Genomic DNA, 268,112 nt, shown 5'->3' with positions numbered 1-268,112 from the left:
GGAGCTGAAGGGCTCTGGCGTACCTGCCGGTGACAGGGACCGGGGCTGTGCCACCGACACCTGATTACGTCCAGGCTCGTGCCTGTCGGCTCAAGGAGGGGGAATTCCTCGGTGGCGGTTGCTATGCGATGGCGGGCACAGGGCCCTCCCACCGGGACAGGGCGGGCTGAGGGGGGCTGAAGGGAGGGGGGGGGGTGTTTGATGAAAGACAGCATGGTCACGGTGATGGAACATCATTCCGCTCTGGGGAACTGTTCTCTTTTTTCGTTCGGGTTCGATCACACTGGACGACGTGTGTTCAGATAATGGTCAGGAGAGCCTGTGTGTGCGCTGTCAGCCTGCAATGCGCTGTTACTTTGGCGCCGCTCTCGGGAGCTGGTGTCTGTCTGGTGATAACTATTCATGCACTCCGGCGACAACACAGAGGTGTGGGGACATGTTTTCAGGCAGACAAGAGGTGGATAAAAACAACGTTGTCTGCTAGCTTGTTCCTTGCTCCTTGACTACAGTCCAGCCCAATACGGCAGATCGCCATTTATAACCATAAATAAAATCTGTATAGATTAATACATTTTAAACTTATTTATAATGAAACATTTCAACGGCAATAACTTTGTCCTGCTGCTATACAATTACTATGCCCAACCTCCAAGTACTTTGCTCAGTCCTGGTTCAGTGTAAATGGAGAGATAAGCAGACGCAAGTCTATGGAGAGATCCTGCACTTTTCCCATTTAAGGTCAGTGTGCATATCATTATCGGCGTCGGGAGAAGGAATCATTCCCTCTGCCATCTGCAAAGGGTCAACTGCATGTTGCTACTGAGGGGTGACTAAGGGATGACTAAGAAAACCATGGTGGCAGAGATAGAATGTTCTGGTACTGAGATCTGATATTTGCATCATCCTTCATTGCGACATGTTGGGCTGCCTAACATCGAAGAACCAACGACAGGCAGAAAGAAGGAAATCAAAGCATTAGCACTAATGTTTTTGTAATGAGGTAATATGTTCAGCAGCGCTATATGATTTATAATCCAATTTCGCCTTCGTAAAAACACACTGAAATTCTTGAGAAGCCCGGTAATGTTTAGGAAACCCCAAAAAAAGACACCCTATAAATGGAGTGAAGTTATAACAAAGGACTTATTGCAATCTAGCAAAGAGAGGGTATCTCTGGAGTCAGATGTTATTGTGCCAACAAGGTAACGTGACTCAGAGCAGGTAAACTGAAGTACAAATGCCCCACCCCAAACCCCCCAATGGACTACTGTAGAGAAGAAAAAAAACCCACAATCCCCTCTGGTCCCAGTGAAGGGGATGACGTCATCACATTCGCAGGGGTTCCAGTGGAGCGAGGACTGTGGCTGCTAGGATATGCCCAAGGGTAAGGCCCACATCCCTGCTACACGCAGGTCCTGGGAGGGACTCGGCTGTTACAGAGCGCAGACAGACAGAACAAGGAGGGGCCCCCAGGGGCCCATCGCCTTGGACATCCGTTAAATCCCTGCTACGGGTGGGCTCCCTCCGTCAGGAGCAATTAGGTCCGGGGTGGCATCCAATAGGGCACTCCCAAGTTTAAAAATAGCCGAAAAAGCAGAGAAACCTGGACATGGGCGATAGATTTGATGCCCCTGAGACCAGGAGGAGGCGGCAGGTCACAGGGCCTTGCCTGGGGAAAAGGCTTCAAATGTTACCCGTCACACGTCTTCAGACACCGATCTTTCAAATCTTACCTATCACACGTCTTCAGACACTGACTTTATCAGAATCTCCTCCTTCTCCATCGTCTCACATTCTACTCTCTTTCTCACATTCTATCTCTCCCAGTACTGTTTGATGATGATGATAATAATAATAATTGATTGCAATGATGCTTTATACTCCACAAATCATAATAGTAGGGAAAGGAAACAACCAATCAGCAATAAGAGAACGACAGGCTGAGTGAGTGCTTTTGTGCCTTATTCATTCATAAAATCCACGAGGTCTGCAACCAGATATCAATGGCTTATGCAAGTTATCTTTATTTGGCTCTTCGATTTTGATAAAAATGTTTATTTTTTGCACAATCTTTTTTTTTTTTTTTGCAAAATTCCCTAATATGACCACAATCGTTCATTGAAATACTATAATTTCTCCTTATAGTGGACACATCTGTACATGCCTATATATTTTTTTCAGAAAACAAATGGGCAAACATTAAATAAACATGCACCTTCCACTCAGTCAGTAAATTGCAGGCAGACATATTATCAGTCTTTTCAGTTTTCAGCAGTGTAATATTTCGGTGAAGTTGTGCTTTTCAGGACTGGGAAACAGGACTCAAAACATTAAATTTAACTTCCTAGGTACACATTTAGTTTACATCCCATGTACATATACTCATCTCACTGCTTTAATTATCCCTATTATTGCTTTGGTAAACATTAAAAGGACAACAGCCTTTGCCTTGCGAAAGCAAAAAATGATTGGGTAATATTCTTTTGCAGCTTCTAAATACTCTTCTACTCTATAGCAGTTGCCATTTGACTCCATTTTGACTCCATTTGACTCCAAACACAGTGGCTCCAAAGCAAGCCCAGGAGCCAATTAATGAATAGATACATTTTCTTAAAACCTCCCCCTGACTAAAACGCAGCCAAACAATCATATATGCTCCAACAAACAAACAATTAAAAAATAATAATTACTTCAAAACAACACATATACTGCAACTAGGTCATGTAGTAGGTTCAAGTCGATTTGGCTGGTATGACTTACAGTACATTTGTGTTTTATTTTGGCCCAGCTTTGGGTCTTGATCCACAGTACGGGAACGTCTGACGTAAACTTTAGTCTTTAAATGTTGCCCATTACAGGTTTTGTGACGTGCTTGTAGGTGTGAGTGAAAGGGTGTCATGTCTGAACATCACACAGCATCTCACTGAGACCTAGAGAACAGAATCAGCCATTGCATCATCAAATATTAATTCAAACATCAAAAAAATAATTATTTTCCTATACTTAGCTGTCATTATTTCTATGGCAAATGAATAGGTCAACTTAATAGGTCAACTATTTGTACATTAGTATAAAAAAACTAATTTCATTTGCATGTGTACCAAATTGGTTTCATAGGATGGTAAAGAAGACCGACTTGCTTTCAAAATTCAGAAACAGATAGAGGCTAGTGATGTTATAATGAGTTCAATTTGTCAGCTGAAAACTAAGGGGCAGACTTTTCTCAACAATTTAATATTCAAAATCAACATGAAATAACATCTGAGGCTAAATCGTCATCCATGTTCACTAACTCTTATTACTTATTAAATCCTTTTTTAGACAAAGTCCAAAAATCTATTATAATAACAATTTAATGACAGACAGAACGTGTTGAGAGACGCCTGAAAAAATGACAACACAAAGGCACACTTTACAAATAAAAATTCAAGATATTATTGTTTCAAAAGACAGAGAAACTGTAAATTTTCCATTAGCTCTGTTGTTTTTTGCTGTGTTATACCAGCATGGTTTTGGTTTGTCAATGCCGGCCTCCCACAGAATCATGTGGCCTAGTGTCCTCCAATGGGAGTGCAGGGCTTCAAATGGTCCATTTCTTATATGTCTCCAAAGTAATACATTTTGTTGTTGTTGTTGTTGTTGTTGTTTGTGCACTCAGGTTAAAGTTGGCTGACAGCCTTTCGCATACTCAGAATGTGTTGGAGACAGTCTTGCGCCATCTTGGTGAACTGCTGCACATAAGGCTGGAGGTCTCAGTCTGAGTCTGATGTGGCGGATGCTTCCCGATTTCAGAAGCCTTGGGCGAACCCAGAGCAAAAATCAAACCGTAGTCATATATGTGACAGATCTTGTATTTTTCAGTCAGAGATTCTTTGCTCCAGTCAGAAGTCTGACTTCTCAAGCTGAACCAAGGTTGAATCTGAAGAAGGAGCATCAACAGTAAGGCACATTTATGAAACCGCTCCAGTACACTTTTGTCTGTGGCAAATTCCTAAAATGTGCCTTTTCCCTTGTGTTGTTGTCTGTTTCGCAAATAGCAATAATAAAAACACAAAAGGAAAAAGAGCTGAAGAAATCAGAATAATAAGAGAAACACAACATTACTAAATAATCTTGGATCTGGCAGTTTATGAGATACTGATTCTCGCTTACAGGGCAGAGCACCACAGTGACTCACTGACTGCAGTGCCAGGTGCGGAAACTAATTTTTTAACATGGATCCTCACATACTTAAATCAACAGAACAGCACAAAACGCAATGATTTTTAACATTTGCTTTATACAAAAATACTTGTATTTTTTACTCAAAATATCTAAAAATTTACAGCATTCTTTTGGCAAGTCATGCTTCAACTCGTATTATAGTAATCAATGATCATAATAATAAACAACAACAACAATAATAACAATAATAAGAAGAGAGATAATAAGAAGAAATCTTTAGTATGTAACAGTAAAAAAAGAAAGAAGAGGAAAGGGAAAGAGAGATGCTGTGATGGGGAGATGTGTGATCGAAGCAGAGGTCTTGAAGTTCCTTGGGCCCAGAGAGGTGTTGTCGCCTGGAAGAATCACAGAAAGGCGTTACCATGGTTGCAACACTCTACACCAATCAAAGCCCATGGGGCAGGGAGCACGGGGGTCCACAGCTGGTTACCACATTGGGAGTGACACAGGCCTTTTCACTTTGTACAACACATCTAAGGCACACCTTACTTTGGCAATACACCTGAATGCACAGTCTAAATGTGAAGATGAAGTAACAGAAGGGTTTTCATTTTTCGACAAGACATCTTCTGAAATAATCGTGAGGTAGGTGCAACAAAAAGCTTAAGAGCAATTGTGACAGTTATTTTTTTATACGCTCGTTCCTTTAAAGCATCGGCCAGATTAGATGTCACGGCAAATAAAATATAATATTTGAATGCGTGAGGATCGATGCCTGCGAGCATCGTTTGATCAAAACACGGCATGGAGATTCTCGGAGGGACGAGTGCTCACCAACGGTCCACAGTTCAGGTAACGAGGCTGGGATTCCTCCGGGTTGGACTTCAGGACAGATCAACTATCAAGACCATCTGTGGCCGCCATCACACATCAGATACCTGAGAAGGCAGAAATAGGGCCGTCTCAAAAAAAGAAAAAAAAAGCACTCCAGCTACCGTTTAGCCATCATGTGGTCAACATCGATCATAATTTAATATCTTTTAGTTGACTCAGAAATCAGACTACCTTCATTTTTCATACATAATAGAATAATAACAGCCTACAGGATTGGGAAATAAGTGTATTTCAAAAGATAGAACAATTATCCACTCTACTTCATGTAAGAAAATGTCCTCGGTTTAATAACACACTTGCCTCAAATACAGTATGTATGAAATCCCATTGAAGTGACATTGGGAGACTGCCGCTCGAGGTCCTCAGATGCTTGGTTAAAAATAGCCGTCACTTGGCAATGGGGCAATTCATTAATTAGGGGCGATTCATGGGGCAGTTCGTGAAAAATAGGGGCGAAATATGACAGGGCTTTGGTTTTGATGTTCCTCATATTAGCATACGTGCTAACATGGCTAACATGAGAAATGCACAGTTGTGAAAGAGAAAATTAACGCACAGTGTAGCAAAAGTGAACTTTACCAGACGTATTTTATATTCTCAAGAGCCATTTTCCATTCTCATTGGAGCTGGTCTGAACCCAATTCACAGCCATCGCTGTTGCCCAGTCGCACCACGGTAAGACAGTTTCCATCTAGCACGTTCTTTCCTGTCATTGACCTGCATGTCAGAGCCGTGCTTCTGCTACTTTCAACATGAAAGGGCCGCGGTGAGCCGCTAATCCACAGGAAAGCCGCCGGGGGTCGAACCGTAGTCCCTGCGCGCCGACGCACGGTGGAAAACTCCCGACTGCGCTTCCGCAGCGCGAGGAATCTACACGGCTTTGGAATGAACTTGGCCGGCGCTCTGCGTCCGGCATCTCAACAAGCCACTAAACCGGGGTCCGTGGTGCGAACCCCCCGCTTCCCTAATGAATGGAACCTCACCAGCATTCGAATGGTAGCCTCTCGTAATTTAAACACGGACTTCAGTTGGCTTAGTCGGGGCCATCGAGCAACGTGCCCCCAGATTAGCAGTTTGTATGCAGAGATCTCAGCTCGTTGGGACAGTGAAGCTTTATCCCTTATTGTTGTATGTTCTGTTAACATTACAAGCTCGTTAATTACATGCCAGCATTCAGGGGATGCTCTTGTCCAGAGTACCTTGCTCAAGAGTGCAATGACAGTGTCCCAGTTGGGAATTTAACCCCCCAATGCCTAACCATTGCACTACCCCACTACCACAAATAAGGTTCTCATCAAACCACTTTAAAAATGGGATGGAGTGTGGAGACATGCTGGCTATTCTTATAAAAGTGTGTAAACCTACTTTTAAAGGATTCTGCCAGACAAAATTCATTAGAACCTATTCTAAACGTCCCTTCTGTTAAATCTTTGGGTTTTGGACTGTGATAGAGACTCAGGACAGGGTGAGACTCTGGGCTCTGGTGATTAGCAAAGCTCATTAAGGCAGCGTTTGGACCCCGCCCCTGCTTGGCACGAAGCCGCGAGCCTGTCTGTGAAATATCAGATTTCTGTGTTTACTGCACGGCTCTGCAGTCTCCTAGGACTGTATTTCCTGAGCCCTCGGGCCCAGAGGATGTGCTGCCATGGCCAGTGGGTGAGGATACTGCAGGACTGTGAGGCATCATGGGTAATTGCTCCTCCATTTTGTACAGGTTTTTAACAGCTTCTGCTCATGGTGGCTGTGGATGCCATTTTCACTAACATTCAGTGTCTCACTTCAATTGTAATTAAATAATACATAATTATCAAAATAATATACAAATAATCCAAATAAATTTTGGTAATAAGTAATTTTCAGCTACAGCTATTTAACATGACTGAAAATGATGTATTAAGCACATTCATAAATCACAAGATTTAGACTGTAGTCTCTGCAACTATTTTGCATATATGATAGTACAGTACTAGTCAACTTACCACATTAATAAAGTTGGCTATTAATTGATGGTAAAAAAAAGAGACATACATGTGTCTACATACATACAGAACATATTGAGTACAACACGCTGATACTTTGGCTATAGATTAAATATTTTATTTCTGTATAATAGATATATGTAACTTGTATGGATATATGGGCAAGATGATTCATGCACAAAAAAAAAAAATCACTTTTGCACAAATACTGTATATGACAGACTTCATTACATTAAATTTTACAAAAAAACATAAATGGAAATTTATCATAGTCGGCATGAAAAGGTCAGGGACAGTGCGCGTTCAATGCAAATCTACGTCCACATTATGACAGGAAGGTCAAGGATAAAACCTTCGAATAACTTTGCGAGGATTTTTTCATTTGAAGTCAAGATCATGGGAGCATGAAAGGGGACACGGGCTGGGGGGGGGGGGGGACAAAGCAGGCCTTGTTCGTCGCCATGGAGACCGACCGAAATGAAACGGTTCTGGAAACCGCAGCGTTCGACGCGGTAGCTTCCTCTGGTGCTGCTAAAGTGCGTCGGCGTAAGAGTCGGCACACGTGACTCCACTGTGATTACGCTAATCCGCCATCGTGAATAATCATTTTGCCGGACGCGAGTATCCTATCCTGAGTTTGGTGCCATTTTTATATAATGGGATGAAGAGCTGACAAAAACCGCATGGGGGGGGGGGTGGAGAAGAGGCGAAATGAAGTGGGCCCCCCAGGGACTGTCATACCAACTGATTTTGTTGAATAAAATACCAGCCACTGAAGGGGGCTGACCACAGGAATCACGGTGACCTTTCCTGAAAGAAATGTAATTATTCGGGTGCGCTTGTGCTTCGCAGCCCTCTCCTCAGGGACCCGCGCCTCCCCCACCCCCGGGAGGATTTTCGGGAGGGAAGATAAGGAGGCCCGGCTCCTTGTTTACCCTCAATTTTCGTTTTCCGCCTCTGCGCCCCGCTGAGAGCGGCCCACGCCCCGAGCCGCTGGCGCTGGCGGATCACACCAATCAACACGCCGCTCCCAGAGGTCCCCCCCGCGCCCCGTCCCGTCCACCCGGGGGAGGCCCGGGAGCGTGTCTCTTCCTGCCCCCGCAGAGCCAGCCTGGCGGGACCCGGGGAAAGGCCCGAAAAAAGCCTCCGTACCACGGCTCCGGATTAAATCTGCGCCCCACTGCACAGAACGCAGCTCCCTTCCGTTTATCTGGGATCACAAACTCCGGAAGGTTCCGGAAGGCCATGGTGCCTGACAGTTTTTTTTTTTTGTTTTTTGTTGGTGCGTTACAGGATTTATGCAGGATAATGCTAGTCGCCGATTGGCCGAAGAGTCCACACACCTTTGTCTCCGAGGTGCAAAACGGGTGCCGATTGGACGAAAAGCACAAACACAGTGCGTGACACGGCAGCCTCTGGAGCCGCAGTTTCGAGCTCCCTGCAAACAAAAGCAGCTTGGAAAAGCCAGGCTTGTGTGTGACAAACGGCCCTGTGATGGACAGCTTCATTCAGGGCTGAGGTTAGCTAACGGGATGTACGCCTGTGTACGGTCACGCACTATGGACTGTGGGTGGTGCCGGCTTTAGGGAGTCATTCTGTGCTGTACAGTTCAGCCGCAGTTCATATCTAAGATCTCCACGCCATGATTCATAGCCTCAGAGTTAGCTTACAATTCCGTTTGATGCACTTCCTTTGATGCCCCATGTCAAATAAAACACATGACATAAAATCAGTAAAACTGCGGTGTAACAAAAAAGAAAAACTGCTGCACTTCTCACTAAATGAACCAGCCCCTGATACTGCAGCGCTGTGACAGCACTATGCTTTTATTAATTATTTTTTTGCTCAACTGTTCAACAATTCAAAGACCAATAATTCCATCAATAGTCTCTATTATTACAATATCCAACACCAGTGAGGTTTGTACCTGTAGCAGTGCAATTGGATTGTTATAATGGCATTGTGCTCCATCGTATGTTTCATGAATGCTGGTGGCAAAAGGAACCATGCCCACAGATGCCAAATTATGTTATACAGCTTTACAGTCCTGTACGGTATTACACTTGTACTATCAGCTATAAGCTATACCACAATCTCAGAACCTAAGTTACAGTATTACCGTACTCTAAGCTCAGACCCTGGTTTCAGTGCTATACGCCTGGTTTCAGTGCTATACGCCTGGTTTCAGTACTATAAGCCTGGTTTCAGTGCTATGAGCCTGGTTCCAGTGCTATAAGCCTGGTCTCAGTGCTATAAGCCTGGTCTCAGTGCTATAAGCCTGGCTTCAGTACTATAAGCCTGGTTTCAGTGCTATAAGCCTGGTTTCAGTACTATAAGCCTGGTCTCAGTGCTATAAGCCTGGTCTCAGTGCTATAAGCCTGGTTTCAGTACTATAAGCCTGGTCTCAGTACTATAAGCCTGGTCTCAGTGCTATAAGCCTGGCTTCAGTATTGTGAGGAGACGTGCAGATGTTGCTGCTCATTTGGAGTGAGACAGGCAGCAGCGACAGGAAGCTGCACCTGGCGCAGGCGCTGGCGTTACTCACAGAAATTTCAGCAGAACTGCCTGGACTTCCATCCCTGGGGACCGCCGTCGGCGGGAGGGATCCAGCGAATCTGCGGCCAGGACAAACAAGAAGAGCGGCTGATTCACCCTGTCTGGGGACAGACTGTGCCACCGCCCCCCGCCCCGCCCACGGGACAGGGTCCGGCTGTGTCCCTAAGCCTCTCCGCATGGGCCCACTCACTCAACACAAACCCCCAGGATTCGGCTGGGGTGCGCTCCACCCCCCCCACCCCGCCCAACACCCCCCCCGGGCCCCATCGCCCGGTCACACCAAAAGCCCCTCCCCCACAGACAATCATCACCTGACTCCCCGAACACAGAAGAACAATGTGACATTCACCTCACCTCCGCCAACAAGCCAGACCCAACCCCCCCTCACCCCCCTCCACAACCCCTGCTGTTCATTTATTGGAAGGACACACTGCACTGCGTGTACCGCAGATGGAAAGATAAGAGAGGAATCAGTCCAAGATGCACATGGACAGCAAAATGGACGAGGAGCACATGCTTGTGTGTACGAGGTATCGATGCCCAGATCTAAATAAATGAACAACAAAATGTACAGAGAAAGAACACTCTGGATCTGAGGTTGAGGGTGCAGCTGAACGCCTGACAGGTAGGCCCCACACAGTGACATGTTCAGTGTTAAATAAACACGGACCACTCGGCACAGAAATTAACGAGAACTGTTCAAACAGCGATCGCCCCCAAACTCAAAGAAACAGGGCGAGATTAACGGTCTTTTTTGACCCTCTGCTGCCAGATAAAATGGCCGAGGGGCGGTGCACGGCGCTAATCGATGGGCAGCAGGACGCTGACTGAACCCACAGCCTGCAGTACTGCATCTGGGAAAACAGGGGACTGATAGGCTAGGTTCAGTGGTAATGCTGCTGAGTACCCCTGATAAAGGTGTAAAAAACCAGGTGTCAGTCCCAAAACAGTGTGGGGTTACAGAGGCAGGGCCCACTGTGGGATGAGAGGAAGCTTAACCCTTTGAAGAGAAGTATTTTTGTAATATTTATTTTTTTTAGAATTCTAATTCACTGTTCTAGAACTCCATTGCTCTCAGTTACCAGTAGCAATTGTTACATCAGCATTAGAATGTTCAGTTAAGAGCATTCTTATCACATATTTGTGATCTCACCCCATAAAGGGTTAAAGATTTCTCTTATAGTGTGAAAGAAAACTGACTGACGATGCAGCAGTAATTAACCTGAGGGACTTGGAGAGATATTCATGTGAGAATTAAGGTGGAAAGAAAAAAACTTGACCTTGACGTCCATGTGAAATATTTATATATAGGGGTTAAAAATCTGGCCTGTATAATAAGCGAAAGTTAGCTCTCCCCTGTCTGTGCTGTCTGTGCTGGGGCGCATCAGCAATGCAAAGAGTGAGCTCCGATGCAGTGAGGGTGTGGGGGCGTGGCCCTGGTGGGCGTCTAGGGAGGGTGCGGTGAGTGGGGAAGAGCAGTCGCCACGGAAACGATGCAGACGGGCAGTTGCGGAGGTGGGGTTAGAGGACTAAGGAGGAGGCGTGTGCCGCAGGTGTGTGGGTGGGTGGGTGCGTGCGTGGCAGGTGGGAGTGGAGCTCAGGGAGTTTACCTGAGCGTGCAGCGAGGAGGGGTAGGTGAAAGCGGGAGGTAGAGCAGGGGACAGCTCCGCGGGGTACAGAGGAAATGGAGCCCAGACGTCAGGGCTACTGGGGTACAGAGCTGGGACTGTGAGCTCATCTGTGGAAAAAAAACAAGAGAAGGAAGAGGAGTGAGTGTGCCGAGGAAGAGAACACACACGTGCGCGCGCACACACGTGCACACGCACACACACACACACACACACACAGGCGCACACACACACACAGCGAGGACACAGGGTGACCTTCCACACAGACTGACAGAGGGAGAGAGAAAGGACCACAGGACCAAAAACACAACGTCCCATCGTCACAAAGCGGAGTTGCTTTTGAGGACAGACAGGGCTAGCGCTAACCGATTTGCATTCAGCATGCCTCCCACCGACACGGGGCCGTCTTTTAACAGGCAGTAAGGACTCATGATCTCCCCAAAAGGCGCATGAATCCAGTCATAATCATCGAAGACAAGAGCCCTTCTGTGCTTGGAGTCACCGAACGCAGAGAGACGGCCGCGGGCCCAAAGGCTTTCCCGTCTCGGAGAGCAGAGAATTCCGCTTAATTATCACCCGAACACATAAAAGCCCACACGGAGGCGTCCAAATTAATGGCATTCCTGTTGAAGTCAAAGGTGAACGCTGTTCCACTCAGGAGCGCAACACTACCCAAGGCTTTGTGTAGTGCGTTATCTTCCATAAGAAACAGGCAAGCCCAGGCACACCACAACGCTGCCAATTCAAATATTGCTTATTCCCTAAATACACCCGTGAATTATTGCCATGAACTGTAGGTTCCTGTTTTGAAGGGGCTGCAGCTTGTTTTAGCGCTGCTCAGTCTGGACGGGTTTATAGACGAGGGGGTCCTTAAAGCAACGCCGTGTAAAAATGAAGGTATCCACGCTCTTCGTGGTCCAGGGCTACAGAGAGCCAAGAGCTATGGTACAGAGAGCAGAGATGTCATGGTACAGGGACCCGCCAAGCCAAGAGTCATGGTAGAGCAGGAAACGGAGCCAAGGGTCATGGTACAGAGGGACAAAGAGCCGAACAGAAACACAAACACAAGCCAAACACAGCCATGTAGCTCCAGAAGCCTCCAGCCCATATGCTTGAACACCGCCTTAAATATCTCATTACACCCTCTATACTAAACATCATGTTCAGCTGGTTAAACTGTCGTCATCTGTACGGAATGTAAATCGTTCTCATCAGATAAGTTGGTGCTGAATGGGAAAAAAATAAGGCGCTATAAGCATATCTCGGCTGGTCCGCACGATCGGTTGACCGTTACGTCATCGTTTCAGTTAATCGTTTCCTTCCATATTTCTGCTGAAGAACCCCAGGGAATTCTCCCTGACTTCATGCAATATTCGCCAGGCCAGTCATTCTGAAGGAATGCAACGCTGCCAGCCTATGCGCAGCTGTCAGTGTCAGCGTCGCAACGTTTGCTCGATGCGCAGCTAAGTATTTATCTGGAAGGTAAACGCTGCAGACAAATCCGACTGGATTTACATATCATAAATGATAAGAATACAAAGGGATTTATGCCATGAATACTGTGCTGAACTTAAGTGGAGGCTACTGCCGTAGTATAAGTGATATACAAATAAATTGCTGCGCTCAACATTTGCAAATATAAATGTGGGTGTGTGTGTGCGTGTGTGTGCATGTGTGTGTGTGCGCGCGCGCGCGGGAGGACATATTGTGTGCTTTATCTGTCATTTGCATGCATGTGTGTATCCTAACAGACTATAAATCGTACTTTTAAATCAATTTCCTGCAGTTGCTGAACATTGAGGCAAACTGAAGTTAGTGTGTGAGTGTGTGTGAGAGTGTGTGTGTATGTGTGTGTGAGGTTATAAATTTGTCAGCAGTTACCCACGTGGAAAACCACAGACAGGAACTCTGAATAATTCAGCCTACACTGAATCAGCCTTTGTAATCTGGAATTGGCAGTTGCATGAGGGAAACCACAGAAGCTTATGGCTGGGGGAGATCATTCGTTTTGAAAGGGCACATCAATATTTTAAGATTGTGACCCCCATTTTAGGGGGAAAAAAAGAAGTCCATCATTTAAACTGAAACATTTTCAAAGGCATATTCCTAAAGAATTTTATATATTTATATTCGCATCTATTTGGTCATAGGAGCATATCTGTACGGCCATACACTTAAGCATTTAATGGACTAAATGCTGCTGATTGTTCTTTGCTTTGGTGGAGATCTCATTGTTATCGATTGTTCCTCCTGGAAGAGAAGGGCCCTTTCAGAAGAAAAGGGGGGTCGGGAGGGTGGGGGGGGGGAAGGGGGGTCCCACTGCAGCGACAGGCGTAACTCACATGGGTCTCTGCTGATGAACTGGGGTCCGGGGCTCTGCTGGGACGGAGGGGGGTTGGGAGTGCCCACCAGCTTGTTCTTGGCCATCTTGGTGTTGGCTTTGGCGAACTCCAGCCGCAGGGTCTGGGGAATCTCCGGGTCGAAGCGGACCCCCTGGAGAGTCCGAGGAGAGACACATGCTGAGACAAACCCCGACGGCGACAGGAGGCCATCTGTCTGCTTTTCGCGCCGCCCAACTTTCATCATTTCCAATCGTAAAACAGAGCACTTTGACTGGAGTGTCTATATGAAAACTAGCTCTTTTGCCCCCAGTCACCTGTTTTTGTCAAATTTTGGGATGTCTAGTAGTGTGTTTGTGCTGCATTGCCCCCTGTGCACTCCTCTAAAACACGGGACGTTTTTTGTTTTTGTCACACAGCGGCCCCCCCCAGGTGAAATCTCACACACAATCAGAGGAGGACACTTCATGCACAGCTTGTGCAGGCAAAATATGGGCACCCTATTGTCCAAGGGGTTTGTTGGTGCACAGTTGGAAAAGGCTGTATCAAAGGAAAATGGAGGACAGGCTGTGTGTGTCATTGTGTCATGAGAGTTCGATATGGTAAGGGCACCAACATGAGGTTTAAACAAATTCTCAATGTTTACTGGAACACCTACGCACCATTGGTTGGTTTACATTTGTTGACCAAGTCATTCTAACTGGTGCAAAAATAACCCGAAAATAACTGTGCACACAATTGTGTTTATTCAACAGCGTACTTTTGGCAGATAGAGGTTGTGTGCAGCTTATCTGCAGCAAGTAAATACTAAATTTACTTTATTTTATTACTACTTTTATTATATTTTTATGATCTTGTTTATTCTTCTGTTACTCTGTGTTTTATTGCTGAACTATGAGCAGCATTATTGTATGAAAGGCGCTGTATAAATAAACATTACATTATTATGAAACAATAGTTGAACACCTATATTTGTTATGACAGACCATTATAATATCTCCACAGAAAATAGACTTCTATCCCATAGAAAATAACTGTAATGTGGTTCACTCATCCAGATGAGGTTTTAGTAAACTTGATGACCCAGTTTTCTATACTAATAGCGCTAGTCCTTGGTTTCTAAATGAATTCTATGTTCTGTGTTTTCTGCAAACATGTTTTCCACTTAGTGTTGGTGCCTTATGAATTCTTTATTTTCAAATAATTCTTCAGAGACAGTCTCCAGTCATTTTCAGGATGGCTGCCGAAAACGTGACCACCATTTGAACAATTTCCATAACGATTTCTACGATTTTAACGAAAGTCACGTTGAACAATGCATTTTGTTTATCCTCAGTTGGTGAGGAAATGATATCACAAAAACAGGAAAAAGTGGATGTCAAAACCATTTTCTTTCATTTAAAAAAAAAAAATTCTGGAAGAGTTTATGAAACATGATGAAACTTAATTCTGAATGGAAGGAAGTATAATGAGTTTAGCATGAACCACGAAGTGGAACAAAAGGGTCCGAAAGTCATCCTGTGTCCTGTTATGACATCATCGACTGTGGTTTAGTGTCCTGCTATGACATCACCGACTGTGGTTTAGACAGCTGCAGCTATGCCACAGTTTTCCTTCGGCTTTCGGGGGGCTTTCCAGGTACACAGGGCCGGAGGGTGCAGTGAGGTGACTGTCCCGCGGGAGGTCTTCCTCACGAACTCTGGGTCTAACTAATCGTACACGGTGGCCCCAAACAGCTCGGAGCACAAGAACTGGCTGAAAGAGTCCCACTCAGCCCCGTGAATTCTCCGGATTCTTACAGAAATAGTGTGGCTGGATCAAGGAATTCTGGCGCAAGTCAGCTAAATTTATGCGATCGATGTGAAAGCCAACAACACTTTTCACTTCGATACATTTTCACATTCGGTTAGGCTCTCCCCAAAGCGGATCTAAAAATATGCTAGCGCACAGACGAGGTTCTCTTCATCTGGAACAAAGGAAACGTCTGTTTGCTGAGCTGAAAATCAACACAGACGCCACCGGCTACTCGACCCTCTATCAACCCCCAAAAAGAGTGCTTTTATCGTCTTCAGAAATGCAAAGAGCGGGAAATCGTGAAGAACCATCGCTGCTTTTCAACCTGAACGCAAAGGTGTCCCTGTGGGAACGTTGCCTGCCGTGCTAACAGCTGAAGCACAAGTTCCCCTGAAGCTAACATGGATACAGGGGGACGGGGAACACCTGTGCAGTCACGTGTTTAAACTACCTCCGAAAAACGACAACAACGGGTCTCACCGATTTCAGACCCTCCTCATCTCTCCGTTTGCGATGAAGAGGAAGAAAGAAGAAAGGGAAGTATAAGGTGACAAAGAAGAAGATGAGCATAAAGATGAGGTAGAAGAAAAAGAAGAGGAAGAGGATGATGAAGAAAATGAATTGGTGGAAAAATAAGATGAAGAAGAAACGGTCTTACACTTTCATTACAAGACTGGTATATTATACTGCATGTGTCTGCAATGTGTTGGCAAATGCAGGTGAGAAATGAAAGTTAGAAATGAAATGAAAGTTAATGTTGGCAATAATTTATTGTGTTAATATTAAACTTGTCCAGTCCTCTAAAGAGCAGCATTTGCTTTCTACACACATCCTAGCATTGGCAATGGAACTCAAAAGTAAGATTAAATGCCTTTCTCCTAACAGCTGAGACAAAATATTCCACATAAATTTCAGATTCTCAGACTTTCACCTCTGGAACATTCTCTGCTCTCAGCTGTGTCCCAGGGAGGATAGCCACACAGAAAAAAGCACAATTTTCAATTTGCAGCTCCAATAAGTGTTTTATTTGAGACATTTCCTTCTAAGCAAACCAAAGAAAGTAGAATGTCAAGCCTTTCAACTATTTTCTATATTACTCATTTGGACCCTGCGAGAAATGACTACCAAAGCTAGGAGCAGTGAATCCTTGCCTTTCACACACAGAAATGTAATAAAGTGTATAAAAAGATGATACTGACTTTATCACAAAATAATGTAGGAAAGACACTAAATCAAATTTTAAAGAGAAAAGCAGAAAGAATAACATTTATACTTTATCCATTTTATTAAATATGAGATCATACCTGCTTCTCAAGGTTTTCATGGCTTCAGCTCTACAAAATGCATTACATATATATCCTTAACATCAACACAACTGAAAATAGTAATAAGAAGGGGTGGGAAATTGATTGTGCAGAGAGAGAGACGATGGTAGAAGCAGAAGTATTACAATTTAGCGAGCGATACGGTAACAAAACCATGCTCAAATCTCCCATACATGCACCAGGACGTGCTTGAGTTTGAATTAACTGAGATTAAAGAAGATCCCAGATTACTAGTCTTTGATTTCTGCCTTAAGAATGCTTCTTGTAGTCTCAGCCTTTCTGATATAACTGACCTTGTGAGCTCCGGAGAGACAGCGGGCCTTGCCTATCATGTGAGAATTTCAAGTCAGTAGGTTTTCCCAGAAACCCCTGCTTGTCCATCACAAGCAACTCTTTCAATTAGGGGCACCTCAAATCCAGTGGATGAATTTTATTATTTTATTTATTTAAGAAGCGTGAAGACAGTTCATCTGTTGTCTTTTTCAGTCCTTTCCACGTTATTCAGACAGGAAGAAAAATGGGGAGGGTTACAGATAGAGATGGGATCACAGCAAAGAGAGTGGCATGGCTGGGATTCGAACCCCTGGCCACATGGGGGGGGGGGGGGGGGTCCCCAAAGTCTCCCCAGCATCCTGTTTATTTGATGTATACTGCGCAATTCCAATTAAAAAGGAAACTGCATTTCATAAAGGCTCATCTATAATAGGACCTTCCTGGACACCAACCCCTAGACAAATCCCAACCAGCCTTGTGAATGGCCCCTTTAACAAACCCAATAGGAGGTGCTTATGCATAACTGGCTTTTATAGTGCCTCCATAGTGTGAAGGGACAAGAATTTATGATTATAGGTCTTAACCAAACAGGGAAGAAAATGTATTCTTCCCATTCAATTTATAGTTTCTCTATGTGCTTAGGAAAAGTGTGTGGAGACACCAGACACTGCAGTATCATGTTTGCTTCACAGGAAACACATTATGGACCACATAATGTATTACAAATAATAAAACCCTTCATGGAGAATCCAACAATGTCAAAGGAGAAATCCCTCCAGTGTGTGTGCTGAGAATAGCATTCTGTCTGTCCTATGCTACATGCTGTGAGTGATATGGAACAGAGTACAGATTTAGCCCTGATGACAAACAGAGCATTTAGCGAGCATGCTGTCGAGAGTGTCCTAAATCGTTGCGAAGAAAGGTGGGCAGGTGAGAATGGGGCTTTGCGATTAGGAGTCTGCGGGTTCAATTCCCGAACGGGGCACAGCGCTGTGCTCTCCCAGCGAGGCACTTAAAACCTGAACTGCTTCAGTGAATATCAGGGCTGTATGAACAGGGGCTGTATGTGTACACAGCGAGGGCTGTGTGAGGTGCTCTTGTTAAGACCTGCTGAAATGCGATGCATTGTCATTGCTGAATGTGTGACTGCCCCTCCCTGGGCACACGGACGCGTGTGAGAGCGGGACAGCTGGGGAGGTGGAGAGGCACCGGCGGGGGGACAGCTGGGGCCCCCGGTACTCACATTCAGAGCGTTCTTCGCCGCTTCCGCCTCTGACCGGCTGTCGAAGCTGACGAAGCCGACCGGCTGGAGGAGGCACGGGAGGAAAAAAGAGAGGAGACAGAGAATTAGGGCTCCCGAAATGCACAGCGGCTTTTACTGGCCGTGAGGCCCGAGGCCGAACCCTCAGATCATAAGAGCTAGCGGAGACGGCGCAGACTTCAGCTAGCGCTGCCTTATATGAGCTGAAACACCTCTCGTAACGGGCGAACGGGGGAGTGGGGAGTGTGTGGCCACGGGCAGGTGGGTGGGGTTAGTGGGCGGGGGAACGCGCTTCCTGAGTGTTGCGGGGAAGATTTCGACAGGCTGGAAGCCCTCCGGGAGAGAGGAGGCGCGGTCGCCGTGGGAACGGGATGGACCGCTGCCCGCCGTTGCCCCAAATAAAGGCAGCGCGCGGGAGGAGAGCTCTCCTGGGAAAGCACCCGGCAGCGGAAAACGCCGCCCCGCCGGACGGCAGGCAGTACGCTTTCTGAGGGATTCCGGAACAGCGAGGCTGACCCGGACCCCCAAGCAGCGGCCTCCTCTCCTCCAGACACCGCGGCCCGGGTTCTGGGGGGGGGGGGTGGGGCTTCTGAGTGAACTGGGAGTCTCAAGCAGGCAACCAAAAAAAATAAGTAAATAAATAAATAAATAAATAAATAAATAAAAGGAGAGAGAGACAAAAAGAAAAAGGGAAAAAGCAGGACGCGCGCCAGGAGTATAAATAGAAGGCTGGCAATCCGCTGCTATATATGGAGATGGCTGCGCTGCTGCCCCAGAGGAGCCGGGATCGATTGTTTATCATCGTTCCCTCGCTGTGCATTAGTCAAGATTAATGCCCCGGACCGGGCCGATATCATCGGAATGCGGCGATGTTGTGGGAGTGTGGAAGTCAAACGACTGACTCCAGAATCCCCCCCCCCGCCCCACTCCACCCCCCCGCCCCACCCGACGTTCTTTTTACTTTTCTTTTTTTTTTTTATGCCACCGGTCGTAAATCACGGTGGACTCTGCTCGTCCCTAACAAGCTCTAAATCACGACGTCTGAGTGAAGACTGCTCTCTCTCACTCGCTCTTTCCCTCCCTCTGCCCCCCCCCCCCACTCTTCTTTCATTTTTACTGAGTTGCGTTTTTAATCACATCTTTACTGGAAGATTTTCAGCAGGAATTCTTCCAGATCTCTGTGAGACAAAGTCTGCGGAACCACCTCTAGCTTTCAAGCAAATCTCATTACCCCTGACTAACCCCATTCAAGCGCTGAAGGGGGACTTCACTTCTTAATCCCCTCTGACAGCCCCTGTTAATTTGAAAGTATAAATTTCCTCTTAGTGCAAAAAAAACCCAAAAAAAAAAAACCTCAAACCTACGGCTGCTACACATCTTCGACAGAGATATAGATCTCTTCCACTTCATCAATACCTTTCTATTAAAATTCATTTGTTATAAAACTGACACATTTCCCAGGGAAAAACGCAACCAATAAAATTACTCAGCGAAAATGTCTGCCAGAGGCCATTTTAATACCAATGATAGATTTAACGACTTCCCACGTGGTACGTGTGCGATGCATTTAAAATGCGATGATCGCAAAATCACCCACAGTTTGGTCTGGCTACATAATCGCTACGTGGGCGATTTTACGTACAGTGGGGCTTTTATGGGGAGTGCAGAACACAGCTTGTGGCTGCTCTAATTGGTTGCCCACGGACACACTCCACACCAAGGTTCACACCCATTGGACGCAGGTGCTGAGCTTGTACTGGGGAGCTCCTGACATTCTAACAGGAAGTACCCCCCACAGAGCTGAATGTGAACACTGCTTTAACGCTGCCAAAATAACAGCCAGAACACGCTGAAAATTATGTGAAGCGTGTGCACGGTTGATTTTGAAGTGGTCCGTATTGCTATAATCAAACATTGCTTCAGCAAAAACAGGCACCATATTCAGGGCAGTGGTCCAGAGGCAACACAGATTGAAATTGAGGGTCAAACACAAGCTCGGTTGCCACTCTGGTATCCATTAGGATGCCTTGGTATGAGTTTGAATGTAGCTTAACGGCTAATATTAGATAGACTGGCAGCCAAGCCTGCATTCAGGCCACGATTTCAACCCAAGAGTTGCCACCAGTAAATTCTAAACAAAAACAACAAAAAACCTGTGATTAACATGAAGCAAATGGCACCAGGTGTCTTAGTGACATAAGCTGGATCCCTCTCTTGAGAGCAGTGGTCAAGGAGAACACATATATACCATACATGCAATTCCTTATAAGGTACAGTTAGGCTACAGCATATCCAAAACCACACTTTATCACCTCTCCCTGAGCTGTGTTTCCACGGAGATCTCCGTGACAACTCGTATTACTTTCCAACACCCTTCCAGGAGATGTCGAGCACCCCCCCCCCCTTTTTTTATTTTTTAACTACTGTGCAGTCCGAATAACAACAGCCCATTTTGCGCAGCTATTCTACCTCCCCACACGCATAGATATTTATTTTCTTTAATCCTACGGAACAACGCGCGCAACTTCCCCCTGTCAGGTAGCATGAAAAGCCGGGATGTCAAAGACAACAAAGGCTGCCTGACAGCAGAAAGAGGTGCGAAGGAAAGCGACACACTGCTAATCCCCCTGAAACGGTGTGTGGGGCCCCCTTAAGGTCTGGGGTGGCAGGCCACGCCCTGATTTAACATGGCGCAGTGTTACAAAACACCACACCGTGCTTACCTGTTTGGAGGTGAGCTTTATTAGAGAGCCTTCATAACCCTGAAAAAAAAGCAAAACAATTATCACAGTTAAGAGGTGCTATATTAAAACCAATATTCATAAATATCTTACTGAATAAAGAAAAGAAATGCAAAGGATGGTAATGTTTCAGTTCCTGTAACCTGTTTTGTTGGGGTTTCTTTAACTCATTACAAGGATTCGGTTATTTACTGCATTGATTTTTAATGCACTTATTTGACCAAACAGGTACTCATCCAACAAACAGTAAACTAACTACTACATGCTTTTTTTTTTTTTTAGACATTCAGTATTTGAAGTAATGTGAGATGGACTATTTTCCAGATGAGGCATGATTGTACATGAAATGAGATCTCTGGAGTTCAGCCACTTGAGACAAAGTGGAGTGTTTGTTCTCCAAATCAGACCTTCTCGAGACCAACACACAGAGAAAAGTAACCGAACCATCAACAGCCATTCCTGTAAAAACACTCGAACGTAAACCGAACGGGAACTGGGTGAGTGCCGATTACCGCAACGCATCCACAGGCTAATTAACGAATGAGAAACTTACACCACAAAATACGGCGGTGGGTCGAACAAAGGGAACACAGCAGCGAAAGGTTCTAACAGTCAAGGGTTCTGGTGCCACAGCTCAAATACCCTTTGCATGACTTGATGACCCTTGATTCACTCCCTCTTGGGAGTGGTGTCGTATTCCTTCTAGAGAATTCCAGACACTGGTAGACCCTGTACTACACTGTACGCAGGCTTGTAATGGTCACGCATTGGTGGCTCAATGCCTTATTAAGTGGCTGTGTATTCGGTGTTTATGTTATTTGCTCGCCACCTGTACATGTCAATTATGAACAATGTTTTTTTTTTTTTTTTTTACGGGCTTTTCAGCTTTATTGGACAGGATAGTTTAGAGAGACGGGAAGAAAGAGGGAGACACATGCGACAAGGGTCGCGCGGTCAAACTCGAACCGTCGACATCACGGCTCATAATGAGCATGCGGACAGTGCTCTACAGGCTATGCCGCAAGACACTGCATTACCAACAATGTTTTGAGTGAAAGTTTCTGAGATATTTATGCTAAGCCAGGACATACGCAGCTTACCTTAAATGGTCTGAACAAGAGATAAAGCTCCCGGGGTTTGATATCGAGTGGCAAACCACTGACGAACAGAGTCCGAACCTAAAGGGAGGGAGAGGCAAGAAGGTTAATGAAGTTTCTTAAGCGGCCTCTGATTATAGAAGTCTCCAGAGAAACAATTTAATATCTCTGCCAAGTTCAGCGATAATTACGTTTGTTCCATATGAAATACAGAATATAGAGACAGCACAGAATAATAAAGTGTTGAATATATATATATATATATATATAGACATAAATATACAGGGACAGGTGAGTTAAATATGGACATATATAGGAAAAGTTGTTAAACCAGCTAAATCCCAATAAACTTTGAGTCAAACACATTTAGGCTATGCAATGCAATAAAGGTCTAAGTATGTTTTATTTTAATAGGGATTTTATTGAGATACATCTGTGTTGGTGATGTGTCTTGACTGGTGTGATGTGTGTTGGTAAGAGCACCGTTTTCCAGGTTTCACACACCAGACAGGAAGTTCTCCCCTTTCATTATTTACAAATAATTTCTATAACATTACAAATCCTCAGTAGGGGAGAAGGCCATGGCATTTAACCAGAAAGCTGAGGGTTCTGACGTAAGAAGGTTTTGTGAATGTAGGCGCTCTTTTGAAAAACCTTAGGAGGCAAACCTGAGGCAACAGATGCAGACAAAAATTCCCAGGCGCTCTCCACGTTAAAGTCTTTAACTTAGCGCTAGTTCATGCTGAATGTTAAAAACACTGACATCATCATCAGGGAGCCTTCGGGCAGAAGCATGTTGGTGTTTTTTTTTAATGTGCAGCATGAGCTAGGCCTAAATTAAAGGCTTTTTAATATATGAAGAATTTCCTGAGAATTTCTGTCCATATCGGTTCTAATAACATCTTTCTCTCGCAGAGCAAGAGCCAGAGTTTTCATCGGTGAGCAGGCTTACAGCTGGCGCAGAGCAGATTCACAAATATTTACGTCATGTGGGCGGACATGTGTTCATTATCAGAGAAATATAGGCTACCCATTTGTATAGCAGCGCAAACATTCGACAGATCTTTGTTTATTCTCATTTTGTTTTAGCAAACATCTCTAGATGCGGTGAGGTTTTCTTGCCTTGACCATGTGGTCTCTTCTTCCACAGAAAAAATTGCGAGTTAACACAGGAAATTAGCAAAGGTGATCACGCTGTGCACATTTAAGTTTTTTACACAAAGTTCACGGAAAACTGAAGGCCAGCAGGACTGACCAACGTGTGAACTGTACTGGTGCTAACAAGGGGTTGAGATGACACAGATGCACAAAGAGGCCATTCAGCCCCAATCATACTGGAGCTGAAAAGCCATCCATAACCTTCTCACCCCGAGTCTTATCTTATCACCCCGGACAGACAGATAGCGACCGCAGCCGCCTCTCGCAAACAGAGCTGGGGGGGGGTGAACAAAGCTCTGGTCTCTTTCACACACACATTTTTGGGAGCGGGACAGCCCTTGTGAACAAAAGGCCTTCTGAATCACGCTGGGCACAGCCAGAGCACACTCATTACCTGCCCGTGAGAAGAAGAAAAAAAACGAAAGAAAAAAGAACAGGCTTTTGTCTGTCGTCCTTTTGTTTCAGGATTCAAACTGGCTCAGACTGCTCACCTGATTGGGTCACCTGTTAATTAGCGATACCACTGTATTCACAAAAGACAGACTTTTTTTTATGAATGAGTCAAAACAAAGCCATACTGTGATTAATGCATTGCACTTGCACAACAATTGGATGGTCTGATACAACCGTACGTACCTGGAAACCTAACATAACCTTACATCACTCAACTAGTGTAATCGGTCCAACCAAGAGATCATTTGTGTGTAGTGGGACATTGTGAATATGGGGTGTGTGCGTGTGTGTGAGGATTGAGTGATCTACTATGCTAATTTCAAGTGCTGATGTAATTATGCCATGCATATTAGTATAGCCACAAGCTTTAAATACAGTAGTTCCCGTAACTATCAACTCACCAAAATGTGAATTAAAGATATTGACGTTACCATAGAAAATGTTTATTTTTGGCCTGCATACTCCAGTGTGCAGATATAACAACATGTCTTTCACATTAGACTTTAAAATTCTAAAAAAGCCATTTAAATGATATGTATTAAAAGGTCAAAATATTTTATAAAAATAATTTTAAGGAAGGGTTCTTGAAACTACTGATGTCAGAGCGGTCTTAAACTTTAAACTGCCATTCGTTTCATCTGACCTTTCAAACACGCAGGGTAAGTCTGATGCGTAACTGCTCCTCAGCACTGCGAAATGACTTTTAGTGCGCATGAATCATTTACCTTATAAGGAGCTGTGTTCTTGCTCGCTGACAGAGTGAGCGCTCGGAACAAAAACAGGAGGCCCACCACCAGCCAGCCCCAGACTTCTAGGAGCACAGTGCGGTTACCTGGCAACAGTTTGGGAAAACTCACTGCCCTGAGCTAGGAAACATCAGATCCTATTAAGGAGAACGACTCTGTGTGCCCCTTCGGTTGCACATAGTTTTAATTGTCTATATGTGTGATGCCATTGCAAGCGAATGTGGCTATTACCTTGTTAGCAACCTCCCTCCCTCCCTCTCGCTGTGGTACAGTGAACTCCCCGTTTTCAAAGGCAACTGTATAAATTATCTGGTGCATCGGTGAGTCTGATAGAGATATATATTTATACATAGATCAATGCAAAGCAAGTCATAGTCATAGAACAGTGGGGACAACCGGTCTCTCAGAGTAGAATTGTTTACATACAGGTATAGCACCACCTCACTGTAGAGGACTGAGAGTGACAAAATGCACAATACTAAAGGAAAACCCAGTCAGTGGCACTCAGTGGAGGGTTATACTCAGAGGGCCCCACACACACCAGGCATGTTCGCACAGCGAGTTTCGCTCTCACAGGCTGCAATCATTCACTCATTCGAGGCACAGCCGTCAAGTCCTTCCCACCCCCCACCCTCCCCCCCATCAAAAAAGCAGCGCCGGGGCTGACTGAGGCAGCTCGGGGAGAAGGGAGAGGTTCAGTGGAGGAGGCAGGACAGGGAGACAGAGACCTGTCACTCGGTGCCTGTCCCTGGATAGAGGGAGGGGGGAGTGAGTGGTGAGGGGGGGGGGGGGGGGGTCATGGACGGGGTCCCGATTCTCCACTGCAGACGGAACGAGGGCCTCATTCGGTGAGGAACATCGGTCTGTCAGCCAGCAGCCCCCCCCCGGACCGTCCGTCATCACTCAGGCCCCCGAGCAGCACAAGCGTAGCCCTGAGTCTTTCACTGACAGAGACGCACAGACACGCGCACCTCCCCAGCACAATGGGAGGAGGCCAAGCATGGCTGACCAGGGCGCGGCCGAGACAACCGCGTCTCCTAACGTCAGACTTTCAAAAGCACCAGGAGCTAGCAGCTCAACGGCAGGGCGTTAGTTTGTTCGGTATAAACCTCGCGTCTGTTCTACGTGCGCCATACTTTTACGCCCGTTCTTTATCGCGTGTTTATTGTCCCCTCCCCGCTAATCTTTTCACAAGCTCCAGAGCGCCCAGGGGTGGTGAGAGGAATAGCTTCCCCTGGGCAACGGATCGGATTCAAACGGCAGACGACGGAATTCGAATTTAAAGGGGATTTTTAAGTTAATTACAGAGGTCGGGTCAAGCTAAAGGTCAGTCTCAAGTTTGGGGTCAGGTCCGGGGTTGAGAGTCAAGAGTGAGGGATTACGGGAGGGGTCCAGCCTGAGCAGAATTCATGCATCACTAAGAAAGCAGGGCAGAAACCCAGGATGTTTACCACAGATTTCTCTCACAGTCAGTGTTTTCATGTGAGCGAATGATTTAGACTGGCAATTATTAGCCCAAAAGGCTTTCTGTCAATGATCACCGCGCCGAGGACGGCTATTGAAAACATGCGGTATGAAAACAAATGACCTCAGAGCAAATAAGGATCAATTTTAGGTTAGTGCTCCGGCTCCCCCACCAAGATAAACAGAAACTCATTAATGTCCTCAGGGCGGTTTTGTTTTTTTTTCTTCTCCTGCCTAAAAGATGTCTCAACTCCACGTTGTCGAGAAGCCTCGCCATTTGAAAAAAGGCTATTAAAAAAAAGTTGCTAGTGCTCTTTCTTTCTCCACTGAAAGCACGCGTACATAAAAACAAAGACTACAGGCTCACAAAGTTTGCAGTCCGTCGCTGGAAGAAACCGGAGCGGATTCGTCCGCTTCAAAACACCATAAATAAATCCCTGACTGCACAACAAGGAGGCCGTTAACACAGGATATGGCCCCGGCTTGTCTTTCTTCTTTCCTCACAACTTTCTTATCTCTCTCTCTCCGCTGGCCTCCCACTGTTACTGATTGCCAGCTGAGAGGGCCCAGAGTGTGACAGGGTGTGCTGGAATAAGTGACAGATTTGGGGGCCGATCATGCTCACTAACCCCCCCCCCCCCACCCCGGATTAGGCCACAGGCTGGACTCTATCTCCCTCACCGAAGCTTTTCACACTCCTGTCTGGCCATGTTCCTCCGCCATATTGCTTCTCACACACGTACTCCTACATGTCAAATTGGCATCAAAGTCACTCTAACAGGCTTTTTAAAATTTTTCTTTTTTGGCTCCCAAAATAGTTCACTGTTTGCGCTCGCCATCACTTCACACCCGGGTTAAGCAGCTCCTACTCACTGCGGGATCTAACATTCTTGTTTTAAAAGGAGCCATGCCTGTGCCTTCACTGAGCGTGTATGGCACCGCAGCGCTGGGCCAAGATGCAATGCCGTGCAAAGATCTGTAATGAAATGATGACCGTCGTGCACTGCGGGCCCACGGGGGGATGCACAAAGCAGTAGGAGGGATGCGTGAGGGAGCAGTTCACACCCCGCTACCAGAAAACGGTTGTAGACAATGGCATCAATTTGCAGCTTGAGATTGGGCCAACGATACGGCTGTGGGGAGGTTACCTTAACCTGAAAATTGTCACGTTCAGCTTTTTCTGTGATGAATAGAAACTTAGGAAAGAGCATTTGATAGTAAGAGCATATCCACAGAGCTGTTTGTGTTTATATTGTGTTTATTACATTTTTGTTCTCTTTGGTATGACTGTGTTTATCTGTCAAAGCACCTTGAGCTACATACTCTGTATGAAAGGTGCTATATAAATAAAGTTATTATTATTATTATTATTATAGGTAGAGCTGAATGGGAAGGAGAGAAAGAGAGAGAGAGGAGAGAGATAGAGGCCTTGGTTGGTTAAAGGTGGTGAGATTCACTAGTATCATGCATGTATTCAAAAAAGCAGAAAGGATTAGAGCCAACAATCAAATGAGCCCGATTAACCTAACATGTTCTACAGCCCTGCATACATCAAATACAGAGTTACAGTTTATCCACACTCAATGTGAGATTCAAGGCTAAAAATGATATGATGGGAGATGGATAGAATACATTTGTTTTGACAACAAGATCATAAGAAATGTTAGCAATGCCAAGTCCAGGGGAGACTAATTGACAAAGAGGATATCTTTTCATAAGCTGATCATTCTCTCCGTGGCTCAATTATTATTTCTTTTTTTAGCACTAGTTGTGTACACTTTTATAGACGTAAATATTCAACAGCTCTTGTTGAGCCTTGCCGTTTTTCCAAAAGGCCCCTTGTCTTAAAGCCAACAAATGTCCGAGATAAGATGACAATTCCCCCAGCAGTTTTATAAATAAACTCAACCATGGAGGGGGTTGAGGGGAGAGGGGTGGGTGGGTGGGTTGGGGGGGGGGGGGGGGGGGGTAGGGTGCTCAATCATGGTCACATCATGACTGCAACTACATTTCCTCCACTTCCTGCCTGGGCTGCCATTCTAAGAAAAACCCCCCTCTCATTGGCCGACTGTCATTCCTAGTTAATGTATCTGCATACCCCAGCCATGGTGTGGTGGACAAACAGCAACTGCAGCTATACCCCTAGTGGTTCCATTCAAATCCGTCTTCATCTTCTTGTCTTCGGCTAACTAACCCTTTTCAAAAACACCATTTAAAAGGTCAACATGGCCATGTGACTTTCTGTTGGAAGGGACAGATGCCAAAATAGGCCTACCATTCACAATACAATTCACCCTGCCACACAAAGCTAAAGCAATACTTGTGTAACACGCTCTTTTAACTGTAAAATCTCAACACTGTCTAGTAATTTCTCCATCTCGATTGTTTCCATGCGTTTTAATTAAATTTTGACTGTAGTCGAGAGACACAGCTTGCTGTAAGGACAGGCTAAAAGGCTTCAGATGTTGTCCCCAGTCTGTGTGTGTGTATGTGCGTTTGCACGTGTTCAGTTTCTCTTCAGATCAGTTCAAAATATTCTGCCTGCATGAACACGCGACAGTTTGAGATGAGTGCATTTTTGAGTATCTCAGAGAATATTTAATCCAGCCGCAAAACATCCTAAAACCAAGCAAATGAGAGTTGTTGCAAATGCCTAAGATAAATATCGGAAAGATCCAAGGCACAAGTTTTCAGCTTTCACTCCAAAAACTTGGGAATCTTTACTCAGCCTGGTTATCCCAAGCCTCATTGCCACAACCATTAACTTCACATGTGTAACTAAGATAGTGCAGTCGGGGTAATCCCTCACCTCAGCCGTCAGTAAATATTGGACCTGCAAGACAACAGCCAGATAAAAGCATCTGTCTGCTTTCCCCCTCCCTGCAGTGCATTCAGACTGAACCAGGAATGCTTAAACACTGTTGACTGATTTAATCTCTGCTTCCATGAAGACCACCTAACCCCCCGCCCCCGCTCCCCCCACCCACAAAACCACCATCCGCAGTTGCAGTTTTAATCACAAACTGCAATGTCATATAACTTAGAATTCCTAACTGTAGAATGGCGAATCATAAACATATTTATGCCACACTCATAATAATATAGCGCAGACGGTAGGTAAGCATATTGATACAAATGTCTTTTCACAAAATGAAGCCATTGTTTAAATAAATGCTATGACTGTCTGTCTGCATATCTCGCACGTTAGCAACAGCAGCAACAACAATATTAGCTAAACATCTCAGAGTAGTCAGATGTTTGACGGTTTGGCCTATGTCAAAAAAAAAATGCCTCGACATAAATCCAACATAAATAAGTGAAATGTTATCTGATGTGCATTCCTCCCTCCCCTGCAGTACATCACTTGGCTTCCAGGAACGAATAAAGAGACCATTTATTATCACAAAGTTTGATACTGCTGCGCCAAACTAGAGGACTTCAAGTGAATGACACAGCTTCTAACGAATTTATTTATCAGAGGAAATTAGACACCCAGTTGTGCAATTTAACCAGCAGGATTCGGCAAGAAAACAAACTGGCGTCATCTTGACACTCTAATTTAAGTCCTGATGAATGCAGATTTATTACCTGTTGAAAGCATCAATACCATTCTGAAATAAGAAAAAAAATGCGATAATATATGACTTTCAGCGCCCCCACACAACCGTGGCTTTGTTTATAGAAACAGATTCTCTTTGCGAGGGCGACACTTGAACTACAGATGCTCCCTGTTTGCTCGCTTTCGGCCAATAGAATGCTTCGTCCTTGGAATTCTCGTTCCTCACTGCCAAAACGCGATGCTTAGAACCTAGAACGGAGGTTAATACAAACTATTTTATTAAAATAAATAAATGAATGAATAAATAAATAAAATGCTGCAATCAGTTACTTAACTGAAAACGATGGACGTTTTACCACTATTAACTCTCAGGCCTGTGATCTTAATTGGTTCAGCAGGAGTTTGTGTCTATTTATAATGATGAAAGAAGTTAACATCACTCAAATCGGAATAACTGATCGATGTGATTGTTTAAAAATACATATTTTTACTAGACAAATGAAGAACTCAAAAGTAGCCTTTGGGGCAAACTGACCATTACTTTAAAATAAATAAATAAATAAACAAATAAAAACAAACTCGAGTACTCTGACAAATCGATGGGGTAATTCATATAACATTCGTACGGTACTCTCAGATCAGCCGTTTAACTCGCTTGAATCATCCTTAAATGGGAAAGCTACGGATTGCGAATACTGCGCGTGCAAATCTGTTGATCCCGAAGTTGACTTTTGTATGCGAGGGTTAATAATTATAGCATTTAGAAAGCAAATCTGAAGAAGACGAATCAGCATCACTAAAATACAGTTGCACAAAATACAAGTATGGTGAAAAGTTACCTTCTCGAAGCAGGTTAGGGGACAGACAAGTCCACTGTAGCGCACTTAGAAATGGAAAACTGCCGAGCCCTTTTAATTAACAAGTTATTTAATCACATATTTACTCTGCATGAAGCTAGATGTTAGCTTGAGTACCTAAACTCGTTAAGTGATTCAGATTGACACATACATACCTCTTCTTCGTGGTTGGTGTAGTCATTTGATTCGTTCTCTTTTTCAGGTTTACTGTTATTCATTTTAATAAAGTGTTCGCTTTTAGCGTCGCCCTTATCTGTACAGCTTTTTATATATCCAGCTGTTCTGAGAGTCGATAGCAACCAGGAAGCTGATGATCCAAGCACAGCGCAATGTTAGTTTCCTCAGTTTGTCAACATTAATTAACTGGCATTTACAAGACAGCGAAGATTAAATCAAACGTAAAGTGCACAACAACTGCCTCCGATCCACCCTGTTATTTTGTTTAAGTTTCATGCAATATTATTCCCGAGGTCGAGCACGGACTGCTTTTCCAGGCTCTTCCAACTGCTCCACTTTGAGTGTCGAGGAAAGAACTGTTATCATTTCTCATTAGCTGCTACATTCACGTCAGCCGGACCCTGAAGAACTAAGCTCTCCCATCCCTCTTATTGGGGGGCTGGATATGGGGCGGGGGTCGGAGGAACCACTGCGCTTCAGTCGTTTCAGTGTTATTTTAAGGCGCATAACATTGCCAGTGCGACTGATAAAATAACTTGCAAATTGAGGGGGAGGTCGGAGGCGTCTTCTGAAGTCTGAAGCGGCGTTTTAGGCACATTTCAGCAGGCAACAGACTACACGCAATGGGTCCAGCATTAACTTAATTACAGGGATAGACAGATTTACCCATGTGGACGAATGTTTATTGTCTGTATGTTTTTCTCCCAATACTGCTCCTATTACTGCTACTACTACTACTACTAATAATAACAACAATGATAACAACTACAACAACAACAACATTGTTATTATTATTATTAACCTCAGTTTTGCTGATACACAAAATAAACGCAATTTATATACGTTTTGTGGTTTCTAGATAAGCAATTTTTCAAGAATTAAATTTCGCAGTAAGCCTAAAGCCAGTTTTCTCCTTTAAGGACTGTGGTAGGTAACCTTAGTTCCTGTCCTGGCAGGTAGCTGTCATATCACTCTTGTTTTTCCGGAAAGAAATTCTGTACTTGAAGCACAGTGCTCCTATACATTTGTCTTGACCTCAAATTCTTCACCTCAAATTCAATCTGTCAACAGCGAGCTCAAACTCTTATCCTGGTTTCCTGGTTACTTAATTTCAGTCATTGACTGGCTAAAGAATTCAAGCACCTTAAGTGCTTAATTGAATGTATGAATCAATTAATTAATTAATTCTAATTAAGTGTAGATATGTAAATACAAAAAAAAAAAAAAAAACATGTAGCCAATGCGGACACTGCAGCCTGCAGATTGACACCCCTAGGCTAGACTCCCGAAGGGGAAGTTACAGTTTGTGAGACTAGTATACTTTAATCTGATTGGTTATAGCAAGTTTAAACCAGCATTATGTTAAACGTGCATGGTTGAGTTGGCTTGAATGGCCATCTCCGTTCGGAGCCCTACGTACGTAAGATCACATTTCACCAGAAGAAGAATCTGATTTCATGGTCTATTTACAAAGCACATCCCAGGAAACTGAGTGGCCCGGTCTTGCATCAGAACATCCAGCTGGTCAGGATGATTCTACAGGTTTTGGGCCTGAAAAGTGCAACAACCTGTAGGCTAACATTCATCTCATTCTCTGGCAATGGCAATATAAACAGACACGAATTGAAATAGAGGATTCTGTCTCTTTTTGAATATATGCTGCTGTTATGCTAAAAAAAAAAACCTTTTGCAAGAGTGAAGTTTGGTGAACTATCCGGATTTGGTTTGTTTCCCAAAGAAACAGCTGTAAGTGTCCAGCTGTATAAATGGATTGCACAGGGAAAGAAAATGTTATGTGTGCAAGGCACTTTTGAATAAGAGCTTGTACTAAATGCTGAAATGTAAAGCACTGTATTGCGTTATTGTCTTCTGTGACACAACCTCAATAAGGGCCTTACTGTATGGTTTTTCCATTTGTCCATTTAATTTTCCTGTTTTTAATAAAGACCACACAGAAGCCATATAGCTGTATATAAATGTTTTTAAACATAACTTCTCTCAAAAAAGATTAAGTTCAAGACAATAAAAGGCAAATGGGTTGTACTGCAACTGATGACTATGGTTTAAGTCATTGGATTAGATATTTTTATGCTGACAGTCATTGTGACTCAGTTGCTGTTGAAATACAGTTCTTCGCAGGAAATTACATCCTGCAATCCATTTCAAAAGTCTGCATCTACGCTACTGTAAGACAAAACTGTTCTCATGTTGAAATGCGAACATGCAGTGGCATTTCCCTTCATATTTAGGATTAAATCCAAACCACCCCAAAGATTGTGAGTGAGCCTCAGGCAGAGGGTTTTTAAAAAAAACATTATTTATTTATTTTTATGTAAGCAGGGCTCGTTGGGCCCCTTCCGCATTTTTCTTGATTTATTTTATTTATTTATTTATTTTTTTTTACCACTAATTCAGGTTTAATCACATGATCACCTCTGCCCTATCACGTCTGACCAATGAAGCAATGCAGAGCACACAGAGCAGCGACAGACACTCAGGCATCATCAGTCATGAATGATCAACATGGTGGTCAGGCTCCCAGAGAGTTTAAACCACATTCAAAACTAAAGCTCTTTATTTTTTTTAAAATAACAACTTTATATAACCAATATGTAAGCAAAACTGTAAAAAAGCAAAACATTTACAAAGTGATATACATACAGTATTTGACATTTGGTATTACAAACAAATTTTATTGTGTAGAATACCAGGGGAAATTCTTCAGCAGCTCCGCTCAAATTATTGTATTTCGTTTATTCATGGTTCCTGTTCGTCATCCATTTTGGAATTGAGCTGGGCAGAACTACTGTATTTTAAATGCAGCAAGCTACAGCTCCACAATGCTTAACTGCTCCTCAGGAGAATTCATATCTATGAAAATGATAATGTTGTAAAAGAATAACTTTAATTAAAATTTGATATTTCTTGCTCTGTATTCCTTATGTGTCTGATATTTATCTGTTGGTGCCAATTAATCTGGAAAACGCAGTTCTACATCAATATATGGGATAAATACAACCGATATTTGCAAATATGATTTTTTAAAATGATTATTAATGATGATATTGTTTTTATTATTTAGAATTAAGTAATGCATTGAAGAAGACATGTATATATCGAAGAGTAACCAGTTACACAAAATACATATTAAATAAATAGGAAATTTTCTGAAAGCAAATAAGAAATAAGGCATTTCATGGCTACATGTGACAGCATGCAGCATTAAGTGTGACTGTAGGAACTTTGGCCACTGTCAGTTATATATTTGAGAACATGTTTTTATCTCAACACACTTTAATCCCTCAGCTGATCCACAAACTTGCATAAACAAAAATGTGAAAAAGGGGTCCTATCTGTACTTTGAACATGAAAGTGCAAAAACGAACTTTGTTTTCATAAAACATCTTGTGTCAGACTTCAATTTAAAACTTCCTGCATCATGACAAAAACATGTGAATGAACTGTTGGCATGTCGCCCAGAATTCCATTTCAAAGTGCAGAAGAATTGTCCCCTGTCAATCATAATAGGATTACAAGACAACCGATCTTAATGACAAGCCCTTGACTCTCTATACTCACAGTCATATTTGTCAAAGAACCTCTTAATCTTAACTGATTCACATTAGATTTTTTAATCTTAATTTTCGTTTTCTTGTAAATCACTCTCAAATGTTTATTTTTCGGGGGGAGGTAAGACTGCCACTTGAGATGCTGCACTGTACTGTATTGCAATTTTGCAAATACTCTCTCAGTCATGTTGTGAAGATGACTCCATTGAAAAGAAAATGCGAAGATTTGCTGGTTCATCAGAGTCAGTAAAGCTCATAAAGGCGTAAGTGTGCTGTCTTTTGTCCCACTAAGGACTGACAGTCTTTTTTTTTCCTGATTTTTTCCCCCTTTCACTTCAGCTTATGCCTGTGTCACCAGAACAGCTGGAGACGTGGCGGGATTCATCAATATTTAATGGAGCGTTTGCAGGGAGGAAGCCGGCATGGAGCGCGCTCAGTAGGGCCTCTGCTGAGCATGGCTTTGTCCCAGCTAGCAGGGGTGGAAGAGTCACACCAAACACTCAAGGAGAGAGAGAGAGAGAGAGAGAGAGAGAGAGGCTGGGGGGTGGCTGGGGGGTAGTTTACTATTGTGGACCGGGGTGAGGCGAATAATAATTTTTGCAGAGGGCATATGCTTCAGCGTATATTGGCGTCTACATGTGCATGTGCCTAACCTACATGAATCCATCGAAAGCACCATGCTACTTCAGTACCAAGCACTGTCTGTAGTAGGCAGTATATGAACGTATCTGCTTTCAGAATTAAAAAATTATTTGTAAGCCCTTCAACTATGACATATAGCCATTGAAAAATGGTGATTCTAATGGAAAATCATCTTCTATGCCAAGGCTGAGGGGGACCAAATAGCATTGTAACTGTTTACAATCAACGCTGTTAATTGGGAACCGTGGAGTTTCGTCCTGCGGGGTTGCAGTTTACCCGCTTCCTTGCTTCCAGTACCCTTTTAAGCTGGCAGAGTCCTGGTTGCATGGCAACGCAGCACAATACCCAGTCGGCTATATATAGCGGCGGGCCACATGCCGCCCATTCCTGGCACCGCGGGTACCAGCGTGGCTGAGCCGTGCCACTTCCTCACGCGCACGTTACGGCCTCACCTGGTCCTCGCGGCGGGCTGGAGCACAGCTGTCCCGCCAAATTCATCGAGGCTTATCAGATGAGCGACCTCACGGCGCATCTGCTGCGGCACTCAGTTCGAACACATGGGGTCTCTTCCCCCCAACCCCCCAAACCCCCCCCCCCCTCAATTTGCGATGCCCAATTTGCGTGCGACCATGTCCGTCACCGCCACCTCCTCTGTCGACTCGGACGCTATCCCTCCCGCGTCGCGTTGAGGCTTGTTTTCACTCCGCGGTCCACCGGTCGAGCATGTGGGGACGTCGAGCTGGAGGAGGAGGGCCTCGGAAGTCCTCGGTAATTTGTGCAGGGAGACTGCAGGGCATCCGACTCACAAGATCGAAGGGATTTCTACTCTTTTTCCATGGTTCATTGTTACAGTTTATTCACAGACATACAGCCATTTACATATTAAAAGAAGGACAAAAAAAAGGTGACGTGGAAGAATGTTCTTCTTAGTACATTGAATGTAGAGTCTCGTAAGAAACAAATAGGCTACTCAGGTTTCGCGAGGGCGAGCTGGGGCAGTAGCGATATGACATCACCGAACGTGACTGACTCAGAGCATAACTTTGCGCTGAAGCGATCTCTTTATGTCAGTTTTCACAATCTCCTCTCACCAGGTTTCCGTATTGCTCCCAGCTTAATGCTGATCTCTTCTCCGTGGGAGCTGGGTGGAGAGGCTGAGACAGGCATCTGAGCTCGGTTCACAGAATTTCATTACCTCTCAAACCCCTCCCGAACCCCTGCAATATGGCTAAAATGGCACTGGGTTCGCCGTGCACAGGCCCTCATATGGAGATAAAAATGGAGTCAGCCTGTTTGGCGCTCTTGTGTGATCCCTAAGCCCTTATCAGAGCCACTCTTCCAGGAGCTGTCTCAGGAAAGGGGCGGAGCTGAATGGAGATGTCACAGCTGCTCTTGACAGCAACAGAAACCGAGCTACACTCTCTGCGCCACAAAAGACGGAACCTTTTGTCAAAGAGCCGTGTTGGACACTGCATTTATTATAATAGCATAAAAAAGACAATTTTTTCCCCCATAATGTAGTATACAAGTACCAGAGACCAGAATACAGTAGTGAAACAAGTAAGTACAGTAGTCAAAAAATCATATATATATGATCCCACAGGTTATGTATATATACAGTTGCTCACTGAATCACGTGTTAGCATTTTTATTGGACTATACACTAACATTGAGCATCATAAATTCGACTATGCAAAAATTACATATTGTACAGGCATATGGAATTTATTATATAGAGCATATACACACACACACACACACACACACACACACACACACACAGTGTTTCCGTATTGCCTGTGACATTTCCCCTGCAGGCCAATGTTGTGTTTCTCCTACTCTGTATCTGTTCACAGTGTTTCTGGTTGACATTTTATTGGACTTCTCTCCCCCAGGATAATGCGATGTTCCCCGGTCATCCACACAAATATTTGCAAAATGTAAACACAACTTCAGAGCCACCTGTGGCAGTTTTACAGTCAACGCACTGGCCCACCGAGCGATTTTGTGTGAGTGTGTCTTTCATGGCTCAAGGCCAAACCATTCCATTCCTCTCGATGCAATACTCCACATTCCCCCCATGTCCCACAGATTGGTACAGAATGTTACTTCTTTGATATGCCTCGGCGATTGCTGATCGTCAACACGGAAAATCCGCTGGCCTGCTGACCATTTCTGGAAGCCCCCCCCCCTTCCAACTCCCCTTACCCCACGGCTGCACTAGCGCAGTTACAATATCTGGCAGAAAAGGCGATTGGTGGGCCCTCTCTCGTGATTATGTTGGGCGCATTTCTGAACAATGAGGTAGAACGTGAGTTTACCCTTTGAGGAAAGACAGGGCCGTCTGGGTAGATGTGTTTTAAAATACTGATGCGAGGACAAGACCGAAGCAATCAGGACAATAAAGTAACTTAAATAAATATGACCTGTCCGAGTTTTCAAAACATCTGTCAGGAAACCTGTAACTCTAACTCTTAAACTGTAATTTGTAAGAAGATAAAATCTAAGGGCCAGTATTAGACCCCATTCCCCCAAACCTCTGTGTTATGAAATTAAATGCTGGTTCAGCAGGGAGAGAAAGGGTTAAAGAGAGAAGGGAACCAACCTAACTTTTTTTTTTTTTTACTGTGAGTTCCAAACTGTTGACATGTGTTTCTATATAATGGGGTGTAATTCCCGCTTGGAATGCTTTTCAGAACTCTTTACAAGTCAGAAAGGCAACAAGGAAGGTAGGTGAATGAACTGAAGAAAAGAAGATGATCGTGTTATGTATTTCCTTAAAACAAATGATCAGGTTTTCTCTGTCTACATCAAAGACCTCATCATGTTTGTTGTAGGGTAGCTTTCACCATTACCAGGTTTTTGGTTTAGCTGTTTAAACTGCTCTGACACACAATCTACAACAGGGAGACTTAGCACCTTCTCAATGGTAAAAAAAGACAAAGGAGTTAGCATAGAAAACAGGGAACCACCCCCATCTCTTCAAAGATGAGATTTTTTAGCATGAGCTGTGTTGCACTGATGACCGATGCCTCTTTCATCTGTAGAATTCGTAAGAAACTCTCTTGTGTACAGCTCTTCTTGAGCTATTGTTTTGTGGGCCTTCCCCGTGGGACCAGTAGACAGCTGGTGGTTTCATTTTGGAGGCTGTACAGGGACGGTTTACATGATTGGAGATGCTGACAGCTGGTTTGCAGACTGATCAATGCATACACAAATAGAGTAGCAAGACTGCAACATATATCATACTATACTTTTTCCTACTATGTTTTTCTATCGTGTATTTTGTAAAATATGTGTGTGTGTATATACACACAAATATATTCGTATATTTTACATATGACAAACATCTAGCCGATATATAAAAGGAAAAAAGATGACACTTCAGATTTGAGAAGAAAAAGGCTATTGTACAGCCGATGATATCTTTCATCAATCCCTTGTATAACATGAATGAATGTTCATTGGCCCTATCAGTCACATGACCTGAGAAGGCTCCAGTCCAGCAGGGGTCTGCTCCAGCACTGGACACTGAACACCTGATCCCACTAATCTGTCTCAGCTGGGACAATTTGAAGCAATCGTCCCAGCTGAAAGGGCTTACAGTAGCTATTCAGTGAGAACTGGTAAATATGCTGGACTTCAGCCTGGCAAAACCAGCATGGAGAAAATAAATATGGCCTAAGTGTAATGGGCAAATCGAAATAGAATAGAATAGAACAAGAATAGAACAAGAGTAAGGTTCTTTCTGATATGAACTGGTAGAATGGATAGACAGAATTGTTAGCTGCTGAAAAAGCCAGACAACTTTCTTTTCAAGCAAAAAAAAAAAAGAAAAAAAAGATATATGTTTGGTTAATTTTTACGGTCCACTGCACAACGGTCAATCGGGGGACGCGTGTGTTCCTAAAGACCTTTACTTTGACCTCACGCAGAGACGAAATAAAATATTCCGGCTGAAATGCAGTAGGTGCCACGGTATCCTATAGGTCAGATTTCATAAAGGAATCGGGGGGCAGGACTAGACGAAAGGTCACCTGCCAGATTGGGTTTATTTTGTCAGAGATACCCGGTGGCCTTTGAAATGTGACGTGCGGTCATTTGGCTTGGGAAGCAGGAGATATGGCAGCGCAGCAGAGGACAGACAAGCCATATGCTTCTGAGACATACGGGATCACGCAGCATTGTTTTTTTCCTACAAAGAACAGTAAAGATTGTATTACATTTTATTTGCCATCTTTTCCAGAATACACATCAATTCATGTCAAAAGACCCAAACGCTTCTCTCTCTTTTCGCAGGTTCTTGGGACCGTCTCCATAGTTGTCCTGGCTGGTGTGTAGCTTCAGTGAGGTCAAGTGGTGGTTTTCTAGTCATGTTAAATGCACACACTATGAGTTGCTTTGATTAAAAGTGCCAGCTAGGTGCCTAAAATGTGATTGTGAATCGCATTTGCCATCTTTCTCATGATCAACATCCAAATATGAAGCTCTTGGTTATAGACCACCAAATTAACCATGGGACATTCTAAAGAAAAGGGAATGTAATAAAAACAAGATGTGCATGTATTATATTAACATCTGTTTGACCTGTCAATATTAGTCTTGCAAACTTAATACACTGTGCCCTGTTTTTCAGGACAACCCAGTACATTTCACTCCATGTACTGTTATTTTTGATGACGCAATTCTATTATGCTTTTTATTCACCAATAAATTTAAGCTTATTTTAGAGCAAGACTGAGAGCATATCTTTCCAGTGCGATCATGTTTCTTCAAAGGGTTGAATACATGTGTGTGTAGAGGACCTGAGAAGCATCATGTTTTAGTGCAAATATAAGTATCCAAATGCATTGGCGAATTGCACGACTAAAAAGAACAGGCCTGTTTTTTTTTTTTCTTAATAGGCTGCTCCATTGGGCATCCGTCCTGTAAGTCACCTTTACCGATGATTCGGTTTTATACCAAAATACGTTTTAAAAAAAGCAGAGATCAAATCGCTGGTCCCTCCTCCTAGCCACCACTAAAATAATTAGCTCGTCGTCTTGTTTCCTGGCTCCCAGTCTCCTTCGGGGACTTTGTTGTTATGCATCTAAGTGGATATCTGCTGTTCCCAAGCAGCAGCTGAGCCGTAATAATGGACATGTGTGAATTTGGTGCTCCTAAAACCCCATGTTGAGTGCTTTGCCTCATCTGTTCACATTTTTCTATGGTGTAACCATTTTTGTTTAACAGTGAGGGGGTACAAATACATCGAAAACATTACCTCAAACAAACATTTAACTCCGCAGCCTAGTCTTTCTGATTTAGAAATTACACAAGGTCTTCCCCCTTTGGGCCTTAATTTCCTTTTGAGATTTTAATCTGTGCATAACTTCCTAGTCAGGATGACTATCTACAGTAGCAATTACATCTCACCAAAAAAAACAAAACAAAAAAACCAAAACAAAAACACGCACACGAGAGAAATGACTCTTTCGCTTAACAAAGAGCGCTGCACTCAGTGCACTTCGGGAGGAAGCTTTGTGAAAAAGCTGACTTTCGATGGGCTCCTTATTTAAATTGGCCAGGCAGAAGCTCTCGCTGACTGCGATATCAGGTGCACCCCTTGGCTTGTTGTCATGGTCCTTCAGGCAACAAAGACACACACACACACACACACACACCAATGGAAAGACCCCTGCTGAGACGGCAGCGGACGCAGGACAGGGTCCCTGAAGTGGGGGGGCACACAATACTCCCCCCCCCCCACGCCTGGCACAGGGCAGGGCAGCTGGAACAGCAGAGGGGGGTCTGCATACCCGTGTGTCCTCAATAGAAGCATCGAGGGGAGTCGGAGTCGGGGGGCTTCAGCCTCTAGGTCTCTGCACCCCGCAACCCCCCCCCCCCCCCCCCCAAACCCAGTCCCAGCCCCGCCGTGATCCAGGAAGCAGTCGCGGCGTGGGTCACCCCGGAGGGGACGTGTCATGTGTGGCCGCCCGCCGGGCTGGCTCTATAACAGACTCACACACACAGGCCTTCCCTTGGGCTTTTGGGATGAGCTTTGTCTACTGTACAGCCCTGTCTGCTGGCTGTGCTTTCACTGATTGGCTGATGATGATGTCACTGTGTTACATACAGCAGATGTGAACCGGCGACCTGAATTTGTAGTGCACATAAACTAGTAATAATTTGGCCACTTCTGTAATGAAATTTAAAAAACACAAATTGGGTACCTCCTCATTTATGGAAAACAGAAAAGGCCAATGGATAAGTTTAAAATTTATGAGACCAGCCACGAAGTAGGACACTGAATCATCAAAGTGCTTTTTTGGAAGAGTATTTCACTTTGCTCAGTTTTCCCACACATTTGTTGGCACAGAACACAGAAATAAAAAGGAATTTTAAAAAAGGGAAAGAAATAAAAGATTATTTCAATCAGACCTTATGGATTGCACTGTATTTTCACTTTTTAACAACCTGATCATTAAAAAAAGACATGTAACCAAGTGTAAAACATCAGGCTGTTAGATCGTAATATTAAACTCAAGTTTAATCGGCAAGGAGAAATCAATACTTAACCGACCATGGAAGGACCCTTGGAAGTCTCATTAATGCTCAAACGTAACACTGCTCAATACCACCACAGTGTGGAGTACACATAAACTACAGAAAATCTCTGGGAAAAAAATGGATTTTCGGTGTTTAAGAGCATCAATTATATTTTGTATTACCAGTGTTTTCACAATGTCCAAAAAGATAAAACACCAAGTCTGCCTTAATGACTGTACTTTACCATGCCATCATTGATTTTGTATAAAACTGCAAATAAATTTAAAAAAAAAAACAACCAATTATTTTAGCCTTTTATTGACTATTTTAACAACCGACATAATTACAGCAAAGCATTTTTGCACAATGATAAATTAACATTCGCCATAGATGAGCAGACTTATGGTTTAAAAATTAATGACAGACATTTTTTTACAGGAACCGTTCTGAAGCCGGGCCAAACTTGTTCCTCTCCATCCAGCTGGCAGAGTGCTTTTTGCTTACGTGGTCTGAGTGTTTCAGGTTAAGTTTATAGAAATTAATCAGTCGAATGCAGTCAGTTTTTGGCAGGTGTGGAGCTTCCTTTGATAGTCTTCTTTAGATGATGGTAATTGGGCAGAATCTTCATTAGGAAATCTAGCTGGAGTGTCTGTGGCTGCAAAGGGACACAGATTGTGGACACACAATGTGCACCAAGTGCGTGCATTAGTCAAGCACAAGCCTATCGAAGGCAGAACAGAGCAAAATGGTATCTGCCTGCAAGCCAGCCAATCAATGCTAATGTGACAAACAGATCCACTATGACAGTCAGCATGCCAGGCCAATCAGAATGCATCAATGCTTTATTCCAATCACCAAAATCTATGGGAAAATAGTTCATGCAAATGAACACAAAAGGCAACTCCTTCAGCCTCTCCCACTTTTACTTGTAAAAATGCAAAAGCAGCTTCGTAAAAAAATTTCATGGAAGTGGACCGCTCATGCTGTGAAACTGAGATGTGTGTGTGTGTGTACATCTCGTGCAGTGCTGCCGCCCTGCTGGTTGGACAGCGAACGTGCATCCGTTTCCGCATACCTGCGGCCTCTCCGTCTGGACCCGGCGCATGCACCCCGAACCGTAGATGACCGTGTTCTCGGGGATGACCTCACACGTGTTCACCTGGCAACAGGCTCCGATGATGCAGCCGCTGGTGAGAATGACGTTGCGGCCTAGGTCAGCTGTGGGCAGAAGGGTTCTTAAAATTATGGAGATACTGATTCAAGAAAACAAATTCCAGTGGGAGAGCGATTCATTATTTCGTTGGCTCATACAAGATGTAGGGCGTTGCTTTTCTGGCACATCAAATAGGGAAAAAGATTTTCAAGCATGTGATCGGAAAACTTTTATAAATCAATAGTGGATCTTACCTTTGGATTCAATGACGTTGTTATCCCCAATTTTCAAGGCCTGGGACACTAGTAATATTTAGTCAAGGGATCTGTTCTGTCCATTTCAGCTAAGTCCAATTGTAATAAATATTAGCAGCAGAAAATTCGGATAATACATACCCCCAGTTACATTAATTGATAGGGCAGTCTCAAACCATAGGCGACGAAAATAATGATTTCAGACAAAAACAATCAAGAAGTCTCCGTCAATGTTACACAATATAAGGATACCGCACCCAACTTCAAAAACATTATTGGTTCCGATTGTCATGGTCTTGGGCTCTACTCCTTCTGTGTCAGGTAGGATGTTTTCAGGGTGACTGAAGAAAGATTAAAACATGATCAAACAAGACGCACACATTGCAGTTTATCTATACAAACTTATGTCACGGTGGCTTTCCTTCGTGTTACCTGTTGAAGATAAGGGCCTGCTCCTCGATGAGGTTGCCCTCTCCGATCACAATGGGCCCCGCCTCGGCTATAATCCGAGCCTTCGGATGGACCACTGTTCGTGGACCTACCGGACGTACATAAACGATAACAATGCAAGAAAAAAATGTAACCAGTACTGCAACAGGTTTGTACTTCCATCCAGTAACTTACGAACACAATTTCATAACATTCAACACTAACATTATTTAATCTAGCTAGCTCGCAAACATTGGGCCCCATTCTGTTTACAAATAGATACTCAGCTGCGAACGAGCAAGCAAAAAAAAGTATGTTAACCCGGCTAGCAATTGTTAGACTAATTCCACCTATTCATTTAAATTCAAATGAAGAGTCAAAGCCTTACCTATGGTAACGTCTCCCCGTATTTCACTTTCAACACACACCACTGCTCCGGCTGCAATTTTTGCACTAATTGGAAGTAAAGACAAATGATCAAAATTACAAATGTATTACATGATGAGAATGAGCTGCCAAGCCCTCCTTCTGTACACTAGCTACAGAGTCTGTGTGGCTTACCAGCAACCAGTGTACATTATTAATGTGAAGACTAGATACCTAACTCTCTCTGTGTCATTTCCAAAATAGTCTGGGAACTGGGTAACTGTAATTTAGCCACTACAGCAATTATATTAGACAGAGATAACGGGATGAGAAACTTAGCAGGCACATCTGCAAAACTACCTAATGCTAGTTTCTCCCACATTTTACGTTACTTGTTACAGTTAGCCAACAAGCTACCTAGCTAATATTGCTAATCCAGTTGGTGTCTGGCGCTGTCATCTTACTTGCTTACACTAGCTATACAACTAATGCTAGCTAGCCTTAAGGAAAATGTATTCTCCCCACTGCATACGTAAACATTCACTCGCCCCGCGTAGTTTTGAAATGATAATTAACAGAAAAAATCAATTGTCGCTCACACTTTACCTTTTTTGAGACATTTGTTTAGTACCGACATCTGCCATCTTGAAAACAATCCATCGACCGATGATTGATTAAAATCCTTTCCATTGTTTTGTAAATACAGCGATATTCGATTTCACATGTCTGGAGAAAAACCTATAAACTTTGTTGTGCTGCCACCTACTGTATGGTATAACCATTGCGTACCTTTTTCATGGCAACCTATGGTGTTGACAGCAAATGTTGGGTAGGTTACACATAGACCTAATGTGATTAAATACTAACACGAAACAGTGAAAACATATGAACCCTTTGATTGTTATTTTTATTCCACTCTTTACAATGTATCTTCATACTGATAAAACATTCAATATGGTTATGAGAGATTATTATACAAACTTGAATAATAAATAAATAAATAAATAAACAAACAAATAAATAAAAATGATAGCAGCTTTGTCCTCACAAACCTTTTCCAAATACATATTTATTTATTTACTTTAATTTAATGGTGAAGTTAAACCCAGTGTAAACGGGCAGTCTTCCTCACTTTCTCTGAGGTTCTCAGTAATAATTATGTAAAAATATTTATAGCAAATACCCCATCATCCACAACCAAGATAGTTTTAGAAACCCTTATTCAGTGGAGTTTTGGCCTCTCTGTCTCTCTCACTCACACACGCACAGGCGCGCACGCACGCACGCACACTACTGTGGAGGGCTTCGTGTCATCCACACGTTCATCACTTCCAGTGTTTGTAGACACTATTATATGTTTTGGAATCTTTCTACCGATGTGACGTTACTGTACCTCTAAGTCTGGCAGGCTACGTGGCTATTGGGACCCAATGAAGGGAGACGAGGTTGGACCGTGTCTCTAAATCACGCTAATTGATGGTTCTGCATTTAGCTTGAATGAGTGAGACAAATATTAGAGCGCAATTACTCCGACTTGGTGACAACAGCTGTCAGCTTGTAACGCAGGTTATCATTCTGACGCAATCCGCGCCGAGCATCTATCACAATCAAGTCATGCTGTGTTTTCTTTGCAACATCTGCCTCCGTGTTTCAGAATATTATCTAGTTACGGCAGCCTCTCACTAACTCAGTGGGGTCATATTTTGCTACACAGAAAGCAACGCGGGAGAGCACGGAGGAGTGCATTATTACCGGAATGAAAATTCTGAACATTGCCTGTGAACAAAGAGGAGGACAGTGAAGATTCTGAGGAATTGCTTTGAAAAAGAAAATTTCCTCGCTGAATGAGCCTGTCCTTGAGTGCAGATTTATTATGGAAGAGAAATGAATTACCTTCAGGGGAAAAAAATGTAAATGCTGCTCTATGGCTGGTCTGAGGGTGTGTTCAATCTAAATCAAGTACTTGGACACCTCAGTAAAATTAATGATGAAGGCGGTATGTAAGATGTAATATCTCCTGTTTTAGGCCTTTATTTACACTGAAATTCCTGTGCAGTGTAGTGACTTCTCTGTATTCAGAGTGGTCATAATTCAAGACTGCCTCTTGATCTCTATGTTGGAAAGATCATAAATCTTACACAGTTATGTTTTTGCTCATTTCCTCCCACTGTCCAAACAGTCCCGTCTGCTTCCTGAAGTGACTCATTCGCACACTGAATTTCTTTTGAGTTCAGAGAGACAATATGATTTGAAAAAAATAAGCTTTGTACTCTTTTCCTTATTTCTTGTGAGGCTGCAGTGAGAAAATCAAACATGAATCTCAGGGACCAAAGCCTTTTGACCGATGCCTACTTTGTATATGAATGTATAAATCCAGTGTAACCTGGGACACAGAATTATGATCTTATTATTAGCAGCTGATGTTCATGTTAATGCTTTTCGCGATTTTTGTGAAAAGTAGGTTTGAGAAAAATATTGGCTACTGCCGTTTAATCAACATAACATTTCGTACTGTTTCTGTGCTATGGAAACGACCAAATCCCTTATGGAAGACGAGGAGACTCAAAGCACATGCAAACACTGATAGCATTTTCAGTGTGATGATCACTTTAAGTAGCACTACTGGCTTGGAGTGAAAATGGCTCAGAACAGCAGCGAGTTGTACCGTTTTCCTGTGTGAGGCAGAGATTAGCAACAGACAGCTGTGTTCAGACCTGTCTGCAGTTTCCCCCATTCTGCACTGGCTCAAGCCCTGTTTCTCCCTTCCCCTAGCCAGCCAAGACAAATACTGAGTCCAGTAATTGCACACCGTGTTTTGTTCTATTGTATGGGAATGGCAGGACATTGGCTGGGCATTCCGGCTGAGCATGGTCCTGGCTTTCAAAATGGCAACCTGAACGTAAAACGCACACATATCCTCTGGCTCCAGTGATTTGTGCCTTTGAAATGAACCCACGTGGTGTGCTTCTCCTACTCTGTAGTCCACACTCACACACACCATTGAAATCCTGAGTGTTTCTCATGTAATTGCTGCTCAGCCTCTATTGTTTCAAACTAACCAGTTTTGATCTTTATGGATAGCTCCCGTCCTCTGATCAATAGGGCCAGTGAATGGATATTACTGGTTCCAATGCTTTATGCATTGCTTTAGAAGATTTATGTGGCATTGCAAAACACAAAGGCAGGCTGCACTGAAGACACACAGATTCATGTTTATAAGAAGATGGAGTCTCAAGGTTTAAATTCTTTCAGATCCTCGCCTTTTAAAAGGTGTATAAAAAAATCAGTTTTTTTTGTGTGCAAATCTCTGTATGGTCCATGAACCTTGTGACACTTGCTTAATGGTACCATTTAAATGGGTTGGCCTTAACTGGCACCAACAGCGGTGCTTGCAAAGACTGCACTCTTCCTTATTTTCCTTCTAGAAAACGCAGAACAGTGGTGACCTACATATTAAACATTAAACAAACTAAAAAGCAGTTTTCGTGAAACATTCACATTTTTGAATACAGAAATCTCTGAACTATCTTCCACAAAGTAGATTTTTTTTAGACAAGTTATGAATAGCCTCTAATGGCGAACAACTTCATAGTGAATTATTAATGGTCACAGTTTGTTTTCCAGAATTTTATCTTGCTTTAAAATCCTGCATGCCTCAAACAGACAGCGCTGACTTTTAGACTGTAAAATTATAATATATAAGAAGCTGTCAGCCTACAGAACATCTAGGGAGAGGGGAGGAGAATCAGCTGCATGGCTATGAGTTACAAAACATAGAGGAAAAAAACATGATTTTGAAGAGTAATATCATGAAATTGATAGTGTTTCTTCTAACATTGTGGCTAAAAATCATGACCAGGTCTTTTCTGATGGTTCCTGCGGTTGGCTTGATGCCAACGGCTTAGTCTTTAAACCCAAATGGATCCTGTCAATACCTGCACTCTTAAGTCAGTGATTGATAGCATCCAGCCCATCCCACATCGATAACACGGGGACTCTCTCCCTTGTCCCAACCTGGGGTAAAGCCTTACCCAATGTACAAGGCAAGATTAGCAGACACCCAGCCACCCATGAGTGGGATGAAATTCCGACCTCTCAAAAGAAAACAAAGCATTCTGTCACCCATGTTAAATATAGCTGCTGATTAGATAGTGGTTGTTCCTGGTCTAAGAGTATGCTCATAATATGGCATGCAGCTTCCCTTCCCTGAAAGCGTTTGGCCCAGCGAGGCTATTTAAGAGATTGCCTCTTCTCTTTTTTGGCTGCAGGGCAGGGGGGTGGGGGTGGGGGTGGGTGAGGGGTGGGGGGCGAGCAGTTACCACGGAGATACATAATCAGAGAAAGTAGCCGAGGGATCTCTTTTTAGTTTATGGGACAGAGGCGCGAGATGTCACCAGCCAAGCGCGATCCTCCGCGGACTTTCCTCAGCTTCTCCCAGCTCCTGCTGAACAGCGGCAGCTTGGGCCCGCCGCTCCCCCGGCCCAAGGTCAGCTACCTGGAGGTGGAGATCCTGGACCAGAGGACCGGAACGCCCGTCTCCATAATAGACAAGGTACAGCGAAACCGCTTCGGCTGAAATACCACTTGTTACGGCAAGGCAAGTGAGGGCAACTTCTTCCACTGTGTATCTTTTTATATCTGTATATTTTTACATATATATATAATTATAATTTCTTTTGAGCCTGCAGCAATAAAGCACTTAGTTGGATCCACTGTATTTGCTTGATATGGAAATGCGGCAGTGAGCACCAAAGAAAGAAACTGCTTTGTCTGCTGATGGAACAACCCTTGCCAAAAACAGCCGCGCTCTCTCTCATTCTCGCTGTCTCTCTCTGTCTCTCTGTCTCTCTCTCTCTCTGCCTGCTCTTGCCTCTGCATCCAGCCAGGCAGTGCTGGTGCCAGTCTAGAACAGAACAGTTCTGTACATAATGTACAGCAGGCACACTGTGAGCTGCTCAAAGTCTTTTATTGCAGTGGACGTGGCTGCAGAAATATCACCAGGTTTAGCTTCCCAAAAGAAAAAAAAAAAACTGCGGCATGAAGTGCAGATCTATTTTCTTAGGGATTTCTATAGGCAAGTGTCACTGTCATTAACTCACATTAGCAGCCCTCTGAACTGGATCAAACTGGTTTTCCATGGCCGCCATGTCTGTTGTCGCACGGTTTCCTCACTAATGATTCTCTGCTTTGCGTGATTTTTCCGCTGCCTCATATTTCATACTGTGCCATTGTGTTTCACAGATTCGGCTTCTGAATATGTCCTTTAAAACCCTATGACAGGTGGGTGTGAAGAGCTCACACTACCTCCATGCCCAAATTTTGCTGCAGATCTTTTATGTCATTATCACCATCTTTGCCTAAAATAAGTCACAAACTGTTTTTTTTTTCTGAGGCAACAGGTCAAGGTCACTCTTCAGTGAGGATTTGTGAGCCCCGTTTTGGCTGTTCTCTTTAAGCTATAATGAGGCTATGAGGAAGCCCTTAGCATGCTCCGCTCCGCCTCCCTGCTCCATGGGATAAGACTGCTATTGATAGCTAATTACAGGGACTTGAGAAGGCCTACTGAGATCTGTGAAGGAAAGCGGCTTTTCAGAAGGCTGGTTAATGATCTGATTGGTCCCAGTGTGTCGGGGCATCCTGGAGCCGAGAGCCCTTTTATGGGACGGGGGAGAGCTCTTGACCCTATCGATCTGAGCAGGGGTGTCCAACCTTATCCGAAAAGGGCCGGTGTGGGTGCAGGTGTTTGTTTTATCCCAGCACTACAACACCTGATTTAACTATTTGACTGATCTTAAATCAAAACCTTTATGTAGAACCAGGTGGTCTTAGTGCTGGGCTAAAATAAAAAATTAGACCCACACCGGCCCTTTTTGGGTAAGATTGGACACCCCTGAGTTTGAGCTCAGTGTAACAGTGACAGCAGTGACATTTATTATATTTAATCTCAAAGCTACAGTGAATGCGATTGGAATCTAAACAGATGCTTCCGTCAGCGAATGTGATTTTCCACAGTGAATGAGTAGTGCTGTGGATTAGGTTAAGGTCCCTCCCTAAGGTAGTTGTGACCTGGAGTGGGATGACATCATTATGAGGGGTCTGAATGTGTGCTATTGGCTGGCTGTTCTTTGTACTGTAAATGAGACCCCCTGTTTTTGGGGTGTGTCACATAATTTGTCCCACCCTGCCCTGCCGTGACACTGATCATACCACTGCTGGTTCATCCAGGGGTTAAAACATAAATGCTAAGCTGGCTCCTTTAATTAGCCGGTAATTCTCCTTGGTAACGTGGCAGGCATAGCAATGGCACCAAAGCTGACACTTTGCATACTTATGATGTCTTTGTTCTTGAACCTTGGTTGCGATCGTAAGCTGCAGATGCTAGGCACCTTTGATTTCCTCATAGCTAAAAAAAATGAAAAGATAATAACCATCCACGTTTGGGGAGAAAATTTGCGAGAGACCAGGAGCATCAGTAAAGAGGAAAGGTTGCCACAGTGAAATCAGACCTGCCCATAATAAACGCTCATTGTTATCCATGTTAAAGCCCCATATGTATTTTAAATTGATTGTTATTTTTAGTACCACTTCCTATCAATGTTTATATATTAACTCTGTAAGTAATTTCAGGGTGTAGAAAAGCTAAACAACACAGTGATAAAACAAAATGTTATAATTTTATCATTCCAAGGCCTTCTGTATCACTGTAAAATCAAACAAACTACTGAAAATAAAACGGTTTAATTAAGTGGTAGGACGTTGCCTCTCAAGTGCCTGCATGATAAATGCACTGCATGCATTCCATGAGGGTTTAATGGTGTGCACCATGTGTTCAGAAAGCTGCAGTCCCCAAAACAATATAGCTGTCAGAGTGAAACTGTCAGATTTTGACAAATACTGACAATGTGCATCACATACAGATACAAGTGCAGATTCTTTTAACTTTGGGGGATGCTTCTTGCCTCTTGAAATGAACATAAATGGTAGGAAAGACGGGTATAGAAATTCAGATCAGCGTCAAGGTGAATCGTAAGTACTAAATATTTCAGATTTATATTCAGACCACAAAAGGTTTTTTTTTTTTTTTTTTTTTTAACAAGACATCATCGAGTGACGCTTTGAGCTAGCGTCCCGTGGCCTTAGTACCACTGCCACAGAACTGTGCTTTCCAAAGGGCTGTTTGATGGAAAAAAAAAAAAAAAAGCGTAATAAGAGCACTTTGCTTTTCATATTGGGGCCAACACTGTGGTTTGATCTTCACACACATACCTTTCAGACTTCAGTTGCAGTGCTGTACAGCTTTTTATACACATTCAGAGCTCAGGATTAGAGGCAAAATTAACTTTGAGTCTTTTATCAACGTGAATTATTTAGCATGCCAACAAAAGGAAATGCTTCAGTTTGGATGAATGATTGAAAATGTTCCATCATCACATTTTTGATGAATAAATAATGAGTGGTACTATGCAGAGTGCATTTTTAAGCTTTAAAGTTTATGAATGAGACGTTAGGTTATATGGAGAGATCTATTTGAATGATTGACATTGGCAAAGAAGTTTAGCATCTCGATATTTTGTGCATTCAGCAGACGTTATTTCCTCTCTTTCATGAAATATAAGTATGAATAAAAAAGAAATTGTACTCTTTACTCTGAATTTTAGTCCAAAGAATATTACAGTACTGAAATATCCATACTCGCTACAGTATATCATGCAATGTGATGCTGATTCGTTGCACACGTTTGTCTGGTGTAATTTGTACATGTGCTAGGTGTGTTCTGTGTGTACCAGTATTACAAGAGCTTGCGCTGATATTTTAAGAATTCATATCTGAGGACTGCCTTGAAAATGGTCTCTTTTATAAAGTATTTACTCAGATCTGTGACTAATCTGCAGGTTGTTTCTCTACTTTTTCAAATCTGACTTACTTCGCAGTATGCTCCCAAAAATGAAAATCCTAGCTTAGCTTGGAATGCAATCAATTTCATCTTTCTGAAATAGCTGATAAAAAATTTTTATTTTATGAGCAAGAGAAAGAATTTTATGAGCAAGAGTAAGAGAATGCCACTGGCAGATTGGAGCATTCTGGAGTGTGGCTCTGCTATGCAGTTATTTTTGCTTCACTAACGGTTTCTGTGCTAGACAGAATGGACAGGAATGCACTGTCATCTCCGAATTAGTCAAGGCCAAGATTCCACATGGCTAAAATGCCATTAAGCAAAGCAGCACGAGAGGGGGGAGGAGATAAATAAATAAATCCAGCCACTGCTGCATAATAATGATTTATTATCCGGCTCTGCGGAGTCAAACCAATGTGCCACCAGGTTTATTTTGGACCCTTATTACATTTTTGTTGACAAAACCTCAGCAGAAAAGAAAGGCAGCGGCAGAATGAAATGCAGACTTGCCGTGCGGGTTTTCGAGAAAAGCTTTCATCCCTCTTTATAGCCTGAATTCTCTTCGGCGTGCATGCACAACATTACTCCGCTGGGGCAGAATTTTATTAAGTCTTTCCTCCTGAGGATTTTAAATGAGAGAGTTCTTTCCCCCTCCCCAACAGGATTCATCCGTTGAGTTTTCCACGCCTTGCATGAGCTATGTGTGATGGTGTAAAGCTATTTTTGCTGCTTGTATATTTTATAAGTTAAGCAAAGTGGTGCCGGTCTCTTTAATGACGCACTGCTGTTCTCGCTGTCATCGTGTGCTTTGTTCTCAGCCAATCCCGTACCGAGCTGTATGTGTAAAGACTGTTTGACAAACAACCGCGACATGAAGGCTAGCTCTTCCTTGGTAGGACGTACAGCCTTAGAGCTCCCATTGCTTTGTTGTCAGATGGAACTCCAGCGTATATTAGGAAAAAAAAACTGACAAACAACAGTGCCACAGCAGTTGAGCAGAAGATGCAAACTCCTGTATAGAAAGTACGAGAGAAAAAGGCAGATAGCTTCGAAACTTTGAGTCCCCCCCCCCCATTCAGCTCCACTAGGTTTTTAGGTTTGACTGGCGCCTAGAGACACTCCAAAGGGCATTGGTCTAGCTCCAAAGGGGAGTGGCCTCGCCCTAAACAGGCGCAGCTTTGTGTAAACCTAACCCTGACCATAACCCTCCTCTTTGGACGTAGGCCACACCCCTTTGGAGCTAGGACCCTCCCTTTTAGAGCAGCTCCAGGCCGCAGAAACACGTGCTTGGGCTTCTTTGGTTCTGAGAAGCGCTACACGGCAGTCACGAGATGATACAGATCTGGAGTATACTTTGGGATTTAGATATCTTCTACTGGACTGAATAATTTAAATCAGTGGTGGAGGAGGGCCAAAGGTCCCTCTTCTCCTGGGGGCAGGGTTTGCTCAACCCGGGTTCCCCGTGTGAAGTATCTTCCACAGTATGTGCCCATGCACAGCTCACTCCACAAAAGGAGGGAAAAACAATATCTTGCGGGCGGCTCGCGGTCTCCATAGCTGACTGAGCCTTCAACCTGTTCTCTCGCTCTACACTTTCTGCTTTTCAGCTTTAGCTCCCCATGTGGATCCGCAGGTTCAAATAATCACTGCGCTATATTATAGGCAAATGTTTTACTTATGCTTTTTAGAAATCAGTCTGTCAGTCTCACAGTCTCATTGTCATTATAGCTGAAGAAACTGGTTTCTCTTGCCCTGCCCGTGTGGGGTGCTCATTATTACTGAGTTGTGTTATTCAATCTAATGACTCCAGCTAAGACAGCAAAGTAGCGCTCCAAATAGCTCTGAACAGCAGAAAATGAAGAATCCAATGCGTCAGATCAAGTTTTGGTTATTACAAATCACGCCTTAGCGAACTTTGGAATAACAGCCCTTTCTTTCCTTTTCTATCGAGATGAGCTGATTATTACTATTAGTTGTGGATGTTAAGTCCTGTTTGGATAAGTCCTGTTTGTTTACAGCAATCTAGGAGCCAATAAATTTGCCAGTCAAAATGTTATTGCTTTGCATTGATGTATATTTTATATGGCTACAGGCAACATGATCCAATGCATCTTTTCTAAATTCTGTAAGCTCGGAGCAAGCAAGAGCTCTGTCTGCTCTCTTTCACTGGCTCTCCGTAATGCATACCTGTGTGTGTGCATGTTAAATGAAAGGAAAACATGAAAGAAATGGTACAAAAATATTCTTTCATTACACTGAAATAACAAACCTATTCAATAGACGATAGCAACACAAGTGGGAGGAGAAAGACGTTTTCTCAAGGATCAAAAGTTTTATTGTTTGCCTCTTAGCCCACGGGGTTTGTTCACCAGAACTGCCGCCTGCCTGTCCGTAGATGGCACTGTTTAATAAATGAAAACAGAGACAAGGCCGGCTTTTCCTGAGAGCAGTATCAGCACAGAAGAACCAGGGTGCTTTGTGCGAAGCCTTGTGTTGTGCCTGAGATGGATCTCTGTCCTGGTCATATGCCACCTTAAAGAGCATTCCGAGCGCGTTCAAAGGCCAGGTTGATAAATAAGTCGCGAAACGCGTTTGAAATCCTTGCCATTCTGGAAATAGCAACGGCGCTGATCTAATAAATGAGGAAAATCTTCTCATCTACGTGCGTTTGGATTTCCTGAGACCTGTCTGTCTTTGACCGCGCACGGCCGTTTGTTTTCTCAGGCTCCTGACAGAACACTATGCCAGGCTGAATTGCTGCTGTATGCTGTATGTACACCAGCAGCCATACCATACTTCATTTCTCCGCCAAGCATTGTTGTGACAGTTCTCTGCAAAAAGCGCTGAGCAAAATAAATTGAATTGAATTGAATTGAATTGAATTGAATTGAATTGAATTGAATTGAATTGAATTGAATTGAATTGAATTGAACTGAATTGAATTGAATTGTGATGTTCTCCTGTCTGACGGCTGAAGTTAAGCAGTGCTGGGGCATTGTTCGTACCTGGATGGGAGATACTGGAGATCAGAGAAAGCAAGGTTTCTAGTGGAAGTGGTGTTGGCAGGCTTTGAGTGGGTTGGCTTCCCTCTGGACCAAGTAGCAAATTTAGTCCCATGACCAAATTTTTAACCAAGTCTGGACATTGAAATCCATTCCATGCCTACTATTCCTAATATTTGTTTTTTTTTTATATAGCGTTTTCAGTGTGAATGATCATAAAGGATCTGCAGAGAGAACATATTGTCATTCAATTAACACAGCGGGAGAGGTAGCCTACGCATTCACAACCTGCTCAGAACCAGTTTGGCACAGAATATCGACGCGCGTCGTGAATACAGAGCAGTTCTGGAAATCGCTCCGCGCTGGCCTGCACCTCGTTCTGTAAGCAAAAGAAAATGCCGCTATCTTGCGCACTAACACTCGCATTCGCGACAGTAGTCCACAAACCGTTTATTAACTTATTTATTTTTTTCCGGCACCACCCCCCGACCTCTCTTGAGCACCTCAAACAGGTGCGGCCCCCCAGGCGCAGGCCTGCTCCCCCCTGGTGCCTGATGGCTTTTTGAATGCGGCCTGAACGAGGGCGGCTACACGGGTGGAAATGGCTGGGCCAGTACAGAATGATCTGACTCCAGATTACTGCCGTCCTTCCAAGGGGGGAAAGGCGCTCTGTAAACAGTGGAGAACACAATGCAGTTCAAATCACTCCCAGGAGCGAAATAATTGCTCTGATCCGTGACCCGAGAAGCTTTGAGGCGTCTCGCGTTGAATCCTAAACGTTTCTCTCCGAAGCTCGTGTTTGGGAAAGAATCCACCCCCCCCCCCCAGTTGGGCACTGGAGTGGGATCAGAGCAATAGGATCAGGGCACTAGAGAGAAGGAAGAAAGAGAGGAAGTAAACATCCTCCATAAATTCCACCCGGCTCACTTCAGGGGGCGAAAGAGCGAGCTCTTTATTTGCATGGAGACTGATCAAACTGCACCGCTGGGATTCAGCGCGCACTGAAAAGCAAAGTCGTTGGAAAAAAAAAAAAGAAAAAAAAAACGGAAAAACGAAAACATGAAAACAAACGTGCAGGTGCATGGGATATAATAACGCCGGAGCAGAGGAGCAGACGCGGTTCCTGCGGCTGGTATCGCGCGGAAGCGTGCGGTGTCTTCGGTGTGCGGACCCCTCCGTGCTCATTACGGAATCAGAAAGCGGCTGGAGACGGGAGGGGCCTACGTCTCGCTGGCACCCCACCGGGTGCGGACTAACAAATTTAAAAACAGAAGGGTCCTCGTCAGACGAGCAGAAACACAAAGACGTAGCCAAAGGGTTTTTCGCGTGCGGCCCGTCCATCGGAGTACAGAGCAGAATCCCCCCAGCGTTTCGGTAAACGGCGTTGACGCAGCGACGCTGCCGTGGCGGTCGCCTTGCTAACGGTATTTTGTGATGAAGGGTTTGGCTGCCGGGAGGGAGGGAGCGAGCTCGGCGTAATCGCGCCGCCGTTGTCCTCAGGTGCGACGCCGCGGGGCGACTGCCGCCAGAGTCGCGGGAAGGCGGGAGCCTTTGGCGTCACACCCGTCAGAAATGACACCTCCGGCCAATTGGGCAGCTTGCGGACGGCTCAGCCTTTTGACTCCGCAGTCACTGGTATTGATTGAACGACGTGACCTCTGGCTCTGCGGTCTAAGCTGCTTGGCAGCGACAGCTCATTATTACGTCCAAGGGTTCGAAAGAACCATCTGTCTGGAGGCAAGAGATCAGAGAATACCTACCGTGTCCAGTCCTCCTCTTTCACCCCAGGAGTAAGCCCAACTTTCCCTCCAAAACAGACGGTGGACAGTAGACCTATCAGATTAAACTCATATCGTGTTTTTAAAAAAATATGTATTTCTGACTGTAGCTAAAAATAAGGAACGTGGAGGGGGAGCTTGTAAGGGAAAAGGGTTTTGATCATGAGAGAAAATATCAAAAGGACGATTCCTTTGGAAGAGTTTCTAGGAGGCGTTGGTGCTCAATAGAGATCTGTGAGTCAGCCGAATGACAGGCTTCGATTCCGCCGTATGACAGCTGGGAGAGGAGCTGAGGAGAAGCAGCCTAAAGCGGGAGCAGAGCTGGAATGAAATTAGGACAAGCTTGACAGTCATAAATCACTTCCACCTTATTTCACAGGAATAATTGAAGGTCGCCACTTAATCATGCTTTGTTTCGTTCCGCAGGTGCATCCTTCGTCAACAGTGCTTGACTTGAAAAATCGCTTCCATAAAGCATGTAAGTATTGTCTTTCGACGAACGTGCCACCCACCCAGCCCCCCCATCCACACACACACACACACACGCGCAATCACCCACCCACCCATAAATAGTTCCTATTGCAGCATCAGAAGGAATAAGCTATCAGCCTCTAAACGTTACAGAGCACAAAAGAGGTAATTGGTCAGAGGGATTCCTTCTTGGCGTGTCTGCGAAACGATGTGCCACACTTTCAAAGGGCTTTAAGCTCACAGGAAGTGCACTGTGCAGTACACGTCAGAAAAGGACGTTGGTGTACTGTAATTTGGTCATTTTGTTTTTACGGGGAGGAGAGTTTCAAAACAATGCATCAGCTGTTTTTCTTGTTCCTGTTCAGGCTCAATTTAGCAAAATGCCTACCCACACAATTTCCACAGGAAAAAGGTGGCAACTTAGTCACACACTGAGGGTTTCATCTCTACGCAGAAATAAAGAAAATTTCCACTGTTTTGTGTAAAACACATCGACTGAAAAACTCTCCTTCATCGCATTCACAACGTATTGGTTCAGGATGAAGATTCAATGTGTGATCTTCACAATCCATTTTAGGTACAGGTAACTGAAGTTTTTTTTATTTTAGATTTTAGTGAATTCCTCTATTTGAATTTGAACTGAGCGTCATAACACTGCAAAGATTATCCACACATTTCCATCAATGTTCTGTGGTTCACTTCCACTACGTGAATTTTTATTAGCATAAGGTGCGAACATGAAGAAGACGTTTGAGGTGTGACGATCTCATCATCCACCAGGGGACAGTAAAACACTATACAGAAATCACTAGCCAGGACAGGATTTTCAGGTCTTAGAGATTGATAATCGGACCATAAAACTTTCACTTTTTTTTTTTTAATCTCACCTAAATTTGTTAAGTTTAATCATAGAGAGAGAGAGCAAAGTTTAATCATAGACAGAGAGATAGAGATAGAGTAGTGTTAATTGTTAATCAGTCAATTTCTTTGTTGAATGCCACATTACGGATATCAGCGTGGACTGGGTAGTGGAACAAATTGAGGTTTTGGATGTTGAAGTCGCCTGGGCATATTTAGAACATCAGCGATGGCGCACGTGTGCTAGTTACCACAAACCGTTATTTTAACCCGTGCCAATGTGTGCTCGGAGTGACCGCTCAAAGGATGATTCCATTGAATAATAAATAAGTGTTTGGCATGGCGAATATCAGTTAGTTATGGGAGTCTCTTTCCCCAAAACAAAGTGTGAGAAGACGTTGAGCCTCGAAGGAAAAGCCTTGGGGCTGTGGAGGACTTGCGGCACAAATGATGTCACTACCCGCAATCGTAGATTGAGCGCCAACAATGCTATTTTTTCCAAGATAAGAGGACAGTAAAAGTCGACGTCAAATGTTTCTATGGAGACTCAAAGCTTGTGTGAACTCTCCTCTGATACAGGCTAATTTCCCAGGGGACTGTCCACAAAGTTAGAGTAAGACTCCCAGACTGACTACAGTCTCCTGTTTGTACCGCGGTCTAATTGTCTCCCTGACTGTATCGCTGAGCGAGGAGTACGGCTCTAAAGGCAGTTCTCCGTCTCTGATACTGTATTGCGCGTACCCGCGCTATTAGCATGCTGCTGCTGGGTGCGAGGGCCTCGCGGTGATTCACAGAGATTATTTAAATGCGACGACGACCGTCGAGGCACGGCTTAGAGGAGGGAGCCGCGGACGCCGAAACGGCGGCGGCCGTGTCTCCCGCTAAAACGAAGCTAATGAAACACGTTGGCGCACCGGAGCCGTCCGCCATCCCGCGAACCGCAGAATAAAACAGCCTTGAAGCTCAATCACGGGCGAGATAAACACCAGAGGCCACCGCCGGCAGACTTCTGAAGGCTAACGGAAATAAGAACCCGTTCGAAATGCGTTCCAAGAAGCGGCGAGAGGCTCCTTTGTGTTGACGGGAAAGTCATTTTCACCGGGGTTTAGCGGCTGCTAGCCTCGTGTTTGCGCGTCCTTTCACTCCGCTGTGCAGCTTAGCATGGCCACAAAACGCAGAATAATGAGATCCCGGCTAGGCCTCGGTGAAGAGCCGTGTTGTTGTTGTTGACGTAGAGAAACAGCGGGGGGGACCGCTTAATCCGGGTTGAACATGCAAAGCCCACCATTGACTAGCTGTCTAGGAGGCCATTCTCTCTCCTGGAAATCCCAGGTTTTAGACACCGACCGCTGCGTCATCGCCCTTTGGAAATGTCACTGAGTGGATGCTTCCCAAGGTGAATTACACTTGATAACCTACAAGGCCTGCTGGCCTTCAGTGAACCCTGAAATAGGCAGTTCTCACTCCGGAGCCCGGGTAAGGTATTCTTGTTTTTATTAATGTATTTATTTTGGACACCCTGCTAAAACAGTCATTAATCACTGTCAAGGTACTGCACAAGCAAGCTCCAGCACAAGAGTTTCATGGGCAATAATATGGGTCGTGTATTCCAGTGGCCATCTGTGTGTGTGTGTATGTAATATAATAGCGTCCGTATACAGAATATACACACACACCATGGTTACAGACTGTGGTCAGCTGGCTAGATAGAGATGTATTGGGTTTGCTGCCGGTGAGAGAGGAACGGGGCACAGTGGCACACGTTTAGTTGTTTTGGCTCTGCACATTGGATTTAAAATAAAACAATGAAAATGAGGTTAATGTGCAGAGACTCAGGTTTAATTTGAGGGTATTTACAGCCATATTGGGTGATCTGGGTAGGAATTACAGCCCTTTTTGTACATAACCCCCCCACCCCCAATTTAGGGGTGCAATAGTAATCACACAATTGGCTACTCAGCTGTTTCTTGGCCACCTGTGTGTCTGTGCATCATCTGGAGTTGATTCTAGGTGTGGAATTTGCATTTGGAGTTTGTTGCTGTTGTCTCTCTACACGAGGACCAAGTAAGTGCCAATGCCAGTTAAGCAGGCTATAATGAGGCTGAAAAATAAATCGATCAGAGACATCGCCAAAACAACTAATGGTGAGCTCAGCAATAGCAATTGATCTGGTAGACCACGAAAGACCACTGTAGTGGATGACTGAAGAATACTTTCACTTTGTGAAGAAAAAAACCCTTTTTTATGCTGTCAGATAGATCAAGAACACTCTCCAGGATAAGACGAGAGAAGACTAGTCGAGTGTTAACCTGTACCAAAGCAATGGAAAGAGGAAAGTGTGGAGGAAGAAAGGAACTGATCATGACCTGAAGCCCACCCCCCCCCCCCCCCCCCCCTCCCTTGTGTGCAACATTGTGGAGATCATGTTATGGCTTGGGCTATGTTATCGCCTCCTCCAGCACGGCGACTGTGCAGCTTGGCTGGTGAACTGAAGAGTGGAAAGGAAGTGGTCGGCGATCATTGGAACGAGGAGATCATTGTCCTAATTTTACGGTTTTATGACTTTTTAAAATATAAAAGCAAACAACAACAACAAAAACAAAAACATTATGAGGTACTATGTCTGTCTCAGGGACAGGCAAACATGTTGCAGTGTGGAGCCAAGCAATATAAATATTCTGGTAATGGCATAATCATGGACCCTCTTATCAAAGGGCAAAATAAACAAAATTAACTGATAGTTTACAAGAATTAAAGTGGGAGCTATAATTCCCATCGATTTGGCTCAGTAGAGCTTCGCTGATTACAAATAGTTAGACTCCGCAACTGATCAATTGAAAATAACATTTGTAATTATTCACAGCATGTGCGCTGAGATACTTCAGCAATGCATAGGGAAACCCAAAACGGTCAAACTAATTAACTATGAATTAAACTGTGTTCAGTGTAGATGCCATAGGACATTTTTCCACTGCTCATGATATTGATTTTTGTACTGCTTATCTCTATGATTCCAATTTATTGGAAATAGCTCTGTTTCTAAGTATACCAGTTCAACCCAGGTAAAATTATATTTATTTTCCTCTGTGTTGTTGGTAGAAGAGATTATAAGGCCTGTCACATGGCAATGTAACACCCCTGGGAGGGAGATGCGGCAGTGCCGGGGAACACCATTGTCTGTCACATGGAGAGATACACCCACACAAACATGAAATAAAATAAACGGACATCTTCACCCTCCCCCCTCACGAGTCCCGGCAAAAACAATAAACTAAAACAACAAGCTAAAATAACAAAGACAAAATAAAGTAGAACGGTGCGACCACTTTCCCGTGCGCCGCCCGTAGCTGACCCGCCTTCCCGGCCAGGTTCAGCTCCTCCAGCATCCCAGCTGAGGATTGCTCTCTTTTTCTTTCGTGCTCAAACAAAAACAAAAACAAAACGAAACTCATAACTGCACTCTCGGTGTTAGCCCCCGGTCTCGGCCCCGAACTGTGGAGAGCAGCACACTTTTAAGCACCTGGGCCGATTAGCTAACGCAGCCCAGGTGCGTGTGCTCTCTCCACCAGCCGGCGCAGCTGAGACCAATCCGCCTCTCCGGCAGACCGACTGCTACAAGGTATAATTGTATTTATAAATTACAGCTTGATTTTTGTGTTATTTAGTAAACTTAGCAGCAAGGTACTGCTTTTTCAAAATCTGAAAATAGCAGTAGATGTTTGTATGTTTTATTGTCTTTTAGAAATATAATCCAATTTACAATATGTGCCTGTCTTAAGTGAATTAAATAATTCTAAACATTATGATTGCATGAATTTATAACATTCTCTGTGTTTTTAATCCGAAAATCCAGAGTGAAACCAAACAATGCCAGCTCAGTCAAAACTAAAATATAATTAATTTTAGTTAAACTGTCCATTAGGGGAACAGTTCCGGATTTTTCTTCAGTACAGAGAGAGGGAGGCCTGTTATGAGCTGCGATTGCTATTTTGTCATGCCTGCAGACACACACACACAAAAAAAAAAAACGACTTGGTAAAATTCAATTGTTCCATTTAATGAATTCTCTTCATAAACTCCCTAAAATTAAAGCTTTATATTCACTTATTAATAACCATCCATTTTACAACTCAGTCGGTCTTCATTAAATTATCTGAACAAGGCTACGGAACATGCTGCACATTAATCATTCAGATGACTCAGACGTTATTTCCCACCAAACCTGTCTTTTCGCAAGTCGCGATGTGTTTATAATGTGGATGTGTAACCGTAGAACACGCATGTCAACAGGATATCAGAGGTCCTGTAGCTAATGGAAAGGAGGGACGCGGTTGTGTTTTATATTCTGTTTGGTTTTATTTTGGTGTCGCGCAGGTCCTGGTTGGTGTCCATCTCGCACGGGACTCAAGACTGACCCCAGTAAGTTAACAAAGACAGCGGAAATGGGTGGCAGCAGTGTAGTGTAATGGGTAAGGAGCTGGTCTCTGGTAATCTGGTAAAAAGGTTGCAGGTTCGATTCCCAGGTAGGACACTGCCATTGAGCCAGGTACTTAACCTGCATTGCTTCAGTATATATCCAGCTCTCTAACTGGATGGAATGTAAATGCTATGTAAAGCTTGTGCAAGTTGCTCTGGATAAGAGCGTCTGCTAAATGCCTGTAATATAATGTCATGGAAATGACTCAAGGCCTAAGAGTGGCTCAGGGCTGTAGCTGAGTCGATGAGCAATGCCACACCAGCTCTCCTGCGATCAGGAACACACTTCCGTGTATCATCAACCAGAAGGAAACAGCTGAAGTGTTTCCTCCCGAGTGATAACATGTCATAACACAGCCTTTTTTTTTTGTTGAGGAAAAAAAAAAAACCTGGAGATTTTTACTGCGGCTTAAAGTGTCTGTTTTGTGCAGTGAAATAACACAGCCACCTGCGTGTGACAGACAATAAAGTTTATATGCAGAGAAGCAATAAAAGCGTTGTCTCATGGGAAATTGCTTAAAGGTTCCGCGGAACGATAAAATCTATTTAAAAAATTTTTAAAATCAAAACCGCGAGAGCAGACAAAGAACTCTTCAGAAAACCCATGAGTGTTTCCGTGAAAAGGCTACGCAGTCCATTTCAAAACGACGACCGACAAATGATGAACTGTTTCCTGTTCTGCTGTGAGCACACACAAGCAGCTTTATACACCTTTGGGAAGTCACCTGTATGGGCTGTTCCTTCATAGCTAGCTATAATTGGAGAGCAAAGATTCCTGCGCATTTACAGAATTTGGTCGTCTTTTCTTCTCTGAACTATTGCTCATTGTCATTTTTTCCCCCACATTCTTATTAATCGGTAGCCATTCTAAAACTCAGACGGCCATACTGAGCAAATTCCGAAAAGGTTCTGAAAACATCCCGATGGCTGATTCATTTTTCAATCAGAACTGGCCTTAAAGTTTTCAGATTTGGATCCATGCAGGGCCCTGTGGTAGCTGTGCTATCTGCTGATATATACTATGTATAGCATGCCTTTTATTCTGTTATGGAATTGTGCAGTCTGAGAATGACATTTATGTTCCGTAACATAAACAAGCGCGTATGAAACATATGTAATTTCACAGTATGCCACGATTTATACATGCTGTGATTTCACGCTTCAGGCAAGTCTTAAATTATTTTGGGATGGATGAAGAAATGCATTTTCTAATCATCTTCTCTGCCACTGCTGTGTTTGTGAGAAATCGTGCTGCTTTCACTGTGGACAGGCTGACTCAGTACACTGTCAGTTGTATAATCTAGTTTATTATCAGATAAGAGTAGGATGCCCACTTCTCAGAGTTAGTTTCTGCATGTGGTTAAATATCTGGCGTGAGAATTGTCATTTTTGTCAGTTTTCATTTTGAAAGGAAAACTGCTTAATGTTCAGCCCATCATTTAAAAAAAAAAAAAAAAAACAGGTTTTCAGGTTGCATACGACTTGACATAATGACAGGACGGTGCGCATTTAGTGAATTGAAAATGAACTAACCTCCTACTGGAAATCTTCCAACCTCCTAGAAAATACAGAAAATATGATCTGTGACCGGTATGTGATTGTATGGTTGGAGGACCAATGATGAGCCACCAAGACAGAATTCAGGAATAATTTCACATCTTTTGAAAGGATGTTTTACACATCAATTATGCCTTCTGCGAAATGTCAGACCCAAGTCTTCAAAAGGCTGAAATGGGTTCTCTTTATGCAGGCCAACGGTAAAGATATCCCGGCGCGGAGCAGAGCAGAGCATGCTGGGAAGTTTTTTTAAAATTTCCATTCAGGCGTTTTCCTCAGGAACACTCAGACAGAGAGGGTCGCGCGGGGTCAAGTGTTTGATAGCGTTCGTCGGCGATGCCGCCGCCGCCAGCTGCCTCCGTCTCAGTGCCTGGGCCGGCGACTCTGTCATTTCCATCCCCGTAAACAGCGCCTCGCCGTCCGCCTGTCTCCTGTCAATCACTCCGGCTCCTCGTTGCCCCTCATTAAAACCCCCCCCCCCCCCCCCTTCCCGCCCGTATGGCGAGGGCGGCGAAAAACCGGCCCCTCTCTGGAGAAAGGTGGACGCAGCGCCTCGAAACCTCGCCACGCTAACGCGGGTATGGAAAATTCAGCCGGCGGGCCGGGGGGCATTTATAATGCGGCTATCGCAGATGTTTCACCCGTTCCCCCCAGCTGTCCCCCCGTCTGACAATCAGGCCTGTTGATGAACAGAAGCTTCCTGGATCTGTGTCCTGCAGGGAAAAGAGTTCAGACGGGAGGGATGTGCGTCTCGATCGTATTCACAGCGTCTGTGATATGAGTCAGTTTCGCCTGTGAGGGTTGCGTTTAGGATTAATGAGGGTTGTATTTAAGATTATTGGCTGCCCCTACTAAGATGGCAAGGTCAAATGTGAGAAGTCAGTTACACAATTTTTTATCAGCTAGGCTCATTTTGTGTGAGCTGGGTCCAGTTTTACCAGTGCAGTATCGATCTTGAAATGAAAGATGCTTTGTTGAAAAAAGAAAACAGCATTAGCATTTTGGACTGTTATTTATGTTATTTATTTATTTACACGGTGTGTATAAGAAGAACCGCCGTTACCATAAAACAAGGGAGTGTTAATGTAAAGAAGTAACAAAATGAAATGGAAATCGAATTTGAAAAACATGTCAGGAAACATTTTAACTTTAGATTGATTATATCCCATTAGGCAGATCAGGGACTGTGCTAGGGCCCCGCCTTCTCGCCCAGAGCCCTAACTTCTTACCTTTGGTAGCAGAAGAACCAGAAGCTGGCAATGTTTTGATGGGGCCCCAAACAGTATAGGGATGGTTCTGTCATGATGTGGATAACAGTCACAAAAATATGCCAAGTACTGGGTTAAACTGGAAAAGTTTTAAGTTCTGTTTTGTTCAAATAAGGACAAAACTTTGCTGCACACTCCAGACTGCGAAAACAGGTTTGACATTATCATATAATGTGTGGATATTATATAAGCAAAAACCTGAGTTTTATACAGCAAAAAGACCGTTTTCTTTTCCTAGAAAAGTAAAACTAATATTGTTAAAATAATGGCTGGGCTTTATCAGAGTACTCAATCTGAATGTATTATAAATGAAAGCCATTTGAAACTGGATGAGTGCTTCTCTTGCAGAATGCAATATGCCAGCCCATTCTTTTGCCCTGGGGTTTGACCTTTTGAAAGAGAGGAAAAATCCATCCATTTCGATGCTACATCTATTTGCTACTTCAGTAGATGGCCACAAGCTGGCTGATGCATCTCTGTCCACATTCACACTGTTTGCCAGGCACTTTAGCCTCGTTTAGCACTCCTATAAATAAAATTGATTTTTGACATAAATGTTGCATTGACTGTCATTTCCCGATCTTGCCTCGGCTTACCACAGGGACGGCGTAAGTGCGCAAGGTCTGTTCTTATTCGCTGTCTCTCCTGCCCGACAACTGAAGGTCTCTTTGCGTAGTATCAGAGGAGTGCTGTAGGCTGGCTCTGGGTTTCCTTCACGTTTCGCCGCGTGCGAGAGAGAGGAGGATGCTGGGAGCCTGACAGCAGACAGATGGTGTCATTGTCCTTGACCTCGCAGATGGGCCGTTCCTGCCAGACACCTGCGTCATGGAGACCATCGCCACCTCGTCCCTGGTCTCCGTCTACCCCACGGACCTGGGTCGGCAGGTCGGGTGGACGGCGGTAAGTGCGTCGGTCGCTTGAGCGGGTCTGCTCGGGAGCCTGCCTAATCGATCTCGCTCACACGGAGGATTTAAGAGACCGCCCTCAATAACTTCCCATATCAGCAGAGATGGGACTCCCCAGCCCTCTCACCACGGTACATTGGTCTAATCCCATAGTCCTGCACGACATTTGTAATGACACTGCTTAGAGCTGTGAGCCCATTACTCTTCCCTCTCATGACTACAAAACCAGACAGGTGTTGAAGCTGGAGGGCATTTCATCATAATCTATGTCACTGAGGCGCCTCCTTCCTTTCCTTTTGCCTTTCGCAGGTGTTCCTGAGCCAGTATTTCGGACCTCTGCTGATATACCTGGTGTTTTATTTACGCTTGTCAAACGTGTACGCCGACGCCATAAAAAGCCGGCGGCCGCTAGTAGTGCAGTAAGTATCAGCAAATTGGCTTCATGTCTGATCTTACATTCATCTTCCAGGAAGTAGTAAAGAGCGAAATGTCTGATCCTGCACTTACATTTTAATCTGAAAGCCCCATTGTGAGGATTTGTTGAAAGATTACTTTTCTCTCCACCCCCCTTACATTTCTGCAAATTGCGTTAAAGCTCGGCACCTCGGGATTTTTGGAATTTGAAAGCATTTTGTTTCCCGTCACGGAGTGCGAACTCAGTGTCTGTAGAACCGGCTGTTTTAACCTGGCAGACTGGCGCATTATTCGATGCACCGCCATGTTTTTTTCCCCTTGGCCGTTAATACGCCCGCTTTACTGGCCGCACAGGGGCCCACAAGGCTGTCAAGACCGAGCTCATCGTGGCGTTCGCGGCGCTCCGAGTCGACCGCTCACATCTAACATCAGTGTGTTTTTTGTGGTGAACGTGTGTGTGTGTGTTTGTGCTTCTCTTCCTTTCAAAAGCTTGGCCTGTTTCTGCCACTCTCTGCACTACATCAAACATCTTCTGGAGACTCTGTTTGTTCACAAGCTGTGCGATGGATGCACCCCGCTACGAAACCTGCTGAAGGTACCGTGGGAAGAGTTCAGTTTGCATGCAGAACGGCCCGCTGTCTGTGTAGCACGTGTTCTGTTTGGCCAGGAGATGCTAAATCCATTCATTCTGACTGACAAGTTGTATTGACTATATGCTAGGAGGGTCACAGTGTTGAAGTCGAGGAGGATTGTAACTTTGTGTAGTGTCAGTTGCCCTGAACCTATTCTCTGAAACCTTTGATTTGTTTTGAAGGATAAATATGAGCGTCAAATTTTAACAAGGATCTAATGCAGAAAAAATACTTTTGTTCAGTTTATATTTAACAACACTACAGTCATCACAGAAGCATTGACTTACACTTACCAATTTCATTATAAAACAGATTGAAGATGGATAATATTTTTAATTAGGTTACTCCCGAAGATGTAGTTTAACATCGAAAGTACATAAACATCAGCTTTCAAGCTTTTGGTAACTTGTCAAGTCAGTATACCATCGCAATGTTCCTATCTTTTAATCTTCAACAGGATTAGGCACCCATTCCCTTGTTTCCTTGCCTCAAGCTCCCATTGTTCATTGCCACGTTTTTCTATAATCTATGTGAGGACCTGGAAAATGCTTGATGGAACTTCTATTACAATGGCAAAGACCGGTTTTGCAGAGCATGATTTTTTTTTTTAAATGTACGGTTTATAACTTATACAAATTGAATCACGCGGTGTAGGATCTCTCTCATCAAGACAATTTTCTCCCTTGGGAGGCAATAAAGTAAAACTTAACCTTAACCCTTAACCTCTTAACCTTATTATTTAGATCAGTACTACCAGAAATAAAATATCAACATATGCATGTAACCAAATGGGTTATTTTTTAAATTTTTTACAGTGGGGGTGGGGGGGAAAAAGACCAAACAGAACAAATGAAAGAAAGAAAGAAAAAAAAGACAGATGTTCTCTGTGCCTTTAGTGAAAACGTAAAAGCCTGATTTTTTGGTGACAGGCCGCTGCTCCTCACTCAATAAATCACTGGGCTGTGCGAGCAGATATTGGCAGCGGTGTTTTGGGCGATGACACCGCCACGTCGAGGGTCCTCTGGAGAGCCGCGGGTCCAGGAGGCAGCTGGCCCCGTGCTTGTCTGGGGAGCCCTGAGATAGCCCTCACACGCACTTTTACAGACACCTCTAATCCCCGCCAATCAATAGCCAAGCAGCGGCACCTGGAGTGCTAACGTACACAGAGCCGTACTGTTTCAGAGTCAGGAATTCAAGTGAACTCCAGCCTGGTATTAAATTGGTATTTTTGTTTTTTCTTCAAAAACGGAGCTTGGTGAGTTATTATTTTGGTGATTGCTGAACTTGACAGACTATGCTTATTTAATATATTTATATTTAATCTTCACTAGCAGAGTTTAGCAAGTTCCGCAATAGCCAAAAATGTTCTTTCCAAGTGCTCTCTGTTTTAATGATTCCATTGCCAGGATTTAAATAATATTTGTCAAATACTGATTATAGTCATTCAGAATAGCATAGGTTTGTGTCCAGTGTTTGTATCTAAAGTATAAATTACAGTTTTCATAAAGTATTTTAATGATGAATTACTTTAAAATAAGGTAATGACCACTGTTGATAACAAAAGGAGACCCATCGGCTATAGAGTGCCTACTATTTCTATCTTTTTCTGAGGCCTACAGCACAAAATTATTTTTATTTAGTGTTTTAGTGAGCAGTCATTAATCAGTTCCAATCCCTGTACTTCATTTCCTGTCTCTGTATGAAAAGCAGCAGGTTGCCAGTCCGCCATTAGCTTTGCGGGGAAGAAAAGGTTCAGGCTGCTTTTGAGCAAGATGGACGGACACACCAGGAGGCACTTTGCATAAGCCCAAATCTGATTCTTCATTTGGTGAAATGAGAGACGCCATCGATAATGGCATTCTTGTCTGCGAGCCCCCCCAAGTATCCCCCTGTGTCCTGCTAAATGTCAAAAGGGCACATTTGCATTTTAAAGCAACATGGGAAATATCAAATTCATCCATATTAAGTACCCAGCCACACTGATGCATATCTCTGTGCCCTGTACTTGAAACAATAATTGCGAAGAAGTTGAAGAAAAAAACAAAACATTTTTCATTTTGCCTTTGCAAAACTTCCTTTTGTGCCTGGGTGATTATAAACATATTTGGAACCGAAAGAAGCGACAAATACTCCAAAATATAAACATAAAATCCAGGCAATTGCTCATCTACACAACATTGAGTTTGGAGGGTTCAGTGGAAACAAAACTGAAAACAAGAACAATGGAATGCTGGCCTAAATGAGATGTAGTAAAGGACAAATCACTGTCATTGATATGTATACCACAGGAAAGGGTTTACTGGGCAGAAAGAGTGACATTCTTAACTTTTGACCAATCCAGCCACCACAAAGTAGGTATATGGAAAAAAATCTTAAAGTCAGGAGTCATAAATCCCATATAAACAAGAGACAATAGGGGCTGAAATTCAGAGCACTTAATTCAAGCAGCATGAATGCAGGCCACACCTTTTAACCTTGAAGGGCTCCTACTGTAAATACAGTGGTGAGACTGCATACTTTTCACCTTTTTTTCCTGTTGCCTAGGTGGTAGGTTGCTAAAGTACTAACAGCTAGCCAAACGCTCGACATGCACATACGATTTGCACGCACAGCAAATTAACCTTGTGCAGTGGACTGAAAACCTAAAAGAAGTATAATACTGAATAACTATAATTAGCCCACAGTAGGCTTGGCCAGTGCTAGATGTTGTCAAGTTATGAGTGATTGTGTGAACATGTATATGTCAGTACCGCCTCATAGAAAGTAGCTGAAGACAAAGATGGCAACTCTTACCTTTAAACTAATCTTTACACTCAACTTTTTCCCTTTTTTTTTGCTTGATTAGCAAGCAACTGCCTGAATGGTCAGTTTTCCATTGGTAGGTAATTGTTTTTTTTTTCTTTCTACTTGTGTCACATGGGAACAATCCCACATCAGAGATTAATTTAATAAAATCTGTGTAATAACTAGAAAATAACCCTCTTTGATAGGTGAATCATCCCAATGACCGCACAAGCTTTTTAGCTTGAAGCGCATTAATCCGTATGAATAAAATCATCAGCATTTAAATTGAAGAATCCATGCAAATGAAGTGATCTTTGGTGCAAGCGTTGTAATGTAATGGTTTGGGGATCTGAGTTTGTAACTCAGATGCTGGGGGTTCAGATCGCAGCTGGCATGCTGCGACTGGACCCTTGAGCAAGATATTTAACCTGAAGCGCTTCAGTAAATATCCAGCTGTATAAATGGATTGCGTGTAAAATCGGGATCTGTGTAAATAGCTCTGCAGTGCAATCTTTACATCCTCAACGTGGCTTGGTTTGCAGTCGGGAGAAGAGAGTCGTTTAATTAATCTGTGGATAGGGAGAGACACTGCAGTTTTCTATTGCAAAGAAAAATAATATTCAAGATGCAGTTATGAGTTAAAACAAGAATTAGTTATTTTGATTGCCATGGATTATTTAGCCAATTCTTGGGTTCCTACTTAATCAAACAACACACACCTCACTCCATAATTATTGGCACTTGTAATTAATATGAACAAAACATTCTAGCTAAAACGAACTTTTAAAAATTAAATATTTTCTATGCACACATTTAAAAATTGTATAATCTAAAAAATTGTGCGTGCATGTGTGTGTGTGTGTGTGTGCGTGCGTGTGTGTCCATAAGTGTGCGTGAACATTTTTGTGCTGGTAAATGGCAGGCTGAATTGCCTGTTCTCATTATTGTGTATTCTTATGGAGTGTGTGTGTGTCTTATGTTGTATTCTTGTGAGTGTGTGTGTGTCTGTTCAGAATACATAATATATATTCCCACACTTTTAAAGGTCAAGCGGTTTTGCATGTCACATTCATTTTGTATGATGCAGCAAACTAGATAAATAAGTACAGAGGGACCTTTTTCTGCTGTACTGAAAAATAAATGTAAAAAAAAACTACTTATCAGCAAGGGTGCAGAATGCTGATATTGGTGGCTTCGTTTGGCAACAGACCAGAGGTGACAGAAATAAAAATAAAAAAAGGTTTAAAATTGCCTTTGCTGTGTATGGAATCCAGGATCCAGATGAAACAATAATTCAGCGCTTTAAGCCTCAAGGACAAAAGCACAAGGCCCCCTCTCCTTCATTTAGAACAACTGGACCTGGGAGGGACGGAGTGTGTTCATTATCAGACCTGTATCGCTCAATCAGAAATAAGCTCCTGGGTCTAATTCTGTGCTCAGTCGCAGCTTACGGACGAGCGTACTGTAAGCTAGCTGCGCTCAGATGCATATTAATCTCCTTTCATTTGCCAGGCAAAAGAGAAAAACGGTTGAAATGAAGAAAAGAAATGATGTGGCTGCTGTCTTTTTTGCAGGGTTGCGCCTTCTACTGGGGATTTACTGCTTGGCTGGGATATTATGTCAACCACCCCCTCTACACCCCCCCATGTGAGTACCCCCCCCCCCCCCGGCCTCCTGATGAATGTTGGGGTACGGCCCCACCCGGCCCCCTCTCGGCGGAAGAGCATACGTTCTTTCTCGCGTCGTCACGGCGACAGTGGGCGGTGGCCACGCCCCCACACCTGCTGCCGTCCCGCGAGCCGGGCGGCCTCATCAAAGTGAAAAATGAGGTGGAATCTGTGGGGGGGGGGGGGGGGAGCGCGGCTGAGATGGGACCTGTCAGCAGAGCCGGAAGGCGGAGCGCAAGAGGCCCCCCGTAAAAAAGCCACCTTTTTAAAATGTGTGGAATCAGTGGGCATTCTGACAGGTTTCATCAGCGATCCGTCCATCCGGGACCCCACCTGGCGGCGAAAAAACGAGGGCCAGAGCGGCCGGCTGTCTCCTCAAACAGATTGGGACACGCCGGGACGCCGGGACGGCGGGGGGGGGGGGGCAGTGCGGGAGGGGGGGTGCAGAGCAGGAAGTGGAGGGGAGCTGGGCGAGTTCTGAGCACTCCTTCGGCGTCTGTCGCTCTTCTCAATCACGCCCTCAGCTTTGTTCAGATGCCTGTTACCGAGGCGATTCGTACTTCAGCGCGACGCATTCTAGCTCGTAATTCCCCGCGCGTTTGTCACCGACATCGCCAGAAATATTCTCCCGTTCGCGCATGATGAAGAGGTGCGGACAGGGCTGAATATTTATCAATGGTTCTGCTGCGAGCACTGTGAATTGTAGCATCCAGTGTAAACTAATGATGGCAGATTTATCTCTCCTCATCGCTCCTGGTCTTCTGTAGGGCTTTTTCAAACTTTAATTCTGTTGCTTCCATATATAATGTGCAACGGCAGTTGTGTCCTCAGATTTACAGTTCGGAAAAATGACACGGGGTTTCTGCATAAACAGTTTCTTAAGAAGCGCGGTTCCGATGTCGAGATGTCCCAGATTTTCTGTAATGTTTCACTTCAAACAAGTCTCAGATTAACTGAGCAACTTGCTTGAAAAAAGGACGAATAAATTTTGTTCCTTATTTCTTAATTCATGGGACTCTTCTGAGAAAGAAGTTCCATAAAATCACAGTGTGTTCAAGTGATTGTCCTATTTAACATACTGTGCACCAAAGAGAATCTTTTCTTGCTACAAATACATTCTGTTATTTCTGTATTGGACCTGTACTACTGTAATCTACTTGGTGTACAGACCATTTTAATGAGTGTATATGGGTTGCTTCCTCTCAGTACTGACTTCTGTCATCTTGGACATTTCCCTGAAAAAGGGCCTGGTTGTTCCTTTTACATTTTTAGGCATTTAGTAGACAGCCTCATCCAGCTTTCATAAACCACACCTCTTACATAAATCATTAATAGCATGATCCTAATTACTAAGTGCATATGAAGGGAAAAGAACACCAGACTTGTATACTGAACAAAACTTACAATGGCTTACAAAAACTTAAAAAAGAAAAGTTAAATGCATACTTGCATAAGAAGTCTGTTAAGATCACAGACCTCTGGTGCTGACATGATTTTTATGTTCTTTTTATTTTTATATCCAGGCCTAATGCTTTAGTCCCTGCGATCCACATACATACCAATCTGTTACATTTGAGCCCTATTTATAACTGGCTCAGAAAATAAAATTTTTTGTACCAGTGGAACAAAATGTTCTGGTGGTGCAACAGCATGCAATATCTGTTTGCTTTCATATAATTCATCATAACCACCAGTGTGACTGCAAACTTGCCGGAGTTCAAAGCTGTTAAAAGCTAACGTGGAATAAAACGAGTACAGTAATCACAGTACCCTTCCTGGCACGAGAGGAATCTTTTCAGTGAGAAGCAATCGCTTGAACAGGTTTGTATATTTAACATAAATTAATGAGAAAATTCCCAGAGCGCTCATGTAATGTTAACGCGGGTTAGTTACAGTCTGTTTTTTTTAGGAACGGTTGCTAACACAGTGTTTCTTTTTTTTTTGTTTTGTTTTAGACTATGCAAACAAACAGATTATTCCATCGCTTGTCTGGTTTTTGGTAAGTTGGCACCAATGTCCCCATTGTCGTCATGATACGCCCATTCACCGTCATCTTTATTACCATATATTTTATACCGGGGTGGCCAATCTTACCCGAAAAGGGCCAGTGTGGGCACAGGTTTTTGTTTTAGCCCAGAACTAATAGACCTGATTCAACCAATTAACTAATCACGGTCTTCAATCAAGACCTTGATAAATAGAATCAAGTGTGCTAGTGCTAGGCTAAGACAAAAACCGGCACCCACACCGGCTAAGATGGATAAGATGGACACCCGTTTCATACTGTTAATATTTGTGAACACAGACAGTAATAATCTGTCGCCATTTAAGTGTAACTTCCTTTTTCTGCGCAGAACAATGTGATAGAGATACCTTTTCTAAATGCATCTCTTTCACTGACTGAAAATTTAACAGCTGCTTGATCCATGAACTATTCTAGTATCTATTTTTAAAAGCCTTTCCTTACTTGACGTTTATATTTTTCTTTTGTGAAGGCTGAGGTTGGCAGGAAAGGTCACTTGAACTTTCTCAAAATCTTTACAATTTCAAAAACATCCTCATAAATTCTGCTTTTTTCCAAGATACAAAAAGAAAAATTAGATGGTGTTGGATGGGTTGAAATGTCTGAAAAATAATCTCAAGCCAACACAGGCCGAGATAAAGATTTTGGGAACGTACATCAGTAAAGTAGGCATGATTCTGCAAAAAGAGATATCACACTCATCCTCTGGCAAAGCTACTTAATAACAGTGCTTTTCCATCAATGTTAAAATAATTCATCTTTTACATTTCTCATTAAAAATATGAATATTTTCTGAAATGTTCTGAAAAGACAATTATCTTTTGTGCAAGTCAAGTAAGCGCACAAAAGGGAATTTGAAAGAACTAATTGAAGTGCAACTGGTAAGGTGACTTAAGCATTTTAAATTATTAAAACGTGGATAATCACTCGCCATGCCCGCAGATCACGTTATGGAGCTAAACTGGTAAGGAACACCCGCGTCCTTCAATAAAGAGAAACAGCACGGCTTCTTCATGACTTCATCGCTGCCGAAAGGCGAGAAAAGAAGTCCCTGCGACAGACTTTAGCGCCAAGGCAACCGGTTCCCTGCAGGAGATTCTAAATGAACACAAATCAAAGAAAATGGCCGACAACAAGGCAAACTTTAAAACCGGCGTCAACACTCCACTTGAAACAGTCCGACAGGGCCGAATGGCCAGGAGACTTTTAAACTCTTCTCTCCTCATTATAAAGTTGGCACAGTGTAAACTTCAGTGATCGTAGTCATTTCTCCGTTTGTGCCGTTCACCAAGAGCCCGTAATTAGAATGGGGGAAGTATCAAATTAGAACATTCTACTGGAGCTCAGAGATTACTGTGGGCTACATGGTATAATACATACATACATAAATACATACAGACTGATATTCATTAATATAATATATATATAATATAATATAAGAATATAATAATTGCCTCGATTATAATAGTTCTAGTGCTCAAAGTGTATGAGCGAAAAACACGTGAAATGATTTTACATTGCAGGAAGTCTTAGGAAGTAATAGCATATGTCCTTCTATCTGTTGTGCTATTTGCAGGTAATGTCAAATCTTCAATATATACCAGCAATGGACAAATATAGGTCTGATATTTTTAATAACTGCAGATTCTCACAAAGTATTTTTTAGCACGCTCCAGCACGTTTCAGTACATCGTCTGTACAGCAGAGAAGGCAGAATTGATGGAATCGAAGCACATAAGGCAGCCATTAGAACAGTTTTATCATCTGAATCTTACAGTTGCCATAGACACCTGCAACCAGAGCCTTACTGTTACCGGGTAGATTATAAATAAAACGAGACTAGCAAAATGCTAATCTAAAATTTAAAGCATTAGTGGAAACACATTTTATTATTTTTAGTCTTACATGGTCAACTGATGATGGACACTGAAATTAATTTGTGACAAATATATATTTATAACAAAATCATTCATTAATGTTGAAAATTAAACATGCCATTGTTTTAATACATGCCATTGTGTGGTATGAAAAATTTTAGGAAACAAAAATCTAAATGAAAAATTTAGATCTATAAAAATTCTTAATGATATATTGTTGTAAATGTGCTGGCTACAATACTAAACAAATGGTATTTCAAACTGAATTGTGTACATCCATATGTGTACATCTATCCAATGATATTCATCTGATGTATTGCCTGAAAATGTCTTGTTTTTTTAACAGTTTTGTGAAGCTGGAAATTTCTATGTCAACATTGCTTTAGCCCGGCACAGTCAGAGGGGTAAGTTATAACAGGTACAGTTATACTATCACTAAGATGAACACTGAATGCTGTTTTGTTGGAAACTTCAAATTTACATACAAGATTGCTTTATATGCCCATTTCTTGTAATATTTTCCAAAATACTTGATTAATTAAATAGCCCTAATATTTAACATATATGTTAATTATGTACATGGTAAGTGTCATTTCAACTCTTAATAATTATTAAGCTATTAAGTCCAAGAGGGCTCAGTGAGTCCAAATGTCCAGTGTCTCAGAATAAATTGTTCTGATAATTTACTGAAAAAACTGACATTAGTGTTAGTAATTCAGAGTTGACTTAACACTTAACATTTAGCCATTAATGTGAACAGTCATTTAGCCACTTGGACCAGTGGTGGTCACACTGCCTGTTGTAAATGTACTTAGTTGTGTTTAAGACCATATCGTAGGTCCAAGTCTTTGTTCCGACACAAATATCCTTTAAACTTTTCAAATGTTCATGGTTATGAAATGACTTGCTTGCTGTGTGTTGAGACACGCTTCTTCATGTGATCCACTGGCCATAGTACATGTGGGTGTTGGGATTGAAGTCGAGACAATCCAGCCTTCGAGATCTCACTTCTGCACGGTACAAGTGCACTGGGAGACGCTCGTCCGCTGCAGAACCAACATGTTGTCTGGAGAGGCAGCCTCTCCAGCCACAGGTTATAACGTAGTTGTGATGTGTCAGCACTCCATACCTTTCCTCGGGGAGGAAGGCATTCCGTTCCTCTTGCTGGGGTCGCGACCCTTAAAATGCAGCAGATTGAGTCTCACCCTTGGCAGATCATAACTGTAGATAAGACGTTGTCCTACGCTTGGAGTCTTGGGACTGACTCGTGACGCGGCTGCGGCTTTGGCTGGTGGCCGCATGCTGTATTGGCAGCCTCAATGGCAGTGCCTTGTGCACCCAGATATTTTCTGAAGACCAATTTAGGATAATCATGAAGAATTAGAGAGACACTAGGAAAAAGTCAACTGCCAGGAGAATCAGCTGTTAAGTAATAAAAAACTGATTATTTTAAGTTTCTTGTTTGTTTTATTATCAAAAAAGGTCAATTTCTTGGGTGAATGACAAAGCTGTTTACATTACAATGAATAGATTAAACTAGTCTCATGCTTGTATATAAAAAAACACCAAAACCCAGTATGCTTTGCAGTAGGCACATATTAGCATAGTGCTTACAGCTAATTATTTGTGTCTGATGACTTGAAACTGTAGTCATGGCTAACTTTGCCCAGTTTTTAGTTTTGGAGGCAAATGCATCACAGGCAGTGAAGCTTCATCAGTCACCAGTTATATTTAACGCATGAAGGTATTGCTGTTGAAGAAAAAGAAAATAAATCTGAGAGCTTTAGATTAGTCTTCTGGTATGTTTGGATAGCTGAACAGCACTGCATACTGGATTTTTTTTTTCTTAAATTGGTTTAAAAAACTGAAAAACAGCCTGTACACCACGGAGAAATTCTGCAAAGGAATGTTGTTTGAAGTTAGGTATTCAAGTGTATCTGCGCTGGTAAAAGATCATTTTGAAACCTTTAAACTGGTGGCGGGTGGGCAGCCGCCAATTTAGCGGATGTGAACCGTGAAGTTCGGGGTGTTACGGAACACCTTTCTTAATTTTGTCAAAAGATTTCACTGGGGGCTTTTGAGACACCAACGAAATTGTGCCCTGTCAGAGCAGCATTTGCATATTCATGAGTGATGAATATTCATACCGGCGCTTCATTGGACACTTTGAAATGAGCATGTCACCCATGAAAAGAGGACCTCTTGCAGCCCCGGTATCTTTGCCTGTGAAAGGGCGTATGGCATACATGTGGGAAAAAGATAAAACTCGCTCCATTTAAGTGAAACAAAAATGTTAAAACGGATTTAACGCTTACGTTTAACAACGGGTCAGTTGTTCCATGATGATACACGCTGCTATGTGCACGTGCTAGATAGAGTCATGCGAATTCCAGTTAGGGGCTACAGATTTGGCCAAGCCCAAATGGATGTTTCAGAGCTCAGTCTAAATTTTTTGTATTCCTGAGAGCAACACTGATATCCTCCGCCATTGTACGTCGCTCTGGATAAGAGCATCTGCCTGGTGATTGTAATTTAATGAAACTCGCCATTGGGTACTCTTAAGATACTCTTAAGATTCAGGCCTAATGGAGGATTCAGAAAAGCCGCACTTTAGTGGTCAATTATTCCTTGTTTCAGCCACTCAAGAGAGCAGCACGATGTTGTCTCACAGAACAGCCGGCTCTTTTAAAACATGCTCTGTATTGATAAGTGGCGATGTGGCTTTTCGGGAGACTGGTCCCCAACCCGTGCCCGTACCGACTGGGTTAAATGTGCTTTAAACGTGTTTTTCCCCCATTCCTGAGCCGATGAAATATTCATGTTATTTAATAAACACACATCCACTGCTGCTCGTCACGCCGATCCCTCGGTAATGCTGCCGCAAATTTGCCATCGCCCCCGTGGGGGCCGTTCCTTCGCACCCGGCCCCGGCAAGGTCAAGATGTGATCCTGGCCGTCGGGCGAATCGCTACCCCGAGAATGTGCCTCGGCGGGACGTGTCACCTCCAGAGTCTCAGCCATTTATCACTTTTAAAACCCCGGGACTTTCGGGGTCACGAAACATAGACGTTTTAAAAACATTTCTGACTCCTCTGGGGCCACGTCGCGAACGTCGAACGATTTTCACAAAACGAGTCGAGGGTGAACGTTAAAGCAAGTGTGCCTCAAAGTCCTAAAAATAGAGTTCCGTTCTAAGAGCTCTGCTACTCAAATTCTCATTTGCATGTCCTTATTTTCACATTTCAAATGACAAATACATAAAATAAATAAATAAATCTGAGATTTTAAATTAAGATCAATTTGCACCTTTCAAATTGAGTAGTTCTCTGGTTGTTTTTTTTAGAGAATGTTTTCATCAATTCTCCACGTCTCCGCTTTCGCCAAAAATCTTCAGTACTCTTGACTGTACCTTCAGAGCTCATTAAACAGGTGTAATGACTTTCATTTCTTCCCATCACCTTATATATATATATATATATATATATATATGGCTATCTGGAGTGCTTTAATGAAATTGTCTCTTAACACAAAGCGTGAAGATCTCCACATTCCGTACCACTTTATCCAGGTGGCTGTAAATGAATACTAGACAGATATGTGTGTGTGATGTGCCTGGATCTGGACTTTCGTCCCAGAAGGAGACCCATTGTTCCCTTATTTAATTATCTTGTCTTTTTTTTTCTAATTAAATCTGAAGGTTTGCACCCTGGGCCCACCTGTAACCCCTTCTCCTGGCTCTTTAAGCTGGTTCACTGTCCGCAGTACACCTACGAGGTAAGGCCTGTGCTTGCAAAGCCTTATTTGTGCAGTGCTAATCATAAAAAAAGTCACTTGTCAAAAGTTTTGTCAAAAGGAAAACATACTTCCATGTCTCAACACAAAGGACATGTATCTTGGAGAGTCAGAAATGCCTCACCACATGATTCTGTCATTAGGATAAATAGATAAATTAAATAAATAGCTTTCACCTCGGTTATTCCAATTTGGCTGCAAACCAAAGTTTTTATAATTTCAACTATTAACATAGCGTCTGTTTTATCGTTATAATCGATGATTACATTAACAGTGACTAAGAGGGCGTCTCTATCTCCAGAATAAACTAGCTACAGGCTTGTTTAAATACTTGCCGCTTTGATCATCTACAGCTTCCTGTCATAAGCAGTCATGAAGTATAACAGTTTGCAACAGCAACAGCTTTGAAATCTGCTTTGTAAAACTGAAGCATGTATTATGAAAGTGATATGATGCTTGTCGTGAGTCGCAGTACGCTGTAATGGCCTATCACGGTCAGGTCTTATGTCTTGATTATGGCTGTGTATATGAGTTATACACAGGCTTTATGGGGTATAGTTCAAATAAAGTGCTATCCATGTTCCTAACAACCTCTTGATAGAAGAATATTACTGCAGTTGTGATTTCTGGCACAAAACTTTAATGTGAGCGCAAGGACGATTACATGAGGCACATTAGAAAAAATATTGTGAATTCCATTTTTAAGGACCTAATTATAAATTTGTGAATACCCCTTATTTGGGTCTAATTGCTCATAAATGTTGTAAGATAAGATTTGAATTAGTGATTGTGTGTCTGTTTCTGTTTCTCTGATGTTCAGATTGGAGCCTGGATAAGTTTTGCCATCATGACTCAAACCGTCCCCGGTAAGTCGCACCGAGCGTGTCGACAATCTTCTCTGTCTGCTTTAGAAAAGCGATAAACGTGTCTTTTCTGTGCTCGAAGGTCTGCAGGATGCTAGCTAAAAAAGTTTTTTGAACAAAACCCCCTGCTGCTTCCCTGTTCATTAGTGGCAGTCTTCGCGGCGCTGGTGTCGACCCAGATGCTGCTGAGGGCGAGGAAGAGGCGCCATAAGTACCTGAGGCGGAGGAACGGAGGGGGCGGGGCCTACCGGAGAGCCGCCGTCATCCCTTTCATACTGTAGGAAGTGGGTAGGGGGGGCCGGAGCACCGCCCGCTGGATTGGGAAATAATGCCGCCCTGGCAACAGAGGCCAGGCAAGAGACGCCCGCTACGGTAACCGAATCCTAATGATGCTCTTTAATGGAGAAGAAAGGCAGGGGGGTGGTGGGGTGGGGGGGAGAAGCGTGGTGTGAGGCCTGGGTTCGATGCCCGGAGCTACCCTGGCAGGGGGGGCAGCCGAGGAGGAGGAGGAGGAGGAGGAGGGGGTTGGGGGCGGTGTTCCAGTCTTCAGCTCTGAAGAGGTCGAGGAAACGGGGTCAAACCAGAGAGGTGAACTTTCAGCACCAGCGGGCGAGAGAGAGAGAGGGAGAATGTCTTTCTCACCGATCGCTGTGAGGAAGAAGTCAAGATAACTGTTTTCATTTTGGGTTTCAGTTAAGCTGGACGTGACATTTGTTCACCTGTTTTCCTCTTTTTATGACACTGAGGCCGCAGAATGGCACTATTGTAATACTGCAGCCCTGGCTTTCACTAGGAAAATGTACTTTGTTACCTGTCTGTTTTAAAATGAATGTCCAAACCCACTTATGCACAATGTATACATGCTTGTACACATATTATTATTATTATTATTATTATTATTATTATTATTATTATTATTATTATTATGCAGAAATGTATGTGTGTAGAGACATTTATTTATGGAAGACTTTCTGTACATAGAGAAAAGTGTTTTAACTGTGACCACTTAGCGCAACTCAAGTGCAGCTGCATCAGCTTCAGATTGTTGGAGTTGCTGTTTTTAAACAGCCCAGGTGAATCAGAACACAAACAGAGGACAGGATTTTCAAAATTAAACTCAAATTCCTATTACAGCGTGTGCAAATGTTTAATCATCTGTTGTGGCATGAAGCAATATTCAGTACAAATATGATTCATAATTCCTCCTCGCAAACAAGTTTGTAAAGCAGAAATATTGGACGGCATATCAATTACACTGGAATCACAAAATAATCCATAATATTTAAGCTGCATACACAAAATGAAGCACTGTTTGCATCTGAGAAAGTGCCTAGTGCAAGACATTGCTTACCAAGCAAATGAGTTCTGTGTGAGGTTTAGTGGCTCCTTCTAGAAGGAGATAAATCCAATGTAAACATAAAATCCACGTATGGTTACTACTTTTCTCATTCGTCCCTGACAGAAACACAGAACACATTTAACATGATATTTATAACTGAAAATGTGCAAAGCTAATGGCAAAAAAAACATTTTTATTTGTGCATAAAGCCCTGAGTAAAGCGTAATTTTTTGGACGAAAAACCTTTTCCAGACAGGAAGAGTAAATATCCTCACCTCTTCCTGTGTTGCAGCGCGTACAGTATTGTCGAGTAAAAGTTGTCAAAGTTTCAAATTTGAGTTGTGATCGGTTGACATTTTTAACTTCCGACATAAATCCTTCTGCCAGAGATGTATGCTGTTTGTCCCAATTTGAACCACAGAAATTGGTGTTCTTCGAGAGAGAGGAGAGGATGGAAACGAGCATAACTGAACACAAAGCTGACACAGGAGTAGTGATAGCCTTAAGCTCTACGTTCACACATCTTCTCTTGAGCTTCTTCCTAAGAGTATGCTTCTCTATCCTATTCAATCAATCTTTTAATGAGTTTTCTAAAGTAATTTAGTCTGCATATTTGAAAGAAAGGGCTACAAAGAATAAAATCTCGCTAAACATATTAACGCATTTTAATGTTCTTTAAATGGAAGTGAATGGAAAGGGTTTCTGTGGTTCTACAAATTTGGCATACTTTATCTTTAGTCTCTTTTTTTTTAAAAAAAAGGTTGCATGCTTAAAACTCTTAATTCAGTTGATAAATATAACAACATATTAAAATTTCAGGCAAAGACTGATAAAAAGATCTTATTAAAATCCATTTTTTTCATAACTTCAAGGTAGATAATTAATGTAAAAATAATTTGAATAATAACAAAAAATATTACTTCTAAAAAAATAATCTCTAACTGGCCCCTGTGCTGGCCCAGCCTATAAAGCTATTCTTTAGTAGCAGAGGAGGACGTGTGTCCTTCTCCAGGACGGGAGCCTTAAACCTTCTCCGTGGGACTCAGGTCCTTCAGGGGCTTCATGGGCACCTCGTCGGCCAGCACGTCCACCGGATTCACCTTTCCCTTGGAGTCTTCCTCATCGTGCTGGTGTCTGGCGAAACTGACGAAGACCTGCAAACGCAGGGAGGAACTATTATCGCAAACACACACCAGATGTGGGGGCTGCACTGAACTTTATTTGCAAAAAAATAAAAAATAAAAAGGCGGTCCACATACTAATCGTAATATTCCTCTGTCCAAATGTTAGGAGTTCAAGTCAATATTAAGGAGGAAACCCATGAGAGCAAATTTCATTTCTTAACCCTGGTTTTATTTATTTATTTATTTATTTGTTTATTAAATGTCCTTCAACGGTCAAATTATTTTTCTCGCAATTTTTGAAGTTCTATGAACTTTTGAACCCCCTATAAACTTCCGCTCATATTTAAAATATTTCTCTCAATTTTGAATACCCAAAGGACATTTGTAAGCCCGTCCCTTCAGTCTAATATCCTTCCTTCAATTTGGGAGCATATCCACTGAAATAGGTATAGCCAATCACAGCTTCTCGTCACCATGCAGTTCATCATCTGTGCAGAAACTGTCCCTGGGGACTCAACGACTTCTGCATCTAGAGCAGGTAGACTGTAGTTACCCGTCTGACCAGAGAGGTCACTGTTGTGCAGTGGCATAGCGGGGCTGCCCAATCCCGTTCCTGGAGACCTACCCTCCTGTACGGATTTCACTCCAATGCTAACAAAGCACACCTCATCCAACACCTCATTCAACAAAGCACATCTCATTCAGAGATCTTGTTGGGCTGCTAATGAGTAGAACCAGGTGTGCCAATTTAGGGTTGATAATGAAAACCTACAGGATGGCGGAGTTGGGAAGCTGTGGTGTAGAGGGAAACCTACCAGCTAAATTCTGTTTTTGACAGCCAGGAAACAAGTAAACTGCTCCCTCTCTGTGATGAACATTGAGGCCAATTCTGTATATATATATATATATATATATATATATATATGCGAGGAAGGATTGGTGAACCGTGAACAGTGCTGCGTTTCAGTGACCGTCCCGCTGGCCAGTGTGATTTACAATAAACTTTTACTTTCTTCAGTAAAGTGTTTGTTGTCTTGGTGAGTTCCTGCATCATTCTGACTTTGACTCCACGGAAAGAAGCTGGGTCAAATGTGACTTATGTGATTAAAACCATTATATATCACTAATGCGGAAGGAGTTCAAAGAGCCAGATCATTTATTTTCTTTTTTATTTTTCATAAGTGCGTAGGTTTATGTTTCAGTGCCAATTTTTGCTTGTTTCAGTCAGCTCAAAAAAAAGAAGAAAAGAAATTAGAGATAAAATATAATTTTCTGGGCTGTAATTCTATTTTTATTTTTTTTAGATGAACATCAGGAAGAATAATAACTGCCTCAGCGGCTTAACATACTCTTTATTCGCCTTCCTCCCACACAGGCACCGTTGTCTTTAGACCCATGCTCAGAAAAAAAAGTACTCTAAATGAATGCTGGAGATTACGTTTTTTTTTTTCTTTTTCATGTGTTACTTCGTTTTAGAAGAAAGGAAATGGTTCTGCCAATTGGCAGACCCATCCAGGTTTCAGGTAATAATTTTTTTTCACCGCGTCAATTAAAAAAAAAAAAAAAACCCAACAAAAAAAAACAAAGGAAAAGAAACATCAGAGACAGAGCAATACACTCTGAAAGGACCCAGGTGTCAGATCCATCTCGCGACTTCACAGAGGAATAAAAACAGCACTGTTCGGAACTGCGTGCGAATTTCGCACTGTTACAACCTGGGCCGGCTGCATCAAACAGTCCTGCATGAAAGTATTCACACTTTCCTTCACGACTGAAAATATTCTCAGTTATTGTGTCTGAATAATACGGGGTATTCATATGGTCCTTTAAAATTATACATGAGGTTCTATTGTCTTCAAGTTCATACAAGCTCTTTTAATTAAAAGATGGGGGCGACATAGCTCAGGAGGTAAGACCGATTGTCTGGCAGTCGGAGGGTTGCCGGTTCAAACCCCGCCCTGGGCGTGTCGAAGTGTCCTTGAGCAAGACACCTTACCCCTAACCCCTAACTGCTCTGGCGAATGAGAGGCATCAATTGTAAAGCGATTTGGATAAAAGCGCTATATAAATGCAGTCCATTTACCATTTACCAAAAGAAAGCCAGTGTATGAGAAAGCCAGATTATTCCGAACACAAGATAACAATTATTGTAGTCTGTCAATCATACAATATATTACAGCATTTATATAGAAAGCACCTTTACTTGGTAATTATCCATATCCAATGCTGAATGCGAATTCTTCTGATTATCAAATCTTGTACGTGTTTTATATGTTTTTTTATTTAAAGTTGTGATTATCTATAGTGAATTACTGTATATGCATGTGATAAAATAGATCTAGAGTACACCTCAACCAGAAGGAAGCATATACACTACATGGCAAAAGGTATGTGGACACCTGACATTCAACATCTCATCCAAAGTTATAGGTATTAATATGGAGTTGGTCCACTCTTTTCTGCTGTAACAACCTCCACTCTTCTGGGAAGGATTTATACTAGATGTTGGAGCATTGCTGCAAGGATTTGCCTCTATTCAGCCAGAAGAGCATTAGTGAGGTCGGGCACTGATTGGGCGATTAGGCCTGCCTCACAGTTGGCTTTCCAATGAATCCCAAAGGTGTTGGATGTGGTTCAGGTCAGGGCTCTGTGTAGGCCAGTCAAGTTCCTCCACACCGTTTTCGACAAAACCATTTCTATATGGACCTCGCTTTGTGCCCGCGGGCATTGCCATGCTGGAGTGTAAATGTAAGTAGGAAATATAGTGGGACTAAATATAGTGGGAGCATAGAAACCTGTCAGATACCTACAGTCAAAAACTAGAGCAGAATTACAGTGGAAACTCAGTATTTCTCAAAAGCAAATCAAGTTTCAACCTTTCATCAGTTCAGCGCAAACACATTTTTATTTGCAGATTATGTTTTGAGGTGTTCAGCAAGAGGACACAGTGCATAAATAATTCACTTAGTTCATCCTTTAAGCAGGTTTTCTGTCAGTTAGAAATGGGAAGCATGTTTTACTACGGAACAGAGAATCCCACCGCCATGTAATGATGTGAAAAGTTCTTGGGTTGGTGGTTTTCAAAAGAGTGCGCAGTTCCGTGGATGTGTGACCTTTCTGGCTTCTGTAAGAGGAACACTGAGCAGTAGACTCCTTCACTCTCTGGGTAATTGTAAGCTGTGTGGCTCCAGAGGTCAGGGGTCTGTGGAGCTCGACATGCTGACGATTATGTGCGCGGTGAAAGAGATTTCCGGAAATTTCTATGCACTGTGCAGTCTGCTTCTAGGCACTCAGAGAACCCTTCAGATTTGTACTGTATATCCAACCAGAAACTGTTAGCATTGTACGCTCAACAAGTTTCATGGAAGAGGGTATTGTGTATGTCGGTATATAACGTTCAGAGACCTCAGCATGTGAGCATCCATTATCAAATTTGACAATAGTGAGGTTATTTCACTTGGCTGGGGACCTTGGTCTTTAGCTAAGTGGGCTAATCATACCCTCATCATGGTATGGCTAGCCATGGTTCTATACTCACTAGAGACCTACCCTTGTTACACATGTACACACACTGCTTAATTACAAGATGTAGATCATCGTATAGACGTGGGGTGAAGATCGTGAGATTTCTTTTGTGAGACAGAGTGATTATCGGTACCTGATCCAGAGTGGTCTGAGACACAGAGTAATCCTCAATGGCCAGTGTCTCCTGGTGGGTTGTGAACTGGCTGAAGATGCTGGCGAGGGCGCCCTCAGTGGCCGGCAGCTGGTACTGCAGGGTGTTGTGGTGCTTCTCCTTCAGCACACACCCCGGGAACATCTCCGTCATGAAGGTTTCCACGGGAACCAGGGCTGGAGGGGACCCGCCCACTCTCACGATCACCGTGTACCCCTCCCCAAACCTGTCAACACAGAAATGAGGTACTACATCAGGGAGATATGCCCATGACGAGTGCACTATTGGGCACGGCAGCAATGATATCAAATAACAATTATAAATTGTCATCTGTCAAAGTCAATTACATTGCACGGACACTTTGGTAATTGTTGAAATGTGAACCTCATGTAATATTAATAGACAATTAGTCTTGTTATTTATTTATTTAATAATTTTTTTAAATAACAGCCAAACATGTTTTTTCATTGTGTGAAGATTCTCGTATGCTGTAGTAAGTAAATATTTTAATATTGCCAGAAAAGGTAAGTTAATAGCAGTTGTGTTTTTACTTCCTTCACTCTAACTTCTAACTACGATGAAAGGCGAACAATGCATTTGTGTATGAAACGCCACCGTCTGTGCTACTGATTGTCCTTTGAAAGCAGATAAATCACAGGTTCCTGATCCAGAGACTGCCACTGACTCAAACATATGGGACTGATGAGTAACACCTTACATTAAGTCGCTGCTATACCCGTGTAGTTAAATTTGAACTAATTTGGTAACAAGACGTTATTACTGAGTAGCTCAAATGTAGGTAACATGAAACAACAGCAGTATTCTTAATTCTTAAATATTATATCTACACTAATAGGCCATATCTTTTTGATACATAACAAAGAAACCCTGCCTGTTAATTTTACAATGCATCATTTCAATTTAGCAGGAGAGATGTAACAGGCCTGGGCTGGTTTCACATGTGTAATTACAAATACCGCTCGCTGTTATTCACTACTACCAATGTAAGAGTTACTCAGTAATAACCTCTTGTTACCAAATTAGGTAAAATTTAACTACACGGGCAGAGCTGCAACTCAATGTAAAGTGCTACTGACTGATGTTCAAAACCCCACTACCAGCCCAGAGCTGATAAGGGCATCCTGTGCTTCTTGCATACAGCGCACTTGTTCATTCAGTGCAGATGCTCAAAAACACTTAATTCTTATTCCCTAATTAGCATAAGCCATCAACCCCCAACTGATATGTTAAGTAAATTTGGGGGAGGAAGGCATGCGTGTGTTCTTCTGGAGATTACTGCGGGTCTGGTTGCAGAAGGTATAGCAGATTGTCAGGCAGTGTGTGACATGATTAAAAAGTATTTAGCTCTGGTGAGATACAAAGCAGCAACATCAATTATCATTAGGAGAACCACCAGTCAAACATGTCCTTTGTTTATGGTCATATCAATAACAAGAGCAAAAAACGTCGTAAAGTACTTAGACTTACATGCTTAATTACTGCATTTTGAAAAACCAGGCAACCAAGAGCACGCACGCAGGCAACAGTCTATTTGCATATTATTACCATAATATTTAAAATGCATGTTTTTTGTACCTCACACTTGTGGTACATGAGCTATGAAACTCAGAGAGGGAATATACTGGTACTGTGTTCATTATTCAACATAAACATATAAACAAACAATATTTCCCCAAGCCTGCTTATGCAAAAGAAAATATCCATTTAAATATAAAAACTTTGGTGTAGGCAAGATAATAACAGACTTGCATTTGAAGAATATTGTTCATTGCAAATATGTATTTCAGTGAACTACATAAAATACTGTTTCATGTTTCATTCATACTGTAATGAGATTACTATTACAATATTGAAACTGATTGTTTTTATTACTCTGGTGATAATGACAGTATCTTTCAATAATATGACGTCCATTATTTTATCTAATCAGTTTACATATTTGAATTGGTTCTGAAAATAACAAGAAGTTGTTTGCACAAAGGACATAACAATAAAACAATGCAACCTGACACACTGACTACAATCAATTAATGTCACTGCAGTCTTCTTTAACCAACACCAGGGTTTTCATTCTAATTCAGACTGGCATATTCAAAGTATTTCCATATTTTATAAAAAAAAAACTTTCACTTACCAAATGAACCAGTACTCACAAAGAAAGACACACACACGCACCCACCCCCACCAAAAGTTCACACAAACCACCCAGAATCTTACTTTCAGTGCTTAAAACTTCCTCAAGGCTAAAATGTTCTTTAATTTAAGCATTCGGAAATTCGATTTTAACCGAACTGAAGTGAACTCAGCCCAGCGTACGGAGAAACAAGACACCATTTTGTGGTTAGCGGCGCCCTCACCATAACTCATTGTTTTATGCTAAATGAAACAAACGCTTAATGTTTATACTTTACGCGCATTGCGGCCAATAAGTGCCACGCGTCAGGATGGACGGGGACCGTAGAGGTAATTAAATGTGCGGTAAATCCCGCGCCCCCTCGGCTCTGCGCAGAGGCCACAGGAGCTTCGAGGGGGCCCTTCTCTGCGAAAGGTTAGAAATCTCTGGGGCCCGGATAATCCTCATTACTGCCCTTGCCTTTTACTCTCGGCCACCACGGCGACTATTCTTATCTCGCCCTTCCCGTGGCCAGCTAGCGGTAATTACGTCCGCTAAAGTGTCAGCCGGAGCCGTTTTGCGCGAAAGCATGAAAGAACGACGCACGCCGTGGCGATCCGCTCCCCTGCGCAATTTAATGCCTGGCTAAAGCGCTTCCGTTCATCCCCGTGTGTGTTGAGGAGTAGATTTCAGTAGAGATGGCCTCAGTGAAACTGAATTGTACAGTACCCCAGAGGCCGGAGCAAAATCTGTTTTAGTGTCATCGTTAAAAAATATAAAATAAAATAAAAATAAAAAAATAAAAAAAGTTTTATGGCCAGATCTGTGGTAGTGTGGATACATATGTTAAATGCATATGCATGAGTAGCAGAACTGAGCCTTCAAGTCAAAGCAGCAATACTGGAAGCTGAGGTGCCTCATTTTCAGAATATTCAAGAACTAATTAAATGAATATTTATCTTCTGACATGTACACCAGCAGTGCCATCCAAAACAAAAAACTTTGAAAGTACAGTATTTACAGTACAGAATGGAGAGAAAGAGAGAGAGAGAGAGAGAGAGGAGCACAGTCAACTGCAGGTGGTAGCAAAAATAAACTATAAATATGTTTTTAATTGAAAAAAATGTTGTTAAAGGAAGCGGGGTGCTTGAACTTGCAATGCTATGAATGTGATTTTAATGTCTTCTGCTTGAACCTCATGGTTGCTTTCTCAGCTGAATTAAAGGCAATGCAAGAAGTATTATATTTGACTCTATCAAAGCATTAATAATCTAAAATAATTTAATTTGAAATCATTTACAGGTCATAACTTTCATTGAATACTTTTTTATGTTCTTAATACGGTATGTAATGACATTACTTGTGTACTTTTCAACACTTAACTTGTAAATACAGAACATAAAAACCTTCAACAATGTAATATAATGTTCTGACTATGTACTGAAATTGTATGTACGCAAATAGGAGCAGTCATTTCAGTACTGAAGAAATGCAATTCATGTAAAAAAAAATAGCCAAGTACAAGGTTTCAGTTGAGCTTTGGTCGCTGCAATTACACGTTCCTGAATCAGCCCTTCGACAACTCGTATTTGTACGAAACGCAGCGAAAGGTGCAGGCAGCCTTTGACTGAGGCACTGCACATCCCACCATTTTAAAGTTCACTCATTAGGCACAATTCAGGGAAGAAACGGTGTCACCTCGTTATCTGGGAGAACAGAAGATGGCGGGGATGTTTTTTTTCTTTTTGGCACAGGCAAGGGCTGCGTTTCCGCACGGTTCAGCAGAAAAGTCCCGTCGTCGGCGGGGATGAGAACTTCAGACGGCTTCTGGGGCGTACACGCGTAATCACACACCCTTGTCCGACCGAGAACACGACTCCGATCAATTAGCCGCCATCTTTGGGACGCCATGAATAAAGGCAGCCGAGCTCACGCCACGGCTGAAGAGAATGGAAGCAGATTGCACTTCAGGTGTCTGCAACCGGGCCATTACGGCATTTCGCGGGGCTATGTTCTTAAAGCACTTTTTAAAAAAAGCCGCAAGTTGTGGAAAACGAGGGAGAATTCTGCCTCTTACTTACGGGGCCACGCTCTTGCGAGCACTTTCGGAAGGCCCCACGTGCAATTTAAAAACAAACAGACAAAGCCGAGCTTTGACGGAGAAGTGACACGCGAGGACCTGCATGGTATGGACCTCTCAGGCTAGACTGGGAAACGTTCAAACAGAACCACCTGTTTGTCTCCGAGAGAGGGTGGGGGACAGAGGGGATGGAGGCGGGGGGGTGGGGGGGGGGGGGGGTAAGAGTACACGCCAGTGTTGAATCCTTTTCAAGCTAGCCCTCAGTCATGGTTGCCCTTCTTAGATCAGACAAGAGGAGGGCTTCCAGATCACACGTGCTGGTTCTTATTGCCACTTGGTATCCAACCCTCACAGATTCAGACCATAGGAAATTGATTGGTCAGATGATGTCCATATAAGTTTACTGACTCTTCATTGGGGGGTTGTGCATGTGCCCACTTCTCAGTTCCAAGGGGCCGATGCTAATTGGAGCATCTATGGCAGTGCACGGGTACTCATTTTGGGCCATATGAACATGTTGCATCGTTTAAACTTGATGGGATTGTCAAAGGAAACTGAACTTTCTATTCCATTTTTGAATGTTAATAGGTTACCACAGCTGCAGTGCTGTAAGCATCTGTGATGTGCAGGTAGGCAGCATGATTTATTAAAGTTTTCCACGCTCACTTACAGCGTGTGATTCAAAGTTAAAACGCGCTCATAAAGCGATCTTTTGCATTGCGTTAGATTAATGCGCTATGACATTTTACTGTCTTCATTCCATCTCTTAAACAGAGAATTCTGGGCTCAGGCAAGTGTCTTCACTTTACAAACCGCCATCTCCTTACACTTGAATGATGTCATTCAGCATAATCCAATATATTTCCTGACAGACTTATGGGAGTTTGAGCTTTATCGCCCACCTCTTCATTTTAGTTTACTTAACACCTGGGAGCCGGCCGCTTCAGCCTCGCGTTGTAAAATGCGATTTATCGTGACGCCCTTCTGCCGAGTTCAATAAATAAACTAGATAACTGAGTCAGAACTTAGTGAAAAGGAACGTCTGTCCTCTTATTGAAAAACAAGAAGGATCCTAATAATCAAAAACTTTTATGTGCCACGTTCAATTTTCCAGCTTTATTAAGATGTCCCCGCGCGCTCGAAGCTACTCGGTTCTCGTTATGCAGACTGATCTATGGCTCTCTAATGAAGATCATGAGCATCACCGCACAAAGACAGCCGACTGCTGTTCTGCAGATGACAGCACAAACACAGCACCGGCGTGCGAGACTGAGAATGAAAAGGAGGAAGAAAGAATGAATACAAGGATGTAAAAAAAAGTGAAAATCTGACTACTGACTATGCATAGACAATGGGTTTATTTTGCTTGGATTAGACCAGGAGTTTTCAACCTTTTCTGGTCCAAGGGGCCCCCACCCAGGCTCAAAGGCATCCAGGGGACCCCCCATCATGAGTCAAAAAGGTGTTAAATTTTTTATATTTAGAAATCTTCTCCAAATCTATATATAGTCTGGCCAGGGACCCCCTACAGTATCTCCACAGACCCCCTAATGAAAACCCAGGGATTAGACAAGCACCTAATGTGTCAGAGTCGACCTGTGGCCACTCTGTGAGATTACGGTTGGTCTGAGTGAAAGAGAAGGAGACCGATTTCGCACAGCTGCATTATGGGTCAGAACCTTGCCGCGCCCCTTTTCCGTACCGCCCGCGTGCTCCAAAGCCGTCCGCGGATTTGCCGTGTCATTTCCCGGACCTTGAGCCGCGACGCCAAGCTCGGCAAACACTCCCTTGTCTTTCCTGTGTGTCATCAGAACCCTCATTTGCATAATTGAGGATTTGAATCAAATCCTTGTTTCTCGGCAAATATGGACAGACTGAATTTAAATAATTCAAGGTAATTACGGTGAACGGCGCAGTGCGCTGGTCAGAATCCCAGTGCCGCCGTCGGCTTTATGAACTCGGTTAAGGGAGGGAAGGAAAGAAGCATGGCTGCTTCGCTTCCACTGCATTTTTATTGATTAAAAATACTCGTAATTCACGATATATTAAATGCAAACACGCTAAATTATGGATTATTATCAGTGACATTAGTAAAGTGAGGGTACTTCAGTGGTATGCTTCTGTGACCGATGTTCATTCATTTTGTGAAGAGGCCTTTAATTTCACATTTTGATGCATCTCCTGGTCCGGCATCAAATCCTGACCATGCCTCGTCCTGACAGGTGGGAGCAGAATAGGCCGTAGCATCGTCCCGCTAGGAACAATTTTGATTCAGTTCAGTCATTGGGATCATCCTCGTTTCTGGTCAACTGTCTCCCTACAGCCTGACCGCACCAGCCGTGTACAAAGTACACTCCTCTGGAGCAATGCCTGCACAGCTTAGCTGGTGCCCCATACCTTGAAAATAAGCAGTAGGCAAGTGTGACATCGAGCCTTCTAATTTTGGAGAAAAAAATATATAATAGTGGATATTACAAAAACAAAATGTTACATAAAGAAAAAAGAGGCCTCTGGCTGAGAGTCACTGGTACTCTGAAGGGTTAATAGCAAAGTATTCCTAGCATGTACACCGTACAGTTCAGTACCTCCCATTAATTATTCATGGAGGATGTCGCTCTCAAAGACGAAGTGCAATTGACACATGAAATAAGCGGATTTATCAAACGGCTGTAAGGGACAGGTTAACGCATCGCGTCTGTCACGTCTTTGATTTAATAGCCCGGCGATTACGTGACATCGGAGCTCCCCGATGTGAAACAACCTTCACGTCTTTGTTCCGCCTCGTCACATTCGAACGTCAGCCCGCCCACGTCTTTGGAGGCGCACCTGGGAGGAGGTTTTTCATTGGAACGCGAGCGCGTTGATCTCGTGGCGCTCGATTAGATCCTAAATAAGGCGTGCTGTTCACACAGCGTCCCTTTAATACGTCGGCCCTCAGTGAAGGGATGGTCAGCACTCAAGTAGTGTTAGGTTATGTGGCTACGTGTTCTCCAAAATGTCATATGCATTTTGCTAGCAGAAATTACTGGTCATGTAAGATAGACAGAAGAAAGACTTAATTTATGAGCACTCAAGGGGCACTCATTTACACAGTTAATGTGACAACTAGTAGGTGAACCAAGACGCCGTGTGCGCTGCTGCTGCTGGTATTACTACTACTAATAATATTGGATTATGAAATATAATCCCGTAACAGATATAAGTACCGTGAGCCTTAAAATTAGAAAACATAAGAAAACAAAAAACGAATTGGTTTGAGGGTGAGAGAAAGAGAAAGACAGAAGAGAGAAAGAGAGCTAGGCTGGGAACAGAGAGAGAGAGAGAGAGAGAGAGAAAGTAAGAGAGAGATGAGCCTTCATGTCTTGAAATGGCTGTCAAGTAGGTTTTCCAGGGCAGAGATGATGTTCTCTACTCGTGAGAGATGTAACCAGGACACAGAAAATGGGAACGAGATCCTGGAAAGTGTCAGCCACGGTGGTAAAATGAAGATTCATTTTAGATATGGCTACTTTTTCAAGCTCTTGCACAAATGAGGAGAGATTAGATGTGATACCCAGACTAGGAAATGTAGAAAAATGTCCCTCCCCCCCCTTCTATGTAGCTGAACCAGCCTCCCGTCTTTGTAAGGAATTTGGCATGCGTCTTTTATATCCCTCAGAAAGACGACACCACGCACATGGGCCTCCACATGGCTTCGTACGAGTCGTGGGCTTAAAGTCACGTCAGCTGCCTTATCTCCCGCTCCATCACCATTCCCAGCAGCCCATCAGAAGGACGTATTACACTGGTGATGATGGATTTACAATGGATCATGGGCTGATTCAGTCGTGTTTCTGAGTTGGTGCTAGGTGGGTGGTTTACAAATGTTTTTTTTTTTTTTTTCTCACTTTCTGCGTCTCTGCTCGGCATTCTGGGAAATGCAAATGCGTCTGAACACCTTTCAGCGAGTTTGTAAGCTGCCACAATTCCCGCCAGAAAAGTGTTACTCAGTGAGCTCGCTCTCCACTCGCGCTGTCACTGTGTCTAACCTGCCATAATACCAGACACAAGACAAACTCCTGGGGAAACAAAGTGGCAAGACTGCTTGCTTTTAATTTATTACATTTTCTACAAGTAAAAAAAAAAATGTTTTGCGATTTGTAAACAAGAGGTTTTATTGATGGTGAAATGACACATAGTGCTGGCTGTAAATGCTTTCTCTGTCATTCTGTGAGCTGAGAAATGGAAAAGATTTCACAGTAAACCCTGATGGTTTATTATGCCATAGACTGCTGGCAAAACAAGCTAATTTCTGCCATTTTCAACAGATGTTGCCTGGAGATACATTCTGATCCAATATTCATTTTTGGGTTCCCTTAAATATCTTAATTTCATGGGAGGAAACATAAGCTCATAACTGGAAAACTCACAAGACCTCCTTCACATTTAAATTATTATTATTATTATTATTATTATACCGCATTAACATTATATTTCATATTTATCTGTTTTGTATTCATATATAATCAGCTGCTTCATCTAATTCACATTCAGTAAAGGGTCTTCAGAAAACCTCTCATTGTCAGTCATATTGTCCTGTATCCACACTGACGAGGAACATGACAGATCATGCAAAAAAAAAGAAAATGATTTAGGCTATTATTTTCATATTTTGTCTTTCACTGCAGTAAAAAAAAATTTTGCTGTACAAAATACATTGTGAGTTTGATTGCTGACATCAACCCGTCAACTTTTGGAGACGAACCTGAATTGGGCTGCGCGAATGCATTATGTACACCAGCTCAACAGTTCGCCTGTCACTCAGCTCCGTACTTCCTCTGCTTCCCACTCCATTAATACTGTTCGGCTTCCCGGATCCTCCTTGACTGCTATAGGCTGAGTAACTTATCCCGGGGGGAAAAAAAGGAGGAAGCCATTTGTGAAAGGCCTCCGCTAAGCTGATTAGCGGAAGAGAACAGGAAGCACTTTCTTTCCAGAAATTGAATAGGACAGTCAAAGAGCCCCACGCCTTTCATTTCATGTCTGATGCCCTGAGATTATTCCATTTAAACAGTTTTGAGGCTCAGGAATAAAATAAAATAGAATCGACAGAGAGTTTCCATAAACACCTACTGTTTAATTTTCATTGCTTTTTTTTATTAAAACTGTGTTTATCTTTCATTTTTTTTCTTCTGGATTTTGTATACTTTTCTTCTGAAATATTTCCCATCCTGTCCTTTTTTTCCTGCAGCTTTATTGTATAAATTTTATGTATGCTAGAGCTTGTGTGTAAATACTCCAGGCTGACAATGACTGACAGATTGCGAGTTGGATTGAATTTCAGTCAGGCACTTAAACACCCTACTCTACTTTATCATCTTGATGCAACTAGCATGGCCTTCCTCACAGACACTGAGAGCATTGCCAGTCACTAATTTCCCATGACTGTGTTGAAAATAATGGCAATTCAGGCAATGGGTTATAGCAAGGCGGAAATTTTGTTTTGATGAAATAATTTGTTTTTTGTTTTTTTTACTGTGTTGTTTGCGGCATTGCCAGAAGCTATTTCCTGAATAGTGTTTTTAGGAACGATCTTAGAATATGCAACAGAAGCATGAGAGGTGGGAAAAACACTGAGCAGCTTTAAGTGGAAAGCTTGTTATAGCTTTGGACTGAAACCGCAATACACAGTATATTTCATACTCATACAACTGTAATTAAGAAATGGTAATCAAATATCAATACATGTTTATAAGTGTCTTACTGTATTTAACATCACATTTCATGGCTAATTTTTTTTTTTCAAATAATCTTTTTTTTGGCTGAAGCATGAGAACATGCTAGTGTATTATTGGTGTACAAATCCCATGAAGGAGATATAGAAAAAAAAGTGATTTTGTACAATTTCATTGTTAATGAATGCAGCCAAACCAAATGAAGAACACAATAAACATAATAATCCTTTGTGTTCAGCCCTTCTTCTCTCCACATGTGCAAAAACTCTCTAATGCTTCTCAATTGCTGAAGGCAAAAGAATGATTTAACAAGCAATCCAAGCCGACAGAAACCGTGCATGCAACGGATTACTCTACTGTACATGAATTTCATCAGACCTAACTCTGACAGGCTGCTGGAAATGGGATTTAATTACTGAGAAAAATTGCCTATGAAAGGAAGTTTATCTGAGGACAAGGTTTCAGGTCCCCTGGTGAATTGTCTGTAATTTAAATGAGGAATTACAAATGTAACATAATTTCCTAATCATACTTGACTGAGGACCTGTGGAGGAGCAGTCAGCCCTTTGCATCAGGGATATAAACCCATAAAATCGTGGAGAAGGTAACAGATGGTGTTTTTCTCAACCGGGTGGGGGCGGTGGGGGGTGGGGGGGCGGGTTGGTGATGGTGCTGCTGTTGGATACTTCTGCACACACATGGCAATGAAATATAAGAACTAATTACATTAATCAATTATCAAATGCTTTGAGAGTTTTTACGTCTGAGCGTGACCAATGCCTGGGGTCAAATGCTTTAAATTCACACACCATATGTGATATTTCATGTCTAACTTTATTTTTAATTAGCGGTGAAACTGGTGACTTGTACTGCACTTTAAGCATGCTTTGCTAGTTTTAAATGAACAATCTTTTCTTTCCTGTCTCGGAGAGTAGTTGCTTTGCTACCGTAAATAACTAGATATCCTTCCATGTGCTTTTTTAGTTTGAATATTAACATATTAACAACTTGTTTTTGTTGCTTACTTTTCCCCGATGTGCCTGATGCATGCTAGATTTGTCATCATAGACGTTTACACCCAGCACAGCCAAAAACAGAACATATCCACATAAACAAGTAAATAAATAAATAAATAAGTACATAAATAAATATCCCGATGCCAAATAAGGACAAACACAAAAAAGGAACACATTTGATGTAGCGTAAGCTGGACCACAGCTGGATCTTACCTGCTCTTCAGATGCTGAATGCTGCCCAGGCACTTGAACTGCCCGTTCACCATGATGGCCATCCGCGTGCACAAGGCCTCGCACTCCTCCATGCTGCGGAGAAGGAGGGGAAAAAAAAGACGAGAGGTTTCACCAGACGTTGAAACACAGCAGGGCGGTCTCAGGGCTGGAGTCGTTACTACTCCCCGGAAGGTTCTTTACTGCTGCCTAGGGGGGCGCAAAACAAAATGTTGTACTGCTTGTTGCCAATTCTGTAATTCTGTGCCAAACAGCCACCCATCCCCCCCGCATCTCAGCTCCATGTTCACTTCTGTTATTGCTGCAATGCATTGTGGGCCTGTTCCCATTTGACAGGGATGTAGTAGGAAATCCTGGTGAAAAAAAAGGACCCTACATTCGTTCCATGAAGCAAGACAGGATTGCAAGACAGGATCACGAACAGGTGCAGCTGAAATGCGTGGGGTGGATGAAGGAGTGTGGTGACACCTGCCAGCAAATTCCGTGAGGCAGTGTAGAACCAATCTCCAGGGATTGCATGTGGCCAGAATTACCCAGGTTGTGGGGACTTTTTCACACTACACAGAAAAGAGTGCAGGCTGTAACTGGCTATAATTAACACATAAATTGGTACTGATATTCATTTAAAAAAGGTGCAATAACCTCATGAAGCAAGTTTTGTGCATTGTCCATCAATCAGTGGACTGGATTCAATCAATTTGTCCTTAATTGTTTCTGTTTGTCTTTACAAACATGGGCTTGGATTTAATCGACATTTGCCCTTAACATTGTCTTACAAAAATATGAATGTTTTTTCCTTTTACAAACATATCTTAGTGAGTTCAGTAGTCATTAAAACAAACTTGCCAAGCTGCAGTCTATGACCCCATGATTTTGGGCCGTGGACTACAGGGCTATGCAGATTCAATAAAGAGTAGGACAACCATGAATAAAGACGAGCAGACATACTGTATGATTACTCAAGTAATGTATAGCAGTCTCTGGAAACATACTAATATCACCTCTAACTCAGATAACCCACAAAAATAAAGAAAACAATGCCAATGATTTCACCACTGACAAATTAGGGCTGAATTTAATCAGTGCCTGCTCCCATACAGCTGTAATTAGATATTCACAGCATATGGCAATATTAATTAGAAGAATGTTTGTTTGAACTTTGAGTAAACCCATCAATCTCTCTAAAAATCTGCATTCATGAAAACACAGGTGGGAATTTGCTAGATTGATTTGCTACACAGAGTACTGCATATCTCCTGAAAGACTGCATGTGCTCTGAGGTTAGTGAGGGTTCACTAAAATGAATCCTGTGAAGAGTAGGTTGTTTTGGAATGTTTTTTTTTTCTTCTAATGCTGTGCTGCTGTGAAAATCTGGTAAAATGAGGCTAACCAGGCAAAGGGTAATGATCCTCAGGTGCAATTTGTGTGGGTGAAGCACTTCGTTATGGAGCGAAAAAAGGAAGTGACAATAAGACAAACAGCCATCATCCACCACTAAAAAAGCCATCACTGCGTATTTCTTTAGTCATTAGTCCAGACTCATGAGAACTATTATACTACTGAAGGGGCTGGATGTCACTGACACTGATATGCATACGAAAATCTCCCAAAAAAAAAACTGCCCTTCAGTCCTGTCGACCTAAGAGAGAGGTGCGACGGGGCAATTAGAAAATGGTGCTAGTAACTCAGAGAGTGCAGGTTCAATTCCCAGGAGAGGCACAGCCATTTTTCCCTGTGAGCAGAGTACTTGAGCTGAATTGCTTTTGTAAATATCCAGCTGTACAAATGGATCGCATGCAAAAGGAAGCAGGGGTGGAAGGAGTCCCTCTAGATGAAAACACCTGCCAAATTCCTAAAAAAGGTGGATGAGTAATCACACTACTGAGAACAGCCAAGTAGACATCTGTTATGTGACTGTCATACCCAAAAAAAACCCCACATTTCTTCTGTGGGAGCACCTGTAAGCTTTTCTGTGGTGTAATTTTGCACAGACTCGGTTCTACATTTGACAAGTTGACCTCTTCATACCTTTTGATATTATAAAGCAGCGATCTTCATTCTAGCTGCCGGCGGGCCGCAGGGTCTGCTGGTTTTTGTTTCCGCCTTAAAATCAGCAGCCAATTCAGACTCAAGAATCCAGGTGTGGTGAGTTCACTGTGTAATCAACTGCCTTAATTGGTCAATTAAGTGCCGAGTAACCACAGAAACCAGCAGACCCTGTGGCCCGCCAGGACCAGGAAGGAAGATCAGTGTTCTAAACTACGCAGGTACCACACACTGTATTTCATTTTAGTTCATTGTGTGGTTCATTGGGTGGCACAGCGGTGCAGTGAAAAGTACTGTCGCCTCACAGCAGGAAGATGGAAACCCAGCTGAGGACCTTCCTGTGTGGAGTTTCAGGTCTCCCCGTGTTTATGTGGATTTCTGTCGGGTACTCCGGTTTCCTCCCACAGTCCAAAGACACGCAGGTTAGGCAAACTGAAGACCCTGAATTGTCCATCGGTATGAGTATGAGTGGGTGTGCCCTGTGATGGACTGGCGACCTGTCTTGGGGGTATTCCTACCTCTTGCCCAAAGTATGCTGGGATAGCCCCCCCCAGCTCTGACCAGGACTAAGCAGTTTAAGAAACTGCATGGATGGATGTTGTTCAGCATTGTAGTTGAAGGGAATTGTGAAGTACTCTGATAATGAGACACTTGACTTCATGAAGTCTGTTTAAAATGGGAACTGTCCTTAAATCTAATTTACAACAGCAATTATAAATATCAATCTTCTTTTAACATAACTTAATTAAAAGGTAATAGGATTATTTTAAACAACAAGAAAAAAAAAGTAAATGTATGAGTTCATAATTAAACAAAGGTATTCTGCTCAATTATACTCAATTATACCACTGATTACCTGTCAGCTTACTGCAAATGTATACCATCCAGGCTAAACTTGAGTAAGTAACACAAAACACAGGGAATGAGATAAATGCTAAAATGCTTTGAAGGAAGTGATGTCAGTCACACGCTTCTTTAAAGAGAAGAATAAAAGCCCACCTGTGAGACGTTAGTATGACGGACCGCCCCTCCTTGAGCACGCTCAGTATACAGTCCCAGAGGAACCGGCGAGCTTTGGGGTCCATCCCGGTCGTGGGCTCGTCCTGCAGGGAAAACCTTTCATCAACTCTGCTGAGCATAGCTGGATATATACTGTAATGCTTCAGTCGGTTATTCAGAGGGGAACATTTATATTGTCTGACAGGGTCCACAAATTGGACCTGTGCAAACGATTAAAAAACCAACATTCTAGTTAAAAACAAAGCATCTGCCAATCCTACAGTAGATTAATAATTTAGAGCGGTAAAACTGGACCAGTGAGCCTACAAATTAATGAAAACATGTACATATTCTCAGTTGTCATTAGCAGCCAGACTAAACAGTCAGTAACTTAAAAGCACTCCATAATTCTTTCATGCTAATGCTTAACAAAAGCAAGGCAGCCTATTAATTTTGTAAATATTGTTTGGTCAGGGTGAGAGTTAGCCTTTATCACATTTTAATTTCACTCTAAATCTGCTAAATCTGCAACCCACTTTACAGTTAAACTGTAAACCACCTAAATAGTGTGGCCTTTAAACCTCATTTCTGGTGGCTGAAATTCTGCACTAGTTTTACAGAAAAATGAAGGAGCGTAAACAACTTTATGCTGTAGGTCTATGCATTTACTACATCTAAGCAAGTTTATGAACAAATACCTAAATACCTATGATGCTGCAGGTTGTGACCTTAAACTTGGCATTAGCTCTTTGTTGGCTAATCCTGTACTTATGTAAGTTGCTCTGGATAAAAGAGGGTCTGGGTACTGCGATAGGAAAAAGGTGAATGAACAGGACCCGTAAGACTGGCAAGTGAATTGTGTGGGTTCTTACCAAGAAGACCACCGGAGGACAGCCTATCAGGGCCATGGCGGTGGAGAGCTTGCGCTTGTTTCCGCCGCTGTACGTGCCGGCTGACTTGTTGGCGTACTTCACCAAACCCAGCTTCTGAATGCCCCACTCCGCCACCTGGGAAGAAAAAGCCCCCCCCCTCGGCTTCACACGGGCGAAAGGCCTGGCACGTGACCCTTCGCTCCTCAACGAGTCTAGACATCGTCGCTGTCCGGCGAGAAGCCACATTGCAAAACCCTCGAGGTGCTTCTTTTTGTCGCCGTGATGACGGACGGAGAGCCTTCACTAAGCAGGGACGAGAGCAGCCAAAGGGCCTACTCTGCTGCTGGATTGTATCAGATGCTAACACACACCGAGACAGAGGCTATAAGGCCGGAAGCCATAGGTTCTCCTCCTTTGATCTTACTGCTCCAGAAGGAAGGTGAAGGAAACAGACAGCCCAGCTGGCTGGATACACCGAATGACATAAACAGACCTCAGAGAGGCAGCCGCTCACCAAGGTAACTCTTAATGAGCCTCGAGAAAAAAAAACCCATCACCACAGCAGTTTTTTTTAAAAAAACCTCTTTGTCGGTTTTACCTTGGATTTCTGAAAATAATTTGCCCGCAGTAATGTTTGGCCAGCGAGGGAGCAGGGTCAGAGCTTCCAGGAATTGAGGCCTACCTGACCCGTTAAGCGCTTTGGAAGGACAGAAATTTATTTCACCTTAAAACTGTGAGAAGCCTGCAGTGTTAGCTCAGCGACGACATGTGCAGCGCTGTTCCGTTTAACATTGTAAATTAAACGTCTCAACCGTTTACCTACACAGTGGCTTAATGGCACTATTGTATTCCTGGAAATGAAGTAACAATGTTTCCATGGATTTTAAAAGTATCAATGAAACAAGTTCATTAATCCTGAAGCAGTCACAATACTGTATGGTAAATGTTGTTTTTTTTGTATAATTCTTCTCAATTTCTGGCTTTGCTTCACATAGAAACATAAATCATGAAGGAATGTAAATTCCTGTTCTTTGGAGTGTTTACAATTGATTTGATCGCCTTTGATTCTCACAGCTGGGCCCTGTCTCACTTACATCATCAAAATAATCCAGGATAATTTGACAATATGATGATCTTTTTAGTCTAAATTAAGGCCAAACATGAAAGAGAGAATTTAAATTTATAAGATCCCTATACAACTGGATACAGTGCAGGTTGATGACTAACTACAAGGGAACTCATTGTAAGTATTTGTATTGTTTCTGACAGAGGGTCAAACATGTTTGATGGGCTAAATGTAAAGGCAGTAGACCTGTATCTGTAACATCACGTGCCCCGGGACTGTTCTAGGTGGATAGCATCAGCATCCTGGGACTTTCTCAGAAACACGTGCAGTTTAAATCTTGACTCACCATTTTCACTTCCTTCTCGGGCACCCCTCGAAGACGGGCGTACAGTTCGAGGTGCTCCCGCCCCGTCAGCAGGTCGTCGATGGCGTCGAACTGGGGACAGTACCCCATGTTCTGATGGACGTCCCTCATTTGCGTACGAATGCTGTCCTCGACATTGAAGATGCGCAAATTAGGGTGGATGTTACAGCTCAAGTGCATTAAACCTCAACATTGCATGTATAATATGCTTAATTGTTAAAGTTACAGCTATGCAGAAGATAGGCACAGGCAACTACAGTAACAATGCCAGCACGATGAAAACAGCTGCTGGTTTATAAGTACCCAGCTTTGTGTAGTTGTTTTATTATAGTCACTGATATTTCACAAAGAAAGGAACAAGACTGCATATTATAATAGATGAGGTATGAGGATACAAAACCCCCAGGATACAGACCTTATTCCGTGTGTGTGTGTGTGTGTGTGTGTGTGTGTGTGTGTGAGCATGTGTGTGTATGTGTGTGTGTGTGTGTTTGCGTGTGTGCACAAGTGCCTGTGTACATGCGAGCATGTGTGTGTGTGTGTGTGTGCGCGCATGTGTGTGTGGGGTCAGGCTGCACATGAGAGATTTAGTTCAGTCAATGTAGGGTAATGGCTCACGTGAGAGGGAATCTGGTGTGCTTAATTAAGATGAGTGTGCTCTCCTGTTACCAGACTGAGCCACTCACCTGTATCCGTTTAGGAACGCCTCCCCACCGGAGACTGCAATGTCCCCGGTAAGCATCTTGAAGGTTGTGGTTTTTCCAGCTCCATTTATTCCCAGCAGACCAAAACACTGTTGAAAAAAGTTACACACTTACTGTATATAGACAGTACAGGCAAAACACAAAATTCACACAAGTGGGTCAAATAGACAAGATTTTTCTAGTCACTGACATAATGGGTTTATAGTGTATGAAACTTTTTCCCCCCTCTCCACTGACAGTATTGCTAGACACTTTATATTTAATTTCTATTTTTCTTTCATCTTTATTTGAACCAAGGGAAACCTCGCAAAGCCCCATACATTCTACGCACAGTCTTAGTCTTTCGTAATAATGTTCATAATTGGTAGTGTGATCTCTCAGAGTGCTTGAAGCTATCATTTTAGCTCCTTATGAGTCTCCTCTCCTCACAAACGAAAAAAAAAAACCTGCAAAAGAACTAAAAGTTAAAAGCATGTCATTCAGCATTTTAAGTGAAGGGAATCCATCTGGAGGGAGGGGGTTGGTCTCTTCCACTTCAATCTTTCATAAATACAACAGAAAGGTTATGTACATATATATATATATTAAAAATAAGAATTCCAAGCCATTTTCTCTGAGTCTTTAACAGTTCTTATCTTGTCCACCCATCTCAAGCCACTTCCTCTTCCTCCATCTTGCCCTTAGGGGGCAGAGGATTTCTGGTTTTTTGCTTTTTCTCTGAAGACAAAGCAGTGGGCTCTGCAGGTTCTGGGGGTCCCCAGCTGTGTAGCCCGCCAGCCTCATTACGCCACGGCCCCCACCTGCAACCCCCCCGCAGTCACCCCCCCCCCCCCCACCCGTCTGCTCTCAAAGATTCAATGCCCCCGGCTTCAGACGTCTCACAGACCAAACACATGCCCTCTGGACCCCCTCCCCTCTCTCAGGCAATCTCTCTTTGCTTTCCTTCATCTTTCCTCCTCTTTAATATCTGCTTTTCCTCAGGCTGTTTTCCTGCTAGCTTGAAACAGATGTGTATCATGTCTTTTCTTCCTCTTCTCTATAATTCTTCTTCTTCTTCTTCTTCTTCTTCTTCAAATGACTCTAATTCTTATTATTATTCTTCATCTAATTCTTGTTCTTCAAATTGCTCTTTCTCTTCTTCAAAAGTGCTGACTTTCAAACATACTTCTGGTTGTTCCAAACCTGTCACCCCTTCTGTCTTTTTGCTTTCCCCTCAAAACACTAGATCATGCAGGACATGCACAAATTAATTATTAATTTCCGCAAAACAGACCCCTGAACCACATGTGGTCTGAATTCAGGGTTGCAGATGTTCAAAATCAGAACCTGGATAGTCTTTGATGTCCTTGTGTCCTTGTTTAGCAGTCATACGCAATGTCTGCAACTGTATAGTCTCCTTATGCTCAAACCACATGGTCTCATAGAGTAAGGCTATCCTCACTTATTGCAGTTTCTCACTAACAGTCCCCCATGGTCCAATACTTGGCCCCTCCATGATTTCCCAAATCAGCCACTCAGATTATTACTTTTGCCTAGTTCCATAGTTTCCCCTTCAACAATCCTCTTTTCAATCCATCATTCGTGCTTGTAGCCCTGCTTGTATACTATACCTCTCTGCTCAGTAAGTTCTGTTCGTCAGTATTCATTTGATAATGATTCTGTATTGAAGTGGTTTGGACTTGCAAATGGATCAGCTGTCAACTAGTATTATTATTATGAAATGTCAACTCAATATCCGTCCGATCATGTTTTATTCTGGTTCCGGTAGCCTAGAATACCAGGATGTACTCTACACTGAGCTCCCAGTGCCCAATCACTTAGACCTTGAATGAAGTCTGATACAGGGCAGTGTTGCTTTCACTCAATTTATGGTTCACTTCAGCTCTCTGGCTCTTGAAGCCCACGGGGATTCCACCTACACATTAAACGAATTTTCTCACTGGTGGTGGAATTGAACCGAAACACCGTCATTCATATCTAGCTTTGGAGGAGAAAAAAAAACATCACCCTTTCAGCACAACGGTGGATGGAAACATTCTATATGCTGAGGGTACTTGTCAGTGTTAGACTGAGAACACCATGCCACTCCAACTAAGCAATGGGAATTTTAAGCTCTGTTGAACTTTGAGATATGCATTAAAAATGCTCAGACCCATTATGCCATGAAAGTAGCAACTTGGAAATGTCTTGTATCTGTTTAGCTTATTTCCAATTTTTTGTAAGTGGAATAGATGATTAAATAAAACATTGTATGCAAGAAGCAGCACTATGTATCGTACATCGTAACTGTGTGAATTGTTTATGAAAAGACACGAATAAGCAAAACTGTTTAGAATACATATTTAAATACAAAGACATAAGCTAGATCAATATATTCACTTAGATTAAGCCTTCCTGGATTTTCATGATAGCATTCACCAAATAACATATCACAAAATAAACAAACTGTAAGATGCGCACTCCACAAGCGAGAAAAATGACAAATTGAAGAAGCATTATTATTAAACTTGTGCGCCAATACATGATAATTTTTTTGCCATTAAATCAGATTCAGTACTTTTCCTCATGGAAAACAATGAGAAGCAGCAGGAACACAATAAATATTTGATTAATTTTCTCTCATTGATCCATTCTTGTTTGTTTATTTATTTAAGATGCTGTTTGTGTTAATGTTCCCTCAAAGGCTGATGAATCTGAGCCAGGAGCTTTAGCGGGGTCGCTAAATAATTCATGAAACATGGCGAGGGGCGAATAGTATGACATTATTCCACTGACATTTATATCACGTTGGGGTTAAGAGGACCGAGAAAAACACAAAGATGAGGCCAGCGATAACACTGCTCATGGAGATATAAATCAAACGTCTCTATTTGCATAAAAAAAGATTCATACATAAGAATAATAATTTAAAAAAAATGGAATAAAAATGTATCCATTGCCAATGTCACCAACAATCAGCAACTACATTTATCAACATTTAAATATGCAAAAATGATATCTAGCTGGAAAAGACATTGCCAATCTACGTTCTGTCAGGGCAAATGCAGACCCAACCCCAATACAATGGTGGATTCAAGGGAGGGAAATTCAAGGCTGAAATAAGCTCACTAACCACAAGCAAAATGCACAGGTAAGCTATAGGCTGTACACCCATTGGATAGTAATTTGGGTGAATGAAGAAAAGCTGTGAGAACTCAGGAGAGGATTTCCTGATTGAATTCTGGTTGATATCATCCTTCATTCTTCAGCCGGGGCTGAGGTGTCTGTGCGTCTCATTCTTTGAATTACCACCAACTGAGAAATATTTTTATACCATGAATGTAATGACAGGGTGGCTGTGTGTGTGTGTGTGTGTGTGTGTGAGAGATTCTTATAAAAAACGACCATAAAAAAACTTCTGACAGACAGAAATGGCAATAGATTCCAGTTCGCTGTTGATTTGCAGAGTTTCCATCCATCCAACATTGCTACTACTGTGCGTGTATGTGCCTGTATGTGCGTGTGTGTGTGTGTGTGTGTGTAACTGCTACCCTGAAAACAAACACACACACACACACACACACACAGTTAACAGATTAACATGAACGCAAACAGGTGCAAATTGATGGACGTAAGCATCATTGTCACTGCATTCACACCAGCATAAAGCTATAGTTCTACTGCGCTCACTCATCAGACGACTTCAGCGAAAAGCATAGACTGAATAAAATATAAATGCCCCGCCGCCTTAATTAAACATAAAGACGCGCGGCTAGGAGCGTTGAATAATAGACGAGGGGGTCCCGTCGCCCCCCCCCCCCCCCGTTAGCCCGGGTCGCTCCGACTCACCTCCGCAGCCGGGATTCCCACGCAGACTCCATCCACGGCCGGCTTCTTCTTCCCGCGGTACACCTGCACACAACAAGCACAACGAGAGCCGGCATCATCCATCAGCACACGCGAACGGGACGGGAGCCATTTTGCATGCGTAACGTCTGAAATATGCATCGGCGGGGCCTGTGCCGCGCAAGCTCCTGTTTTTTTTTACCTCTCCTACCTCCTAGCACACCGCGTATTTATTGCTGTGGCGCGTGTTATTTCGCTCATGCTATTTATGTTGTGTTCTGTGTCGTTCGTTTTGTTACGCTGTGAGTGTGGAAAAAGCACTTCACAAATGCTTGTCATTGGGGTGGAACCTTTTACTGTATGCACATAAAACTGTACCCACAGCCAGCAATTCATAATCAATTTGTACTTCTCATTTGCTTGGAAAAGGTACCTATTAGTACCCAAACAAGACTTTGTTGTACATTCTGGATATTCATCCCCTGAAGAACAAAAAAAATGTACCTCCATCGTACCCTTGTTTCTGAGAGTGTACAGGTTTTTTAATTGTGCCTAACCTATCGTTTTGGCCACATTTTTTAGCAACGGTGGTAGTGGCAAAGAAAGAAGCCCAGGACTCTGGCTTTAAAAAAAGCCAGCGTCTATTTCCTCCATTTCCTCCCCTCTAGTCAAATGCTTATGGATGCGCGGTGTCGGTTTGCATCTGTATTCCCGGCGAGGACGGACGCGCCAGTGCCCCGAAGGCTGCCGCGCGATATGGATTTTGTGACACCGCGGCAAAAAAACTTAAGACGGAGGGGAAATTTAAATACGGCTTCCTGTTTTCCGGACGTGCGCGCGGAGGTTCGCGCCGACATGCGAAACCGCCGCGGCTCACCCTCGCTGAGTGACGGGAGAGGGGAACTGGAGAGACGACTCGGTATTCCGCCGCACTTCAGCCTCCTGCTGAGAGTTTGTTTAATGTAACAGATAAGAACGAGGCTTGGATTTCGCCGCCGGTCCGACACGACTATCTCCTCGTCGTGGACAAAAAAACCGCCATTTCAAACCACTTTCGTTGCTTAGAGGCCCTTGTGAAAAAATTGCTGGCGCGCGTTGCATTTCGACGCTCTCACAACAAAGTCTCCCCACCCCCCCCCACCCCCCCCCCCCCCGCCCAACGCTTTTTTAAAGAGCCTTCCTCTCTAAATATGAACAGCATGAAGAGGTAAGTAAACAAATCACCCTCCGAGGAGCTGCCTCTCGCGTCTGACTTTTTCAAGGCGATTTAAGGGAGCGCAATCAGGGCTGAGCTTCGAGTGCCATTCCAGGAACGAGCAAGGCGCTAAAAAAAAAAAGCAATAAAAACCCGCCGATATGAAATGCATCACTCCGCTCGACGAGAAGATGCAGAACTACTTGAAATTGGGTATTTAAATCACGCCACGCTCATCTAACTGAAGGAAATGAACGTATCTAGTTAATTGCAAACATAGCACAAGCCATGTTCTTTCCGGAAATATTTTTCCGGAAAGAACAAAGAAAAAAATAAAATAAATAAATAAATAGAACAAAATCTTAAAAACTTAAATTATAGCACAGGAATTACACTCCTTCAGACAAATTTTTAGCATTGGACTGGGAATGAAAAGACATAGATGACACTGTCGTGCATCTATTCCTGAAGAACACTTCTCCCGCTGGAGCGTCACTCTATTACGAAAATGGATCTGTGTCCGGTGTTCGGGTTTCGCAGCACGGATGTGGAAAGGGCGAACGAGGCGTGTCGCCGCTGCTCGTCTCTGACGCGTGAAGAAGCGCGTCTCACTGCTGCGTGAGCGTGTCGCGCGACACCGGCGCCCAAATTCATGTTGCCTTGCATGCCCCCCCCCCCGCCCTGGACACAATAGAGCAGATTAGCGTGCCATTTGGGGGGTCAGCACACCAACCACCCCCCCCCCCCCCCCCCCGCCGCGATCAAGCGCAAAAATGGGTCGTCGTCGTCAACATTCTCGCCTTTTCTGAAAGGCAATTAAAAAGACAGTTCCTTCACGACCCGAGCGCTTTTAACAGCTGTCGAGCCAAGGGGTGGCGGTTAATTGAACGAGACGGCTGAGAAAAACGCGGCGAAGGCTCGGGAGTCGACTCGCGGACCGTGTGGAGCTGGGAGATCACGGTGCGGGGGACACATCTGCATTCAGAGAGTCAGATCTGAGCTGAACTGAGGGGGAACTCTGTCAAACAGGAAGCGAAGCCTCTCGTTTAGAAAGCCTCAAAATGCCCGATAGACTACGACGCGACCATACTCTTGATTTCTCTTTATTCACAGAGGAATATTTGCAATGTGGATGACACATATTGTATGCACTACACAAGGATAAAAAAAAACTACAAAAAATGTTCGTGTTTTAATTATCTTCAGTAGAATTAGATCTATTAAACAAACAACGAATACCTTTTTTGAAAATTATTAAGGCGGCTATTATTCCCGGTCTGCTGTGATAGGCTTGTTGATCTACCAATCATTCGCATTTGTGTATAGGGGTCCACTGGGTGCGGTTAGAGCAGAGGTGAGTCTGCCTGAGGAGGGTGTTGCAGGAAACCTCAATCTTTCCGACTGACAATTACCTCTGCTGACTGTGATGCTGCAGAAAATGAAATAATGTACACTTCATAAAAACACGCTCTGCGCCTGAGATCCGACAACAATCCCTCCGACGATGAAAAATAAACAACGTGGGATTGCACCGCTCGCCCACCGTGTACACGAGTAAATAAAAATGAAAGACACTACCTGCCTTTTTCTTCCGTGGTTTGTCTCGGCAAAAGTGCAGTGTTATTGATGCCCCTCTTGCCAAGCCCATAGCAACACATAACAGAAGAGCGAAACGGGGAAAAGTTGAGCGAAGTTAGTGCAGATGTACGTGACGGTGGTTATGACGGTTTCCTGCTGTCAGCCACCCCGGGGCACGACATCTGCTCTCTGCTGGTTGTTAATCTCTGGGGACGATTAGCATCCCTCACACGCTGCTAGCTTAGCTTCAGCCCTGTTGAAGGCCTGCTAATCGCACTGAGGCGTTTGCATGGAACATCTATGGCAGGGATCTCAAACTCCAGTCCTGGAAGACTGCAGTGTGTTGGGGTCTTTGCTCAGAACATCTACTGTAGGGATCTCAAACTCCAGTCCTGGAAGACTGCAGTGCGTTGGGGTCTTTGCTCAGAACATCTACTGTAGAGATCTCAAACAGTTCTGGAAGGCTGTAGTGTGTCGGACTCATTGCACAGATCTCTGCCATGGCAGAGATCTCAAACTTTAGTCCTGGTGGGCTGCAATGTGCTAGACATCTCCTGCAGGGACCTCAAACTCCAGTCCTGGAGGACTGCAATGTCTGATTGCATTCTGCTCGACACTTAACCCTTTAAGGAGTGAGATCACAAATACGTGATTAGAATCTTCCTAACTGAGAATTCTAATGCTGATGTCACAATTGCTGCTGGTAATTGAAAGCAACTGAATTCCAGAACACTGACTTAAAATAGAAACCCTTCAAAAAAACCTACTCTTCAAAGGGTTAAAGGCCCGATTTAGGTCATTGGTTGGGGTCAGCAGGGGTCCCCACCCCTAACCCTGGAGGCCCACAGCGTATGCCGGTTTCCATTGATACAGTTAGGTACGGCAGTCAGGTAACTCGCCTCACCTTGTTTCTTTGATCAGTGCTAGCATTTGAGGCCTAGCAGCTGGAGTCCAGGGGGCAGCACATATAAAAAAACGTCTTTCTCTGCTCATTAAAATGCATGGGTCACACTGGCAGCAAGCCTGCGTCACATACAAAGGGATTTTTGCTTTTTTTTCTCTAGTGTGTCATCAGTTCCACTGCCAAGTTTGTATATAATAATCCAACAGCGTCTGTTTCTTCTGTTTCTGATTCCGAGACGAAAGAGCTGAATAGATTTCCGTGACTGGTGGCTGCCTTTTGAGTGGAGATCAGAGCATTTCGCACATCCTTTTTACAAAAACAATGCGTGTATATGTCTAGTAAGATGATGGTGAAAGACGTTATGCCATTGATAAAAACGAATTACATTGTGTACGTTGTGTAACAATGCTTAATGACAAGTAATCACTGCTGCAGAACGTGGTAGTTATTAGTGCTACATGGACATTAAATTATTTGTGATAAACAATGCAATAAGTCTAATATCAACAAAAACATAGTCACAGAAACCACACAGAAAATTGACTACAGCTTTTCTGATGTACAAAAATATACACACCATGATGTTATTTCCCTGAGAGCATTCTGTGAACTAGATGACAGGAAAATGAGTGTGTGTGTTTGTGTGCGTGTACCTTTGTCAGGTCGCAGATTCTCAGGAGGTCATGTTGTGCTCCTCCCTTCTGCACGCGGACACGCTCACGAGCCACATCTTCATCTTCCTCATCCTTCGACTGCGAAACCCCGCTCACGGATCTGGAAGAGGACAAGGATTACAAATCACGGGAAAGCTTGGAAAACATTCAAAATGAAAAAAGAGCCCATCATAGTTCAAAAAACCCTAAACTCTCAGCATTTATTCTTGGCTGACTGCCTCTAGTTTCGCTGAATTTAACAAGACAACCTAAAAGCCATTTGCTACTTAAAGCACTACATCCTCTATCTGCCTCTTACACCTAGTATGGCACTTAATCTCATGTTGTTGGGCTATATTTACTGACTACTAATATAAACTGTGACATTGCTAACATCGTCTCTGCTCTCTCCCGATCCTTCGTGAGCACTTTGGACCATTTGTCTGGATAAGTGCTTCTGTGAAACACCTAAGCGCAAATATAAACCACCGGGTACATTCGGAACGAAACCGTGCATGCTAACTATGGCACACAGTTAAATGTCCAGTGTTAATTTAACACTAACACTGTTATTTAAAATCTTTACAGATAGCATTTGGTCCCACTCTTGAATGCGGGACCAAATATCATTCGTTATGAGTTGAATTAGTGCGGTTAGAGTTGGATTGACACTGTACATCTTACAGGGCAAGCACGACAATCTTAAAGACTGCCTTTAAACTGTAGACGAACGGAGAATATCGTTAGAATATAAAGTAGATGAATCTTTCAGTCGTGGATCCAGCTGAGAGACGTGAGGAGGCTCTTGCCTGGGTTTGAAGAAGAACTTGTACTGAATGAGCAGCGTTAATGAGAACATCACAGCGCCCTGAATGGACATGGCGCAGAGGTTCTTCCCCACCATGTCCCAGCTGAGGGGATCCTTGAAGCGGTCCTCACCTATGGGCAATAAATCAGTCTTCATTCAGAATTATTCAAAATTATTAATAATTCTCAGGCTTGAATTCATAAGTCGAACAGCTTTCCACTGTCACAAAAAATAACAATATACTAGAATGGCCTTATATTGCTTTTCTATATGTGGAAATACATATATTTTTAAAGGGAACCAAAACCATTACAGTAGAGTTTAAGTAAATAACCAAAATAGATGATCTTTTTTTAATAAGGGACCTGAATGATGAAAATAAGTGTAAAGTGTTATGTTGTAGATGGATATGTGCTGTAAATTTCACATTAAAATAGAAATGCATCATCAATAGGGTGTACCCTATTTCTCTGTCTACTTTGACAGTGAATTAAGCCAAAAGATGAAACTGCTACCCTGTCCATAGACAGAAAAAAGCTGGTGTCATATGAAAAAAAGATTTTAGCAATCTAAAAATAATATACCCTTCTCTGAGCATTGAAACCCATATTCTTCTTGGATTAAATAGCCTTCTTGCTCACAGTCAGGGAAAAAAAAAAAGCTAAAGCCATTTCTATTCTCATTCTCTGGTAAATAGGCCCCTTCCAGATCAGCTTTTTAAGCTGTGATTGCTTCTTAGAAATGGAAAGATTTCCTGAAATGACACTTTCCTACTGTATAATATTGCTACACATTTGCTTCCATTTTTATCTACTTATCCATATCATGTTGTCAGTACTGAGTAATACTGAGTATGGATGGAAATATCAGGAGGAAGTGAGAATTAGTTTTGCATGTTCAGTCATATGGGCAGGTATGCACGGTCACAACGACAGCTCAAATGAAACTCACCAAAGCCGCTGAACAGTGTGGCCATGGCTTGATTTTTAGCCATATCAATGAGCCCTCTTCCCAGACAGAAATGGGGGAAGATCAACAAAACCTGCTTCACGATGTCGTTGATGCGGGTGACCTTCTGCAAAGCAAAGGGAACACCGCTGTTGCTGCACGAAGATGCTAGGTTTAGCGTTAGCGGTAGCATATCTTGCTTAATGCTAAAACCCTCTCAATCCCTACCTCAACTCAGGAGCGTGCCCTACTGCAGCGTTTCCCAACCTTTTTCCTTCCGCGGCACACTTTCCAAATTTACAGAATCTCGTGGCACACCACTCTCAAAAGCATAAAAAATAAACACCCTGCAGCCCCCCTCCACACTACTGTGCCAACAGTAGGCCTAAATGTTCTTTTGGGGTTTTAATTAAGCGATACGCATTTTAATGACTAGGCTTTTGTGAATGGGATTTGTTCATTTAAGTTTTTTTTTAATTCATTTGAACATTAAAATTTTTTTTTAAGTATTTTTCACACGGCACGCCTGACCTCGCCTGACGGCACTCCAGAGTGCCGGGGCACACCGGTTGGGAAACGCTGCCCTACTGTTATGCTAATTTCCCAGCAGCCCCAGATAAGCCATGGAATGAGCAAAACACTGATTATATTCCCCATGTTGCTCTGATACAAGCCTGATAATTAAAAAAAAGACATATCTCTTCATCACCGCTGCCGTTGCGTGACAGAGCGAGGTTCAAATTGTTATTTACTATCTAAATAACAATGCCTCTTTTCTGACCGATAACGTTAAGTCCAGGCCGTCTAACCTCTTTCATTAAAACGATCGGTTGCAGAGACTCGTTTCTGTGAACAAAAAAAAACCCTCAGAAGAAATGTATCTTCCTGCCCCCAGCCAACCCCCCCCCCACCCCCACCCCCCTTGTTTAAGCTCAATTAATTACCAGGTTAGCGTGGCTGTCTAAGTGTTCTGCGGGCTGTGGCTATGATCACGGAACATTCCGGAAACTATTTCTACCCCGTAGCTGCAAATGACTGATGCTGTGTTCTAGAACACACCCGCCGTAATTAATTAAATGAAGTGGAAATTTTAAAAAAAGAATCTTGTGTCTCTGAGCGATGTGGTGTTTTTTTCAAACTTACTTTCATTGTAAAGACTACTGTCACTTATTCTGCTGAAAAAAGGTCATGTATTATGCAAATGCTTCAGTTTCTGGACGGTGTTCAAAAGACTTCCTGAACAACTTCAGAAGCCATAAATCTGTGGGTTCTTCCGTTATGGTTTTGGGTCAAGAGTTAAATGCATTGTTTCAACTCCCCTCCATACCCAGTGTTTTTCAGTTTCTAGTATAGAATGAATCTCACAAAATGACAATTTAAACTTCCAAGTGGGCGTCAAAAGTTACAAGAGAAGAAAAACTTGCAGATAACTCTTGGTAATGTATGAGAACTCTGAATGAAAGAAAACCATACCAACACTACACTCAGTGTTAATTTAACTCTAACAGTTTATATGAGGGATCCAGGGTATTCTACCATAGAAAAATGTACTATTTATCAGACCTGATTCATAAGACCTGATGGAATCTTTTTTTTTTTTTTTAGAAGAGAATAGATTAGATGTCAGATCAGATATATCAATTCAAACAGTATTTGTCTGAGCTTCTCTTTCAAGGTGATATAAGATCCTCTATCTATATACTACAGATACACTACATGCCAAATAAGGGCATTAATATGGAGTTAGTCCACCATTTGCTGCTCTAACAACGTCCACTCTTCTGGGAAGGCTTTATACGAGATGTTGGAGCATTGCTGCAGGGATTTGCTTCCATTCAGCCAGAAGAGCATTAGTGAGGTCGGGCACTGATTGGGCGATTAGGCCAGACTCGCAGTTGGCTTTCCAATTCATCCTAAAGGTGTTGGATGGGGTTGAGGTCAGGGCTCTGTGCAGGCCAGTCAAGTTCTTCCACACCGTTCCTGACAAAAACCATTTCTGTATGGACCTCGCTGGGTGCCCGTGGGCATTGTCATACTGAAACAGAAAATGGTCTTCCCCAAACTGCTGGGGAAGTACAGAATCATCTAGAATGAGTCTGTATGCTGTAGCATTAAGGTTTTCCTTCACTGAAACTAAGGGGCCGAGTCAAAATAAAAATAAAAAACAATAAAAAAACAACTCAAGACCAAACGGTGTCCAGATACTTTTGCTCATATAATGCATATTGCAATTTAATTTGATTTATGGCATACAAGCCAATACACTGTATGTATAATCCTATTAATTGTACCCATAAATACAGTGTACCCAGTTGTGTGATATATATATATTATATTTGCCACTTTCTGCTCAGTACAGAGAACACAGGGAGAAAGCCAGCGGACAGCAGCCAGTGGAACGTGTTGCAATAAAGCAAGCATCTTGCATAATGTGCATTTTCATCACGAACTGACTTTTCTGTTAAAATAATTCTTCCAACTGACCGACACAACCAAACAAAAGAGCTTCTAAGACTTAATGCGAAGCCTCTGACAGACCGTCACACACGAACCGACAGTATTTACAATGCCTTTCACTGTTATACCGTAATTATATATGACTCACACCGCTGTGAATAAATAATAAATGCATGAATAGAAAATCTTTGAAAATATTTTTGAAGGGAAAGTTTTTTTTTTTTTTTTAGACCGGAGTGCATCAATAAAATGAAGAATTCATCAGCGCAAGTGTGCGAACATGTGAGCTGTGCCTGAGGTGAAAATCAGTGCTGATGAAATCTTCAGTACAGTATGTTCCTGTGTCTCTTGCACAGATATTACAGGACTGGCAGAGCAAGCGCTGCTAAGCAAAGCTTCACCTTACGTTTCTGCAGTCCCTAAATGCATAAGGGGGATTATAGGGAACCTTAAAATAATAATAATAATAATAATCATCATCATAATAATAATACTAGTAGTAGTTGTCCTCATAGTAGTAGTGGTGGTGGTAGTAGTAGGACTTTTAATGATACATTTACCAAGTACTGTCACCACTTATGACTTATTTTTTAAAACTCAAGACTGTTAAACTCACATGTATGATATTATAATCAACTGAAAGCAAATTCAAGCAGTTCTAGTTTCCGTTACAGTACATAACGATAATGCATATGATGGATGCACACCTGCAGTTCTCTGTGCGGATATAAATCTCCTTCCATAGAAGAGGCACCGTTGATGATAAATGGTACATTAACTGCCGGCTAGTGTAAAGGAGTGTCCTGAGATTTGAATATGGTCACGTGACGGGCCGGACGGGCGGCTCTCTCTCTTTTTAATCCGCCCCCTCTCCCTCTCTATCTACGGAATGTAAACTAGCTGCCGCTGGCCTCTGACCTCATCGTCGAAAAGCTCCATGACGAAGGTGGCCACGCTGCCGTTTATGCCGATGAAGAGGTTGATGCAGGTCAGCACCACATAGGCCGTGCTGGGCACGCTGAATATGAAGGAGGCCGGGTACATCATCGGGGTGATTGACCAGCTGGAAAAAAGCAGACAGGAAGAAAAAAGAAGAAGAAGAAAAAAAAAAGAATTAATATACAGAGATGTTTGGACCCAGCCTGTCACAATAGGTGTCTTCTTCTATTAAGTCCTATCACAAAACCAAAAAGTTCAAATCTCAACCACTTATAAAAAAATCTACTAAGGTAGGATTAAAAGCGCCCTTTAAATCGTAACAAATAACTGTAGGGCTTATATACAGAATTCTCATCAAGTAAGCACATGTACGCATTCACACATGCATGCACGCACACATGCATTGCTGGAAAATTCTTATTTTTTAAATATAAAATATACCACTCTATGTGTATTTTTAAATATTATCAGTAATTGTCTGCATGTACAGGAACTGTAAGGTTGGCACTCACCCATAAAGCACTAAGAGAAGGATCAACGCCGGTAAGTTAGGTGGGGAGACGTAGGCTTTTTGTTGGAAACACAGGAAGATGACTATCACTATCACACACGGGACAATGTAGTTGCACTGGAACAAAGCACAAAAACACACACAGACACACGTTTCACTTCACGTTTCACAATGGAGACCTTGCACTGTTATGGTTTCTGTTCATGCATCTGCGTGCATCTGATAAGCCTGAAAAGTTCACTCACAGGGCACAAAAAATATGTTACTTTACAATAATACATGAAATCGCCAAATGGATCACAGAGGTATATTAATGGATATTTAATTAGATAGCTAATGTAATTTCTTTGAATTTCCCATTCATCACACATGCTTTTTACACAAGTTCATTTCTGGAGATGGTGGCTCTCTGTCAGTGCAAGCACAAAAAAAATCACGCATTAATTAGCTGATGATAATTTAAGATAATTTACTTGTCAGAGCTGTATGGGTTACACACTGATTGATTCACAATGTCCTATTATTAAATGTAATCAGTTTAACATGTTTTGGAAATATCGCTTTCGAAAATTCAAAGAGTTTAAATAAAGGAGGAAACAACAGCGACACAGGGGACCGCAGGAGAATGACAGAAAATTATGAACAAAAAGTGTAAGGTTTCTCTGAAGAAATACCTTTAGCTCCAATCAAAACATAACCAAAGACATGTTTCTCACACTTGAGCAAAAAAATACCGTGAAACCGGTAAGTGGCCTTGCAATAAGGGATGATTATCAGGCTTCATCTCGATAGTCGTTCCTTGTCTCCTCATTTTTTCATTACCTAGAAGGCTACCTCTACCCTCCTCTAACTTCTCCTAGTCCATTGCAGGAAATGTCAGGAGGAGACAAACAGAAGAGTAAAGCGGTACAGGGAGAGGAGAGACCGCTGGGACAGAGTCTCTGTGTTTACCGCCATGTCTGTGTGCCGCAGCGACTGCACATTCGACAGGTTTGAATTCCACAATGGCCGCTATGCTATGCAGTGCATTTCCCTGCTCTGAAAGGAGAGGTTTATTTGAGGAGGGAGGTGACATTTGAGCTCCTACCATGTCCCAGGCGAAGTTGGCGACCCAGTAGACTGCCGGGTTTACACCGCTGACGAACTGCAGGTGCTTGGCTTTGCTGACCCTCTCCTGGATCAGGAAGAGCACGAAACTGGCGGGTATGAAGGACATGGCGAATATCACGCAGATCGACACCACGACGTCCGTGGAGGTGGTGGCCCTGTCAGAGGAAACGACATTGAAAGCGGCGTTAAAGCCGAACCACTCTTGGCACTGGATCCTGTCAGAGGGGAAAAAAAAAAACTAAACTAAAACTAAAACAGACATCCCATCGCGTATTTGTTTGTTCGTTTGTTCATTTGTTTGTTCGTTTATTCCTCTGTTTGTTTGTTCATTTGTTAAATCGTTGCCAGTTTGATGCCTGAGGTGAGATTTGGCTGGATACCTTATTTACAACACAGTTTGAAAGCCACCTCAGGACAGTAGGGGGAGTTACTCTGAACGAATCCTGCATGAGATTTTTCTCATCAAGTCAGGGTCATCAGTCATTTATATCATTCAAGCAATCAATCCCCGTAGATTTGTTATAATTTTCCAAGGGACACTTTTAAAAGGTGAGATCAATAAGAGGCCAGAACCACTGAGCAAGGGGGGGAAATGTCAACACAAGTTTAATCAATATGAAATTATTCAGCATATGTAATGCTCCAAATTCAATACTAATGGACATTAAGCCAAGTTTGGAAGGGGTTTATTATGGTATGGGTCCCAAGGGTACTTACAGTACAGAGGAACAGAGATGCATGGTCAGGCTAAGAACGAAAATGAGCCTGATCATGGTTTAAATTGAATGCCGAATAATACTCCAATCATATATCTGCTTCATATGTTAACTGAGGAATATCTCTCTCTCTCTCTCTCTCTCACTCACACACCCACACACACACACTCACTTTCTCACATACACACACATACACACACACACATTAGTAGTTTCAGCAATGGTGGATGGATTCAAACTTTTAAACTGTAGATCAACAGCCAAACTGGAATCTATTGTCAGTTCTGTCAGTTCTGAAATTATTTATGGTCTGTTTTGAGAAAAAAAAAAAAAAACCACTTTTTTCTCTCGTGTCCAACACAGCGGAGTTCCGGAAGATTTCCAAAGAACATACATAAATCTGAAAGCTCACAGTGAGGGATTCTGGGATGCCGCAACACAACGCTGCTTATTGATTTGATCTTTTCAGTGTTGTCATTGATACTTCACTGGATTCAGCTCATTGTACTACAGTACATAACAAGCACAATCCTCTTCTTGCAATTGTCTTTTTTTTTGGCTGTATCTAAGCTCGAAAATCAAGAATAGCGGAACATTGCTTTTCTCATAAATCTGCGAAACGGTTTCCCTGGGCTGAAGCTATATTTTAGAGAAACAACCGAGGGGACCCCTGAGATAATGCTCTTCACCATTATATCCTGGAGAGGCTCCACACAGTGTCAATGTCTGGAGAGGTCCTGTCACACAGGATTTACTGCAAGTATTTAGACAGCTGTAAATGTGATTTTTAGCCTGACGGCTCTTCCTAATTCGTTCGGTTCATGGAGGGAACTCGCGAGCAGAGGCCAAAAATCAGCTCCATCGTTTCCCGCAAAAAGCATTTAATCTTTCAATTTGTTTATCTTTTATGTCTGAAAATCAGCTCGAATGTCAGATGATCCAAGGTGATCTTAAACAAGTTGCCAGGAAAAGTCCTTGATTAAGTGCTGAGGGCCCTTAATCAGCCGCAAATAAATGGGCTCAGCGCTCCTGTGGTTCAGATACCCCTCTACCCTGTTCTCCTTTACCTGCGGAGTAATTAACATATTTTAAAAAAAGATGCCAATGTGGGCATGGAGGTACGTTTATCAGCGCAAGCTGGAAGCAATTAGGACACATAAATATTAAATCACTTACGCAGTGTGCGGCTCCAGATTCCAACAGACTTATTTAAACTACCTCGCCAGCGTGAACGCATATTTGAGGCGACTAAATTACCAATAGATCACCCCGAACACGGGAAATCAGAGAATCGCTGGAGGTAAGGCAGATCCCCGCCAGCTCGGTAATAAGAACCACGGCGAACAATAAACACACAAAAAAATGCATAATGCATGCGTTAATTCAGAGTGCTTCACCTGGTGGGCAGGAGAAGCGCACCTCTATTACCTTCTCCGTGTTGTTTTTCGTTAAGGGAAGACTGGGTAGGTCACAAGTGGTCAATTAAATAAGGCTGTCCCTGTTTTTTTTAAATATTTTTTTTTAAATGGCCGCCCCCATTTTCTGTCACCCTGGAGAGTCTCGGCCAGACTGGGCAGGTTTAAGTAGCATGTCAGTTTCCCACACCCAGGGTACCTGAGGAACAGATTAAGGAAATCGAAAGCCACGCTTCATTTAAGAACAGCGAGGCACGACGGAAAAGCGTTTATGAAATCCTCTGAAGGCGATGACAGCGTTTACACACTGGACTCAGCCTGACAGCTGTATCATAGCTGCAAGTCAATGTTACTTATTCTCTCTCTCTCTCATTCTCCTCTCTCTCTCTCTCCCCCTCTCTCTCACTCGACTCTCTCTCCCTCATTCCCTCTCTCTCACTCTCCACTCTCTCTCCCCCTCCCTCTTGGTCTCCCTCTCTCCCCCTGTCTCTTGCTCTCCTCGCTCTCCCCCCTCTCCCTCTCTCTCTCTCCTCTCCCCCCAGTTCTATTCTCCTGTAAAAATGCCAGACTCAGAGGTGAAGCAGGTGGGCATATCCCCTGTGGATCTCCACCGTGGGCAGCCCAGGCATGTTAAAACCACACACACACGTCCAGTGATGATGACAGCCTTAAGATAAGATGAAAATATACGAGATTCAGAGACAAACCAACCGAGACACTCAGTTTTTTCTTCTTTTCTTTTTCTTCTTCTTTTTAACAGCTGACATTAATTTTGCGAGGCAGAAGTATTGCGAGTTAATCCTTAGATCATGGTTAATAAATCGTCCGGAGCCTGCAGGACGGGGGGGGGGAGGGAAAGGGCTTAGTCTGAATATATGGAACGAGCAGTGCATTAATTATCCTCAGGATGGCCTGCTTTGCCTTCCCTCTGAATCCAGCGCTGTCATTCTCCCTAAATCACTACATAAATACCTTACTTATGCAGGACTCATTTGTACTGCAATCTGCTTCAAATGGCGCATCCCAAGCAGGGATATCGGGCTGTAATGCATCGAGACTATGAAATAAGACTCGGTTTTCATGCTTTGGGGCCTGATGATGGGTCAATCGCTAAAAAACAAATGAACGGATTATAAAGTAGCCGGTTAGAAAATAAAGATAAAGGACGGAGATATATATACAGGACTAATCCTTATCTTGCACAGGCCTGAACTCAAAATTTGTCCTTCATTTGGACTCACTGCCAAATGCAAGAATTTTATTCAGTGAAAAAACAAATAAATGATTGAATGTCAAATATCGATCCTCAGATTTCTTAAGACAGTGAGGCACATGCATTCTTCCCCGTCTCAGCCAATCAGCACAAACCCTCCCGATGGGGCCAATGTTGTCTCCGAAGCGGAAGAGCGCGAGTGTTGGGTGCTTTTCGCAGGTCTGTTAGCGAGCGTCGGCAGCCAACTCTCCACCCCCCACCCCCCACCCCCCACCTCTCCCCCCTACCCCCCCACCCTCCTTTCCGGCGTCATTTCCCTCCTCCCCGGCGCGAGGGGGTTCACTCACAGAGCGACGAACGACAGCTGCTCCTTGGTGAGATTGAGGGGGTGGTTGGCGGTGGAGATTCCGTACTCTCTCAGCCTGTGCCCGGCGGGCAGGTTGCCCCGCAGGATGGCGTTGCTCGCCACGCCGATGAAAGACACCATCGCGTGCCACCCCATGTTGTAGAACCACACCTGGAGGCAAAAGCAGTGCAGAGCAGCATCGGACTTCTGCTTGTTTTTTTTTTTTTTTGTTTACGCCTCGAGATTGGGGAAAGTGAACACTCGAAAATTCTCATGGGCGGAAGACGAGAATTTAGCGGGAACGAACAACCCCCACGCTGTCACAGCAGCGCTCATTAGAATCAGAACTAATTTCGGCATTTGTTCCAAACATTTGCGCTGGCGCTGTGCAGAATTACCCCCCAAAGATATTTGTGTTTGTCTTAAAAATTATGAACATAAACAACTACAAAATGGAACTGCACCATTAAAACCCCACTGTTTCAATTTGTTTAGGTGTAATTTCTTTTGCACACTCAAATGTATTCATTTTAGAGTCTGATTTTAGCGTTGTTTTGAAATTAACCCTGGAATACCCTCCACCAATAAGTAATACATTAACAGAACCAACGAAAGAAAGAAAAAAGACAGAAAGAAAGAAAGAAAGAAAGAAACTACAATCCAGAGTATATCAAAGCCTTAGCGGGGACCTCAGAGAGCATGATTCATAATCAAGCTGTGTATGTCAAAGTAACTGCTCATATGTCACAGAGACAACATTTTGAAATCAGAGGCACCGTGATCCTAGAGCTGAGAAAACTGTGTGCAGAAAACTCTAAACGTATTTCAGTTGTCACAGGCAGAACATGTGATGAATCGGCCATCGATTATAAAACCAATATTCTATTACTCAGCCTAGTACTGAAGGGCAAGTTATTAACTAAAGACGAATACATCAATGGGGTTGCACATGTCTAAAAACACATCTAGACTTGCAACGTTCACACAAAAAGGCGAGCATTGAACCACTCCAAAAACAAATGAGTAAACATCTACAATTCTCTCACCTGTAAGCCAGTGGTTTTTTAAAACATATCCTGCAGGCTACATGCTGCTTTAACAAAGCTAGGGATGACTGCAGGAAGAGCGTGTCTCTCCCTTTCTGTAAATTAGCTGCAAATTTAAAACAGCTTAATAACATGACAGTTACCAAATGTGCAATGAAACTAAAGCGTTGTGGTGACAACCATTGTTTGGGTTGTGCTTTAATTCACAGCATATTCATCGCTCTTCCCACTTCTTCCTTGCTGGCCTTCACAAACACTTGCCATGTTTTGAAAAGCTGAGGAGGAGTTATCCGTCATTAGGCTTATGGCTGAACCGCAAGCCCCAATTTAAAACAGGCAGGTGCCCACACCTCCCCTTCTGGTCAAACCCAGACACTGCATGACATTATTTGTAACTAAAAAATTCTGGGGTCTGTGAGGCTTTTTGGTTGTTTTCCCAGCATGCAGTAGGAAGAAGGGAGAGACAGACCTGTTAACAGGTGGGAGATCAATAAGCAGAAAGGAGGCAAATCAACAAGCCAGCTGAGCAGGTGCAAAGCCCGTGTAAGTCATTAACGACAAAGCAAATCCTTTTTCCGGAACTTTCCTAGGGTACTGAGGTGAATCCGAACAGCGCACGGGGCGTATAATTGTTTCATACCTTGACATTATCCCTCGTTCCAAGCTCTTTCATTAACGTCTCTGCATTCTGCCAAATCTGATCGGTTTCGCCATCCTGGAAGGAGAGAAGAAAGAAAGCAAGAAAGAAAGAAAAAAAGAAAGAAAGAAGAAAAACTGCCTTTTAATTGGTCACACTCGAGAAAAACCCTTGAAAAATATCTCTCAGCTATCTCTTGGTTGCTAATCATCTGTTTTCTTTTTATTTCAGAGATGTGTTCCCTGTTATCTTTGCCCCCACAGTACCCCCAACACATTTATATGTTCTCAGGAATGACTCGTTAAGGTGTGAATATAGGCAGCAGTATGGCTGAACGCTGTGGAAGGCTTCGCCGCCTCGGACCAGATTAATAGATCTGAGCAGAATCCACAAGCAATTAAGCTGGATTTTTTATTATTTATTAATTTTTTTTTTTTTTAGCTGGGGTGCTTTGGAGTTCCACAGGAAATGGATCTCTGACCAGTGTCACTTCCTGTGTCATCGATAACATGTAGTTTCCTAACACCCCGTTATGATGGGCATGTTGGAATGGATATGATGGAACGTCATATGAAAATTCTGACGCATTGTACAGTAGATCAGGAAGAACGACCGAGAAGGAGGCCTCTGTGTACAGTAAACCATGGGGCAGGGGCAGGGTGAAATATTATCAGTGGACTAAAACCACTACACTCAGAACCTACCTGGTGTATTAAACCAAGCAATTAAAAAAATGTTTGTACTCCAAAAAAAAAGGAAAAAAATACGGGTTAGTTGCTTTCTTCATCGATTTATTTAATTTAATTTAGTATAGAGATAGATTTTTAGGAACTATGCTTTTGCACAATACACTGTATTGGCAGTGCATGCTTCTTTGTGTATGTGAGCAGCCTGGTTTTATGTTGAGAATGACGCAAGTATCTCTAATGAACAGCGCTGGAGAGCGGGCTGCTTGACACTGACATAAAATACACATCTGTTAAATAATGGCATCGTAGTCATCTTTATTATTCTCAATATTTGTTAGGAAAGCTCAGCAATCAACCCATGTCCATTATTGCCACCAGGTGCATTTAAAAAAAATGTGATTTTCAATTGGTTCAGTTTCACAATTTCAAACAGGTGTGGCGTGTGTTGGGTGTTTGTGTCAACTATTCTATTTAAGGCAGGGGGGAAAAAAATGAAGCCGATTTAGCATGGCATTGAAGCTGTGTCCCTGGCAGGCGGTTCTACTTCAGGATTAACTGTAGAACTGGGTTTGTTTCTAAGCGAAATATGCTGTTTTTTTTTGTTTTGTTTTTTTAAATAACGAGAGCGGTTACACAAGCTCATCCATTCCCCAGAGTATACCATCCCTGTAAAGACAATGGCGCTCCCTCAGATGACCAGTGAAAGGGCAAGCTGGAAAAGCTCAGAGGGCCTGAATAACAGTGAGGCCTCGTGTTCAGACTTCACAGCTCGTCAAAACGAGGGTTTACATTAAACAACAAAAACTGCTGGTCTGCGCAACAAATCTGACAAACCACACACACACACAGTAGGCAAGGAAGGCTTGCTGTTTCAATTTTTGCAATTAAATTCACTCTGTTCAGTCTCACTGCAGCCGGAGTTTCTGAACAGCGAGAAAAAGGAAGATTTAAAGAAACGTTAAGACTTTTTTCGGATCTCCCACTGAACTCTTATCATTATTCTCAGCTACCACTGAACTTATGGTGTGATTAAACGATGGGGAAAATACAGTAAAAAAAAAAGTGACTTGTTCCTGTTAGCTACAATAAAATTAAGAATTATTCATTTAAAGCGCAGCAGGATTGGTTTGATGCATATTTTAGCATATGGAATTGGTACCACTATTAAATATAAAGTCCATGATGAAATTGTTGCTTTTCCCAGAAATAGAAGACATTGTATTACCAATGCCATATTTAAGTTTAAACCATAGTGTTATTTCGATGCAGACATGTCATTTTTCTGTGTAGGAGTCCTAGCTCTGAACAGTGAAAACTGCTAACTAACCCGGATAATTGATACAAAGTTCCATCTGAGACTCACACAGATATACTGTACTGTAAGCAAAGAGACGCCATCTTGTTTTTGTTTTTTTTTTATTAATGAATGTAGTTTAATTTAAAAAAAATTGTATTATTGTTATTTTTTGTAGTCATCAAGTTACATCTAGTTTCCATGGACACCCAAAACATGGGGTTTGAGCTGTATTTAAAAAAATAATTTGCAACTTAAGATCAAATAAATAAGACCAGTCAGTTTTCTTACCCCCTTTCACTCCAAGACTCTCTGAACATTCCGTGCTCTCCCTATAGTACACACAGCTGCTTTTTTTTCCCCCCATAAGTGCCCCCATTCAGATGTCAAGGCCTGTCATGGTGGCCAGTCACAGCCATTTCAGGTCATCAGGCGTCTGTTCAGCGGCATACCTGGGTGGAATTGAAGAGGCTTTTCAGCTCCCGTAGAAAGTCGGAAATTTCCGTTTCGTTCATTTTGACTTGTGAGTTCACTCCTCCGACAGAAATCCCCCCGAACCTGAGAGCGCGTGAGAAAGCAGTTCAGCTCCGCGTGAGTGACACACAAGGCTGCATGGAACAGGATACCTACGGCTAGAAGCTGGAGTTAAAATTCTCTTCAGTGAATCAATTTCTTTTTTTTTTAATTAACATGTCGGAAAACAGTGGAACAGCATCTTATGTGTATATATATATAGATAGATAGAGAGAGAGAGAGAAAGATAATTACTGTATATACAATGCAAGAAGCAAGAATGATAGTACAAATAAAACAAGCTGCAATGATAATGTAATGTCTTTACTAACAGCGTACATAGCACTTGTGAAATTTGGACATTTGGAGATCTAGTAAGTACCTGATTTTGCCTGACCGCTCGTAGGTCTTCAATAGAAAGTCAGTCATGTTCCTGCCAGTCAGATTGTGGAGGGTATCTGTCGTGTTCTGTATTCTCTGTAGAAAAGATAAAATACACATTAGATAAGCACAAACAAGTTACCCAGTGACTCATACTGCCATTGAAGGGAACAGATATGCAATGGACAGTCATACTGACACCGAGTTAGATACTAACGCACACATTAAAATCTAATTTCCTCCAGGCTTAGGACTTTACCACAGTGTTTCATTATTCATAAGCTAATATAGCAATTTAGAAATTCTCTTTCTTGGTTCAAAGAGCAGCAAAAACAGGCTCATCGTTCCAGCACCTCACACTATCCAATCCTTATGCAGTGGATCGTGGAAAGGAATGCTATTATGAATGGAGATGTGGAAATAATGATACACTTTGAGAAAACGAATCCCTTTACTTGTGTAAGTTTTCCCTAAAGCAAGTGATGCTCAGGACTCAGCCAATAGCCTCTACAATCAGCATCTGAAATTTACTAGAACACATCAGATTAATAGCTCGTCTCTGGGTGTAATTGTCTATTTCAATTCTGAATCTCCAGGCAGATCAAAAAGATTCCAAAACGTGTTCAAACAATACATTTTTAATTTATTTATTTATTTGGTATTTTAAAGATGTCGGTGCAGGCAGTACAATGATAGGCCAGATTTTCCCACAGAATGAGGAGGTACAAGGTGTGATTACACCCTCCAACACCGACTCTTTCTACATTCCCCTTATGTGCATTACTTTGTTGATACAGTGCATGCTCTGCAATCACAACTCTCGCAGACCGCTGTCAGATTTTAACTGCAAGTCATCAAATCAAATCAAGATCAAATCAGTTTTATTTGTATTGTGCTTTTTCAGAAAACTGTCACAAAGACGCTTTACAGAGTAGCAGAAAACAGAGCAAAAATAGCAAAAGCCTGGCCTGAACCCCCAAAAAGCAAGCACATGAGGTGTAAAAAAAAAAAAAAAAAAAAAAAAAAAACAATCCCAGTGGGAAGAAAAACCCTCAAATACGGGCGAGAAAAAACTCCCCGATGGGAAGAAATCTCAAAAGTGTACGTAGACTTGAGTGTACACTATTACACACCCACGTGTCAGGTGACTTACAATGTTATAGTATTCCTGGCAACGGCCTATTTTCACACTTAGGCCTGCATTCAGATGCACTGCTTGTTCAGGCCTCTTAAATCAGCTAAAACAACACTGTGCCGAGTGTTAGAGTTATTCCAAACCCCCCAAATGGCCACTCCACTCACCCCGCTAAAGTGCTACTTTTTTCATGAGAAAGATGAAAAACCAATCTCAGAGCAAAGTGGCTTACACCTCTTGAAAATACGAATCTTTGCTGTTGTATTGCTAGCGCTGTGCTTCTTACGCCCTTTATGTCGATTTTTTTATGCTGCCTCCTGAATGGGCGTGTAATGCTATGTGTAGTGGCAAGATTTGAATAAATATGGGTCCTACAGTGTCAGAGCCTTTTATTTAGGGATGTTTGTATCACTGTTCGTACATATTCAGTCACCTAATTTGGACATACAGCCATGTTGGTGAAGGCCAGATAATAAAGCAACTTCCCAATCTGGCCCAAACTGCGAACACATTAAGACGATTAAAATTAATTTCCACTAGTCTAATGAAAAGTGTTTACTAGAGACCATTCTTAACTGCCAGGACTACTGAAATAACGGAACATAAATTCCACCTTGTTTAAGCATATTTGCAAACATGTCTGTTTGTCTTTACCTGCATGGCATACGCATTCACATCAAGACCATGCCAATTAATTTCATTTCTAGGCAGAATAATCTATATCAGGGCTTCCCAACTCTGTTCCTAGATATCTACTATCCTGTTGGTTTTCACCCCAAACCCTAACACAGAACACCAACCATCAACAAGCTAGAGACCTCCTTGAGCTAATAATTAGGAGAATCAGGTGTACCAAATTAGGGTAGAAATGAAAACCTACAGGACAGCAGATCTCCAGGAACAGGGTTGGGCAGCCCTGAGCTACAGTATATGATCGTTTGTGTCCAAATACATTAAGGGAAATACGCTTACCGCACGGTGCTAATTAATGTTGTTTTCTCAACTTTGACTAGTCTGAAGGTTATTCTATAAATAGAAATCCCCCCACAAGTGTGGCTTTGACAAGCAACGCGGTGCTGACACGCCTTCTGGGAGAGAGCGAGCACCGCGGATGCATCTGCAATCTGTTTGTGATTTATGGTGCTCAAGCATCACTGATGGATCATTGCCTCTTCCTATGCATGATTAGTTTGTGTTCTAAAATACCAAGTCTGTATGTGTTTAATTATTGGCTCCTTTCCATTTTTCCCCCCCCCTCGTTTAATTGCACGCAGTTATGATGGTGTAAAATTTCAAAGCGTGCAAACGACAAATAGTGTGACTTTCTCAAAGCTATCGTTATTTTCACAGCACTAGAAGTTATGCTAATTTTTTATTGGCAATACACAGCAATGAAAAATGCCGCAGAACGTAACTACTGGTGGGTTGTGTCAGAATGTGATAGATTTAAGCTTATTATTCTGTAGGCATACCTTGCTTTTATCTAATTTGGAGAGTGTATTCATTTTTGAAAAGAAAGGAGGGCTTTGTTTTTTCGGCCCAGTGACTCCCACTTTACCTTCTAATTTCAAAGGTTTCCGACGGCGTTTGCTCTCATAATGTAACGTGCTAATGTGTCTCACGCAGAAAGAGACATGGTTTATTTGGCTAGATAAAAAGTGTAATTCACCTTTAGCGTCGGCAATATGTTTTTCTGCCCTGCTCACGGACAGCATACTGCAAAAAAATTACCATCATGACCCCGGCTCAAGCCAAGGGAAGGATTCATTATATTCATCCCTGGGTGAGACATATTGGTATGCAGAATGCTTTCATGCGGCATTTATTCCATGTAATTACTTCAGGGCAGAGGGCAACAGAGTAAAAGTGCTCTGAAATCCTTGATTTACCGTGAAGCTGAAAGGGTTTGACCCAAGTTTCATCCCACAAACACACACACACACACACACACATGTACGCATGCACGTATGCATGCACACACACATACACACACGCATACACACAAACTTGTATACATGCAAACGCACACGCACACCCACCCACCCACCCACACGCAAGAAAGCATGCACACAAACACACACACACACACACACACACATGTACGCATGCACGTATGCATGCACACACACAAACACACACACACACACACACAAACTTGTATACATGCAAGGGTGCATGCACACCCACCGACCCACCCACACACACACATGCAAGAAAGCATGCGCACACACACACACACACACACACACACTTTTCCACACATATGCACACACGCACATGCAAATGCTACACTCATACACATCTGTAACACAAAAATGCATTAAAAATGATACATTTGGTTTGATTTGCATGCATGTATCATATACGCATCCCTGCTTAAAACACTTGTTGAATGGTAAATGGGCTGCATTTATATAGTGCTTTTATCCAAAGCACTTTACAATTGATGCCTCTCATTCACCCATTCACACTCACACTCACACTCACACTCACACACCAACGGTGAAAGGCTGCCATGCAAGGTACCAATCAGCTTGTTGGGAGCAATTAGGGGTTAGGTGTCTTGCTCAGGGACACTTTGACACGCCCAGGACGGGGGATCGAACCGGCAACCCTCCGACTGCCAGACAAACGCTCTTACCTCCTGAGCTATGTGGCCCCCCAGTTGAAGCTGTAAGCTGGAGTACTATGCAAATATAGAAATATTAAATGACTGCAGCCCACATAAACCCTGCAAAGACTCTGAAGCTAATTTAATATTCTGTTCGTCCGGTATTCATCTAAAAAAAAACATTTGGGCTGTTGATATTTAATGATATTTATAATATTATTATTATATTTAAACACTCGCAATATACTAGTAATATGTTTTGCTACATTATTTTCCTATTATCAAATTCACAATATGTTTCCCACTAACTCTCATCATTATTATGCAGTCTATATATATATATATATATACACACACACACACACACATTTTATGTGATAATGGATATGGAGCCGAAAGCCATTGATAAGGCAAAGAGTAAAATAAATTTGTTTGCAGGTTTCCCATTAATATATTATTGGTAAGAGTATTCCCGGCAGATGCATTTTTATTAATACTGCAGAAAATTTATGAGGGCACTGTACGCTGGAATGTTTGACGCTTGTTAAAGAGCAGAGAATATCAGCAGATACCATGTACTTGCTCGCATATAAAACAGGCCATCTAATTTAACCACAAGAAAACTGTTACCATACTTAATGCTACACACTTAACTGTCCGGTATTAATTCAACTCAACTCAGGACCAGAGCGGGACCAATTGTTATCTGTTCGAGTTCAATTAACGCCGTTGGAGTTGAATTAATACTGAACATTTTACTGTGTACTTAATTAATAGTACAGCATTGGTAGAATACCGAATCAAGACAATTTTTTTCTTCTGTCAACCAAATAGCCCTGAAATACACTTAATGAAGCTACGTTGCAGCAATTCAGCCTTCCCACAAAGCAACCAAATTCCATCGAGTCAAGTACATATTTAAAGATGTTTTTATATGTTGTGGGAGGACGTGAAAATGTTGAATTCTCGTGATTTTGGTTGGAAAAGGTTTTCCTTTGGAAGAAAGTATAAAGTTCATATTAAGCATTAAAGTATACATCTGACCTATTTACAACAGCTGGAATGTTGTGGTTTTGGGAGTAGTGAACAGAAAAACGTATAAACATATTACTGGGAAATATTTTTTTAAAAACCTTGCTTAAACCTGAACATTTGCCAAAAACTCACACGGCATTAATGTAATGATGTAAAAGGTTGTAATTAGCATTTTTTTGCAACTTGAACTTCCCTTGCTCCCACGGGTCCATGAAGTCCAGCATTTTGTTTATAACATTACTTGCTGGCTGGTAAAAAAATTAATCTGACTTTAGCAATTTGCAATGAAGCTCAGGCAAATTAAATCACTTAAAAATTACTGATGGATTATCATCTTTCCACAGTGTTAGTTAGTTTCACTCTTTAAATATTTTCTTGATGATAGTACTGTGAAGACTACTGAAAAGAAAATAAGAGGAGGATGAAGCCACTGACATGAACACTCCTTTGTGGATAATTGTGCAAATTGTTCACACATATTAAATATTAAACGCCTAATTTGGATGATGGCTAATGATTTCTCATCTCAACAGTTTTGGAACTTATTTTAGTGATTGAATCTAACCTTTGAGTTGCAAGTCAAATTTAAGGACAAATGCTATGTCTCAGCCTGTATAATTAATTTCTAGTGTATACTTGTCAAAACAAACATGAGACAGTTCACATCTGGACCTTTCTCACAATAACAGTGTATACATCACTCAATGTCCACAATCGGTTCAGTAAGGAGTTATCAATATTTTCAAGGCTTGCCACAGCATCCTTACTTTTACCAGTTAATGCATTTCTCTCACTTCTCCTTCTCAATATTTCATTCTTTCCTTCCTTTTATTCCTTCATTCCTTCCTTCCTTCAGTCCAGCCGAAAAACAACAGCGGGATGACCACCTTCTCCTGACACCTGACAAGGCCTTAAATCCAATTTCTGTTCAGCGTCAATCAACAATTAATCAGCTAATTTTGGAACCCAGGTGCGGAAGGAAAAGCGGTAGAACAAGACTTCAGATTTAGCGGCGTGTCAACATGCGTGTAGAGGGAAGTGAAGGCAATCAGACACAAGCAGCACAAATGAAGTTGACACAGTTGGCCTTCATACTTGTTGGCTGGTTCGTCAAGGTGACAGTCACAGCGTTTAGAGACTTGGACAAACTTTCCTTTTCGAGTGTCGAGGGCACAGCGGTGTCAAAACACAACGTCAAGCTTGATTGTGAGGAAATTAGTTATGAACTCGTCCCCAGCTGCTCAGGTTGTTGCATCGGATTAGAAACACAGGGCTAATTTCACCGCGGTCAAACATGTATTTTTTTTAATTAAAAAAAGAAATAATCTAAATAATTCTCATCACCACTGAAATACATAGCATAGAACAGGCCATTTCACACTTGAACTGATTGTGGGGTAGAAGCCAATAAAGGTCAGCTCAACAGTCCAAGAGTAGAAGTGTGTCATTTCTTGTTAGTATCTGTTGCTGGCAGGAGTCCCTGCTGCCTTCATGAGTTCTGACAGCATAATCTCTCATATTTATGTTATAATAGGGTCAAGCACGCAGATGGAATTCATCCAACTCGATTTCCCTATACCGAATATGTCAGCGCATTCTTATCATCCTCTGTATAAGAACATTGGTGCTTTTGCTTTTTTTTTTTGCATAGATATGGAAGCTAATGGTAATGTTCACAGAAGAAAGTAAAACACATAGTTGAACTGTCGGAAAAGTTTGGTTGAGCAAGTCCAACCCACGACATTGGATCATTCAAAGGTCACGCCCTTATTTCCTGGTCATTGATTATTACTTAATAATATATTATGTAATCTAAATTCGCATTTCATTAGTCCTCGCTCATGTTCACTATTATTGATTCTACTGTTAAATAAAAATGTAGACCACACAGAGAAAAGGTAAAAATAAGAAAAGATAAACAAAACAAACTGGCAAGCAGTAAGTAACCAGAGACCTCCAGAGCAACACAACACCTTCCCATAATTCATCTGCAGCTGCTGTCCTGTCACTGACACTATGACACGTGAGAATAAGCAACTGAAAAACGCATCAGGCAGTCAGTTTCTTCGAAAATGAGGCAAGGATAACACCTCCTTACACCACCGAGGGTTCTCAGCTCCACTTCCTAAATCGCGAGAAAGCGTAACGGTGAAAAACAGTAACGGGTGTCAGTTCCTTGGCACTCTCCACAGCGTTCACGCATTCAAATATTTCATTTTAAAATTTAATCCGGGGGATTTTCACGACAACTTCTTTTCCCCTCAAATCAAACTAATGGCCTTTTAAGGAAATGAATGATAGAAGAGGTTTCGGGATGATTTTGTCAACAAGAAAAAGGAGATATTGCTACCTGAAAATGCAAAAAAAAAAAAAAATTATTCAGTTTGACTTAGAAATACAGAACGTGTCCCCAACAAATATAGCTACTTTAGGTAGTGATGCATTAACTATAAGTGTATTGTATAAGTACAATATATGACTTTTATTACAGTTTCTAATCCGTTATGTTTGTTGGGGCAGGAGGTACAAGGGGGTAAAGGGGTTAAATGTGTGTGTGTGTATGTGGTTGTGTGGGTCGGTGGGTGTTTTGGTGGGGGGGGGGGGGGTATTTTTGTTATCTTTCATTTTAAAGACAGCAAACAGCCTCAAATGTTATGGGTTGTGTCCTTCTGACAAAACACCTACATTACTGTTCCATACAAGGCTTCCCAGCAAATATACTTTCATTTGATTAGCATATTATACAGTTAAGTGATATTGTAATTTAATCACCAGAAAACAGAACCCTGAGACAAAAGCTCATGATTTCTTATGTCATAATCACACTTATGCATCTGAAGCCACAGTGCGTACATTGCTGCTGTAAGCAATGCATTCTGCACACACCACGCTGCGTGGCAGCCTTCTACCTTGAACGGTGACAGAAAACAATCAGTTCTAATAGAGAAAGCAATGGCTCATCTGCGCTTTCATATAAATAATAAAAAGCAATTCAGCTATGAAGGTTAAATATTAAGAGATAATTGAATCGGTCAATATTAAAGATTTGATAATAGGGGTAATGATCCTTGTAGTTTCCATGGAAACAATGTTTTGTCTCATCTCTGAAGCTCTGAGTTCTCATTACACCCTTTTTATTTATTTATTTATTTTTCTTTCTTTCTTTTTTCCCCTCTACATTCTGAAGGGCATATTGCTAGAAATCGCAGGCTACCGGGTAAAAGAATCTTCTCCAGCAATGGCACGCAGTGTCATGCTTTATTCAATACTGGCCCTTTCGAGTTCAAGGAAATAGTCGTAGAAAGCGGTCACCGATGGCTCGCCTTACATCAATTTTAAGGCCTGCTGGAAAGACTATTTTATACATGTAGGCTATCACCTGCTCATCACTTGACAAATGGATGCCGCGCTGTGTGTCTATGAGACAAGGCACTCTCGAAATGCTGGGCTCACAGCAATCCCATTTTATTTTCGCTCTACACCACCGTCTCACCTGCTCACCTCAACAGTCCTGAAAATTTATACTCTACTGTGGCGCTCCAGAATTCACTTCAGGCTAATACGTACTGCACAATCCTGGAAGGAAATATAATATTCATAATGATAACAAATGACTGTTGGCATCATTTTCAAACTGCAAAGCAAATTTTATATGCTTACATGAATATGCAATTTTCTCCAAAAACTCTGTTTCTGTGTTATTAATTGCTTGGCATGCTGTAGTATTCTCAGGACTGTTGTCGTGGAATGGCTTTGAGGTAGATAAAAAGCGTAGTTAGCATAGGAAGCCTTGACACAACAATGTTTCTTTCACACGGCAATGACAACAAAATCATATGTATCGCCAGATTAATAATCAGATAAGGGCTATCTGCCATCACAGCAAAAAAATGGCTTCGGTGCAGTTCAGCATTCCATCTAATGGCTGGATATTTATATTTCTAACATCGCATGCATTTGTTTCGCACATTATTAAGTGACTGGATATGTAATCCTTTTTTTGTGACCTAATACTATGAATAAGAACAGTTGTACTGTAGGTTACTAGTCCTCTGAGAAAATGCACGAGGAGATTTTAAATAGCACTACATCATTCACCAGAACAGCGCAAATGATCAATGCCGGGGGGAAAAAGGGGGACTGTAAAGTGAAAAACGGTGAAGAGAAAAAAAAGGAAGCTTTTCACGTACAGGCACTGAAAATAATGTCCAGATGAAGGCCGTACGAGAGGATGGATCACGTACTTGTTCGCACGTTCTTGAATATCAGCGCAGATAAGGCATTTTGACAATGCCATTGAAGAGGACATAGCAGAGGTCACTTTCTTCTCGTCACGTCCCCTTGACAACCGCCCTCTTTGATTCCACCCCCTTCCCTCCCTCCACCTTAATGGCCAATGCTTGTCACTAGACGGAGCACAGCGAAAAGCTTTTACGCGCCACAGGAGCCGACATAAACTGTACGGACGCATAGCTTAAGCGCCAGACGCTTTCCTTGACGAAGACAGCCAGGCTATCGCCCGCCATCCCGCAGAAATGAAACCCGCCATTATTCAGGTCCAAATGACTCATTCATTCGATTGCCGCTAATTCATTTGATTATCTCTCCCTTTTCCATTGGCCTCAGCTTCCTGCATTACAGTCCCGCTTCCTGTTTCAGTGTAGAGTCCCGGTCATCGTCCGGCTTCAAGCGGCTTCACAAGACCCCCCGCAGCTGCCACACAAACGCCAGAGCACGCGCACAGCTCACGTACTTGGCTACGCTGATGCCTGGTCACATAAACAGCAAGCCCGTAATTCCCTTCCTCATTACCACACAACACACTGTTTTACGAGCAGCAGGAATGTCTGTCTTTGCATCATTCATAAATTTGCAAATGGGAAACCAGAGCAGGATCTTCTGAACATAGCCTAATTTTGGGTTTAAAAATTATCTGTTTTTCTGAATCATGTTACTCGAGCTTTTGAGTTTAGTGATATGTCCCCAATTAACAACCTCAAATGAATATCCAAAAGCCTTAGGAAAGAAAGTTTTTTCATAATGAGAGATAGAGTTTGATGTGAACTTGGGGGGGGGCGGGGGGGCGATGGGCGATTAATTCTCTCACTTCACAGAAATGGAGTCTTAGATTTGTCAGCCTGCTTTACAGTTAGCACTCACAAACTGGGACAGCCCTGTATCCACTCATAAAACTTCTGACTCATTACTCTTCTTTCTTAAACTTTTTAAAACTTCACAAGCTGTGGCTTGCTCTGACAAGTTATTAAAGTCATTATGTTTTGAAATACATGAGCTTCTCAAAACAAATGCACTCGAGCAGTAAATCAATCAAATGATAAATGATACAACAGCCATACAGATCCGTCTCCTAATTTGATACCAGTTAATTTAATGTACTATTGAACTATGTGAGGCAAATCACTGAAAAAAAATGTTTGCCTAGGCAGGTAAATGTTTTAATTTGGGTTTAACCTATTTGATTATGGTATACCTGCGTCCAGAAGTATCAGATCTCCAAGAGAAAGTATTCCAATATTCCTATAATGAGGCAAACTGGCCACTCTCTCCACTGTCACCAAAAACCAGCTCTTCAGCTGGCCCAGGATTTACCCATCACCTATGCGATGGTCCAGGTGAACATCTGACCCTTTTTTCTTTTGTCAAAGGGATGAAATCATCTGATTGCACAACCTCAAGCCATGTTACAACCGCAGGAAATTGATTATAATTAACTATAAGACACCACTTTGTTCATAGTTGATAGTAATAGTTCAGCAACATATCCTAATGTATAATTCCAGTCAGTGTATGCATTATGAATTCCTTCTCCATGTCCATTTGAATTGAACTTTTGCACATTGGCTAACTCCACCATTCTCATTGCGGATTTAAAAGTGCTTCAGCACCCTGCAGAGAGGGGTCTCCGAATGAGGACCATTCACTTTAAATTAGCCCGTAAGAACTCAATTTCCCAAGAGACCGCGTGGCTTCAGAGCTGCTTCAAAGCAGTAACTGCTGACGTCCAAAAATATTGTAATACAAAGAAGTTGCCTGGGGAAAGCGTGCTCAGTTTGTTCTTGACTGATTGATTGATTGATTTACTGATTGACAGTGAACTGGGGGTTGGAGGTACAGGAAATGATTATTTTTCTAAGAGTGGCAGGAAATAACACAGGAAATTATGTTTTTGATGTAGTGGCCCATTTGATGTGTGATCAAGTGGTTTGTAAAAAAAAAGAGAGACCATAAAATCTTTTAACTATTGATTGCTATGAAAAAAGAAATCTCTCAATGTTCACAATTATACCAATTAAAAAGAAAACAATACAGGTCACATTCTAAACCATATTAGGACATGGAACTACGTAATCTCATTGCATGCCTCTTTACATGAATCTAGATTAATGTAGCAGGGCCTTATGAAAAAGGATGACAAGATGATAACACAGCACTGGACAGAACCATAGAGCAGCAGTAAAGCAAACATTAATCATAACCACGCAAATAAACACACATCACATTATATTATTTCATAAGCAGGATGCCAAATCCATTAGTTGTTTACCTTTTTTAAGCAGACAAAATAATGCAATAACAACCAAGAAGAGACAAAAACTGAAATCACTATTTTCTGTCTGTTCAAGGAATGAACATATTTTATCTGAGATGGCTTAATTTTTAGAGGTGATAATGATATTGAAATGATAAAGTATAGAAAAAAGGCATAGCCTACCAGTTTATTAACCATAAAAAGCAATATATAAGACACGGAAAGTGCAACTTCCTTTCCATTAGATACCTCACAGTCACCACAGCTGTCAAAATTCTCACATATCAGAAGCCGGAAGTTGGAAACAAATCCATTTAACACCTCACAAATCCATAGAATACCCCACAAACAAACCCCACTGGGACTTGTGCGCTGTCTTGAGCTAACTCTCTCTGGTGTAACCACAGTGCAAAGACATGCAAGACCATCCTCCCTCTTCAGAAAAAAAAAACATGCACAAATATGAAACAGCATCTGCCGACTGCAATGGACAGAAAATGAATATATAAAGAAAGATCTTGCAGGCAGGCAGCCGTGTTAAACCTATTGTTTGGCTCGCTTGTGGGTTAGGGATTTGATCCTCCAGAACTGTGGATGGAGGTTTCTGTCAAAACAAGGCACGAGGCAAGGGAGATAAGGAGAATTGGACACTGGGCCGAGACCTCCTTTGTCTGTCATTAATACTTCTTTTAGATCTAGAGACGCCATTGCGGTCCACTATGGAGACTATCGCATAGCAGAAAGGCTGGTCTTACACTCCTAACAGACTAAATCGAGAAACCAGGAGACACATAACCATATCGATGGATATCATGTGCCATCACTTGCTGATGAATAAAATATTACTTTCACTCTGACACTGCAGAGTATTGAATGTATTTTTATCAGATCATGTGAAAATGCGAAAAAGGCCAAGCCACATAACCAACTCGTATATCCATTAGACCTCAAGCTAACAAAATGAACAATATGCCAAAGTGATGTAACCCAGCCTTTCAAAGCCACTTTCATAGGTCATGTTTTATTACACTTTGCCTCTTCTTCTACATTACATCCAGTGGAATTGAAAAAAAAAAATCATTGTAAAAAAAGGATTGTAGAGGAGGAAATGAAAATGCTTTAACGGATTAGGCTGGAGCCCTGTGAACTCATCAGGCGATATGCCATATTTAAAGGGAGCTCAAGAATGACAGGGAAAAGTGTCCATGTGAACTCAATATACTTCTGAAATATGCAGTGCCTGCTTTTAATCCATGATTTTTTCTGCCTGTGGCTCAGAATGTGGTCAGGAAGCTCGGTGGAGGGTATGGTTAAGGCGAGATCACTTCCTGTTATGTGACAGGGACAGACTATCCCTAGGAAGCTAGCTGGGTTAACTAACCACCTTTTTTTACCTGTTACTTATGTTGTCTTTGTTCTTCAATACAATGCACCAGACAAGTTGTTTTAAGATTTCGCCAGGTTTGTTTGAACTTTCATGCATGGATGCTGTATTAGCCATTACCTTGTGCCGCAGTGAATAATAGCTGTGTAATATTATATTCCATGCCTCTTGAGCATCATAATAGACAAGCAATATTCATTGTGACGCTACAACTGAATCTTTATGGCAAGTTTTGGTTTAGAAGTTGGGGTGCCAATTGTGCATAGCAGAGTTAAAGTGTAATACATTGTGGCGCACTGCTTTAACATCCCTTTACAAGCCAGGGCCTGGAGCTGACTCACTGTTTGTCCTTATGCTTTTCAATTAAGTTTTGCAAAAAGATTTCTTTCATTTAGCCTGGTGAATAGGGAGAGCAGTGGAATTTATTGGTTAGGGAAGTGGGCTTGAAACTCAAAGGTTGTTAGTTTCAGCCTGGTACTTAACCTGAATTGATTCAGTAAAAAAAATATACAGCTGTATATTATTGATTGTATGTAAAAAAATTAATCTGTGTAATCCCCTCTATATGAGAGCATTCATGTTTCCACTCAACCCTCTAAGGTGTTGTTTGTTGTTTTATTTCATTTTTGAAGGGGGGGGGGGGGGAGGGCTGTTAAAGTTAATTGCGAGTCAAAGTTAAGGATGAATGTCATTCGTAAATGGGCCAAGGGCAGGCCCTTGCTGCACTAACTCACCTGCGGAGGGGGCAAGCCCCCGGCACCTGGAAGGCAGTCAGGGAGCATGATGGTCCTGCTGGGGGTGCTGCATTGGCAGGAAGGAGAGGGATTGGCCATTGTCCAGTTTCCATTGACGAAGATGTCAGAGATGGAAGGATGAACAGTGGGAGTAGTCCAATCTGATCCATTTGCAGCACATGGCAGTTTCCTGCAAAAGAAATTATAAATACATCAAAAGTGAAATTATATTTGAAATAGCTTCAACATTTTATTTGATACTTTGAGATAATTAACAGCATTGTGTTCTACATGAATATATTAAGACAGCTGTAGCATTTGAAACTGCCTTTGAAACTGGTGCTGCTATGACAAGGAAGTTTTAAAAATAGCAAAGGAATTAGATTAAAAGTTCTGAATTTGTTTCTCAGCACTGACAATGTGTCAAATAAGTAAAAAACTGAATACAAATAGCACCTATTAATTTATGGCAATAGATCATACTTACGGTATGGGATTATTTTCCATGCACCGTGTTCCAAATCCTGGGTTATTCACTAGGGAGTCTGCCACACGAGCCACTTCTATGTTATCAGGGGCATCATTGCTGTAATGAGATACGGCCTTATTAGAAACAAACGCCATTAACTTACAAAGCCTAATCATGCGCTTAATCCAATTCAGTAGCCTAATCTTTTAATTGCAGTCTATCTCTGGCCAACAAACATCCAAGCAACATACCAGGCTGGTCAAATGTTAGGAAGATTTAGCTTCTCCTATACTGTTCCCAGGCCACAGAAAGTAGATTAAAGAGGGAACCTACGTACTCCAGAAAAACATTATTTAGATGCTGAGGGTTCAAATTAAAGTTTTGTGTACAGATAAATGTGGACAATTAACTACTACAATGGTAAATATATCAAATTGCTAAGATTCAGCATGCTTCTTAATGTTTTATAGCCTATAGTTCACACGTGAACTTCTTTAGGAAAAAGGGTCACTCTAATCTGCATTATTTGTAGGTACATGGAGATTGCCAATTCTTAGGCACAAGCTAAATGTTAACAAACTGGCTTGCATTAACTTTTTTAAACTATACTGGTGCTTGTCAGATGGTCTTATCCAGAGCAACTTACAATGCAAACAATACCATCCCAGACGGCAAGTGTCTCCAGGCCAAAGTCGGTACATATTCCATATATATATATATATATATATATATATATATATACATATATAGTTTGATAATATAACCTAATAAGTAGTGAAACAATAACCAGAGCACAGTGCGCTCCAATGAAGTAGTCAGTGAAATGTCTAGGATTCATATGTAGGTCAAAAACTATTCGCTGATGTGTCCTGTATGGATGAGTTCACAGAAATAAATTGAGTTTGTTGGCCTCAGTCTGCTCTTTCCTTCACACCAATTACTTGTGATTAATTTATCACCCAATCGTTGTCCTCTCCGGGTCATTACCACCCAAAAATCTCGGCTTTTCTTCTCAAAACAAGGACCTGTAAATTAATTCAATGCGGCGAGGGCACTCTGTTTAATGGGATGGGGGGATCGATCCTGACTCCGGCCACCGCTGGGTGCTGGGAATAATTTCTCATTTATGGCATCAATTCAGAGGCTCTTTCATAAAGGTCAGACTGTAATTTCCCTCGAGATTAGCGGGAGCTATCTTTCGCCAACTTTAAGCAGCTGATTGTGAGCACTGATGATGTTCGATACAGCTATCTGTTTTGCGGCCGAGGGCAGTTTATCTCTCTTCGGAGCATCGAACCGGCTTGTCACCGGTTTTTCGGCTCTCTGTCAAGGAAGGACGTTTACAGAGCGATGGTACCTGGGGCAACATCCTGTGGGATATTTGAAAACTTTTAAACTTTTAAACACACAATGCATGCAACGGGCATCATAAATTTTAATAACAAAAGTTCCTCTCACAAGAGCTGTGGAAACTAGTTTAACTGCACGGTGGCTTCTCCTTGCAAATACAATCCTGTATTTTTATTTTATTTTTCTGGTTTTGTTATGCCTTTCCCCCATTTTCTCAAATTTGGAATTCCTTATATGTTTCTATATACTGTACATGCTGAAAATTAAGAAAGAAAAAAAAAACTGCCAGAGACATACACCAAACAATTCATTAAGAAGGAGCACTTGTGCCCTGAAATGTAGGGGCTGTAAAATGTATGCTATAATTTCTACATGGTGAAACGAAAGCGAATAAAAACACTCTTAAATAAAAGCTGAGAATGTGCACTTTTAACCATACAAATCTAAATCTAAATCGCATTTAACCATACATATCTAAAATTATGGAGCACAGAGCCAAATCACGAAAAAATATTTCTGTCCCAAACATCATGGAGCTCACTGGGGCACACTGACAGTGCTTATTGCCGCAGCCTCTGCTATTGATCTGGGAGGGCGTCCTCTGCTCCAAAGCTTGTGATGTCAGCCATTGCTTCTTATCGCACCGCGGTTCACAAGCAGAGCTCCCACAGGCACGAATCAGCGGCAGACGCATCTAGTGCAGCTCTACGGGCAGACTTCCGGGCGCCTGATCGACCAATCAGGTTTACTCCTGAGTGATGAGAGGCTGTCATCCTGGCTGACTCGAGATACTCCATCATCGAGTGACATTAAATCCAATTGTACCAGTTTCCTGAAAGACCACCCACACAGTAGAATGTCCGGTGTTAATGCAACTCTAACAGAGTACATATGAGTCAAACAGGGACCATACTGTGTGTACTCTCTAAGAGTTGATTTGACACTGAACATTTTATTGTTCTGCAGCCCCATATAATCTTGGCAACTGTTTAACTGCGATAGATTGGCGACCTGTCCAGGGATTATTCCTGCCTCTTGCCCAATGCACACTGGGTTAGGCTCCAGCACCCCCTGCGACCCTGACCAGGATAAGTGGGTATAGATAAATGGATGGATGGATGGATGGATAGATGGCAAGAGTTTAATAACATAAATAACAAATAACGACTGTGTCCTGTTGCATATTAAGCTCACCCCTTTGATAAGAAGGATACAAAGTTGTTGTATGCCTAATGTGTCAGTAAAGCCTTGATTCTTATAGATAGTTAGTTATGTAAATTCCACAATTAATGGTATTTTCATTGTACATAACAATCGGAGGTCTCCACATGACATTTCAATATTTGTTCATTTTAGAGTGTAAAGGCTAAAAAAAACATTCATTTCATCACTTTGATATGTGGAAATAGTTGCTAAAAAAAAGAAGCTGAGGAAGTTACTCTGCTAGCATGTGTCAGACCGTACACGGAACTGAAAACCTCTTGAAAAGATCAGATCAGTCGATATGCGCTAGAACAGCAGTGACACAACTGAGCTGAACAGAGACGTTATGCAGCAGTAGTTTACAGGGCGTGAAGCCGCTGATGAATATTTCATTCTCAGTATTCCTGTTGTGCGCAACATCACAGACGTTCGGATTGGTGATTACGCTCGAGGGATTTGTCACTTCCATGGAGAGAGACCGATGGGGGCCTTCAATCTGACTGGTATTGTGCACGGTCCCCAAACTTTGATTAGCACATTCATGCAAGTATTTAATATGTTTTTTTGATTGTGTGCTAATGGTGGCCAACACATTAACAAGTGCATGGGGAATATGCAGGATACTGATGAATGACTGAGACAAAATTTAAAAAAAGTTTAACATTAAAGTCTTGTTCACGCTTCGTCAGCGCATTCTAGTTTTCAGCACAGCCAATTTCCCAATCAGTCAATTTATTCATTGGATTGAAATCAATCCATGATTCTGCCTTGAAAAGTGTTTAAATCCGAGTCTATAATTGAATAGGTAAAGGGAATAAAACCCTCTTTTTAAAGAAACAGTGCATGTCACATAATATTAGCTGAGATCTGATGCAACTGATAAGCGAGTTGTTGAAGCGCATACATACACACTCAAGCCTTGGAGTGCAGTTCATTGTAAGTGGTTTCTATATACAAGAGATCAATAAACAGACCCTTGCACTTTCATTATCAGCACACACAATACAGTACAGGACATTCCCTGTGCCAAGACTGGGAAGCTCTATCACAGCGTTTCATTGAGAGTGAGGTGTACATACAGGTCAAGCTATCAAGCTATAGCTAAATATCAAAATTTGATCCGATGACTGATACTGTTTTAGTGGGATAACTCAATAACCATCACTTCTACAAAAATGTCCTCAAAAAGTACTTCACACATATACTCCAAGTGCAATGTACATTTTTAAAGCCTCTGTTATGAAAATATAAGCAGATTCTCAGGACATTTGACACATGGACAGAGTACTCTCATTGCCCTGTGTTACAGCCCTGGCCTCCCTCCCTCACTAAAAAAAAAAAAAACTGGAGGCTAAGTGAAGTGAGAGACGTTGATGACTTCCATTACCTTGACTGTACTCGCAAGTGCCAAAAGGAACATTTATGCATGTAAGGGCTGCAGAAAGAACAGGCTGCTGTTTCCTATCACTCAACGAAATACAAAATGCGTATGCGAAAAAGTGTTCTTCTGGACCATTATAGTATACTTTTTTTCAGGAAGTGATGTTTCATAGCCATGGATGCTTACCTGAAGAATGTGTTTTGCGGCGTTCCGTACATCCAAGGCTGCAGCTCCAAACTGGGGTACTCCGCAAACGGTGGCATGATCAGGGAGAAGATGAGGGACAGGCACACAAAAACCGCAGGCAACACCACCTGGAGGACGAGAAGGAAGGAGAAAAACAAATTGTTTCCTAATTTATGCTGCAAGTAAACTCACTCATTAGGACCTTGGAGAAAAGTTTAGGCTTGAGGAAATTCCTATTCATTTAACTGCAGTGAAGTTACAAAGAACAGAGAACTACGGCTTCCTCATCATCAACTGTAGAACAGTAAATCTTCCCCATAGCACCTCATAAACTGTGAGCATCCCTGGGTAGAGGATTTTACTAACACACAATTACGGCATAGGGTAATGCAAATGCAGGTCTGTCAAGATTTACAGCTTCTGGTTCAAAACAAGCCATAAGTAGTGTACGCGCATCATCAAAACATTTGCGACTTACAGTGACTGCCATCAATCACCATAGGTCTCCAATTCTGCAAAAATAACCTTTCTCAAAGGGAGAATACGCTGAAATGCACAGATTCTTTCAGCCAACACAGGATGCCAGAGCAAATTGTAGCTACATGAATAGCAGTGTTCAGGTGAAAGAAGACATTTTTCTTGGAGCCCGCGCCACGCATTGTTCGCGGGATCAAACGGCCACGTCGCGGCGCGGCAGCCAGCGCGCGCGGTTTTTGGAGGGGAAAAAAAAAACATGGGCCGCCTTCAGGGAGGGAGAGACGCCCTTTGAAATCCGGCGGTATTACAACGGAATGATGAATCGTGTAAGTGGCACCTGGACCCCCTGCTGAGAAAGCGGCGCCTTCAATCCAAAAAAGTCCCGGCGCACAATAGCCGGCGGGTGCCAAAGCTCATTTCCTCTGGGCACGCGCAGCGACTACAATCGCCGAGCCGCGCCGTTTTTCGGAAGTAGACATCCTTTGGCAGTCCCGAGTTCTCCTCATAAATCAGCGCTTCTGCGTTTGGACAGCATAATCTGCTTTGTATTCCCCGTAGCTCCCCCTGAAGAGATTACTTTACCGCAATCATATCTGCTGACAATGGGAGCTGTTTACAAGATGCTAAAGCTTTCTGTCAGCCCATCAGCGGCTCGAATGTGGAGGAAGAGAGACAGGAAAGCTTGGGTACAGTACGTAAACGCACACAATCCTTCTTCCCCAGGCTAGCACAATATCAAGGAATGTGCGGAATTAACTTTAAGTTTCTGAGATACTGATTGCAGTGCACTAACAAAGAAACGGTGCCACGTTGGCCATTGATTTATACAGTGTAAATACTATGGCCGATAAAGATGATGTAGGTCGTGGGTAGAAATGCGGGGCAGAAGTGTAGTACAGTGGGTAAGGAACTGGGCTTGTAACCGAATGGTCATAGGTTCGATTCCTGGGTACCCTTGAGCAAGGTACTTAACCTGCATTGCTTCAGTATATATCCAACTGTAAAAAATGGATACAATGTAAAAAATGCAATATAAATGTTGTGTAAGTCGCTCTGGATAAGAGCGTCTGCTAAATGCCTGTAATGTAATGTAATGTAATATGCAATGACGCAATCGCGTAAAATGTATTTTTGCCGCGACACTTTACAAACAATTGCAGTGTCACTCGCGGGGATTCTCTGTATGGTACTGCAAAATATGTGAAATGTGATCTGTAATTATGCGAGTGAAATTCATGTACATTACACTTCCCCCGAGAAAGCTGTCAGAATAATTGCGCACCTTATCATGTGAAATTGATGAAGAACAAAAGCAAAAAAATATATAATTATGAAAACATGTAGTTAGCCAAGTTGCCGCAAGCCTTAGATTATATCACCTTGAATGGGGAAATATCAGGTGTACTGAGCAAAAAGATTCATGTAGGCTGCTGCTGGGCTGATTCCCCCCCCCCCCCCCCCACCCACCCTCCATCTCTTGCAGGTGAAAGAAATAGGGAAGAAGCAGACTTCCGGAGATACTTGTTTCATAAAGAAAGCATGTTTACATTAACATTATCTGAAATATTTAATAACCAGATACTGGATGCACTATGAGGAATGCGTTTCAGCACAGTTAGCCTTCTTTGCATTCTGATTAAAGGTAATAGGACTGAAGTGCATTAGTTGCCACTTATTGCCAGTAATAAATGAGGAGGCTAATGGCCAACAGTAAGACCACAGTAGCCTTAAATGTGTGCAGCAAACCCTCCAGTTTGCACCAACTGTCTCCTTGGCAACCAGGGGCTGCTTAAGATAAGATAAGACATTCAGTGCCGTTGTGGACCTGGTGATCGATTGTAAACCTGCAGCAAGCACATAGATTTTGGGAGGCTTCCTCTGGAAAATGAAGAACATTACGGTTATAAGAAGCTTTTAGATGTGATCAGGCTCTCGTGATGACCAATCTAACGAACCGCCTTAGCGCTGATGCACTGATTATGAGATGCATGAATAGATTTCACATTTCTATCTTAGTAACTAGATGAACAGCAATAAAATATACGCAGAGGAGAATGTACACATTTCATATTCTTTCAGCACAGTAAACTCTTCAGTGTTATACCAACTCTCATAGTGTACATTCTACTCTGATACTCAGAGTAGCCTACTTTTGATCCTTCTGTGCCGACTATAAAATGTTCTAGTTCAATTAACACTTAAAATTTTACTAGGCGTTCAAACAAGTTGTTTAATAGTGGTCTGACTCACCTCTAGGTCTATCACACCTCATTGGCCATAAATGGAAAATTACATGGCAGTGGAAATAATTGGGCCTCGGGAATAATTTGGTAATCAGACTAGCTGTTATGTTTATTTACTGCATGGAGCTATTTCATGGGCCATATTTGATAATCAAAATATCCGTGGTCATGCTCGACACACCCACCCCTGACAGAAATACATTAAAAAAAAGAAAAAAAAAGTGATTTTGAGGCAAAGAGTAATCAAGCAAAGAGTAATCAACATAATAAGAATTATGTCTCGTAATGTCCTAGAAAATCCACAAAAATGCTGAAGAAAAAATCTGAAGGAAGAAAAAACTGCAAACTGTGACAGTTGAGTGAGCTACCTGATTAGTGTACAAGTTAGCTGAACGGTTGAAATTCCTTAGAAATCTTTGGTTAACATCAGCCACCTAGATTTAAATTGAAAGGTTTTTTTTTCTGTAAGTTGGCAACTCTATCATTATGAAATAGGCTTGCGATCAGTGCAGAACCTGTGCTATATGTGCGGTACCTGTGCTATATGTGCAGTACCTGTGCTATAAGTCCAGTACCTGTGCTATAAGTGCAGTACCTGTGCTATAAGTCCAGTACCTGTGCTATATGTGCAGTACCTGTGCTGTAAGTGCAGTACCTGTGCTGTAAGTGCAGTACCTGTGCTATATGTGCAGTACCTGTGCTGTAAGTCCAGTACCAGTTTGATCAGTGCCGTACCTGTGCGATCAGTCCCTTGCGGCTCCGGCGAGCATGGTGGAATCGTTTGATGAAGAGCGCCAGGAACTGCCTCCGGATCAGCTTCCATCCAGTGATCACTCTGGAGCCCTTCCCGTTGTTGCTCCTGACCCTCTCCGACACTGAAACACACAGGTACTGGTCAGGGCTCCAGCTGAGCTGCTGCAGTGTTTGTTTCTGAAGTAAGGTTGATTGGAAACAGACCTGGGTCAAATATGTATTTGTTTTGGATTCAAATACTTTTTCTACGCTTTACTGATCTTCTCTGGTGTATTGGAACCAATGAAATACTCTCGAACAGTGCAAACCCCGCCTTCTGGTCATATTGGCAGGCTCAGTTACACTAGGCAAGATTAATATAGCACAGAAAAGTATTTGAATCCAAAACAAATACATATTTGTCCCAGTTCTGATTGTAAATAATAATAAATAAAAAATAAATTAAAAAAAACATTTTAACTGGATGTATGGACACTCTTGCTGCGATTCCCTGACTCATGGCATCATTAAGCCTCCCACTCTATGTGTACCGCAAACGATCTCCGAATCTATCTGCACATTCAACGCTAGCCGCTAGCATTGCAGAAAGGCTCAATGTAAAGAAGACATCAATACAGAGAACGCCTATGTAAGCCGTATTGTCTGCCTGTTTGATGAACTAGAGAATAACACACTGGGGACAGTATGCCACAAGCACTTAAAAGCAGCTTTGCCGAGCGGAATGAAAAATGGGCCAGTAACGGCAACATGCTGATGTTCTGGCAGAAAATGGTGTTTTTTTGGCAGAACACCGACCAGCAGTTAATACCGGCAAGTTACCAGCTTTTCAGACAACATGAAAGGGTCTAATAAAGTGCTTGGGGCAGGGTTCCTCACCTCTGGACATTGAGACTCACAGGTTTTTTATTTTTTATTTTTTGTATGCTGGTTTTTTTCCTTTCACTATAAAATCAGCAAAATAGTTAGACCAGGTGAGGTGACCCGTGTATTTACCTGCTTTGACGTGTCACTTCAGTGGTAAGTAATAACATAACGTAAATGAAAGATTGGTATTGGACTAAAGGAAATAAGCATGCCACGGCTAGGCGTACCATGAGACATTACATTACATTACATTACATTATAGGCATTTAGCAGACGCTCTTATCCAGAGCGACGTACAACAAGTGCATAGGTTTCATGATGTAACATTAAACCACATTAAACAACCAATAGGAAGATCAATAGAGGCAGGAAACAGCAATTCGACAGTGGACATCAGAGGTCGACAGACTATGATTGAAAACACTCACCTTCAACTCGATTCGCAAATTTTCCTTTCAGCTCTAATCAAATGTCAGCAGTGAAAAGACAAGACAAAAAAAACAGAATGATTTGTTACCCAAGAATGGATAGAAGATGCGATAGTAGACTGAGAAAGCCAATGAGACAACAGGAAACAGCCTCAATGCATGGTGACAGAAGACTTCCTGTTTTCATGCAGTCAATTTGTAGAGAGATAACAATGAATAATCCATACCACTTTTGGAAATTAAGTTCTCAGAACTCGAACCGGCATTGGCTATACTACGACGTTTGGATTCTCTTGAACTTCTCTTCCAGTCTCTTACTAATGTATCCTTTTTATCTGAAAAGAAAAAAAAGAGACAGATTACATTATCCATCACAGTGTGGTTGTTTATCAATGATTAGGCAATACAGTAAAGCAACATGGATTCTGCATGAGAACAAAACTTACTATTTAAAATGTATAATTTAAAATCATAGATATGTGGCGAGATGTGTAACACTGTTTGTAGGGCAGCTGACTCTCAAGCCATCTATGAGACCCCCACACAACAGAAGTTCCACCCCTCCTCCTCCATGGCATTTTCAGAGCTGTGATCCTGTCTCAACTTGAATTGAGTATTTTTAACTGTAAATGTGTGTTTGGTCCCTACTGGCATTACCTGGCATTTCCACATCTACACCTGTGTCTTCTGCCACTTTCAGGAAGATCTGTTGAATTAAAAAGTTGATTTTCATATATAATGCAAAAAATATTAATCACAGTGCATTAATTTAAGTGTACATCCACAGATTATTGACATTTTCTTGAGCATTTTACAACAGATTGCATAATTTATTTTGTTAAAAACTTTTGTAAAACGTATTGAAAGTACTGTACATTTATCATTACTAATACCCATCAAAATTAAGGCACAAATTATAACACAGTAACTGAAAATAACAAAATGTGTAAATGCTCTGAATCTTAATTTAATCTGCATAATTTCTCTCTTCAGAAATACTTTGCCATAGCTCAATGTCAAACACCCCTTATGGTGCTTCAAATACAAATTTATTTCGAGTTCACTTATCTAATTTCTGATGTTGGCGTCTTTCCGAGAAACTTTAAGCTTGCCCCGGGGAACATCCGCGGAAAAACTGTACGATTTAATCAGCTCGACAACTTTCATCTGGTCCCCCCCGCACGACTCGCGCGTCTACCCTGGTGGCAAACGTCTGACGAACTCGAGTTTTGGGAAGCAAAAACGGGGGCCATCTGTTACCTCCTCCAGAGTGGTGTCTGAAATCCCGTAGCTCGCTATGCCCAGACTCGCCATCTCTGAGTCCAGCTGCTGGAAGAGACGGGCGAACGTGCCATCGCGAGCCCCGCCGTACGGCAGGATGTAGGTGATCTCCTGACCGATGCTCTCGAGGAACACCGCCTCCGGCACGTGTCTCCACAGTAGGAGGCTGACTGCTTTAATGCCTGATAGGGGACCGACGAGGATGTTTTAATTTAGGAACCAGGAACAAGGGACAGGAGACGATTAAAAAAAAAAAAAAACATAACATACAATATGATGACTCTGGCTAGGTTACTTGGATACTTATAATAACCTGCATATTTCAGTATTAAATTGCAGGGGGGTGGGGGGGGGGGGTGTACCACTGTGCTATTGCCTGAACTGATGTGAAATCCTTTATTTCCCTTCTCTTTGGTAAAGGCTGAAGTATTTCAGTGAGTAACAAAAAAAAAATCTGATGTGAGTGTACAGTGGTGTAATACTTTCTCCGGTCCTCACAGTGCAGTGTATGTTACCTGTAAGGTCTTCGTCACTCTCAATCGGGCTTCCAATGCCTTCATCCGGGCTGTAACTTCGAGTGGAGCCACAGTTGTGATTCTGCTGTGGGAGAGGTCGGGACACAGCTCACTGATTGTTCATGCACAGCTCGTCACCATTTTCCTTTGTTTTTGATTTCAGTGCAACCAAACTGCCAACGCTTCCCCTTGGCAACCGATAACTGAATGGCAGAGAAAGATGAGAACCTATCGATCCACACTACTGAGGTTGATTAACCCCTTAAACCTAAGCTGATCATTGCTGCCAACTGCAGCACAGCACATTCCGTACTGAAAAAAATATTTGATGCTTCACCTACTAGTCCCAGCTGATAACTGACCACTTTGAAGACCTGCGTAAGGCAGCATGCACATCATTGCCTCTGTCTTGCGTCTTGGGTTTGTGGAAAGATGGAAGTCCTCCTCAAAAGCTATTGCTGTTACCAGTATGAAATACACTAACTAAAATGAAGCCCAGGAGTTTTATGGTAATCACTAGTTGATTTTTATTTCTTAGGATTTGAGAGAGGGACAGCGTAAGTGTTTCTTTAAGCTCCAATTAATTTATTTTCATTAAGTACTGTAAATCATTATTAACTATAAAATTAAATTATGAGATCAAAATTACAAGTGATTTATTCAAAATACATTTGGAAATGTTTGATATAAAACTACACCCTATTAACAAATCCAATCACTTGAAGATCTCAACACAGTTTAAATTGTGGGAACTGAGGTTTTGAACAGGGTCTTCCACTCAAATATCATTAAATGCTGTGTAAAATTTAAGGTCGCTGCATTTCGGTGACTCACAAATCATCAGAAGAATTTATATATTTAAAAAATGAAAAGTAAATGACTATTTCTCAACAGAATATGGGGGAATATGTACTATTTTAAATCAAACTGCTCAACTCAATCAAATAAATCTACCAAATCGGTGCTGACACTACTAACTGAAGTTTGTAGAAGTGTTATAGAAATATATGAATGCATCCAATACTGTACATGGACAACTAGATTCCCAACTAGCCTTTAAATGAATGGATAATTGCTGCAGTCCTGCTGGCATCCCTGCTCTGTAATCATTTGTTTTTATTGATCACAGTTAACCGAGCAAAGCTTTGCAAGCAGTTGCAGCGTACACAATCAGGTATTAGCTTCATGCTGAAAAAAACACGCTCTCCCAATTTGCATGCTGGGAAATGAAGTCATATCAGAATTCTGCTGTGCATATGTGTATATCAGCTGAAGAAAGAGTCTTGGAAATCTGTACTTTTAATAAACATATTCAGGTTTTTTTTCCAGCGCACTCATATGTTCCAGTGTATTAAACACCTGGCACCTGCGATTCTCTGGAACCAAGCATTATTTTGTGGTGCCAACCGTCAAATCTCATCGAAACAACACGAGAGCAGGTGTACCTTTGTGATGCCCTCGCGCTGCGTGGACATCTTCTCGGTTCCCGCGTTGACCAGGGTGAGGTAGTACCCGCTCCCGAAACACTTCTTCAGGAAGAGGGAGGAGCCCCCGCAGCACATCTTCCCGTGGGAGATAATGGCGATGCGGTCTCCCAGGATGTCGGCCTCGTCCATGTGATGAGTGGACAGGATGATGGTGCGACCTGCAGGGTGGAAAAACAGACAGCGGTGGATGGAGGCGGATGGATATCCATCCTCAGTATTCAGCAGCGCACTGGTGCACTGTGGGATTGTAACAGTCGTGTCTGGAAGGAAGAGAGGGCAGTTAAGTGTTCTGGAAGTTTGTCAGAACAGAAGATATAGTGTAAATGTCAACTTTTCAGACTGTTTCTGGAAGAGCATAAATTATAGAATAAATATGCAAAGATGCAAGAGATCTGCCTTATTATATAATGTCCATTATAAAATATTAAATAATAAAGACCATGAAGCAATGGTTCTGTAGGTTTTTCATAAATAAAAACTAATATTGCTACTGATATTACTACAATAGTAATAATAATAATAACAACAGCAACAACAACAACAGCAATAATAATAAAACTGTTCATAAACATATCATAAACAAATTATATTTTAAGCATAAATGTTTCCCAACAAAAATTTATCTTTTGAATTGTCACCATCTGTAACTTCTAACACCAAAGTAAAAATATCTTCCACACAACTTCATTTTTTATGACAACTCTGTTTGACTCCGTTTGTGAGGTTCGCACAGTGTGATCTCTTGCTCTTTCTCTTTCCCCACAGAGTGAAGCAGCAGAAAAATGCTGGTAAGCATTTTTATTGATCTTAACAGTCCCGCAAAACTCAGAAATGGCTGTTCTCAAACAGTAACTCTCAACCTGACAGGACTGCCATTGAACTGAATTTCCAATGAATACAATAAAGTTTCTTCTCCCCCCCCCCCCCCCTTCTCTCAAGGTGACTGCATTTTAATTATGTAATTATGACTCATAGGTTTTACCACCTTGAGTTTTCCCTCAATGCAATGCAATGCTTTCCAGATTCACTGCAGCAACAACTACTGTACCTATTGGGAATGCACCCCTGCAATGCAAGCAGGAACTGCAAGGCGAAAGCTAATGCAAAATAAGAAGTAGAAGAAGAGGAGGAGGAAGAAGAAGCAAAATAAGAAGAAGAAAAATAATTCATCCCTTTCTCAGCACCTACTCCACCCAGCTTGGATGGATGGATGTCTACCACACATCTTTTGCCTGAATTGCTGACCAGAGGGACTTCGGTTTTTTAGTTGGAAGTGGTGCTATTATTCTGAAAAGGGCAGCAAGCTTTGCTGAGACCCGTGGTTTTCTCCGAGAGATAGTTAGTTCCCCATCCCCTCAGGTCACATTATCGGCCAAACGTGGACACACACACACAGGTCATTAAGTGTTTGTGTGACGCCATTTTCTGCTCTTCAGCTTGGAGTGCTCAACCTTCTCTCTCATACCCTTTAACCCTCTTCTCCAGCTCAATGTCCTGCTACGCTGCTATTGTGGAAATACGCTTTTCACCGATCAGAATATGGTGTATAAAAACCTGAATCTGCCCACAGTCCAATGGAGAAAAAGGATTTTTTTTCCCTTTAAAGGTGCTGGGGTCTCCATAACAGTGAATTCATTATTTAGACCAGGGCAAAGTAACAATTCTCCCTGAATTGATTTTGTCAATATACTGTGCACAATGAACTAGAAATGGTCATTCTTTCCAGATGGCTATTATCCAGCACGATAAAAGGAACTGTCTGAAAATTTCCCGTGCAAAACTGATGTGTTCAGTAACAGTTAGCCTACTTTACATTGCAGCTGTGCCAAACAGAAACAGCTTCATTTCTTTGTTACAATTTTCCCTCAGCATACACAAACATCCTGTTGAACATGTATACCTTATACAGTGCTGTGAAAATCCATTTGAAACCATTCAGTGTGACAAATATACAATAACAGAGGGAATCGGGTAAATACTTTTTCACGGCGCTGTATCTTACATTTTATGCATCTACACGTGAAGATTAAATGGTAAATAGACTGCATAATTTAGGGGTTAGGTGTCTTGCTCAGGGACACTCCGACACGCCCAGGGTGGGGGATCGAACCGGCAACCCTCTGACTGCCAGACAAACGCTCATACCTCCTGAGCTACGTCACCTCCTAAGCTATGCAGGTTGATACACTAAATTTGAATATGTTGACATACACTGTATATTCCCTCAACTTTTAATTTGATTGTTATGGAGAAAACCGCCTCGGATGAAGCAGCTTTATGAATAATGAAACAAAAGAATGGCGAGGAGAGAGCAGAGAGATACGGTTGAATGATTGGGGATGATGTTACGAATTTGAAGATTAATCACAGCACTTGTTGTTTTTCCCCACTCTAAAGGTCAGGACAGCTGGGGCCCTGAATTAATTTTCCACCTCTCATTAGATTTTTTTTTATTTTTTAAAAACAGTCAATGTTGCTTGCCTTGTGCTGACTGTGGAGGTCTCCAGACAACATTTCATTTAAGACACTTGAATGTTCAAAGCTAAAAGAGAAAGAAACCTCATTTGTGATGACTTGTGTAAATTTTGTGATAACTGAAAAACTCTGTGGTGTTAAATCATTCAACCGCACATGGAAGTACTTCATATTCTCCTGAAGAGGTCCAGACTAGTTACAGTCATTATGTCTATTGGTGTGACGTTCATAGTCGAAAGAATAATGCCCTTGAGCATCTGTCTAAAAATCTGGAATACATATTTATTACTTTCAATGCCTTTGATGTCAAAAGTGCATTTAAAATGGAGGAGCTTCCCTTCATCATTTTTTAAATTAAAACTTGGTTAGTCAAGTTACCGAGCCATTTGATAGCTCCACATGTCAGATGTAGGAAGACTTAACTGAACCAAAAATTGCTGTTTAATATGCTGTCAGTTATATCCAAAATTGTTCAGTAATAATTTAATTCTAACAGAGTGTATTGGAGTCCAGGATAAATTCAGGATCACAGTTAACAGTGTGCCTTCAAAACCAGTGTGATAGTGTGCATACTGCTATTAAGCCATATAAATGTTTAGAAGCAGGAATTTGGTTTTCTTTTGTAGCTACCTGGCCCAGATCTTGATGAGATTAACCATGTCCCTATTGGCACTGCTAAGCTCAGAATCAGGAAGTTCCTTTTAATTGCCTTGTTTGACAAGGATGACATGGGTAAGTCTGGTAATTGCTGATAAGGGGGTGTTTGTTGGGAGGGGATTTGGGGGGCAGACGGATATATCGGCAGAGCAGTACTGATGAGAGGCTCATTATTACTGAGGGCCTGAGGCCTACAGTGCTAGGCACAGGTTATACCCTGTCCCCAGACCCCCTGCTGTTCACGCGCCTTTTACACATGTAAAATTGAATAATAGCTGAACAGTAATTACCCCTCTAAAGAGGATATGGGGAAACTCAACCTCAGGGCAAAGGTGCTGTGGGGAGAGGGAGAGAGTGTGTGGTCCAAACACTGAGGAATACAATATTTTGGGACTCCCGAAAAAGCACGTACACAAAATGGCCTGGGATTTGATTTGCAGGGTATAGTACAAGCCCTGGGTGATTTACAGCAGTCCTGGTCAAGTGTCCAGATAAGAGGGCAAGGGGTGGTGAGAGACAAGGTTAGCTGGAATTGTGCTACAATTTATTTCCTTTTCCTGTTTATTGTCGTCGTCAGGAATTTTTACTTTTGCACAGGCATTCTTACATAACCGCACAGCTTCATGTTTGCCGGTTTGTTTGTTTGTATGTCTCCTTTCATCTCAACTTTTTTCTAAATTTAAACAGTGCTTTTCAACCAATCACCTTATCTCCTTTTCCAGCCTCCCACCTCCCCTGGCCATTTACCTTTATGACAGCCATAAACAGAGTAACCAGGCATCCAATTCAAGCTGCAATTATCAGGCTCAACTTAGGACTTTCATGTTTATGATTTTTTTTTTCACTGACTAACAGCAATTAAAGCTGAAATAATGGGTTATGATAATGCCTAGGTTGCTCTCTTTGCTGGCCCTTAGCAATCAACCAGCACATGATAATTTGAGATTCATTTTTTTTTAAAGGTGCACATCCCTTTGTATACTTTCACTTTAAAATCAACTCTGTAATTATTTTTGTGGTATGCTTCTATAAAGAAAAGATTTATTGTGCAAACAGCTCATTGAAAGACACCCTGTAGTTGGCCTTTTTGGTCAAACAAATTTCTATGATCAACAGGAAAGAAGGAAATGGTAAAAAAAAAAAAAAGAAAACGGTCCACTGTTCATTATGATGGTCCACACAAGATTCACACGTGTATTTCATCTGCTAGTCTCCAACTCACCCTTATTTTCATTCATTATAAACCCTTAGTTGTCATGTACAACTGGCCATTTTAAAACTCAAATGGTTTAAAATTTATGTTGAACCACAAGTAATAAACAAAACTAGCTACAGAAGCTCTCTTATACCTGCACTAAGGAAACAATTGAGCAAGCCTGAATAATCAGAAACACCTGTGAAACCATTTGTCCAAAACATTATGGTGCCGTGAAATGGTGGAGACTGTATAAAGAAGGTTATAATTTCTACATGGCGAAAACAAAATGTACAAAAATACCCTTTAATAATCTGCACTCTAACCACATGCGAATTGTTTGGTTAAAAATCTAAAATTGTGGAGTACAGACCCAAGTCAAGAAAAAAAAAAGAGTCTTTGTGGCAAAAACACCACGGAGCTCACTGCACAATGAAAAGACTTAATGAGCTGCCCACTTCAATGGCGGTCACAATAACATTCAGCGACTTACAAACTGAGACGCGCATTACTAGTGTGGATATAGGGCCACATGATCGAACATTAAACTGAAGCCTGAACCCAGAGACAAGGCACTTAATATTTAAATACAAAGCAATTGGCAAATTGAGATTAAATGTCATCTTATGAATATCACCCATATGGACAACTTCGGAAAAGAAACTGCGGCGATGAATAGTGTTGATCACAGATCACAAACACATCTAATTGTAAACTTCAAAGTGACAAGCAACTGAAATGCTGAAAAGGAGTTCATGTGGAGAATGTATTATTATTTTTTTTTTTAATGAAAAGTGAAGAGATATGCTATTATTTCTGACATCTAAACCACAGGCATTTTGCTCTGAACAGATACATTACAAAGGTTCCCTGTGGCATTCCTGGGTTGTTACACTGTGCCACACTTTACATTAATGAAAAGCTGTCTTTAAACAGAACAAATAATAATAATAATAATAATATGAAAGAGTCCGAAAATTGGTAGATGATTTATTATGAAGAGGTATAATATGTTTCTCAATAAAGTGAAATTAATATATTCCCCAATAAAAGTGAATAAATAAATAAATAAATAAGCAGATCACCCAAAAAGCAATGACCTACAGTGTATAGCAGGTTTGCCCACTGAAAATGATATAGTGCATGGGTGCTTCGTTTTTTTTTTTTTTTCTTTTTGTAGTTTGCTCACGTTTGTCCTTCCTTCTGCTACTGCAGAGTTATTTGTAAAAAGCCTGTCTGCCATTGCTGACATGCCATACCTTGTTTGTATTTTAACAAGAGTTCCCATATTCCTCTTCTAGCGTAGGGGTCCACACCAGCAGTAGGCTCATCCAGGATGACTATTTTTGACCCTCCGACAAAAGCTATGGCCACTGAAAGTTTTCTCTGCATCCCACCTGTCAAAGCAAAACAAAAAATGTTTTTTTTAATTATAATAATCAAATGAGAACAGTGTGACAAGGCATCATTCATGTCAAGCTACACAGTGCCTCCGAAATGAAATTTAAAAACACACAAAAAAAGAAATTGCAAACAAAAGCTCTGCTCTGCAGGTGCAGGTGTTTGAAAGCTAACAAATCGCTGACATTTTGTCTTACGGTCCATGACCTAAACGTTTGATGTGGCAAAAGTTACTTGTGTTACTTCGTGAATTACGTAAGTTTCTATTTTCATGGCACTGAAGTGTGGTCAGAACAGAGAATAGCTCTGGTACATAATGTACTCAACAATGAGTTCTATTAACCAATGGGGCTTGTCATTCTCTCTTAGTGTCAGTATTCGCAGTGTGGCATCAAGGTCTCTGTGCAGATTACATAAACACTCATGTTCTCTCTACACCATACATTAATCACAAATTTGTTTCAGCCAACATGTGACTTGTTGCCGATTAGTAAAGAATAATGATGAGTTCTACTGATTATCAACTTTGGGCCATACAACAATATACAGTATAAAAGGTTTTTCCATCTCCTGCAGTATATGACTGAAAATGAGAATATTGAACACATTTTTGCGGTCCCGCGTGATTGCACACGCAGAAGTCTGAAATACTTTATTCTGCTAATTCGGTGTAAATGTCAGAGTAGATGAGCCATATCACAACTGAACCATAAAAAGTCAAATTTCTCGGATTGGGATCGTTTGGATCCAATCAATTCGACCGACGCCACTTTATCAGACACACAAGTGATTACACACACAGCAGGTGCTAGTTGTTGAATAAAGGTTAACTCTTGAGAAGGGACTGTTATCATCGGGTGAAATAAAGGCTTCATTAAGAGCCCAGAGGATAGGGGCTAAAACATTCATGGTACGTACCAGACAGGTTTTTGGCTTGGTCTTTGCGTTTGTGTGGCAAACCAACATCTTTAATCATTTGGTCCATCTCACTCTTCACTTCTTTTGAGCTCCTTCCTTTCAAACGTGCATAAAAGTAAATATGTTCTTCCACTGTCAGCCTTCGGGGAAAAAAAAAAAACAATATCATGTATAATGCAAAATTCACAAATGTTCCTCACGGCAACCAAATGCTGTGTGGAGGTGGGTGACCTATCATACTTATTTTAAATGAAAAAACTGAGAAGACTTTGTGTATACAAGCAAAGTACTGCTGTGCAGCCAGCCAACGCAAATGAAAGCAACTATCTAAAACCGTTGCTTCGGCTGCTATTCTTTTACTATTATTTTATTTCCACTATCCAAGTCATATAATTAATTTAGCTAGGTAAACAAAAACTTGAATTCTTGAATGGCTATTGTGGTCCTTGTTGATGTGTAGTCTTTTCCTAAAGTCATTCATTCAAACTAGATACACCTGTGGCAAGACTTCACAAGCACACTTGAACAGTGTACATATTGTTCTTATCAGAGACTATAAAAACACTGTTAGTGTTGACTTAACACTATTAGGGTTTATTTAAGGGCAGGCTTACATTACATGAGTTGCAGGCTCCCTATTGTTTTTTTTTTTTCCGATAACAATCAGAAAAGCCTAGTGCACCATGGGAAAGGTAAGCACTGGTTCAAATAATAATAAGAATGATCGATTGTTTACATAGATCATAACCTTTCATATATTAGTCCACACCAAATCATATATGGCACCTCTGAGTTTCAGATATTGTTTGACAACTCCAATCATCAGGAAAATGCATTCTAAAGTTTATATATATAAACAGACTGTCAATATTTAACCATTTTTTAATGACTGATGACATTTGCCAAATCATTCCTGTGAAATTGCTAACGTGCTCAGGGGACCTTTCTATGCTCATGTGCTCTCTCGATGACTAAATATGGATGGATAAAGGATCAAATACTTTCTCTTTCTCATTATGTAATATAATACGACCTTTATAAGTGATCATTCATTTTTAGGGACAGAATAGACAAAGCACAGTTGTGAAAAAGAGAGAAATTCAATTCCCTTTTTATATTAAAGAAAATCAGCAAAATAAACGCATCTTGTTGTGTATGACATTAAATGATATGCATTGCTGATTTATATTTTATATTTATATATACTGACTTTGAAATTGGTTTCAATTTACATTCTTAATAAAATCAAGGCGGAGATATAGGCTGTGTGATAAAGTTAGGCTTCTAATATTATAATCTCTGTTCTAATATCTATAACATATTTTCCAACGGTACAATATATAACCTTGCTGTGTCACTGATGTATTCATAATTCTTACAATATTAAGATTCAAGGGTCAAAAGACATTGTTCAATTGAAATTATTATCTTGAACTAACAGTCTCACTTTGACATAAAACCATATTACAATGCAAATGCATGAAGGTAAATGGAATTTGTATGTACTCATTGAATAAAACGTTGTGTTGGGGACACATCCCCAAGTGCTTCCTGATGGAGTCCATGTCCGTGCGGATGTCTTTTCCGTCTATGAAAGCAGTTCCTGACGTTGGCGCAAAAAGTCCTGTCAGAATAGACCTGAAAGAATAAAAATAAAAATAATAATTTATATATATAGGCATTCAAACTTAAAACGAAAAAAAAACTGTGATCCTCTGTGGCCACACTCAATAGCTTTGTGTTCTTTGTATTCTCAGCAGGTAATGAAACCATGACACACCCAAATTTGTATATTTTTACAAGACCCTCAGCATGACTTTAATTGGCCAAAGACATCCCTCCCCATGCCTGTGGGGGGAGCAGAGAAGACAGACAGAGAGAGAGAGAGAGCTACTCAATCACAAGTGACACTTCCTGGACTATGAGCGTTTGCCAGATCAAGTTATATTGTCTGTTTCTCAAAGGCAATAATCAAACTAGATACCCGACTATATAAAGCACACAATAAACCAGGAAAAAAAAGCATTTTCCCTCCAAATTCGGCCCTGCTCTGCTCTGCTCTTTCAACGACTCAAAGCTTGATTTATCCCATTTGGCTCTCATTCAGCACTCTGGACTAAAACAGCACTTGTGCGCCTGATTTCCTCCAGACCCCAACAGCCCCCCCCCCCCCCCCCCCCCCCCCCCCACATATCCCATAATCCCACCCAAACTCTTCACTCCCCTCTGCTCTGTGGGTCACTTGAGTTCGCTGTCAACACTACGGTCTAGTTAAGACTGTGACACTGCACCTATTAGAAATGGAACAGACTTTTTCCGGATCTATTAAACAACGCGCCACCTTCATTCTATGACCACAACTTCAGAGCTCATTTCTGCACACCAATACATGCGTGACATGTGGGGACTAATATATGTTGCTACCTAGCCATATAATCATGTCAATGGACAAAACCACTCTTAGACAGCGTTACTCTGTATAGAACACAAACCATTTATAAATGCCTACCAGCTAGAAAATGAAGTGATATCTCACTGCAGTACCGAGGGCAGAAGTAACGGTTAAGGACAGAAATAGCCACGATCACCCAACAGGATGCATCTCGAACGGCCCACTCAAAGGGTCCACTAAAAGGATAAAGATGTAACTTACATTGTGGTCGTTTTCCCCGCTCCGTTATGTCCGAGGAAAGAGGTTATCTGATCCTCGTAAAAGTCCATGCTCAGGCCATCCACTGCCACCTTCTTTCCAGTCTTATAGATCTTCACAAGGTTCCTGATGGACACCCCTGCTTTCATGTTTGGTGGTGCTGGTTCCATGTAATCTGAATGAATACAGGGCAGGAATTACAAGTTTTGAGTGCGAAAAAGAATTTGCATTGACATGCTTTCTGTGTACTGGTCCAGTACAATGAGGAATGTTGGTAGAACCATTATATCACACTGCAAATCTGATTAATACATGGTTTGCTAAGACTTACTCAAATAAGAATTTCCCAAGACTGTCGAGAAGCCCTTATTAGGCTTCTTAATAACGTTTTGAGTAATTTTATGAAACACATCTTTAATAGAGCTATGTTTTCTCTTCCCTTTCCAGCAGTGTAGTATGTACTGTAACATAAAGGTCACAGGTTTGATTTCCAGGTAGGACACTACCGTTGCACCCTTGAGCAAGATACTTAACCTGCCTTGCTTCAGTATATACCCAGCAGCATCAATGGATGCAATGTAAATGTGAAATGTAGTGTAGGCCGCTCTGGATTTACAATAGTATAGTATAGCAGTTTATTATTCCAGCATCAGATTCTCTCTGCAGACTGTTTTCAAGGGTAAAACCACTCAGCTTGTCATTGTTTTTGCGCTGATTACAGTAAACCCAATATTCATACCTCTCAAAGGTTTGTCGCATGTTTGTAATTGGTGTCTTTCCTCTAGGACTCAGCCACCATGTTGTTTTCCCCCCATCGTGCCGCAATAATGAAACTAACTAGCAAGTATGACCCGTTAATTAACCCAAGTTATGAAAGTTATGTTTCCTAAGCAGCGGAAATAACCTACATAAATGGAGCCAATAAATCAAACTTACACGTTGGCCGCTGGAAATAATTAAAAATAGTACTTACCATTCAGTTCCCCCGAGACTTTCAGCAAATCTGGGCCAGCGTCTGGGGTTACAGACGTCCCACACCAATAGGATGCAGAGAAAGGGAAATACCAAGGTTTGGGTATCCCAAACTGCCCTGTGAGGGAACATAAGGATCATCTGATACAGGCGTGTTCTCATAAAGGATATGGCACTGGCATGAGGTTTAATCTCACAAGATATTGTGTATATTTGTGCATAAGCTCTACTGTGAACCCAGATAAGTACACAACCACACGCAAGTACACAGACACACACACACATAGCTGCACAGAGACCCTCCCCCAACACACACACACACACACACACACACACACACACATATCCATACACAGACTCCCCCACATGCACACCTGCACACACACCACCCTACACACATACCCACACACACATACACATGAATAACATCATTGTGGTATTTGGGGTTACGTTTATTTAGAAGAATGGCACACTGAGAAAAGATGTGTTTATTGCAGTCCTACCTGAATCTACAATACACTCAGACTTATGAAATCCGACAGTTAGTTTAAGGCAAGTACCTGGGAATACATTCTCGATGTACCAGGTGATCAGCCAGTAAATGAGAGAGTCAATGAGCATCATGATGATGGAAACCAAAAAGGAGTAGCGCTCCCCTTCTTCCGGACTCGACGCGATGTTGCTCCACTGAATGCCAATGCCTTGCTCCTCATAGCGTGAGAAGTTCTCACAGCCATAGCCAAAGGCCACACAGGACAGGAGGCTCTACAGCAAAAACAAAAAAATATGGGTCGGAAGCATTAACCAGAACAAAGGCCGTATGAATGTGTGTGTGTACGTGTGTGTGCGTGTTTATTTTTCCCATGCTTTTTGGGTCTAATGCAACATCACTGCTTGTGCACAGACTTTCAAACCAAAATCATCAACAACAAAAAAAACTCCTTAAAAACAACTTTCCTTGCTTGAGTACTAGCAAATTAATTTTTTAAGTGTCCAGTTCTGCTACAATGATACCCACATCTAGCATTACTCACTTCAGATTTATGCTCCACTTAGCTGCTTGCAAATGACAGGTTGTCATTGGGCATCAAACCTTGTCCGGGCTGACGCACCAAATTACAGGCTTTCAGACATTCTACTCAGAATGAATAATAATTTATTTTAAATCAACATTGTTTAATCAGTCCGTCATTAGCTCTTTTTAACTTTTTAAAAAACAAGCAAGTCATTGTGCTCTTTCCTTCTGTTAGCTCACCAAAATCATCCATATGTACCTCCCTTGATATTAGTCATTGATCACTCCAACCGGAACAGCACATCATCTGATTAGGGGCGTTGGTCTGATCTAGTTATTTTAATAGTTCCCTTTCAGATTTATGGGTTGCTGAAGTACTGAAACCACACACAAAATAAAAAAGGCAACTTTTCCAGGTGTATTTACTGAAAAAAGGAACCCCATAAACATAAACTATTTAAAAGTTGATAGCATGTTTATTTATTCATTTTACCAAATTTTTTTTTTCAGTGAAATAGTGTTTTTTTGAAGGTGAGCAGCAATGACACACAGGCTACACAAAGGCCTCAGGATCTTGCCAGACGAGCTCACGGCCTCTCATTGTCCATCCATCAAAGCGAGGATTCCCACAAGGACCGTTGAGCCGTGCCAAACACCCTACGGTCAACTGCCAACTGTTCCTCGTCCAACCACGACGCCAGAATCAGCAGGCTCGGCCCCGCCCTCTGGCCATGCCATCGCCTCTGAGTGACAGGCGGGCCGACGGAGCCGTATGGGGGCTGTCCTGACTTTCAGGAAAGGACGCGACTGGATTTAAACCAAACTGCCTGGGATGAGGTGTCCGAAAAATCAATGTAGAAGCACACACATAACCTTGATTTTAGCTTTCCTGGATATATCAATGAGACTAGGAACAAACAACGTTGGTTTGGAGGGGGGATGGGGAACAGATTACTTAATTAATGGGCATATCCAGTTCAACAGTAAAAACCCTTTGTTACTGCAAAATAACTCATACATAATTGTGACACTGTCAAATGTAAATCTGGATAATATCTAAGACTGCTATAAAGAATGGACACTTGGTACAATCAGAGAGTGTAAATCCATAAAATAAAAACAATGCATAAACATTGCTAAAATACTTGTAGTGGAGATGATAAACTAGTTGCTATTTTGGTTGGAGACATATTGCTCATGCAGATGAGAAGAGTGTCCCATCCATCTGAAAGTTGTGTGATATAATCTGAATGTCAAGGGCAAGGTGTCCTGCAAACACATTCAGTGTGCACTGGAAAAGTTTACATATAATTTGCATGTGAATACCCTTTATTTAACTTGAGTAAACAGTGAAGCCTATATCAGATGCCATGTGGTTTCTAAGAGTGTCCTTTTGTGTGGAATTTCACATTTATTTAAGAACAGTTGGAAGATGACTGGGAAGAGCAATGCATACACGAAAACAGTGAGCATCATTTCCAGAAGCCAAACCAAATATATTTTTACATACAATGAAATGACCTCACCTGGACTCGCTACTCATGCACATGTAGGTGTTCAATGCTATGAAATGAATACGTGTACAATGGAAGATTGCCCTGGATCGTACTGGATCGTACCTGCTCTCTCCCTGCTGTGCGCTCGCGGGGACGTTTCCATAGGAAACGCTGGGGCGGTTCTGTTTGGTTTTTTTCGGAGAGGCCGGCTGGACGAGACTCACCACCAAGATCTTGACTCGGAAGGCCATGACGTCGCGCCAGGCGAAGGCCAGCACATGGGGGAGGTAGAGCACGAAGTAGATCAGCCCGCCGCAGGCCGCGGCCAGGTTGGCCTTGGAGAAGAAGACGCTGATCATGAAGCACTGCATGATGGTGGCGATGCAGAAGACCAGCAGGAAAACAAAGATCACGGAGGGGTCGCTGTAGCGCAGGACTTTCCCGTACTGCGTGTGAGGAAGATGCCAGAGACGTTACGGCAAAATACCACACCACACCGTTAACATTTACAACACAAACCTTTAGCCAATGAGCGATCAATGAGCGATTAAAGATTGCATCTGCCAGCAGCGGATTGGTTTAATCAGGAATGTGCGTTGATTGGCCCCAGGGTCACGCCATCCGTAAAGCAAATTTGCAGTCAGCGCTGATATTTATTATTTTCACCGGATCAGGCAGCAGGGAGGAAATGTTCTGGAAGCGAGCCAGCTAGTCTCTGCCGCTGCCCTTTTGATAACGCTCACGGATCACGGCACTGCGCTGCAAATGTGCCGTGTCTTCCGTGTACTTACGCTCACCGCTTTCTCCAGGTGCCTCACGAATGACCTCTGTATTTCTTACTGTGCATTTATGACCAGAAAAGTGAATTCGGTTCCAATTCAGCGGCAGGGCCGGGGGGGGGGGGGGGGGGGGGGTCAATTCAGTCAATTCATGAATTAGATTCTGAAGCTGAATGCACCCAACACTCTAGGCAAATGCTGAGTATGCGCCTTCAGATTATTTATTTTTATTTAAAAAAAAAATAATAAATTTGGTGCCCAACGTATGGCTGAGCATGTCCAGTTCCCCCCCTAATTTGGAATGCCCAACTGCCTGCAACCCAGGCTGCGTTCACGCGCGAACCCCACCGCCAATTCCGGAGAGTGTAGACAACCACAGTTCTCCTCCAGAAGGTGGTTTTGCCAGCTGCTTCTTTTCACACCACGGGCTACACTTAAGCTCGCACAGAGCGGAGTCAGAGGAAGACCTTTCATATGCGGCTTTAACATGCAGTCCATCGACCAGTGGGGGTGGGTAGATAGCAATGAAACGGTGACCCATAACCGACTGAACCCTTCCATACCTTGGGTGATGCAATCCTCAATTGTTCGACACCCTATGGAGCTACAGGCCACAGTCCTAAACCACGGGGCTCGTCCATGCACCACAGGGTCAGGCCCTAACTGAACAAGCAATCCAGCAGCTCCAGGTTTGCCTATTATGACGTACTATATACAAGCAGAGGAAAAGTCCTCCACCGTGAGGTCGCTGCCGTGCGAGGCCAGGGGTCTGGAGGGCAGAATCACCTTGAGGATGAGGGTCAGGAGGAGGGCACTGACGCTCAGAGGAAGCGCACTGCTGACCAGCCAGCTGAGCCAGTAGGTGCCGTGGTTCAGACCCATCATCCGCACGGTCTCCTTCAGACGGGCCTCCTTCTCCTGCACGATGCCCTTCACGATCATGGCCACGGAGTAGATCCAGGCCAGGGTCATGTACAGGGGCATGGAGCGCGACAGGGAGCGGAGGAACCTGAGGCGGAGACCGGGGCAGGAGCCAGCGACGCAACCAACAGATCAGCACAATCACTCACAAATAAAAAAAAAAACCATCATTTCGCCCGCGCTTCATTTTTTTCTTCAGTAGTAGCCCCCATGCTACACAGTAAAATGTCCAGTGTTAATTCAACACTAACAGAGTACATCCGCCCATCCATTACCTATACACTTATACAGTGCTCCTGGGCAGGGTTTCGAGGGGGTGCATGCATTGGGAGAGAGGCAGGAATACACCCTGAACAGGTCGGCACTCTATCCGCAGGACACGCTCACCATTCTAACAGCATACGTATGAGTCCAATTGGAACCTTATGCGCTCTGTTAGTTGACTTAACACTGAATGCTTTACTGTGCAGAAGTCATTAAAATGTGTCTTGTAATCATCTGTCTTTTGGCACACTCAAAATAAGCTGTGATTCAATAAAAATGATTGCACATTGTGGCTGTTTTTTGATTACATGCATACACAATTGGTAATAATAGAACTAAAATATCATTAGTTTGATTTAAAAAAAAAAAAAGCCCAGAATTTATTTACAAGATCAACATAACTGCTGCACGTTTCCTTTATTCAACAGAAGATGAATAAATACTATGACCAAACAGGTAGCTTATCATAAAAAAAATAATGTTATGCTTCGATCAAAAATGGCAGAATATTGACACTGATTTGATTTGAGATTGTTGGATTATTTTCTTGATACCATGCTTATAAAATGTTTCACTTGAGTATATAGTGCTAAACAGGGAAGTGTTTACTAGACAAATTAACACATTTACGAAATGAATGAATGAATGAATGAATGAATAAATAAATAAATAAATAAATAAATGCTTGTTAATAAATGAATAAATAAAAAATATATATAGAAAGCGAGGGTAAATTGAATACAGGCCATGCTATCCCCCCCCAAAATGTAATATTTATTCTAAAATGTTTTTTTCCCATTTCATCAAGGTAACTGGATATTATGTATAGAGCAGCCCTTAACTGAAGTTATGATAATTGTAAATGTTTTCACTTATATGCACAATTGACTTGCTAATCTCAATAATTCTACATTTATTATTTACCATTTATCAGAGCACTTCAGCAGCTGTTTAAAAATGGATTTTGCACACATAGTAAAAGAATTAAGTTATTTTTTTCAAAATGATAACGCTCATATTATACTTATGTCTATAATGAAATATGATGAGGAGCATGAACTCAGAGCTATTTTTAATATGAAAACTGGAATTTCAATGGAAAGGGAAAATCATCTGGAGAAAATGTTTCAGATAACACACAAAACGTAAAGCTTGGTGCCACTGTCATTTAGTACGGACCTAACTTAGCACGTGCATATGCAAAATTAGCAGGTTCTGCCAATACCTGACACCTGCCCTTGCCTCAACCTCAGACATATACTGTATATATACACAGTGCAGTCAGCACTGATATTCAGACATGCATATTCATATTCAGCATCTAAAGGATACAGGTATTTATCCGTTTGTCCAATTTTCAAGTGATTTAAATAATGATTGAGACATTTGCACAATTTGTTATCAATTCCCAACAATTGTGATTGTGATTTTTCAATTTATTTGTATTTGGTAATGATTGTGATTTTTGAAAGAAAGGTCATCAAACCACCGAGCACCAGTTTCTCTGCTCAACAACATATCAACAAAAATGATTTGTTCTGTCCCAGAATGTTAGTGTAGTAGTACAGTTCTGAATGAGCTCCAGTTTCGTGAAGCCAATTTATTTCTCGTACTCTATATACCCTTTATGAATAAGTTAGAAACAGTCCATGGCATATTTGATCAAGTTTCACTGGTACACTGGCAGTAAAACACTAGAAAGATTATTCTGGCTGACTCCTCTATTTAAGAGCCAATAAAAAATGTTTAAAATTGAACATGTGACTGAGGTGCCAAGTGGTGTGAAGAGCAGTAGACTTTGCGAGCCGCGTTGTCCGCTCAGCACTGACCTTGACCATGACACTTATGATCGCGCAGGGGACCACGAGCAGGGCGAAGTTTTCGATGAAGCGAGCCAGCCAGAGGGGGCCATTCCCCACGCCCACCGCCCTCAGGACCTCCTTTAGCCGGAGCTCCTTCTCCAGGACCAGGTCCTTCATGGTCATGCAGACCGTGAACATGAACGCCAGCACCAGGAACATGGGGAGCATGCCCCCGATGCCTCGGATGAAGCTGGCACCGGAGGCAAGCGGAGAGGTCAGTAAACAAACCGGCTCGCGCGCCGTCGGCCGGCCGGCCGGCCAAGACCCTGTCAGGGATGGGCTCGCCGCCAGAGGAAAAGCAGCACATCGCGCGTCGATAATCTTTATTTCATTTCATGCACTGGTGTGTGTGTGTGTGTGTGTGTGTGTGTGTGTGTGTGTGTGTGTGCAGTACATGGATGGCGAGTCAGTTTTAAATGGATGTTGAGAAGGAAAAAAAAATTGTGGATCAGAAAAGGGATTCCTTTGAAAAATGAATAATCAGAGGGCTGGTGTGAGATCTACATTTTTATCAAGTTAACAATACTCTTGTGTGGTAATTTTTCCAAGTGAACAAGGGAACATTGTGTCATTTTCTATAATTTCCATAACAGTGCCTTTTATGTCTGGGTATGCTTAAAGAATGAGAATTAATAGACAAACTATGGTTGGGTAATATCCCATAGTTTCATGGCTACATGACTTCTTAAAACAATGTTACCTCTTCATTTGCTTTATTATCTCCATATATTCAAGCCCATGAAATCACAGGGAATTTGTAACTGGCTCTCAACAAACCTACTTTTCAAACAAGGACAGTCTCACCGAAACCACCTCAATCCAAAGACCCAGCATGTATGTATGCCACTCAAAACACAAAAGACATTTCTCCACAACTTTGCTCTCTGCCACAGTAATAGCAATGTTTGAACTGACATGTTATAAACACAGAATATAAAATTTCAGTTTTATAACAGTCCTTTCAGACCTTTTTTTTCCCACACATCAAAAAATTCTTTGTGAACACTGTCTCAGCCAAGGTGAGCTGCTCACACAAACACAGATATTGGCAACAGAGCACTTGTTGGACATACTAAGGCTACCTATTGTGTGCGCAAAAGGCCAGGGCTGATTGCTGCTGACAAAGGATTAGCACCTCTGTCTGTACGCCTCCCTGACGGGTCACCGCGGAGAGGCAGCGTGGCATTTGCATCGCCCCGCAGACGAGGAGACGCCGAACAGATTGGGATTACGGTGGCAGCTTGTCGATCGAGGGTCAGAATATAGCTCTCTCTCTGTGACAGGGCTGTGCGTTTCTGGCTTCGGCACACACTGAAACTCCACTCAGCGCGCGGTCGGGGCGAGAATGGGATCGCGTCTCGCGGCGTCTAACGGCCAGCAGACCGGTCAGGTCGGCAGACATTTTGTAACCTCGGGGGTCTCTCTTTTGGCTGGGAGACCAGCAGGACGGCTATATATTGATACAGTGAGGGGGGGGGGGGGGGGTTGGAGGGGGGCGAGGGGGTGTATCAATATATATAGCCTATACAACACAGGCAGCAACAACTCTTACCAGCCACATTGCTATCAACAGGCACACACCAGTTGACGTTTTGTCATTTCTCGGGACACTGGAAGTCATGACATGTCTGACACAGGCAACCTTGCCACTGAGCAAAAATGTCGACATTTCTATTGATATGATTTAAATTATTTCACCACTCAATGCTAAAATTGTTAACTTGGCATTCATGCCATAACCTAAAGGTTATATTGTGCAACAACTAACTGGTGATGGGCTATATATTCTTCAAAAATGAAGTCACCAGTAATACAAAACCCAACAGGCTATAAATATTACAAACTTGTTTTCCACCTGTCTCTCTCTGCATAAATGAGGTGTTTTCGGGGGAATTAAATGTACTGGTTTTATGATATACTTGAGTGTAATATTACAGAATAGAATACTGTAAAAATTTTAATCTTCGTTCTCAAGCAGACATAATATGAAAAGCATAATGCTGCAGCATCGTTTGTGTATTTGGAAAGTAATTTAAAATATGACATAAAAAGCCGTTTAGAGGGTTAGCATCAGACTGCGAGGTTACGTGAAATATGAGCACTAGTTCCTTTTTTTTTACTTTATGCCAATATTGTCGGACATGAGGCTTTTTTTCAGTAATGGTTATGTCTGTCTTACCTGTGGGTAGTTCTTCTACTGTGAGGCAGAACCCCCTGCACTAGGTTTTTTTATTTCTTAGTCTGCTCGGCTTGAATACTCTACTATTCCAAAGCCCTTCACCATCGCCGGCTCTACCGCTTCTGTCATTTTTAGGCTTTTAGGCTTTTGGGCTTTTTTCCGTCGGGAGAACGTCCCTCCATGCCACTTTATTTCCTGAGTGGTCACAGACCATGAGTTAAGCTTCCTTTCTCTCTCTCTTTCCCTCTCTTTCCCTCTTTGTGCACGAGAGAGAGAGAGAGAGAGAGTGAAAGAGAGAGAGAGAGAGCTAGACAGAGAGAGAGAGAGGGTAGAGAGATAGAGAGTGAGAGAAGAGAGAGAACAAGACAGAGACAGAGAGAGAAGGGAGAGAGAGCGATAGAAAGACATGGTTCTGTTGCTTTCCACCAGGGTAATGCCTGTGAGGTTGAACGCTAGTTATTTATTCATCCCTGGTGAGTGTATGCATCCATCCCCTGGAGCTGCAAAGCAAAATGCTCAGCGCTAATCCACCTCTAAGGGAGTTTACACAGGTCCAGTAGGGATCACACGTGGTCTGTCGGAATGAAACGTACAACACGAGAGTTGATTTAATGCCGATTTAATACAGCGCAGGAGCAGGGACTGCAGGAGGAGGAAGTTCTTTATTCCGACCACTCCTTACATGAGTGGCTTCCACTCTGGCAATCTGTGGGGCTCTGCTTCACAAAACGCGACCCAGGATTGAGAGCCCTGCTTTTTTTTTTTTTCTTCGCTGTGCTCTTTTCTACTTTGCGGAGGCTTTTCGGCGCGGCCTCACAGATTGCACGGGACACGGGTGCGCTCGATTCGCGGCTCGCAGATGGCTCCCTGGCTCGCTCCGCGGACGTCTGCCGGAATTTAACGTTTCCAACCTCCGCCATGTCAATTACCGGCGACATCATCGCCTTGAAATGTAATTTCACAACCGCGCCACGCGCTGCATTTTTCATAATTACGATGACCTTTTCGTAATTGCACTTGCAGTGGTGTTTCTCCTGCTCGCTGTTTTCTGGGTAAAATGATTCCCCTACACAATGAAACGGTTCAGCTCTAATTCAGCTCTAAAAGAGTCACGATGAGATAAAGTGACTCTTTGCGTAAAGCTTCCTCATTTGGCTGTGTACTGTGGTGAAAAGTGCCACAGTTTTTTGAACACTATGCCAATTTGTTTGAGCTGGTGTGATTCCTGTCTTATCAATTATGCACTTTGAGGCCATCACACTACTTCTAAATTAAGATGTTAGGGTGATGATGATAATCATGATTATGATACATATTTGTAGTATTAGTAGTAATGGCAGTAGTAGTAGTATTTTCTTTAAAATCATAGCTTTACCGTGTGTGTGTGTGTGTGTGTGTGTGTGCCTGTGAGTGAGTGCGTAGGTGCACAAAACACCTTTTTACACTCCCAATGTTTACAGCACCGGGGTACTGAGACCTGTGTACCAGAATTTTTTTTAACATGGGGCAGCAGTGCACTGGCTGCAGTTTAAATAGGAACGGGTCTCATCAGGAGTCCACCCTAAGAGCACGGAGTCCGGTCAGCAAAGAGGATACCTTCTGCGGCCCACACTGATGGAACGGCCGACGGACACCCACCAGCTAATCTAGTTTGGCTCCTTTGATTGCAAATGCCAGAGTGTCTGCTGGCTACGGCTGATTCTTAATCTGCAGGATCAGCCACGGGAGCAATCTGCAGCTGTTAACCATGAAATACAGATTGTGGGGGGCCGGGGGGTGGGGGTGGGGGGGGGGTGGGGGGGAGCAAAGAAAAAGAAAGAGAAGAAGTGAGTGAGAGGTGGAAGGAGGCTCGCTGCCAGCAGTCTCGCCCGCACGCGGACCTGAGAGGTCAGCCGTCGGGGTGTCCCTGAGCTGATTTAGCCATATTGGAGGGAGACTTCCCATTACGTCTGAAGGGAGCAGAATCCTTTCCCGAAGATAACCTATCAAATACCCCTGTCTGCACAATCAAATGCGCCCAGCAGGCGCTGAGGGATCCATTACTAATGTCTGCTTTATTGTTCCGAAAGTGGGGAATTCTGGGTTCGAGGTAAAAAAAACCCACCAGGGTTTCGGTAGAGCAGAACCTTTGTAGGAAAACATCTGAAGGAAAACTAGAAAGCAACTGTCATTTTCAGTGAGGGGGGAAAGGGAGAAAAACCCAACGTGTATTGCAGGTGTGGGGATCTACAATGGTAGTCTCAGGAAAAAAAATGGACAATGTATTCTCTACCGACTTTGCTACTCTTCAATGAGTCACAGTCTTGTACTGATATAGCTCCTGATAAATTAATAGGCACACGATTGGGAATTCTACATTGAGGTGAAAAATGAAAAGAAATAGGAAAAGGTATTTTTAAAAATGCATTGTATATGGAATCTCAGGTTCTTATTTGAGCAATACAATATAAGGATTCGGTTTAGGTACCATTCCACTGCCTCCATACAAAAACAAGTGCTGCTTTCCTCCCTCACAACAAAGTGCACATTTTTAAATTGTTAATGAGCCAGGACTTAGCAACATTTAAAATCCCCCCGGTTCTTAAATTACATTTTAAATTCAGATGAGGTCATTTTCCAACCTGACAAATGTGCACAACTGTTTACAAACTGAACATCTGAATGCACAATGCTCTGCTTTCTCCCGGCTGCTTTTAGCACAAAACTCTTGATCAAAAATAATTACTAGAAAGGCCCTCCACATCACGCCTCTGTGCATCTCCACAATCCGCTCTTCCGGTTCCACTTTCAATTATTTATGAATGAAATAACAGTTTTCAAGTGTTAATAATTTACCGCGATGCCCAAATGGCTACGAAAAGGGAACTGAGCAAATGGCGAAAGGATCAGGGGTTTTGTAGTTTTTATGGCTCTCGTTCATCTTCTGCGATTATTAATCTGTTGCTCTCAGACGGAGGAAACCATTTGCAACGCACATTTGGCGTGAGTGCCTCAGCTGTAGAAATCTCTATGCATTTCCGCCTAATACTGCAGCTTATTTCATGTAAGCCCGCTAAAATTGGAAGGAAATATAATCCAATACTCGACTGAATTTGGAACCTGGAACCCAGAATTGCAGAAGGGAGCGGTTTGAGTTTTCATATCTGCATGTCATTTTCAGCTTTGTGGTCTAAGTATCATTTTTTTCCTAATTATGTTCATTTGACCTCTATTGTTTAAAGGAGGTAGGACCTTTTTTGTTCACTGCACCAAAAATAAATAAAAATAAAAATAAATAAATAAAGAACGAAATAAAGAATAAATAAGAAATGTAATGACCACCGAAAATAATTTGAGGAAGTAAACGCCTGGAGGAAGAAAAAAAAAACATCCACAGCTTTTTTTGAGTGGCAGCTTCAAAAAAGTATATTTACTCTTGTTTTCGTCACACCCAGAAACAAATATTTAAAATGCCCACTCACCCGTCATCCACGTAGCAGGGGTAGGGCATCTGCTGCACGAACACGCCCAGTGGCTGGGACTTGGCCGTGTGCGTCCGTATGATGCCGTGGTCGATCATGTCCTTCAGGTAGGCGAACCCTCCCCACACGTAGCGCATGTCGTTGTAAGAGTGGTCCCGGGCACCTGGGGCCCACGACCTGGACCACACAAAAAATCGCAGCGGGAAGATGGTCAAAGAAGCACGTCTGTGGAGCATCATTCGGTCCCTCTCCCTTTGAGTGGGAAACCTGTGTTTGATTTTGTTGCGTAACAGGACATCCCTATGGTCGGGTGAACGATACTAGCTTGCACTAGTAACAAAGGTGTTTTTTTCTGAGAGAAATTTTGTATGTCAAAAGACATGAAGATGCTTTCTATGAGCCAATACCAGTGCAATACAATGTTCAGACCATAGAGTTCGTAAGAATATTATGATTATATTTTTAGTAATAATAATATTATATAATTTGTTATCTTTATAGAAATCACACGCACCAGATCATTGTAAAATCTATTTCAGATTGCTATCCACAGGATAGCAAAATAGACCAAAATCTTGACATTTTCACGGTGCACTGTGTCCATGCTCTATGTCTCTATGCTCACCTGTCTTTCACTTTATTTGTTCTCTCGACTTCATCGATGTCCATCCTGATTTTATATTTTACCAAAGGTGGGGGGTGACTGGCTTCTGGGGCGATGTCTTCAAAAACAATTCCAGCCCAGAACTTCTCCTCTTTCAGCAGCCGGAGGGACTCCTCAACCAGGATCGCTTCTGTGGGGGCAGCTTCAAACTTATCAAGGTCGAGGCACTGTAACACATAAAGAAAACCAGTGAAACCATTTGAGAGCACAGTCACTCAGTTTGGACATGATGCTACCAATAGCACGAGAGGGAAAAGTATCAGCAAATAACAGCATTATGCAGCACTGAAGCATAATGGTAAATAAACAATATGTGGAGTATGGAAATCATAATCACGATAACACTGCTTAGTGAGACGACACATTATTTAATATGAATAACAGTCAGCTGCCAATGGCGCCTGTTTAATTCAGCAGTTGTCAGCCAGAACTCGACAGTTATTTCACTTGTGATACAGCCACCTGTTTACAGTATTTGTCAGCTGGTCCATCTTACAAAGCACAGCGCGTGGATCTATCAATGGACCTCTTTTAAAAACAGAAAAAATCGCGGCTGTGAGCGCAAGTCCTTCTCCACCCACTTTGCCTACTCGCTGCGTTCGGTTTTTTCGAGCATTGTAGAGCGTAATGGTCTCACACAGAGACTTATTTGTATGTGCACTCGCACAGTAGTGCCTGCATAGCCACTGTGTAATTACTCAGGTATGAGGCCACTTCTCACCATGCAAATTATTAGGTGACTCTCTGTTATTGAGCATTCATACTGTATCAAATGCATTAAACTGCTAACATGCTAACTGTACACTGAGCTTCCCGCTGTACCTGCAGCACACCTTATGTTCCCTCAAAACTACTGTCCTTAAAACAGAAAATCAGTCCCATCTTTTCTTTTCATAATCGTTTGTAAGTATTTTGCTCTCTGGAGCTGCAAAACTCTGGAGGGAAAAGATTAAATTCAGAAAGCATTCGATGTTTATACAGGGCTAGATAATGTGCTGATGCCTAATCTGTGGTGTCAAAAGAGGTTTTGTAAGGTTTGGTGTGCTCAAAATACGCAGATTGTTAGTTTTAGCCATGCGGCGCATTCACTGAGATAAAAAAGTAATGTCTTGTTTGTCTAATGGAGGAGAACTCTACAATTGATTTTTACTAATTTCTCTAGTAAAAAATCCTCTACTAACGTGCCATCTTCATTTCAATACCAAAATAAATAAACAATCTTTCCAGCAGTCCACAGATCTTGAAGCTGAACTGGGCTTGAGCCTCTCATTATTTCTTTGGGGAGGATATTTTCTTACCTCACCTCCTTGATAAATCCCACCTATTCGCTGGTTTATTTTATTCCCTACAAGTGGCTTTATAACAGCGTGGTAATTTAGAATGCATCAGCCGAAGCCTGGATTGCCCACAGATCTCATTTATAGGTATTGAACCCTGAGCGTATCGATGCCAAGCCTCATCTTGCATGTTAAAGAGGGCTTCCGAAGGGAGCTGATACTCCAGGCCCAGAGAGGCAGTCTGCCAGCTTGTGAATCTTCCTTCGTCGGTGTTGCACGCTGTCAAATCAACTCTGATAGAGTACATTTCACACTAATAGAGTGCACTTTATCTCTTGTGGAGATTTACAAGCAATTTTAGTGCTTAACACTGAACAGTTTACTGTTTTTTTTTTTTTTACTGGCTCTCAAAAATCATAACAGAGAGGTGAAAAAGGGTTATTTTTTGGAAGGCATGACACAATCATAAAACGTCCAAACCTTGAACATACTACCAATGGAGAGTGGGAGGTACAGAAGGCCTATTTTCTGGTCTGTGTCTTTTAGATTAGTTAAAGAGCCAAGTTAAGTTCAAACTTAATCTCCTAGCAACCTGTTTATGAGAACACACTAAATGAGATATAGAAGGTTTGGCCAGGATTTGTTCATCATGTTTGTAATTTTTTATGTCACCCATCTGTATCACGGCGCCATGGTTTCTATGGCCAATGTAATCCGTGTCATCATCAACCTATGATACTCATAACTGAAGCATCTTTAATTAAGTACAGATCTATAAAATAAATAAGGGGCATTTTTACGGGCATTCCCTACCCTTAATGTTTGCAACATCTGGTATTACATTACCCATCATCCACTGGGTACTGAATCTTTATTTCCATCTCACTGTGAAGGCCAGGGGTGCTTGGGAATGTTTCCTCCCTCCCAACCCCCCCCCCCCCAAACCCCAATTCCCGGAAAAAAAATCCAAATGCAGGTTCTGCTTGTAATCACACCCTGTTTGCATTCATATACGCCAGTGACTAGCCAGAGAGAAGAGAATAAGGGCACAGAAATACTGAGAAGGAAATCAATGATGGGCACATAATTAGGAGTGAAAAATTGCAATCCATTCCCCGATATTAGGCTGTGTACCATTATACATTCCAATATTTCATCCGCAATGTGAAATGGAATTGGACATGGTAGCTTCATGGCTGTGGAGGAAATGCCCATGATGCAGCAGACTGATATCCGTGTAATGAGATTAACATAGGACAGCATTTTATAGGAATCTTTTTTTTTTTTTCTCACTGAAGTGTCTGCATACACATATTAAAACACCAGCTGCTGGGTGTGAATCTGGGACGGTATTCATAAAGTGTATTGATTCCCCTGTCCCATACCTTAACCTCCTACTCCATTCACTCCTTCTCAGTGATGCATTATAACTATGTACCCAGGAGTCACCTCTGTGAGAATTAATGGTTGTATCGCAGATTGTGGAAATACCAACAGTCATTTATAAACCCTATATAAAATGTAAGAAATATTCAACCCACTCGGTGTGTGTGTCTGTGTGCGTGTGTAGGTGTGTGTGTGTATATGTGCGCGTGTGTGTGTGCATGTGTATGTGTGTGTGCGTGCGTGCGCGCGCGCGTGTGTGTGTATGATTACAGGAGCTCCTTTTGGAGTCACCTTTTTGACAAAAGTGCATGCTGGGTAATATGCATTTATAGCATCCAATGAGACCCTTTGGGCTTGGCTGTTTCTGTGACCCTCTAGTCGACTATAAAATCACCCAGAGGTACAGGGAAATATGAATGCAGCACATGGATTACGTTCATTGAGCCAAACATTTTTTTTTTAAAACACTGTGCCAGGGATAATTCCTGGAAGATCTTTGACAAAACATAACAGGTCCCATGTAACATGTTAATATCTAATTAGAGTATCTAAATATCAGACTCCATGTAACCAAATTCCGCCATCTGTCTTGTAAACCAAAAAAAAATTCCAAGGAATGGAAAATTATTATTAATCATTTATCAAATCCCACAATAAGAAAGCAAAATAAAATTCTTCACACAGGCACAACTGGCACAATACGATGACGTGTTCGGAAGGATATTCCACCATCACTTTTTAAAAATAATAAGTGAAGGGGAAGGTGACATACCCCTATGAATTGGGCGAGCATCTCCAGGGCTTTGCTGGTGCTGTTGAAGACGTCTCTCCAGTCGTTGGCAGGCATTCCGGGGGGGCGGTCCTCCGGAGGCCCGTTGTACAGGAAGTTGGCGAGGCTCTCGGCCGTCCACCCCGTCCGGCCCAACTGCAGGTTCAGGGCGGTGGCGAACGCGGGGTTCTTCAACAAGGCCTGCGTTAAAAAGGCAAAGATGCAAGTGCGGTTAGAACAATCGCGCTATTCCTCCAGCAATGGGGGGGGGGGGGGGGGGGGGGGGGGGGGTTGGAGGCACCAGACATTCTTTGGCTTGTCTCCCTAGCACTGCGTTCACAACATTTTTTTTCCTTCTCCTTTCCAGTGCTGACACGTTTTCCCCCGCTTTCCCCCACATAGCCCTACCAATTAAAGGCTTCAAGCTAGATGGCACTGTTGTACTTCAGCCCTGTGGATGATAGCCAACCCCCACCTCCACCGGCTCTATCGCATTCCATCACTGTGAGCGTCTCTCCTCCTTTATCTGCCACTGTGCATCTCTCTCTCTCTCTCTCTCTCTCTATCATTCTCTCTCTATGCCTCTGTGTCTCTCTTCCTCCTTTCCCTCCTTTATTTTCTTCAGGGACAAGAGCAATGGCTGCATGTGCACGTGGTCCCAAAGTCGGAAAGTGCACGTAAACAAGGACGTCCATTCTGTTTGGCATGCAAAGGGTTAACGGAACGATATGTTAATCTAAATGCAAATGTGCTTTCTGCTACAGCCCTCTATGTGAGTCATTCAGAAGTGAATGGAGGCTCGTCCTATTGAGAAAATTCAGATAAAAAAAACATGAATACTTTTCATGCACCCATTTCACAACTGCTATTAATAAACAGGTGCATACTCTACTGTGTTTACCTAATGCAGTTACAACCACCTCAGAACATTTTCTTTGACTCTGTTCACTATAATATTTATGTAGAGTGGTTGTGCTAGCATACAACCACTCTACATTATGTTTCATCACCTATCTTTAAAATATAGCAGAGGCATACAATGGCAATGTTAATAACTGCTCTTAACTGCTTTTAATTACCAAGATGCCATGACATAAATACAGTGTGTTTGGGTTACACTCTGCATTATCAGGGTCTTGTATCTGGTGTAAATGTACAAGTACTAAGCAAGTTTTATGTGGATTCGACTGCATTGTTACAAGGGTTGCCAGATTTAGAAACATTGGTGGAGAGCTGTCTATAGGTAAATTATTTCTATTGATTACAGTGACCTGTACAAATAATTTGAAAACTGGACATTCCGGTCAAAAATGGGCATCCGGCAAACCTAACTGCAATGCTAAAACCCAGCAAATTTAAAATATGCGCATGTATCACATAGCATGATATTCAGGTGCGAGTATGATGCAAACAATAGCAACAGTGTGTATAAACAAGGAATGCAATTTTTATTGAGCTAGTATTAAAAATGCATTGCTCTGGGAGGTGTACTCATTGAAATTTATACCAAAAAATCAGCCAAGGAAAAACTGAAATATTTACTACTGGTGAGCTTTACTATATCATATCAGCACCCCGGCGGCGAGTTTCTTAAACTTCCAAAGAGGCGAGAAGCTGGCTTCTTTTCTCTGAACCTCGCCTGTAAAGGGATCTGCAAGGGCTGCTGGGCCGCCATCCAGCAGGGCGAAGGACCGGACGTCTGAAAAACCGATTTTGAAGAGCCGTAAACACGGAAAAGGAGCAGAACCGGGAGGGGCGACGCGTAATTAGCGCCTGGTAAAGGGAGCAACGCGGAGGCTATTGAAGATCAGACGACCTTTAATCCGTTAAGACTCCTCTACCTGCAACGGGGCTGAAACAACAGCCTGCTGATGGAAAATGGAGGGCAATTGGAAAAGCGAGAACGAGAAGACGAGATAGCGCGTCGTCTCATTGGCTCCGAATCAATCAACGTTCGGCCTTAACTTCGACGAGCGAACAAATACGCAAAATTCCCATTTTTCCAGTCTAGTCATCGAAAAGATCACATCACAAAACTTTGTGGTAAAAAAAAAAAAAAAAAAAAAAAAAAGAACGCATCCTTTCAAACTGAGTCAAAGTAAAGGATAGATGCTGATTTAATGCAGGCGTTAAATTAAATTGCCTATTTGTGCATCAATCTCTCCATAATTGCGTGGTGAATATACAGTGCGTGCGCTAAACCATCATGGACAGAAGCATAGTGGTATTTTGAATGCAAATGATCAAAATATGTCTCCCTCAGTAGAGTCAATGAAGCATTGCAATAACATCATTTCAATGAATGCAGCTGTAACAGAGAAAATCCTTTTTTCAAATTGATACGAATAACATAACTTGATTTAGCAATCATGATTTTCAAAGCATGGAGGTTCTGTTTACCGGCCTTATATAATATAGCACTTAATCATTTTGACACCTCTTCGCAGAAACGCTAATTACTTAACAAGAGCTTTTTTATGATGAGACCAGTAAGACGCTTCGGTCCAGTAAGCCAATCTAATACTCGTTGTATACATTCAAGGGGTTATGTGATAATAACACTGTTCGGAGGGGTAGTGTGAGTCCTCTGGTAAGGATGAGTGGGATGCAGAATGAGATCAGGCTGCTGTCAATTAACTTTCGTCTGCACAGTGAAATATTCCACACAACATGCTGAGAATCAGGTCGCTGTTTGTTTTTGTGAGTTGCTATTATTACCGAATGAGAAACTGCGAAATGTGAGAACTGTCTTTGTCCTGTGAACGGTGCTTTTGAGTTCAAATACAAAGGCCCAATCCCTGTTACGAAAAAAAAGAAATTCCAGCAATTCCAGATTCATTCAACATCGTTAACCAAATTACATGATAAAATTAACATGGATATACACGCACGGTTCAAATTCTCCAGTAAAACCGTGCATCAATGCTAGCGACCTGAAATTAACATTCAACGGACGTCCGGGAGCGCGGAAAGGCGCCGGGAATGTTTACCCGAACATCGCCGGAATGTCAGCCGCTTCTTGTGTGCACTTCTGCATTAACCGAATTCTGCATTTTAACAAAAGAGACCAAATCATTTGGGTGTTCCGTTTATAATGCAAGAGACGCCTCTGGTTTTCACAGACAGGAACGGGGCTCGGGATATAACGAATAAATAAAATGGGCCCGACGCGCTTACGCAAAGGTTAGGGCTAGGCTAATGAATGCTCAGGCTGTGCGAGGCTCGGCCCTCCAGATGCCAATAAGCTCATTGGAGGTGACACTGGAACAATGTCATCCTGGAGGGGAGGCGGTCGCGCCATAAAAGGTGTGTGCTCACACGGTTCAGGCTAATCCCCTCCTGTCTGTCTGTCTGGGTGAAAATTATCCCGCACTTTGCGGTAATTACTTTTCCATTCTGCTTCTTATGCGGGGAGAGAGAGAGAGAGAGAGAGAGCAACAGTCTGAAAATAAACACATTTTTCAAAAGAATGTTTGCTGATTAGCACATATAAGGAGGGGTGGGGGTTGGGGGGTTATTCAGCATGAGGGGGGCTTCGGGGGGGGGGGGGGGCGGGGGGTATTTGTGGGGGGAGTGGGTGGGGGGGGGGTATTGTCTGTCAAATAGGACTAGGAATATGATTTCCTCAAATAAATATGCATATGTCTACAATGAGTGTCTGTGCATGTAAAGTGTGTGTGTGTGTGTGTGTGTGTGGTATGAAAAAGTATGACAGTAAATTGTGCCAACATTATATACACATGTGGATAATTCATGTAGTGGCCTGACCTTGATTGTCTTATTGAAATATATCTAATTTTCCCCATACATCTTCCCCCATTTTCACCCGTCTGTTAGCGAAGGTAGCCCTGCAATTACCTTTCATTACGCGAAATTAACTTTCTGAAACCTCTTTTTTTATTTTCAGTCTGACGTTAAACCATTGTTTAGACAGTGGCTTAGGCTTGGATTCAATCAACATTTGTCATTTACATTGACTGACAATTAAATTCACTTTTCCCTCTTCACAAACACAGTTTGGCATGTACATTTTGATGATTGCTGAGCTGTCCAAACAGTGTTTATTAAATAATATTTCCACCCATTCCTGTTAAGAACATTTGTGGCCCATTTATCTTCTATGGACAGACTGATATCCTAGGATCTTGATTGCAGTAACTTCACAATGCACCAAAAGAGAGCATGAAGCCTGATTTCCTCCCCCCCATCAAAACATAGTTTGTTAAGTTTGTTTTTGCAGTGACTGAACTTGTTAAACAACGTGAGGAGGAAAGTAAAAAACAATAGTGAATAATAAAAACTTTAAGCAGGAAAGATTAAGCAGATCTCAGTGACGGCTTAGTAACCCCAATATCTGTTTTGAGGTGTCAGTTTCTTACTGAAATAAGTCAGTTTCACATGAAAATGAAAGCAGTTCTCACCTCTCATGCATTTCTCGGGAGCTACAAACAACTCCGGTACAATTCCTGCCATTTACCTCTTCTACACCAATCAAATAAGCACTAATATACACCAACAGTACATAAACAGTACATAGTAAACATCAACAACAGCAGAATAACAAAGTGGTGTTATTAATGCTTATTGAGGTATTAATAACTGATTTATAACTCTTTCCAAGATAAACATGGCATCCCTGCATGCACACCCACATACAGAAGCATTTGTCAGCAAGCAAGTGCTTTTGAATACTAGTCAATGTTCTATTTGTGAAGGAAACATAAAAAGAGGACATGGAAAATTAAGTTATGGAAAGTATGTTTTACCAGTAACTATGCTTGCTATCACTATAGGGTTAGGGGTCACTACAGTGAATTCATTAAAATCAATTAATAAAAATTAGGAGATCAGGTTTTACCCGCAGTGAATTGATCTGTGCTCCGTCCTGCATGAAATCCCAGATTTTGTGCCCCTGCGTTTCCCAGGCTCCAGCGAGTTCTTTCAACATTGCTATTGCGTTGAAGGTCTTGTTTGCCTGTTCAGAAAAAAAGTAAAAAATAATTAATAATAAAATCAAAGGAGACAATGGAGTCATTAAGAGTAATTAAGATAAAAAATTAATTTCATAATAATAAGTGTGGGAAAAGCATACTATTTCTAATGTGCACTCTGGTTCAGTTATGTACTTTTTGTCCAAAGACATTTTTTATCTAATCATGTATTGGTAGCACGTTTGCATATTTAAAAGATCGTGCATTCACATAATTAAATACATTCATAAATGATTAAGCGGCAATGTTGTCTGAGAATTACTTTCATAAATATCAGCCCAGAAGATATAAACATGCCAGCAGACTGTCAGTGGAATAGCGCCTCACTGCTGTCAACAGTAATATAAAACAAAACCCAAACTCTGATGCTTTAGCACAAAAGATCACGGGGAAACCGACAGCCAAAGTAAAGCTATTACCCAGCTGATGTGGTAGCTGTAGCTCCATCAAAAAAGAATGGTGCATTGCCCACAATCCTTTAACTTTAGCTTACAGCCATCTGCAAGTGCTCACTGGTAGTGTTTTAGTTAGAATACCTAATGTACTGAGGTTTTATTGAGCATGTTGCCAATTTATGATAATCATATTTTTGTCACTCTGAATCCACCTATAAAGCATTTGTACCAGTACAAATATAACATGAACAACTGCAACTGATTCTGGCGAGGAAAGAACAAGATGTCTTCGGATGATTGGCTGGGGCAAAGATTAAAAAGGGAAAATTTACTGAGCCTTCACACTTGAAGGCTTTTTTCCCGCTGAGAGACTACCGCCTTTGGCCAGTCCACTGTTTCCCAGACACACTTCTTCTCTTCAAACTTTCTAAAGTAAACTTTTTTTTTTTTTTTACGGGTTCAGAGGCATGGCCGCTGGACAATGAAACAATATGGAGGTACTTTACCTCTTTCACAATGAGTCTGGTGGCAACTGTGTCAGGAGTGTAGAGAACCTTCCCTTGCAGCAGCGGTCGAAATGTGCTCCACGCGTAACGTAGTCCAGGCGTATTCTCCAGGGTGTCGACAAGCGTCTGACAAAAATCACCTGACAGGAAGGAATTTAAATAACAGGTTTTTAGAGGCAATCGAGCTGTGAGCCAAACCCCAATCAAATCCATGGTAAGTAAATGTGTCCTGTGCTGGCAGTTGATAGGCAATACAGATTGGTCATTTGCATTTGAGCAACTATCCTATGGAACATAAAATACTACCTTGTCAGTTGCTCCCTTTGGTACATTTACAATTAATCAAATTGATTCAACCACACATTACCCTTCAGGAATACTTGATATTATGTTAGCACCAAACAAAGAAATAGAAAATAATTATTTACAAATAAACTAATGAGTTCAGCAGTAGAGCTTTGAAACAAGTTTAATTTAAAATAACATTTTACTCATGGCATCTTGTTGTAGGCAAGGAATAATTATTTTGAATCACAGGTCACTTTCGCAAGCACAATTTAAACAAAAAAATTCAATTAAAAAATTAAGTAATTTAACACCATCACATTAGGTTCTCACACTGCATTTCCACAGATGGGAAGTAGGTGTGTACACAAAATATTGCAATTTTATTTTCATTAGTACAAGGATAATATTTACACTAAAGCAATTCATGAGATTTTAGCAAATGACAGCATACTCAATATTAAAATATTGACAGAATTCTCCTTGCTAGACTAAAAATTGCTAGACTTCACACAGACAATATTACAGTAAATATTTTTTACGGGGGCTGAGACAGCAAAGAAAAAAAAAGCTTTGCCCTAATCATAAGCTGAACCCTTTGCTAAAATGCTAAAATACAAAACCACTCATGAGTGCCTGTGGTCTGCAGTGGTTCCATTTAATACTCTCCACTTATTTATATACAGTCCTTTGCTTAATAGACTAGGAAGAATCCCAGGGTATGAACGTATTTATGGGATCATAAAATGCTGCATTCATTTGGGTGTTAATGAGCAATCTGAAAGTCCAATACAATGCCAAGGATATCTGACACAGATGTATACCGCAAATAATATGTAGCAGTGTATAAAAATGGTATTCATAATACTAAGTAGAATTATTTAAATATGTCCTTTTAACCCCCAACTAATGCTGTGGTATTTCCACAAATATGAATGAGTACCCAGGAGATGTTGCCTTTTGATTAAATAGTTCTCATGGACGCTTGCTCTGTGACAGGTTACAAATCTGTGCCCAATTTTACGATCTCCTTATACACTGATCCCAACTAGAACATCATCCATTAACTCAGAGATTTAAAATATTGGAAATAATTATTTTACAGTTCTCCCCTTAGAACTTACTGATACCCCTGATACCGTCCTGATTTAAGAATTCACACTTGTGGAGGTGCCCCCTTCCTCCCCCAAAAAATAAAATAACCATTTTTCATACATGTTAGGTTGATCATCATACTGCAGTCTGTGATCTACAATCTTTGGTCAAAGTAAATAAATCAATTTTATAACTTATCCAGTTGTCTAATATCCATAGATCTTGCCCATTCAGCATGTTAGTTGCATAGTTTTATGGTAATTAGACACATATGCATAATCAATAAGATATACTATTAATTGCATTTAAATTAGAGGTATTTAAAATGGCAATATCTCAGAAGGTCAATGCTGTCAAAAATGTTAAATTATGCCATGTGCCTTCAGGGTAAGGTAGTAAAGCCTGTCTGAGTTTATGCAAAGATAAAGAAACCATGAAAATATGCAACAGAGAGTGCGGATCGAGAGGGCTTTTCCCCCCCAACAGGAAACGCCAGCATCCGCAAAGATCGGCGCTATTGTTGTCCAATAATTCAATCTATTAATGAGGTGCTGAATCCACAAGTGCTGTTGAGAAGACAAGGGAAAGCAATCAGCAGCGTGCACGCAGTAAGTGAAAAATAAACAGTGTGTTTAACCACCAGGCCACCCCGTTAAAGCGATCCCTCAACTGGTTCAGCGTTTAATCCATTTCGGATCGCCTTTTAAGGGGCTCCCATTTGACGCGTCGTCAGGAAACAGACGAGTGTTGTGTTTACAACCTTTCTGAAAGCGGAAACAGGCCATTCAGGCTCCCAACCCTGCTTGCCTAATTCACATCTCATCTCGTGCATTAAAAACACAAAACGACGGCAGTACTCAAACAGTAAAAACATTTTAAAAAACGAATTACGGTCACTGCAGCGTTAATACAGAAAAAACGCACCGATAAAATTGTTTCATTTTACACCTGAGATGACTACAAAATCAATAAAAAATACAAACATTTTATATCACAGTCTAATTATGACTCTTGAGTCTTGTGTTAAGTAACAGAAGGGTGTCTCAGTCCACAATAAGCTATGGAAAACTATTCCATGCAGAACATAAAAAATGATTTTATTTAATTTCCACATTCTATTGGTAAACCTTAGCATGAAACAGATTTCACAGACCACTTTATTATTAATGTTCTTGAGAAAAAATGCTAACCAAAGGACTGATTCAACATGTGTCCTTAACTGACAGAAAATTAGATGCAAATTTTTAGTAATCACCAAAATGTATGTCAAAAATAGGCCACGTTTATTATGTGTGTTTGTCTCTATGTCTGTCTGTGAGTGCATGCGTTTGTGTGTGTGTGTGTCTATGTGTCTGTGTGTATGCGTGTGTGTGAGTAACACAGTATATCTGCAAACTGAAAATATTGGCAGTTAAGGATAGAGGTTGATGCAACAAGGTGTAAGCACTTCTGCATTCCCTCAGTCTTAATTCCAGTTAAGGCTTGGAAGCCATCTTTCTCCCTGCTGGAACTCGCCCAGGAGCTTCCAAATACGCATCCACAGTTCAGAGACTGGAGGCAGAATTCTCTGGACCATTCATAGAAAGTGCCGCCAAAATACATAATCAGTAATGACGACACACTGCATGAGACACCCTGACAAATGATTAAGCAATTGCATCATGCAGTCATCAGACCGACTCTCATTACTTTAATATACGCAGAGAATGTTTTCCTGAGAACAAATCGCGGGCAACGGTTTGCAGGCTCGTCCCTGTACACCACCTGAGACCAGAGTGAGAGCACTTTAGCATTTGTTCCTGATGCATAATGCATCCTAATGCATAAATTGCCCCGTTTCAGACATTTTGCATTCATTATACTATTGCAGTGTCATGGCCACATCCTTTCACTCATTTTTCTGTGAAAATATCGCAGGAAAATTGCAGACTGCAATGCGCAGCCATACAAGCGAAGCAGAAACTAAAAACACGACAGCGATTTGTCTGACATCCCTGTATCTGCTGAAAGTACCTCTGTAGAAAGTAATCGACCATAACCTTTACCACAATGCTATTCAATAACCTGTCTGCATCAACGAGTTCCCTCAAGAACTATTAATTTCCGAAGGAGGGTCATGCGAACAGGCGCGTCGCTCTATTTATACGCATTTCGAAAAACATTAACGGCACATCAACAAAAAGGCGACTGTTGAATGTTGTACTTAGTTCAAATGAATTGTCCTACAGTAAATTATATTTGAGTGGAGGAGGCCTATGTCCCTATATTTAAATATAATATATGCAGTCTCCTGAAAGCCCAGCATGGGGTGTGAAGAGCTACTAATGGTTCTCAGGATTAGTCACCATCCTTGACTCCTGAACATCCTGCCATCATCTGTAAAATTTAAATTAGCCCACATCAAGGCCGAGCTCTTCTGCTTCTTTTCTAATACAGTTTGTTCAATCGAGCACACAATACATTTGCCTGGTGAAGACCAACAGGTGAGTTCTTATTTAGTGTGTGCTTGAGAGGGGTTCAATGTACAGTATGTAGGGCAAATGCTGGACACACACACACACATACTCTATGTGTCATGTTTGAGCTGTATTTTTTAAAAAGCGGTATTATAAGATGAACCATTTAGTTCTTAAGTCAGGTTGTACCAGAAGGCAGTTTGCACCGTCTGTGTTGATTTTCTTTGCTTTGAATTATTAACACGATCTCCATGTCAGCTAGCTTAGAAAATTGTTTTGGCCATATGAGAGAGTCATGCATTATATATTGTAGCTTAATTGGAACTGAAGACAAAAAAGACATGCCTTTCCTAGAGAAAGTAACTGAAGAAGTTAAGGAATTTAAATCATTTTCCACCGGCAGCATTTGGGGTTATGTTTACTTATAGTCTGCAATTATCATATAAATTAGGCTCAGATATTAAAGTACTCATCCAAAAAAACCCACATCGCAAAGCCCACTAAAATATGAGTCTGTCTCACTCAGGGCCACCCTGGGATAGACAGGCAGGGGAGTATGGGTGAGGGGGGGGGGGTCACCTGAGATTTTGGGTCCCACCACCCCAGGCCACCCCATTCCGGCACAATTTTTTGCAATCAGCAGCCTTGGGGTCACCTTAAGTTCCACCCCCACCACCAACCCCAACAAACAGGTATGCTTCACAGAATACACATTCAACCCAGGGAGCAGAGAACTTTCAGCCTGTATCAAACCCCTCCCGCCAAGTCAAACCCCGGCCCCCTTTTCAAGCTGGAGACCGGCGGCGAGAAACCACACACTGGGTGAAAATGTAAGCATGGGGGAAGTGGGAGTTCTGAGTGCGAAAACACGATTACAGACGCTACGCTAGTCCCAGGTTAAAACTGCATGTGTAACAAGGTGCGCTAGAGTCACAAAATCTCTGCTGAGGAGAGAGATTCTCTCTGCAAAATCTAAATGTCAAGAGCCAAGAGAGGTGCCACGATCGCCTTGGCATTTGGGCAAAAGAAAATGTAGAACAGTTTGAAAGAACAGCAACATTTAAGAACTACTTGTGGTATTAGTAGAGTTGTAGTAGTGGAGTTGGCATAATTTTTGAATTCATTGCCGTGTTTTGATTGGAACACTGACATTTGCAGTTACAATAACACTTTTACTGACTGGTCAGAAGGCTATATGGCAGGCTATAATATTCATTGAAAATGAAAAATTGAAACATAATTCCAGTAATTAAAAAATACTTGATTTCCAGATCCACCTTGTCATTTGGTTTCAAATTGGAGATTTGTACTTGTACTTGGAAAAGTACATTGTCTTTGTTTTCTTAGCCAGTTGGCCTTATTCAATGTGTTATATTGATATTACGCAGATATAATTAGTCTAAAAGAAAAGGCACGATTTAAGGCTGTGCTTTTTATGTCCTGAAATAATTTTAGACCTATTTATAATTTAGTTTAATCAGAGACTGTGCAGAGAAATATCTGTGGGTTTACGGCTGAGAACACTTTTCCCCTAATTAAAATTTTTTTTTTTTAAACGTTTTCCCTGAAAAAATATGTATATATTCATTTTATAGTCATAGGTACCTATACTAGTATATACAAAATTTTTGACTTGTCCAAAATCAAAAAAGAACAATTGTCCTAACCTTTCTTTAACCTGCTGAACACAGCCGTGAACTTGCCGCGACCCTCAGACTTATCGTTTTCATAACCCTAACCCTAAGTTGAGCCCTAAAACGTAATTGAAGCCATAGGAACTTTTGAAATCATGTGATTACTCATTTAAAATTGTGGAAAAACTAAGTCAAGACTGTGTATTACATAGTACAAATGCTAAAAAATATATTTGAGGCCTTAAAAAAAAAATGTTTTCCCTGAAAAAATATGTATATATGCCATATCTTGATATGGTCATAGGTACCTATACTAGTATATACAAAATTTTTGACTTGTCCAAAATCAAAAAAGAACCAATGTCCCAACCTTTCTTTAACCTGCTGAACACAGCCGTGAACTTGCCGCGACCCTCAGACTTATCGTTTTCATAACCCTAACCCTAAGTTGAGCCCTAAAACGTAATTGAAGCCATAGGAACTTTTGAAATCATGTGATTACTCATTTAAAATTGTGGAAAAACTAAGTCAAGACTGTGTATTACATAGTACAAATGCTAAAAAATATATTTGAGGCATTAAAAAAAAATGTTTTCCCTGAAAAAATATGTATATATTCCATATCTTGATATGGTCATAGGTACCTATACTAGTATATACTAAATTTTTGACTTGTCCAAAATCAAAAAAGAACCAATGTCCCAACCTTTCTTTAACCTGCTGAACACAGCCGTGAACTTGCCGCGACCCTCAGACTTATCGTTTTCATAACCCTAACCCTAAGTTGAGCCCTAAAACGTAATTGAAGCCATAGGAACTTTTGAAATCATGTGATTACTCATTTAAAATTGTGGAAAAACTAAGTCAAGACTGTGTATTACATAGTACAAATGCTAAAAAATATATTTGAGGCATTAAAAAAAAAATGTTTTCCCTGAAAAAATATGTATATATTCCATATCTTGATATGGTCATAGGTACCTATACTAGTATATACAAAATTTTTGACTTGTCCAAAATCAAAAAAGAACCAATGTCCCAACCTTTCTTTAACCTGCTGAACACAGCCGTGAACTTGCCGCGACCCTCAGACTTATCGTTTTCATAACCCTAACCCTAAGTTGAGCTCTAAAACGTAATTGAAGCCATAGGAACTTTTGAAATCATGTGATTACTCATTTAAAATTGTGGAAAAACTAAGTCAAGACTGTGTATTACATAGTACAAATGCTAAAAAATATATTTGAGGCATTAAAAAAAAATGTTTTCCCTGAAAAAATATGTATATATTCCATATCTTGATATGGTCATAGGTACCTATACTAGTATATACAAAATTTTTGACTTGTCCAAAATCAAAAAAGAACCAATGTCCCAACCTTTCTTTAACCTGCTGAACACAGCCGTGAACTTGCCGCGACCTCAGACTTATCGTTTTCATAACCCTAACCCTAAGTTGAGCCCTAAAACGTAATTGAAGCCATAGGAACTTTTGAAATCATGTGATTACTCATTTAAAATTGTGGAAAAACTAAGTCAAGACTGTGTATTACATAGTACAAATGCTAAAAAATATATTTGAGGCATTAAAAAAAAAATGTTTTCCCTGAAAAAATATGTATATATTCCATATCTTGATATGGTCATAGGTACCTATACTAGTATATACTAAATTTTTGACTTGTCCAAAATCAAAAAAGAACCAATGTCCCAACCTTTCTTTAACCTGCTGAACACAGCCGTGAACTTGCCGCGACCCTCAGACTTATCGTTTTCATAACCCTAACCCTAAGTTGAGCCCTAAAACGTAATTGAAGCCATAGGAACTTTTGAAATCATGTGATTACTCATTTAAAATTGTGGAAAAACTAAGTCAAGACTGTGTATTACATAGTACAAATGCTAAAAAATATATTTGAGGCATTAAAAAAAAAATGTTTTCCCTGAAAAAATATGTATATATTCCATATCTTGATATGGTCATAGGTACCTATACTAGTATATACTAAATTTTTGACTTGTCCAAAATCAAAAAAGAACCAATGTCCCAACCTTTCTTTAACCTGCTGAACACAGCCGTGAACTTGCCGCGACCCTCAGACTTATCGTTTTCATAACCCTAACCCTAAGTTGAGCCCTAAAACGTAATTGAAGCCATAGGAACTTTTGAAATCATGTGATTACTCATTTAAAATTGTGGAAAAACTAAGTCAAGACTGTGTATTACATAGTACAAATGCTAAAAAATATATTTGAGGCATTAAAAAAAAAATGTTTTCCCTGAAAAAATATGTATATATTCCATATCTTGATATGGTCATAGGTACCTATACTAGTATATACTAAATTTTTGACTTGTCCAAAATCAAAAAAGAACCAATGTCCCAACCTTTCTTTAACCTGCTGAACACAGCCGTGAACTTGCCGCGACCCTCAGACTTATCGTTTTCATAACCCTAACCCTAAGTTGAGCCCTAAAACGTAATTGAAGCCATAGGAACTTTTGAAATCATGTGATTACTCATTTAAAATTGTGGAAAAACTAAGTCAAGACTGTGTATTACATAGTACAAATGCTAAAAAATATATTTGAGGCATTAAAAAAAAAATGTTTTCCCTGAAAAAATATGTATATATTCCATATCTTGATATGGTCATAGGTACCTATACTAGTATATACTAAATTTTTGACTTGTCCAAAATCAAAAAAGAACCAATGTCCCAACCTTTCTTTAACCTGCTGAACACAGACGTGAACTTGCCGCGACCCTCAGACTTATCGTTTTCATAACCCTAACCCTAAGTTGAGCCCTAAAACGTAATTGAAGCCATAGGAACTTTTGAAATCATGTGATTACTCATTTAAAATTGTGGAAAAACTAAGTCAAGACTGTGTATTACATAGTACAAATGCTAAAAAATATATTTGAGGCCTTAAAAAAAAAATGTTTTCCCTGAAAAAATATGTATATATGCCATATCTTGATATGGTCATAGGTACCTATACTAGTATATGCAAAATTTTTGACTTGTCCAAAATCAAAAAAGAACCAATGTCCCAACCTTTCTTTAACCTGCTGAACACAGACGTGAACTTGCCGCGACCCTCAGACTTATCGTTTTCATAACCCTAACCCTAAGTTGAGCCCTAAAACGTAATTGAAGCCATAGGAACTTTTGAAATCATGTGATTACTCATTTAAAATTGTGGAAAAACTAAGTCAAGACTGTGTATTACATAGTACAAATGCTAAAAAATATATTTGAGGCATTAAAAAAAAAATGTTTTCCCTGAAAAAATATGTATATATTCCATATCTTGATATGGTCATAGGTACCTATACTAGTATATACAAAATTTTTGACTTGTCCAAAATCAAAAAAGAACCAATGTCGCAACCTTTCTTTAACCTGCTGAACACAGCCGTGAACTTGCCACGACCCTCAGACTTATCGTTTTCATAACCCTAACCCTAAGTTGAGCCCTAAAACGTAATTGAAGCCATAGGAACTTTTGAAATCATGTGATTACTCATTTAAAATTGTGGAAAAACTAAGTCAAGACTGTGTATTACATAGTACAAATGCTAAAAAATATATTTGAGGCATTAAAAAAAAAATGTTTTCCCTGAAAAAATATGTATATATTCCATATCTTGATATGGTCATAGGTACCTATACTAGTATATACAAAATTTTTGACTTGTCCAAAATCAAAAAAGAACCAATGTCCCAACCTTTCTTTAACCTGCTGAACACAGCCGTGAACTTGCCGCGACCCTCAGACTTATCGTTTTCATAACCCTAACCCTAAGTTGAGCCCTAAAACGTAATTGAAGCCATAGGAACTTTTGAAATCATGTGATTACTCATTTAAAATTGTGGAAAAACTAAGTCAAGACTGTGTATTACATAGTACAAATGCTAAAAAATATATTTGAGGCATTAAAAAAAAATGTTTTCCCTGAAAAAATATGTATATATTCCATATCTTGATATGGTCATAGGTACCTATACTAGTATATACAAAATTTTTGACTTGTCCAAAATCAAAAAAGAACCAATGTCCCAACCTTTCTTTAACCTGCTGAACACAGCCGTGAACTTGCCGCGACCCTCAGACTTATCGTTTTCATAACCCTAACCCTAAGTTGAGCCCTAAAACGTAATTGAAGCCATAGGAACTTTTGAAATCATGTGATTACTCATTTAAAATTGTGGAAAAACTAAGTCAAGACTGTGTATTACATAGTACAAATGCTAAAAAATATATTTGAGGCATTAAAAAAAAATGTTTTCCCTGAAAAAATATGTATATATTCCATATCTTGATATGGTCATAGGTACCTATACTAGTATATACAAAATTTTTGACTTGTCCAAAATCAAAAAAGAACCAATGTCCCAACCTTTCTTTAACCTGCTGAACACAGCCGTGAACTTGCCGCGACCTCAGACTTATCGTTTTCATAACCCTAACCCTAAGTTGAGCCCTAAAACGTAATTGAAGCCATAGGAACTTTTGAAATCATGTGATTACTCATTTAAAATTGTGGAAAAACTAAGTCAAGACTGTGTATTACATAGTACAAATGCTAAAAAATATATTTGAGGCATTAAAAAAAAAATGTTTTCCCTGAAAAAATATGTATATATTCCATATCTTGATATGGTCATAGGTACCTATACTAGTATATACTAAATTTTTGACTTGTCCAAAATCAAAAAAGAACCAATGTCCCAACCTTTCTTTAACCTGCTGAACACAGCCGTGAACTTGCCGCGACCCTCAGACTTATCGTTTTCATAACCCTAACCCTAAGTTGAGCTCTAAAACGTAATTGAAGCCATAGGAACTTTTGAAATCATGTGATTACTCATTTAAAATTGTGGAAAAACTAAGTCAAGACTGTGTATTACATAGTACAAATGCTAAAAAATATATTTGAGGCATTAAAAAAAAAATGTTTTCCCTGAAAAAATATGTATATATTCCATATCTTGATATGGTCATAGGTACCTATACTAGTATATACAAAATTTTTGACTTGTCCAAAATCAAAAAAGAACCAATGTCCCAACCTTTCTTTAACCTGCTGAACACAGCCGTGAACTTGCCGCGACCCTCAGACTTATCGTTTTCATAACCCTAACCCTAAGTTGAGCCCTAAAACGTAATTGAAGCCATAGGAACTTTTGAAATCATGTGATTACTCATTTAAAATTGTGGAAAAACTAAGTCAAGACTGTGTATTACATAGTACAAATGCTAAAAAATATATTTGAGGCATTAAAAAAAAAATGTTTTCCCTGAAAAAATATGTATATATTCCATATCTTGATATGGTCATAGGTACCTATACTAGTATATACAAAATTTTTGACTTGTCCAAAATCAAAAAAGAACCAATGTCCCAACCTTTCTTTAACCTGCTGAACACAGCCGTGAACTTGCCGCGACCCTCAGACTTATCGTTTTCATAACCCTAACCCTAAGTTGAGCCCTAAAACGTAATTGAAGCCATAGGAACTTTTGAAATCATGTGATTACTCATTTAAAATTGTGGAAAAACTAAGTCAAGACTGTGTATTACATAGTACAAATGCTAAAAAATATATTTGAGGCATTAAAAAAAAAATGTTTTCCCTGAAAAAATATGTATATATTCCATATCTTGATATGGTCATAGGTACCTATACTAGTATATACAAAATTTTTGACTTGTCCAAAATCAAAAAAGAACCAATGTCCCAACCTTTCTTTAACCTGCTGAACACAGCCGTGAACTTGCCGCTACCCTCAGACTTATCGTTTTCATAACCCTAACCCTAAGTTGAGCCCTAAAACGTAATTGAAGCCATAGGAACTTTTGAAATCATGTGATTACTCATTTAAAATTGTGGAAAAACTAAGTCAAGACTGTGTATTACATAGTACAAATGCTAAAAAATATATTTGAGGCATTAAAAAAAAATGTTTTCCCTGAAAAAATATGTATATATTCCATATCTTGATATGGTCATAGGTACCTATACTAGTATATACTAAATTTTTGACTTGTCCAAAATCAAAAAAGAACCAATGTCCCAACCTTTCTTTAACCTGCTGAACACAGCCGTGAACTTGCCGCGACCCTCAGACTTATCGTTTTCATAACCCTAACCCTAAGTTGAGCCCTAAAACGTAATTGAAGCCATAGGAACTTTTGAAATCATGTGATTACTCATTTAAAATTGTGGAAAAACTAAGTCAAGACTGTGTATTACATAGTACAAATTCTAAAAAATATATTTGAGGCATTAAAAAAAAAATGTTTTCCCTGAAAAAATATGTATATATGCCATATCTTGATATGGTCATAGGTACCTATACTAGTATATACAAAATTTTTGACTTGTCCAAAATCAAAAAAGAACCAATGTCCCAACCTTTCTTTAACCTGCTGAACACAGCCGTGAACTTGCCGCGACCCTCAGACTTATCGTTTTCATAACCCTAACCCTAAGTTGAGCCCTAAAACGTAATTGAAGCCATAGGAACTTTTGAAATCATGTGATTACTCATTTAAAATTGTGGAAAAACTAAGTCAAGACTGTGTATTACATAGTACAAATGCTAAAAAATATATTTGAGGCATTAAAAAAAAAATGTTTTCCCTGAAAAAATATGTATATATTCCATATCTTGATATGGTCATAGGTACCTATACTAGTATATACTAAATTTTTGACTTGTCCAAAATCAAAAAAGAACCAATGTCCCAACCTTTCTTTAACCTGCTGAACACAGCCGTGAACTTGCCGCGACCCTCAGACTTATCGTTTTCATAACCCTAACCTTAAGTTGAGCCCTAAAACGTAATTGAAGCCATAGGAACTTTTGAAATCATGTGATTACTCATTTAAAATTGTGGAAAAACTAAGTCAAGACTGTGTATTACATAGTACAAATGCTAAAAAATATATTTGAGGCATTAAAAAAAAAAATGTTTTCCCTCAAAAAATATGTATATATTCCATATCTTGATATGGTCATAGGTACCTATACTAGTATATACAAAATTTTTGACTTGTCCAAAATCAAAAAAGAACCAATGTCCCAACCTTTCTTTAACCTGCTGAACACAGCCGTGAACTTGCCGCGACCCTCAGACTTATCGTTTTCATAACCCTAACCCTAAGTTGAGCCCTAAAACGTAATTGAAGCCATAGGAACTTTTGAAATCATGTGATTACTCATTTAAAATTGTGGAAAAACTAAGTCAAGACTGTGTATTACATAGTACAAATGCTAAAAAATATATTTGAGGCATTAAAAAAAAAAAGTTTTCCCTGAAAAAATATGTATATATTCCATATCTTGTTATGGTCATAGGTACCTATACTAGTATATACAAAATATTTGACTTGTCCAAAATCAAAAAAGAACCAATGTCCCAACCTTTCTTTAACCTGCTGAACACAGCCGTAAACTTGCCGCGACCCTCAGACTTATCGTTTTCATAACCCTAACCCTAAGTTGAGCCCTAAAACGTAATTGAAGCCATAGGAACTTTTGAAATCATGTGATTACTCATTTAAAATTGTGGAAAAACTAAGTCAAGACTGTGTATTACATAGTACAAATGCTAAAAAATATATTTGAGGCATTAAAAAAAAAATGTTTTCCCTGAAAAAATATGTATATATTCCATATCTTGATATGGTCATAGGTACCTATACTAGTATATACTAAATTTTTGACTTGTCCAAAATCAAAAAAGAACCAATGTCCCAACCTTTCTTTAACCTGCTGAACACAGCCGTGAACTTGCCGCGACCCTCAGACTTATCGTTTTCATAACCCTAACCCTAAGTTGAGCCCTAAAACGTAATTGAAGCCATAGGAACTTTTGAAATCATGTGATTACTCATTTAAAATTGTGGAAAAACTAAGTCAAGACTGTGTATTACATAGTACAAATGCTAAAAAATATATTTGAGGCATTAAAAAAAAAAAGGTTTTTCCTGAAAAAATATGTATATATGCCATATCTTGATATGGTCATAGGTACCTATACTAGTATATACAAAATTTTTGACTTGTCCAAAATCAAAAAAGAACCAATGTCCCAACCTTTCTTTAACCTGCTGAACACAGCCGTGAACTTGCCGCGACCCTCAGACTTATCGTTTTCATAACCCTAACCCTAAGTTGAGCCCTAAAACGTAATTGAAGCCATAGGAACTTTTGAAATCATGTGATTACTCATTTAAAATTGTGGAAAAACTAAGTCAAGACTGTGTATTACATAGTACAAATGCTAAAAAATATATTTGAGGCATTAAAAAAAAAATGTTTTCCCTGAAAAAATATGTATATATTCCATATCTTGATATGGTCATAGGTACCTATACTAGTATATACTAAATTTTTGACTTGTCCAAAATCAAAAAAGAACCAATGTCCCAACCTTTCTTTAACCTGCTGAACACAGCCGTGAACTTGCCGCGACCCTCAGACTTATCGTTTTCATAACCCTAACCCTAAGTTGAGCCCTAAAACGTAATTGAAGCCATAGGAACTTTTGAAATCATGTGATTACTCATTTAAAATTGTGGAAAAACTAAGTCAAGACTGTGTATTACATAGTACAAATGCTAAAAAATATATTTGAGGCCTTAAAAAAAAAATGTTTTCACTGAAAAAATATGTATATATGCCATATCTTGATATGGTCATAGGTACCTATACTAGTATATACAAAATTTTTGACTTGTCCAAAATCAAAAAAGAACCAATGTCCCAACCTTTCTTTAACCTGCTGAACACAGCCGTGAACTTGCCGCGACCCTCAGACTTATCGTTTTCATAACCCTAACCCTAAGTTGAGCCCTAAAACGTAATTGAAGCCATAGGAACTTTTGAAATCATGTGATTACTCATTTAAAATTGTGGAAAAACTAAGTCAAGACTGTGTATTACATAGTACAAATGCTAAAAAATATATTTGAGGCATTAAAAAAAAATGTTTTCCCTGAAAAAATATGTATATATTCCATATCTTGATATGGTCATAGGTACCTATACTAGTATATACTAAATTTTTGACTTGTCCAAAATCAAAAAAGAACCAATGTCCCAACCTTTCTTTAACCTGCTGAACACAGACGTGAACTTGCCGCGACCCTCAGACTTATCGTTTTCATAACCCTAACCCTAAGTTGAGCCCTAAAACGTAATTGAAGCCATAGGAACTTTTGAAATCATGTGATTACTCATTTAAAATTGTGGAAAAACTAAGTCAAGACTGTGTATTACATAGTACAAATGCTAAAAAATATATTTGAGGCCTTAAAAAAAAAATGTTTTCACTGAAAAAATATGTATATATGCCATATCTTGATATGGTCATAGGTACCTATACTAGTATATACAAAATTTTTGACTTGTCCAAAATCAAAAAAGAACCAATGTCCCAACCTTTCTTTAACCTGCTGAACACAGCCGTGAACTTGCCGCTACCCTCAGACTTATCGTTTTCATAACCCTAACCCTAAGTTGAGCCCTAAAACGTAATTGAAGCCATAGGAACTTTTGAAATCATGTGATTACTCATTTAAAATTGTGGAAAAACTAAGTCAAGACTGTGTATTACATAGTACAAATGCTAAAAAATATATTTGAGGCATTAAAAAAAAAATGTTTTCACTGAAAAAATATGTATATATGCCATATCTTGATATGGTCATAGGTACCTATACTAGTATATACAAAATTTTTGACTTGTCCAAAATCAAAAAAGAACCAATGTCCCAACCTTTCTTTAACCTGCTGAACACAGCCGTGAACTTGCCGCGACCCTCAGACTTATCGTTTTCATAACCCTAACCCTAAGTTGAGCCCTAAAACGTAATTGAAGCCATAGGAACTTTTGAAATCATGTGATTACTCATTTAAAATTGTGGAAAAACTAAGTCAAGACTGTGTATTACATAGTACAAATGCTAAAAAATATATTTGAGGCATTAAAAAAAAATGTTTTCCCTGAAAAAATATGTATATATTCCATATCTTGATATGGTCATAGGTACCTATACTAGTATATACAAAATTTTTGACTTGTCCAAAATCAAAAAAGAACCAATGTCCCAACCTTTCTTTAACCTGCTGAACACAGCCGTGAACTTGCCGCGACCCTCAGACTTATCGTTTTCATAACCCTAACCCTAAGTTGAGCCCTAAAACGTAATTGAAGCCATAGGAACTTTTGAAATCATGTGATTACTCATTTAAAATTGTGGAAAAACTAAGTCAAGACTGTGTATTACATAGTACAAATGCTAAAAAATATATTTGAGGCATTAAAAAAAAAATGTTTTCCCTGAAAAAATATGTATATATTCCATATCTTGATATGGTCATAGGTACCTATACTAGTATATACAAAATTTTTGACTTGTCCAAAATCAAAAAAGAACCAATGTCCCAACCTTTCTTTAACCTGCTGAACACAGCCGTGAACTTGCCGCTACCCTCAGACTTATCGTTTTCATAACCCTAACCCTAAGTTGAGCCCTAAAACGTAATTGAAGCCATAGGAACTTTTGAAATCATGTGATTACTCATTTAAAATTGTGGAAAAACTAAGTCAAGACTGTGTATTACATAGTACAAATGCTAAAAAATATATTTGAGGCATTAAAAAAAAAATGTTTTCCCTGAAAAAATATGTATATATTCCATATCTTGATATGGTCATAGGTACCTATACTAGTATATACAAAATTTTTGACTTGTCCAAAATCAAAAAAGAACCAATGTCCCAACCTTTCTTTAACCTGCTGAACACAGCCGTGAACTTGCCGCGACCCTCAGACTTATCGTTTTCATAACCCTAACCCTAAGTTGAGCCCTAAAACGTAATTGAAGCCATAGGAACTTTTGAAATCATGTGATTACTCATTTAAAATTGTGGAAAAACTAAGTCAAGACTGTGTATTACATAGTACAAATTCTAAAAAATATATTTGAGGCATTAAAAAAAAAATGTTTTCCCTGAAAAAATATGTATATATGCCATATCTTGATATGGTCATAGGTACCTATACTAGTATATACAAAATTTTTGACTTGTCCAAAATCAAAAAAGAACCAATGTCCCAACCTTTCTTTAACCTGCTGAACACAGCCGTGAACTTGCCGCGACCCTCAGACTTATCGTTTTCATAACCCTAACCCTAAGTTGAGCCCTAAAACGTAATTGAAGCCATAGGAACTTTTGAAATCATGTGATTACTCATTTAAAATTGTGGAAAAACTAAGTCAAGACTGTGAATTCCATAGTACAAATGCAAAAAAATATATTTGAGGCATTAAAAAAAAAATGTTTTCCCTGAAAAAATATGTATATATTCCATATCTTGATATGGTCATAGGTACCTATACTAGTATATACAAAATTTTTGACTTGTCCAAAATCAAAAAAGAACCAATGTCCCAACCTTTTTTTAACCTGCTGAACACAGCCGTGACCTTGCCGCGACCCTCAGACTTATCGTTTTCATAACCCTAACCCTAAGTTGAGCCCTAAAACGTAATTGAAGCCATAGGAACTTTTGAAATCATGTGATTACTCATTTAAAATTGTGGAAAAACTAAGTCAAGACTGTGAATTCTATAGTACAAATGCTAAAAAATATATTTGAGGCCTTAAAAAAAAAATGTTTTCCCTAAAAAAAAATATATATATTCCATATCGTGTTATGGTCATAGGTACCTATACTAGTATATACAAAATTTTTGACTTGTCCAAAATCAAAAAAGAACCAATGTCCCAACCTTTCTTTAACCTGCTGAACACAGCCGTAAACTTGCCGCGACCCTCAGACTTATCGTTTTCATAACCCTAACCCTAAGTTGAGCCCTAAAACGTAATTGAAGCCATAGGAACTTTTGAAATCATCTGATTACTCATTTAAAATTGTGGAAAAACTAAGTCAAGACTGTGAATTCCATAGTACAAATGCAAAAAAATATATTTGAGGCCTTAAAAAAAAAAGTTTTCCCTGAAAAAATATGTATATATTCCATATCTTGATATGGTCATAGGTACCTATACTAGTATATACAAAATTTTTGACTTGTCCAAAATCAAAAAAGAACCAATGTCCCAACCTTTCTTTAACCTGCTGAACACAGCCATGAACTTGCAGCGACCCTCAGACTTATCGTTTTCATAACCCTAACCCTAAGTTGAGCCCTAAAACGTAATTGAAGCCATAGGAACTTTTGAAATCATGTGATTACTCATTTAAAATTGTGGAAAAACTAAGTCAAGACTGTGAATTCCATAGTACAAATGCTAAAAAATATATTTGAGGCCTTAAAAAAAAAAAGTTTTCCCTGAAAAAATAGGTATATATTCCATATCTTTTTATGTTCATAGGTACCTATACTAGTATATACAAATTTTTTGACTTGTCCAAAATCAAAAAATAACCAATGCCCCAACCTTTCTTTAACCTGCTGAACACAGCCGTAAACTTGCCGCGACCCTCAGACTTATCGTTTTCATAACCCTAACCCTAAGTTGAGCCCTAAAACGTAATTGAAGCCATAGGAACTTTTGAAAACATGTGATTACTCTTTTAAAATTGTGGAAAAACTAAGTCAAGACTTTGAATTCCATAGTACAAATGCTAAAAAATATATCTGAGGCCTTAATGGACTGCTTTGTCAGACACCTAATATAGAAGAGATGAAGGAAAACATTATGGCAATAAAAAAAAAACTTGAAGCATTAAAGAAATTCATTAATTACCAATTCATTAACTAAATAATTATCTGTGTATTTGCTAAGGACAAGTTCAATTAAAAACTGATAAAACATCAAATCATTACCCAATGCATCATACACGTGTTTATAGCCTCAGCTAATCTTTAATACCAGACCCTTATTGGACATTGATAGTTTATCTAAAAACAGGAATATTGCCATATTACTTAAGGAAATAATGCTTTACTAAACTATGAACAAAATTACCAGTTTTAGAGTTATATGAGCAAAAATATAGTTTTTGTAGAGTTTTTTTGGGGAAGTTTTGAGAAAACCAGTGAATGAATTTTACTCAAACATCACCTTCTTTTTCATGTTTGAGGGATTCCCAGACCTTTACCCCATTCGACCCCCAAATCGCAGAAAAACCGTGCAAAATGCCCTTAAGCTTCGAGCCAAATCTGACTGTTGCCACGCTTATGTATTATTAATTGGCAGAACAACAGCAAAATCTGTCTTTAACGGTACACAAAGGGGGGGGGGGGGGGGGGCGGGGACGGAGGCGTATCTGTCCCAAAGGACCCTGTATGGTTCTGTACATTATACTCAGTATTCATTAATCATCTGAACTGTGTTCTGCCTTTTCTCCTCCTCCTCCAGGTGTAGTTCTAAACATCATTCTCTCCTTATGCAAGCTCCTGAGTGCAGCCGACCGATGTCCCCTGACAAACTAATGAATGCTCATCACCAGGACCCTTACTTCGTATTATTAAGGACCTGACAGGGGTGGAATCCATCAAGTGTCTTCCGGAAAAAATAACACACCAACACACGCACACACACACACACACAAACACACACACGCAAATGCATGCACACACACCTTTCAGATTCCAGACGCATGCTGGACTGCTCTGGCTAAGAATTAATGCACACTACTTCATTAAACCCAGATTCATGTTATCATTCAAAAATGATAAAATTCTTCACTCCGAAGTACTCACAAACACAGGACTGTTACTCATTCACCAAGAAGTGTCTGACTGGTCTTCCTGATGCTCTTTTATCAAAGCTCCAGTATTGTGCATCTGCATACATTTACTGTAGGGGCGTCGGCTTATGAATATATAACTATTATACATAATTCATTCAGAACACAAAAAAACTGTGTGAGGAAAGGACTTAGTTGAGAAGTTGCGCTGCCATTTATCCTGCAAAAAAAATGTCTGGGAGAAAAACGTGTGCTAAAGCAGGGCACTATTTAACAATGCTCTCAGTCTCTACATGATGTAGTCATGACGTCAAACACGAGTGGAAGCGTGTTTGCAATGGTTATATTTTCACCGTATTTTCAAGTGTTCTTCTGAGTATAATCGAGATCCAATTCAGTCACATTTTCCGAAGATAGAACTATTTTCCGAAGATAGAACTCACAGGGAGAAAGTTGATGGTGGATTGTTTTACTAGATTACAGTGTCAACAGGGAGTAGCGAATTGTTTGGGATATAACTCTATTCTGTGAGAGAGGTGCTTGTTAAAAACCTTTTACAGACTCTCAAAGAGCAGGCAATTAGTTGTGCAGGGTACCATGGCTTTTAATTAGACTTTTCCTTTAAAAAAAAAAGTACACATGAGTAATGCTGTTCTGAGATAACCTTCCAGACAAACAACCTGCTTTAAAAATACAAGTGCTGTAAGCCCATGTTATTGTCATATTGTCTGTTTAATTAGCTAAATCCATTTATACTTTGAATTCACATTTAGAGTGGCTATGGTTAAGGTCATACGATCTAATAATAAAAAATAAAAAATAATCAGAAGTTCATTTTAGGATGGAACGTGAATGCTATTTGATCCCTTCATTATTATAAAATAAAGGAAACAGTTTTCAACAGAAGGCTCATTATATTACAAATAATTACAAGTTGTTAGATGTTCCTTTGGTTACAGGCTGTAAATTATTTCAATTTACTATGTGCCACCCAAGCACACACTGTAGCTCTCATGTCAACTTTCAGGGGAACAACAAACAAGAAATTTGAATTGGGAGTTTTTTGGGGGAACACTAACAGTACCAAGTAATTCACCATAATAATATTTGGGGGATGGGGGGTGACAATTTAATGTTTTCCTAAATTTGGTCCCGCTGTCCCCTACAAGGAATGTCCATGTAGTCACAGTAACATATTACCAGTACATATAGCAGCTATCAAGCTACTAAAGGCATATGTACAGTATTCAACCTAGGTGACATCATACGCTCGAGCTAAGTGAACTGACGATTTAGCTACCTTACAAGTAATGTGGCAGTTAAACACCAACTTGCTTGTGTGATAGTGGAGCTGTCATGGGTGACACAAAGAACCGGGCAGATCTCTGTTGTTAACACTTCTGGCTTTTTCAGAGAATGACAAAACAGAGATACTGTAAGATAGCTGGGATATCAACTTCCTGGTAGAAAACAGAGAGGAGTTCCACCAATCGGCACAGGCTCTGACCAGGCTAATGTGACATCGTATGCCGGTTTCAAGCTCCACCGCTAATTGCCATTAGCATTGTTTTCCACCATTAAGCTGATGGCCTAGGGATTTCTTATCCCAGTTTTGCAATCCCTTGTGGTATTACGCTTTCAGACCTGTCTGGCTGGTTTTCTGTATGATGAACAATGAAGGACAGCTGTGTCAGGTACTCAGGTGGGTCTCTCCCGCGCTGTTAGAGGCTAAGGCTAGCAGGAGCACCTCATTAGACACCTGTGAGGCCTCGCCCGGTACTCCCAAAGGAAGCCGCGCACTGTACACTGCGCTATGGGAAAGCAGTCGACTAAACCGCGCGCTACTCCATTAGCGGGGAGCCAAAAAAAAAAAAAAACCCCACTCCATATCCGAGTGCGTTTCTGGGTAATGCATTCATGGCTGCCTTCTCTCCATGGTGAGCGACGGCCCCACCCATGTCCAGACCGTACCGTCAAGCGACTCCCAAAGACTTCATAAAACTAATGATGCATCCATCATGATCCCAGCAGCCCTCTATCACTGCCCCTGGGCAATAATTTAGCATTATAGCTAATTTGTTTTGCTATCTGTCAAGCTAAAAAAAAAAACAAAAAAAAAAAAAAACAGATTCTATGACGAACTGGGGACACGGCAGCAGTAGCATTAGCGGCCCGGCGAGCTAAACGTGTCGCGTCGGAGATAGATGTCCTTGCGGCTTCAGTGGTTTCTCGTGGTGAAAGGCTCCTCTCACCGGGAGCAGAAGCTCGGCCCTGCGGCTGAGACGTCGCCGGGTCTCATCTAGCTCGCCCAGTCGGCTATGACCGCGGAATTCCACCGCGGCGGGATTTAATTAGATCCATCCCGCCAGGGCTGCCGTGGCGTTCGCTTGACGAGGACCGCTCTCGGGTCCAAGCAGCGATCCCGATGAGATGTGCCAAAGGCTATTAGGGGTTATCTGTCCTCCGATCGGCTCGGGCCTTCCCCCCTAATGTGACTTGCGAGGCTGATGGGGGGGGGCAGAGTCAGCAGCTCGTTTGGCTCTGGTGCTTCTCAAAGCGCAGACTGGACAGCGCTAATTCAACAGAACGGGCGATTTCAAATTAGGGAAAACATTTTCTGGAATGACCGAAGAAGGCACAGGAGCACTGGAGATTTTTTTTTTTTGGGGGCTGTGGGGGGTTGGTGGTTCAGTCAGGGATAACTCAAATTGGAAGGACATTGACATTGATTGTGAGAAGCCTGATATGATCGCATGGCGCTATCTGTGATATTGAACGGTTTCTGGGGGAACAAAGAGGCAGTTAATGGTGTTTATCAGTGTCTATTCAGAACAAAATCATGTGTTCTTCAAATGAGAAAAATCATTCTGGTCTTGAAAATCCCTGAGTTTTCTTCTTCGTATTCAGCTTTTTTTTTTTTTTTAAGCTTCCATTTACACAGGCCAAATGAGGGCAGAATTAAGCACATTAATACGTGACTGCTAGTACTCAGATGCAAGGAGTTGACTAGAACAGTCCAGGTCTCATTTGAAAAAGAGAGGACAAAAAAATAAAAAGATTTCTTGAGCATTAAAACCCTGTTCAAACCTAAGAGGCACAATATGGTGCGCAGTATATGCAGTATATATATATGTATATATACAGGTAATATGTAGTCACACTGATATTCAAGATTTTGTAAGGCATTTTATGGCTAGCACTGTTGTTGCAGGCATGTCACCATCCCGGCACATTAAAGCTGAGTGACCCTATTTTCAAGACAAAACTGAATTTCCAATGTATTGCGCATCGCCTTCAGATACTTACTGGAGCTATTGTTATTGGGGTTTGTCTGCGTCTCGTTTTTTGTGAAGTTTGCCATGAATCCCGAAGTGGATATGTTTCTGGAGTTCGTAGAGTTAATGTTTGGTTCTTTGCCGCACAGCAGTAAGTTTATGCTGCCAATCATATCTGATCTGAAATCCAGCGAATTGGCTGCATTAAGCAGCATCGAATTCTGCAGCTTGGAAATCTGTAGAAAGAACCAGAAAAAGGAAATTTTAGTGTCACTTTAGTTGCTTGTAAAGATTATTTTTAGTAGCCATTAGGGGACCAAATTAAAATTACTTTTAGTTTTTTTAACATATCAAATAATAGCATATAACATAAAATATTACTAAATATTTGTCATAGAGTTAGTTATGTTACATTGCTTATTGCTTATTTATTTACTTTATTTTGTGTCAAAGCAATTATGCCTTTCGTTCCAAATTACATTCAATATAATTTATGATCACTGTTCTCAGAAACAGGCTCTGTGAATCAATCTATGCCATTCCATTGGCGAGAAATGTATCAATTACCACATAATTCACTTGCTAAAAACAAATCTAACAAACATACATAACATATGTTTGAATATTTCCCATTTTTTTACTATTAAATAGTTTATTCATTCTGACATTTATATATATTTTTTATAGTGGTTACAGTTATGTTGGTTGTATGGACATATATACTGAAACATATTGCGGCTCCTTCTTCATATATTTTTAACTGTTGCATTTCAAATATCGGAGAAGAGTCACACAAACCTCCTGAAGCACTGGCAACACATCTGCAGTTGTTTTTCTAACCAATCCAAAGGTTTCAGCTGGATTCAAATTCGTAGCTTGGGCAAACTGGATGAAAGAAAAGTTTGTTAATTTGGTCTACATTCTTATACTGCACCCAGCGTAGCATAGAGTCCAAAAAGTATTGTGCAAAATATCAAATTCTCAGGAATAGCAGAGACAGCCTAATTTTTTCATTTACCCAGAAACATTGCGAATTTATCATTTGGGGTTCAACTTCGTTAGCAGCTGAGTTATGAAGTGGAGATACAGCATTTATGAATGATGCCGAACCAATGATATGCAATAACAGAGCTTTCACACGTGTGTCGCGTTGCAATGGAAAACAAATAAATTGTCTCTTCCCAAAATGTACTAGACCCTGAAGCACACGACATAGAATGGAATGTGTTAACTTTTGTTTGTTGGCTTTAATACTGGGGGCGACGTAGCTCAGGAGGTAAGAGCGGTTGTCTGGCAGTCGGGGGGTTGCCGGTTTGATCGCCCGCCCTGGGCGTGTCGAAGTGTCTCTGAGCAAGACACCTAACCCCTAAATTGCTCCTTTCACCGTTGGTGTGTGAATGGGTGAATGAGAGGCATCAATTGTAAAGCGCTTTGGATAAAAGCGCTATATAAATGCAGTCCATAAAACTATTTAATTTACTTTCCTCAACTACACCTCAACCTTGCCCACATAATCACGCTCAAGCTTCACGGGTGTACTGAAGACTCTGCCGACAATGATACGGCCAACAGCACAGCACACATTATTTTAAAATAATGCAGGAGTTCCTCCTGCGTAAAAAGGAAACGACCCTTTATAAACCCTGAGAGGCAACTTTGGCAAAAAGCAGACTCCTTTTAAGTCTTGAGAGCATTAATATTAGTCTAGCCTTACACAAGGCACTGACACATACAGAGCATGAAAGGATGCCATGAATAAACAAAAAAAAGGTCCTGTCACCTAGTCTGAAGGGAGGAAGGAAGAAGATACTTTGAAAAGTTCACCTCTTCACTTCTCTATGCCATTATTCTTCTTTTCTTTCATAATAATGTGAGTAAGAAATGAAGCCGTGTGCTTTTATCCCCTTTTCCCATTTCTGTGGCAGACAATTTATGTAAATTTGCCAGTAATGAAAAAATGCTCGAAATATCCACTTTGTAGTTATAACACAAATGAATATGATATGATATCATAAGTAACTCACACACGCACGCACGCACGCACGCAACACATACACACACGCACACGCACACACACACATACACAGTTTTAAGCAGCAGTACTAGACTGTATCAGTACAATGGCAGTGTTATAACAGCTCTGTAGGGTAAGTCATTTGTATAGACGTGTTGTTATGTTAACTACTCACAGTTGAGGCTAGCTTTTGTGAATCCACGTTTTGTCGGAAAACGTTCCCGGTTTCTGTAATCTCTTTCGGTGTGAGGGAGCAGCTGATTTTCTCAAAGGTCTCTTGGTCAGCTGTTGAGTTAAACTCCAGCACTGTCCCATTGCAAAGGATGTCCTTCAGGTTATCATCCATTGAAAGACCCATTACCTTCACACACAAAAAAAAAACAGTTCAAATGAAAAGTGTTAGAGATGACAGAGGACACTGTTCCTTACAGTGTTGTGATTGGGAGTAAGTGTTTTAAATGTTGGATTACAAATGAGTGTTATTTTCTCAACAAGTAATACCGGAAACCCTATCAATCAATCATAAATTTACCCATGGGGATGCAAACACAACTCACATGTGTTTAATATTAATTAATTATGTTATTTATCATTATTGTTATTGTTATTATTATCATTATTTGGGTAATGCAATAACTTTCTACATGGAAGATGTAATGAATGTAATGAATGCCTAAAATTGAATTATCTTCATTTTTTGAGTAATACGAGACTATTTTTTGAAGGATATGGGCCAAATTTAAAGGGACAAATGTTACATAACACATGGACAGTCTGAACAGAGTCACACAGTGACTGTAATGTAAAACCCCCCCTTTTTTTTTTACATAGCTGGCAAACAGGATTTGCGATTTTGGAAATTGATATCATACAGATATCAAACAGATGTCATACTGCATTATGCACTGCTGTTATGTCCATTTTTTTCACATGATGGTGAAACTACGTTTTTTTAATGAGATCCTGACCCAAGGTGTGTATATCATCAAAAAGCACTTATGGGCTTTTCACACACATACAATGATGAAAATATATGCAAGATCAAAACACAGCTCTCGTTCAACTCTGCTTGATTCATGATCGTGTGGAATGCATACTGTCCTGGTGTCCTTCATGAATAAACATGATTATGCAGGGCTAGGCAGAGACCGCATGTAGAACACATGATATTGCTTTGCGTTATATTTGTATTGGAATTATGGATAAAAGGTTGACTCACCTTACTGGGCCTTATTTGTGCTGACATTATGCTTTCCGCGTCTGATGCTGAAATTGAAAGATTCTCCTTCAAATATCTGGTGAAAGTCTCATTGTCTTTCAAAACCCTTCTCAGAGGGACAGGACGGCCTTGAATAAAGAATGAAAAGAATAAAGAACAAATGAATGAAAGAATGAATTGCCCTGAGACAACAGGTCTTTGGAGTAATTTGTTTGAAATATGCCCTATCCAGATTCTACAAAATCTTAAAAAAAATAATTGTAGATATTGAATTGTAGATGAGTGCATAACCAGATGCCAAAGCAAGCAACTCAATCATATTTATGCTTGGATAATACATACACAACAAAGGTTTCGCTGGTTAACATTTCCTGGGATTATCAATATATCCATTTTGATCCAAATAAAATTAAATGCTATACTGGAAAGCCCATTTTGCAGTTCATGTGTGATTGAGATGTATCTTCAACTTTGTCAAGTCATTTATTGATATGACTTATGTCAAATATCCTTTTACTTAATATATCATTAAGTAATAGGATATTTTTGAAGGTTGTCCAAAAAAATCACGAAGGAAACAAGTGTATGTACAGGTTCGGCAATTTAAAACAACCTGCTGAAACAACAAATGAATAACTGCTGTCATCATATTATTTATTATCCTTATGAATATCCTTTGCATAAAGACCTTTATGAGGTAGTATTTCTCATTAATTATTCTTTAGCTCTGATACTTTGAAGGATTTAATTTTGCAAACTACAAGCACAATGACCTCAGAATGCAAATTCTCAGGAAGTGCTGTCAGCTTTCACAATGGTGGGATTCCATTGCCTATTTGTAAATTAGGTTGCTTATGAAAAGCTGAATATCATCATACTAAATGAGCTTACTGCAGAACAACAAACTGTGAAGATAAACAATCTGCCACTCCGTAATGCAAATGACACCATAAATAATCAGGTGCTTTGGTTTTCAGAGTATCACAATGAAATGACAGACATTCACCATGTACTCAACCTCACAGTGTTGAAGCTGAAGGAGATGTCATTGTCTGGTAAGCAATAGGCCGTTTTATACATTGAATATTTGGCCAATATACCATACGTTTATAAGCCAAACAATCATCATTCAGTGAGGGATAATTGCATTAATGTGTGTTTGTGTATGAGAGAGAGAGAGAGAGAGAGAGAGAGAGAGAGATGTATACCATTTCCTGGGTTGGTATTCTGCAAAATCAAAGTCAATTGGTTGATATCATTGGAAAGCTGCCGAAATTTGGAAAGGACGGTCTTGTTTGATATCGTTGACTGCAGTTCAATCAGCATTCCAGCAAGTCTAAATGTAAAAACAGGACAAACAGAGGAACCATAATCAGAGTGCGATACAACAGGGAAACAAACAGGTGACAGTATGATCAAGAATATCACGCACAGTTACATTAGATACATCAAGAAATGGCAGAAGTTTCTGTAAAGCTTAGTACTGTAATTATCTGAATTATCTATGAACTGCAAATAAGCAACAATTTCTGTATTAAATGGCAGGGGGAAAAAGTTAGGTTAGGTTTTTCAAAGAAAGGTCATGAGCAGGGATATAGCCGGACGGTATCTGCCAATCACTTTTAGGTTTGTTCTACTTGTTGTTACCAACATACACTGTGATTGGTGGAGAGCTGCTGTCTAGTTTTTCAGAAAACAATGATTATGCCTAATGTCCAATTTTATTATCTCAAATCAGGAAACCAAAAGGAGTTGGACCATAGAGGCTGACTGACAGGCTCTCGGCACTTGCTTCATTAAGAGGATTTCGTTTAATATTACTAGCTTAGGTCTCTACTGGAAAACCCTCCCAGAGAGTAAGAAACTCCGGGCCGGGTTTGTGCCGATTCTGGCCCTGATTGCAGGCTGGAGTCAGCCTAGATAGAGTTCCTAACTATCTGGGTTGAGTTAGGGACAGGTAAGTAGTTGCAACAATATGCACAACAAGAGTGAAATGTTAATATAATACAATCTTCAAATGTATAAAAAGGAGAGGAAACATTTTGAGAGAAAAACGGATGGTGACTATTTCTAAAAGGATATGTGGGAAATTGATGTTTTTAGTGCTCTTACATGGATGAATTGAAATTGTTGACTTGTCCTGGTGTCTCTCCTGGAGTTGGATAGTTTACACAAGGGTTGTCAATATTGCACATCATGCTTTGTAACCATGGCAATACACCAGCTGATGGCATGGCCTTATTAGGATAATGACCTGTGGGAAAAATAAAATAAAAATAAATAAAATAGTAATAAAAATAATGAGCTCAAGAATTATTTGGCTCATTTCAGCTACTAAATGTGCTGTATATTTACTATTCTGATAACACTTTCCAGAATATAAACTGTGTCAGCATGGTAGATTTACACTGAAACTCTCGCTACCACAAAGCTAACTTCTGTAGAGAACAGATCTTGAGTATACACTTATCTGAAGACAAAGCAGAGCAGCTCTGGTAAAACATAGAGGCATTTGAGAAAACTGAAGCTTTAGAAAATTGTCCTTACATTGTCCCTTGTAAAAAGGTTGATTTGTTGAACGAACCCAGACCAGAATGAAGAACAGGAAAAGAGGCCATATCAACTCAATAACCAGTCGGACCTGCAAAATAAATACAGCTGTCTTTAATGATAGTGGGGGGAACAAAACAGAATTATGTCATCATCACATCAAGCAGATGCTTTTAACCAGAGTGACACAGCTCACATTTCACATACAGTCTATTCATAGGATTGCACATATACTGAAGCAATTGAGGTTAAGTATTTCGCTCAAGGATACAATTGGGAACGAAACCCACGACCATTGTGATAGAAATTGAGTTCCCTAACCATTATAGGACACGGAGATACAGAAAGAGCACATATTATCCCCGCTAGTTAATGTGCAGTCTGTCATGAGTCACTGCTGCCCATGGTGCGTCCAATTACTGCCACAGTCGACAGAGGAAAAATGTAAAAAAAAAATAAAAGATTAAATGTTCAGGAGCTCATTTTTTAGACTATAAACTTGTCATTGTAATACCTGGATTGAGGCCAAAAAGATTAGGTTCACTGTTCCACTTGAATAAAATAATAATTTCAGATAGATTTTTAGTAAGTGCTTGAGAAGAATGCATGCTTACCACGGCCGGACTCAGGCTGCAAAATAAGTAAAGATTTGACAACCAGCTGTCTTGCAGCAAGTAGGGCGTGTTATTTGACATGCGAAGGAAGTCAGGTGCAAACCTAGCATATGCTCTTCGCTTGTAGCCCCAGAACATGCGGAAGTAAAGCGTATAAAGATTTTTTTTTTTTTTTTTTGGCCAGAATAGAAGTTTTTATTCACATCACTTTATGTGTACACATATGGTCACTTCGTAATTAATGGTCACTTTGTGCATTAATCAGATACCTTAAAACAAGCAGCCACAATATAATTGCTAGTTTTTTTTTTCCCCCTCTGAAATTATTTCTTCTCTATAGGCCAATACGATAAGCAAACACAAAAATAAAGAGATAAATAAATGTTTTGTTGACCGCTGCTTTAACAGAAGTAGATGAAGTGCCTCTCAAATGCCAGGTTTGAAAGACGGTGGTGTCCCTGGCTGATCTCGCCCGTATCACTGGAGATGGTCAATCTAAGATGGAGGATGAAAGCCTCGGGGCTGTCCCTCTGCGTGACCTTGAGCAGGGCGACGGCCGCTTTATTAAAGCTGGCCGCCTCCCCGCCCGCCTCTCCTCGGTCGCCCCGGGGCCATCGTAGCCCGCCGCTCGGGTCACCGAGTCACTTTCATTTAGCCGAAAATCGGGCCAGCTCGGGCGCTGGAGCGACGCTCCTCTCCCTTTAATGGGGTCCCTTCACTGCTCGGGTCCCTAACTGTATCGAAAGTCCCCGACGTTTATTTGAAATTACCCCGGGGAGCGACTGGATGCAAGACGTAGGGGAGATGCCGCGCTTCAGATAGGCCTCTGTGCTCTTTTTAAATAGAGCTGATTTGGGGAAGTGTTCTCCCGCTCATTTTGTTTTCACCCTTCAGTGAATGCCATTCTGTGTCTCTGTTCCACTCAGGAAAAACAACAGGTTCTGCTTGCCTTGGTAAATGAGAGGTTTTCTTTCTTTCTCTCTCCCTCTGTCTCTCTCTCTCTCTCTCACACACACACACACACAGTTTTTCCCTCTCTCTCTATTGCATACTCACATAATCTCTCTCTCGCTCTCTCTCTCTCAGTCTCACACACACACATACATAAAGCTCTTCCCTCTCTCTCACTCTCACACACACAATCTCTCTTTCTCTCTTTCTCTCTCTCTCACACACACATACATACAGCTCTTCCCTCTCTCTCTCTCTCACATCTTGCACATATTTTGGTCAGTCTGGCTACCATCTTCACTGCTGCTAGGACAATGTAGCTTCCATTACCTGTCATCCTGTCTCTCTCCCTCATCCAAGGCTGAAGTCAGAATCGGGAAACCTGACAGCGGTGCCTTAACAACCAGCCATAACAGCAATCTACCTAGCAACACATTCCTAGCAACCCATAATACCCTCTTTCTCCCTAGCAGACTTTCAGATGGACTGCAATAACATGTTTGTGCATAATGCTATGCACATACGTAACTCCACACCTGTTTAATTCCCCCACCACAGTTTGTATATCAGTTATGGGTTCAATTCCATATGCCAAAATGTATTCATATCTATATACAGTCAGTATATATTTCTTGCACTGTAAGGAATATCATAGTGAATCAATTCAAACAGAAAGCCTGCAGAGACCATGAAATGAAATATATACTAAGTTTTGTAATATCGCGGTAATGCATTTTATTTCAATTTTAATTCCAAGTTTTAGATTTTAGATTTAGAGGAATCTCAAAGAATTTTGAAGAAATAAGATATTCTATTTAGTGCTTAAATTCCACGGACAGTATGACATGTTCTTCAACATACCACATACTGTAGACTTTAGAAGAACTAACAATACATGACCTAAAAAAAAATGTCTTTTAAAAATATCTTATTTTGCTTAATTTTTCTGCAGCAACAGAAAGTAATTAACGCTCCTGTAAACACAGGTTATCATCCGAACGGTTTTAAGTATTATATTTAAATATATTTAGCAAAACTCCGGGGGGAAAGTTCATATAATTTCAACAGTTCAACAGTTCAGTTTGTGGAAAAACAAATGTAGACATATTTCCGTTGGCAATACTCCATAGGACATCTCTAGGATATCTTCTCCTCCTTTCTTGCAACAGCTTGCGGTGGTTAACCCGTTCCAAAATACAACTCAAAAGATGTATAAGTAGTTTTTTTTTCCATAGAATTTCTATTCAAATAAATAAATAAATAGAAAAAGTTTCGTGAACACTTCTCTCTCAGGTCAGTTCCTTGGCTTTTCTTCAATTGAGAGGCTCACTGAGGAACGCGGTTGATCTCGAAGGCGCCCAGTGGGAGACTGTTCTGAACCAATCTCCAGCAGAGGTCTGTAGACCTCCTGTAGTCACGCCAAGGCTGGGATTCAATCAAAAATCTTGGCTCACCCAGGATGAATGAGAAGGGATAAATTGGTACTGCGGATGCAAACGATGTTTATTTCCTTTTTTTTAATTTTTTTTTTTTTTTAAATGATTTATTTTTAAATCACAGGGCACCGTCACCTTATTTCCACATTAATTATTCCAGTCTGTCACTCTGCGCCTGGTGACATCACACACAACTAAAGCAACCTGGATCATTAGCTGGTGCAATATGCCAGTGCGTGAGAGGTGATTATTAATAATGAGAGCTAGGTGAAGAGGTAACGAGTGAAACCATGGGAATTGTGTTCTGATATGTGCTAATGAAAACACTAATGAACCTGGGGTTATATGAAAATTGGACGATGACCACATATCCAGATTTCATCATACAAGGCAAAAGGATTTTTTAATTTATATATATATATTTTTTTTTCTGCAGAAAGGCCGAGATTTGAAATAGTCAATTATATACTTTTACTGTATTAGACGCCGTTGGCAACACACTGACTGTGCGTCCGAGGCTTCCACACTTTGTTTAGGGATTCGGGCCGTATTGACCTGTGTGAAATAAGAGTCCTGCCAGATGCACAGGTCATCCGCTCAGACTGTAGTCATCTGTTCTATACAGAGTTTTCTGTTCTTCCTGTGCGCTCACGTTACAGGTGGCCTAGATTGAAGTGTAATCGATACAGGCACTCATTTACTCCAACTGCAATCAAATTAATTAACAGATCTTGGCGACCTTTGAGTAACTTGTACACTTTAAAAAAATAAAAAAAAAACTCTCTGCAGAGATTATTCTTTATCTGTGTATTTCTGCTGCCTTTATGTTTCTGTATTGTTGTTTTCTGCCGATTCTCCCATGGGGATTGTCATTAAAGAACTGAACTGAACTGAACTGAATACTGCTGTTACCATAAATCACATGGCCATTCGGCTGGTTACGAGCCACCCTCCCTTAAATGTGTAAGGAGACGGTTCATCCGGCGATGAATCCCAACCCCTGAGTACTTAATTCCAACAGGGGTCTGGATTTGTGGAGCAGATGTGATGTGTGTAGCTATTGGAACAGGGGGTGGAGACAGTTTGGACAGCGGCCTTGTCTTCCGAATAGGATTTCTCCTGTATCCTTAAGCCTGCCCGGGTTTCGTTCATGTTTAAATCCAGCCATATAAGAAAACATTTGAAAGTAATACATCTTTGGAAATTGAAGGTGACATTCCCTCGCAAACACATGTCAAGGAGAAAGGACTCTTCCAAGGCAGTGGAATTAAAGCTGCTTCACTGGTGTTAACCTGCTCCAGGTCAGCTGACCTTTCTGTCTCCTTCGCAAACAACATAGAACGCCCCCCCCCCCCTTCCAAACTCCGCCTAGAACACAGCCTCAGAATATATTTATTCTGTAACCTTTATTGCCAACATTACAGATCGCTCCTGATTTCTGGAGTTTGAGAGAGATAGAGAGAGAGAGAGAGAGAGAGAGAGGGAGGGAGGGTGTACCTTTTGTCTCTTTCTTAGAAGGAAGTTCTTCCACAGGAGAAGCCGAAGCTGTCCCAGGAAATCCATTACAATTTACCTTGTGATGCTCTGCCAGTACATAAATCCTAGAGGGAATACATGCATGTTATTATTAATTATTATTATTATTATTAGAGCAAACTATCAGTAAAAAGTAATCACTGACAAGTCATTCTTTCTTTCTACTTGGTAGGAAATGCAGCTCATATATTCACATATTTCACATTCACAAGCAGACTTTCACAATATTTCACAAGTTTAATTCAGTTCACATAAACACATCAAACTCTGTGGCGCAGTAAAACATTAAAGTCTTTTATTCTGTTGTATAAACAAAGTATGCTGTTATTAGCTCGTCACAGTTGCACATTTTACCACATCGCATATCATTTTTAATACTTATGTCAATAAGTCTGTACGTACTGGATATGCAATAAAATGGGCTTAATTACATTTTTTTTTTTGACATTGAGTAAATACATTACTGTTTCTTCAGGTAAACCCATATACATCTGTCCTAGTTCTCAATGCTTTGATTCTTTCTTTTTATTATTTAACACAGTGACATTAAAGTTTTATGGCTTTAACTGAAAAAGATGCGACCTCTTTCCCATTTAAAATGGTCAGAGCCGAAAAATACCGAAGACTTCATTGGCGTGAGTCATGGGGGAAGTGTCTTTACCAGTACTAGATCAGTCCTGAGCAGATTTTCCCTAACATCCGAACAAGAGTACACAAGGATAATTACTGGATTACGCCTTTATATCATATGCTGTAAGTGCTTGAGTAAGTGCACTTTATGGATGTCCTACAGTATTCAAGTAGTATTATTTTCTATTTTAATTTTTTTTTTTTTTTTTTTTTTTTGGGGGGGGGGGGGGGGGGGAGATGAGATTGGAAAAGATTAAATAACGTTAAGTAGGTGTGAACAAACAGTAACTGTGCTGCCAAGTATTTGTTTCCTCTAACTGAACCCACGGTGTATAACAGGATATGCCTGGGTTCATCCACCAATCCCCACGGCCCTTCTCCGCAGCACTGCATGAGTATAAGAAAACCCCCGATGGCAAATAATAATGAGTCCTCGCTGATATAAGTGCCCATAATGCATCTGTCACCGGGGAACGGCTTGCATAAGTTGTTACTATACAGCATCATCAAAAACACAGAGTTGGCACCTGGTTGAGACGTGTCAGTATAGGTATCATGGCAATAACAATGTTGTATCCATTCAGGCTAACAAAACACTTGCCTTCACCTCAGGTGCCACAGAAATGTTATAAGCAGCTGACTAAGCTTGCAGCAAATTGTCTTGTATTATATTCAATATAGCTAGGTCAATTTAGTACATTTACACATTGACACAAATAAAAATGACATACTTTCTGATAAAATAATAAAACACCACCTTCCAGAATGGCGTACTATTTTAACCGATGGGAATTTACTACAGTGTTTAGTATTGAAAGTACGAAAGTTGAATTTCACAGTTACCCACTAGCAGTTTGGTCAAGACACCGGGGATCATCCCACTCATTGTACCACGGACCATAGGATCTGGGCTTCAATACCACAGTGTCCCCATCATTTGATTGGTTACTTCACCCCTACTTGGCCATCCCACAAAACTCATTTGAACTCCTCCATGTACTCACATGCTAAGCCACTGGGAACCAACCCTGTTCCTGGAGATCAACCGTCCTCTAGGTTATAATTTTAACCCTAATTAGCCACACCTGACTACTAATTATCAGCACAAGGTCTCTAGCTGTTTAATGAGGTGTGCTTTGTTAGTGAAAACCTACAGGATGGTAGATCCCCAGAAACAGGGTTTGGGTACTATTGTGCTAAGCACAACCCTACTTATCACCCAGTATTCAACATCTATTGAAATACAGTATATACCTCTGACCTGAACTTGCAAATTCAGGTTTGGAAAGCAGTTGTTCATTTCTCATAAAAGAAATCCTCAAATACTGTGCTGCTTGTCAACATTTTAAGAGGTGTTACAATGTGACCACTTTCTCAAACATAAAAGAAAAGTAAATACCAAGGTATGGAGGACTGGGCACCAACTTACTTTACATACTAATGAAGCATCGTATCCACACATATGCTCATGCTTCTCAAGAGAAGCTTTCATGTGCAGCTCTTTGAAGCACTGCTTAGTTAAAACAAATCGCATACAAGCCTGCTTTTGAAAACATCACTTACATGGATCAAAAGAGCATGTAAATAATCAAAGTGCACCCTGGGAAACGTTGGATGGCATGTTGGAGGACCCAGGTGGACTCTACGGAACTACAGAAACACAGCTCTCTCGAGACCCTCCTTTGTGCCTAATTTCTCCTTTTGGCCACTCATACAGTTCTGCAAAATTTTGTATTATAACAATAAAAAGTGTTGTCATGTTTCTTTGAACCCATAGCACATATATATATATTCCCAAATTTCATTGACGATTGTGCACTTGTAACAATTTGCATGACGGTATTCGATGCCAATATTATTACATTTTTGTACAATGATGTGTTGCAGAGAAAGTTGGGGGCAAACGCTGGCTTGATGACCTAGATGCTTTGCTTCAGCATTCCCATTAACAATTAATACAACCACACTGATTTGATGCAGGGCCTGATAACAAATTAATGTCGTTGACAGGATTGAATGTTGGGCTGAGTCATTCCTTCCTTCAACTCCAGACATTTTCATAACAAAACACACACAGATATAATGCATGCAAATCCATTCTCTGCCCCTGTGCCACAACCAATGCCACTGGCAATTATAAAGTAGGAAAAGGTTAATGAATCCTAACACATTCCATCATCTCTATGACTTACAGACTTTAAATATGTGCTGGGGTTTGTTTGCTGATAAAATAACACCCACATTTTTGTGTCTAGTTATGATTTTTTTCCCCACCTCCAATTAATGTGGAAAGTATTCACACGTGAACAGTACAAACACTGTGAGAATATTCTAACTGGTCATCTCCCTGTCTAGGTTGACTGTGAACCTAAACTGAATTAGAAGCCAAAGAAAAGTGGTTGTATGGGGCTGCCTGGTGACCCATCCTGTAAAGTCACCATTCACCTTGGGAAGGGTGGCCTGGGGTTTCCGCATCACAGCATGTACTAGTGCCACCCCTGATTGAGCCGATCTGCCTGTTGAGAGGCTCATGAAGTGTCTTCCTCCTACTTCTGAGTACGCCTGAGCACGGCCAAATACTGCTGGATGTTTCAAATTGAGAATAATGGGACAAAGCATCTAAAAAGAAATATAGTTGAGGTATTGATTTGTACTGTGGACATAATTTTAAAACTCATTGCGGGGGTGGGGGGGGGGGGGGGGGTAATAAAAGCAAGATACATTCAGTAATAAGATGGGATATTCAGCACTCTGTAAGGAAGGTGGCACTGTAGTATTTTCCTTTCTAAACATAAGCCACCATCCAGCAGTGAGAAAATATATGGAACATACAGAGAGATTTCACATTACTGTTTCTCTTTTTTGTTAAATGTGAAGAACCTCATGGACCTGGCTTGTAACCCACTTACTCACTCATTCACTCACTCACACACTCGCTCATCCACTTATTCACTCACCCACTCACTCACTCACTCACTCACTCACGTTTAGCAGGCTGAAGATTATCAACAAGGAGGAGCTCTTAGCAGGCAAAGTACCGATTGGTGCTTCGCATAAATGACGCGGTGTGTTCTTGTTTTACTTAAAGGATAGTGGACAAATGCATGTTAGTTGACATAGACTCAGGGAGACCTGACCAACTGCATGTTAAATATATCTGGATGGGCACTTAATTAAAATTGTAATTAAATGAGGACACAGCTGTGTTTATCTGATGATCTCATGAAAAAAAGGTAGTATTTGTAATTAACTTAAAAAAAATGACTTTGGCCAGAATAATTATTTTACACATGGAACCCAAGTGATAAATTCTGATTTCATACATTTCACGCGTTAATGCAATATTCCACTGTTAAAGTTTAAGAGAGAAAGTGAGAAAACATCTATTTTTACTTCATTGGCTGGACTAGTCTGACGCTTTAAATAAAACAAAACTTTTCCCAGGAGAATCTGAATTGGAGAGTGCCATTCCGCTGGTCTGGATTCTGCAGCTCCAGCACCAGATAAGCAGCTGGTGACTTACTTTGGATGAGTTGAAAACATTCAAAACTCATTTTCAACACAAGTAATGATTACTCTGCTCTGCTGCCCCTATAAATCTATATGACCAATACACTGCAAACCCAGCAACCACTTTTTTAAAAATGTTGCCAATGAGTTCTTCACTCATGAGCCACCACTTACTCTTGCCTAATTTAGCTCTTTGCAATCGCCCTACATTTCCCCACTGTCTCTGACTTGGATGGTGGTAAGAAGACCTTTCGTTTGAGGCGGGGAACACACACGCTCAGTGCTTTTGTGTCTGTCGTGTAATTGTCTCTCATTACTTTTAATATTTCATCAAGCATTGTGCAGAGCAGTGCACTGGAAAAATCTCAGGATGGAAGTCAAATATAAAATATGCAAAATTCAATTTCCTTTTCATATGTCATATTTCACTCTAACATGAGGACACACACACACATGCGTGCACGCACGCGCACACACACACACACGCGTGCCCACACACACACGTTTTAATCAAATTGAAATGTAATATGAAAATGGAATTTTGTCCCTCAAACTTACTGAACTGTAGCATAGCCTGTCTTGATGTAGAGCTATCAGACAGTACAGAGGTGGTGATGAGGGCTGAATCTGTTTCTGGTTTTCATGCCAACTTCTGCCTTAATTACTTAATAATAAACATTTACGGCACCTTATATTTCAGCTACATTTCCTGACATGCCCAGAAGTGGCAGCCAAGCACCGTTCTTGTGTCCCTATATGAAGCGTTTTGCTGTGATCTAATCTACGAGTGAAGCAGTGTTGGTGTATATAGCCAAATAGCTCATTTAGCCAGAGTAATTGGTGGAAACATAAATCTGCACACACACCAGCCCTCCAGGACCAGAGTTGCCCAACCCTGATACAGTATTTAAAATCATTTAAAGTGTCTGTTCATGATACAATTGTTAGACCAGCCATGGAACTGCTTCTAAAACTTCAAATTTCAATATGAATATGTGGAATCTGTGAACTTAGCAGGCTCTCATAAGGTAATTTTTCAAGATTTGATAGTGTTAAGGTATTTATTTTGATGATGTGTCATTCAGTCTGACTCACTGCAGCACTATTTGATAAACCGTAAAATTATGTTACACAACATTTTCAAACAGATATCAAAGTCCTGTGCCATATATATGTATAGAGGGCAAAATGAGAGTTAAGGTAGGATTGAATGAACAGAGTCAAAAACAGGAAAACCACTGAGCTACAACAAATTAGAAGGCAAGAACTGGAGTCTAAAAGAATAAGCCAGTTGTCAAACACAAAATTCCAAGCGTGAAATTCAAAGAGCTAGCCTCCGCTGGAAAATGGCAAATGGCGGCTTTTTCAAATCCGAAACAGAAACACCAATCTGATGACAAACCGGAAGAACAAAACACGCACGCAGCAGGAATAAATGTGAACACAAAACTTACGACAGAGGTCGTACTGTGTGTGCATATTCCATACAAAGGTTCTTTGTGCTGCCGAATCACACTTCTTTCTGTCTCTGGATTGCCAGTGAAAAAATTTCTGACAGATAGCAGTGGACAAAGATGAACTGATACAGAAACACAATAGCATGATAAGTGACTTGCGAAGACAGCATGCCCTACACACGAGTATACGAACATACAAGCGTATACACAGACACTGGCATTGGGAACATCAACTTATCTTTGTTTTGTTTGCATATTCCGGGAGTACTGAATTCTATGGCGTGGGTAAATCATTTAAAAGCACAGATTCTGACAGTGCTTCCAGGTCAAGGTCCAGCGTCATTTCAGTGACTTATTTCCTTGCATACTCTCTCAAATTCATCTGTCATTCACTGTTTGAAAAACATTTATTTTAACCAGCTATAAGTTAATACCGAAGGCCTGTTTTGGTATTTCCCTGTAAATATTTTTTGTGCAGTTTATTTTCAAACAATTGCCTATGCTAGTTGAAATGGAAAATCCAAATTTTGTTTTGATCAAGCGATATTACGTTTCTCAGTTTTCCTGTCAGTCAGAATATCACTTTTCATGTCAATAACTGAAAAACACAAGGTAAACAATCTAGGCAAAATTGTGTAAAATGTAAAACATTGCAGTTTTTCTGTTTTCTGAAATTCATGTACATGTACTGACTGTGTCTTTTAGTTAAGCAGAAAAACAATTTCTGCTTAACAACATTTGACTAATATCCTTGTAAACTTTTTGCCACTATTTTAAATCCTATAAATGCTGTGATATGGCACCATCCTGACAGTTGTATCCCCAGTCCTCCACCCCAACCCCCCCCAACCAGGAAGTGCCCTCTTCCACAGATTAGCTTGAGCCCTATCGCAAACAAAAAACAAACGGTAAGGCAAAGCAATATCCCTCAACAAAACAGGCCAAACCAGGGAAGGTTTCCATTAACGTACCTGTGAGTGCTGTGTGTGCGGGGTGTGGTGGGGTGGGGTGGGGTATCTTCAGCTGGTCCTCATAGTTCCTCACCAAAACTGACGCATCAGATGAGAGTGACTTGCGCTCAGACTCTCCCCTCAACCTCTCCTCCGACGCGTTCGCCCTCGCTCGCTGCTGTAAAGTATGCAAATGATCCCTGCGGAGACTGCCATGGAGACAGGGCCCCAGGTAATAAACTCAGGTAACACGCAGGTGGTGTAAGTTACACAAGCAGGTAACTGGCGCATGACCGGGAACACGTGAACCGAGTGTCATAATCGCCTCTCTTATCGCACTCCAATCTGATCCAACAGAATTTCTTTTCTTTTTTTAAAGTTGTGCAATGAGCTGTTTATGAAGATAGCAATAGTGTTGTGACCTATACATAAAAATAATTTTTTTAAGAAAGAGAAAATTGTTAATCACGTTTGAACATCTGGAGGTTCTGAGGTTTCGTGTTTCATAACAACTCTGTAATGACTTACATAAACACTAAAAGAAATGTTTTGCTATGCACTGAAGTCTGTTATTTGAGAGAAAGATGCATAATACATACAATACATGCCCAGAAGTAAGTGGACACACTGCCATCGAACATGTCGTCCAAAATGATGGGCATTAAAATGGAGCTGGTCTACACTTTGCTGCTATAACAACCTCCAATCTTCTGGGAAGACTTTATACTAGATGTTTGAGCATTGCTGCAGGTATTTGCTTCCATTCAGACAGAAGTGCATTAGTGAGGTCGGGCACTGATTGGGTGATTAGGCCTGGCTTGTAGTTGGCTTTTCAGTTGATCCCAAAGTTGAATCGGGTTGAGGTCTGGGCTCTGCGCAGCCCAGTCAGGTTCTTCCAAATCGTTCTCGACAATACCGTTTCTATATGGACCTGGCTGCGTGCCTGGGGACATTGTCACGCTGAAACAGGAAATGGCCATCCCCAAACTGTTGGAGTATCACAGAATCATCTAGAATGTGATTGCATGCATTGAGAGTTGCCTTCGCTGGAATAAGGGGCCTAGCCCAAACCATGAACAACAGCCCCAGACCAAAGGGTGTCCAGATACCTTTGGTCATATAGTGTCGTTCATGGGAGACAGCTACAAAGAAACATTGTGACATTTTTTATGTGCAACACTTAAAGAAACCTAGATAAACTTTAATTCCAACTTTCCCTGGCAATAAGGAAATGCTATGCTCCTAAAAATGCCAAAGTCCAACCTATTCACAAGCTACGTAAGTGTCTTTTTTTATCACGTCCCAAACCACTTCAGGAACAGGCTCATCATTACCACATGTGGTCTCGCAACTTGGCGTGCCCTGCACGGCAAAGAGCTTCTGTCAAAAGTCTATAAAAATCGGTGCATTGTTAATTAATAATGACAGTTCCATCGGTAGCTTCATAGCCTGTTTTATATTTTGGTAACTGAAAAGAATATCTGCCATTCCAGCTGGCCTAAAGGCGTTCTGGACTGTCTGTCAGATTTCTATTTCTTTCTGCCACATTCTTGCTTATGGGTCTTCTCTGAAAGATTTTCCCTCCTGTTCCTGTGCTTTACATAGCCTAGCAATGTGAAAGGAGCACTATCTGCATTTATTCCCAAGCTTACTGAAGGAATGGAGTGCAATAATAGTGTTTTTATTATTATTATTATTGGTCAAGTGATAATGAATTTTATTTATTTATTTTAAATTCTATCTGTGGACAGGGAAATTTCGAGTGATTATTAACAATCCCAACTTCAGTGATTGGTATTGCCAATACTAGTTATTTATTTATTTATTTATTTATTTAATTATTTGGTGTTAATGACCCACATGCATACACTTAGGTCAAATTTCTTAAACAGCAGTGGGACCTAAAGTATGGCATGCACATGTTGACTGAAGATCATCCTGAACAGCCTAAAATTAGCCATAAATGCACTCGTGGTAAGACTACCATGCAAATGAAGCACATTGAAAAGTGCTACTGTGAAAGAGGATTAACAGTGTGAACAATGTGTTCTGCTATTTAATTTAAATTATGATAAATAAAGTGGCCCCTGTTAAATGTGTATGAGCTAACTGAATAGATTCTATGAAATGGCAGGCAATCATAAAATAAATGAGATAACGTTTGAACAAATCGCACAGAAGTAGGTCTGTTTCTATGAGGGTTATGTGATAGCAAAATTGCGTGTAAATAAATGAAGCACGTCCATAACTGGAAAAAAAGCATTAGAAATTGTTTTATGAATTTATAAATGAAATATTCTTTTGGGGGCAATTTTTACATAATACTGTAAACCTTTTTGGATAATTTTAGGGTCCTGCTGAATGTGGACAAATATCGATATGGAACAGCAATTAAAATTATGTGAACAAAGAACACAATAACACAAATTAGAATATGGAAACCATTAAAACATTTATTTCACCAGTATAGTCTTGCTATCCTTTAAATGAGAACCAAACAGCTTGTGTTTTAATGAATAGAGAGTCCACAAAGAATCCTTACAGAACAAAACCAAAAAGCAATCTTGCTCTGAAAACGTTGGTCTCGGGTGTCACTACAAGGCGCAATGCAATTAGCAGTCTTCTCTAACTGATTGTTGATGTCTTAATTTTAATTCAAAAACCTTGAAACAAATGGAAGGGTATGTTGGAATCTGTCATACGTTTTTTTTTTTTTTTTAAATATGGATTCCAGATAATTAGGCTAGTCTGGCTGAAGGAAAATCACACATGGTGTAATTACAGTAACTGTGCAGTCTAGACACTAAGGGGGAGGAGGCTGCCCTACTTCTCAAAGGAGTCATATTCCTTTAACGTCTGCCTCTGATGGAAGGGACTTTTTTTTAAAAATGTTATGCTTTTTTAAAATTAGCCTATGCAAGTGGAGCCTTTGCATCCTGATCCGAGAGCTGGATTGTGGCTGTCCATCGGAACTCTCGTACTGTGTGTAGCAACTCAGAACAAAGCTCTGAAACACAGAAAGAGAAGCGCTGCACGTACGGACCTGTCTGCCCAAACGCGTGGCTGGATTTCGGCACAGATGGGGGCAGGGCAACGAAGCACCAGGGAACCTTGCTCTGGAAGTCAGACTTTGTTGCTTCCCTCCTCATTTCTGCTCTCCTGGTGTCGATGGAGGGGAGAGCGTGCACAGAGGTGCTTGTTAGCTGGCTCGTAAAGAAGAGGAGAAGACAGGTGATGGGCACACGACAGGATATAAATTGGTGTACAGCAGTCTTTTGTAATTCCCCAGATTTCATCTCTTGTAATATCTTCTTTTAGTAAAAAAAAAAAAAAAAAAAAAGAGAGACAGAAACTCAAAGAAAACAAACAAAGGTTCAGCGTAGATCCTATGTTTTTTTATTTTATTGCTTGGTTGCTACTGTGAAAATACAACATTGTTAGGGTTCGGTCTAGCTTTAGCTTCTAATATAGAAGGCCTTGTGTTTTCTGTAACAGTGTTTTGCAGATGCGGTAGCCATTTAGCTGAAAAAAAAATCATCTCTCAATAGCCACTCTAGCTTCACACATTGCAAGGTCATTGACTGTGATTAATTGGTGATTAATTAAACAAAGGAAAGACCAATCATAATGTGCTAGGTGCAATCTAACAAATTATCGCATTAACAGAATGGACTAGGGCTGTGAAATTCTATCAATGCAAGAAGCAATAGAATCTAAAAGCCATTACTTTAACAACCCATGCAGAAATATCCACTTGGTGCATTGTTATCATTGTTATGGTGATACTGGTGTTGGCTATTAAATATGATTAACCCCTATGAATTATCTTCAGAGTTATCTAGGTGGGATCAAGAGTTTCCTTATATTATAGGCCACCAGTCAATAAGTTAATGAGAGCAATTCAAACAAATACAGAAAGTGACTGCCGATATGTTTAATTTGTTTAATTAGTAAAATCAAACCTATTAGAATGAGACAAGACCATTCAAATTCAATTAAAATGTAATTCAATATTACATATTATGTTAATGAAAAAAATGTTATAAATATTTAATTATATAATTTTATTTTATAAAAAGCAGTCATAATCATCAGAGTTAGGGAAGTGCCTAAACTTTTTAACCCTTAATTTTTTTCAATTTTATGTTTATTTGATGGGGATAGATATTTGCCTTCTGTTCAGTTAAACTAAGGTATAATTGTTATTCGATGCCAACAAACATGCAAAGTGCAACGGTCCAAACGGTAGGCACGGTCCTGTCAGGACAGCACACTGGCTAATGTCTTTGGACGCCCACCACAGGCCTGTCATCGGATCCTGGCTCGTTTCACGTCAGTAATGTCTGATCCGGCTATTCCAGCACCGAAGCTCTAGGGGCTTGTTAACGGTCTCCTTTGCAAATCTGGGTCGTCGTCTTACCGCGAGGGTCTTCCCTCTTTCAGCTGCGCGTTACGGTTCCCGCCAGCTTTCCCCCCTCCTCCCGCCACCAGATGGTATCAATCCCGGTTTTTGGCTACGGCTCTATTGACGACTTGGACCGCCGCAAACGGGGGAGGGTTAATGCTCTTACGCGATCCGCTGCCAGTCAGTTCGGGCATCTGTCATTCCTGGCACTCCCTCTCCGCTCCGGTGATCCGCCCGCACGACGGATTTAACTCCGCGTGTGCATGACCGATTGTCTTCAAGTGGTCCTTGCATGTGGCATTGGTCAAATCGAGGTTCGGTAGCTATCCATCATATTCTACCTGGCCCCACGGAATGCCACAGAGGCTCATTTGAGTAGCAGTTTGCTGCCTGAGGTGCCTCCAGAGTACAATGACAGATTTATATGTACTAATGCAGAAACATGAATATGTGACTTGTTTTTTTTATTGTAAAACATGAGCATGTCTGGGGATAGCTTTATGAGTTCTTGTACTACTCAGTCACAGTGACAATAAATGAATATCTTTTGTCTCTCTGGGAGTTTAATACACCAAATTTTATTAAACAATGGATCTAACTTTATGTTATGACTCCCATTTCTTTTTAATTACTCTGCAAGAAATGGTTTTGCGATATGCAATATATTTAAATATTTTCAGAGAGTTTCTTGTCCCTACAACAAAGCCCATTACATTCACACTCAAAATATTATTTTTTTCACTGGAAGCGAATAAGAATAATTTTATTTCTTCATATTTCTGAGGCTAATTTTGTGAAATGAATGATAGTTTTAAGGACTGGATCTCAGATGTTGAGCACTGTATGTGACATAATTGCTCTTTGTGTGTGTGTGCGTGTGTGTGTGTGTATGTTTGTGTACATGTACAGATTTATCCCTCGCTTAATTGTCCTTTATTATTCCCTAGAATCCTTTATTAATACAAAAGCTAAAAGTATAATCTGTCACAAGTGAACATCTGTCGGCTAGGCCATGGGTCTCACATCCGCAAGGCTCAATGCCCAAAGTGAGAGAGCAAACGCCGGACCAGAGGTCCAGATGTTGGTCTCGTTGCAAAAACAGAAGCAGCGGGCCTTCGCAAAGGGACCGGCCAATGAAAAAGCAGCGGCCAGCCGTCCTATCCGTCACCGGGATCCCTCGGCACCAGCTCACGGCCGGAGGACACCACCCTGCCGAGCGCACAGCTGTTCGACACGGGACCAGGGGGATGCCACTGCACTGTACCACACCATCTGGGCTCTCGTCCGTGACTTCAGATCGCCCAATGAAATTAATGCCCAGTGAAACATTTTAATAACTGAAAAAATGTAAGATGAAAACTGTGATTAGCAAAGACATGTCTATCTACTCTATATCTGAACAGTGTTTATTCTTGGTCTTTTGTAGATAGTTTCAAATAAATGTTTATATGTATGCGAGTTTTGCATTTTGAATGACGCATGAATAGCTATGACCGGGCAATTCTGTGTGTTTAGGTGACAGTCACATTGACAGATATATGATTCTTATCGATTTATTTCCACATATGATGGTGGCCCTAATTTATAACAACCAGCTAAATAGAAAGTTTGCTATCATTAATGTTAGCTAGTTGCTCTGCTAAAAACAACAACATTTAATTTGTGTGCTTCTACTTTTTGCAGCATTCCGTTGAGAAAGGAAAGGCTCTGGGCTGGTCTCAGTGAATGTGTGCGGGTATAATCTCCATAAGAAAATTATGATTAATTAAACTACATTATCTGCCTTTCACTAGGGCTACCTGTCAGTTTTGTTTAGAACACTTTTTAAGTTGAGTTTGCAAAGCGTTGAATCAAGACGCGTAATAGCTACTGTAATACGCTTCATTTCATACACAATGCATTTCCCTGTCTCTCTGCAAGCTCATTATTTCCCCTACAAAGCAAAGCAAATGAACGCAGATACCTCACAAGACAAAAACAAACACACACACACACACACACATACACACACACACACACACCTGATGTAAAAACGGCCTAATTTAAGGTAGGTACATTTACCAGTTTTGTCAAAATCTCCCTTTAAAACAACAGCCCTATTATGACTGCTATAGAAAGCAATCGAGGCCTGGCCCACAGGGGACCCTAACATACACGGGCATAATAGACTGCAATTGGGTGACAAGCACAGGGTAGATTGTATATTCCGGCACTCTACGGCATTGGGGGGGGATGGGGGGGGGGTGATGTGGGTGACAAGCACAGGGTAGATTGTATATTCCGGCACTCTACGGCATTGGGGGGGTGGGGGGGTGATGAATTGGCGGTGACAGCAGGTCTTCCACAGAAACAGACAGGGGGAATAAGACGTGACAGTTTCCGATTTCGCCGATGTCACTCACCGGAGCGGAGTGTGGACTTTCCAAATGAGTCCACGTTCCACGAGGGGTGAGCAGTCTGACACTGGCACTTCACTCTTAAGTGACCCCAGTCCTGGAGTGTGTGAGGAACAAGAAGGGACTTGATGAACTCAGAGGGCTGAGTTTCAAATCGCTAATCCATACCTTTTGTTCGCATTAAATGATCGAATCAGATAATGAAATCTCTCACTCTTGTTTGCTATGACTATAGAGAAAACCAAATGGGTTGTTTACTTTTTTCCTCCCTGTTTCTTTAATATGTCCACAATGGGTCAATATCCAATTATGTCTCAAATACTGATTTAGAGGGGGAGAAGGCAATATTAATTTTCTAAGGAATATCTTTTCAATCTGAATCCAAGGCGAGAGAAATCATGACAGTTGGATGTCTCATAGAGTTACAAAGATTGCACATCTGGTACAATGGTCATCCTTAAATCGATGCATATGATATTAATGTACAATTAAGAAGACTGTTCTGTGCACCCTAAAAGTAGACTTCTTTTAATCCCGATAAAGCAATATAGATAACAATAATGGCAAATAAACACAGTAAAATGTATTTATAATGAGGATTGCTTGCCTCTTCATGGTCAAACATACCACTGGAAAAATTGTGAAAAAGAAGAATTCCTTAAGTTAGAGTTCCACTGCCACGTACTCTTCCTTTTAACAAAAAGTGATAATAGTACTTAGCATTTCAGTGATTTTGTTAATATTGCTTTTATACAGTTAGCAAAGGAAAATAACATGTAGGCCTACAAAATACCAGACTGCACAAAGTTACAGATGGGAAAGCAAAACCAGTATTTTATGTAAGTTTTTTTTTGTTTTTAACCAATTATACGATGCTATATATTCCGATATAATAAAACAGAAGACAGACTAACACTTCGTAGAAGAGACGTGAAAAATGAAAATTGAGCTCAGAGATATGAACTCATGATTGAACAGGCATGAAAGTGGAAGGACCATGCTCAAATACATCTTAATACACCACTGTATCTACATTTATATATTTGCCTCATGAAATATTGACAGATTATCATTTTATGTTCTAAACGTCTGTATTCATAACATTTATTTCTTTCAAATAATGCACTCTAAAGACACGCTTGGAACCAGAGTAATACTGTAATATTTTAGTTAATGTAAATACAGTCACTCAACTCACAGTGTTACAGTCCAATTAGATTTGTGACAAAATGTCAAGATTTATAACAGGTGTAAGCAAAAGCCATCTGTTCAAATGTTAATATATTATGTAGGATATATTACATAGGAGCAATTTTTTCTTTTGTCTGTTTTGCGTTTGTCTTTTGAGACTTTATGGATGTGCAGAGAAAGCATAACTGGAACCATTGTAGGGTTATCAGATGTTTTATTCCTTGATTTTCACGCTGTAAACTGTACTGTAAACTATCACCTAGTTGGTATTTTAAGCTTTAATGACCCTGTCGGAGAGGTGTCAATGGTATTCATTAACAAGAGAGAAAAATACATGAAATATTCTAGACATTACATATTCTGTGCTACAGTAATATAGATAATGATGTAGAACTTTAACTATTGAGTTTATGTGGTTCTCTGTGGTTCTCTCTAACACACGCGCGCGCACACACACACACACACACACACACACACACACACGCATACACACACAAACAACAAACACACACATGCACTCACGCACACACACACACACACCACACACACACACGCATACACACAAACAACAAATACATGCACACACACACACGCATACATACACAAACAACAAACACACACACACACACACATGCACATATTCCCCTCACGGAAAAACAAGCATTGATGTTGACTTGCTGCTCTTGCTTTGGTCCAGGCGTGACTGGCCCAGAATTCTGATTCACAGCAGATTGTGCTTATTATGTGCCTCAAAGCCACGCTGAGGAAAAGCAGTTGCTTTTTGATCGGGTTTTTTTTTTTTAAGTGAAAATTTCCTGCAGAGTTTTCAGCCTCAAGGTATCAGCAGTCAGAAACATTTGTATTACACGTGCACACATATATGCACACATACATACACACACACACATTCATACAGGCAAACACATGCACATATACATGCAGTTATAATTCTAATATAATCTAATATCTAGGAACGTATAGTAGTTTAATGAAACGACTTTGTTTGAAAGAGAGGCGTTTCTTTTTCATTGTTATCACGCAACTTAATGGTACCTTGATTAACCTACAAATGTTTCCTGTTTTAACTTAAGGAAACGCTAACAGCTCTATTTTAGCCTGTAATTTTTGCATAATAATGCGGTTTTTGATGTGAGGTGCACTGTTTTTGCAGGTATAATAAATGTATGCAATGCATTTTAGTAGAATTATAATAATTTCAAATATTTTATAACATTTAGCAGAATGTCTCTCATCTTCACACTTTATACATGCTGTTGCATGGAGACAAATTCATAGTTAACATGAAAAAGGGCAATTTCTTTTTAAATATGTACTCCCACGGCGTGAATAATTCTAGGAGATAACAAACGCATTTTTTTCACTATAGTTTTATCACACTATAATCAGTTCTCACGTCTGCCTCTGGAAAGAGATTACTATAAAAAAAGTTAAATAATAGGTTATTTCACCAGAACTAATTTTGGTAAAGATTTTTTTGGAATTCATATTTTTACACTGCTGGTATTTTACTCAAAATTAATGTTTTGCAAACATAGCCACAAAGCAACAATGTATCTTGGTGTAATATTAATATGTAGCTTCACAGTACAATGATGCAATAGGACTGAGTGACCAGACCAGCAATGAATTTACTGCGTATCTTGTACTAGAAGCAGAAAATCCTGTCGCATAAAGCTTATTTTATCCTTTTGCCTGATCCTGTGTACATTCTTTGCTTTTTATCGGAGGGACATCGCATGTTAAACACACCGATGAGAGCACATATGCAGGAACGGACACACTGCACATACGTGTGCGCACGTGAGCGCTCATCCAGGCACGCAAAGCAATGCAGCCGTGTTGCGGCGAACGATATCAAAAGCATCACGTTTGTCAGACGGAGACGGCGGGAGAGTAACGCGATCGCAGTCGGCAGTGTGTTACCACGGGGCCCGAGGGACCAATTCTGCCCCAGCTAGGAGCCAATTGCACAAAGAAATATGTGTCAAATGGAACCGTGCCTTGAACTAGATGAGGATATTATCGAGAGGCAGCACCGAAACAGCTGGGAAATCGAGACATAATGTACTGCTGCTGGTCTTGTTTGTCTCGACTGGTCCCTGTCTTTATTCTTCGCTTTAGTTTAGGGTGGGAGGCTTCTTTATTGTTCATTTTTGGTGACACTTCTTCATTGAAATGAGGTTGACCGCTAGCATTTTTAGTAGCATAGCATAGCTGCTCTGGTGGAATATAAACTGAGGTATGTTTGGGGCTGAAAGTGGTGATCAACAAAATGGAGAGAGAGCAATCATAATTAGTGTGGCTGAAGAAAAGAGATATCTAAAAGTGGGTTCTTTAATGAACATCTCATCTAGGCAAACACGGTGGAACACACCACTTCCATCCTAACAGAAAGTTTTATTCCATTTCATTCCACCAGTGAACAGTTTTGGTCAAATTTTACTTTAACTATTTTCAAATATCACCAGCTGGCTAATGATTTTTTGTGTTACTATCAAAGAAACAATGAAGATCTAGTTTTCACGCGTTATCACGAACACAGCCGAATAAAATGAAAAAAAACCACAACAATAGCCGCAAGCATTGCTCCGTGTGCTGTCGCGCGTAATTAGCGCTCATTAAATCACTAATTGAGATGATTCAGGTTTCCGCGCGCGGGGATAGCGGTAATGACAGCTCAACAGGTGGCGGCGCGAGGAGGCGGCTCTGGCTTCCCAATTCCCGAAGGAGCCAATGACGGGCTATAAAGCCCTCTTTCTGGGGGATGCGGGGTCCTTGATATGCACCTTTTGCTAGTCTCTTTGCTTTAGTCGAGCAAATCCCTTCTGAGGAAGTAGCTTCTCCTCGTAAAATATCGCAGGCGCTCCCAGAATCCCCGGTGCGCACGTCGTCCGCGGCTTCCACAAGCCCCCGGCGCGACTCTCTCTCTCGCTGTAGTTTTACAGTGCCCTCCAAAAATAATTGCCCAGGCCTGCCATCCCGGACGCCTTGAAAGGCTTAATGATGGCATGGATACCGAAATAAGATGAAACAAATGATATTGGCCTTGTGAAGCCATTAAATTTCGGTGACGGAGGCCCGTCCAAGCAGGCAATTACCCGGGATGAAGGATCTATAGTTGAACAGAGAGACGAGGGGGTTTGCAAAATGAATGTACACCGTCATCCCTCCATTTTTTAATTCGGAAAGGTCATCATTTGGCACACTTGGGGGGCTGCTCTTCGCATGAAGAAAGAAATCTTTTTTTTTTTTTTGTGCTTCTGTAATGTGAATATTTGTTATTAGACCACTACCTGCTTTTAAATGACTTCACATCGCAGTGATTTCAAATTCCACAGTTTTTCTTTCTTCAGATTATATTATCATAGAGTCCCTGTATGCTTCAGTTCTTCTTTTGAATTTCATAACATTTTGAATTATGAGTGAAATCTCCATTCAGGGAAACAATTACAATACAAATAGGCATATAATGAAAAACATTATGCCAGAAAAGACATTACGCCAATTCTATCCCTGGCATTTTAGTGAAGGAGATGTAGCATTTTGGTACCTACCGTGCATATATTCCCTTCAGTCCTTGCAATGATGAATTCTGCTCTGCCATGCTAATGAGTGGCAATTTATTATCCTTGAATTGTGTGTTTTATTTAATCTGCCCTTGGCTCATTCTGGTTTACGCTGTTTATGTTGTCCTTGACTGTCTCAGTGAAAAGTGTGGTGAACCATTTCCTCGGGTCTAGTATACTTGATGTTCAGTTTTTTCTTTTTTTTTTTTTTTTTTGTCCTGCGCTATTATTTTTGTCTCAAACATGAATCACGTACAGCAAACAGGCAATTTCATAACGGCATTTCTCGCGAATCATCAATCCTGTTGTTAATGCTAATCTAACGCAAAACAAGCTGCTCTGGAAAAGGTAACGTGTGAAATTACCAAAAGGTAAATGTAAAATTTGCCACTATACCGGTAGCACATTTAACGCACATAGCAACGTCATAGCGACAGTGGTAATATGAAATGGCTCAGACCAGTGCATCCTAATATCACTGAGTCACTGTGTATGGCCCAGCCATCTCGATCTCTGTATTTATGTCCTGTTGAAGCCCAGATGGCAGGTCGAGCACGTGGCTCCATGTGCTAACCGCAGCGGCGACGCTGTCAGGACAGGCCCATTTATTTGCGCCGTCTCTGTCTCTCAGGAGCTTTTAGCCGAAACCCTCCCCGTGCCAGTCATTGCTGCCTCCTGGTCAGGGCCACCTGAGGTCAAACGGCCCTGTTCCATCTCAATTACCGCCAAAACCGCGGAGACTGGCACCTCGGTCGTCCTCGGTTTGGCCACCCTCGAGGTCACTGACCTTCAGGAGGGCGGGGTGTTGGATGGGGTGAGGGTCGGGGAGGTGGTATGAGGAAAACGCATTCTGTCTGTCGGCCGATGCATCGGTTTAGCGCTGTTGTGACATTAGCCTATCCGTTTACCTGGCACCCAATATTTCAGACATGTGATTTTTAAAAAGAATTAGGAAAATTCTAACAGACTGCTATAGCAACGCGCCCAGCAACCCTTACTGAAACCTAATAAAACATACTGCGATATATTTTCAAGATGTGTGCTCGCCGGAAATTTGACATTTGCAATTAGGCTAATGTGTACCTGCCTGCTATACTTGCTGGGTTTTGTGCAATCATGTACTCACGGAAGCAGTGGGGAGAAGATAAAGAGGAAGAAATCCCAGAAGAACAGTGTGGGTACCTAGCTCCAAACCATGGGTATGTAGCCCCCTAATGAGTGAGGTTATTTATTTTTTATTTAAATAATGTATTATGGTGTCATAGTTCTCCATTTAGCACTCCTGGAATAATCGGTATACCCAATTTCAAGAAATGTGCTAAAGTCGATTACAAAACATTTAGGCCATATTTTTTTTTTAAAGTAAACTCATAAGAAAGCAGATCTGAGGTGGCTTTCAATATCCCAAACTACAAATGAACAATATGTTCACTATGTGGTGGGGAAAGGACAGCTTCTGTACCGTTTAATCTAAAAGGTAGTGCACTTTAGAAACATCATTTTTACAGCCTAGAGGAGCAATATGTATTGTACATGGAGTAGGTGCAATTTAGTAATTAAAAATTGTCAGAGCTTGCCACTTTCAGGTTAATTGAAACAGCTGTTGCATTAATGTTGTTTTGAAAACAAATTTTAATTTGGTTGTTATTACATTAATTACCCATCCAGGTTTCTTTGGGGCAAAAAGCCTAAGGATACATGCACTTTTAATGAAATGTGAAATATTGTGTATGTAGCAGTGAATCACCCTTGTTGCATGCTCTTTATCCCTAATATTAAATATTATTCTTATAAGCATACAGAATCAATTTCTCAAAAGATATGGCAGGCAAAGGTTTTACATGCAAAATACACATGTACTGTGGTAAATACTTCATTCCACTGTGTTAACAAACACATAATGAATAATTAAGTATTATTGGAGGTTAAATTAATTTAAAAAATATAATCAAATGCAATATATCACTGGTATTTATTTACTGGTATACAAGTCCTCTGCCTGCATTTAGGAAACAAGACAAGACATGGATTAATGCAGTGGCATTTGAATTTTGCTCATTAGGATTTTGCATATGTGAGACAGTTGCTCATAAAGACTACATTCATGATCGACTGCAACTACAAAAGCCATGCAGTTATCATTCCTAAAGCACAGACAGATCTCGGTGTATGTTGCCTGAAATCCTTATTTCCTATGTGGAAGTTTACAAAGGGCCTGGATTTAGGGCTGCCTCCCCTATTAGACAACAGGGATTATTTACTGTAATACATTTAAAGCATCCGTACCCTTTAGATTTGAAGAACTGAATCTTTTTGAGACTGAGACCAGTCCCTGTCAAAGCATCTTCATTGATTCCTGAAAAGACACTAAACGGAATCAAACTTGAGGTTGTTATAAGAACAATAATGTAAATATTGCTTTGCTATAATAGCTCATTTCTGGTTATGGTTTCTCAGCAAGGAAGGAGGAAGTGCAGGCATTTGTAATACACACATCTGTAATATACACACTGAATGTTGTGATTCACAGACTGGGAAAAGCACTCATTATGTGCTTCACTCTCTATGGTCCCATCAGCTGTGTTTTTTATACATTTTCCATTATCAAGATGGCATGTGAAGTTATGGCAAATCACCAGCCAATAAAATATTATGGTCGTAGTTAGCAAATATTGTATGGCACTGTCTGCTAAGATATCATTCTGAATTTATGACCAGAATCAAAATCCAACCACTGACTTAAAACATACATTGTTTGTACCTGACATTCCTATATTTTTTAAACTCTTTAAACAACTTTGAATCCTGCAGTAATATTAGAGTATATCACATTTATTAATATGTTCATAAATAAATAAAATATGCGCACTAATGTCATATTTGGAATTATTATTATTGTTATTATTATTATTACGGAAGTAACAAGCACACTGTCCAAGAAATGTAACTACTTGCTTGTTGGTAATGCATGAGATCATTTGAAATTCCACTTGGACTGAAAAGGAGTTAATGTTTCAGAAATGTACAAAGGAGCTAGACCACTGGGTTCCTTAAAAACAAGTGAAATAATCCATTCTAAAAGGCATAAGGAGTCAGGGCAGTCTAAGATGAATCACCATGGTATGCTTTTCCTTTCTTGTTCCATGTTACTTCCTGTTTTACATTCTGATTAGCTGAACAGAGTAAACATGTTGGCAGAATATCTTTTCTCTCTGTGTCTCTGAGCCAATTAAGAGAAACTTTTAGTTATTACTCATCCACCTCATGATGCTAGGCAAACAAGTTAGAGCATTGCCATCCTCCTGCGCTACTGAGAATGTGTCATCTGCATAAGTTTGAGAGTTGTGACACCATGTTCACAGAATGTCACTAAGTAGGAGCTATAAAAAGAAAAAAATAAATAAGTGGACCAATGATTAGTGGAACTCCACAGATGACATCAGTTTTCCCTGGTACATAATTTCCCTTCCTGAGCATCTACTGTCTCGCTGACATATAGGAATAAAACCTTAAGATCTTTGAGGAGTACAACAAAAAGTAATTAACAAAAATCTTCTCCTCTGTGCGGCGTGTCTGTTCTTTTAAATTTTTTTTATACTTCAGAAGTCAGGGTGTATTTCCATGTGTGTGTGCCTTTCTAGGTTTGCTGTTTGAACAGGTTTTAATTGCAAACCCTGCCTTTGTCCGCTCGGAACTGAAGCTTTGACGGTCTAGGCCATTATCTGCAGTTCACTTTAAACCATGCTCTGTGGGATGGCAAAGTCATAAGGATGTAGAATAAAGTCACTAAAATACACTTCAGCAACTTTTCTCTTCAAGTTTTTTTTTTTTTCACTTGTAAGGGATGACATATAACTGATCACATCAAACACTAATTGCCAAGTTATATATTTATCTTTGGTGCAGACTGATAATTATGTTCATACTGAAGTTTGTTGACAAAAGGCAAAATGTGATTAGTTGTTCTTGCGGAAATTTAACTGAATGTGGTTGAGGACTGTAGCGGTTCAGGTCTGTAGTCCGGCAGGTGCTCCCCCCCCCCGTATTTCAAAGTTGCAGTGCTAGGAAAAGCGATCTTCCCTTTGTGAATAACATTTAAATGAATATCTTCCCTGAAACCATCAATTCTCTTTTTGAATTAGACACTGATTACATTAGTTGAGTTTTCCATTTATTACAGTCAATCAAATAAAATGCTTTACACTAACAGCACCACCCAACCTTTCAACAACAAAGCTTTTTATACTTGTTTGCTGCCATCCTTCATTGGAAATGCATAATGCCGCTATAAAAATAAATATTAATTTCAAACAGGATATACCATTTCCTCCGTGCTGAGTGAGTTCTCCAATTTAGGCCTTTCATCAGCTCAACCTCCCACACTTTCAGGATCATAACATAGTTGTTTATTTATTTATGAATTCTGTTTCCTCTCTTGAAATAAACAAGGCTGTCAACACTCTTTGTGACATATCCTTACGTGTGACTTCCAAATTCCATACGTCAAATAATAGAGGCATTTATTAGAAGGTAACTGATGCGTTTTCGTAAGAGTTTCCCTCTTATGCAGAAGAGTTCCTCTCTCATGACTCAGATCTTAACCGTTACACTCAGGCCTTGCAGTTGGCATGCCATGTTTCTTATAATGATACTCTCACCTGGCAGAAACCATTATAAGACGCTTAGAAGAAAGCCACTAGAAAAAGGACTGAAGCAGAAAACATATTAAACACCAAAGCAAGTAAATAGTACTGCAATAAACTTTCAGCTGGGTTCTAGTTGGAAGGACACATACCGAAATATTCTTCCTCTTGATTCAATGGCTCTGTTTTTTTTGTTTTTTTAAATGAGTAGCAGTGTTTATTTTTCCCCACATAACCATTTATCAGGCCTGCAGGTCCCACATTTTCATTTCTACTGGATATTTATTGAATCAGTTGACATTAAACATCAGTTTCTCACTTACGATTTGAAACGTTCACCTTCTAGGTACAAGCTTTGTGGCCTAACCACTTTACTGACCTGCCTCCCTAAAAAATATTATTCACCAAATTCAACCTTCAGAGGTTAGCCCTGGCAGCTAATGCAGTGTATTTTAAAATGGCACTATGCTGAGAATTACCTTTGTGAACCACTGGAAATAAAAAAGATTGCTACTGAACACTTTTTCATGCAGAGCACCAAATAAATTTTTAAGCAGTACAGCATTTCCTTTTAGCATGCCCTCTTTCCACTGCACTAACAATAATCACTCCAGTGTTGTTACAATAAAGACCGAAAAGCAAACGGATGGAGCAACAGAATTTATCTTTTCTGCCCACAAGATACCAGTTTGCAAGTTATCGTGTATATACAATGCCTACTACAATGACTGAGAAGGTACAGAAATACAGGAACATCTAGCCTAAGCTAAAACATGCTGCTTGTAAGGGAAGAATCACCTAACATTATACCCATAGCAACTGTAAAATCTGGCCATAAAACGTTCAAAAAGGGTAAGATTCATGCAGCACCAATAGTCACTGGTAGATAACGTAGCCTCAGAATGTATATGTTTATGTTATAGTTCCACAATTAATGTAATTTCCATCACAAGACGGTGCTATGTAGAGCTTATGAAAGTAATATGTAGTGCTTATAAAGCAGTTAAATAATGATTAAATACTCTATAAGCAATGCGTATTCCCTTCATATGGACTTCGTAAACACTCGTAAATTCCAATGTAAATAATTACAAACAGGAATACAGTACGGCAACACACCATATACCGTGGCTATCCACATGCTACATTCTGTGTTTATGAATTTCTGAGATATATGCAAAGAGGAGATGTGGGAATAAGGTTCTGTGCTAATTATGTGCTGTTGAAAGTGTAATGGAGAAAAGGACAAAATAATTGTCAGCGGATAGTTTAAACTTATCACTTTCAGCAGATTTCATGACTCCAGCTACCAGCATTTACTCAAGTCCTTCCTTTTTCCCCTAGAGGGTGACTGAACTTCAGTTTAATTGGCAAGAAAGTCTAACTGAAACATTTAGACATATGAAAAGTAATCATACAGTTACTCAAGTCAATCAAGTCAGTTACTCAAAATATAGTAGCTCAATTACAGAATAAAAATAAACCTAACTTAGTTGACATATTTCAAACCGTTTTTGAGCTTAAAAAAACTGGTCAGTCTTGAGTTTCTACCTATCGTAAGATTTAAGCGCAGTAATTTATGTCACCCTAGCAACTGCAATCTCTGTTTTTTGTAGAGATTTAATTAATCTATTTCTTAACAACCGTTCATTAAAAAATATAATCAATCTACCCCCTGAAAATAGACTTTTAATTCAAACCTTATTTTTTTCTCTTTCTCTCTCTCTCTCTATCTCTCTCTCTCTCTCAGAAATGAGCCATTAAGGGCTGCATGTGTCTGTAATCTGCCAGTCTTTGGACAATAGATTAAAGCCCAAAAATATTTAAGCCCTGCCATTGAAGCCCAAAAATATTTCCTCCAAATTCCTCCAGATTTGCTATTTCCTGTTATGAAGCTACATATGGTACCGTCTCATTTGGAACAGCATAGCACCATGTGTTGGAACATTGCATAGTCCTAAAAAAAAAAAATTAACGTACTGACATTTTCACCTCCCGAGTTCCATTAAACTCATCCCTCTCACACGGTTCCAGTTATTATATATTTGCAAATACATATTTGCGTGGATATGAAATGGGTTCCCGATGTGTTGGAGGAAAAAACAGAGGAGTTTGCGAATAACTCTTCTTTCATTGCGAGGTGTCTGCGGTGCCTCTGAATAGTTATGTCCGAATGCCGCAATAAATTCCCCCTTCATTCACCTGGCTTTAGAATAAAGCCTTTGGCCTGACAAAATATTTAGCTCTGCCAGTCTCAAGATATTGGATATGTCACCCTCCATTGCTTGTGCTCTAGGCTAGTGACACACTCACTTTACCAATGTTTTTCAAAAAAGAAAAAAGAAAAACCCTGAAAGGCCATATAATGAGTACTCTGGAGAGTGTGTGATTGTGTGATATCTCTACTTTCATGCACTTTATATATATATATATATATATAAGCACCATATATAAGCTAAGTATATATATATACTTTGTGAACTCCACCATTTTTTATTTGATTTTTAAATTGTATTTTTTTACTTTTTTTTTTTTTTTTATATACTTTTCATGTGTACAGCATCCCCATTTTTTCAGGGCATCATAATGTTTGGGACAGAAGCTCTGTTCATGAAGTCTTCTGCCCTCCTGAAGGCTGTTTCTGATCTGTCTATTCCGTCATCAACTGTAGAGGTCTTCCTGGGTCTACCAGGCCCTTTGCTATTACTGAGCTCACCAGTGCTCTTGTTCTTCTTAATGATGTTCCAAACAGCTGATTTTGATAAGTCTAAGGTTCGGCCTTTGTCTTGGACAGTTTTTTCTTCTTATTTATCAGCCTCCTAATGGCTTCCTTGACTTTCATTGGCACAACTCTACCCCTCATGTTGACAAAAGCCGAGAGCAGACTCCAAAAGCAATCTAAAGCCTAGAATCAAAACTAGATGCCGAAAGCTTTTTTATACCCACATTAAGGAAGCAATTGCTCACACCTGACTAATTTGAAACACCTGTGAAGCCATTTATTTCCAAAAGTGTCTCATTTCTACCTGGTGAAAACAAAATGTCTAAAAATACCCTTTAATAAAAGCTGAGAATGTGCACTTTCACCACATGTGCATTGTTTGATTACAAATCTAAAACTGTGGAGTACAGAGCCAAATCAAGAAAATATATATATCTTTGTCCCAGAGATTATGAAACTCATCATATGCAGTATGTTTGGATTGTCAATAAGCAGGGCTGCATCTAACTGCTTTCTAAAATATATTAAAGCCACTATATTGTAGCAACAGGCCCTGGACGGGAAAGAATCTGAGGAAATTAAATCATGTCGGAATTTTCTTGCATCAGACTCCACCAATAAGCAAATAATTAAATTAATAAACAAATAAATTAAATGCCGTGAGCACAAATCGGCGTAGGCCGTCTCAGACAGGAACGGAGCTTCACCTGAAGCGACAGAGACCGGCAGTTTCGCCGTGTCCTTAATCTGCGAGGCGTTCGGATAATAGTGGTTTGCTCCTCCTCGTGCTGAAGCATTGCTCTGTCTGTAAGCGCCCGGGGGGGGGGGGGGGGTGGGGGGGCTTGAGTGATAAGGGATGATGAATGGCCCGTTGTCAGCCGCCTCTCCTCAGCTCAGAAACCAATATTGAGTCACCCAGGCGATTGCACTCATGTGCGCCTTCCATTATGCAAAGCGAGCGTCATGCCTACGAAGAAAAGAAAAAAAAAAAAAAAAACGGCAAATTTGCCACGTAACCTGAAAACCTTGAAATTTACTTTGAGGCGCGAGGTTTCGGGCGAAGACAAACTTTTGAAATCAGAAGAGACACGGAAACAGGTGGCCGTTGGTTTGCTGCTTAAGGTGGCGAACTGCATTTAAATAGAATCGGATGCGATACATATGCCCAGCAAAGAAAATGTACAGAGGGAAATCTACCTCAAAACATTGTTGACACTGCATAGTACCTGGAGAGAGCTTTAGAGTCTCCTAGCCAATTCCCAGTGCAGTGGGGGCCACTTATTCTGTCTTCCTGATTCATGCCCTTGCCAGACTCAGACATTGAATTATTCAGATGATCATTATCCAGTAGAATAAAATTATTTTGATGACCGGACTTCCTCCAGCAAAAATATGCTTCAGAAAAGTATTGGGTTGAGGAGGTAGGCCAGCTTCATGTTACAGCTTCACATCCTTACCCGATGTTTATTTATTGACATTTACGACCACAAATAAGATTCTGATAGCAGGAAATATGGAACATATATGAAAGCCATATACTGGTATTCTGCTTGTGAAATCAATATCAAACCTGAGTTAGTCACAACCAACCAAGGAATGTTGCTTAGTTACAGTATATGGATGTGGTTATATGGTGTTATATGAAAATAAAATGATGATTGAAGAGTTGAATAGCCTTTCCCACTTTTATTTTGATAGAGAGTTTTGCAAATAAATAAATATATAGGGCTTGGTCAGTCTGAATAAATTAATATGTAACTTATGCTGTTCATTTTCATTTTGAAGGAAAATCCCATTCATTAATCCAGCCTTGCTCAAGTCAGTTTTGTTATCTACAGACTAAGCAACTTCCAATGGAGGAATTCTGCTGTCTAAAGGTCATGAGATTACGTATAATATTTATGCTTGAGATGCCTCCCGTAAAACACAGCGACAATTATTCGTGCAGGTATCTCTCGGAGAGAAAGATGGACGGACATAAATAATTGATGCCCCAAATGTATTTATCAGGCCAGTGAATTCTTATCACGTCTAGCAGGTTGAATCTTCATAATGTCAAAGCGTAAACTGAGCACGGGGACCCGCAGCCACGGAGGTGATGCTGACGGCCTTTTTATCGGGATATGCATGAAATGCATCCTGGGAATGATCGAGAACAGTGGATATTGGAGCAGGCAATGGGTCCCGTTTATAATTAATGCCCGATAGGCCTCAGGCACAGTGCGTTTTGGGTTTGGTGGGGGGAGGGGGGGGGGGGGGGGGGGGCGGGAGGGGGGTGTGATGGGAAATCATTGACCATTACATCCTGTTTTATATAAAACCTGTTTATTTCTGATGGCTGTGCATCCACATGATGCAATGAAGGAATTATTAATGTGAAATTCTCAAAGATTCGAAACTGTACCCGAAGGTGCCGTGACCTTAACCTCTACTCTTAAAAAAAAAAAAAACATACATTATCATTCTGTTACAACATGAAAATGGGAGCTTTATGTTAAATTATAATTCCACTTATTATTCACTAGTACAACACTGCTTTATTAGATTGCATCCATTTGAGTTCAGAGATTAGAGTCATATGTAATTTGTTCTATTTGGTTATTATATTAAAAAGTGTTTTGCAAAGTTGAAGAAATATCCAAGGGGAACGTGTGCATGAAACATTATGAAGGCTTAAGCCTTTCAGCCAATCAGCAAGAGCCTGAAAATGATAAAAAGTGTAAGCTCAAACTGCTATGAATAAAATGTCCTGTGTCCAACCTGAAACGATATAGTAAAATGTAATATTGATGTAAGTGACTGTTGTAAAGTGTCAACACTTGACAGCATGCCACAGTAAAACATAAATTTGGGCTACAGCTTTAAAAGAATCGAAAAAACTTTGTCAGGCTCGTTGTCATCGCTGAATATCAACTTTATAGAGTTGTTTTCTGTCCGAATTCTCCTTATATGCCATTGTGGCTTATGTTGTTTTTTATTTTATTTCCATAAACCTCAGTTGAACTCTAACTATACCTAACCCCCCCACCCCCCTTCTCTACGCCCTACACCGTAAAATGTAATAGTAGCTTACTTTCATCCATGAACTACTCTAATGTTCATGTCTCACATTAAAAAAACACTTAATATCCAAAATAATTCTCCACCACTGGAAAATAGACCATGCCTTCATAGCATAGAATATGCAGTTTTTTATATTTCATCAAACATTTTTTTGAATACATGCAGTAGGAGTGTATTGTGCAATAATAGACACTCAAGAAATGATACCACAGTGCGACCTAATGTTTAAGGTTGTGTATCAACAAAGGGCCCTGCAATTACATGGAATGGCTCCCTGAGTGGCTTTTTTTCCTCATTGCTTTTCTCGTACAAAAAGCGAAATTCATGTCCCCCTCAAAGATAAAGATAAAGACGCAGCAGGGCTTCAAATGTGTTTAAATAGGCAAAAGAACGTGGCGTGCCACTCCGACCCGTCAATCACCTCGAAACGTTTGGACGTCGTCCTTTCAGGACAGCCCCCGTTTGGGAATAAGACTTCAGCGCATTCCTCCTGCTGCTTTTCATTTCGACAGAGGCATTCTGGCTGACGGTCGAAGTGCAGCTTGCAAGGCCTACTGCTATTACATTTGAACAAGGTCATTCCAAAGGAGTTTTTTTTTTTTTTTTCTCTCTCTCTTTCTTCTTCTTCATTCAGAAAGCCTCAGATTTCGCATCCTTTTGATAGCGAGATGGAATATGCTGTCGTTCCGGAGAGATCAAAAGTGCATTAAATGCCAATTTGGAACTGCAAAAGCAATAGATCTAGTCCAACCAAAGGCAAATTATACGAGTTTTTTAGGTAAGAGGACAAAAAAGACAAGGTAAGGAAAAAAGAGTATGCCATTGTAACATCAATAAAGACTGGTAGAGGATTCAGAATGTGCCCATACTGACTGTAACAAGCAGCCCTACAGGGAGACACACATTTGGCTGGAACATTGACCAAGAATTGGAGGACTTCAGTTGGCCAGTCGCAAAACAGCGACACCTGCTGGCTGATCTGGGGCCTGCAGGTTCTCTGCAGGTAAATCTGTCTTCCTCCCACTCGTGTCTGTGCGAGCCCGACTTGTGAACTACGGCGAGATAACAAGTAGCGGCTGACATCACTCGCCCCGGGGGAGAGCAAGCGCTTGTCTGCTCTCTCTCTCCCGAATCGATAATACAGGCTGCGGCAGTAAGCGCTGATGAATAAGATCGTCCGTTCCAAATCAGGGAGGAAAAATGGGGAAAAACTAAGCAAAAAAAATCATTTAAAAAAGCAAGCCACTGAGGCTTTAATTGAATGCAAGATATGATAGTGTGGAATGGTGAAAGCCTTTTAGATTTTTAAGGTTTACCTAACAAATCTCTCTGTTTCATTGTTCATCTTCTGTTCCCCCAGCAGTGTGACAATCGTAGTGTGAACAGTTACATTCCAGTGCATCTTAAGCCTGCGGTGTCTGGGCCCGAATACCATTATGCTGTACAATATCCCAGAAACCATTGCACCGGGGTTAATGAAGCACCGTCCCATCGCGATGGAGAGTTCTTTTATAGCAAAAAATTAATTACTTGTGACAAATACAACAGCGGTTAGATGAACTGATATTTCTGCCATGTAGCTTGGAAACAAAAACATTTTCAGAGGCAATAATACCGGCCATAAATTCCTAATCAATGCATTTCCCTCCATCGCCGTACGTCACCCAATAAAGAATGTAAAGTTCACCGAGTTGAACCCCAGGACCCTGCTCTATCTTGAATACAATATACAATTTCAGTCATTTCTTTCGTTTTCTGAAGAGAGGACCTTCGACACCCTCTTTTATTCATTAAAGCCTACCGTCTCTGAGCGAATCAATATCCTCTCTCGTATGCGCGGCGTGTGCAATGCCGTGTGTGGCTAAGGGCTGTGCTTCTGCCATGGAGCGAGACTGAACCGTGCGCATGATAATGATGTAATTCGCAGTCTCAATGGAAGTGTTTCCCATGATTAAAATGACTAAATTTAACACCTCCAGTTAGCAGCACGTTGACCTCATTAATCACCTGAGGAAAAACTAATTTCCCTATTTTGATTCCAGCGTTTAATGAGCTACAGTACAATATTTCGTTGTGTCCATACAGTAGTAGTGTGAACAGCCAGGGAGGATACTGAGTGTAATTATACAAATAAGTGGTGATTGTGGTAAAAATTCAGCTGTTTGGGATATTGGGGGATAGTGAAGATAGACTTTTCTGAAAGCAAATGTCATTTATTATTAATTATATTAATGGAAGTACACTATATGGCCAAAAGTATGTGAACACCTGACATCCAACATCGCATGCAGGGATTTGCTTCCATTCAGTCAGATGTGCATTAGTAAGGTTGGGCACTGATCGGGCGATTAGGCCTGGCTCATAGTTGGCTTTCTAATTTATTTATTTATTTGACAGGGACACATTGATCAATATCACTATTCTGTGATGTAAATGCGCCAGATTTAGCCAGATCGCTACTTTCCATCTGTTGTCCCTGGGCATGCTGACGTTAACACATTAATAACAAACAGACCAGCCTAGAAGCCATAGTACAACTGATCCCAAAGGTGTAGGAATTGTGGGTAGTGGTCAGGGCCATGTGCCGACCAGCCAAGTTCTTCCACAATGTTCTTGATAAAATCATTTCTATATGGACCTCACTGTGTGCCCGGGGGCATTGCCATGCCGAAACAGCAAAAAGGACAATCCCCAAACTGTTGGGGAAGCACAGAATTGTCTAGAATGTCATTGTATGCTGTAGCATGAAGATTTGCCTTTACTGGAACTAAGGGGTCTAGCCCAAACCATGAAAAACAGCCCTAGACCAAGGAGTGTCCAGCTACCTTCGGTCGTAAAGCATATGCTGAATGTATGTATGCAAAAGCATTTACTATTTGAATCTGACTGGCACAGCTCTCTGATGCCTTTGAATGAGGCTTGTAGCATATTCATTTTTGAAGAGGACCTTCTGCACAGAGCACTGCTTATTTCATTAAGCGTAGCGACCAGAGAATCGTATTGCAAATAAAATAATTGGTGTTATTGAGTTTACAATGATGTGGTGAAAAATTAAATGACTGAAGGAAACATGGCACCCAGCTTTCAGCTTTTATGTTCACGGGACCTTTTTCATATTTTAATGTTTTAATTTAGTTTGTTTTTGTTGTTTTTCCCATTTTTTGGCCAGAACAGCGGGTCTGTCTTAAACACCAGTCAGTGCCTTGGCAGAGTAAGAAAGAACCAAATGATGGGAGAAGCAGCTGGAGTGTGAGATACACTTTCTTGCTATTCTCAGTTCAGGCAAATCGTGTGAATTAAAAAAAAAAAAAACAAGAAAAAAAAAAGGCATCCACCAATGGCTTTCAGTTTGCATGTCCAGACGTGCTGCCCTGTGGTGCTGTGTGGCTCTCGGCTGCCTGGAACGGACTCTGACAGCGGCGGTATCTAACCAGACCAGGAATTTTTCAGGGCGATACTGTACATAACTGGCTATAGTGGGTCCCACAGAGGGAGGGATGGTTTCTGTCGACAGGGCCTCTCTCCTCTTGTGGGTCAGACATCCATATCCCTGCATGAGCTACACAGGATGCTCAGTCGTCAATCTATTGAACAAAATAAGTCACATTGGTACTACAGTGAATCTGGGAGCTGGTCATACAGGACTCATATTTGTGCTAATATATTATTGTTTTTAAGAAAATAAGTGAGTCACAGGACTCACTTTTTCACCCTTTTAAGATCAGGCTTTTTGGAATCTTTTATTCACAACCTAAAACCTATGTCAGTGTTCTAGAACTCCAGCAATTGTTACATCAGCACTAGAATGTTCAGTTTAGAACATTCTAATATATTTGTGACCTTAAATGGTTAAGTCAAGGAGAACTGTTTATATCCTGGTGTGACCAGGGGGGCCACCAGGCATTTTAAGCGAGCATGAAGATCTCACATTGCCTGCCCCCCCCCTCCCCCCCTCCCCCCAGATAGATTGTGCATTCTAATATTTTTTGAAGGCCCCTGTCAGTCAATCCCCACTTTCCCCCTCCTTATGGCTCTCCTGCACATGACTGACAGATTTAAAAATGCTAAATTGTGATGGAGCTCCAGCACCCTCCCATCTAAAATTCTGCTTTGGAGATGAAGAGCAGACTGTTCTGGCAAAGCTCAGCCTGTGCTGTCACAAACTGCCAGAATGCACAGTGAATTATAGCCTCTCCTGGACAATTAAAAAGCAATCAATTTCCTCTAATGGGCAGATTTATCTGAGAAGTGACAAAGTATAGCTTAACACAGCTCTGCTTGTAATGGCTATGGGCTCATAATGATGTCTGCTCATAACTCCCTGGACAAAGAAACAAATTTCCCCCATATCACTGCATAGCTGAGTTACATTCAATATTAAAGTACTGTTGCATTCTATATGACGATGTGCATCTTTCATTTACAATGGCATCCTGTACGTCATAGATGCGAGATTGTTCATATCTACTGCTTATGTTACAACAGAAGTAATACTTTCATGTTCATCTATTGTTGAATTAGTGTAACTGGAAAAAAAGGCTGAATAATCTCTCTCAGAGAGAGGGAGGGAGAGAGAGAGGCAATATAATGGTTTTGATTTCTAATATGAAATGTGCAATCTAGCCACAAATATTACCGTTTAACAGTTCAGCTTTATTCATGCTTTCAAAATCCGTACTGCCGATATTTCGAAAAAAAAAAACTCCTTCAGTCTCATTTAAAACCTAAAAGTCTGAATGTATTTTTCCACTTGCTCTTAATTGCTCTTTGATGGCCATCAAAGAGTTGTCATGCAGTGAAATTGGCAATAGAAGTGATGAAATCTCCACAGTCAGGGACATTACATGAACGGAGATCGCCGCGGTCCAAGAGCGTTTCTTGTTTTGGCAGAGAGAGGAAAGCTTTCGCTGGAGCGAGTAATTTCCGGAGCCTTCGCCCTGGCATGGTTTAGAAGACCTCCCACACCGCCCGTCCACCTGTGAGTATAATCCAGCACAGCCCGTCCTCAGCGCTCCACACGCACGCATTATCTCCGATGATCTTCACCTTATTTTCTCAAAATGATCTCACACGGGTCGGCTCCCGCTCGTCAGGGCTAAAGGGGCTCCCTGTTCGGACGCATCCGAGCACGGCAATTGGAAAATGACCCTTAAAAACGTGGTGGGGGGCGGAGGGGGGGGGGAGGGGGTGAGGGGAAATGTGCTGTGATCTGAGATGAAACGCACCACACTGGGGTTTTAATTTTCATTCGTTACCTGAGCTTTACCTGAGCCTCATGTCATGAACAGCAGTTTGGAGACCGTCCTGATTTATTAAACAAATTAGTGATGCGCAACATCCTATCAGATCCAACCGAAGATTTTGTGACTTCAACTTCCTGTGTCTCTAGTCTTTTTTTTCTTCTTTCAAGTACAAAAGGAAGTATCGATCTTTTGGTGCTGGGAAATAATTTTCCTTACCTTTGTTTGCCGTAAATCAGTGTTTCTTAAACTATGGGTTGGGACCCAAAATGGGTCGCGGGAGTGTACAAGGTGGGTCCTGAACTGAGTCTGTAGTCAATTGGGCTATTTATATTTGGCAGACCCCTGAAAGGTACTAAATTTCTGATTTGGGTCCCGATATTGAAAAGTCTTTCTAATTTGGGTCCTGATATTAAAAATTAGAAGAACACAGTGCTGTAAAGAGTACCAGACACAAGCATTACTGTACCATCAGCTAGAGCCACATTTTCTCACACTGGAGTCCTTAATGTAGATTTGTTGGCAGTTAGGCTGATAGACATTTGAAACACACTTTAAGGTGTGTTTTCCATCACAGTCAATGCGTTTATGACATTGGATGCTACAGTGAGAGGCACTGTACTTAAGGATGAACAAAAACGCAAACCATGATCCTGGTGACGATGATGATGATGATAATGGGGAGATACACCTTCTGAATCTTCTGAATCCAGTCCATTAGTCCACAACAGGTGACATGCTAATGACGCTACATTGATCTCATGTTGCTCCTACAGTCGTGTAATTATTACCTACAGTAAAACAAATATGACTGTTTACCAACACACAGCCTAAAGTATTTTAATAAAAGATTACAAAATGGAAAAGGATCCAGAAATGTGAGACAATTGGTCACAATTAACTAAAAAAAATGCATTGGTTAATGATGTTTTTATAACAGAGGGCAGGATAAGGAAGCCGTGACCTTGCTCATTATGATTTCAGTACACAATGGTTTCTTACGCAGCCAGATCTGTTCGTTTGTTCTCCCAGGGGAACAAAACCTAATTCGACCCATTCTGCTGTTCATGGAATTGCCACAGCAGGAACCCAAGCAAAAACAATATGCTTCTCTTCATATTTGCTGTAACTACTCATGCTTGTCTTGGTCTTCTCAGATACATAATTACAAGTTATTTCTCTTTTGCCTACACATCATGGTCTAATATACTGCAATTTAAAAAAGGAGGAAAAAAATTGCCCGAATATGTTCAAATCATAATATGTTTCAGGACATTTTATTATGCTTTTTTGGTTTCATTACTGTTCTTTACTTCCTCACAAGCAGTAGAAACAGCTGTATTTGTTTTGTTTTTTCCAATATCAGTAAATCTATGCTGATATAAAACCGCCTGGGGTGTAAACAAAAAATACTGTGACCACCCCCCCTCCCCCCCGACAGAGTTTCCATAATGTACCAAGTATGTGCATCAACATTTTGAGTGAGCTTATCCACACCTCAGAACATCTGTCAAAAACTTGCCTACCTCTCTTAACCTTCTCCAGTTCATGTGAGTTGAGGGGTGAGGTGGATTTAGCAGCATTTCAACAAGTTTAAATTGAAACGGCCCCCCCTACCCCCCCCACCCCCCACAACCCCCACAACCCCCCCACCCCCACCTTCTCCCTTCCCCCTTCCCACATACCCCACGTACACACGTAGTCTAGGAGACGCTGGCTGAGCTAAAACAAAACGTGTGTGTGTCTGCCAGTGTTCAGTTAAATCTGTCCACACTGCGCAGGTGACCCAGAGTATGCTCTGGTGCAGTTTCACTGCAACCGGCCACTGGTTTCACTTTCTGAACACAGTTACACCGCGCTTTGTTCAAGCAAAGCTACGTCACAGTTTTGTGAGGACTGAGCGGTTTCTTTTCATAAATAATGTATGCCTCTCTGTGGTAATAAGTGTTTGGAAACAGCCCCCCAGCTGATCTGGGTTTCAGTAACACAGTCAAAGTGGCGTTTAATAACAACTGTAACACTTTCTGAATGATCGGATAATGGCTCCTGGGGTGAACCACGCAGTACATGGTCATGTTCAAAATCATGATCAAATTTTTACTTTTAAAAAAGTTTTCTTTCATCACTCAGTCAAGAGCCACGAGGAAGTAACAATCAATAGGCAGCATTATTATATTAACGCCATTACTGGGCTGCTTTTAGTATGCTCTCTGAATATACTTACAAGCTTAGCAATCTACATAGTATATAGGCAATATGTACAGTATCTAGTTTATGTTTGATAGCTGCCATTATAATAATTTCCAATTAATGGGTGTAAGGTAATGGGGTGCTCAATGTACGAGTAGCTTAGTTTGCCTTAAAGGCTGTTTTCAACAAAGGGAAAGCAAGAAATACTCATATTTCAAAGCTTCTGGCGTTAATAGAGTTATAACGACTCTTCTAGATTGCTGGAGGCGTGAGACAACCAAAACAAACAAGAACAGTGCCATGAGCAATGCATGTGATTCATCCGTAGGCTACGTCAGGCTGAATAGGGTATTATGGCAGTTTCCCTGCTAGGATCTCATCAACAGTACATGCTATTTTGCGCACATATTGTTTTGTTTCTTTATTAAACCACCCTTCGAATATTTTTTACTTGAGAAATAATACGAGGAGCTTTCAAACAAATACTGCATGCAGTTCTTGTTTCGGCTTTATATGACAGTTTGGACCATCCACACCAGGCTCAAACTCTGGTACAACTTTTAAAAGTGCCTTTCAAGCTAGAAGACTAAGATGCCTTATCAGGAAAGATCCTTGCGCCAGAACCCATTTTACCCCTAAGCTACCTTCCGGTGTAATACGTGCCTCTTTCCCTGAAATAAAAATCCAGGAAAACAATGTAAGCCACACAGTAACTCACAATAGCCCTGCAGTGCTGTATTTTCCAAAGGACGCTCATGGATCCATTTGCACAAGGGTAGCACAGTGATTTTCCATCCCGCCCGCTAGACTGATTTTCAATATATTATCTAAGGGGAACCGTTTTTTTTGTGTGTGTGTGTGTGTGATGCAAGCATTGTTCCAGTGGCTTTATGTTTGAACATGATACTTGAGCCCTTTGTATCACAAGTGAGACAGTAAATATCCCCCTTTGGATGTGCAGAATGTCATCGCCAGTGGAAAAGCAGAATAAACAGACATATCCGCGAAAAGGATTTTAGCAGCCGGGCAGATTTGGTTTTATTTACCCAAAGCCTCTGGTTTCCACTGCCTCGGGGTGTCCTCACGGAGGAATGCGACCTAACGCGAGCGCCGCTTCCGCTCATTTTCAAGTTGACCAAAATGTGCAGGCGGTTGTGGAAGGTTTTGTTCCAGACGTAACGTACGGACGGAAAACAAACGATTTATAGCCTGTGCGTTCACTTTTTTTTATTGCCTGTAAAGTTTTTGTTTAGGTGAACATTTATACTTTGAAATATATAAGCAAGATAAATTTCCTTTTGATGAAGTCATTTGTACATCAATTCTGTATGGATACTCACTTCAGATTCACTTTAGATTGGCAGACCACTAAATGGTCGCACCACTGATTGGTTAGAATATGAATTCCATGTAAATAAATACAGTAAACATGGTCGCCAGATGGCCAATACCAGTCTCTCAAGTAATGTGCAGTATATGAGCTTTGTAAGTATAAATATTTGTATAAATAAACCATTTTAAACCTCACCTGAATAAAATGGGCTTAATGCCACAGCATGTCTTTACATTGTTTTTTTATATACTACAATATAAGAGATTCATGGGTTGCTTGATTCTTTTTCACAGATTATATGTAATTATGGTTATAAATGACTGGAACAGTAAAAGCAGAAATTCAACTAGTTCAAATATTGCGCGAAGCACACGGTGAAGCAAGTGTTTAACTCCGATTATCATAATGAAAGTTCTAAGCCATTAGCCTCTGGTTGAGCAGGGATAAATTACATGTACAATAAAACAATACTTCAACAGTTATCTCAATATTAAAATGAACTACCGCAGAAAACAGTTCTATCACCATCTGAAAAAATGAATGCAAATACTTGTCAGATCTCGTTTGGGGAAGGGTGCTTCAGAAGTCTGCGAAACACGGCGAATTCTAAACCGCAATGTTTTCACCCGGCGTCAAAATGAGCTATACTACATAAATGATAAACAAATAAATGATAAATTATGAAGATAATAGTGCGACACGCTCTGCTTTGTGGGCTCCTAAAAAAAATTAGCTGCAGTCAGCAAAACCCTCAATGTCAGGGCACCTCATGATTACGCTGTTAGTGCAGCACTGCGAGTTTTCCTCTTCCCCATAGTCCGCCATCGTCACTTCAATTAACAGAACTGTGTTCTCCAGCCCTCCCCGCTTCCTCAATCAGCCTCCGTTACTCTTTCGACTGCAAAAAAACATCTCGAATAGAGCATGATTCCTGGCTATACAACCAAGTCCCCCCGGTGCCCTGCGTAAAACTGAAGTAATGTTCTCAGTCTCGCAGGACGAACTCCCGCAATCTGGAAGTGGCTTGTATTCATTTGTAATCAATTTCCTAGATGGATGCATTTCGCCTTTTCTAGACAGTTCTAATAAAGGCAAGTCTGCAGGTCTATGACAACACACCCCCCCACCCCCCTTCAGAGTTTCTTATGGCTTCAGGAATAGTACACTGCTGACCTAAGATGGTCTTATTTGAGGGGATGACTTTGCTTATGACCGAAACGCACAGCCTCTTAAATTACACGGCCCTCGGGAAGCGCGCGAGGAGCATCGCGGCCGTTTCAGGTCATGTGTTCCGTTCCTTTGTTTTTCCCGCGGAGGAGCGGTAATTGGTGCCTAATCAGCATTTTCCGCTCAGTCACGCCAGATCCTTTGTACCGCGCTTTTAATGCCTTCTTTTAATTGTGCAGTATCGGTTTATCTGGAAGAGCATTGTCGAGTCATCCAACCTGCAATCTGCCAAAATAAAAACCAAATCAAAACAAAAACATTATATTCAGTGGAATCTGGCCGAATAGACGGTGCCACAGTATAGCAAGAAAAAAAGCAACCGAGGACACAGAGGAACACATTTGAAAGTAATAATATAGAGGGAGATTCTATTAAACATACGATGCTGTACAATGTGTGTTTGACCCTATGATTAGACATTACATACCAATGCATGCGAAAAATATGATATGAATGACTTAGCACACATGTAATATTTATGTTACAATGATGCAGCCACACACATTATTTTAATGGGGGATAGTGGACCTCTGTAGATTACAGCCTCATTTTTGATGAAAAGCAACACTCTTTCACATTTGGTTGTTGCCCTAATATTTAAAAGGTCCAATGAGCACCATCATCACTGCGGCTGTGGCTTTCTTTCCAATGGTGAATGAAAACCCTGCATTCCCTGTACAGCTGAACAATGCAGACCTGCCATAATGTATTTTGCAAGCTCGCCTCAATATTTTATACGTGGTTCTACTGCTATGCTATTTGGAGCGGGGGGATGAAGAGAGGGTTGGTTGAAGATCAGAGGAGGAGAAAATAGGACAGTCGGGTGTAATGACAGGACAATGAGGCTTCAGGGTCCCCATAATGGGTCCCTACAATATGCTGTCAGTCACAAATTTATTTAAACCAATCAAAATAAGTTGCTTACCACAGCAAAATACAGTGATTGGTTCACAGCGGTAAGCATTTGATAGGTCCTCCCAGTTTGAGTTTTATGGAATCCTCACTATCGTGGCAGAGAAGCTGAATGGCAGACCAGCCAATAAAGAAGGAGCAGTAGCCACATGTACTACCTGCTGGACAGGATATCAAAAAATTAAATGCGCTGGCAATAATGGCAAGTAAGTTTCAGCCTTTTCGTTTGCTGAAAGGACGGTAAGTGAGCTGTCAATTTGTAACAACAATAGTTGGAGCCAAATCCATTTAAATGCGGTTAATTCGCGAATCGAAATTGGTATTCAATTGAAATAATCAAATTCATTTTGTGACGGGTGCTTTTTAGTCGACGGATTGAATTTAAACTCCTATCTGGAATTGGCTGAATTGAGATGGAATTGACCTTCCTCCCCGAAAAGCCAACATACTTGTCTGTCTCAGGTGGCTTCCTCCAGAGGAATTGCTAATATCGCGAACGAGCTACAGCTTGGCTTTGAAATACAGAATGTGGCGTCTGACTCAGAAAAGGTTTGCCTTGAGTTTGGTGTGAAGAAAAGTCGAGGGGAGATGCCTGAAAGATAGAGATGCTGAGATTTGAGAAAAGACCTGCAGGACTGAGAGAAGAAAGGAAGTACTCCTCCGGAACAGTAAGCAGAGACCTCCTGAAAGGTATAGAGAAGCAGCAGGCTTCTGTGTGAAAGGAGCTATGGGATGATAACAAGAGTCATGTGACAGGGGCAGCATGCAGGCAGGGAGGGAGTCTGGGCAAGAAACCCAAGGATGGATCCAAGGAGTAGCAGCAGAACCAGCAGTGTGTGCCCCTGCATTCTCCCCAGCTCAGCAAACTTTAGAAGAGTGGGCACTGGCAAAGGTGTAAAATGGCGTGAGGATAGAACCAATACCAGCGCATATACCATACATGTTGATATAGTTTAATGCAGGGAATCAGGATATTGAATAATGAACAGGTGTTCTCATACTACTATTGTTATTTTCTGTGATTGTTATATGCTGCTCATGTTCTATGGCCCAAATTGGATGAATTTACCTTCAACAAATTCAATTCATTACATTCAATAAATTTATGAACGTATGGTGACTACTAGGAGCTTGCCATTTTTAGAATGCCATTTTTTAGAAGCTTGTTGAAAAAAAAACAAAAACCATGTATACAATTTCAATCAGAATGCTACTTGTGGCACAACTGACAGCATATTAGCAGAGTGTTGTTTTAATATGGAAGACGTTTGCTTCTAGCTCGACTACGTCTGCTGTTCAGCTTCTAAACCAAGCCCCTCAGCCACCTTCTATCAGCAGTGGCGGCCATTTTGGAAGAGAGAATGACTGAAGTAAGGTATATGAGGAGGGAGAAGATTAAAATGAAAATGACATCTCTCAAAGGCAAGCGAGAGAGGACATCAACCTGATCAAATCCACAGTTAGCAAGGACAATCTCAAGACTCTGAAAGGAGATGGGAGAAAGACATGAAATGCGTTTCATTTCTGTATGCAATGCCAGAACAGCCATTATGGTTCTGAATCTTAGGCCGATATCTAAGGCTCTAGCAGATGTCAATGCTTCACGGGCATTGAAGAATGGTGAGTTTGTCGCTAAATGAACTTGTCACATGTCTACAGTCTGTTCAGATAAGCTGTAGAAGCACTTTGCCATTAGGAAAAAGCTGATAAAAAGGGGTTGTGATATTTTCCCGCTATTTTCTATGCAGCCCATTCTCTGTAAAGAATTAAGGCTTGTCCTTGAGCATGATTCAGAAGGAAGAACCTGATCTCCAGCTTTATTCAGACACTTGCATTCATCCTACAAAGCTTTTTATTTCTTGCAAATAATGTAGAAATGAAACATAATACAGTTCAGAGTATGAAAGCACATTGTAGATGAAGTGCAAATAGCAAAATGTTATTGGCTGTTTGATTCCAGTCAACTTGTATTTATTAAGCTTCCGTCATTTTAATTTCTGTCATCACAGGTACTGTACCTGCACTGTACCTTCTGAATCACCATGACAGATACAGGAAGAGGAATTTACTTCACAGGCTGTTAAGAGCCATGTTTCTGAAGACCACATACAGTCTTGTGGCCTTGTTCTTTTACGAGAGAAGTGTGTGACAAACGACAGTCACCCCCAGCGCCTCCCTGTATTTTTTTTTTTTTTTTTTTTAAATCGGTCTTAAATTTCCAAATAGACCAGGAGGTGTTAAGGGTTTTTGCCTACACAGCCAGGGCTTAATGTGTGTTATGGGCTAATCATAAAATGATCCCGCTCATTTTAAACCAGGTTCATATTTTATCCTTGTGATCGTCATGCAACATCATCAGTCAGTGGTTGTACACTGTGACCTATATTGCTTAGTGATGTATTCACTGACCTTTACAGTATGGGCACGGGGTATTGCTGAGCATGTATAACATAATACAGAAATTGCATGGGATTGCCTTAATATGCTAACATGATCTAGCTGGAACTCTCATTAAAATGCATTATCATACTTATTTAGCTGAAGCACTCATCCAGAGTGACAGTGCAACAACAGGGGCAGAAGGACATTAGCATGGATTCAAGAACTCTTAGCCTTGTCTCAGCCTCGTGGCAGTGATTGGGTAGCACATGTTTTCAACCGGTGTATAAATATACACTTTTTTGCTTCAACTGTCTTTTTTTAACAGCAGGTCTAATACCCCAGGCTACTGCCTGTCCAAGCACTATTAATATTTGCCAAATAGATTCCCCATTAGCTTCCCATTAGCATTTAGCCTGTATTTAACTATTGACACCAGGCTTGCCAGCGGTGGATGGGCTTTTCCCCCAAAGCTATGCTCCCCCTGAGATTTCTTCCCACTGGGGATTTTTCTCTCTCTCTTTCTCTCTCAGTTTTTTTCTCTGGAGGAGTGATTTTTTTCATCTCGCTTGCTGGTTTTTTGTGAGTTCAGGTCCGGTCTCTTCCTATTTTCCTTTTTTTTTTGTCTCTTTCAATTTTCCATTTTTTTCTTTTGTCCTCTAAATCCAAAACTGTAAAAATGCTATACAGTATAAAACAACTGAACTGGTTTGAGATCAGTCAGAGTGATGGAGGTGAAAATGGATGGAGGCTGTTTAATCCTAACAGGATTAGCTGGGACTACCTATGTTTTGCCATGTTTAGGACGTTTGGCTCTCTGTTCAATCATTCCAACCACCATAGATAGCATAGTTGCCATAGATGTAAAGCAGAGGTCATAGCTCAGGTATCAGTAGGTCAACAACCTCATGATAATTGCCGCTGGGGGTTTCCATTCCTGGATGTCCTGATTAAATTTGATATGTCATTCTTTTTTGGTCCCTGGCACTGTATGATCTTAAAGGGTGAGAAATTCTGTTTGGCAATCTTCCTATCAGCTCTCAAAATAGCCAAAAGGAAGGAAAGATAAACATCAAACTGATACAAATTAAATGATTATTGTAAAGAGAAACTTGTGTGCCTTTTGTGTGTCTGTGTATGTGTGTAAGCCTGAGTATGACCAGTGAATGGTGCACATACCATAAAGAACATAATATTTTTTATAGAAATATTTTTATATGTGGTTATTATATAGGTTTACATATTTGTTTTTTCCCTCTTATATGTAAGTGCGCTATTTTTGGGCTGGAATTAATATGATTTGCTCCTTAAAAAATACATACATAAATAAATAAATAAATAGATAAATAAATAAACATCTTGGGTATGTATTGGGGAAAACTGGTTTTTAAACTGAGTATTCTGGGTCTGGTCATAAGGTACACGTCATAAGCATATCAAAAGAATTTGCTGATGGTAGAAACACACATTAACAGTCAGCTCCTCACAGCTCCCACTGTTTCCATAGCCACACTATTAGGCGATGTGTTTGCTGGATTTCATGCTTGCTTTGAAAGCCGTCGATATCGGCTGAACACCTGGGGAGAGTCTATACAGTCTGTACAAGAAAATGATCTCATTGTAATCCGTCTTTCTTGTCACTGCTCTCTGATTTGGAAAAAGCCCATGCCTGCAATTTTGCAGTGTGCGAGCCCGGATAGCTCAGTGTATGTGTGGATATGAAAAACTGGGTTAAGCTATAAACTGTCTCTCACAGAACCAGACAAAGCAGATCGCATTGACTTACCTGTGTGCTGAGATTCCACTGGGTGTAACCTGGCAACTGACGAGCAGAGCCTGAAAGTGCATGACACAGGTTATTAACAGGTACACAACGCATTTCTTGTGTGTGTGTGTATGTGCGTGTGTGCGTGTATACGTGTATATTAATCCTTTAGAGATCAGACCATCACATGAAACAAATTTGCCTTTGGTAATTCCATTCAGTGGATCTCAGTCACCAGTCACCATCCCCATGTTTGTAATGTATACAGGTATGTCTATGTGTACTTATGTACAGGGGCATATTTTATGTTCGTGTGTAGGGGCGGGGAAATTCTGCAGCAATGCAGAACTGCTCCTGAAACCTCTCTCACTGGCAGCTTCATGAAGTTTGGCTGGCATGGTGGGGGAGGGCTGGTGGGGGGGGGGGGGGGCGCTGGTGGGGAGGGGGTGTGGGATGGATTTGGGCAGCAGACATGACCAGCATGAGCTGCAGTTATACTGTGGAGAGAGCAGCACGAGGTCGCTCTGTGTCAGGCTAACACGCCGAATTCTGAGCTTTTTTTTTTTTTTGGTGGGGGAGGAAGAGAGAGAGACGTGGCCCTCTCTGTTCTGGAGTCTGAAGATCAGGAATTCTCTTTGTCTCTGCTTAGTGTTTGTTTTCCGCAGGCGTGTGCATTCTGGGCATCGAAGCTTCCCCGCTGTCCAAGCCTAGCCCCATCCCTGAGAACCCACGCCTGAGATGGCTAACGAACGGGTGAACCGCTACGTGAGTCATTCGAGATTATAGTGTGATTGCGCAGCGCGGCTAGCTCTGAGGAAGACGTGCAGAGCGTCTCCCGTGCCGACGCATCGCTGTGCAGTTCAATATGTTTGCCTTCAGAGCACGGAGAGGGAAGTGTGGTACACAGACTTAGCAGAATGGGCATTAAGACTCAACAAAGAAAGGCTATCATCCACGTGGGCAAGCAAGAGGAAAGAAATGACTGAACATTCTGTAAATGATTCTGCTAATACCTTTAGAAATCACATTCATAAAGCATTTATAAGGTAAAAACAATTGGGCAACACTCTCCACAAATGGCCCGTAATAAGAGCCAGGTAACACCTTCATACACCGCACACACACATACATAACATCTTACACATCATAACACATTGACGTGCTTCCTTTACTAATTGAAAATATGAATATGGTGTGTTATGCTAACGATGCAGCACATGATATTACCATTACCTCATGGAGTGACACACGTCATTGACAGGCTTTGACGTAAGTATTTATGAATCCCTAAATTCTGCATATAAAAGTGCAATGCAGTGTCAAAGGAGCCAAGAAATGGGGGGGTGGGGGGTGGTTAGAGTCTTCTGAGGTGGCGTGTTGCCAAGTGCTCACAGGGAAGATTTTCAGACGATGACAATAACCCCACAGCCTTATGCTGTAAGTGGCTAATGAGATATTGACTTCAAATAAACAGGGACTGATGTGCAATTAATACCAGACACATTTGTGTCCCACCAGGCAGATGAGAGCCTTCCCTGGACGGAATGAACGCGAGGCTTCTCATTCTGGCCTGTTAAATGGACACAGCAGTAATTTAAACCCAATCACTCACGCCCGGCTTCCTTCAAATTTTAGAATGAAGCTTCACCTTCTCGTGTCAGATGGGTACACTGGAATAATAAACCACCAAAAGCCTTTCATCACCAAAGGCAGTTGCTGAACCGAAAGCATCATCACATAAAAGAACTCACTGTTTTTCGCAATCATAAACAAATCCAACTTTTCATTCTGCACTTCAGTGTTTCTGAACTTTGACAATGTTTTCATGAACTTAATAAAAAACCCATCTCTTCCATTAACTCGCAGGTGTTGAGATATTGTATAACTGTACTTTTTCCTATTTACCAATCTTTGATTTGATGCTCTTTGCCTACTTTAAAAATGTGCTTTTGTAATTCCCTAAGCCTAAAAGCATCTGCTGAATGACTAAATTGTAAACTGTAAAGTTTACAATTTTGAAAGTCAAGCCTCTGCCTGACCATTCTAAAACTAACCCGCTCGTTGTAAATTGGCAGACTAGACAGCTCAGGAAAACCAACTTGAGTTTTTGAAATACTGAGAGTCTCCAAAATAAGCGAGGAAGCTAAATTGGTCCAATCAACGCAATGATTAGTTGATTCAGGCTGTTAAGATCCTGGCTGGAATGAAACCCAGCAGATGCTGTATGCCCACCTGGAACAGGACTTAGTTGCTCTGACTTGTAGTGCATATCCACGCCTGAGCACAATCAGCCAACTATCTGAGCAGGGCATTACCCTGCTGGAATGGCATCTCAGTGCAATCATCCCTTAATCTCATTTGTGATTGAGTCCTTTAATATTGGGGCAGGGGTTTAGCAAACATGAGGTGCATTATCCAGAAAAGGGATGAATTTTGCACATTTAAAATCACAGTGCCATCTGGAAAATGCCATAAACTTGATTCTAACCAAAAATCACCCTCCGCACTGTCTCATATTTACATTTTGATGATATTTACCCTACATTGGAGAAGAATTGATTTAGCCAAAATGACTTTTGTCTTGTGTAATCAAAAAAAGGAAGAAGAAAAAAACTGGAATAGAAGTCATGTTTTTTAAAGGCTATTACCTGCCAAATGTCCACTTGCTTTTTTAATACCATAGGCTTGACTGATGGAAATTACAAAAATAAAAAATACATGAACTCCGATTTTGATATGAATCAAGTGATCACATATGACAAACTGTGTTGTGAAATTTATGAAATAGCTTGTCAAAAAGCATAATTGTAATCTAAACAGCTGAATGAGCCTTCAAGCCTCATTCGCACAAAAAATACATTCAGTCCTGTCAATGGGTGTAATAAATCATGCATATTCACTTAAAATTTGCCCAGACATAGTTTGGAAAATGAGTGTCTGAGGAATAATTATGTGGAAAGGTTCCCCACTCACTTGCTTTTCCCCTTTCTCTCTCTCTCTCCTGTTGCAGGTATGCCCAATCGGTAAATTGGCGACAGCTGCACACGTGGAATCCTAAATATGCCAGCCAAGGTGCAAGCGTAGGAGTTCAGCCACACCACACAGCAATCAAGTCTTTTGTGTTGTCACTTAGTTTCTTTAAGCCATTACTTTCTCTCTTTTTTTGCGGTAGTCTTAGTTCCACGGCTTTGTTTGTCAGTTTTAGTCCATTTTCCTCGTTTTGGTGGTTAAGGAGGCTCAGTGCATCTCATCTTTTGGATCTTTTTAGCCTGTTACTTACTTTTTTCTGTATTTGTTTATTAATAAAGCCACACGTTGTCATGCTTTGCCGAAGCTCCTCTCCCCTTGTATGTTCAGCCTCCAAAGAGACTACGAGAACATTGAAAAAGATTGGACAATATTTCTGCAGCAGTTAGGGAGTGTCATTCCACAAGTGCTGCTTCATTCCAACAGCAGTTCCCACAGAAGGGTCAGTTCTGATTACAATTCACCTTTGACTAAAACTGCAAACGCAGAGGCACTGCATACTGCCTTAATGACCTGCATATGCAGGCATAGCTTGCAGCCGAAAGTTCAAGAGTGTTTCATTACTGGCGAGCAAACACTGGGGCGTGGATGGTGTTTGACCGCGTGATTAATTGGCCGATTGGCTAGCTGTGCATAGGTAAGCAGGCAAGTGGCATTCTCAGGCTTGTTAATTAGCACATAGAGCAAGCAGGGTAGGCATCAATTAAACCAGCTGACAGTATTTAACTTTGCTGGCTGTCCATTCAAAGGCCGTGGTCAATAGTGATCAAGAGATAGTGCTCACCTGACCACTGTGCAAAACTGGGTTGTTTTTTAATTTATTTTTACAGTGCTTGTTTCGTCTTACATAATGGCATAGATGAATACTCAATTCGAATTGGCTGGAAGGTGTGCAGTTTTTTTTCTATATATGCCTGGCTCAGAAGTAGTGCCAGAAAAATTTTAATCACTGTTCTAAATTAATCAATGACGCATCAGTGACTCGATAAAACAAACATGGACAATGATGAACGACTGTTATACAGCTTGACTATGTTTATAACAGGGCTGCCCAAAAAATCCTGTAGGTTTTCAGTTCAACCCTAATAAAGCACACCTCATTCACCAGCTAGAGATTTCAATGAGCTGCTAATTCATAGAATCAGGTGTGCCAAATTAGGGTTGAAATTAAAACCTGCAAGATGATAGATCTCCAGAAGCAGAGTTGGGTGGCCCTGGTTTATAGTTTAGACTCCGTTTTGAATATAATTCAACAGTTGGCTTGCTGGCTAATTATTACAACAAACATGCTGTGAGACCATTTTGACCCAAAAAACTAAGAGAATGTTAATATTAGGGAATGTGAGTGACCTGACATAAAACTAGCTTGCTATCTAAAGGGGGAATAGAAAGATGTGTCTGTTGCTAAGTGGTGTAGGGTATGGGATATTTGCTAGACTAGTGAAGCACCGTTTCCATTGCAACAGAATTGCATATGTTGAACCACATGTTTTCATGGCAGTTGGGCCTTTTGTTGGTAAGCCGTTGTATAAGGGGGATAATGAGTCTGGGGCTGTGCTTGGCCAGAGGCAATTTACTGCCTCGGTGTCAGACATTCAAACTGCCTTTTGGTCATTATCACCGACTAGTAGGATTTTGCACAATCATTAAGTGCATAGGATGGTATATGCTCTTCATTCTGTGTTAATGTTTGATGGTAACAGCCACACTAGTGACCTATTAACCTTTCAATAAGCATCCCATATTGTCATCCCTTTCCTGATCCTCCCCTCCATCTTTGTTATAATATTTATATTCCAAATACATTTTTTTAATATCAATCAGTAATCAGGGTGATGTTTAATTCCTCTATAAACATGTTAATCAGGGTTAACTTCTCAAATATTCACTAATTTTTGTTCTTGATAGGATCCTTATCCATCATCAAGTAGCGCCTCCCACTTTGAATTCTACTGCTTGACAGCTGACAGTTGCTAAATGAGACCACAGGATGCAAATGGCTCAGTTTAAAAAGTCATAAGGACTGGTGGCTAAACTTGTCAAAGTGCTGTGACAGTGTGTGGATGGGCCTCATGGATGGGCATCAAATCTGGAGCACGCCAGTACCAACTACGCTTGGCAGGTCTCAGGGCACCACGTAATTGGCCAATTGGCCAGGGAGGGCGGGAGGAATTTCAACTGGCAGGAAGTCTGTGTCTCAATACTCACGGCACCACCGCCTGCACATTAGTAAGCTTTTTTTCCCCCGCTGCCTCAGTGTCTGTGGACGCTTAGCTTAGCCATTGAGTACAGGGGTACTGTTTTTTAGAACATCATGAAAAACACTTTATTTTTCAGATGATAAAGTGCCTTTGTTCAGCCTTCCATGTCTTGGCATGAGTAAGTGTTGATTCAGAGTGGGAACAGCACAAATTTATGGCAACTTTGACTCTTGCTTTGACTTATATAATGTTTCTGGTTCAGAAAAAAACCCTCTTACTCTGTCTTTTGGTGTCAGCTAAGGCCAAGCATAAATTGTGCCTCGTTGCCTTAAAAGTAAAAACTTTGTGTCACAATAATTGTGCTGTTTTCATGAAAGGTGTTCTACCTCCAGACATAAGTGCTTGTAGATGCATTAGCAGAGTGGAATGAAAACTTGAATGACAAATATCCTAATTAAAATGTGATAAAATGCATCAAATATTTGTACAAACTGTGCCCTAGTAGCTTAGACTCTGCTCCTCTCTGGGCTGTGATATAAGCCCCAAACTTAGCAAAGAATTGCATTTTTTTTTCACCACAGATTGCTCCCTGATTAAATTAATCGTGCATAAAAATAGCCTTTTGGGTTATAACAGGGTTATTTGGGCATGGATAGTATCACCTCAATGTAACTTAACACAAAAACAAAGATGTGAATTAAGTTTTAAATCCCTTGAAATGGAGGATTAGTTTTCAGGAAGAACAAACTGTGGTTTTTCTGTTCACGGTGTTTCTAAACAAATATTAACTGCATGATTTTTAGCGTTGCGGCATATGTTACATAATTGACCATAATTGAGGAGGCTTTCGTGATAAGCTTACATGGGACGCTGATAAGAATTCTGAACCCTGCATGCAAATATTTTATGCAGTATTTAATAATAATAATAATAATAATAATAATAATAATAATAATAATAATACAGGATGGTATTAATGTGAAATAACAGGATTTTCCCTCCTCTTCCCAGGGTTCAGTTTCAGCCTTTCAGTGGCCGGCAGGCTGCTCCTCCTGCTCCTCATTCCTCCCGCACAGATACTTGTTGTTGCTGCACAGATCGCGGTTGTGAGGGCCGTCCTCTGTGCGGCAGGCGGGTCTCGGGCGATGTGAGCGGGGTGCCGATGAGCCGCGCTAAGTGCGGCTCTTTGTGCCGCCGCCGCGGTCGGTCGGTCGGTCGGCGGCGGTCGGCGGCGTTTCTCACGTCACGGCTCGCCGAGTTTTTTTTTTTTTTTTCGGGGGGGGGGGGGCATGGGGGGCCGACAAGAACGCCACAAAGCCCACAAAGAAAGCGCAACGACCTTGGTCAAATCTTATCTTTGCCTCAGAACAATGTCAGGCCCTGTTCTCCCCCCCCCCTCCCCCCCCCCCCCCCCAAATGCTGCAAAGGGTGCATTAATATCCTCTGGTGCCCTCAGATAGAGAGGGGGGAGGGGGGAGGGGGGAGGCGGGGGGGGGGGGTTCTCTACATAGCAAATTCTTTGTACTTTTGACACTGGGGGTCTGCGGCTCTCATTCTCGCCCTCGTCTTAATTTTTTCGCGGTCTCGCAGGTGCTCTCCGTTACGCCTCTATCAGTAACGGGCCCCGCAGTGCGTGTTTGGGTAAAAAAGAAAGATCAGCCGGAACATGAAAATCAGATAGCGAAGGAATATTCCAGGCACTGCGAAAACAGTCCCACCTCTCCTGCAGAGCAGTGACCCGCATAACCTACTGATATTTAATTAACCTCTTACTAACAAAAGGATGATAGCAGATTAGGAGACACAGGCACCAGGAGCTTTGCTCTTTTTTTTTTTCTTTTCTTTTTGCTCTCCTCAAATCACCGCATATATCAAACACCTTGCAATTCCTTTACTGAGGTAAAAAGTATTTTCGGTAAATCAGCATTTGTTGTGCTAACA

The 268,112-nt window shown here is 41.3% G+C and overlaps 4 protein-coding genes and 2 long non-coding RNA genes across 13 annotated transcripts; 1 reads left to right on the top strand and 5 right to left on the bottom strand.

Moving 5' to 3' along the window:
- Positions 1 to 2,000: 2,000 nt before the first annotated feature.
- LOC118231749 (RNA-binding protein with multiple splicing-like) lies at positions 2,001 to 30,954 on the bottom strand. 2 transcript variants are annotated; one of them, XM_035425914.1, is made up of 9 exons: positions 30,444 to 30,945; positions 22,055 to 22,132; positions 20,937 to 20,975; positions 18,196 to 18,258; positions 13,564 to 13,714; positions 11,204 to 11,331; positions 9,583 to 9,652; positions 4,999 to 5,102; positions 2,001 to 4,559 (listed from the first exon to the last, which is right to left on the bottom strand). In XM_035425914.1, the coding sequence occupies exons 1-7, from the start codon at positions 30,504 to 30,506 to the stop codon at positions 9,590 to 9,592; spliced, it is 585 nt and encodes a 194-aa protein (XP_035281805.1). In that variant the 5' UTR covers positions 30,507 to 30,945; the 3' UTR covers positions 2,001 to 4,559; positions 4,999 to 5,102; positions 9,583 to 9,589. The 2 variants fall into 2 exon arrangements, with proteins under 2 accessions (XP_035281805.1, XP_035281806.1); XM_035425915.1 differs by lacking the exon at positions 11,204 to 11,331 and having other exon boundaries at positions 30,444 to 30,954.
- LOC118231750 lies at positions 29,316 to 29,797 on the bottom strand. The gene is made up of 2 exons (XR_004766137.1): positions 29,767 to 29,797; positions 29,316 to 29,680 (listed from the first exon to the last, which is right to left on the bottom strand). It is a non-coding gene; the product is annotated as an uncharacterized LOC118231750 (long non-coding RNA).
- A 10,552-nt stretch (positions 30,955 to 41,506) lies between the features above and the next one.
- Positions 41,507 to 44,146, bottom strand: LOC118231309 (dynactin subunit 6-like). The gene is made up of 7 exons (XM_035425005.1): positions 44,013 to 44,146; positions 43,429 to 43,493; positions 43,044 to 43,149; positions 42,864 to 42,952; positions 42,612 to 42,659; positions 42,280 to 42,422; positions 41,507 to 41,859 (listed from the first exon to the last, which is right to left on the bottom strand). The coding sequence occupies exons 1-7, from the start codon at positions 44,048 to 44,050 to the stop codon at positions 41,761 to 41,763; spliced, it is 588 nt and encodes a 195-aa protein (XP_035280896.1). The 5' UTR covers positions 44,051 to 44,146; the 3' UTR covers positions 41,507 to 41,760.
- Positions 44,147 to 47,705: 3,559 nt separating this feature from the next.
- Positions 47,706 to 80,098, top strand: LOC118231756 (trans-2,3-enoyl-CoA reductase-like). 3 transcript variants are annotated; one of them, XM_035425936.1, is made up of 12 exons: positions 47,706 to 47,958; positions 56,507 to 56,558; positions 61,784 to 61,828; positions 65,507 to 65,610; positions 65,925 to 66,034; positions 66,519 to 66,624; positions 71,020 to 71,092; positions 73,068 to 73,111; positions 75,359 to 75,416; positions 78,710 to 78,786; positions 79,625 to 79,670; positions 79,815 to 80,098. In XM_035425936.1, the coding sequence occupies exons 1-12, from the start codon at positions 47,776 to 47,778 to the stop codon at positions 79,946 to 79,948; spliced, it is 1,032 nt and encodes a 343-aa protein (XP_035281827.1). In that variant the 5' UTR covers positions 47,706 to 47,775; the 3' UTR covers positions 79,949 to 80,098. The 3 variants fall into 3 exon arrangements, with proteins under 3 accessions (XP_035281827.1, XP_035281828.1, XP_035281829.1); XM_035425937.1 differs by lacking the exon at positions 61,784 to 61,828; XM_035425938.1 differs by lacking the exons at positions 73,068 to 73,111; positions 75,359 to 75,416.
- Positions 80,099 to 80,793: 695 nt separating this feature from the next.
- On the bottom strand, positions 80,794 to 224,082 carry LOC118231754 (phospholipid-transporting ATPase ABCA1-like). 5 transcript variants are annotated; one of them, XM_035425930.1, is made up of 50 exons: positions 223,912 to 224,082; positions 217,305 to 217,408; positions 212,804 to 212,897; positions 212,369 to 212,510; positions 211,465 to 211,592; positions 210,257 to 210,384; positions 209,213 to 209,398; positions 207,822 to 207,908; positions 207,055 to 207,259; positions 184,530 to 184,669; positions 183,496 to 183,612; positions 178,641 to 178,838; positions 175,167 to 175,372; positions 174,542 to 174,718; positions 168,869 to 169,091; positions 165,300 to 165,521; positions 163,125 to 163,329; positions 162,566 to 162,682; positions 161,596 to 161,767; positions 160,449 to 160,580; positions 158,943 to 159,082; positions 157,883 to 158,020; positions 152,255 to 152,454; positions 150,810 to 150,894; positions 150,274 to 150,476; positions 149,671 to 149,719; positions 149,241 to 149,348; positions 149,014 to 149,046; positions 147,704 to 147,843; positions 144,249 to 144,376; positions 140,147 to 140,245; positions 139,660 to 139,849; positions 126,212 to 126,306; positions 125,769 to 125,874; positions 123,337 to 123,411; positions 121,652 to 121,821; positions 117,938 to 118,115; positions 116,852 to 116,967; positions 116,319 to 116,463; positions 112,947 to 113,070; positions 111,997 to 112,126; positions 111,188 to 111,308; positions 106,861 to 106,923; positions 103,015 to 103,121; positions 102,311 to 102,452; positions 100,899 to 101,033; positions 100,027 to 100,130; positions 96,964 to 97,056; positions 85,789 to 86,032; positions 80,794 to 82,160 (listed from the first exon to the last, which is right to left on the bottom strand). In XM_035425930.1, exons 2-50 carry the CDS (start codon positions 217,368 to 217,370, stop codon positions 82,029 to 82,031), a joined length of 6,738 nt encoding a protein of 2,245 aa, XP_035281821.1. In that variant the 5' UTR covers positions 217,371 to 217,408; positions 223,912 to 224,082; the 3' UTR covers positions 80,794 to 82,028. The 5 variants fall into 5 exon arrangements, with proteins under 5 accessions (XP_035281821.1, XP_035281824.1, XP_035281823.1 ...); XM_035425933.1 differs by having other exon boundaries at positions 150,810 to 150,891; XM_035425932.1 differs by lacking the exon at positions 168,869 to 169,091 and adding an exon at positions 166,641 to 166,863.
- A 5,128-nt stretch (positions 224,083 to 229,210) lies between these two features.
- LOC118231504 lies at positions 229,211 to 264,174 on the bottom strand. The gene is made up of 4 exons (XR_004766081.1): positions 263,917 to 264,174; positions 260,965 to 261,014; positions 230,698 to 230,788; positions 229,211 to 229,632 (listed from the first exon to the last, which is right to left on the bottom strand). It is a non-coding gene; the product is annotated as an uncharacterized LOC118231504 (long non-coding RNA).
- Positions 264,175 to 268,112: the final 3,938 nt, after the last annotated feature.

The sequence above is a fragment of the Anguilla anguilla genome, chromosome 7 (assembly GCF_013347855.1).
Source record: "Anguilla anguilla isolate fAngAng1 chromosome 7, fAngAng1.pri, whole genome shotgun sequence".
NCBI lineage: Eukaryota > Metazoa > Chordata > Actinopteri > Anguilliformes > Anguillidae > Anguilla > Anguilla anguilla.
Note: the sequence above shows the minus strand (reverse complement) of the source record. Positions and strands in the feature narration are given on the sequence as shown.

Coding starts and splice junctions, on each gene's coding strand:
- LOC118231749 (XM_035425914.1), bottom strand. CDS start 30,506: ATGAATAACAGTAAACCTGAAAAAGAGAACGAATCAAATGACTACACC. Junction 18,259..20,936: donor TAAAGCTCACCTCCAAACAG/GTAAGCACGGTG, acceptor TGCCTCCTCCAG/CCGGTCGGCTTCGTCAGCTT. Junction 13,715..18,195: donor CGGCGAAGAACGCTCTGAAT/GTGAGTACCGGG, acceptor CGGACTCTCCAG/GGGGTCCGCTTCGACCCGGA.
- LOC118231309 (XM_035425005.1), bottom strand. CDS start 44,050: ATGGCAGATGTCGGTACTAAACAAATGTCTCAAAAAAG. Junction 43,150..43,428: donor ACGGGGAGACGTTACCATAG/GTAAGGCTTTGA, acceptor TACGTCCGGTAG/GTCCACGAACAGTGGTCCAT. Junction 42,953..43,043: donor CAGGCCCTTATCTTCAACAG/GTAACACGAAGG, acceptor ATCTTTCTTCAG/TCACCCTGAAAACATCCTAC.
- LOC118231756 (XM_035425936.1), top strand. CDS start 47,776: ATGGGACAGAGGCGCGAGATGTCACCAGCCAAGCGCGATCCTCCGCGG. Junction 71,093..73,067: donor CCCCCTCTACACCCCCCCAT/GTGAGTACCCCC, acceptor GTTTTGTTTTAG/ACTATGCAAACAAACAGATT. Junction 79,671..79,814: donor CATGACTCAAACCGTCCCCG/GTAAGTCGCACC, acceptor CCTGTTCATTAG/TGGCAGTCTTCGCGGCGCTG.
- LOC118231754 (XM_035425930.1), bottom strand. CDS start 217,370: ATGGATTTCCTGGGACAGCTTCGGCTTCTCCTGTGGAAGAACTTCCTT. Junction 150,477..150,809: donor GAGTGACGAAGACCTTACAG/GTAACATACACT, acceptor GTCCCCTATCAG/GCATTAAAGCAGTCAGCCTC. Junction 102,453..103,014: donor GCGTTCCTAAACGGATACAG/GTGAGTGGCTCA, acceptor TGTCGAGGACAG/CATTCGTACGCAAATGAGGG.